We start from the raw sequence: 238,712 nt of genomic DNA, 5'->3' as shown, positions 1-238,712 counted from the left end.
GGAAATAAATGTCTAACATCAAAATTAATAACGAGAGGCGAAATCCGAAGCCTCGTCCAAAGTTTATGGGGAACGAGTTTCTATAACAGCACTCCATAACTTTGCTCGTTAGACTACGAGATACCCTGCTTTAATTATTTTATCGGTACGTATTGGGCTAGATAAAGTTGACGGTTAAAAATAAAGGTAGCAAATAATTTTATTTTTTTTGTATTTTACTTCATTACTTCTACGTTTTTTATGAGATTAAGCAGGCGTACATATTACCTACTCCATTGATTAAAATAATATTCTAAAAAAATTTGGTGTATCTTTTTATACAAACACCAATGGAGTATAGGTATTTGTATTTTTATTAAATATAGTGAACCAAAGAGTACTCAAATTCAAGTGCACACGAGATGTTGGTACCAAATCCAAATGTGTAGGTTAACGCATTTTGGGAGTTCTCGTAAGTCTTATGCGTTCGTCTGTTCAGTAGCTTATGTTCCCTCTCACCTTACCCGTAACTTACCCCAAAACGAAAGGGTATAGACATTCTTGCATCGCATAAACTTATAGTCAAGAATACACAACTTTTACTGCCCCACACAGTAGAGGCTCCTTAAAATAAGTCAATACATTTCAATTCAACGATTCGGTCGTCTAACATTTCTACGGGTTCCGAGGCTTTATTTTATTCCTAATTTTGGTTAGGTGTTACACAGTGTGCAAAATGAATCACATAGGTAATGGGGCAATTTTCTTTTTTACGTCAAAAAATCTTCGCAACATCCAACAATCTATACAGGTTAAATACTCTTTGAAAATCAGCGTTAATATAAACACACTTTAAGACTCAGTGCACAAAACGGGAAATTTATGAAAATAAGTTCAAGCTTACTCATATAAATTGTCTGAGTTCCCTTAGGCAACTTGTCGTAAATATTAACTGTGCGGTCTCCGAAACTACATTCAACTAGGATTTACGTTGTTCTACACGTGTGTCTGTGTAGCTGCTCTATCGATTTTACTTTGTGAACTAAAGGAACATACTTCCTAATGTCTTGTGGCAATTGACTGGGAATTGAAGGCTTGCGAAGGTTTTAGTTTGGGAAAGTGATTTGTTAATCCTATAGGTAGTTGAGGTAAAAAATTATGATGTATTTAATAAAGTGCCAACTGGCAGAACAGGCAATAGCCGTAGTCATTATTCAGAATGATGATAAAAAAAAATCAATGAAAACCGCTATCGATTTTAATCGATTAAAATTAGCCATAATACTGCTTTAAATCCTTGTATCAATCATCATTTGATATTCACGTCTCTGATCTTTTAAAATTCAAGGAGTGGTATTTATTTTCATTCAGCAGTAGAAAGGTTAAAACAAACATGAAAAATATAAGTTAAAAAAAGGGAATATTTAAACTGCTATTAGTTTTTTCGGAATCTCCATCCACTAATGTGAATCTCGTGGTTACCATAAATATTCGTCATTGCGATCTGAATTTACGAAGAGAGCGAAGTGATTAGGCAGTTTGCCAATCAGGTCATAATTCTCCTCATATTTTCTGGAGCTTCCCCATAAAATCTATACCAAAAAGAGATTACTTCCTTATCTTGGTTTTGGTCATAATTGCTTTAGCAAATTAACTTCGGTTACGGTAGCCAATAATTCTGAAGAATAAATAGCTGCACTGCTAAAACTCAAAGTAGGTATGACGACGATTCCGGAATGCCTTTTAGGTACTTTAATGAATAACTTTAGTAATGTTTTCTTTTTCGCACACATAACTTTTTAAAATAACTGTGAATGGAACTGCCGCGTGACGTCACTATCTATAACTTTCGCGTTTATAATATTGTATACAATGTTAAAATATTAGTTTACAAACAAAATTATAGGAGTTATATTGCCTTGGTGCGAGGTGAAAGCTATATTGCTATCAAGATTGAATTGGACCTTATCATTGTCCATTCGTAACCAGTTGTTCACATAAAACCTAGTTCACTCCATGTTGTAAAGGTAGTAAAAGGCATGTCATATACACCGTGATTTTTTAGTCGTCTTACAAAAGCAGCCCAGTTCGTGTATCCAATGACTAGAGCACGTTAAAAAAAAATAGTAATTTAGGAGATTTGAATAAATTTAAAATGTAATTTTTATTCAATATTATGATGCAATTCGTAGTTTTAGAAACACAGCTCTGTTGCGAGCGCGGTCCGAGCCTTGCAAACAATGGTGAGGGGCGCGGGCGGCGGCGTTTTTATCATTTTTAACAGAGTGTTTCAGATTTCTCATGTTTCATGTTTCTTCGTACCTATCATCTTAGTTGAAGATAAAAAAATAATAATCGCGCCTAGGGGTATTTTGTGTCGGATACATGAACTGGGCTACTTTTGTAAGACGACTAAAAATCACCGTTTTTTTGAAAAAAAAAAACTGTCAGGAAGAATTTTATGAATTGTTAGGGTTCCGTCCTCAACGGGTGGAAGGTGAACCGTATTACTAAAGTTCCCTCCGTGTGTCTGTCCATCACTAAGCTGCTCCTTATCTATGAAACGTGATACCTAGTCAGTTGAATTTTTTAAGCCACTAGGTACAACAATCGATGTTAAGTAGGTAAAAGTCGGCACGGTCAAAAGATTGATGAGTACCCAACATGTTTGTTTTACTTAAGATCATTTGTACAATGTCACTAATAAGACTCGCGCTTGACCCGTTTTTTTTTAATAAGATTTTATACGTGTGGGCAGACAAACATGTTACGAATTTCATTGTGACCAAAATACAGACCGAAAAAGATCAAGCCATTAAATATAAACGAATCAAATGTAATCCTATATCCGAACAACCGGAGTCATCTCTACTGATTAATCACAATTTGGTGTTAAAATGTGCAAATCCCGAAGCCAAAATTTATAATCCTGGATGGCTGGTTGGCTGCAATTTATATGATCCACGGAAAATATATAACGACATAATGAATAACAAATTTATGAAGCGTGAAAGCTGTAATATAATAGCGGTTTGGTGGATAACGACAGTTAATAATGGCTCATAAAAATATTGGGTGGAGCGAAGACATTCAGCAAGGGCAGGGGAATATTAAGTGATTTATAAGTTACGAATTAAAGAAGTGTTAGTCAGCCAAAAAAAAATGCTGATAATGTACCGTAAAGACGGTGAGATATTTTAAACCTTATTCATTTTTTCGTATGGTTGATATTCAATCTGATATTAGAGTACCCGCTTGTAAGCCTCTGACGTGGTTTAACACACCTTTAAAGCAATATAAGGTGTACTGATGTTATCTTTAACAGTTTTTGAACAAGAGACAATTTTTGGCCCATTATTAATTTAAATCTATTACCACCTCTCGCTTGGTTAGGCGGGGGACCCCTCATGGACATCCACCTCTTAGGGGGAGGAAGTGGGTAGTTTCAGATTCTTACTGACTAAACCTGAACCACAGTGCATTTCCTATGTTAGCCCGAAACCTTTAACCACCTAATAGACCAAATAACATCTCTTTCTTTAAGTAGTTTCAAAACACATTAATATAACCAAATGGATATTTATTATTCAGTAATATAGTCTACCATACTCGAGATCATACTCCAAGACCGGTTTGTTATCCGGTTCATCCTTCTTCACTGGCGTCGGGAAGGCATCGAAGTCCAGTCCATTGGAACGCCTCTTCTTCTTTTTCCCCCTCCCCAACATTTTCCCCAGTTCCGGATAACTTCGCAGTAGCATTCTCAGCTTCTCCTCATTGACCGTTCCATTCACTATGATATCTCTAAACGTATCGTTGGACATGAAGGCCTGGTTAACGTTTTGGATTTGATCCAGTCGCTTCTGCAGATCAGTGTCGATCTTAACCATTTCGTATTCGTGGACACTGACAACGGACTTGCGGTCTTTCCTGTATTGTTTCTTTAGATTTTCTATGAACTTCTTCAGCTCCTTGGTCTTCCTCTTCCGCTGAGCCGTTCCGTTTCTCCAAGCTCTATTCAGAATCTTCCTGATCTCCGTCACTATCTTCCTGATGGTTTTCTTGATGTCACGCTTTCGCTTTGCTCTTTCCCGCTTACGTTTGTTTCTTTCAGCTTTCCGTTTCTTCCTTTCGTCTTCTGCTGAGTTTCCTTTAGCGTTCTTCTCGTTGGAGTCAGTGGAGAAACTGCTGTCGTCGAAGGAGATATCTAGACCTTGATACATGTCGTAGTTGGTCAGTAGGAGGGCGCAGCAAATGTAGTGAGTCCTTCCACAGAAGTAGTCTCCGCGGTAGATGCGGTACTCAGCGTCGCACTCGACGGCAAGCATACAGGTGCCCCAGGGCATGTCGTGCTGGTTGGGATCTCCGCACGGAACGCCCCATGGTCCTTAAACAATCAAGACATCAATTACCATGCATGTTACCAAGTAAAATACGAAATGTAGAGGATTATATTTTTAATTGAAATCTTACCTTTGACATGGTATTTTATTTAAAATTGCATACTTACTGGCTGCCACCATATTGACGACGTCACCGCGTGGCTTCGTGGAGTTCAGCGCCTCGAACTTCTTCTGCATCCAGTGTTCATCCCACTCGTCCATCCAGAACTTCATTTCCAAACTTGAGCTGTCATCATTGTCTGACGACCCGCTGCCCTTTCTTCTATAGTTCTTGCGCTGAGACCTTCGCTTCAGCTCATTTAGAACGGGATCCATGTGGTAATATTCTCTTCCGATCTTTTTATCTAGACTTTCAGTCAGTTTGGACGAAGGCATGTCACGACCAATGTTCAAGTTCTCCTCATGGTTTCGGACACTTTTCAAGATGTTTGCTTTGTTGTGAGCCGATTTAACATCCTTGGCATCATCTTGTTTCTTCGACTGGAAGTACCTCATCGATCCTCTTTGTACGGGTGCCGGTTCATGATCATCCTTCTTTTGCAATATTGAAAGAACATTTTTTTTCAGACTCTGGTATATAGATGCTTGTATAACGTTAAGAGAAAGTACCAAAATTGTTATGTAAAAATACTTCATTTTATTTCGACATGTCTCACAGCATGTTTTTCCTTCAAAATGTTCTAAAAAGAACGGAAAATATTAAATTTTTATCGTGATGTATTAAAATAAATATTGAAACCATAAAATATTTATGAGTCTAGAGAATATTCACGTTTATGTAAGAGCCAGTCAAATTCTGAATAATATTATTAATTTTGGTCCAAATTAGTCTTCATTAATGTGATGACTTGTTGATAACTTGTGTTAAAATTACTAATTACATTCATAATTCATGTTATTTTCTTTTGATATAATTTACAGAAGTCTTTAATGATACTTACTCTTAAATAATCCATATTCATGTTCCAAGGAATTCGCGGTATCTCTTTATCCACAAGCAAAAGTTTTTACTCAATTAGAATTATCCATAATGGAACATCCAGATATGACAGATTACTACAAGCGTTTCACGAATACACCGAATTTCTTTCAACGAGAACTTACCAAGAGTAAAAAAGAGATAAGATATATCGAAGTATCGCGACGGTTCATTTTTTAATAGTCTTGCTATGTATTCAAAAAGTCATGATGATTGACAGTGTTATCCCCTATTTTGGGCTTTTTTTATAGGTTTTTAAGGCATCATTAAACCTCGCAATGTTTTAGTAGATAAAGCGCCAAGATTTGGGTAGTATCGTTGTATATTTTACGGTGTCGCCCCTTTGTATTTCGTTCACGTGGCACCCCCTGGTATACTAAGGGTAGGGCCATAAAGTTAGCGATGAAGTTACATAACCTTCTTCTAAAAGGAAAAAACAGAAACCTATTCCTAAGGTTCCCCTGTATATATATCCGCCAAATCGGTCACAGAGTCTATGTCGTGCAGCGATAATAAATGTCAAAATCGAGGTCAAGCAACGTTCCTAAAGTCGTAAATTCGGTGGGTGACCACTTTCTTTTGTTTTTTTTTAAGCTTACACTATCGCGATTTCGACTAGTACTTAATTGGGTTTTATATTACTTATACGGAGCAAAATCTAATTGCCTATTTTGTTTTAGACGTTTGCTCATTTTAGCATAAACTCATTACGCATCACGTGTAACTACTACTTATCAAAAAATGTTTCTTTAAACTTGCATTTTAATATTCATATCACATATATTTGACATTGACTGCCCTTTAAATCAAGGTTATGGTACAATAATGTACTAAAACTATTGAACAAAGACGCTCTTTAAAAGAGGAATTAAATATTTAGAGAGATAAATACATGGCGATGCAAATACATCTGTCATATATAATTGCGTAGCGTGAATGATTTTTTCGTAGATTGGGATGTTAAACCACCGAATCCTTAATAAGCCTATTTTTTAACTGCTGTAGGCCAAAGCAGTCTTAACTATTATGATCAAAGATGCAATAGACAGTTAAGGTCAATTTGTGAAAACTCTTCTAAATGTATTTTTATCAAGTTATTTCAATGTCCCTCGCTTATTCAGTGGCCCAACCCTGTATACAAGGCCAGATAAGGCAATATAGCTAATCAGAGCGGCGCCTAGGGAATGTGCCGGCTGCCTCACACCTTCCGGCATATCTTAATAAAATTAAAGGGATTGAAAAAACCCGCGTACTAACACTTTTTTGGGTCTTTTGCATATTGTCGAAGCTTAGCATGTAGATAACGAAACGGTTTCGGTATTACTGTCGCTTACTAAGAGGAAATTTAAATGCCTCCCTTTTTAAGCCTTCGCTAGCTGACCCTTGCCCGGTTTATTAGTTTTTTTTTTCAGGTTAATATATAGCTGAGAACGATCCCAAATATAAAGGCTTTCTGTAGGTAAATTTTCTAAATAGTTTCCAGAGATTACCCCTACGTAAAAATTAACTAACAAACTTTACCTCTTTCTAATATCAACATACTACTACTTTTTCTTTTTGAAATTTATTGTTATTTATGGACATGCAACAACTGGATGTGGTCGAGTGGCGTACGCACCGGTGTCAAGGTGTCGCTAGCTCTGAGGTCCCGGGTTCGATCCCCGGTCGGGTCAATGTAAAAATTCACATTTCTACATTGTCTCGGGTCTGGGTGTTTGTGGTACCTTCGTTGTATCTGAATTCCATGACACAAGTGCTTTAGCAACTTACTTTGGGTTCAGAACAATGTATGTGATGTTGTCCGCATTTATTTATTATTATTATAAATAGGCTGTCTTCATAAACTGCAGATTTCAGAATTTACGAAAAAAATATTTCTCATAACTCGATTTTTCCTTTTGTCGTAAGTAATTTTAATCAATTTCAACAAGCCCGTCATCTCTTCATTATCAGTGGATTTAAAAAATCTTATTAAGGGTTTATGCAATGCTATTGAACAGTGTAAATACAATTCAAGAGGTTCTGATGTCTTAGTTGTAAGTGCATTAACATAACTCAGGAGACCCACAGGTAGGTCTTCAACTAATAACGTGGAAGCAGGACAGGGAGCTGTAAGGCGTAGACCTTCATCTCTCTTCCACATCTGCTATTACATATATTACTTCAAAAGATGATGGTAGGCGCTCTGGCGTGTACAAGTAATTGTAAAGCACTTTCGACAGCTCCCATTTAGTTCGCCTTAAGTATACAAGTATGTAGTTGTGATCTGTTTATCGTCATCTTAGTTCAGTGTCTCAGATTTAATTAAATATAGTTTGCGACCACTGGTTTAACAAGCTATTTCTTCTTGGTTAATTTCAGTATGTAGTAGGTTAAGAGTTATTTTGCGATTTTGCGACTGCTGTCACTAAGCTGCTGTCGGAGCTAATCCTGTTAGAGAAAGTAAAAACACATTGAGTACACATAAGTTTATCCACGTAATTGTAAATTACAGCTCACGGTGGTCTCGAAATTGTATTTTTCGGGAAGGAAAATCATCAAATGACTCCTAGCGCTTCGGGTTGAGTTGTGCGGAGGGGAGTGACTCTTTTCACCACTGATACTTTTTCAGACAATCTTGGTGGATGGTGGTCTAGCTTTGAGAGCATGAGCATGGCGACATCTCCTATAAAACTTGCACTTCTGGAATTAGGCCTTTTGCCAGATAGGAAAGGTTTGAGCATTAATCACCACGCTTGTAGGTACTTTTTCACACTATGTTTCCTTAACTGTTTGTCAGTCGTGTCAAGTTAAAAAAGTACATTCGATTGAAAAAGTCACATTTATACTGGCCAGCGCTGATCGAACGATGATCGAACCTGCACCTTCGTACCTACCAAGACGTTTCGATCGAGCCTGATACTTCGTATGTTCGTCCATAGAACCAAAACGCCACACCAACAAATTCCTAAGTATATCAAGTTCTTTACAAGCTGAACGTCGAGTCAACAACGAACGAATGCGAACGTCACGTCAGTGTCGTACCCAAATCTTTACGAGAACGCATAACAACTGCAATCAATTGCCTTACTTATACGAGCTAAAACGTCAATAACCATAAACCAGAGAACACTTCTTTCAACAGCTCATCGACTTCAAAACACAACACGTTCGTACATTACCTCAACCAACAACCCCTTGCACTTAAGTTACAGGAAAATGAACTTTACTTCATTGGGATAAGGTTGGTGAGGGTGGCAAATGTGTTGGTTAGTTTGAAGACATGTTGGAACAAGGCTTTGGAACACCGCCAGTTCTCCTGCCGTTGTTTGTGGCAATAACTCAAAGAGGTATTTCAGTTATGTTAAAATTGAAGCTTGTGAGGCATGCTGGTAACTGCGATATTGCTTGTGTAAGAGATTATGATAGTTTATGTTTTAAATTGTCTATTGAAGGTACCAAAAATGATTCAGAAACTGCAAGGATGTTGCAATACCATGTTCAGTAGAGTTTTTTGTTCTTCGTTTTGTAATTTAGAGTGGAGAATGCTTTGGGTCTTGGTAGGAGATAATTAAATAGCCCATAGCCTTATAAGATTCCTTAATATTCATATTCTCAGGCTTCCTTAAAGATAGTCCTTGAAAAAGGCAGCAGTTTACTTACGTTTATTTATGTCTTTGCATGACTAGTTTCGGACCCAACCAGGAACCTTAATCATATTGAGCTGAAGCAGATTAGCCCTTCATTAAAATCAATTATAGTACAGTTCCACTGGAAAATCCAGGAATGAAAATTAATAACTTGAATAGCTAGATTACTATTAATTTTTTTTAGCTATGGTTATGTAAATGGTATCTAAGATTTTTTGCACTAAAATTCTGAGTGATTTTATTTACACTTTAACTCATGCCCAACGCCAGTGATGAACATTTCTTTTTTAACAGCTTCACAATAAGCAATATTTCATTCTCCAAGCTTGTATGTCAGATTTCATTTCCAAGTTACAGTTTTCGATTTTCCTTCGAATGTCGCAATATTCGTGTAATGAAATTTTAATAAAACGAGACATTCTGACGTCGTGGATTCGTGTTGACAACGCTTACTTAAATGAAAATGTCTAACACGGCTAGGAATGTTATCCACGTATCTCTGTATTTAAATTCTTAGACTAGAATAATTGGACAGGTTGGACTTTAAATTGCATATTTTACCTGACAATGCCCTGAACTTTAAATAACCTTATTTAGTTTAAACGAAATTAGAATATTTTGGTCAAAGTTGTTGATCGATGGTCGTATGCATTCTGCCCATTGAGATGTTAGTAAAATTATTAAGGTTTTCAATCACTATTCTGATACCAAGAGCTTCTCAAATATTAACCGTCAAAAGAGTTATTTCGCTAAATCTTGAACTGCATCCAATATTATTATTAGAAGTTAAGTTAAACTCGCATTTATATAAAGCTTCTTTCATTCGGCATGAAGTCCAAACATTTAATATAACCTCCAAAATCTAAAAGAATGAAGATTAGAAAATATCACAGCCAAACGTAGTTGGCGTTTCTTCCCCCCTGAGGCCATGTTCAGACCAAACCTATTGTCAGCTGTAATTGAGCGTTACGCAGTTACTGTTAGCCTTTTCGGGTTTCGGACCCAAAGGAGTAAAAATGGAATACTGTCTATCTGTCTGTCCGACTATCACCATTCTTTACCTCGTGAACCGTGATAGCTAGTCAGTTGAAATTTTTACCGATGATATATTTGTGTTGCCACTCTAAAATTAGATTGAAGATAAGCAAGGCTTGTTAGTGTCCATTTGATGAGTGATCATAGATTTTATTTGTCAGAAATCCTTAGTGCCTCAGGGTCGACCTGTTTTTTTTACCCTTTACACTAGAAATCGCGTGCGAAGAATACCTTATATGTATGTACATTCACAATCACACTTGGATTCACATATGACAACACACATTTGACAATAAACATGGACTATCCGTTACTGAGAGTACGTTTGGTTTGAACGCGGCCTTAATATCACGAGCATTCCTAACCAGGCATACGAGACGGAAAGTATAAAACATAATACAATTGTGTTGTGTGTTTAGGCCAGTCCTTATTGCGTCAGGCCACTCGGGGCCCGTTGAATAAACTATGAAATTCGTTTACATTAAATTCAGGCCAATTTCGGGAATTCCAACTTGATTTTTGGAAGTTTTCCTGATAGTAAGAGACGTTCAGTTTTTTCAGCTCTTTTAGAAAAAAATCTTCCTGCTTTTTTTTTTGTCAATTTTTATGTATAACTTTGTGGAAGTGACAACATTGGGGAATATTTCAAGTATCATGAGGAGGTTCTTCTCTCTGGAGGCCTAACCACCGACAGCTTGGGCCCTGTTCCTGTTGCCGGTTGGACACTATTTTTATTAAAGTATATTGCTTTTCTTTGTACCTACTTATCTTTAAAAATGTAATCCATATTGATTACATTTAAAAATAAATAAATATGGGAATCAGAAATTGTTTAAAAAAACAAGTGACTAAAAGTATTGGGCAATTGCCCGCCAGTGTTTCCCGAAGATTCTATTGTAATGGAAACGTTTCTGCACATTCTATAGTTATCGAGCCAGAAGCGACGCTAGCGACTTCAATTTACTTCCAAATGTGTCGATGTTTGAGCAAGTGAGATTTTGATCCGGCGTCGCTCGAACGCGCTGCAAGGATTACTCCTGGTTATTGGATACGACGCCCAGCTGTGGGGCTGGGACATGGACTAAATATAAAGGAAGCGTCCATGTTATGAGATATTGAGGGCAAGTCGTTGGATATGTTTATTTAAGAACAAAATTTTAAAATGGAAATTATTCTTCACAAAGGAGTAGGTTTTTAATTCGAGTTTTTTAATTTGTTACCTGATAACTTCGGACTGGGTGAAGCGATTGTTTTTTTTTTTATTAAAAAAAATACATATAACTGCCATATGGTTTTCAGAATTTCGTCAAGTTTGGGTCAGTAATCTATACTCTATACTAATGTTGCTTGTTTGTTTGAACGCGCTAATCTCAGGAACTACTGGTCCAATTTGAAAAAATCTTTTTGTGTTGAAACGACCGTTAATCGAGGAAGGCTTTATAAACCATCACGCTGCGACTAATAGGAGCGAAGATACAATGGAAAATGTGATAAAACAGGGCAGGTATAAATCCTAACTTATGTCTTCTACCCACGGGGACGAAGTCGCGGGCAACAGCTAGTTAAAAGATATATCCGTATTAGAAACTATCTGTGAACCAAATTTCGGTTTTAGTGTGAATATACTGACAAACTTTAATGTTTATAATATTATTACTTATAACTTATGAAGTTTCTTCAAAAACTTCCCCAAAATGTTACCATGACCACACAAGTAAACAGAAATAAAAGGAAATAGAAAAATAAAAATCCCATTTCAGCAAAGAAAATAACGTTACTACTTTTGTCAAACTAAATTACCGTTCACAATAATAAACTTTGAAAAGGGTGCGAAACCTGGATGTGACATACGCACGGCATACATGAATAATAATGTAAATATCTGTCTCTTGCAATATAAATAATATTCCACAACTTTCTCACAAAGACACCTAGTTTCAAACTAAGCATAACTTGTATTATGTATACTAGATAAGTGATAAACATACTTCTTCTTCAAATATATAAAATTCCCGTGTCACGATGTTAGTTACCGTACTCCTCCGAAACGGCTAGACCGATTTTTATGAAATTTTATATTCATATTGGGTAGCTCTGAGAATAGATCAACATCTATTTTTCATACCCCTAAGTGTTAAGGGTTGCTCACACTAAAAAAAAATATTTTATTTTTTGGACCAAATTGTTTGTTTTTATTTTTTTTATAGTGTATCATTAAAAATATTAAAATACATACAACTAGAAAAAAAATATTCGGCAAAACAACGTTTGCTGGGTCAGCTAGTATATTTCTAAAACATGTAATAGTTAGAAAATAGACCACTGGCAAAATAAGTTCCTCCGTGTTTCGGAAGGCACGTTAAATTATGGGCCTATTCCTTTTATACATCTTTGACAGTCGTTACAAGTAATTAAAGTTAAAAAGTCTGACAACCAGTCTTAAGGGTACCGTGTTGCCCAGGTAACTGGGTTGAGGAGGTCAGATAGGAAAACACTGGTACTTAGCTGCATCCGGATGGACTGGAAGCCGACTCCGACCCCAACATAGTTGGGTAAAAGTTTGGATGATGATGAAAAATAATTGTTCAAATTGTTACTATTAGAAATAAGACTTCATTTAATAAAAATGTGAGGACCTGTAATCAACAATAAGCTGTCGTGGGCATAGTGCCTCAAAACACAGTATAGCGGCATCTCTAAAAAGGATTGTAGTCAACCTTTTCATTTTAAACATCATATGAAACCTCATTTAATTTAACAATATCAAAAACCAATCAGAGATTGAAGCTGTAGGTTTCCGCGTTTCAAAACGCCACTTAAAAGCCATTAAGATGTTTAAACCAATACGTTATTGGAGTACGTGCTTCCAATGACCAGTTAATGCCCGTTTACACTGCTGTGTACAGGGATTTCATCGGGTAAGTGTGCACGTGGCTTAATATTACTGGCGTGTGGCTTCGTTCTTGTTGGAATCCTATGGGAAAGGTCCTCCGTCACGACTAAAATCTATAGTACTATTCTTGATAGTTCCTTTTACCTTGACGGCTATTTCAAATGGTATAGGTTACCATGGAAAATCTACTGAGCTCGACTTGTCGAGTTCGATCCCCATGTAGGACAAGTGCTTATGTGATACACGAATGTTTGTTCCGAGTCTGGTTATATTTGTGAGACCCTCGTGACACAAGGAGTAAATTCCGGGAATCGTTTTTGGAAGTGCAACTTCTTTATCGGCGTTGTAAAGAAGTTTAGCGTCATAAGTCATGTTTTTTTTTAAAATCTTACTAGTCTAATAAAAATTATGAATATGAGCAGAGCCCGAGTCGAATTGTCGTGGCGCCATCTTTATTTTTACAAATATCTTACCCTATTACCTGAAATCTTACCACTCAATTCAGTGACGTAATTTTTCCGGATCCGTGACTGTCTCGCACGTAACTTTCCAGAAAATAAACGGAATCGTGAAATTAACGGTTTAATAAAACGTACCGTTACCGTGTTATGGCGCTGTAAGCACGTTTGTGCCGATTTTCTAGGTCTTCACAGAATGAACGAGGATGGAAATAAATCTTTTTATTGTTACTAGAAATGTGGAAGATACTATGACGATAATATTGTTATGATATGTGGTACTAAGTATTGTTTTGATCTATTAACGGTATTTTCACCTACCAAAATAAAGGTAATGTGTGAGTCGGAGTTCCTGAGAGTTCTATACAAATGGGCTAAGGGGGCGTCCATAATCTACGTGAGATGTTTAAGGGGAGGAGAGGGTCGAGTAACATTACATCTAATCTTACGTTGAAGAGACAGGGTGTCTCGGCAAATATCACGCAGTTTTTTGTAGAATTGTTGAAGGAGCAGATGATTTTACTGAAAATCAATGGGAAAATCGAATCAAATGAAAATCAAAAAATGGGAGAGGGTTTGAATAAAATCTCACGACATCTCACCAGGGTTGGAGAGGGACAGAAAATTAAAAAAAAAAACACCTCACATCATTTATGGATGACCCTAAAGAAAAACAAAGCCAAAACATTAAATTTGTCACAAAATATTTATCTGCATATTTTATATCTATGTTTAGCTATTTCTTTATTAGGCCACGATGGTCGTTAAGTAAATGTTTTGTCGCATTACCGGCTAATGGTGTCTGTGACAAACAGCCAAGCCCGCCATTTTGTTATTTTGTCTCAAAGATATGGCAAGCGATCGCACGGCTGAAGTACATAATTCTGAGTTCCATTTGTTTATGAATGAAATGATGTCTCTTTAAAGGAAGAAAAAGACGATCCCATCAAAAACATAAATGTCAAATAAGAGCCAAGTTCAGTCTTATGATTTGGATTGTTGACTTCAACGACAAAATAAGGAAGATATATACATGGGTTTCAAGTTCAATGGTTTTTTTTACAACCTAAACGATAATTTCTTCTTATAACTAAAATAATATATTGTTACCTAAGCTCTGAGTTTGCTAGTTCTTATATATAATTTGAAACGTATGTATGTGTGAAATAGTTTTTGAGTTATGAGGGGTACAAAGAGACCAGAACTTGGCTTGACACACTACCGCGTTTCAACATATTCGACTCAAACTTTACAGGAGACGTTTACATTCAGAACAAATACTCGTGGTCATCACAGACAGCAGGGTAAGAATCGAATCGACAACCTCCTGTATAGCAGTCACTAACCACTAGACCAACAGGCCAGTCTTTCAAAAGTGTGGTCAGACTGTCTCCTAAAATAAGATTAAGCAGAAAAGAAAGACTCGATGGAAAATCAAGGATTATTTCTGATACTCAACAACACATATTCCATATAGCTATCACATAACTCCTGTTAATAAACCTATCTAAAAATACATTATCGTCCATCCAAAATCAACGAGTTTTTGGTGAAAGTATTTAACAGTGTGCTGATCATTTGTCATGTATCAAACAATAGGTCTGACAGCGCTGTAATATGGAAATTAAGTAGGCAGACATGTTCTGTTCTGTTCTCAATTTATGGGTAGGACGTGTAATTGCGGTTTTGAATATCTGATTTAACTTGAATACAAGTGATGAAGTATCATTCGATAAGCGTTGTCTAGATGTTATTGTGATTATGTTATTCTGAGTTATATGAAGAGGTTTTTCTAGGGTACGAATTTTAAGGTACGAAACCTTTGCTCATAGTGCTGCGGGAGAAGCTAATGGCGCAACAAACTTAACTGAAGCACGCTGCCTTAAAGATATGTTAAAAAAATTGATCCTTTTGAAGCGGGTATGTTACAAATATTCAAGTCACATGCTTAGAATAGACCCAGAAAACCTTTTGTTGACCACACGAATGCTGGTTGTACACGTGTCAGACCGGCGATACTTCGCATACTGGGTTTTGCGTGATGACCTACCTACTATATCACTCGGCTATCCGGCGGTGAACACTGAACATTGCAGTGCAGACATTACATTCTTAAACATCATATTTCTGCCCCTTTTGCCGTTATACAACTCCGATCATACATTTCATCAGAAAATTTCATCATCGTCATAAACACAAAATTACTTTTGACTCTATTTTCATAGGGCAGCCATAGTAAGTACCGGCTAGTGGCTCGTTTCGTTCAAGATTAAAAGCTTTAATCCTCAGTGTGTAACGCCTTGTAATATAATTAGTAAGACTTCCATAATTAAGTGCCGAAATCATCATTTTTATATAAACCCGTAGAATGTTATACGATCTCTTTTGGCTGTAGGTATTTAGGCGAATGTTTTTGTTACCGTTGCTTTAAATATAAGGCCTGATGGCTCCTGAAATATATCACTTTTTATTTTGCACGAAAATCGGGGTGACCTTTCAACTTCCGTTTCAAGCTATCAAGATCAAGTACCACAAGTTTTTCAGAGTGATATGTAATTTCTTATCTATTCTGAATATAGTGACAGATGGTGAAGAAAACCATCGTGAGGAAACTTGGATTAAAAATATTGGAGTTTGAAATCGAATACTGGCGGTGAGCTAGTGTTGTGATCAATGCTCGTACCTTCGTTATATAAAAGTTAAAAAAGATATTATTTATTATTATCCAAAGGAAATAAATATTCAATCCGAAACAAAAGTTCCTGCGATAAGCGAATTCATCTAAATAAACAGCTTATAAAATGTATCATTGTTGCTGGTAAATCTCATGCGGTTCCAATAATGCACATCCAATTTTTCTCCCAAATTCTTAAACACTCCGCAACAATTTCTCATTCGACTTGAGGACTATAATATTGACAATTAAAACAAGCAACTCAAACACTGGTATCAACTGCAACCACACACGATATTAAGACTTTACCAACTCCATCCGACACAACAGAGCCTAGAGCTGTTCAGAAATTTATTGCAATATCTCGACTCACAGACGCATCATACTCGAGTATTGTAAGGGCCTTAGGAAACGAGGCAACTTAAGAATTAAGAATCCAATCTGAATTTTAGGCTTCAATGGAGTTTCTTGTGCGTTCTTCTCCATGAGAATGACACTTTCTTTGGAACCGCGCAACTAGAGTCAGTAATGTAACGTTTTAAAAGTGCCTGAAAAATAGCCTATTTGAATTGAAAACTTTTGATTTTGATTTTGAATTGATATCATCAAATAGCATAGCATAGTCATTTGGTCCTATAAAAATAATCCAGGTCCCAATTAATTTCATCAAGTGTGAATCAGTCTTTTTTACTTGAAGTCGGTTCTATGTATTGGTTTTTAATGAAATAAAATTAAACTTATATGTTAAGGTAACCATATCCAAAGAGAAAATCTATTATTCTATTATTGATACTCCATTTCCTGATCATTTGTCAATAGCCTTTATCTCACGAACCGTGATAACGTTGGAAAAAAAATCATAAAAAGGCAATCATCGGAAGTAAACCTGGGTTCTAAATTTTGGAATTCGGAATGGCCTACGCTTCGTGGGGAAAAAATGGTGATAAATGCTTAATCATTCTTTATACGAATCAGAAAAGCCTTTACCCAACAAGACTTGAGTCGTCGGGTGTCGCAGTCTTGCGTTGCCTCGTGTAGGTCGGCTTAATACTGGCACAACTTTAGCTAAGTAACATGGTAGTTTGAAAACTCATGAGGAATATTCATGTATTAAAGTCATATTACTTATGTATGTGTGTTTGGTGAGAGGATTTGAATCTTCTGGAGGTTCTAAGTTAATGAAACGCATTGCTTTTCTTTGTGTTTTTCATTAAATTGAGAAGATAATTGCGATCGTGACGATTTCAAATCGAAAAAGACTTATCAAAATTGTACAACTAAATAACAAAATATACATAATTATATGAGTTTCATCAAGTCATAGTTTTTAGTCATTATTGTTAAAGTTATTAAATCATTTGAAAATCACATAACTTTTTAAAAAGTCACTTTGCCTGGCTTAGGGATGAACCTGCACCTTGCACATACAAATCCATACTCAAAACCGCAATACCACTACGACTACACATAACGTTTTGCTATATGACAAATAATTGTTGAACGACCCCCAAATACAGCATCTCATAAAACGTTACCATAACAATTTTGTTCAAAATGTATAAATCCTTTTAATCCCCACCGATAGGGCGGCTCATGTTAAAAATGTAACATTTTGTGTGAGGTAACTCTCCGCACACGTGTCGAACCGCAACTTTATCCCACAATTAACGCGTTACAATTTGCTCTGGTAAATTGTTCGCCAGTGTATTGTGTTTTTGAATTATTGTTGGCGGTATTTTGCTTATGCTGAATTTAATGTGTGAACTTTTAATTTTATGGGCGGATTTTTGTATAACTTTCTTCTTGTTATAGTGATAAGGTATTTTTGCAGTTACTGTTTCCTTTTCTAAATAATATATTATAACCTATCTACGCCTGTCTTTTTCGGAGTTTCAGAAGTGTTACTTGTTAGCCTATACCTTAATGGATTTTCTAGAACAAAGTAGGTTAATAAAGATTGAAAAACATTACACAACAGATAACTAAGAGAAATATGTTGGGCCACCTGATCCCGATGAAGGTCAGATGAAAGCTGAAAAAGAAAGTGGAAGACTTAAAAGCAAGTACAAAGACCAACTGTATGAAAAGGCAGTAGTGACTACACAATAAAGAAGTTAAAGAAGTGGTCTATCGGTTACTGTACAGTTGATCACCACGCCAGATCCACTATGTTTCTATCCACGTATCGTGGATTCAAACTCCGCTTTCTAAGCATACACGCATGCTTGTTCTGAAACTGGGCTTGGGGAATGAATGTTTGTGAAACTCCCTTCGACACAAGAATAAAATTCTTAAGTGCAGGAGTCGCTAAAAGAACAAAATTTATCCAGACCACAACTTGCTAACCTTGCTACTGTCCGGGCTTATTAATATGGGAAGTCTACCATGTATCCTGGTTGCAATATAAATGTGCGGCAAAAATTAAATGAAATAATATTGTCCTCACACTGGACCGGAGCTGAACATAATCGTATTAACATGGTGTTAATTTTATAAACCCAATATGCTTTGCGAAAATTTTAGCATGTTTTTGTGGTTAAAAGTATTGTTTTAAATGGAGACAGTATTTTTGATATTTTAATTTAAATTCGCCGCTGAATTATTTTATTAGTAATATTTTGTGTTTTTGGACGCATAAATTATCTTTAACTAACTAAAGCTTTAAAGATGAAATGGTTATTCATGTTCATTTATCGACTTGTTTCGAACTTAACCCCTTCACCTTGCGATGTCGCGGCGGCCGTTTTACCAGTTGATAATTACTTTTTGTCTTTTGGTTCAAACAGGGTGCGGAAGATGTGGTCTCTCCCTGTGCAAATTTGGGCAGGTGTATGTTCAGCATTAGACCGCGGTAGACTACATTGATTAATTTATTGAATCTACATTGTTGATTTTTTTTCGGAATTGTCCTTTTAATGTCGAGCATCTCTCCTGGTAGGCAAGCAGGCTTAAGAACAGATTATAAAGAAGAACAACAATGGATTTCTCATTGGGTAAGATAGTCAGCATGAGCCTGACTTGGCATGGGTTGAATAGAAGTTTTCTCAGCTAAACAAACTATCAAACTTCTTTAATATATTTAAAGCGAAACAAAACAATTGCTGCACACTTTGCTCAGCACTCAAATTAAGTTCAAGTTAGTTTCGAGTCGAGCTTGTTTCGTTGGAAAAGTAATAATGGTATTGTCTTAACTTTTCATCATACAAGTTGTATACATGTGGTCAAGACTCATCATCATGTTAACCCACTTTGCTATTACCCACTTCTTGGTGGTCTTCGACTTTTTACTGAGACGTAGGAAGGAAAGTAGAATTGTTCTTAAGTTTTACGTAGGTATCAACGTCAACATCATCATCCGCAGCTTTTGTCTGCCCACTGCTGGGCGTCCCCTATCCTTAGCTAGTGTGCCGGCCACATCCAAATTCAAACCAAGATTTGTTAACGCTATCGTCGACCAATCCTGCTCCCAGCCAACGGACGCTTCATACGGCTCTTACAAACCACAATTTTTCAGCACATTTTCTTAGATTGATATTACTGATACTACCAAAATAATGAGCGTTATAATCATGGTCTAATGGCCACACAAACCAGGATCCTGCAGAGCGAATTAGTGGGCCCTTATCACTACGACTGCGCAGACAGACGCCAACCCTTCAAATTAGTCCAATTCCTATGTACAGTGCGAGCTTATCGTAAACCGTTGACGCGCTCGTAAAATTCACATGGATTAGGCTGGCTGCATGGATGCAAAGGAAAGGAATTATCGTAGACATGGTAAAATTTAATTTACTGCTGAACTTTGGATTGGCAAATTTTAGGTTAGGCTCTTGTATTTTTTCTGTTGTAGTAGTCGTCGAAAGCGTTCCCATCTGGATCCTAACAATTGCAGTAGAGGCACTCCAATGGTTTTGTTTTATTAAAAAAACCCTCGTTATGCAATTTAATCCTTGTTTCGCGTTGGGTTCCACGAACATTCAAGTCACCTGCATCGAGACACCCACGCCCAGAACAAGTACTCGTTAATCACACAAATGCCTGTCGAAACGAGACCAGACGACGAGAGATAGCAGTTTATTACACCTACCATCTTTGCCAGGATGGAGGTAATTGATTCTCCTCAGGAGGCCACGAGTTATTCCATTTATCCTCTAGGTAGTATAGACAAATAACAAAAAAAAATATCTAATCTCGCCATTTCGACAACATCACATGCGTCGTGTTTCCGAAATGAAATGACTCCACTCAAAAATGAAGTACAGTGTGTAACCAGCCTTATGTACAGTCATTACCAGTGGTAACGACAGCGGAACCGCAGTCGCGTTATGCCTCTCCATCGGATTTATATTCAAGCTGTCCTCCAAAAGGCGGTGAACAGAATTAATCGTACATTATGTAAAATGGATGTCAATCATATTTTATTTCAGGTGGCCATTATTTTCAGTGCGATTGTTGTTAAATATTTTGCGAAATTCAGAGAAATACTTACGAGATTCGTGAACACTGAACTCTATTTTAAAGTTATTTTTAAGTAAGTGGTTACATAATATTTTCTCGAGGAAGTCTCATTTATCAAGAATACTTCACGAATTCGAAACAGGAGTCATATTTATTAGGATGCTGAATTATAGGAATACCAATATTTATTTATTACCTTCTAATGTAGTAATCATATCAAAGTAGTCGCCCATTAGTTCTTCAAAACTAGACTTATGTTAGAACGTTTCCTTAACCTAAAAGGGGAAGCTTTGGAATACCTAAAATAATGAAAACATGTATGGCGTAGCAGCGTAGAGGGTTACAATGCTACGTCGTAGCACCCATTGTTAATTATCAGTTGAATCCTGTTAACTCTGCATACGTTAGTTTTACTTTTGTTAGTTATTTAACTTTTTAATAAAAACACACTACGCTACGAAAAACCAGGTTATTGAAACTAAAAAAAAAACAGTATCACTTTTGGATTAAAACTTTTTTCTCGTTTTTGTTGAGCTTTGTAAATCATCGTTTAAAAATTATTTTATATATTATACGAAAATTATTTGTTTATGCTTTCAACATTTTAATTCTCCTGTAATCATAATGATTTCGTGGTTGCCCCGTTTAGTGGTTCGTCACCTATAAACCACTCAACAATTCTGGACGCAGCCGACCCCCAAGTGACCGTAAATAAAATCTAGCTTTCATTTTATTAAGGTAATGGTTTCGTGATGGGCTCGTATTGAATGCTCCACCGCTGTGTACTGAATAGTTAATAAAAACAGCGGGAAGATACGGCTTGTAAACTGATTGTGGGGTCTCAGTGGTAACGTGTAGAATAATACATATTAATGTTTCGTTAATGAAAATGGTAGAGGTGGAAACTCTTGGCTCTCGTTATACAATGACTAGACTTAAAATAAAAGTTTTTGTAGGTTATGTAGTGTGGTAATCAGTGTTTTAATCATCTCTTAACTTATAGCAGTTAAAGAATTATTGCAGCACAACAAAAACATCTTGTATAAAATATAGCGAATTGAAAAATTTGTAGATGAACCTTTGAAATAAAAACTATTTACATTGCCCACTTGTGTGCAAAAAATATCTTGTGTCCTTATAAACAGTTTGACTTAAATTATTATCGCTCATACTGGAACCACACCTCAAGCCGTCCGTAATAAAACGTGTAGTACCGGACGGATCATCATAAAATGGCGGATCCTCAGCTGACCGCACGCCACTCACTTACGACTGCTGCAGTAGGATTTGAACAGTTTTAAAACTTGAAGCTTTGCATGCATTGATTACTATATATGTAGGTTCGGAAAACGTAGACTAGGAACAACTTATGCCAAAAGCCAATATTGTGGATCTCGAAGAAATTAAACTGAATTCGGAAATATTTGCAGCTGTTCTGAAGCTGATCGTCTTTTTGCATGTGATTTGAATGTCTGTAAAAACCTTCGTGAATTTCTTACACGACGTGAATTCGTGTTTGTCGTGATGACGTATTCCACTCGGCTATTCGTGCAGTCAAGTCAGTTATATTCTCGTTGCATGAATCGTGGTAGAAAATCTATCAAAGTACAATATATTGCCTTTATGCCAAGGAAACTAGGGCACATGAGAGTGAGGATGAGTCATATTGCATTTATGTTTACTTTTGATGTATGAATGTATGAAGTGATATCAATCTGGATTTGTTTATTTTTAAAAACGTTTTTAAAATTGCTCAAAAGTTATTTGTCTTGATAGTATTTAAGTTGAAAATGTTTACGCTTTAGTAAAACTAAAATGCAGTCCCCATGTGTATTATGGTGTAACTGAGTATAAGATTTTTTTTTTCCAAAATTGTCTCACTTGGTTCCCGAAAAGAAAGCTTGTAAGATGAACATCAGTTGATCAAAATTTCTAGCGCTGATCCAAAAATAGTCTTATATTTTAAACTTAAATAAACATAGCTGTACCACATACTGTCAAATGGAAAGACTGAAAAATTTGTAAAAATCCCAAAAGAAAAAATACCGACACCAAAATTAATTTTTCCGCTATCAATAAGACCCCACCGCTCGCAATAAAATGTATAGGTTCGCGCGCAGTGCCTGCGATCGTCATAAAATGGGATCGCATTTACAAGCCGTGACCGCACCACTCAATGATATACGTTTGATATATCTATCTGTCTATATACTACAGAACCCTTGGACCATGCTGTGACTTTTTTACTCAACTTTCTTTGGACAATCGTGGAAAGAATCTTCCGAAGTATTGTAATGTTTTTTGGGTTTCAGTCTGCAATATTTTTAAGGTTTCTTTTAGTGTATTTTTTCTTCTTATCTTAATTGAGAAGTTATAATGGAAAAAAATGGGTTTTCATGTTTGTGATATCGTTGAATCTTTGGTTTATCAAGTGGATATAGACTTATATTTTTGGTTATTTCAGTGACTCCACAAAGTTTCCCATTATTCCCACCTTCTTGGTAGGGGGAGGAAACGTATAGAATCGGACTCTTACTGACGAAACTGAAACTTAAACGTCTCCCGCATTTGGTCGGTGAGTGGTAATGCATAGCGATTCATCATGCACAAGAGTTATATAGCTCGGGTTAACTGCTTCGTTTGCTTAAAGTGAGACTAGCCAATACAAATATGAAGGCATGTTATAATAGTTGGAAGGGTAGTAGTGTTAGTTTTTAGTGTGGGTAGTAGTGCATGCGTCTTGTATGTTTGTGAACCCATCGCCATACTAGGATGAGATTGCTTGCTGCAGGAGTCCTTTTCATTCAAATAAGGCAAGGATTGAGAAGATATCTGCTAAATTTAGATTGATGTTAGAACTACATACTTCCTTAAAGTTATATCTGAAAATTGCTGAAGTCGATTTTGCTTACGTAGAATTTGAAAGAAGTACATAAGCTAAAAGTTAAAGTTATATTCAAGACGTAGTGTTTTTAGAAGAGGGATCGTTTTTAGACTGACATAGACAAATAGGGGTCGAATAGAAGTTAGTACTTACATAATCTCATTTTGAAAGTGGTTTTTGGTGTCAATGTGACGTGATGTGTATGTTTAAAGGTACTTAAAAAACAAATATTTGAAAAAAAACATGTCATTTTTTTTTCTAGTCTTTACAAAATTTAGGACAGTATGAAAGACCGAACGAAAGAATGAATTGAATGAATGAACAGGAACAAGAAATAACCGCAATCCTGTAAATGATAACACAAGGAAATCATAGACAATTAGTTGAAGGAAGAATGCCACCGGAACAACGGTCCAACGGCGACCGGAAACGGATCCGAGATAGCAACATGGCGGCGGTGTCTGTTTTGTTAGTCTCTGGTTAGCGGTGAAAAGAAATGTCCTCTATGAACTGTACAAACAAAGAAGAATTGAGTTAATGTACCTTTTAAACAAAAATTGTAAGAAAGACTTGGGTTCGCGTTTTATAAAGTAACGAAAAATGTATTCAAAATTATAGTTTTACTAGGTTAAATAAATGAAATTCATCTAGTCGTGACCGCGACAACTCGAGATTAAGGACTCCGGTTGCTGGCATGGTGTTATTGTGACCAAAAGACCCTAAATTATAGGAAGACAATAAAAAAAGGACTCCGATTGAGTCCGAAACCGTTGTAGCGTTTAAGTTAGTAACCATAGTGTTTCTTGTTGATATATAACATGATCATTTCGTACGAATCTGAAAACGTGACAAAATTAACAGTTAACTACGAGTAGCACAACAACAAATAGAAACCTACTTCTTTTTGAAGTCGTTTAAAAATACAAAAGTCGGTGTTTGTCTGTAATTTTTTTACATCTAAACTGCTTTACCGAACTTCATGAATTTTCGTACAAAATAGACTTAGATCAAAAGAAACTTTACTATTCTACTTTTTCCTGCAATACCTATTACATCTGCAAGAGTAACTACGTGCAACACCACTTCGGTTACATCACTATTATAATAGTTCAAAGTTCGCTTAACTTTCGTTTCGCCACTTAAAGATGTGGTAGTAGGCCCTCAGTAATGTTCAAAAACTCTCGTTTTGTGGACACTTGGTTGTACCCTTGAATTCCGCAGTAATTTGAGAGGCAATGCGGTAGAAGCGTGACGATTAACATTCCGTCCCATGGTGTTGTTGGTCGCGGTATCGTCGAGAAAATTCCATGGCTTAATATTGTTATAGTTGTTTTGTTTTGTGAATGGGAAGTATTTAAATGTTACCATTTGTTTAAATAGTACGAATTAATGTAACATGGTTATATATTAAATGCGAGTTGGACGACGCTGAGTTCTGCATCAAAAGATATTTTGTATTCATTAGGAGTCATCACATGAAATGATATGTTTGACGGACGGACAGACACCGACTCCTTATTAATGGGGTTCCGTTTTTCCGTCATCAGAACCTCTATAATCTTCTCAAATTAACAAGGAACCTCCACAACCCACAGTTAACGTCCATAACACGCAACAAAACTCAATTATTTTTTATTTCAACACTAACTTAAAGTGCAGCCTTCGCTATCGCATCGCGGACGATAAGGATCCTCTACGATTTCCGGTATCCAACCACACAGGGTGGAGGGGTTAAAGGGGAGGGGGCAAAAGGGGGAGGTTTAAAACGAGGCGTATTGACCTATATCCAAGAACACACGGAATTACTGCCGTTTATCTGAAGCGGAACGTCTTTCTTTCTTGATTCTATTAATATTGAGAAGCTGAACAAAGTGGAAAGTCATTTTGAAGAAGATTTGGAGGATTGAAGAATTGGAGGTTAACGAAAGGTGGAATGAGTTGATAGTGTTTTGTTTCTGCATGATATAAGGAGAAAAAACTTTGGCTGAACTTTAATTAAATTCTGCATTGTTTTTTCAATTGAGGTTAATCCATTTTCAGGCTTTTCGCTTACATAACTTTTATCATTCGATTTTTTATTGCTTATAATTAAGAGGTTTTGGCAATTGAGTTTTTGAAGTAAATTGTGAGAACATGACACGGTAAGTTCTTAAAATCTTCAATTCGTAACTTTTTATGCTTAGCCAGATTAGTTGACGAAATTTACCTGACCTGTTTGGCTGTCAGGGTAATAGTGACTTTACGATTTCTAACGATGTTCGGAAACGGTTCAGCGATCTCGGATAGAATTTAATGTAGCCGAGTGGTTGAGGTCACCACGAATAACCCACTGAAGGCGACAAGGACTAGGACAAGCATTTGTGTGATCCTCGAGTGCTTTCCCTGAGTCTGGGTGTTTTTGTGCGTGTGAATTTAATGTTTGTGAAACCTTCGTGACACAAGGAATAAGTCCCTTACTGCGGGAGTAATGTTATTTAAAGAAAAATGATTTATAATGGCGACCCATCTACGGACACCTTTCACCTACTTTATTTATAGTAATTTCATTTGTAGATCTACCTTACGCTGCCGTTGATCTGATCTAGCTACATTTTTGGAAGAGTAACAGACAGCTATCAGAATTACAAGCAACCTTAATCACGGCTATAGATTAGTTGCTTCCACAGCCTCTGATGGTCCATTGTGAACAGTGATAAATGCCTTAAAGGAAAAAGATTAACTGAAGATTAACTAAGAAACGAATGCCAAGTGTGAACCGGCCCTCAGACTGCTTATTACTTATAAAGGCGGTAGGTGTATATTAAAATTCAATATTGTTTTTTGGAGAACGAATCGTTTTTGATTTTGAATTTCCAGCTTATTGGTTATGCTTAGATTTAAGACAGCATGAGAAAAAGACACAAAGGAGAAGAGTTCTATATTTTTTCTTTTTATTTATCAATGCCCCTCAGAAGGGCAAAGGCCCCACTTCTACTTGCGGGCTTTTGGCACATAGTTTTCTTTTACCGGTGGGTAAGTACTTCTCTGGATCCGGTAAGACGGAAGCACAGACCAAAATAGTTCTCAATGAAGACGTGGATTTATTAGAACAAATTAATTATCTTTATAAATTGTAACTCATGCATGTCCCATGACCCAATATAACTTGTGAAAATTAACACATATTTTATTGACCTAGTCCCTTATAAATCAGTTCAGATTAAATAAACTGTTATTAAATCGTCTTATCTTGTGTAATGAGACCTCGCCCTACAGGTGTTAAGGTCACTCTGTCATAATATATCATTTTAAGCAGCGGTTACACGTAAATTGGTTTCCCGATACTAAGGATAAATCTCTTGGTACTGGGGTCCTGTGATATTAATAACACGTGCAAATATTTTTTTGATTTATGATCAAGTATTTGCAAGATAGTGGTCAAAAATGAATTTCGTCGAGAACTTGAACCACTAAGTATTTGGTATCCTTATCACCTATTTTCGTCAATATTCTCGTAGGCCAAGTCTCCTAAATGTCTAAACCGATTTTGAAGAAAGATTTCTAAAAGAGATTAATAGAAAAACTGCTTTTAATAAAAAACGATCGATCAAAATCCCTTTACTCATTTTAGCGCTATCTTTCAACCGGCAAAAACACATACAACGACGATGAGCTAACAAAACTCTTCTTTTTGCGGAGGTTAATATGAGATGACAAACAATTTGATTTCGGTGTGTCGATCTTTATTTTTTCGCTTCTTGTCCCTATTTTCAAGTCGTGCTTACGAAAACCCTTACTTTAAGGACACGATTTGATCTTTTTTGTATGCGTATAAAAAAGGGTGTGAGTTCTTAAGAATATTTGAAGGAAAATGTAAAAGTCCGGGAAAATGATGAATGGTTTCATTTCTTTCGAAATATTATTAGGGAGTGCAGCAGTTATCAATAGCAGTAAACTATGTATATTGCTATATTTTTGGCAATAGTTTAATTAAATAGCGAAAGTCAATAGCTGAAACTATGTATGTGTTTGAAATTAATATTTTATAATTAATAGTTTCGTTAATTAGGGAAAGTGAATTTCAGACAAGATTCGAACTCTGAAACAAATGGTAAATAGATTGCCTGAAGGGCTAGAAGGAAAATTAGATACATATCATATTATTATTGTATTATTGGAGAGGCCTATGTCCAGCAGTGGACTGCTACAGGCTGAGATGATGTTGATGATGATAATGAATTTGTATAAGCTACTTGGATATATTTATTTTTCGAAAAGAGAAATACGGCTAACATGTTCATTTATATAATTGATTTTAATATTTAAACGACATGTGTTATAACAGAAGCGTATTTAATAACATAATTCTTACTCAAATAACCCGGTACTTGAAGTATTTATATTATCTTTTATGAAATATACGAATTTTCCACCACATTTCCCTCTCGTAGCGAGCTGTGGCTGTTATAAGTTACATAACTCTAAAAAAACGGTCAAGTACGAGTCGGGCTTGTGACACTTAGGATCCCGTACGAATAAGACCCACGTGTTTAAATGTCACTCCATTCAAATCTTATTAAAATCGGTCCAGCCGTTTTTATTACCGTATCGAGAAATGCCTCAAAATGGAGTTGCAAAAAAACAACCGGTACGACAAACAAACAAAGAAACAAACAAACAAGAAATATGAGAGTATAAAAAACATGGGGAAATTAATTATTTGGGTGATCCTTACAATTGGTTTAGTTATGTTGTTTTTGAATAATAATTATTATATTACTAGTCTATCACTAGAACAACTCGTTTTGTGAGAGGGTCCGCTAGTGTACTTACGTATAAATAACATTATAAAGTCCAAGTAAAACTAAAAAGAACATTACTCTGTACAAACATAAAGCTGTAAAATGCAAAAACCCCTTCAAACCCAGATGTGAACAACATTTATTTACTCTCCAAAATAAACGAAAATATATTTCCTGAAATTTTCAGGTGTAGCCCTGACTTTTACCTTTAAAGGTAAATATTTTCACGAAAAGGTTGATCCCTGGTGTTGGACCTTTGGGGGACCGTTTGACTAGTATTTAATTCAGAAATTATACAGCATTCTGTGCAGTAGGCCGTGAAAATTTTTGGTAACGTGTAGGAGCGCGTAACCTTCGGTTTACTGGCTGTTAAAAGCTACGTGAAGGAAAACCTTTGCTCTTTCGTTGCCTTGGAAGTGTGTGCTCTTAATGGATTTATTTTCTGGAAGTTTTTGTGTAAGGGAGAGTGTTGACTGTTGGTTGCTAGCTTGTATATAATTATGTCGCTTTCGAATGATTCGGAACTACAATTATTATATTACGTAAAAATTAGGTAGAACGATGTTATTATTGCTAATTTCCATCATAATTGTATTTCTTTACTTAACAATGACGACATTTTGAAGATTTTTGAAATAGAATTTCGTATTTTGAATATAAACATTCAACGCGGTAATTTAAAAGTTAGTGCGAAATTTTATTTTTGTCGCAATACCAAAGGCAGCTTTTATGTTCTACGAGGTTAGTATATGTCTGAAGAAAATATTTCAAAACGTCTACGCAGTAAAACTGGTAAAGTTAGAAAAGAGGTTCTAAATTCATATATTTTTTCTTAAAATTGTTACGAGCACCTCATACTTCAGATTGGGTAAACTGATTATTTTGTCATTTAACGTGTTAAAACAGTAGTTAAAATAAAATTGAAGTCTATCGTGTGTTTTCACGTTCCTTTTACACTTACTATTATAGCTGAGAGAAAATAAAAAATATACAATTTTCGACCCAAAATGAAATACATCGATCTAAGACATTTTCGAGAAAAATGCACATAATATTTACAAACCATTACTCGTCTTCACGTCGACTACAGAAACGTCCGTCACTTACCGCTCCTCATTAATTAAACATGGCGGGTTAATATCCAAGCTGAAAGGCGTCAATGAAAATATCCGCGAATAGCGCCTTCATAAGTGCACGATGTTTTAATAAGTGAGCAAAAAGTTTTGTTTGCAATCCATTAGCGGCTGGGCACGTCGTTTATGTTTTGTTTTTGAAGTAAAGCGACAATGGAAATTGGTTGCTTGAGTTTTATTGCGGTTATTGAATGTACTTTTTTCGATAGTTAACGGGTATGGAATTGAAGAAAAATATGGTTAGAGAATGTAGTTGTTTTTCGTTTATGGTTTGAGTCGTTTGTAATGGTTTTTTTTTATGATGTTAATTGATTGAATGGCGTATTTCTTTCTTACTTTTTCCTGATGATTTTATTTTCTTTTCGAACTATGCTAATTTTATTCTGACTATTGGTCTAGTGGATAGTGTCCCTAACTGCTTTACCGGAGGACATTCGATTCGATTCTGACCAAAAAATGTGATGAGCACGAAAACATGTTCCTCAAAAATTAATGATTAAAAAAAAGAAGTGTTTGTCAAAAACATTAATTACCTTCTCGTTAAATAAATATACATGAAAACGAGTTCCCTCGATCACTATTACAGCAAGGAAATAACACAGAACAGTTAATCATCTCGTAATTAAGATAATTACGTTACATTGGCCACGTTGTGAAAATTGGGAGATTATCATTATTTGATCACTGAAGCGAGTTGCAAGGGAAGTGATTTATAATATCTATCATCTGCAGAAAGCCAATTATGTTGTATTACGGGGTTATTGATGTTTTTGGGGGTCTACCACCACGTCTATAGTAACAGTAACTTTAGTAACATTATGACAGCTGTGGTCTTGTGGGAGCGAGAGAGCGCTCTACATGGCGTATAGGGGCGTCTCTTTTACACAACCGCAATAATATTTCCTTAGAACCGTGGGAAGCTTTCAGCTTTGGTTTGATAAATGACCAATCGTTGTTAGGGAGCAATATTAATTTAATGGAACTATGTTTAGTCTAAGTGATTGGTCTTGGTAATAATTAGGTTTGAATTATACTCGTAAATGAGCCTACTTTTGTGTAAGATATTAAAATTAAAGAGTATTAAAGAAAAATGAAATGTGATTTACTTGAGGTTTAATTTTTCGATCCAAAAACGACTCCCTTCGTTTATAAATTAATCCTTGTATTGAGGGGAGGGGGTTTACAAACAATCAAGTCACATGCACAAAGAGACACCTGCAGACAACTCTCTTAATTTTTTTTATATACTGTGGTCTTTTAACCTAAATACCTATAATATAATCACAGTAATGAGGTAAAAAAACACAAAACAAAAATATATCTAGATATATTTTCATCCAACGGCAAATCCAGCCAAATTAACAGACACACCAACAAATCGTGTACATAAATACAAATACGGAAGCTCAATAATCCAATCTGTGGAAACCCATTTAGCTGGGTATACTCGTACACGCAATTTTCCATAATGATATTCTGTAAGGGATGATTTGTGTCTGGTACCCGCCTATTACGCCTGGCATGACATACAACTGACACCCCCTTAATACAACGTTATGACTTAACCAAATTCTAAACGCCGGCGTGAAATTTATAGGCTGACTCCCAAAGCTATTGTCAATTAACGCGACTGAGTAAAGAACACATGATCCCAGATGATGGATGGTTCCCGTACCTGGGTAAATCGTTTAAGTATATTTATTTAGTGTTATCATATACGGACTAAGGTGTAAGAGGTGGTGACATCGATCGGCGTACGCACCGGTTTCAAGGTGTCGCTAGCTCTGAGGTACCGGGTTCGATCCCCGGTCTGGTCAATGTAAAAATTACATTTCTACATTGTCTCGGGTCTGGGTGTTTGTGGTACCTTCGTTGTATCTGAATTCCATAACACAAGTGCTTTAGCAACTTACTTTGGGTTCAGGACAATGTATGTGATGTTGCATTTTTTTTTATTCTGTAGCAGTGCAACAAGACACCGACCCAAAACGTAGGGTGTAATAATTTTCACTTGTCTGTCTGTCTGTGACATCATAGCGCGTAAATTAATTGAGCGATTACAATTTAGTTTGTTTTGTATTAACGATGAATAATGTGCGATAAATATAAATCGGTAGAGCCGTTTAAAAATTGTGGTGTGTAAAAGTAAAAGACATCATGGTTGGTCAGTAAGTTATGCTATTATCATTGAATCATATAAACTGTAGAAATTGTGGAAGTGAGTTTAAGGTCTACACAGCGAAAAACGGCGTCCGTTTTACTGGTTGGCAAATAAGTAGTAAGAACTATTATTATAGAAGCATATAAAATTGTAGAAACTGAGGAAGCGAGATAGAGCTCTACACAGCGAAAAACGGCGTCCGTTTTACACAGTAGCCATACTTAGGGATATGATGGTAGAGCTCTTCCTGCCATAAGGGTAAGGTGGTAAGCAGCACCATTATCATCACCTCATACAATACCTATGCCATCCTAAACAACCATAACAAAAGCAATGACGCTATTAAGCTCCCCGCACTGGTCGTAACAAAACTCTTAATACTTACTATTGTGTAGAAGTACGATAAAACTTGTATCCAATATGAAACGATTAAATACAATGTAAGTGGCACGCGAGGGGTACACGCGATGCCTAACACTTGACGTTTAATGATACAAGTTAACGTGTACGGAACCATTTGAGTGTGTCATCTTGAATAATGGAAAAAGGATGTCTGAATTTACTCTAAAATATCAATTTAATTTGTGTGTTCTTAGGAGTACTTAGAAAACTAATTATAATTGTTTCGGCAGCAGATTTATGATATAGTTTAACAATTAAAAACATTGAACTTGATTTAATATAAAAAACAAATGAGCCAAATTTGATGAAATTTTCAGTACTACTATTTCTCGTGAAATGTAAAAAATACCAACGAAATCGGTTCATCCAATGCGACGTTCCAAGGCACCTACCATACGTGAAGACTCGACGAATTGAGAACATTCGCCTTTTGAAGTCGATTGAGAAAAAGGGAATGTCATATTCGTATATTTTTGAAAAAAAAAAAATTGGGTCAAATTACATTTCAGGTTGCAAGTTACTGACGGAAGATCAGAGAGCCACAATTTTTGTATCTGCATCTCTTTCGTCCTCACCATCAACAATCCTCTTCTGAACCTACAAGAGTTCTTCGTACGCTCACAGATGACGGTTCTAGGTCACCTTGACATTATCCTAGGAACATGAAAACATATTAATATTCATGAAGTCTCAAACAACTGATTTATGTGTTCAGTAATAAAGTTCTATGAAAGTACACCTGAATAAAGTTTCTTTATGTAAGTTACGTAACACCGAGGCAATACCGCAACTTTTTCTTTCATATTTTTTTGAACATTTCGAAGACCTTTGACAGTTTGACAATTTTGTCTCAGTATTTTATAGTTTGTGCAGACAAATTAGACGTCAACCAATATTGGCAATGTATACTAATTATGGGTTGCTCATTAACCAACTAACTGTCTTTACAGGTAGGTAAAACATAGTCATAGTTATGCATATTATTTAATGATTGGGACAATAGTTTTTAAGCCCGTCCGGTAGTAGGTATAATGAACAATATTGGATGCATAATTTTTCTATTGTCCCGCAAACATAATTTTCTCAATGTCCAATGAATGGAATTTATGAGTGACGTAACACCTACGTACAAATTAGATATTATATCTTCTATTTTAGTTGTTAAAGTTTTTGTTTTAGTTGTCAAAGTTTTGCTTTGATAAGTTTATTCAAGAAACGTGTGTAATATATTTTCGATTGAATTTGCAAAAATGTTTTATAAAACAGCTATTGAAAGTTAAAATAAGTATGACTCATTCAATTAGCATGTAAACGAAAATTCTTAAAACATCTAATATGACAATATTTGTATCTGTGTATGGATATTTTTGATTAGCACCAACAAAAAAAACAAACGATCTTGAAAAAAAACACAACATAGATATAATCTAATTAAGAACTTCCTCTTTTGTAAAAGGTTTAATTAAGTTACAATAATCTGCAAAGTCACCAGACCTTATCAAGGTATTGCGTACAAGTTGTTCAACAATATATTAATAAAAACGTAATATAATAAATAGTAAAAATTTGTCCTTGACTGTTTCATCAATACAACCCATCATAAAGTCGACAACGACTTTTCAAAGTCAGTCTATTGCATGTGTGGGAGCAAGATGGCGCATTCCCGACATAGAGCGCTATCTCACTTCAGAATCTGCGTTTTACGGTATAAGGTGGAGGCCGGCCCCCTGGTGAGGTGGTTGACTTCCGATCGAGGAATCGCGTGTTCGATCCCACTCCAGTATGAGTTCTAGTGAACCCGCACTAATTGTCGGCAGCCATACCATTTAATGGATGAGGCTAGCACAGGACCGTAGAAATTGGCACGAAAAAGGGGAGGCCTATGCCCAGCAGTGGGAGGATAAAGGCTGTGGATGATGATGATGATGATACCATTTAATTACTGAGCACAAGATTAGTGAACCTTAATTATATTTAGCGTTTTATGTGTGCTGTTACATGTATTTTTATGTTTATTATCCTAAACACGAATTGTAATGGTGTTTGTCGCAGTTTGATCTAATCTCATTTGTTCCAATCAAACTATGCAAAGTGTACAAAAGAAGAAAATAATATTAATGATAGCTATCATATGCATAATAATATCTTACAAAAATATGATACCAAAAATAATTTATTTATAATTAATCTCTTGATAAATACTTTGACCCACAAATGCCATGGAATTTCTAATTTTAAACTCAACACCTCATTTACATTTCTCTCATACTTCGACTCAAGAGGCGCGGAGTTTAAATCTCAGAAAATCTTCACTAATATCTGCAAGGTAACAGATTCCCACGTAGAACATAACTTGAACTTTGAAGGTCCACAACTTTACCTCTAATAAACCCCAATAAAGTCGTCTAAAACGTACTTGTTCCCGAAACTAAGTTTTAATAAGTCCCCCGTGCGCTCGTCTAATAAGCTTTTTTCCACCGTCAAGTTTACGGCCCTCAACGCCAATAAAACTCCATCAACCAAGGTGTAGGTACGTGCGCGTAAGGGAACAGCTCTGCGGCTTAAGAGCCCACAAGTATAGCCCACGAAAATCAGCATTCCAATGAAAAACAACCGCCGCTAATCAAACAATTGACACGGAAAACCTTTTTGATTGATGAAACTAATATCAGATTACTGGGCATCGGCATTGAACAATTGTAGACTTTCACAGTTTGAACTTTAATGTTGACACAAACTTTGGTCCCCGAATCACGTCCCAGTTTGTTTGTAGTTGAGCTACTGTGTCTACCGCTGCTGTATCACGCGGAAACAGCGGGCGCAAGGTGCGGGGCGGGGCGTCGTAGCGTCGCGACGTTCAGTCGGGCGCCGGCCTCGTGCAGCGCCGGTCGCCGGCACTTACGCGGCATGCGGCCCGCGCTCGCCGCGCTCGCGGCTTGCTGCGTGGTAACACGCGCCGAGCCGTCTGCGCGCCTTGTTCCGCGCAACTCTACCCCCCACCATGTTCTTCAATGTTCTGATGGACTCGTCCTACCAGCGTGGCAACCCCTCGAGGATGTGCCGACCTACGAGATCGCCTTCCGAGGCGTTGTTTATTTTCTTGCTCTCATGTATCTCTTCATCGGAGTGTCCATCGTCTCCGACAGATTTATGGCCGCCATAGAAGTTATCACGTCGCGGGAGAAGGAGGTGCGCGTGCGACGCAACGGCAGCGACCAGATTGTTGTCGTTAGAGTTTGGAATGAAACGGTCGCTAATTTAACTTTGATGGCTTTAGGATCTAGTGCACCTGAAATATTGTTATCCGTAATTGAAATAGCTGGGAAGAACTTCGAGGCAGGGGATTTAGGGCCCGGTACCATCGTGGGCTCGGCTGCATATAACTTATTCGTGATTATAGCCATCTGTGTTGTGGTGATACCCGATGGCGAAGTTAGAAAAATTAAACATCTCAGAGTGTTCCTTGTGACTGCGACGTGGTCCATCTTTGCGTATGTGTGGCTCTACCTCATATTAGCCGTCATATCACCCAACGAAGTAGAAGTTTGGGAAGGAACTGTCACTTTTCTCTTCTTCCCAGCGACGGTACTAACTGCTTACATAGCCGACCGTCGATTGCTAGTATACAAATATCTGAAGAAAGGTTATAGAGTTAACGAAAGAGGAGTTATTGTGGAAGCCGAAGGTGATGGCTCTGTTGAAATGGCTCTAAAACCAGGCGGAGACGACTTTTTATCCGAAGACGAAGAAGGTAGAGAACAGGAAAAATCAAAAAGAGAATATGTGACAGTGTTAAGAGAATTAAGAAGACAACATCCTGAAGAAGATTTAGAAACAGTAGAAAGAATGGCTTTAGAGACGTTAATGTCACGCGGTCCGAAATCTAGAGCTTTCTACAGAGTCGCAGCTACTCGCAAAATGACAGGCGGAGGAGACTTCTCACGGAAAATATCAGAACGTGCACAAAGTGATCTCAGCGAAGTGAAAGCAGAATTGCAGCGACGGGAATCAGGATCCTTATCACTCGAGCCTCGAGGACCCAACGTCCGCTTCGATCCCGACCACTACACTGTCATGGAAAACTGCGGGACCTTCGAAGTGAGAGTTGTAAGAGCTGGAGACCTAAACGGAGAAATCACAGTACAATACACTACAGAGGATGGCACAGCAGAAGCCGGGTCTGACTACGTAGCTGCCCAAGGTTCCTTAACATTCAAACACGGGGAGACAGAAAAAACCTTCAGCGTACAAGTGATCGATGATGATGTCTTTGAGGAAGATGAGCATTTCTATGTGCGTTTAACGTCTCCTAGAGGAGCCTGCCTCGCATCACCATCTACAGCTACAGTGGTGATTCTCGATGATGATCATTCCGGTGTGTTCTCTTTCCCCCAACGCGACTTTGAGCTCACGGAATCGGTTGGAACGTACGATCTGAGGGTCGTGAGGACGGCAGGCGCTCGCGGCAAGGTGAGAGTGCCCTACTGGACGGAGGACGGCACAGCGAAGAACGGAGTCCAGTACGAGTCAGCTCAAGGAAGCGTCATCTTCGAAAACAACGAAACTGAGTGAGTATTTTGGTCTTAAGTTTATTTTTAGTCCGTATTTGACGTATTGTGATCGCCGTCATAAATATTCAATAAGTAACGCAATTTGTGTTCGTAAATCTAAATATAAATATAATTTTAAGGACATGTGTCTGGGGTTAAATGAGAAAATTATAGAGACGGTATGTGAGCTGTAAATGACTGCGTCATACCGAAACTAGTGGGTGTTAGTCGTCATATTATATTAAAGAAGTAGTTTAAGTGATACTTATCTAACCGTATGAGGCTTCGGAGATTAAATCGTACGTGCTTTAACCTATTTTTAGATAATACTCTTAGTACCAAACTAAATTCGATTCCCAATGCTATATAAATTTAGAAATTAGGGCCCAATTTCGGCAATCAACTCAAATTAACAATTCCGTCTCATTAGACATTTCCTTAGCATCAAAGAAACACCGCAATCCTAATTGAGTACACGGAAGTCGACATAAGCCGTACATGTATCCGATGTGCAATACCGAAAAAAGTACCGTTGTAAGGTTTTACGGGAAGCCTGCAAAGTGCCAAATGAGGTATAGATTGGCCGTCGCGATTAGTGCCAGGCCGTTGCGTGATCCGGCGGGCCATGCCATCGCCAATGTTATACTGAAATAATCCCTTTTAGATAATCCGACGGTCTTGTCACCTTTGTATGCTTATCTTGTTGGCCAAATGTGTTTTTTTATCCTTCATTACTGGGGTTCTTTGGGGATTAAAGAGAGTGCTTTAATTGAGTTAATTGGGTTTGGTGCTTGATAACGTCATGTTTATTGAGGAAAAGGAAATTTGATTATGTAGACTCGGATAAAGGTCTTCAATTTACGTGACCCCGTCTCGTCGAATCAGAGTGACCTTTTCGTTGTTGGATTTACTGTTATTTATTTTTTTACTTGTTTTTATTCATTCGTTCGTTCGATTTTTTTCTCTGACATTTTATACAATACATTATTTTTAAGGTTCTGTACTGAAACGGCTAAAACGGAATCCAATTACTAAGGCTCCGTCTAGTTGCTGGTTGTCCGTCTGTCTGTCACCAGGCTGAACCGTTTAGCTAGGCAGTTAAAATTTGCGGAGATTATTTATTAAAGTAGCCTCGAGTTACAGGATGAGCAGCTGTTCAAATTTTAAAGGGAGATCAATTTGGACTCGATTCGAATGTATTGTTTTTTAGTTAGTTTATCCTCTCCTCTTATTAGATCTTGTCCTTTGCTATACATACTGTATGTAATTGTCTCGTTATGGAAGGGATAGGCAGTTCAATACCCTAATTGAGTATTCAATTGATCACCGCGATGGGCCCTTTTGTGTTTCAATTATGCGAAGTACAATATTTGATTCAGATGAATATATCGCTTAGAGATAACTGTTATCTACAGCTTGTTGCGATGTGGTAAATGCAAATCCTGGCCATTAAAAATAGCTCAGCGTTGTATTTGCTTTCATAAAGAATTATCAATGAAAGTCATTTTTGGTGTTTTGCTCACACAAATATGAAACGTATGGCTTTCTTAATAGAGTTATTTTTGGGTTGTCATAATCTCTAGCTAGCTGCTGACTCAAATCTTAATATACCAATTGTTTAATAGTCTTTCAGATTTGGGGTTTTTTTGTGAATTGTATGTCAAAAAATATGTATCTATAATTATTTATTAAACTTCCTAACGATCTAAAATTAACACAACAATTGCCATCTTATTATTGCAGTTCCATGAATGATTAATATTCTCGAGACAGGTTCAATGCAGACGAGTACCAATGTGCCAAAACTAATAGTTGTCTAACTGATTGTGACATAACTTAATATGACGTCAAAAATACAACCAACAAAACAATATAATTACCAGAACTATATAATAATGGCTGATTAGACATATTCTCGCTACATCTGCTGGCAGACACATAAAACTGATGTATTTAATGGCGTGGAAGTCCGTTCGAATGATAACGATCCGTGTTTCCTTGCTGGTCCTTTGATCCGCAAAATGATATATCAAATTTTAGTAAGCATTCCCTAACTGGAATTGCTGATGTAATGAAGTTATTATTATTGGAGTTTCAATTAGCCTATTGAGGGCCACGAGTGGGCATTTTAGGGTTGATGTGGAATATGTTAATGTTTTGGCTGTTAAAATGCTGTTCGGGTTATGTTGGACTTGGGAGGAATGGTATAATTACATCTATAATGTAAAATAGAGTTAATAATATATTTTATATTTTATTTATTAGCAACTAGCTCTTATCTGTGCACCAAGTTTCGTCCAAATCCCTTCAATGGTTTTTGCGTGAAAGAGTAACAGACATTCACACAACACACACACTTTTGCGTTTAAATATTATCTGGATTTTCGTATCAAAACGTCTAAAAATCGGAAGCAGAACCTCGTAGGCGCAATTCCCAATGAAGAAGCGAAGGACCAGCTTGGTTAAGTATTTCATGAGATTCATTTCTCGTCTTCCAGTGCCGCTCAAGTTATTAAGGTAGGCGTTCAAGTATTCGCAGTTCCCTTGACGTTAAACATAAACTTTTTAAGACCTTTTATAAAATGTATTTTGGCTTCCGACGTGTAAAGTGGAGTTGTGAACGTGTTTCATTTTGAAAATTTCGTTGGTAAATTATGAATTAACATTTTAGAGAGTGCGATGAATTTAAATAATAATAAATCATACATTTTGCTTTTTTTTGTAGTTATGATTTCATTTTATTCTTAAGCACATTTTCGAATCGCTTTATAATTTGCCGTGACTAATTCAATTTAATCCTTTGACAAATTTCCAAAGGTCTATTCAGGGACTATTTTATAATTGAGAGTATTTGCCAGGGGAATAAATTGGTCAATTGACGGAAAATCTAGGGATAAAATCGTTGAGAAATCTGCCAGCTTTTAAATAAATAATTCTAGTTTATTTGAGATTACAAATCTGTTTAAGAGCGACCTTAATATTTGTTTAACGAAGATGCAGTTTCACCTTGCAGTTTTCATAAAACTTTTTCCTCTAGGCGATTGTTAGAGGAAATCAAAAATTTACGTGTACTACCAGGTCAGGCTGACCACAAAACTTACCGTTAAAGTTAGAACAAGTTATGACATCTCGATTAGGTCAACGGCTCCTCAGTGTGTCGTCGCTCCAAGCATCGGAAATTTGGCTGGCCTCCAAAAGTACCACTAGCGAACCTCCAGTGGAACTTAAATAATGCATCGGATGAAGGAACAGGGAAGCTGGAGGAAGTGCCATTGCAGTTAACCAAAACAATATTCATTTCTCCCAGCCCTAACACAGATCCTGTACGATTAATGTATTGCTATTCTAATAAGTTGTAACAGTTATTCGGTATTTGCATGCTAATACAACGGCAGAAACAACGATCTCTTGCGCTAGTTATGAAATATAGATTACAGAACAAAATTTTGATAATTTTTATATTAGTTACCAGCTGTCCCATCAAACACTGTTTTGCCATAAAAATGAGTTCTAAGAAATTAAAACATGGGGGTATGACAATAGGTGTTGTTCGATTCTCAGACTTACCCAATATATACACAAAATTTCATAAGAATTGGTCGAGCCTTTCCGGAGGAGTTTAATTACGTTCACCGTGAAACGATAATTTTATACATAAGAGAGATCTCGTTACAATGCTTTTTAAATGATATCGTGAAATTGATCCTGCCTTATGTACCATAATTGTACATAAAAGTTTAAATAAATAAAATAAAGCCACTTCCTTCTACCCTTATGTTTTGTATTTAAAACTGTCATCAAAACCTTGCGGTTTGAAATTACATTAATTTACAAGAACTCGGAACTTTGTACTTAACACGAGAAAAATGTTTTACTTTTTCAACGACGGATTAACTTATAAAATTCGCTGTTTGTTTGTCAAGTTCTTAGCTTTATTAATGTCGGTTGAATTTACAAGAGTTTGTTGCGTGTAACACTTTTAAGTAAAGTTAATATTAATTGTGACTTTAAAAATGTAACTCGTTAAACATACTCAATTTGTTAGGTACTTAAAAGAGGTTTACAATGTTGATGTGTAATTTTATACAAATACAAATCAATAAATAAAGAGTGATGTATCTCAGTGGTATATTTGTTTTTGGTAATCTGTGGTTTTCCTTGGTTTTTAGTCGTGTTTTAAGCTGAGTTTATAAACAGAACTCCACACCAATACTTCACTTGTGAAGTATAAATTAGCGATTCACTTGGTTGTATTTTTGTCGAAGACAATTAATTCGTTTCAAATTGAATAGTTTAATCTCTGGTCTCTTTTAATCCACATATTTCTGAAGCAGTGATATTTATAATCAGACAAAAATGATTTGCAGTTAAAAAACCTTATATTACTATGTAAAAACAATTTTTTTTTCAGTAATCATTATTAAGATTATATCAACCAAAAGAAAAACCATATAAGATCAAGTTTCCACATAAAATTGTATAATTTAGCACCCGTTTCCTTCAAAACATAATACATTTTGTTTAGTATATTCCGTGCCAAGCGGAGTACGCTTGAGTGGACACCGGGGCCCGTATAACATAATATAATGATCGTATACTTCATGTAATATATCACCTTGAATTTTGTTTACATTGAATTATGTTATAAGGCATAATATTGTTTTGCTTTAAGCACCGCTTTATCAACATTTGTGGGAGAAAAGAAGGTCAAGCCTTGACAACTTTACCTGTTTCAATTAATAGATCAATGCTATTAATTACATTTAATTTCGATCTGACGTATGAAAATTGATATGAAGTTACCATTTTATTCAAATGAGTAGATTTTGACAAAAACCTTCTTCGACTAGTTTCGTTCGCTAAACCTCCGCCGCGTGAGATGATTGTAAGGACACCGGATGGTTCCGAAACAAGTCAGGCAATCCCGATAAAAATGCGTGAATAAACCATCATATAACCAATTCATGTTTTACTCTGAAATGTCCCACTATTGGACAAAGGGCTCCCCACTCTTCCTCCACTTGTCTCTCATGAGCTTTGAATGACCAGTTCGGTAAGAACAAAAGTGAACCAAACTTTAGCTTACATAAGCTCAACTCAAACTACCTAATCGTCTTGGAGGTTCTTAAAACCCCACCTATTAATCACAACACATCCAACTTCTTACATAAAAACCGGGCAAGTGTAAGTCGGACTCACGAAACTGAGGATTCCGTAAAATATGCTAAACATAAACAAATTGAATTGCAAATTAAAAATTCATTGCGAGTGTCTAATTTTTTTTCACTCAACAGGGCATTTATGACCGTAACAACGGTTGCTTAACCTCGATCTCCACATTTAGAATTTGTTGTTTTAGCAACAGAAATAATATGTCTATGCTAGACAAAATTTTCACATTATCTATACTCTATACTAATATATAAAGCTGAAGAGTTTGTTTGTTTGTTTGAACGCGCTAATCTCAGTACTACTGGTACAAATTGAAAAAATCTTTTTGTGTTGAATAGACTATACATCGAGGAAGGCTTTAGGCTATAAACCATCACGCTGCGACTAATAGGAGCGAAGATACAATGGAAAATGTGAAAAAAAAACAGGGCAGGTATAACTGATATCTTCTACCCACGGGGAAGAAGTCGGGGGCAACAGCTAGTATAATCATAATATGTGAAAATTTTATCTAGCTATTCCGATTCATGATGCACAACCTGATGACGGACCAAAGAACCAAGTAAGAAAAAGCGTTCCCCTTTACCCCTTACATACGGGAACCCTGAAAACGTTTTAAAAAGCTACTTAAAACTAAAACTTTAAGTAGGGTGTTTTCCTAATACTGCGGTATGAAGTTACATAAGTTACTGCATGGTTCGCCTGCACTTGTGGACTAAGTTACGATGTACTCTTTTCATATACGAAGGCGTATAGTCTAATCATGTGCTATGAAAAGCGGTTTATAACTGAAAATAGTGTTATGGCCGTCGAGAAACTTTAGTTTAAGTTGCTGTTAAGTGACATGCAATCTTTAGTAGGCATGGTATTATTTATGAAATTTTATAGTATTATAATTTAAGTAATTAAAGTGAATTGACAGTCATAAATGAATAAGCTTTACGCTTATCATTTTAGGGTGCCGTACCCTCTTCCTTGCGTTTTTATCCTCAGTTTTGAGGGTTGTGATTACAGGTCCCTCCTCGCTGCAAGAGTTTCTGGTATTACCCAAAGTCAGAAGTGTTTGAAGTGACGACCAGTCTGACTAAGGCGTATCGTGTTGCCTAGGTAACTGGCTTGAGGTCAGATAAGCAGTCGCTCCTTCTAATACTGGTACTTAGCTGCATGGGTTTAGACTGGCAGCCACCTCAACATAGTTGGGAAAAAGCTAGGCTGATGAGTACTGACAAAATATCATATAAAAGAGAAGAAAGAAAGTCCATCCATCACAGCAATGAATATTATTTTTAAATCGAAGACCGATAGGACTCCCTTTAAAATCCTTAAACCCATTAATCATTTCAGCTCATTTATCGATATATTCCTAAACCTTAAAGGCTTAAACGCTATCAAAGTTAAAGCATAAATCTAGAATATTTGTGGCTGTAAGCAGGTTCCCTAATCTAAGTTATGTTTGTATAACTTGAACTAAGTTTATGTAATCATTTCTCCACACAAGGCCTTAGCTTAGCGGATCCTATGGATTTATTCATGAATATGGGTTTTAGTATAATGGAAAGTTTCACAAGATTTTGTTTATGACATTGTATTAAGTAAACGTAACTTAATCTATATACTAGTATATAAAGCTGAAGAGTTTGTTTGTTTGTTTGTTTGAACGCGCTAATCTCAGGAACTACTGGTTCAAATTGAAAAATTATTTTTGTGTTTAATAGACCATTCATCGAGGAAGGTTTTAGGCTATATATCACACTGCGACCTATAGTAGCGAAGAAAAATTCATAACTCATATCTTCTAATCACGCAGACGAAGTCGCGGGCAACAGCTAGTGTGCAAATAGAAGTAATAATAAGTTTTTAATGATTTACAAATTCTGTACTTGTATTTTATTTTCGTTTTTCAAATCAAGTGTTCAGAATGATTTAACAGTAAATTAAAGATATTATTTTTTTGCGTAGTTTAAAATAATTTCCAGTTTCCAGGTTAAGCAACCCTTGCCGCGGTAAATCTGTAGATGGGAGAAATTCTACGGCATAATAAGTCTCTGCAAGTTAAGTTTCGAAAGGCATATTAAATTGTCCCGGTCCCGGCAGTTTGACAGTCGCTATGTCTAGTAAGAAGCTAGAAACTCTGACAGCCAGTCTTACTAAGAAGTATCGTGTTGCAAAGGTAAATAGGTTGAGGTGTGCATCTTTGGCAGTCGAGCCGTAAAGTCTGACAATAATTTATGAATGTAGATCCTTTAAATGTGTACTTATATCATGTATAAAAAACACGCGGACAGCTTAATGGGTGTTAGATACAACTTTTTTGGTTAAAATGGAAGTTACTTGAAAACTTTTCCTGTTCCATAAAATAACTGCCGTTTAAAAACATAAATAGTTAATTCAGAAAGAGTTTTTCATTCTATTTTAGACAAAATAGTCTATTTCTTTTTTATATTTTGGGCTTTTCACATTATAGGTTTAGTTATTGCAAACTATTATCAATTTTCACCTGTCTTGTTATCTGTCTATCGGTCTGTATAAAACCTTGCAAAGGGCCCAGTTCTTGGTTTTTGAATTTGCTGCCTTGCATTCATAATATTATGACCTGGATATGCCAAACGAGCTTAATATTGACACTACTTTTTACTAGTACCTATGCTAACACGTAAAATTGCACGAACTTGACAAATGCAACAACATAAAATCAGTATCAACTAATTCCCACAAAAGACCAACGATTCTCGCTAAAAAACTTGGTCGATATTTATAATAAAAATCTATTCGGTGTTTTGAACTTTGATATATTAGTAGGCGTTAGCTTTGGGACTAATACCTTGAAGTCACGCCCCGTCTACGATTTTACGAAATGAAAGATAGTTGCTAAGCGGTGTCTGTTTTACTAACTATAACTTTAGGATTTATTTAAGGAGGGAATAATAAAATAATATTCCACAGCTTTCACACAACGCCATGTAGTCTCAAACTAGGCACAGCTTATAATATTTAAAAGCACAAGTCAACTAATAACGCCTCTTTCTTTTACACGGAGATTAATTTAACCAGAAAAATAATGATATTTAACCGCGCTGTGTGATACAACTTTCAGTTTCATACTTATATAAAAATTGTGATAAAACAAACAAAGAAATAAATAAAAAATACGATTAAAGTTAAGTTTGACAATCAAACCTAAAATCAAATTAATTAACATGAATAAAATACCAAATTTATTCAGATGAAGATAAACAAACTAATTCCTACATCAATTAATGTTCTAATTCAATATAATTAATTAAACTATTTCAATTTAACGTCGGCATCACTCACCAATTAAACTTTTTCGTTCACAAAGTTACGCGTAACCGCAACCGCGGTTGCTAGGTAACCAGATAATTTAGACTGTGGTCTGTTAATACTAATTATTCGAAGAGAAGTGTGTTATCTTGCTTTGCAAACTTCTATGTTAAGAGAACTGTGGAATTGTGAAATAATAATAATTAAATACTTATTTAAATTGTCTCTTTTGTAAGTTATAAACTTGTGCATGAAAAATCAATACAAATATTTTGGAATATAATTTCTCGAGTTCCGGCCAAAAAGGGTAACAACTTGGTAACTGTCTGTGCATTTGCTAATAGGCTGAATCTCATGAAGCATTATAGTGACACAGATTAAATTGTCTCGGTAAAAAAATAAAAATACCAAAGTCGGTTTTAAGCAACTATTCCAACAGTCAAATATTTAAATACTGACTTATAGATTTTTTTATTTTTATTTTATAAGGGAAAAAGTTGAAGTATGTTTAATCTTCGCTTTGAAAAATAAAGATTCTAAGCAAAATATAAAAATACAAATTCCCATATTTGACCTATTCTTTATTAGGTTTCAAACCACTATAGTTATAAGTTTATAAGTTTATTTAATATATATAAGTTTAAATTGATACGCAGTTAATAGGTTTGCGATAATAGAGTTCAGTTAAAGTTGTTAACTCAAAAGTTACCGAGATATCATTACGGAGTTCAACGAGATTAATACAGTTAGAAATTATAGAATTTAATTTTATTGTTTATAAACAAATTTAATGTTATATGTTAGTCTTGGTTACTTGCTACGAATATTATGGTGTCGCTTTTTAGTAACCCCGACAGAAAAAGAGTTATGAGTTTGGCGTGTTTGTTTGTGGAATTATAATTTTAAAATAGTATTTTTTGTATTAAAGGTGAATTATGTTTTAATTTAGACATGTTGATAGGGAAAATTGGGAGATGTTTATAAATTTAATTTTATCATGCAAAAATCATATTTAGCTCCGAATAACAAAAAAAAATGAAGTACCAATTTCGCCTTTTTATCTCTGTATATTGAGAACAATTAAAATGTAAAAAAATGCTTAATTACTCTGCAGAGACCGGGCCACCTCCAACTCTACATTGAAAATAGAGGGGTATGGTACTCATATAAATATATGTATTATCCGCATTTACTTAACAACGGAGCTTACTAACATAGCTATAAGATTTTTTTAAACTAAAACTTTTATGGACGCATGCTTGCATATTTTTTTCTATAGCCTGTGTCAGATCCTACAGCTGGGCCAAGGGATAACCGTTTCTTTTCAAGACGTCATCTTTTGCGATTGAAGATTTATTATACTTTTAATTAATCCATTTGAATGCAATAGGACAACAATATTTTTTTAACAACAAAAACATACAACCGACTCCAAATAAAAACTTGTGTGTGTAAAAATGCTATTTCACGTTAAATAAATAAAGATAAAAAAAAATGTTACTTGTTGTCCGAAGTTCTGAGATAAGAAACATAAAAAAGCGACATACAGACGAATTGAGAAAAAAGAATGGTACGTATTGCTCGACTTGGTGGCTAACGTGACTAGGCAAAATTAATTACACCCCGAAAATACCCATTAATATACAAAGCCGTCTCCCCATGTAGAAATGAAACCATCAACCGTAAGACAGTTAGATCATGATAGCCCCGTCTCAAACCTGCACTTATTTGCATATGAATCCGGTCACTCAATCGATAGACTAACAACATAGGCACATGTACAACAATAACATATACAAATTAAACTTGCAATAAAAATTTCTGGACCAATTTTGTGTTATTCAATGAAAAAAAAGATACCTGCGAGTAAATTCGACAAAGGTTTAATTAAAAATAGAAGAAAAACAAATTGAAAAAACTAGATAGTCATCAATTTTGTGACTCTTTTTTTTGAATAAAGTGGCAGCAGACAAACTTCAATTGCTAAATGAGAGAGAGAGACGACCTCCGTGGTCGAGCGGCGCACGCACCGGTTTCAAGGTGTCGCTAGCTCTGAGGTGCCGGGTTCGATCCCCGGTCGGGTCAATGAAAAAATTCACATTTCTACATTGTCTCGGGTCTGGGTGTTTGTGGTACCTTCATTGTATCTGAATTCCATAACACAAGTGCTTCAGCAACTTACTTTGGGTTCAGAACAATGTATGTGATGATGTCCGCATTCAATTGCTAAATTTCTAATGTCTAGTCGACTAGTCTGGCCTGATGACGACGATGACGAACAAGCAGTAGAGCTTTCAGTAATGTAGTTTCCGTTTTACCTTTTGGTACGAAACCCCAAATATAGTTTTTAACGGCGATATCAAGGTTGATTTAGATAAAATCCTTAGAGAAATCATGAAAGGCAAGCTAAAAAAGAGCTCAAAGTCTTACTCACTTTTAGATCGAACAAAAAGACACTGATTCCAAAACGCGGCAAATATTTATGAGATCTGCAGTCATTTGTTTCGAATCCAGACGCTCGTTCAATGCATGTAAGATATTGTGTCTGTATTTTAAAACCCATCCGATCTGTACGAGAGAAATCCTTAGAGTGAAGTTTTATTTAAGGCTGAGATGTTCAGGAATTGATGCAGTTGCTTAAAAAATGATTATGGCTGTAGGCACTTATAAGGCTGATTCGCTGAACTTTATTCCACAACTATAATTTAATGCTACTTTATGAGGTAGTGATATATCCTCTGTTTAAAGAATCGAATAATAATAATCTAATAATACCAAAACAGGAAGCAGCAAATCTTAATTAACAAACAATTAATATACTCGTACTTTTGCCTTATAACCTAAAATTACCGCCAAAAACTTTTTACTCAAAAGCCCTTGAAAAACAAAATCCAGGGTTTCCCTTACTTATACATTTCACTTAACCCTACCGTTTTTATTTTATATCTCACTTGGCGCCCTTAAGGGCTTTACATTAGCAAGTTTATAATGGAGCCTGCAGACTCGGTTCACTCTGTAAAGCCATTTGTGGTTTATACCGCGAATTGGTGTTGGGTAACGGAAACGCGGATGAAAGGTTTGGGAATAAAATGCTTTTTAGAAGAATGGAGTGAGATGAAGTGGTGCAGTATCTGTTTGAGTATTTATTTACATTTTGGAGTTTGAGATCAATTTTGAAGTGCATTTTTGGTATTTAATTTATACGATAGTATGTTCAATGTGGTAATACTGTGGAAGAATTTTATTGTCTTACGTGCAAGTAATGCCGCAAGCTAAAACTACTAGTATAATTTCGTTTACGCAATATATGGTGATTACCTGAAGCTTTGATAGCCTTTTGGTAAGACCGCAGGACTACTAACTCAAACACCTGAGTTCAATCTTACACACGCACGGACTTTAAAACGAATCTTAAAAGTTTTATATATATAATTGTTTCCGTGCTTTGGAAGGCTTGCATTGCACGTCCCATTAGGCTAGTAGTGTAAGGGAGCTGATGCTTTAGCATCTGGTGCACACGCTTACGTAGCTGGCTCGTGAACCACAATATATTTTTTTTGTATTTGTTGTAAAAAGTCTGTCTATTACTAGGTGAAAGATACACTGATAGAATACAGACAATGGAACCTAATTAGAAAAGTTAAATTTGTACCTTTTCGCTACGGAATCCCTTCCGAAAAATTATCGTATATCTGAATCTTGCTTTGCCTCTAGTAACACTTGTTTCACTTGTCCAACACAATTCACTCCGACCGGGCGACCCCACTGCAAATTTCTATGCTAATATTTAACCGCAACTGAATTATGTCGGTAAGGCCTTGTCATACCGGGTATCAACTGCTCCTAATTTGTATGAAATTATTCAGCCAAGAGTCAGAGCCACTATCAAATTTATATTAGTGCGCCGAAGCTGCAACGTAATGGTTTTATACAGGCACTTAGTTATTAACGACAGTGGAGCGATGCAATAAAGTAGAATATCTCAGAAATTCTACACATGTAGAGTTTTGAAACTTATGTCTATAATGATAAGGAACTTTTCACTTTAAATGTCTAACGCTAATCATATTGAGGTAAATTAGTAGAAATTGAGGTTCTACTCAACATTTTAGTACACTGGACTAGTTTATGGCTCCATAGAAGTCCTGTATCATTTTTTTCTATTGGGAAGCTGTCTAGCCGGTCACTTGGGTAAAATACTTCTGGACAGGAAATAACCAGTGACATTCGGAAGTAACGTAGCTTTCTATTGGTAAAAATAATTTAGATAATCGGTTCAGCAGGTCTTAAGATTAACCTTCTAGAATGACACAAACTCTTCCTCTTTATAATGTAAGTAGAGATTTCTTAATTTTGTTTTTTTTAATGAAATACTAAACGTTATTACCTCTTTGCGTAGGTCTTAATATTGAAGCAATAAAGTCAACTATATTGCCGCTGTGCTATTTTCAACAATATTTAGAGTAATAATAAATAGTTTTTCCTTATTTCCCTTTCCTCATGGGAGGAAATGTCTAAATTTTCCTTCAGAAATTAGATTCCAAGAGAAAGTTGTCGGCATAACACCCTACGTGATCGTACCTTCTTTGCTAAAGAAGATTTAAAAAAGGTTTATATTATAACATGAAGGTAAATGAAATATATATATATCTAATACATCAATGTCTTATTGTAGATCGTGTCATTGAGAAAAGCGATACTTTTACAACCGTAGAATTTCATCAGATGTCTCAAAAGTGTTAAAAATATTATGTTATTGTTAATATAATATTTTTTGAAAAGTCATGAGAACTTGAAGAGACCTTTTGCAGAGAGACATCTGAGCGATTCAATTTACATTGAGTATGCAAAAACGTCGTTTGTCGAGAGGGCCTTGTCGTTAAGTATCTCCTTGTAATTCGCTAATACGTAGGCACCAGCAATCCCAAAGAGAATGTTAAGAAATGTATTTATTTTTTGTGTTTATTTTATTCGATTTCTGTCTCAAAATTCTATCCAAGAATTTCCCAACTTATTTGCATCGAAAATCCACGGGAGAATACTAATAATAATTCAATCAACTTCCACAATTTTGGGGTACACCCGAACCGAAAAACGAGCTCAAAGATTCAGACCGACTATACGACAACCAAGCCTTATCCATTGATATAATAACATCACAGATTTCTCATTCCAAAATCCACGAAAATATATTCAAATAAGCTAGAGAAATGTGTGTTACCCCATATACTGCGGATTGGGGTTCTACGCGTGCAATCCCAAATATTTCGATGAGGCAAACACATTTGTACAAGGATTCTCCTTTGCATAAGAAATGCAATATACCCCTGAGTGGAACCCAGGACCAAGTTCTCGGTATTGTTCACTCATTTTATTTATAAATTCTCGCGCTTTTTTCGCGACTTTATATTTTCTGGGTCCTTTCGGTAAACTTATTGAGCGTAATTTATTGTGATTGTGTGTTCCGTGGTCCTTTCCCCTTTAAAATAGAATAATAAGCGTTGTGCTTAGTTATTTTCTCGAGTTTCCTTCCCTTTGGGGGAAATTTTGCGGGTGAATTAAACGAAAATTTAAGGCATGTCGAATGAAAAGCATAATATTTTCTGGTTTGTCTTTTTTATTTTGTGTCTATTGTTTAATGTCCATGTTCATACATAAGCCTTGCATAGATGTTAAACTTCCAAAACCTGATATTAAAATAAAAACAAACAAAAAAGTAGGCAGTGGCCTCATTGAGATCCTCCATCCTTTAAAACGGGCAGCAGAGGCAAATCAACACTTCATTATTTATTTCGTCATCAATATATACTAAAATGCAAACTATAAGAAAAAAATAGAACTCCCAAAACTGCGTGGATGCATCAAATTGTACCAAAATACGTGATTCTATTTGAAATTTAGAGCCATTTTACGTGCCATTTTACAGAAACGGTTTGAAGCTCTCTCTCTGAATAGCGATCAAATGAATGCCTGGACCCGATTCCAATACCTTTAGTCATATTTACACAGCCTGGATGCGGTTGTTTGATGTCTGGATCTGAGTAAACTGCGTCATCAGCTTAGCCTTTTCCAATTACCGATGTTGATCGATTGTAGCGATAAAGTTTCCTCCATAAAAACTAGAATACGAATAGTTGGGTCTTAGATTTTATGACTACTGATATATGTGATATTAATATATGCTAACAGTTTTTCGATTTACTAGTATGATATTCTTGGTTTATTGCCTAAAGTTTGAGAAAGTAGTTCCCACTCCACTTACACGTGCCATTCTCATGAGTAAAAATTGGCCAGACAATAACATTCAGATTGTATTATAAGAATGATTTAAGCACCAAAAATAAAAAAACAAAGCAAATGTAATAGAATACATTAAACATCAAAACTACCAACTCATACATAATTCACAGTCCCCCAATAAATGTCTACAGAATTTCTTGAACTTGTAACAAAATAAGTTTTATTTTAGTATACCTTATGCCTATTTCATTCAGAAAGGGCATGATTAATCCGAACCCAAATTAAAACATCGCGTGCACATCTGAAATAACTTGAAGGTCACTTTAACGCTCCTTGGTAATAAAATAATTCTTTCGAGACCTTTCGTCGGTCTTCAATTATGTTTCCACTTGTACATACCGTGAATAGTGTCCATTAGCTTTGGATATTCTTGGGGGTAATGGCGAAAATAAGTGTGTTATACGTGCGGGTGAAAGGACCAGAACGATGTGAATGACTTTATTTTGGTCCTTTGACCCAGTTTGTTTGTCCTTGTTGTTCAATGAGAAGTAATGGTATTGAGGGACACGTCACACATGGCGTACGTTTTATCAATATTATTGAAATGAATGAGCTGCCTGCTCTTCTGAAGGAATTGACGGAATTATATTAAATGTAGAAAGCAGTAATATGAGTCGTCAATGTAACTTCTTGTAGTTAAATTTTAAATATTTTTTATAGACCTTCGAACACTATGAGACACTTCAAAATCAAAGTGTTTTAATTCAGGCTTTTTTTCAAACCTTTTAGAATGTGACAGTAAAGGTTTTATGTACGGACTTCCAAATGGCAAAATTAGTCATGACCAGAAATGTACTAATAATGTCTGTAAATTTTACTAGAGTTACGTCGTTGATTCATCATGTTGGCAAGGTACAAGGCAATATTACCGATAAAGAAACATTTTAAAAAACATATTTTTTTAAATCGGCATCTCAATAAATACTCGTTAGGACCCAGCCATCTAAAGCCTCTACTATCTATGTATGAAATTCCTAACTTCCTTTTCTTTCACGGATTTCTCTCAATCACGTACCGTTTCAAATATTCCTGGCTTCAGCTCTACATTCCGAGAGACCACGTTCAAATTATCGCTCCGTCCTAGTTTTCGTCCATTTTCCTTATTTCGTGCTGAACTGCAAATTAAATAAAATACATGTGAAATGTCATGGCTGGCGGTTTGTGAAATCTGTTCACGTTTATTGCCAATAATTATATTAGTGCGTGGGTCAATTATATTAGAAAGAATAATTAGGTGAGAGTAAGGTCTCGCATGAAAAACTTATCCCACCAAAAACATTAAATGTAAAAAAATGCCAAGTCTCTCGATGCAGTCTTTCCATCGTAAAAAGTTTTGAGATCTCATAGAAGCCAAGTCCTATTCAAAATATTTTGTAGTTATAAATCAACATTTAGTAATTGTATCAATAGTTTTCTTTATATTATAATTATAGTGACTTTGCAATGAGCACAAGAAGAAACAAATAAAACGGCATATTTGTAGGAGTTGAAAGTTACACACACCGCATGCGTAAACATTAATATCACAAAATTAATTTTCTTTTGGTTTATCCGTGTCGTCCCAACCGAATTTCGGCAACGGCAGTCAGTCTTAGTGTACTCTCGATTCATTTACTTTCATAAAGCGATGGCCCGTAAGGTATTCTTAATTATTGTATTGGAGCATGTAGTCGGTAGTGACCATCATGATTCACACATAACAAATAATCTGATCACTGGTCTCGTCAGTAACATTTGCACATAATTCCAGGCATCAAGCAGCTTTTAATTTGTGCTCATTGCCAAGTCACTATAATTATAATATAAAGAAAACTATTGATACAATTACTAAATGTTGATTTATAACTACAAAATATTTTGAATAGGACTTGGCTTCTATGAGATCTCAAAACTTTTTACGATGGAAAGACTGCATCGAGAGACTTGGCATTTTTTTACATTTAATGTTTTTGGTGGGATCTCATTTATTTTTTGTAAGTGTATTTCTTTCTTTTTTTTAGGTGTCATAATTTCTAGGACTTCAGCTTCTGCTTTGCTTAGAACCCATTCTCTATCTCTATCTCTTTTGTTTCTTCTCTGAGACTTCGTTACTTCTAATGTAAACAAGCTTAAACTTATATATATATGCATATATATATCTACTAACTTACAAACTATAGCTAAACTAAACTAAATAACACGTAAAGTTCTCCGAATATCAATTATCACTACAATATTTTTTAGTTTCGAAATGGTTTTTCATAGACAGGTGGCGCTATCAAATGAAAATTATCGAATTATTCTGAAGTACTACTTAGACTGCGCTTTGTAACGAAACCATAGCGCGATTCAGACACGTACAACGCCATCTATCGAGCGCGCATACAATATTTATCGCAATACAATGGAGTTTTAGCTTTATTAATTTAATGAATTATGAATTTTATGTATTAATTTGTATTAATGATAGTCTGTGTATTACATTTATATTATTCTTTTCTATTCTATGTATGTATTCATCCAATTGAATAGGTACTTAAACAACGAACAAAGTTAACAATGCAGTCAAAATCCATACATAATGTTCTTGCCAAACCGCAAATATAAAATTGTTTTCTATGGCATATTATTTTTTAATGTTTTTATAATTTTTCCTTTATATGTGGCTAAGGACCTATCTTGGTGCAAAATTTGAAGTTTCTAAGTCTGCTAGAAGTACCTTAGATTTTTGATGATCTGTCAGTGAGTCAGTGAGTGACAAAATGGTGTAACTTTGATCGACCGTAACTCCTAAACCATTAATTCAATTGGCATGTAATTTCGAACTTAAGCTTGTTCTAATGCCTACTATTATTCCCCGAAAAGCTAAACTCCTAGCTTTGTCCACGTCGAAGATACAGGGGGGGCGAAATAGCCGCGAATCGCTTCGAGAAAAGATGGTACGGCCGTGCCCGTTTTGCTCGAGACTTGGCAGGGGCACTGCCGTGCCCTCAGATAGCATAGCTTTACTATATCTCTTTATCCGACATAAAATATTGTAAAATGAATTTGAATCAACTTTTCGGTTTTTGATTGTGCTTTAGTTTTGCATTCATTACATATGTACTAAACTGACAATTCTACATGCGCGTTGACAAATACTTTTATGCCAAAGAAAAACGATGCTTTTTGCTTGCTCCCTCGAAGATTTTAGCCTTAAACGTTTTAAAAATGAATTAACGTAATTGTCATTAAAACTTAAATTGCAAGGGACATTTAAAACTCTTATTACTTTAATAAGTATATAAATATATTTATTTTTCGATCATTTTTTTCTGGGTTGATAACTAAATATTAATAACACAATACACCAAATATACCCTTGATCACAGCTGCAACAGTTATTGGACCAAAAATATCTAATTTGTCGAAGTTCGGCCCGACTGGTCAACTTAGTTTGCCATCTGTGACCGAGTCTTTGAGACTAACTTTTGTCATAGATGTATTAGGACAAGCTCCAATGTACGTAAAAGGATTAGCTGAATTGGATTCGCTAGACCCTAAGTATAGAATTGAAATATATGTATCAAGTTACACAATTGATATCTGAAAAAATAAGTACAAAATCGACTGTTTTGGTTTGTGGTCAGTAAATAAATATAACTCTTTTTTATTTATTACGAAAATATTTTTACGTGGATTCTAAGAATATCATCAAAAGTTTATTGAAGTTGTCATCATGAATAACTTTATCTTTATTCTTTGTCTTTCTCTTTTCCAAACCAAAACCTCTATGTATCCTCTTTACGCCTTTACACTGCTCTGTAAATAGCTTCTTACAACACAAGATTTTGAGTCTAATAGATTATTTTTTTTGAAATACTTTTTCGTAACCGCCTTGGATAGGTCCGTCTTGACCAACCCCAGTCCTTGGATCCGAACAAACGAATAAACATAACATTAGAATTTAGCTTTATATTCTTATCTGCACTACTCTTACGCATCATTCTTATATCCAACCCATTGAACGCACGGCTCCCGATCATTTTGGTGCATATTCAAGGAATTTCATGGGTCATTTACATGGAATGGGAAACGTTTCGTCAGCTGTTACGATATCATGCTGTGGATCAAACAAATCTGTACTTACTATCTGCATGTTCATTAGTAACTTCTTTTATAAAGACATGGTTTTGTAAAATGTAGACTACAAAAAATAATAAAACAATAGCGAAGTTTAATAAAAAATTTCTTAAACTAGTATGACATCATGTGATCCGAGAAAAAAACTGAATATTTTACTAAAAACACAAAGGCTACTTTAGAAAAAGCGTGCTATACCTATCTGCCTATATGTACAACTGCAATATAAAATGTAGATACAGTACAATCGTCTCTAATACCTACAATGTACACCAGTAATAGTTTTCCATTTACTTTTTCAATGAACAACAAAAAGTTGCATTTTATCTACGTAGGAGTTTACCCGATGTATCCACGTTCTAGTCCAAAATTACTAACTTTTCTAGCTGGACGCAAAAACAAAAAAAAACTATAGTCGAAATGTCGACAGCACTCCAATGTACACATTCCAGAATGTGTACTTCTATACATTGTGTTTTGTGTACTCATGTACTCTATTCGGGAATTTTTGTGTACTGTCCAACGGGCAGAGTTCTAACGAGTTTATTTGATTGAAGTTAAGCTGTGGTTTAGTTTGTAGTTGAGGTTTAAATTGGTGTTGTTGATGCTGCTTAGGTTGAACGGATTTTCGGCAGTTGAATTTAAATTGCATTATACCTATTGTTTTATACTTGTGACAATTACTTAATATTTATCGGTGGTGCTTTACCTGTCACAAAATTAAAAAGTGGTGAAGGGCTAGTCGGACTCATGGTATCGACAGCTCCGTACAAATTGTCTAAAAAAATAAATCCGCTTAACAACAAGGATGAAGTTAGCGTACTTAACTTCGATATATATTTTTAGTGTCTTTTGTTATGACGGCAACAGAAATGCACCATTTGGGTAAAGTTCAACTACCTAGCCAGCACGTTTTAGGAGATACAGTCATGTGACAAACAGCGGAGCTTCTGTTTAACCCTTTTCGTTAGGGGAACTTAAAAATGTTATATAAAAAAAATAAAAATTATCGGAATTATCAAATTCTCGAGAATATTAGCAGAGTAGCGCAGAGTATTCGAAAATATTATATTAAAACGCTACAAAACACCGACTGATATTCATACAACGTTTTCAAATACAATACAATACATACTTTACGTACCAATTTCAGTTTCCCATAATTCCTCCCATCGACATACAGTATGATCAACGTTTTAACATGCAAATTAAAATGAAAATCAGTTTATAATATCACACGTAACGAACCAGAAGCTTATCACAGCGATAACGAGATACGTGTTGGATAACAATTTAATTATAAAATTAATCCCGAGCACTGAAAATCAATTTAAATTTAAGACGTTCTTAAATTTGTATCTGTCTCTACTTTCCATGTTAAGACGAAAGAGGTAGAAAGAGACTTTATGGTGACTTAAAACTGAGGTTATAGTACTTAGATAATTATAGTTCTTGCATTATGTTAGCTTGGGAGATTTGTATTACAAAACTAAGAAGAATTAAAAGTAATTAAATCATAATTAATCACTAAGTACTGAAGTTCAGAATTCACTACGGCGGTGTTTATTCAGCTTATTGATTAATTATAGATAAATACAAAAAAAAAACAAAGTGTACCTAATATTTATTTTTGTTTATCCGTTGATGCATTACTTCTCGGGTAAAAAAAAGGAATTCGTCATTTAATAATTCCAGTATAATTACTATGTTATTTTTAACATCTTTTTTATTGTTTTTCTGACGTTTCATGTAACTAAGTCTAACTAACTCTTTTTTGTATTAATATACTCATTGTGAATTCAATAAACCCAACCTGTTTATCACAATTGAATTTCTAATCGGCTGTAATGTCACTGAACCCGGATCCGCTGGCAACATTCCACAATGGTAGGTACTACAGCCATTCTATTGCCAAAGTTCAGTCTTGCATTCCCGTCACGGTTCATCCCGATAAGGCATTTCAATGGCTCCCGGCAGTCTCGCCGGTCCTTTAGTCCGCATTTAAAGATGTTTGAATTTTAGATTTTTTTATTTTATTCAATTTTTTGGTGGTTATAGTAATTTATGTTATGGATATACGGTTATTGGAAAGTTAACACTTAGTGGTATGACTTACTCGTGTTAAAATTGCTTCGAAAGTCATGATATTTTAAAAATACTTTAGCTTTTGAAGTAGACCTCTACTTGCCTACAAAGGTTTCTTGTAAAAGAACTGAGTTACGCTCGCCATTACAGGCCTGCCGCGACGTCTTTCGATAAAGTATGTCAAACATTTTAAGCAATTTATTAGAGTGATAACAAAAGTCTTCCTCATCCATTGATTGAATAAACATGCATGAAGGAAAAAAGCTAAATTCCCTCACAACTTCATAAGCTAAATAAACCGCAAATATATTATACAATTTAAATTCCCTTTAATAAATATTACTCACTGTTTTCCATAACTTTTAAAATTCATATATCATGTCAGTAACGGCGTTTTGCCTTTTATGCATAATAAGGGGAAAATACTTTAACCCAGGGCTGAATACATCATCATTGGGAGGCGCTGAAAATGGCAACCGCATCGTAATGATATATTATGTAGATATTTTCTGTATATGTATTTTGTAAGCTCCAAAAATATGGCTCTATTTCTTAAAATCTGCTCTTTTAGTAAGTAAAAGAAAAATCTGCCAAATTTTGCGTTAATGTAAGACAGGGTTTACTGTGTAAAGTAGTTTCGGTTAAAATAACTAAATAATATAAAAAATATAGTTCTGAAAATGTGAATGTCTTTTAAAAGACGTAAAAAGAAGGTTCAATAATCTAACCTAAAAACCTAACGTCTAACCACCCTAAACATTTTCTAAACACCCCAACAAACTCATATCTATAAAACCTTTACAGCTCCATTGAGCACAGCATACCTTTAAAAACGTTTTCAATACCCACGGTCTTCCCACACTGAATAACGCCCTGTTAAACAAAACGATAGCAATAAACGGCTGGTCCTCCGTGGTCATTCGGTACTTTTTGCCGCAGGCTCTTGGTCCTAATGCATAATCAATGCACCGGGCATTAAGCACAGTCTGTTGCCAGGTTTACTCCTCTGAAATTGTTTTCTGGCCGACACTAGCGGAATGGCACGTAAAAACATTTCTGTGTTAATTTAAAAGTTCAGCTGGTTTATGTCTTCTGTGTGTGAATGGAATAAAGACTCGGTTTTAATGTATGTGGTCTTTCATGTGAAATGTGTTGTAGATAGAATTAGGTGTAGCAATATTTTTTTAGTTTAGATGCGTGTGGATGGTTTGTATTTTAATTTAGTAATACCGGAGAGTAAATGTTTTACTGCCTTTTATGAGATAAGAAACAGGATATGCACATAAAACGCACTATGACCATATTGCACTTAAGTAAATTCGTGAATGCCAAATTCACAAAACAGACTAATCAATTCAGAAAAATATAAGACGAGCAAGACAGAATATGTAGTCCTCGTATGTGCAGGAGAAAGAGAAAAAAATATCTTAAAAACTTCTCTTGACCTGTGGACTAACTTTTGGATCAAAAACAGTGATAGTAACGAATAGGGTTGTCACCTATATTGTAGAATCATTCATCGAATACGTTGGCACGGAGCCTCCAGAGATGCAAAGCGCCATTGTGATATCACAATACTTGTTATTTTTGGCTCCCGACGCAAAAAAGAGGCGTGTCATTAGTTGGTCGTACCTGTCTGACTGTCTGTGGTATCAAAACTCTTGAACGGATAGCGCGATTTTAATTTAGTTTGTTTCGTATGTGCGGGCAAGAAATGTTTGGTAAAAGTCATAGAAGAAGTTGCGTATTCCATCCTATTTTTATTGATGTTTTTTTCAAGCATGATTGTGCATTGACATGAAAGAAGCTCAATACCATTCTTACTCAAGTTTTAGGGTTCAGGAGATAAGAAGCCAAAACATAACTGGCAAAATGCCAGCAGTAGAAGATTGGTAGGTAAACTTTTAGGAAGTCATTTATAATAAAACCAGTCAAGTGCGAGTCCGACTCGTGACAGAGGGTTCCATACAAACAGCTTTGAAAAAATCATTGGTTTATAAATATCATGGTAAGTCTCGTGTGACGTCACTTACCAGTACGTTTTTACTAGCTAGTGATGTTGTTTTACTTTTTATTTGTGTGATAAAATTAAAAATAGATATTCAATATTTTTTGGGAAATCTGTTTGGCGGTTTAAACAGATTCTTATTATTTTTGGTCAAATACTCTATTAGTATATACTATAACAAAGTGCGCAAATCAAATAGGTACCTATGTTTATCTGCAAACGCATTGACGTTTGCCGCAATCTACGTTGTCAATAAAATTATATTATGATGATTATTTCATGCGGCAACCCGCAAATTGTTTGTGTTTATTGAAAACTACAGTTAGTGTGCCATTTGATTTCATGTTTGAAATAATCATAAAAACTGATTTTCAATTAACAGTTAACTATATTTTATTAATAAACACTAATATGCTTAAATTTTATTTTATTCCTAAGCTTTAATCAAATGATAACTTTTGTACTAAAATATATTTTTGAAGCTTCTTTCAACTAAATTCTTAACAATATTTGCGAAGTATTTGTCTTTTCAATAATTTTCAAAATTTCAATGATATTATACTGTTCTGTAGCCACTGTTATAAGTAATAATAAAACTGAAGATCGACGTTGAACAAAGCTTGTTTAAGTTTTCTTTAATTTATTTATACCTTCAGTATCGCGTTTCCAACACTCACTTGACCAGTTCTTTTTTTCAGACAATACAGTATAGGTTTCTAATCCAAACGCACCACATAACTATCGACCAATTTATCGCGAATCACTCAATGTTGCGAAATGAGTAATAAAGCCAATATTGGAGGGTCCTCGTTTATTCTCCCGGAGGTATTGTTCCTTTTATCTGTCTCCCGTGACCAATAAAATGGGCGTCAAAAGTAGGATATGTAACGCCTCTGTTTTCGCTCATGCCTCGTTTGTTTTACGAGGTGATGTAATAGGATTTTTTGCTCGAATTGTAAAAGGATTAATTATTTTTGTGCTGATTTTGGGATTTGAGATATGGTGCTGTAATGACATTGCGTGTCGTGAAGTATTTATTGTTTTATCCAGACTTTTTAAGAATCTGTGTTCTGCGGTAAACTTGGCTGATCAGTCTTCTCTTAAGCTATATTGTAATCGGTTCCCTGTCTTACCAAATTCACTTAATTTGGTACGGTATTTTACACACCTGAAAAACCAAAGTCTAAAAATAAGAATATATAAAAGTTTTAGTAAAATAAGAACTGTGCTTATATTTCCCATTTATGAAACTGGCAATAGTGAATAAGCGTGGCGATCAATATTTCCACTACAAAGTGAAACAAAAGTATAGAAACACTTCTAGCCAGTTCGGGAAACTTTCTTTTCCAGTTTAAATTTTTCTCAAAGTGAGGCTTTCGTTGTTAAGTTTGACAGTTAGCTTGTTCGGTTCAACTTGACAAGTTACGGTGAAGTACATGGAACAGAGGAGTTGAGGGAAGTGGCATTATTTCTTACAGCGATCATACTTGCATGCCAACATTGACAGCCAACAACTACCTGTTGTGCCAGCGCAAAGGGCTTAGAGTGGCGTGTTTGTTCTACATCTATAATTATATTACTTCAAGACAAGGCAATGAACAAACAGACTTAATTTGTAATATTTGAAGTGTTGGAGGTAGAGCAACAAAAATAAATAATTTGGCGACGCTAGCCACTAGTTTTCAGTACTACGGCAGTGTACTCTTCCCCTAATTTGTCTGTGTTCCATGGTAACGCTGGTGGCATTTGTACCAAAGCTCTACAACGTTCGGACTAAATGATTTATGGCGCTGGACAATGGGCACATGGCGGACGACAGAGTGTTATGGTTGAACTTATTGGACGGGGTCTTTTTCTTTTTTGTGGATGGAAAAACATCAGTGTATCTGGGTATACATAGTTTGGTCAGCGTTGGACGTTTGTTGCTCATAAATTGCTGGCAATATTTAGAATCTATGTGAAAATAGTGTCTTTGATGTTTAGATTTAGATTTTACAGGATTCTAGCAATATAACGTAACTTAATTATGCTTCCATCTTGTTTAAGGCGCTATATAATACAAGACGATACGCTATAATGATGGAGATAATTTTTTTACTTAAATTCTTTATGTTGAAAACTTTTGGCGTTTTTGCCCAATTTTACCCCAGATAAAAATCTGGGGTAAAATTGGGCAAAAGCGGGGTTTTTGGGTTCTTTCACTAAATGGTAAAAACGGAATCGAATTAAGCCTCCACACGTCGTTCTTCACCGGTTTTTAATTACGTTACATAATAACTTATCTATAATAAAACTCATAAAACTACCAATAAATTGAATAAATTGAAATACATAACACAGAGCTATATAGAACATCTTCAGCAAACAATATGTTGGGCCATAAATCATTGTGGTCAATGAGTGTCAACGCGCTGGATAAAGCCCGCGCTGTGACGAGTAAAGCTTGCCAACCACTGCGACAGAGAAACAGTTACTAGATTAATAGTAGGGGTATTTTTATTTAGGATATAAAGATAGGATTGTGTTCTAAGTTATAAATTATGGGTTCTATAGTAGACTAGCTGATTCCCGCCGGCCCACTCGCTACAAATCAAAAGTGATCCCACGTTAACATAAAATCGGGAAAAAACTATATGTGAATCCTACGTATTAATCCAGGTTATAATTTATGTGTTTACCAAGTTACGTCTGAATCCGTTCAGTGGTTTTTGCGTGAAAGAGTAACAAACATACATACATACATACAAACTTACATACATACATACATTAAAACTTTGACGTTTTTAATATTAGTAGGATGTTAATAAAGGTGTGGGACACACTATAAAATTCATTTATTTTCTGTGAAAATCTATTCCTATCTACCTCATTAAAACATCTAGCGAGCACTTTGCTTAAACTATGTTGGGATCCGTCTTAGTCTTACCGTATTTACCACAGAAGAATGCTACAGGTAGTGCCGTTGTCACTGTCGAACATAGGCCTCCCAAAACGGCGATCAAATAATTACATCATCACGGCAAAAAAGTCACCTTACGTTTTATTCTTTCCTTTCATATTCACCTTCACCAACAAATACAAAAGACAAAACTAAGACACCAGGCTTCCAACCTATCATCAAAAGAAGCTTCTCAGAAACAAAAGTACATGCACCCCGTGTGGTTTCACCATCTTCTTGATTCTCGCTAAAACGACACCGAGTTTCGACTTCCCGTAAATAAGTCACTCTGAAACTTGCAAATACTTGAAAACTTTACTTATTAAACAAGTTTTAGCGAGACTAGTTATTTGTCGCTATTTTCCGCTTTTCACGGTATTCGTAGCGAGTTACAAAGATTTTTTAAAGTTGGTGAATTTGCATAAATTAAATGGTCATCAGAACTGCAGTGGTTGACAAAGAGGGATGGAGAGTGAGTCCTTTGCTCTGTTATATTAAAGAAAGGACTTTGTTATGGGATAAATGTAAATATTTTAATAGGGAATTAAAAACAGACATTAGATAGTACATTACCAATATGAGTAGAATAGGTACCAATAAATAAATTAAAATTACTTCATACACTCGATTTTCAAATTTATTAAAACTCCAGACATTTTTTTATTGAAATGGAAATCTCCTTTCCTGTCTGTTTTCAGAGTTTTTTAATCGTCCGTAAGCCGATTTCAAATACATCCTTGATAAATTCTCAGGTGTACTGGTTTTCTCACGATCTCTCTTCCTTTACCGTTTTTAGCGAGTGATAATATATCTACAAGAATTCAAAAAGTCATTATTGATTGTTGAAATTCGAATTTGAATCATTGATTTGACAATCTAACGGTCACACCACTAGCCGATCACGGCATTTGAAAAGTAGAACTATTATTTTAAATTTCAAACTTGTTTGATGTTAAATCAATGGGCTTCTTGAGTGCTCTGATTATTAAGTTTGTATGATTTTATTTTTAATTTATTAATCATTTAGGTACAACAACACCTAAACACAAACATCCAGAGATGTGCACAACAATTACAAGAAAAAAGAATTAAAAGAAAACATTTATCATTCTTCTATATAATGCATTTACTACTATTTACAATTAATATGAAATAACATGTTGTAAAAGTGATAGTTAGGTGTTTCCACTAGATACAAGTAACGAGGTATCTTTTATTCAGGCACAAATAGTACCATTATTCTGGATAAAGGTTTACGGGCGTTAAAAATATTGTGGCCACGTTTCAGTTTTCTTGGTACACAGGTTTAGTTCTAGAAGTATACACACACGTGACTTGTAAAATTTAGGATTGTGGTAGAGTAGGTTCTAATAAGTATTACTACAACATTTGTAAGTACATGTTGAGGTTAAGTCATGTAGACATTAAAGAATTTAAACACACATTTTAGCTGTTTTTCAAAAATAAAAAATACAAAGATTTTAAGAAAATTGCTTTAAAGTTTATAAGATGAGCTTGTTAATGCATAAATAGAAACTGTACATAAAAGAGGAGCTCGTGGCTAAGCTATAACCGCATAAGTGATTCGATCACAGGTTAAGCTATGCTTGACGCGGTTGGTCCGTGGATGGGTGACCATCTTTGTCATAACGAGTTCCTCCGTGTTTCGGAAGGCACGTTAAATTGTGGGTCCCGGCTGTTATTCCTACATCTTTGACAGTCGTTACAGGTAGTCAGAAGCTGAAAAAGTCTGACAGCCAGTCTATCCAAGGGGTATGGTGTTGTCCAGGTAACTGGGTTGAGGAGGTCAGATAGGCAGTCGCTCCTTGTAAAACACTGGTACTTAGCTGAAACCGGTTGGACTGGTAGCCGACCCCAACATGGTTGGGAAAAGGCTAGGCCGATGATGACATAAAAGTGACGTCACGTATACGTTCCATTCATTGTAATTTGATCAGTTAAGATTCCTGACACCAATTAAAGTCATATGTACGTTACGTTACGTATTCGGTAGTATATACTAAACTAATTGACGGAATGAACAAAAAAATTGTCGTCCGTATTGCTTTCTCTGTTCTCTCTCTGTTTCTCTTGTTTGCTGGTTTAGCATAAAAAGACCCATTTTTTTATACATAATTACATTTGAGTATTCTAACGTCAAAACAATGACACACAGCTAAATAATGCAGCCATTTTATTCACAACTAGCTGTTGCCCGCGATTTCGTCCGCGTGGTTAGAAGATATAAGTTAGGAGTTTTTGAACGGAACCCCTCGAAGATGAATAATTTTCCCTGTTTTTTTCCACATTTTCGATTGTATCTTCGCTCCTATTAGTCGCAGCGTGATGGTATATAGCTTAAAACCTACCTCGGTGAAGGGTCTATACAACACAATTTTTCAATTTGAACAACTAGTTCCTGAGATTAGCGCGTTCAAACAAACAATCAAACTCTTCAGCTTTATATATTAGTATAGATAAACTGACCATTGAAACCAGTATATGGGAGATTATATTCTGTCACCAACCCACACCATTAGGTGGACCATAGCCATTGTATTACATCACAGTCCTGTCTCAAAGATAAGCTGCAGATGTGGTCTAAGCTTGCGCAATGATCGTCAATCCCGGCCTATTCGGATATATGGTCGTATGTCCTAACATAGCGTGTAGATATTAGAGAAATTAATGACTTGGTAAATGTAATGGACTGGCTTTCGAGTTGATAAATTGTTAATGTTATTTAGATTAAAGTAAGCTTTGTAAGTGAATAGTGTAAAACTTATAAGGATTAATTTTTTAAGAGTGGAAGTCGTTTTAAACAATATGTACCTATTGTTAAGCATTTGATTAATATCCGACTAATATTATAAATGCGAAAGTTTGTATGTATGTTAGCATAGATGTTTATTCCACTTTCACGCAAAAACCACTGAAACTATTTAGACGAAGCTTGGTACACAGATAGTTCATAATCAGGATTAATACATAGGTGAGTTTTTATCCCGATGTTACTGCGGGCGGGCCCGCGCTTTACGGCTAGTTAAATATTGTTTACATGTAACAATTGGTACTTCAAGTAATTAAGATTATTTATAAGTTTCAATAGAGACGTACTGCTCATTTGCTTGAGAGTTCACTAATAACATTAGATGTTTAAGCTTAGATAATTTTAGTTACTTAAACTAAAAAAAAAGAAAATAACCGCTATTCTCTACCTCTTCACATCGATGTATTTTTCATTTTCAAAATGATTCTCCCACTAAAGAATTTAATCTTAATATTTCGCGCGATTCAAATACGAGTTGAAATATATTTTATCCTCACACAAAACTATCGTATGGACACTCTATCGATACCGCTACAGTTTTTATGGTTTTAGGAGATTAACCATTTAACTCGATAACGTTGAACATGGAAATTGGTATTCACACGTTAAAGCCAGTAGTATAGTAGAACATAGTAGGAAATGGTAGAACTTGATAGAAAATGGTAGAACTTGGTAGAAAATGGTAGAACTTATCGAGTCTATTGTGAAGCTTCTATAAAGATGATACTGTTTAAAAGTTAATCAAGTCTTTGTTTCTTGTTAAAGTGGATTAGGTAAAGTTTGTAATCGATTTTGTTGTTGACTTTGTGGGAGGTCGAACTTATTTAATTAATAGTTTTTTTTTTGAAAAAAAAAACACTTTTTATAACGAATTACGAGTACGCCCTAAAATTCTTTTTTTAAAAGATGGCACTTTTAAAACTTTTATTCAGCCACACCATTCCTTTTATTTTTACTATAAGGAAAACAAGGAAGATATATATATTTTATATTCGAAAGATATACCTGTTAGAGCACAGTCAGGTAACGATGACAATGCATGAAGAATTGAAACGCATTACCGTGCTCCGACAAAATCCGTGAAAATGTTTTCTTTCTTAAACTAATTAGTTTAGTTTACGATGTTGCTTTCAAAGCCTTTTCAACAGCTGTAAAAACAGGCTCGCCACTTAGTAAGGCTATTCAAAAAATTACTCACCATTGGTTTGGCTCTAAAAATTGGTTTGAATGTGGATGTATTGATATTTATAAGGTTCCGCGCAAAATGTCATCAATACAGAACCCTTATACTGAGGAAGAGCATTCTGTCCGTCTTTCCTCCCTATCTCCTGAAGTCTGTCACAAGATGGCATCTTATGCACCGTGAAATACAGAGAAAAAAAATGACATCATTACTTAAATTCTAATAATACTGTCGTACGTAACACACAATGACAATGTTTCAATGTAATCAGCACACCATGCCGTGAATTACCCCGGCGTGACGTCACAGCGGGGGTAATATAAAACACTTATCTCTTTCCTCTTTCACCTTCCGTTACCAATAAACGCTGATAGTGGGGAAACGTGTGTGATGAGAAAACCGGGGCTAGATTGTGATGTTTTCAATGACGTGTGTAAAGTAACACTCTTACTTATTTTTCTAAAAGAAATGCCTCAAACGCTATGGATTTAATTAATCTTTGTGTAGCGGGACTTCCTCACATGCTCAAGAGATCCATTCAGGACAAGCAGTCGTGAACCACACAAATTTTCGTCAAACGTGGACATCGAACCCGCTACACCTCGCACACTCGGCGCATTCGGATATGCAGACAAAATTTGTATTTTTTAATCACTCTTTTCTTTGCTACAGTCAATCGATTAAGTATTTTTCACATATTACTTAAATACAGCATCATTTCAGCACCATGCAAATGACTGACTTCCTAATCTATCGATTTCGCGGTCTCCATTAACCATCTATAACAACATACCTTCTGGAACGTTCTATCCAATTTTCTCGAAGACAACCTCTTTAGACAACCCACTCAGCTTCTAAATGGGATACCTGCTCAGAGAATTAGATGAAACGAAAACCATATTACACATCAGACCCTTGGTATTAAGTATAATCATGCTTATGATAATTGCTCCATTTATGTCTTGATTGTATAGGCATAAGGTTTAAATTAGAGTGTGCGGATTAGGGAGGTTAACTTGATTGAGGCATTAACGGGTGGATTGTGTGCGGATATTTTGTGTTTCGGGATAATAATCGTGTAATTGCAATGCGGGGGTTATATAACTAACAAATACGGCCGTAATGGCTAACGTTGTGTTCTGAAATATATTTTATTGGATATTATAGCTATTTCTCCTGGTTACGCTTGCGAGACGATCATCAAGTATGAGATTGAAAATAAGAATAATGGGCTAATTTAATTAATAGCAGACATATTGTAATACGTACGTATAAAACATAATCTATACTAATATATAAAGCTGAAGAGTTTGTTTGTTTGAACGCGCAAATCTCAGGAACTACTGGTTTAAATTAAAAAAATCTTTGATTCAATAGACCATTCATCGAGGAAGGTTTTAGGCTATATAACATCACGCTGCAACTAATAGGAGCGAAGATACATAGGAAAATGTGATAAAAACGGGAAAGAATATTCAACTTCGAAGGCTTCTGTTTAAAAATTCCTAACTTATATTTTCTAATCACGCGGGCAAAGTCGCGGGCAACAACTAGTGTTATCATTAGAATTAAAAGATCCTTAAAAGTACAAAATAATTCTCAAAATGCCATCAAATGTTTCAAATCAGCTCAGTAAAGGATTATACATGCTTTCGCCAAACCAAAGAGTCTGAGGCAAAGCTTGGTATACTCATAACAATTGTCAGAACAACTTAAGTTATAAATGTTCATTTTGATTGTAGTATGCTCGTATTCTGTGGTCTCATGATAATTATCTTCCAGAACGAATTTTGTCACAAACTTGGAAAATTATTGCTTGAGTGTTTTGTTTCATATTAACGTTGAGTTTTCGTATCGTGTCTCGAGTTATTTGAATTGTTTGTTATCTAAGAGATATACGTTTGGAGATTTAGAAGCAAAATAAGTATGAATAATGGTAATGATGAGTCTTAATGGTCTAACTTAGTTGATTTTTCAATAGATCCCAAAAATGTGAAAGTTTTTAATTTCTTCAATTTTTTGCTCAGACTTGATAAACCAATTTTGTAAAATCTTTTTTTTAACGTTAAATAGGGTTAATTTGGTCCAGTTACTTTTTTATTTTTTAATGAATATAAATAAATATTTAAAGTTCATATTTTTCTTTTGGATCAAAAAATAAATATTGTTTCTTGACAATTATGATTGCACAAAAAAGTAAATGTTAAAAAGTAAATTTTGGTCTCTTTCTGAGAAACTTATCAAGCTAGGCTAGTTTAAAAAAAAACTATTAAGAATAAAGAACTTTTAAATCATACAGCTTACCGCTCAACCAATCAGCATCTAAATAGGCATCTACCCTCAAAAACATCGCTTTTCTAACTCCATCTTACTGTGACCGGAATCGAATAGCGAACTACCCTCATTTTCAAAGGATTTTATTCCTTCATCCAGTCCGTACATTTCCTGAGGGAAATGTGAAATTTTCATACATTACATATTTTGTTTATAGATTGTAAACGCGGCGTGTAGTTTCAAGAGCACTGGGGCAATAGGATTTGTGATAGAGCCACGTTTTTATGGTTTCCGAGCGAGTATTGGAGTATTTCTTTTTAAAATTGTTTCGGTACTGTTTTTGCAGACTATTTTCTTTACTAAAAAAGTGTACTCAAATAGTTAAGATATAAGCTAAGCTTAGATTGGGGACTACTAAAATGACATGTACTTTGATTCAGAAATATTATAATTTCAAACAAAGATAAAAAATACGAATACTTTTCTTATATAGTTTTTACTTTCTTCACATAAAACCTTTTTTCTCAAGATTAATACTTTATACTTTTCACATTTCTGGCTCTGACATAACTGTAATCCGCCTGAAAACCGTTCGTGAGAGATGGCACTTAGATTTAGTACCAAGTTTTATGTTCCTCTTACCGTTGATAATCGGCACGCGAATATTTTTGACAGCTATACTAAAGGTTCTAAATGTGTCGATTAAATCTGTTGGAAAGATGGTTTAATGTGGTTTGAAAAAAAAACACAAAAGTAAAGAAATTTTCAAAAAGGAAATTGGTCAATTATCAAATCTCTGACTGTAATTACTGTTGACTCTACCTTGACTTTAATATATTTTTATTCAAATGACGGACGTATGGGCAGCAGGAACAGACAGCGGAGCCTTGGTTATGGTGATAACGAGTGTGGCTTTAGTTTTTTTTAAGGTTTTATCAAGAAAATATTTTGAAATTTAGTTTACACGTTAAAAAATTCGTATTTGGAAACAAAATTCATGCATAATAAGATTCTACGTTCTTTCGAACGAATGGATATTTGGCTTTTATTCCCCACAAATTCACATGAAATCTTATGAAGACACTATAATTTTCAAAACTCATATTTTGCTATTACCAAACTACCTTGTGAATTCGAATCAGATATTCATATCCAAATGATTGCGCTTCAGGTGGAATCTAGCAAATAAACAGAACCAGGTTACAATTGCGATAGCCAAACGGATATTAACGATACAATCTTAATAGCAATGGCGTCACAAACTTACTAAATGCAATCCCGAAAATCAAAACTCGAACAAACAAAAGCAACGCATCACCAAAACGAGCGCAAATGTAAGTTTGTAGAGTCGTCAATCGAGACACATTTACAAATGCTGATGATACAGAGTATAGTGGTACTTATTGCGAAGGTATTAGAGTTTATATTAGATATTTGTTCTTTAGTGTAGGTAGTTGTTTAATGCGAAGAGAATGTGCACAAATAGTCTAGTTCCCATTTACTGGAAGTGTATAATTTTTCAATTGCCGTGATATGAATCCAAGTTGTGCATTTGTATCAGATGTGGAAGTAAGAAGTAAGAAGGAAGTAAATATGGACAACTTCGGTGATTTGTTTAAAATATAGGTGTTAAACTCATCGGCTATTTCAACTAAGAAAGGGCCAGCCGTCAAATTACCAACTACAAGAATATGTTTACAATCCAATGTCTTAAAGTAATACTTGTATTTTTCTTCGTACCAAGCTTATCTTAGCTTTTACAAATTTTTAAATAAATAAATGCGGACAACATCACATACATTGTTCTGAACCCAAAGTAAGTTGCTAAAGCACTTGTGTTATGGAATTCAGATACAACAAAGGTACCACAAACACCCAGACCCGAGACAATGTATAAATGTGAATTTTTACATTGACCCGACCGGGGATCGAACCCGGGACCTCAGAGCTAGCGACACCTTGAAACCGGTGCGTACGCCACTCGACCACGGAGGTCGTCGAAATAAAATTATGCGTTAATAGTTATTAGTTAAAATCTGTGTCGTAACTGTTAGCGCCTACCTCTGAGATTGGGAAGTGCTCCAACAGATAATACAAAAGATGACGTCAGAATGTGACACCTCGTAAATTGTTAGCATAGATTTAGAATGATTGTGTCTAGACTAGACTGAGATCACTGCACGAGTGATTCATCTTCTATGTATGTAGATTGGCCTGTTGGTCTAGTGGTTTGTGACCCTGACTGCTGTAGGAGGTCGGGGGTTTGGTTCCCACCCAGAAGATTTTTTTGTGTGATTAGCATGGTATTTGCTCTGAGTCTGGGTGTAATTAATCTAAAACTACAAAATGTATTTCGGTTAAAATAGTTTAAGTGACGATAAAATAATTCTTGCTATCGCACAAGTAAAAGTAAAGTTCATTAGATTTCATTTATTAGCTTTAAAAAAAAACGTGCAAACACTTCAGCTTTATAATATAAGTAGAGATAAAAGACTTTTATAAGACTTTCGAATAATTTTCATGGCCCTTCAGAACTCACATTCTTTGCACTAAAACCTCAACTTTACAACATTGCATTTTACGAGAAAGCGAGCCATAAATAACATAACCTATATTTTATCCAGATTTATATGTGATCGTATAAAATCTAGATATTCTTGAGCACATATCCTAAACGATTTATATTTCTTGGTTTATCTTAACTTGGATAAAGGATGATTGCTTCGGGGATTCGCGAAACACAAGTTCAACTTGCGAGTTTGAAGAAATTTTTAGAATTTTTACGGTGGTTGTTGTTGGTCGTTTATTCATCATTTAGACTTTGTTTAAATCAAATTTGCTGTTATTGCGTATAAATAATTAGTAAAAGAAACAGATACATGTTCAGAAAGCATACATTTGTGGAGGGTGTGTGCCACGTCGGGTGCATCAACCGAACGAAAAAATAAAAATAAATTTAATGAATATCCAAACATATACGAACTTTGATGAAGTCACAGTTCGGAACTGAGAACATGTTTCATAACATCGGATTCTAATTTGTCAAGTCAAAGCAATATGTCTGTAAAAATATTTTTTTCGGCAAAAATACAATTAAACAGAAACAAGCAGTTATGGAAAACTACTGGGTCCAATCAGCAGGGCAACAGGGCAAACAATAAGATGTAGTAATTGACACGAACAAATGGTGGGAAAAACTATGATTTACACATTTTGTTGTTCCTCGAGAATGGCTGGGTTAAGTAAATTGTGTGGATTTTGTCTCCAGCGACATGGCGAAGAAAATCTGTGGGGTAACGCATAATCTTTTAGCGGAATGGAAGTTACTTTTTGACGAGTCCGTACCCAAAGTATAAACAGAACAGTAACTGTGCACCGCTGTTTGTCCCTCTGTCACTAGGCTATACCTCATGAACCGAGATAGCAAGACAGTTGAAATTGATGCACACACAGATGATGCATTCCAGAAATATGTATGAATAATGAAAATATATGTCTTTTTTAGGCTATAAATCATCACGCTGCGACTAATAGGAGCGAAGATGCAATGGAAAATGTGAAAAAATAGGGCAGGTATAAATCATAACTTATATCTTCTACTCACGGGGACGAAGTCGCGGGCAACTGCTAGTCACATATAAATCTGCACATAATATATCTTGATTTGCCTTGAAACTAAAACTAAAGTCTTATTCAAACCAAAACCATTCTTTTTAAAGGCAAAAAGTAAAATCATCTTAAAGGCTCTTAAATTGAACGTTTACTTTAATATTTCTAGAGATGAAACCAGAAATAGAAACAAGAATTCTATCTCACAGCAAAAGATCAGAACCGTTTGTGTTTGAATTCAATTCAGATGTTGTTTGGGGATATACGGATTTTGTTGCTCGAAGCCAACTTCCTGTAGAAATGTCTTGTTTAAATATATTTGAAGAAGAAATATCATTTGAGTATCGGGTTTTAAGTATAATTGTCAATAGCGTTATTGTTGCTTTTGGTAGGATTTTAGTTACGTAATAGGTATTGAAGTGTCAATAGATGATACAAGTGAAACATAACGTTGAAAGTTATGTAGTTCCGATAGAATAATATGGTTGCTTTAGCCCAATGCGAAGATTTACGAAATGAAATAAAATCGTAATGGACTCCCTTCACGTAATTTTTTTTAATTGCAAATTGAGATAGACAAAGCAATTAAAAGTCGCTAGTGGTAGCAAATATTACCTACAAATGTTTCCTACGTGTTGGCAAAATAAGTGATGAAAATTAAAGACATGAAAATTTAATTTTCATCACACTTTCCGCTGTACTTAATAACTTGTACCACACAAAGGGCAGGTTACAGGTGTGTATCCAGGAATTCGCAGGTATTTCCCCTTCGGCGACCCGTCACGACTCAGTTTTGTTTCAATTCTACTTTAATACAAACATTGCTTGCCAAATAGACCTGTCTTCGATGTTGGCAGAACGAGCTTAGGGAAATACGGAGGGATAGTTGCGGAAAAATTGCGCTGTAGGTAAGGAATAAATCCTTGGGATAGTGAGAATTTGAGACGTAATAATAAATGATGGTGATAAATGAAGATTGTTTTCAACGTCACGTAGATTAAGGAAAACCCTGTCAATTGCGAATTGGTCCAGTTAGCTGCTCTGGGTTCAGTAGAAATAGGATAAATAAAAAGGTTGGTCGGTTGGTTGGCTGATAAATAAATTTGAGGGTAAATACTTCATTAAGTAATCTGCATCAGCAGAATTCACTGTTATATTTTATGCTGTCCTGGATACCACATTTGTTTTTCTACTTAACATGATCAAGTGTTATCCTGTCTGTACTTATGGGTTCAATTCATGAGCTTCGAGGGTTTCACAATACTGCACGTGTCGCATACAAAAAAAACCTATTATATACTGGCTATCCTATTGAAAAAATACATTTTCTAACATATCTATTAAATAATCTTATATAATTCAAACATGTAAGGTATTAAAATGGGCTGAAATGTTAAAGACACAATTTAAAATACAAGGTTCATTTATTTTAACATTGTAATACCATTCTCACAATACTCGCATCGTATATATTAAGATTGTAGCGAAAACACTAGAATTTTAAATGAGCTGGAGGGGTTGAATCAAGGTTAAGAAGAATTGAATACTCTGTTCGAAGGAAGGCTGCTTGAATAATATATTGTTAAAAAGAGGTACGGGAAAGAGTTTTTACATAATTCTCTCGCGAAAACTTGTTGATGTATGGAATTGAATGGGAATAAATAAAGCGATAAACGTAGTGTATTACGTCCTTAGGCACGGTGGAGTGATGATAGATAGGTGAGCTGAAGATAGATTTCGATGGCGTGCAACTGGGGAGGCCTATGTCCAGCTGTTTACGAATACGGGCTGATGATGGTTATGATGATGATGAAGTAATGCGGGATTAGTAGATACATGTCTAATGATACCGATAGTCTTAATAGTTCTGGAGTATGATTGTTGGTGTATGAAGTCGTAGATTGTATTAATGCGGATTACAAAGCAATTATATTTTTTGGAAATGGTGAAAGAAATCATCGATATAATATCAGAGACATATCAGAATTGATATGGTTGTGTTCAGAAAATTAGTACTCTTACGGGAAGTTTTATTTTGATGTCAGATTATGCACCAAACTTACGAAAGGATGAATAAGAACAGATCGACTCGCGACCCTAGTGTCGGATCGTAATTCGTGACACCCATTAAGGACCGAAACTAGTCAGGCCATAAGCGGCATCGCCCGACTAGTTGCTGGTCAAGCCAGGGTCAAGTTAGTTCTAATGCGAATTGTTCAAAATAATGTGTTTTAAATAAACTTTAGACATCAGTGAAATTAGGGATGATAATCATTGTATCTTGTAAGGAATATCAGATTCAGATATTAAAACCCGAGATTAATAATCGTTCCGTTATTATATAGCATTAAATTTTGTCCAACTGAAGGATTAAAAAACAATTTATGACCACAACGAAATGAAATAATTAAGTACAACAGCGTACTAAAATAACATGAAGAAATATAAGACATAAAAACAAAAAAGGTTTATTCCGGTCTAAATCTTATTTACATTTACCACAAAACAGCCGAAACCCATTCACAGAAGTTCCATAAAGATTAGGTCCATCGTAAAAACTTCTGCCATCAGACAAACTTTTTACTCAGATCGAAGTATTTTGGTGCTTCTGTGTATTTCTGTATGTATGGACAATTCGTATTATTTGTATTTCGATTACTTCAACGTACAATGTAAAACAAAATATACAAAAATCTGGTAAACAATAAGATTTGAATAATTTATCACAGATTGCGATAAAACAAGGATCAGCTTCAGAGAAAGAGCATCATATTATAATGATTGGTATCTTCATTTGTTGAACAACTGTCTAAACCATGGGTAGATAAATAAGATAAATAGAATACTTGCAACAAAGTTTGTGGACCAAATAAATCAAATACATTTGTCACCAAACGACTAATTTATGACCGTTATAATAGATGCTTAGCCTCGATCGTGATTTTTAGTTTAAGTGTACATTATCATTTGTGAAAATTTCATGTGTCCAAAGACTGGTAGACTAACGGACAGACATATAGACGGGAAGCGGACCATCAGTATAAGCGATCCGTTTGTGTTCTCTAAAAATGTTAACATAGGTAACTATAATTTCGAAATAAATAAACCTAAACCAACAAAAACAGAATGCTCAAATACTCCGAATAAACTAACCGCAAATAAAATTGAATGCACAACAAAAACGCCAGACAACTTTAAAACTCCCAGTCACAATTTACAAGCAAAAATAATTTGATTTATTCCCGAACAACCGTTGTCGTTACCGAGAAATCCGACCACTTACACCTCATGTCAGCGGGCTTCCGAGAAATGAGGTTTCATATAACAAGCGATTTCGCGGAAAAGTGTCCGAAGCTACGAGCCAATCCAATTTGTAAACCGAAAATAGTCTTTAAGGCACAAAAATAGCGCAATAATATGAAATTTTTGTAATGCATTCTTGGATTTCTTTCTAAATGGTTGGTTTGGTTTGGTTTGCGGCGGTTAGCGGTGATGGGTGGGCGAAACTGGGTGCTGTCCAATGTAACCTGACCTTCAAAAAGTGCTACTTAGTAGCCTAATTTGAATCAATAAATTTTGATTTTGATTTGTTTGGGCTGGGTTACGTTAATTTCATTTTGAAAGGTACTTTCTTTGGAGTTCCTTAATTTTTCCTCAAGATTACTTTAAAAATGACGTTTCAAGAAAAGAAGCTCATCTGTTTTACCTGCTTGTGTCCTGTGAATCCTTAACTGCTGAGTACGTATACGCCTATTTTTCATGATATTAACAAATTAAATAAATTATAGAAAATAAAATGCAAGCCATGTTGTTATAACTCATTTTAAGTTACTGTAACTGATAATAACTTAAGTTATGAAAAAATAATTGTTAATGGTCTTCTTCGAATCATATATCACATTTATCAAAACATTTTCTTTCTGTCATCAGCTTATAGTTAATGGCTCTACTTTCGCCATTTAAACTTGAAGATATCAAATGTTGAACCATTATGGAACAGTTTTCCATGAAAAACCTCTTAGAGGGTAATTTCAAGGGAATTTTACGCAGTCATGCTTTTAGAGTATTTTCTAATTACGACCGGCGTTGGTAGAGAAATATATTGTATTAACCTTTGCAAACACTTATACTTGGATGGTTTAGTATTTTTCTCCTGTATTTTTTTGGAGGAAAAACATGCCTTTACAATTATTCGATAATTACTCAAGCGCATTTCTCGGAATCGCCCTTTTTTCTCGCGACACCACGCGTCGCCTCTTAGGCACAAACGGGATTAAGGAATCCGGTCTGGTCGAAAACTAGTCATGTGATAAACATTGATTTATATAAGAAATAATTGATTAAACAAAGCTTTTCTAATATATTTTTTAACATTTTCAAATTACACCACTAGATGGCGCTATCACACAAACCGTTTTATTCAAATCTCTTAGCAAGGGATCTTAAAACTTTGATAAACAATCTCTTCAGGATTATACAAAAGGGCCTTGATATGATGAAAAAAAAAAGAAATACGACCCCTTCAAAACACCGTGCGTGTCTTTTCATGGTACGCTTGTCCCATTTATTTTCAGCTTGCGAACAGTTATGGGTATTTTGTCTTGACAGATTTTGAGGTATGGTCCCTATTCAAGGGGGATAGAGGTTAAAATTATTTAACAACGTATGGTGTTATTCAAACAGGGGTGAAAGCTTTGTCGTTAATGATTGATCTTTTGTCACGAAAGCGTATTATGATTTGAAAAGGGAGACTGCGGAAGATTGTTTGAATGGTTATTTTTTGAGAACTGTCACACCGAATGTTACACAGATGGATTTCGACAAAATAAAGTTGACGTTTTACTTGGATACAAAGCATATGTATGTACACGTACCTACCTAATTAATATGGGTTTGTAATTCTGAACAACGAAATTTCGCCAGTCGGTTTTATTATCCAAAAAGAACATTACAAATGACCCAAAACAATCAAGATCTTTTTTTTATTAAACTATGGGCTTTAATAAGGGAAAAAGCCTCCTTTCAAGCCACGCTAGCTCACTGCAGGTTGCCGATTGCAGATTACAATATTTGGAATCCAGGTTTCTATAAGTTTCCTTCAATATTAGACAGTAATGCCTTTTAATAGTTAAAACGAACTTTTCGAAAAGTATTATCATTACTTTTCCTACACTGGGAACTAGCACCTCGTGAATACAAATCTATATGTACATTACCGCTTGCCCGCAAACTTAAAGATTAAACTGAACCATTACTATTTTCTTCTACCACTAGGTCACTCAACAATATTATGTTAACAACTTATATGAACCGACGCGGGATAATTACTAGTCTCCAAGTCTTGGCATTCAGCTCAGCTTATTTATTTAAGCCACGCGAAATTGACTTAACCCTATCTTGACGATCACTATTTCAATTAAATTCTCTAATTGGCTAACTTCTTGACGTGTTAAGTATATAATGCAACTGACTTGTACGATATTTATGTTGCCAAGAAATCGCGAAATTGCATGTTGAATGGAAGTCAAATTGCATTTAATAATATAGCTGCCGTTTATTTGTTTATGTTAACTTTAAGTTATAACGTCAAAATTATGCAGTTGGTTTCTAAGTTTTCATGCCAATAAAACATCTAATCAAAAATGTTTCCTTTATTTTTCTTTTACACTTAATGTTAAAGCAAACTTCTTTCAAAAATTTAGCCTTTCGACTATGATTTTCTAAGGCTTTACAGAACCTCTTCCAGTAACTTTTGACGTCATCGTTTGGATACTAAAATCTTCGAGTATTAGAGACAGGCATTATCTAGATAGACAAAATCCGGATATAGAAAATTCGTAATCTAATTCCACAACTTTCTTCATAGACTTTACAAAAGTCCGTATTCAATTAATTAAATCCCCCGTAAAAATCACCCTGGTATCAAAAGAACAATTACAATTATCTAAAATCTTTGGAAGTCGTCACCTGAAGTAACGTTATACTGAAAATTTTCCGGAGATTAAACATAATTAACTAAAAGATTCGAATTATATTAAGGAATCCAATTATAACTTGGTTTCGTTGATTATCAGATTCCTGCTTGGGAGCTGCGGTTTGAAATTCTTTTTTACAACTGTTCTTACTTTGGGAATTTTATTATATTTGTTACTTAACTTATTTCGAATTACAATGATAATCTTTGAAGAAAATTTTATTTACGTGTTTGAAATTTGAACTTTTGATACTTCAATGCTGTATATATAGTTGGTATACCTATCTTTTTTGCGCAGTCCTAACCAGTTTGACTATCTTTTTTGTTTTCACTATTGAGCAACTATAATTTTAAGTTAAAATCATTAACAAGAAACTGCGGAACGGCGATAAAATGTATAGTAATTTTTTTGTATGTTAAACTAGGTGTAAAAAAGGTTGTGTTGTTTTTAAAAACTGAAAATCTCTATGTAACTTCATCCAAGATTATCCACCAGAAAGATTATAAGAACAACCCAAAAGGGCTTAAGCACTCAACCCCTTTTTGGAAACAGCATCGTTGTCAGTCGGGCCCCACCGTAATCCGAGATCACTTAATAGCGGGTTCCGTACACCCTCGGGATTACACGGGAATCTATTACAGAGAGACAAAATAAATGCTGACATTTTTCTGAATTGCAACGCTTTTTAGGATGGGTATTATGGGCCGATTTGAGGTTATGTTTTGAAAAGGATTTCGGATTACAAGTTTGTTATGCCAGTAGTTTCTGCTAAGTTGTGAGATGTAGACTGATTATTTTTCTTCTTATTTTACTAAACAACTACAGGTGCTGTAACGAATTTAGGCAGTTCATACAACTCTCAAGTCACATGCACTATTGAACTCACACGTCATCTAAAGTGGTTTTATATCGTGGTAACCTAAACCGCTCGGCCCTATTTAGTAAGAGTTTTGAAACAGATAATATTATCAAGATCAAGAAGATCTGTCTTGCAAAACCAACACAACTGATTAATTTATGATTAAAATGTTGTTCCCTTCTTTGTACCTTTGGTAATGACAAGACGAGATTGTATGATTTCGTGTATGTAGATATATGTAGGTATGTAGACATATGTATATTCTTTCCATTACTCTGAATTAAAACTGCACGGATAGCCGAGTGGTTGAGGTCACCATGCCAAACGCACTGCTCGCGTCGTGTCGCGGGTTCGATCCCCGCGAAGGCAAAAATTTGTGCGATAAATGATTGCTTGTTCTGAATTTGGGTGTGATTGTGCATGTAAATTGTATGTTTGTATAACACCCCGCAACACAAGAAATTAAATTCCTAACCGCGGAAGTCGTATTTTAAAACAAAAAAAAACAGATCCAAAAACATCAACTTATTCTAAAACGACATATATTTCATATACAGAAAAGAAACAAAATCAAAAAATATATGCTTATCATAAAACCAAAGAAAGCTATGCGTTTGAAGAAGACATAATTCGTAAATTATGAACTCGAACAATTTAATTCGAGTCACGTTTTAAAGAGAATCGCGAGATTGTCGTAGAGGCTCCAAATTTTAATAGAATGGCGTATATAGATGCAAAACAAAATTTACTGAAAGATACATGATTGTGACGTGTTTTGAATGTCAGTATAGTTACTAAGTTGAATAAAATTTTATAATGTGGGACTATTTTTCTTGATTTAGAAAAGTATTGATATATTTGCATCATTACGACTGGCCTGTTGGTCTAGTGGTTAGTGACCCTGACTGCTATACCGGAGGTTGTGGGTTCGATTCCCACCCAGGACAAATGTTTGTGTGATGAGCACGATTTGTTCTGTGTCTGGGTGTAATTTATCTATAATATGTATGTATTTAGAACTATATAAGTATATTTATCAGTTGTCTAGTACTCATAACACAAGCTCTGCTTAATTTGAGACTAGATGGCGTTGTGTGAATATTGTCCAACATTATATATATATATTACACAAAAAAGTTAAAATGCAACTGTCTTAATCACCTATATTAAAAGTTAAGTCACGCTTACTATGGTTGGTCTATGGATGGGTAACAATTGTTATCACCTCAGTGAATTTAAAAGCAGAGTTAACTATTGATAGTTACTTAAAGGCAATTGCAACTGTGGCTTATCACAGTTCATAAATATAGCCTGGTTCCAGAAAGACTTACAGGCTGCTTAGCCATAATAGGCTTCCATTATACCCTCTGGAACTAATACAGAATCCTAAAAATAATCACAAATAGAACTTTAAAACTTTTATTTCAAAAACCTAAAAAACTTGATTCAGTTAATTATTCATAGTCTATTTCCAAGTCTTCATAATTAAAAATCTCGCTCGAAAAGCACAAAACAGGGTCCCGAGTGCTATCCGATTGAATAATGGCCTCGGGGGCTCTGAGACTATTAATCCTGTAAGTGTCGTAATATCTTAGCTCACAATATTTATATTCTCTCCTATTTTTGTCTGTAAGAATAATAATTAGCTAGAGATTTCTAAATATGGATTGATAAATGTTTTTGTAGGTTAAAGACTATTTACTAACAATTCCCACTCTCATAAAGTTTAATTAAATATCTTCCTTGTCGTCGACTTCCAATCCTGCCGGATTCAGCTGAAGACTGTATTTACTTCGCCTAAGGGTACTTACACTTTTTCATGGTAACACTTAATTTGTATTGTTGACCAAAATATACGAGTCATGCTTAGCCGGTAGTATCCTGTTCACATAAATAATTAATGGACTAACAATTTTTGTAGTATTTATTTTTATAGCCGATTAGTCGAGGTCACCCACTGAGCGCGACGTATCCGCGTAGGATAGTTATTTGTGTGTTAAACGAATGCTTTCTTTGCGCATGTGACTTGAAACTTCGTAAAACCCACCGCGATGCAAGTGTTAAAAAAAACGGTTTACCGCCCGACTAGTTTCGGATACAACCCGAGTCCGTTATCATGAACTGACTCAACGCGGGCGTACGAGTCATAGTCATTTAATCCTCTTTTAACGTTAATTAAGCGCTCAACAAGAAAGTGTGTATAAAATCACATTGTGTCCGTTTCACAGGTCCCCTCCCGGGACATTGTGTATCTGATAATTATTATAATGAGCCGCTTTCTTGCTTACTAAACTGGGTTAAAATATTCAGAGTCTGGGGAATGTTCCGCTAAGTAATTAGGTTTTGCTTAACAAATTCTTGGTGATATCTTTTTAGGCTGTTATTTTTGAAGAAGTCAATTGTTGTGGTATTAATCTGACTTATTACTCAGGATAGGTTTTATCCTGGCTTCCATATTTTTAGATTTCATTAGACAGATATTGTGGGGTGAATCTAGATAGAAAGTAATAAATTCTAAAAACTTTGACAAAAACTGCTAAAGTCTAGAAATTACATTGTATTGTATAAAAAGGCTTGGCAAAAAACGGAAACGCCCAATAAACTCTCTAATCTACAACTGTGTATGAAAGATACGGCAACAAAGTTAAAAGGAGACAAAACATGATGAAACAGAATAATGACGTCATCACCCTTTAGGCATGTTTACCAAAGCCGTGAATTAAGGAAGCGGCTTAAATGGAAGCGGCTCAACAACAGATGGAAGTGAACTAGAAAGTACTTTGGGAAAATTAGATACAATTATACAGAGGAAATATGGAGCAGGAATTTAATTTATTTGTGTATCTCTGTTGGAAATTTGTCTTAGCAAAGCTCGGATTCATTGAGACTTTAATTAATTAAGAATTCGATATGTTATTTGAAATGTAGATAATTTGTTAAGTTATCTGATTTTTCAGTGGTAACCTAAGATTTAACAATATAGCCCAGTATTAAATGGTGTAACGGTTTACTCACGCGTATTTATCGGGGTAGTTCGACTCGCGATCCCGCCGCGTCTGCTCATGATTAAGGACTCCGGTTGGGTTCGAATCTAGTCGGGCTACCCTGATAAATACGCGTGAGTAAACCGTTACATCATTTAATAATGAATCATTCTCACGACAGTTACTATCAAAATATAGCCCAGTGGTATGCCAAGTTAAAGATTCAAATCAAGTTCGTAGGTTCAAATCCCAGCATGCACCAGTCTTTTCGAATTTGTGTACGCATTTCTTGCTAATTATATCTTGTTAATTATACATTGAAATTGGTGAAGGAAAATCTTAAGGAAAATAGCAAAGCTTAGATTTTTTGGAAGAATGTTCAGTTAATGTGTTAAGGCTGTTTGAAAAGTTTGTCACCAGGTTATATATCAACCAATGGGAAATAAAAATAACAATCTCTGAGTTAATAACAAAAACATACTGTAAAAATGAAAAGTCAAGTGGTATAAGCCACCACACCAATTACAAGTGCACGTCACGCTGTGGTTTCAATTCCCTCTTGAGGTAAACACTCGTGTGAGCAAATGCTTGTTCTAAGTCTGGGGCTATTTGTCCTTTACAATTTAATCTTTGTACTATCAGTTTAATTTAGCTTGTAATATTTTGACATCGTGCGAAAAAAATGTGGTGATTGAAATGAAACTACTTTTACGGATGGGCCTTATCTTACCCTTTTACGATTTCGTCGTTTTGCCTTAATAAAGTTTAAAGGATATTTATTAAAAATGATAATAAAATGTTTTATTACGTTATCGTTATCACGTAGTATTTAAATTCAGTTCAGAGGATTAGCCTCTGAACTGAATTTAAATATTCTTCTACCAATGAATAGAGACTTTTCCTAACATAGGCTAAAGTTTACCCGTACACTCCCACAGAAACCAGAACGACACGAGGGAAACCAGGAGGCACCGCTAGTATATAAATACCCGTCGTAGTCAAATACACAATCAGCTAAATTACGTCAAATATCAAAAGATTAGAGGTAAAAAAATTGCGACAAAGAATATTCCGTCCGAAAACATACAAAAAATATATGTCGCAGCCTTTTCTAGCACGTGCCATCTTTGTTATTAGATGACGTCACTCGAAGGACACAAATCTCATAAAACTCGGTGATACAACAAACATGCTTAGTACAGTCAGCAACAAAACTCTATAAATACTAGCTCTTGAAGTAATCGCAGTTTTAGACATGATCAATTATAAAAAGTCCAACCATAAAACTTTTAACTCGCACTAATTTCTAAAATGTTTTGACCGATTTTTAGCACTCGCTAATAATTCCCCTTTTATACTAAAAATAAATTCGCCCTATTCGTTCAGGACAGATAGACAGACAGATGTCAAAGTTATATCACCGCTCTTTAAAATGAAGCCACTCTAAAGCAGTGCTCTGTCACTCTCCCACCCCTGCAATGATATTACCAACTTTAAGACGTGGCGATAAGCTCCGTGAATGAAGTACAATAATTTTATATTGGAACTGACATTTAAAAAGCAACTTTTGACCACAGGATTCTCGTAAGATTTTACTGAACACAAATATATATTTCTTTGGACACATCACACGCCAAGAAGGATCTATTGAGCGACTTGTAGTGCAAGGAAAAGTCGAAGGCACAAGAGCGCGAGGCAGGTCACCAATGCGTTGGACAGACCAAATCAAAACTGCCCTCAATGGCCCTCTACATGAATGCACAAGGCGAACTGCAGTGCGAAAGGAATGGCGGCGGATTGTAAAGCTTGCCACCACCCCTGACGTGACGACCACGACCACTCTGGCAAGAGTGTAACGACAAGGAAGAAGAAGAATATAATAGACGTGTTACACAATGTTTACTCACAAACTTTCTTTGCTGACCATGCCTACGATCAAATGTGTGACAATATTTGCTATCGCAACCTTATACCTTGATTAAGATATAACATTGATACTGTTGGAAGTAACATACTAAGCATTTTATGTCACCCAAGCGTCGTTTGGGAGGTAGGCAGAAAATACAGCCGTAAGAAAAAAGTCTCGAATTTATCAAGTAGATTACTCTCTAAAATAAAGAAAAAAGATATATAAGTTGGATTCACGTGACACTGAGTTTTTTATTAGGCAAAAAATTTCTAAGATAAGAAACGTTATTCACCGATCAACTTCATGACCGTGCCAATCGTTGCTTAGCCTTGATTTTTATTACCTATCCCTGATATTGGAATTTAGAATCGCAAATCCGCAGGAGAAAAGCGTGAAGATTAGTGCTAAACCTTCTCAACATAAGAATAATCTTTTACCTAACAGTGTATGTTAACAGACCGTATTAAAAATATATATATCTTGCAAATCCTTGTAATATTCATATAACGATATAACAGTTAAGTTCTCAACAAGGCCGTTGCGTGTTGTACTTGTAACCTCACTAAGGAATTTTATGATTTTGGCTATTTTCTTTCTTAATAAAACTTAGGTGGGACTGTAATACAAAATTAAAATGAAATTATATTTAGTTGTCAAAATGAAAAATTATAGGCTACTAAGTACTTTTTAAAGGTCAAGATACACTGGACAGCACCCACACAAGAAGAAAACGCTCTACAAACTCTTCAGCAACACACATGACTAGGGTCCTAATATGAATACCAAAAACATTTACATATTTCTTTTTAGCATAAATGCCTCACAGCACAAAACCATTCCACACAACCTAACTATTTAATAAGCACTCTTTAAACTATCATATTTGTTTCCTTTTGTTTACAAATATGACTAAAACATTTACTACCTAGATATATAAATTTAAATAAAATAAGTAATTCCATTTTCCTTTATAGCTTTCCACGAAACACGAAAACAATCATATCAAAAACATAAATTTCCCCGAACGAAACATCGAAGAAAGACCAATACAAAAAACAAATAAAATCAGTAATAATTAGAACAATTTATCCTTTCTTTGCGAAAGTAAATTACCATAATTCTCTACTATTTCCTAACATCACATACGATAAATTGTAAGACAATAAAGAGAGTACACACGATTTAAAATTAACCGTCGCGTGCGGGCGACTTCTAATTATCTCGTTAGTTCTTGAGCACGCGATTGTACACCGGCCTTTACATTGAATTATGAAGAGCGTGTAAAACGTTCGTGTTTTTAAAGGGAAATTGTCTTTGAAATGTATGAAAGGTTTCTTAAAAGGTTTTTTAAAGTAATGTAGAGATCTTTTTTGAGATTTGGTTTAGTAGTTTTACGCTAACACATAGGTGTAATATTTAACTTACACTATTGATTAAAAGAATTACTTGATAAAAAATAAGTAGAAAGGTATAAATCTTTTAAATGTACCCTTGAACCTTAATTACCCTAAATGAGTGTATTTAAAAACGATAGTGGTGATCAAATCTTTCTTTGGCTTTACATCATTCAAACTAAAATTTGTTTGAACCTAAACCATTTACAAACATTAAAAACTCCTTACTTATAAGGCATCAAAATTTTCTTTGAATCAAAAGAAGTCCAGTCAAGTAAATTAATTAACTGACTTAACAAATGACTGAGTTCTCAGCTATCTTTATCAACAGCTCCCGGCAACATTAATACAGAAAACCAAGAAACAGAGGGTGCTAAGGCAAACCACTGTCAGAGCAAATAGAGAAGTGATATACTATGTAGGAGATAGTGACTGCTAGTATTATCAACTGTTATGATAATACGTGGACCGTATTATCAGACTAGTATGGTTGAATATTTAATAAAATGTGTTATTTTAAATATTTTGTAATCGTACTAGTTATGAGTCAATTTAAACAAAAATGTGTTTTTTTGTATACTATTAAATAGAAAATAATAATTGTTGAATAAGAGGTATTTATCAGGATCGCCTGGAGCCGAAACTTGTTGAGCGAATCCACTTAAAAATAATTGAACACATTACGACTTCATTTTTAATAATTTGTTTTGTATTTGGCACTGGCATCGCGAGATGACTTCAAATTTTCTAAAAACGAAAGAAAATGGATTTAAAACCTTCATGTGTTAACAATAGGACAATAATTTCAGTGAATTTACATAGGCTGAATATTGCATTTTACGACGATTTGTTAAGAGATAAAGTTACTAAAGACATAGGAGTAGAAATATCACAAAATATATTTGTCATACCTGTTATTTCAAATCGAATAGAAAATAACAGCTCTAGTACCTGTTCCTGAAGTAACGGTGTTGCGTATAAGTCAATTAGGTGAAACATTACTGCAGAGGCACGACCTTACGGGCTAGTAATTACAGTAATACCGGAACAGATGCGATTCTGTCGGGTTTCCCTATGTTTACAACCCCTGGTTATGTTTAGAAGTCAAATCTAACTATGTTTATAGATGTAGTTTGGATTATCGTTCTTATTTTTAGGAGAGTTTTTTTCGGTTGTTTAGGGAGGGTTTTGACTGGGTTTGGAATAGGTTTGAAATGTATCTTGATATTCTTACTTGAGAAGGTTGAGCATTATTTTTCACATGATATTTTTTTTTGGAGTAGGTTCTCATAAATGCTCGTCTTTAATGAGCTTATCAAAATAATTCTTAAACAAATTCAACGATGTGAACGGAAACAAATTGATCGGAGTTAAACAATGACTGTAATATTGGAAGCACTTTTGCGCTCACTCAAAATTTTAAAACATTTTGTATTTAGACTCTGTCTATATTAAATTAATTATTTCTAAGTTCTGAGAGTCTTTAGTTTCTTAGAAAAGATATAAAAGAATTGATTTAGCTATTAAATGCGTTCGCTGTGGTAAATTATTTCATGAACTCTTCTCAAAAATAAGGGTCACTAAGGTACTAATAAAATTAAAAGGTTATCACTATTCAAACTATGTCTTTACGAGCAGAAACCTGTGCTCTACATTAGGACAAATAATACAAAAATACATGTGTTTATCTTACATTTTGTCATACTTACACTCTATATACAAATATTATGAAGATCTCAATACGAAATATTTGGAAAAGTTGAAGAAAACACATCAGTTTCAGGTTGTACCCCAAAAGTTCCCGGAGAGGGTAGTGGCAAAGTTTTTGTATTTATGTAAGTGTTCCGTATTTGTCACCCTTCAAGCAATACGTAATAATAGTCGGGAAAATGTTAACACATTTTTTTTTTGGGGTTCCGTACCGAAAGTATAACAAAGATTCTGTCTGAAAGTATAACACGTAACTACCGTTATAGCTACATGGTTGCTTTTTCCAGATGACATATATATTGCTGCAATAACATAATTAATAAAATTATTGGTACCCAATTAATAAATCGGGCAGCTTGCACTTGATAAAATAGATACAATTTTGATATTAGAATCTGTGGTTAGTTTTTTTTGGGATTTTTCCAGACTCTACATTTTCAAGTTTTCGGGTAGATATTCCAAAAACTAAATTAAAGCTCATTAAAAAATAAGCTCTGATTTAAGTTCAATACAGCATCAAATCTATAGTGATAGTGAATACCTGCTGTACAATACTGACAAATAATTTAACCGCTTATCAAATTTAATCAAATTAATTTCCCAACGACACTAACAAGCTAACCTTAATTAACACGATAAAGTTACCTGTTATTTAGTTTATTGTTCATAATTACCGGCCATTATTCACACTGACCACATAATCAGCGACAGCATTGTTGTAAATGAGTGCTGTTCAAACGACGTGTGGTCGAGGATTCGTTTTCGTTCGCACCAGGGTTTAATTTTGTAATAAGTAAGTAAATTTTAATATTTTTAATAGTAAAGTTGCTCGTTTGCACGCCTCTAATTTCATGTATTACTAGCTGTTGCCCGCGACTTCATCCCCGTGGGTAGAAGATATAAGTTATGATTTTCCCTGTTTTTTTCACATTTTAAACTCTATCTTCGCTCCCATTAGTCGCAGCGTGATGGTTTATAGCCTAAAGCCTTCCTCGATGAATGGTCTATTCAACACAAAATTTGGACCAGTAGTTCCTGAGATTAGCGCGTTCAAACAAACAAACTCTTCGGCTTTATATATTAGTATAGATGTATCAGGAAAAATAACCTTATGTTGTTTCTAAATCAGTTCTACCCGCGAAAGATACTTTATGGCTGTGTATCGCATAATACAAGTATAGATAAAAGCAATAGGAGACCTGTTATCAAGATATTTTCAAAGTGCATTAATAATTTTGAATGAATCGCAGTAGAAATCATAAAATCTAAAGTTCATTTCCATTTTACGATACATTGTTATTAGAATCAAGTCTTAACTTGTTTCTAGTTAATCTACAAGAATAGAACATCAAAAGCAGTCAAGCGTTAAAGTTCAGATGAGATCAAAGTACTACGAAACAGAAATAGCTACGCTGCGTCTACAGCGTAGCAATATTTGCTATGCTGCTACGAAACCGCACCGTATACTACGAAACCGCAAACCACATGTGGTACTTATCTTTCTGTGATTACACACATACATTACTATGATGAATTCGTGTAATAAACATACCATAAGTAAGGATTGTGTGGTTTGAACTGAGTATAAATTGTAATATTTAATGTTTTAATATCAAAATACATGTTATTTTGTGATTTAACAATTTAATTTCTTATGAATTAAGATCTTTTGTTAATATTTTGGATTGTAATTCTTTTTTATGGACTGATATTTCAACCTCTTTATTTTAGCAATTTTGAAGTTTGGAATTTTCCAGAAAATCATTTTTAAATCAAGCATTTTGCTTCAAAATTAACTTAGAAAAGAAAGCCTTTATAGCTTAACCCTAAAAAATATGATAAAACCTTGATAAGGGGATGGCTTGTACTCCAAAAACATTCACGAGCTACTTGTTCGCAAAATATAGTGAATATTATCTTAATATTCAGTCAAATACATTTCCCATTAGTCATTAAACTGGTTACGTCACGTCATTCAATTCACATTAGGAAGCATACTTATAAGATAGTTATAGAGCTTCGTATCGCTATCAGGACTTATGACGTCATCAAGTCGTACTGCAGTACGGTAAGCAACAAAAGTTGCTTAACACAAACAGATATTCTAATAATTAACTTTGCGTCGAAACATACCCATATTTTTATAATACTTGCTAGCAAACAGCAGTTGGTAATATTAATTTAAGCCAGTCTTTAAAAGTAATTAAAAATGTTTGAGCAAAATGTGATAGATTTTGTTGTCAATTTTCACTTTGTTAATTTATTGAGTTAGTAATTTTTGACACAAGTTTTAAATTAAGTTATTAAGGATACTAGTGAAAAGTATTTCGCCGCACGACATGAAATATCTTTGACAATTTGAGACCTATTTTGCATAGGACTGTAATAAGTTTAAAAGAAATTTTCATACATTTACATTTTTGTATTTGCATAAAATTGGAAATATTTAAGTGCATTTCAAATTGAAATGTTTTCATTTTAAACGTATACATTCGTCATTATGGAAATTGTTAGTGTATCATGCATACAGAGCAAAAAGCGCTGGTTTTTTTTTGTGAAACGTGATTGTTAAGTAATTTCATATTTCTCTACAGTATTTTTTTTATTGATCTTAGTCTCATTTTTAAGTAATGAAGCATCTGTTTATGCATGAATATCTACAATACTATTTGGGAAACTATTAATGCTTCACCAAGGCCCTTGACTATGTCACATCGAATCAGAATAGGCACCTTTGACATATGATGTCACTTTGAAATATGAGATGTCATCGTAAGTGTAACTTGTCTGTAAGTCCTGACCCTCTCGCTAAGTTTTTTTTTACCATTGAGAAAGAAAGCTTGAAACAATATATTTTATACATTTAAGCATTTTTACGCTCACACTGGTGGAAATGTCATTTGGTTAGAGTAGTTAGTTCATCTCCAAGTCAAAGTATTTCTCATTAAGGATACAAAAGTGATAAACTAATATTAAACAAATAAAATAATTCAAGTAGACATATAATTTAAATAACACCGCCGTATAATTATGAAACTTTGTTTGGGATCCAAAATTAACATATTACGCCCTAGGGGTCAGTTCTCTTTGTGCTTCTGACTCCGTAGGTTATATCAAAGGCTTTATTAACGTATAATTATATAGTTCTTTCTGTTATCTTGAAATGTCCACATGTTCAGTCTTCAACAGCTGTTGCTAAAAGACTTGAACTTATGCTCCCGACATTGTTTAAGATAAAACTATTTCATTTCGTCGCTTTTCATGGAGCATGAGATATTTCTGGTTATCTATTCTAATGTGTCATGTATTTTTTATATAGAGGTCATAGTTTTCTCGATGGAGAGGATGCCAGTCTTGAATTTTTTGAATATAGAAAGATTTTGGTTCTATTCCTCAAAAATCCCGACGTCAACGTAGTATTCGTTTAGAATTTATTGTGGAATGGCTTTTAGCATCGCACTTGATGGTTATTTTAAAAGGTAACGCGAGCTGGGCAACACCTAGAATTCAGACCAACTATTTTTAACATTTCTTTACATGTGTATGCATCGCCAACCGAACACTGAGTGAGTTTGTTCGTTTTGTACCATAATTGTTTATTTATTTCCTTTCTACCACATTTCCTGTACAAAAACAGCCTATTTTTATTCAAGACCAACCCACCGTAACATTTTTCTAAGTTCCACTTGTACTCAATTATAAGAGTAATTCCAACATTACGGCGGCCATTTTTGTTAACGTTGCTTATAAAGTGCGAATAAACGGGTAATGTCGGTTATTTAAACAAAACGATAGAGAAAATGTCTGCTAAATAAAATGTTACGGCAAATTGTATTTCCTTGTTTTAAGAGGGTGTTAGGTACTTGGATTGTTATACAGCGGCACCCAAGTTGTGCCAAGTAAGGTGTGCTGAGTATATCCTTATCTATTTTGCTCTACACGAGAAGTAAAGGTATAACAAGACTAACTATGTAAATGCCTAGTAGGTTTAAAAGTTAATAAATGTATTAATTATTAAAGGTTTAGCCCTTTTTGGCCCTTTCTCCTATAGTTATTAGACGTGATTTAGAAAACAAAAAAGATTACAAGTAAAATATAGCACTGACATTTTCATATTAGATTGATTTCAAAATCTAAAATAACCAACAAACCATAAAACGATTTTAAAAGCAATAAAATCTTGATATTCAAAATAAAAATTAAGTGGCAAATGCCGCATCCAGTTTAAAATATACGTTAAGGTTAACCTCAATTGCTGTTAACTAGTTTACGCTAGTCAAAACTGGTTCATCTGAATTGCATCAACTAGTTTTACAGCGTAATTGAGTTTTTCAGATACGCCACCAGCAATTTTGCTCTATGTAAAAATGTGGAAAAATAAAAATCTTTAAAACAAGTTTTGTGACAGCATGCAACGTGTCGTCAATTGATAACTGATAAGTTAAGATCATAGTCTTCTATTCTAGTTTATATAACGGCTTAGGCTGACCGCAAAGTCGCAGCCTGCAAATTGTCAAGTCAGAATCTTGATACAGCTGTAGACATGTATTGATGTGGTCACTTTGGCACGCTGACGGCAGCATGCAATCCTAAAGACATATTCATTGGTTGTTACCACCCGTATTCGGGGTGAAGACGATTCTTGAAAGGCATTTTACAATCCACCGTCCACCGCAAACCGAAAAAGCCTATCGAGTGACTAATATCATTGGTCGCAAGCCTTGAATCGACCGAGTTATCGAGCGATGAATTTGATTGGTCATCATATGATGTCCCCATATTCGGATAAAATACTTTTTATCGATAAATGAGGATGCGTCTTAATTAAAACAGTCAACGTACTTATGTGACGCTGTGAGCGACTTACAACAGATTCTATTAACTCCGTAAGTGACCTACAGCGTCACCTCAACTATCTTACAAATTTTCAGGGTTATCCGCACTTATAGCGACTGGTTTGAAAATGTCCGATTTCGTTGTTGAATTAAAATGGACATTCAATAATTAAGTTTATCCACAATGTGGATTCACAAAAAAGTTATAAATAACCATTATTCCGTAAATAATTAAAATTCTTTAACTTACAACAAAGTCTCCTTTCATTTCATGTTCCATAAAACAATTGCCTCTAATTAGGACCACCAGAATGGCCTCATCAACAACATTTCGGATGTTGATGTGTGACGTCACAGCGATGACGTCATCGGCCCTGACACGGCGCGCCTCGCCGCCGTGACGTGAATTAAACCAGTTATTGCTCATAATTTGAGGTTTGATTGAGTACGAGTGATTATTCTTTATTTATAGCGGGGAAACAACTTTAAGATTATAGAGCTATACTATAGAGCTTGCGTTTGTAATGGTTTTCTTTGAAATTGGTCAAGGAAAGCGGTTGTAAGATTAAGATAGCCATGTTTAAATATTGGTTTCTACATTATATTATTAAAAAATCTGTTTATCTGAGCAGACTTTTGTTTTTCTTTGTAGCCGCAAAAGCAACCTTGCAAAATATTTAAGAACAGCATTTTGAAATCGATTTTGATTTTTTAATGTTTAATTAAACGGCAACAGAAAAATCTACAAAAACGTGACGCTTCACAGCACACGAGCTCTGCTACCACAGAAAAAACGCCTCTAAAACAAAAACTAATCTCATAAACAACCGCCGAACACTGTCAGTACAAAATAAGTACATACTTATGTTAATGTAATGGTTTTATTAAATAAACAGGCCGTATAAACAGAGGTTCATTAAATCATACTCGACGATCCAAACCTGCGGGTTATGAACTGACCCTAATTTTAATTAAATTGTTACGGGTCGACCGTAATAAATAATATTTGGGAATCGAGCTTAATGATCAACGCCTTTTCTGTGTTTTATTAGATATTAGCTGGGTTTTATATTTTTTCTGGTTGTTATGGATGTGTCAAACAGATATAAGATTAGCTTAATAATTTTATCCATAAAAAAACAACTTCCGCACTTAGTCAAAAAAGAAGAAGAAGATGGGTCGGTGAAACTGGTGGCTGTCCAATGTAGTCTGACCTTTAAAAAGTGCTAATAAGCAGCCGAATTTGAATAAATGACTTTTTGATTTTGATTTTAAATCTTTGAGTCGCAGGGGCTTTGACAAAAAATCAAATCACACACATATTGTCCTGCAACACGTCAAGTACAATGGATTTTAACCATGATGACCTTTTGCACTCTGCTATCCGAGTAGTGCAATTGTTTCAGTTGTTTGCGCTACGGTAGAGACAAATACACCGATGGAAACAACATTTTAACAGGTTTTACAATTTTACGGTTAAAATTTGATGAAATGAGAAGAATAATAAATGTGAATCAAATTGTTTCTCAGACCTGTCACGTTTAACCACTTAATTGATTTTATATTTTGCAAGGCAACATTCTAGTAAAGACCAAAAAGATCTCTTAAACTCCATTACAAATATTATACCTATTTTGCCGCGATAAACGACATCTACACGAACAAAGCAAAAGCAAAAAACAACCTCAGTCTCTCTACTTATATAAGAGCAAATAACTACAAAGGTTCATTAAAATGAGACTAAATTAAAAAGAAAACTGGTCAAGTAAAATTCGAACTCTTGAAACTAAGGGTTCCGGACAGACCAAAATAAATTTCGTCCGTTCCAACTTCAAAAGGGAGCAGGTTTTTAATACGTCTGTATGTTTGTATCAGGTTTGTTACCTCAGAACTATGGACTGGATGAACCGATTTTGTTGATTCTATTTTCATTTAACGTGGAATAACTGTAATTTTCTCCCATTCCTTCATAAAATTTTGATTCAGCACGTTCTCTAAAGTTAAAGTACAAACAATATTATATTATTTAGTATTAGTTTATTAACACGGTTTAAAATATAGCCTGATGACGGACAGACAGTGGACAGCATTAGTCAAAGTGAGTTAAAGCTTAAAAGCTGTGTTTTACCTATCCAGCACGGAGCTCTAAAAACTAACAAAAGGACAACTACAAATAAAAGATAGCTTCTAACAATAAACGAGTATTTTCTTTCACGATTTGTCTATTGTTCTGCGTCGCATCGAAGTGACTGGAACGTTACACGCTAACGTAACTCATTCCCTTCGTCAAAAGAAAAATGGAAACGATATTAAAAATGTTTTTGTATTAAACTTAACTTGTAAGCTTAGCTTCGTGTGAAGGGTTTGGTTAAAATACATGCATGCTAAGTTTAACTTTCACGCTTACGGATTTAAAAAGTACTTTTTCGAGACTAGGTTAAGCAGGTTTTATTTCTACTACGGTCTCTTTAATAACAAATAATAATAATTTAAAATTCAATATATAATATACTATGTTTAATATTTGTATCATTTTGTATGCAACGTTGCGCAAAAAAGATATGCCGCGAGTAACAAGCGAGTATTTGAAAATTCGACACTTTACAACGTAGAACAGAACAACTAGGGAAAGGCCTTTTTGGAATCAAACTTTCTTAGACCATTAACTAAACTCCAATCCGTCAACTTCTAATAAATTTGCAATCGCTTTTCGCTTCCACATACTCAGAAGAAGGTACGTGATAATCATGATAACATTTTATAACCACCAACATTTACAATATCATTAATCTCTGTAATACCGACCTTCATCACGTCTAATGAGCACCCATCGCGAGAAAAGACATAATTATAGCGCGATGATTGCTACATAACCTATTTATAGTACTGCCTACTTAATTAACATTCGCTTACCATTGCATTTCTAACCTTCAGTTCAAGCCATAAGGTTGAAAATGTGAGTAAATGTAGAGTCATTCATCATAAACGCCTGGTTGGCTTTAGAAAAACAGCTTTTCTCGTTTTCCTAGGAGGCTATTGTGAGGAGGCTTCACTTACGGTTTTGTTTATGATCTTTCGGTGAAAGAGGTTTTATGAATGATCCTAGGTTTTTTCATAAAATGTTGCTATACGCAGCTTTCGGACGACGTAGACTGGCAGTTTAGGTTTTGAATAATGGATTTTTATGTAAAGTTGATGTGAAATAGGTTTATGTTAGGTTGTAGGACATTTATTATTGTCTAAAAATGTTATAAACGTTGTTCTTCAAAATCTTGACACAAGAAAGTTTTTTTTATTTAATAATTTATGTAATAGTTCGAGTACAAACAAAATAGTAAAAACATATCAATATGTCGGAGGTTAACTGAAATGCTGGCTGGTTATGTTAGAGGTTAACTACAGTTTATATTTTTGCAACCTTCATCATTTTATTTGTTCTTATATTTCTGTTGTTTTTATAAAAAATAAACTTTTTATATATTTTTTTATAATTACAATTTTATAATGAGTACAAATACTGCTTTTGATTTATTTTATCTCTTAAAAATGATTAAAATTCTTATCGCCGAATTTTAACTTGTGAAATAAACCTGAATAACATTAAAATATCAGCATCTGAAACATTGAATCCTCGTACCGAGCCGCAAACTGCGAAACAATGGACGTGCGAAACAAAACTTTGGCAAGAAATCCTCCAAAACTCTTGGACCAAGTTTCCGAGATAAAGCTAAGACATACAAATTGTTCCCCGTTCCAACATTTTGTTCCTCAGAAATTCAGAATACTGTCGTTGTTTATTTTATTGTTTCAATCGAGAACGAAGAAGACACAGGTGTCTATACGAATTCATTTAAAATAATTGAGTAGGATTTTTAAGGTTATATGGGTATATTTTTATTTTATGTAACGGTCATATCAGCGGGCATTGACTCTCTTAGTCAATGTCTGCTTCCATATAAAGATGATCTTGCGAATTTATCTGTAAGTGAATAAGGAAATCACACATGTCCCTTAAAATAAAAATTGCTTATAATATGTAGAATGTACCTTTGAAATTTATACCACAACTAGCTGGTGCCCGCGACTTCGTCCCCATGGGTAGAAGATATAAGTTAGGATTTACGGACCTGCCCTGTTTTTTTCACACTTTCCATTGTATCTTCGCTCCTATTAGTCGCAGCGTGATGGTTTATAGCCAAAGCCCTTAAGCCTTCCTCGATTAATGTTCTATGTGTTGAACATAAGAATTTTTCAATTTGGACCATTAGTTTCTGAGATTAGCGCGTTCAAACAAACAAACTCTTCAGCTTTATATATTAGTATAGATTAATCAATTATAATTTTTACTCAATGCTAAGTATAGGCCTCTCTCACATAATACCGATATACAATTTATACCCAACGTTTTCATGTTTCAATATCACACATTCAATATTTCCTTTAATGTTTACCGCTGGTCACGTCTGCTGAGATTGGAGGCAAGAGACCGTGAAATTGTCCCAGAGTCAGGAGCAAGCTTTCTCGTTACCAATACACTTCAAACGAAGGAGATCGGTTAACACTTATAGAATAAATAAAATCGAGTTGTAGTTGGTCACGAAAGTTGCTCTACAATTTAGTATCGTAGAGTGTTTTTGTTGTTGTTACCATAGCTTTTAGAGGTCAATTAATGTAGGATTAGTTTAAGGGATTCTTTTTTGAGAACAAAGCGACTTTCTGATATTTTCTGTTATTCTGATAACTTATATGAAATTCATCAATTGATTTAGAGAAAAGCGATCATTTTAATGAATTAATTCACCGAAAGTTTGACCGTCAATTTTCCCTATTAAACTAAATAAAATTCTTCTGCTCTACATGACTGTTCAAAATTCGAATAATTGAGACATGTCTCTAACTAGGCACTCCAATTAGACCTCAAAAACGTTCCAAACTTGAACATTTTGGGACGAACGCCGAAAAAAAACTAAGAAATCGACCATTGTCAATGCATAGCCATAAAAAATGAATGGAAAAAGATGGGAGACTTACAAATAGTGAATTGTGAAGGCTTTTCTTGAAGGGTGTGTGTGAAAGAGCTTGTGAGCAAACAGTCGTGAAGAACGCGGGCTAAGTGGGTCGAGTTAAGAGGAAGACGACGAAATATAAAAAAGTTTGTTTATTTTCTTCTTTTTAAAATGAACGTTTAAGCGTCGAATGGTAAATATAGGACTCTTTATTTAAATAAAGAGCTCTGTTATTTAATGCAGCAAATGTCGATACTAAAGTTGGTTAATTAATATCGACGATGGTTAAAATGGTACTTTTACGTAGATTTATGATTGTATTTTTGTATGGAATACAAAGTTTCTACACCGCTTATATACAAAAATAATACATTTTCCTGCCTTTTTCCTGTGGCTGCCTATAGCCATATTTTTTGTAGAGTCATTAAGTTTGGCGCATTCGCAGAACGCACGGTAACTATTGAATACTGGCCTCTATGAAAAAACCCGAGTCGTGCGCAAACAGTCGTAAAAGAGGCACAGATTGAGGTCAGTTAAGGGAAAGGCTCTACAACTTCATACAACAAATATTATGTAATCAAGCTGCAAATATTTTTTTTTGTAAACTAGCTGTTGCCCGCAACTTTGTCTTCGTCAAGAATACTGAAGTTTAAAAACAATGAGATCAATGCAAGCTTAATTTTTCAGCTTTGTGCTATTAAACTTTTCTCACCTACTCTCTTTTAAAGTCTAGCTTGCTGCTTTGATTATTATAAAATTAAATGCTAGCAATACACAAGGCATTACCTTTATTAATTGGCTATAAAATTATCTAGGATTTCAATCAGAACTTTTAGCCTTTGAAAATGTACAGGCAGACAAAATTCCAAGTAACATTTAAAACAAACGACTATATCAAAACTAATTTCCAATTGACGACCCTTTCTAGAAGTAAGTACTGAAACCAATTTGATACTACCCTCTTAATTATCCTAACCACGTGTAACATACTTATCTCTACCACTTGGCGTACAATTGCCACCGTTGTGGGAGTAGTACAGTGCTATAAACGTTGTAGAGTTGTCTCTTTCTCTCACTACGACAACAATCTTGTTAGCCACGATGGTAAGCGAATTGAAACTAAACTCACTTATTATCTTTTTAACATTATCCCTAAGACATTGAAACCTGAGGGTATTAATTACATGTTCCAGAATGATGTTTTAGACATGATTGTTTCAGTTTTATCTGTGAGTATGAATTAATAGATTAAAAAAATCTAAAAACCCACCTTTTTGACTGGCGCTCGTTTCAAATTTTATCCAAAACGGGCTAGCCGTTTTTATAGTTGTGAATTGCAAAGTCATCGGCTTTGAAGCTATCCTGAAAATTTGAGCCAACCTCAAAATTGAATTTCAAAAATTCATCGAGATCAACAAACAAACAAGAAAACTGAGTGTGTAAAAAGGTGTTAGAGACTATACTGGGATATCGCTGTCTCTTTCTAAGGGTGTTAATGATTTGAGCTGGTGTCCTCCATCCTCACTTTGATAAAATTTTGTTTTCGTGTCAAAGACATATTCCTTTAAATTTGTTACGTGTCATTCATAATTATAATATTTTTATTTTTGTTTCTATGACCCTTCGGTAAATTGCTCTGAACGCTCAAACATCGCGATCCCGTCATTACTTTACAAGCCTCTCATTACAAATTGAAAGGTAAGCTAAAATGACTCCATTTATATAACAATTTCTAAACAATGATCCTTAAGAATGTAGAGTCGGCAACACAAGCTTGCAAACAAAATCAGATTTAAAAAGAATTAAAATCACTGATATACCACAACTAGGCTTCAATATGTATCATTTCGTTAACTATTAGTGAGAAGGCTTTTTTTCTAATATCACCAACTAATCATTTCACTTGATTTTGTAGAGAAATTTCATTGAAATCGGTTGAAGTTTCTCCTGCTTTTCTTGTTGACGGTACTCTTGTCGTTTTCAAGATTTGAAAGGTTATATTCCGGATACTTGATACACCCTTTAGCCAAGAGCCCTTGGAGCTCTCAGTCCCTTGAAAAATTCTTTGCAGTAGTCTCAATAAGGGTCGTCAATGTATCGTACTTTTGTAGATTGGTGAAAATACATAGATTATTTAAAGGAGTTTTTATATCTTTTAAGAGGGACATAATGAATGTATTATCTACTAGTTTAAATATAGAAATACATGTATATCCTTCTTATATGTATGATCCTTCGTCGCAAAAAAAGAACTCAGGACTTTTTTAAATGTAAATGTTAAAAAACCATTGACAAGTAGTCTAGACCTTAACAGAGCTCGTTTTCGCCTCTTTATTTGAACACCATGTGGCAAGATACCTTCATATACAAAATGAAACAATATCGAAGGCCGTTTCTATATTTTCATACTTTTGTCCTTGATTCGGCATTGTTTAATTTATTATAGTTATTTCTAATGTTTGGCTGAAATTAATTTTATAAAATATAATATTCTCTCTAGAACTAATTATGATAAAGTATATAAATAAAAATAACTTGATAATTTATGCTACAAGGAACCTAATTACAATATTAGTTAGTTAAGTTGTTGCTACCACGTAGCACTTTAGCTGCTACGAGTTCGTAGCCGTAGCACAAATTACTCCTTAAAACATTTCAGATTTTACATTTCTACGAATGTTCTGTTTTAACTTATAAGATTTAATCAAGAAGATTGCTTAATTAATACGAAGCCTAACAAACTACCAACGAAATATTTCGTTAATTGAAATAATCTATTTGGCTTTGGACACCTGCGTTGTGCGGCAGCCCTATTTATAGTGGTGTCATTAATCTCGCTGAATAAACGATACTATTACGAAGTGATTAGTTTTGGAGGTTTGCAGAGGAATCTGAATGTTTGTGTATTTAATGTTAGATGAATATTTAAGATTTGAAGTGTGGAGTAGTTATCAAAACGTTTATTTGGTGAAAGCCCATTTTAATTATTCATTTAAAGAACAGTTTCATTTTGATGTTATGGCGAACATCAATTAGTGTTATGATTTTGCTAATACTGTTACTTTAAGTTATAAATCGTGAATGATTTTTTAAATTTTACAGTTTAAAAAAATTGCAGTTACTTAAAGACATTTTAAAATCTTAAAGCAATATTTATGTACAATTTAAAAGTTTGACAAAAACGCCACAAACATATTATTTCTTTTAAGACAGATCACAAAACTTAAAAGTATTTCAGTAATCCATACTTTTCTTAAACAAAACACGTTGTCTATTCATATGTCTCTATTTCTTCCTTGAGACACTTTTCCTTATAATATCTAACCATCATAAAGCGGGTTGAGAGACACCATAATATTATTACAATAACAACCGCGTATCCCCCATACGTTAACTAAATAACACCATTAAGTAACCATCGGAATAATATCAGATAATTTATGTCTCTATTAAGATAAGTCTGTTTATTCGAGGAAGTATTTCTCTTAATACTAGTACAGTAACAGTTACTTATACTCGTTATTGTAACTGTTATTGGAACTGTTATATTTAATAGTGCATACTTGGAACAGAATATTTATCTGCTAAGATTTGTGTTGTGGTAAATATGGTTTAGTTAATGACCAACCATCATAATATCTATATATTGAGGATGCTTCCTTTAAATTATTCTGTGTTTAGCTTGGTTAGAAATAGAAATTAAATTTTACTATTTAATATTGGTCTAACTATAAAACACATTTCTAGTTGACCAGGGTAAAATTGATATTGTAAATTATCCTTACTTTTAATTAAACATTTTCGCTGGAAAACATTTTTAACACAAGTTCTGCTTAGCTTGGGATCAGATAAACCGTGTGTGAGTTCTCCCAGGATATGTTATTTTGTCCCAGGATATATGTATGTATGTTATGTAAAAAATATAGTTTTTTTGTCTAAATTAAAATCTTCTATTGTTTATTCTATAAAAAGTATGTTGATTTTGTACGATTTAAATGGAAAAACATGCAGATCTACTATTATTTAATAATGTTCTATTCTAAAAAGAATATTGAAAAGTAAGTAACTTGACACGGTTACTTTTCAAAAAGACGTGAAATATTGAATCGAGTCTAGATATTCCGTTTCGCACATAATAATGTCAAAGTGAATAAAACGGATAGCGGTGCCTTTGAACTTATTACGTGAAAGCGTTCAGACTATATTTAATATCCTAAAGAACAGTGACGGATTGGCAACTGATGGAAAAGTAAAAAATAATATTCATGTCTGACAACCTCCGTGGTCGAGTGGCACACGCACCGGTTTCAAGGTGTCGCTAGCTCTGAGGTCCCGGGTTCGATCCCCGGTCGGGTCAATGTAAAAATTCACATTTCTACATTGTCTTGGGTCTGGATGTTTGTGGTACCTTCGTTGTTTCTGAATTCCATAACACAAGTGCTTTAGCAACTTACTTTGGGTTCAGAACAATGTATGTGATGTTGTCCGCATTTATTTATGTCTTCTTGCAAATAGAAATGAATTTTGTTATAAATTTCTTTCAATTTGTAACTTATTTTTTATAGCTCGATATTATGACCAGTCAGATACTTTTCTAATATAATACACTACTAAATAACTCTCACTAACCTCGTTAATCCTCGATACAAGCCTTTGATGACCCCTCGAAAAATAAAACAGACGCCAGTGCCTTACAACACCCTAAAAATTGCGATGTTACCTAATATATCTTTAAAGAGAACAGGGCCGGATTACGCAGATAGGGGGTGCATAAAATGTTGAGACGTGCAATAAATATTTTTATTACACGTGTGTATTTTACGTTCCTTTATTGTGTGATGGTGTAACATTTTATGGCTTATAACTTAGTTATTGCTATTTCATTGTTGCAATTATATTCGCGTGGGTGTAAGTAATGATATAAAATGCAATCTTTAAGAAAACTGTCGTAAGATTTATCTTTACGTGACTCGTAAATAACCCATTTCGAACAAAGATTTTAAGAAGCGAGTATGTTGTAAGCATACCTATTTTAGCTTTCTTCGAATCAAGTCCGTTGCATGCTAACGTGCTATGCTAATTAACATGAAACGGGAAACAAATTTAATACGCCATAAATAAAATTTTAACATTTTATTCACCACTAGTGTTTTTGTCCGAAAGCCTTATTACTTGAAGAAATCAATGACCTTTGATTTGGTATATCGTGTTTGCTACGAGAACGATCGTGGTAGGAGAGAAAGTCAATGACCTCATTACCCTAAACATGATTCCTAGGTTATAAATAGTTATTAGAAACACTAATATTTATCTGTCGACTCCAGTAATGGTATGAACTTAAGAATTGTAATTGAGTTTCTTTGGCAATTCTTTCTGTTAGTAATTTATTCTTTATGCTTAAATCTTACCCCTAATAAAATAGTTTTGTACCTACTTGCGTTGTTACAAATAGTATTTAATGCCATAATTATTCGATCGAGGACTTTTTTCCACTGGTCTGCTGTGGGCAGGTGGACTGCCATAAACTCATTTTCGTATATCACTTATCACTCAGTTTCGTATATGGAGAAACATGCTTCTGACTACAAAATAAAGCCAATTATTATTTTCTTTTATATTCACTGTTTATCCTACCATTCAATTTAAAATTTCTCCTCATAAATATTCAAAAATAAGACACCAACAACCAAATACATTCACAAAATTCGTAAAAAGACCCAACTATCTATCTAAGCTCCGTCATTCATCACCCCAGACAATTTAAGGCCACCAGTTCCTTTTTCTAAACCCCCCCACTTGCCTAATCCGACCCTGTCCTATGCTAAGCTCGGGACACGTACTTTTTGTTCACGATTCTTCAAGTGACGTTTGATTAATGGAACATGTCCAAACGAGCTGACTTGTGCATCCTTTTAAATTCTTTTTTAGTATGATTAACGGCGAGAAAGATTTATTGAGGGCGATTTGAATTAAGTTCGAGTTAAGGTGTGATTTTCGTGTTTTTCAGAGGTACGGTTTTCTGTTTGTGGAGTGTGTGAGAAGTATTATAGTAGATAGATATTTTATTTTATTTTAAGAAAAACGACTCCCGCACTAAGGAATTTAATCCTTTTTGGGTTTTACAAACATACAAATCACATGCACAATGACAACCAGACACAGAACAAGCATTTGTGGATCACACAAATGCTTGTCCTACGCGGGGATCGAACCCGCGACACGACACGCACAGTGGTTTTGGCGTGGTGACCTCAACCACTCGGCTATCCGTGCTGTCAATATATAGTAGATAGATATTCAACGATGTTATGAGCAATAACTTGTGCTCTACTGGGTATTAAATCACTGAATTATATTATGAAGTGATTTCAAACAACAGTGACACAGATTTCACTCTAGTTATGGGTGATTTAACAGAAATAGATCGATGGAATATTCTTTATTTCACACCACAGTTAAATAGGATTTGACAAACATGAAAGTTATATAGTACCACACTGGACAGTCTTATCGCGATCTTTTACAAATCTTTGGATGGACTTAATACTAAAGAGGCAACATTAATTAATATACAATCATTGTGCATACGATAGTAAGTGCCAAGCCAGTTTTAACACGATATAATATTACTATCATATACGTAATTCATACATCCAACTAATATTACAAACGCGAAAGTTTATTTATCTACTATCAAAATATATCTATGGATGTTTGTTCATCTTGCACGCAAAAACAACTGAATGGATTTAGGCAAAACTTGGTACGCATACAGTTTATAATAAGGATCGACACATACGATAGGTTTTATCAAGGTTTTTTGTTTCCATGACATCATTTTCGATTTGTAGCAGGCGGGTCCGCGGGCAACGGCTAGTAAACATAAACGTGCTTGCTATACACCGTGATTATTTCTTCGTCTTACAAAAGCAGCCCAGTTCATGTATCCAATGACTAGAACACGTTCATGATAAAAAAATAACTATTTATGAGATTTGAATAAATTTAAAATGCAATTTTTATTTAATATTATGATGCAATTCGTGGTTTTAGAAACACAGCTCTGTTGCGAGCGCGGTCCGAGCCTTGTAGCAATGGTGAGGGGCGCGGGAGACGGCATTTTTATCATTTTTGACAAGATGTTTCAGATTTCTCATGTTTCATTTTTCTTCGTACCTCTTATCTTAGTTGAAGATAAAAAAATAATAATCGCGCCTAGGGGTATTTTATGTCGGATACATGAACTGGGCTACTTTTGTAAGACGACTAAATTATCACCGTGTATATGTATCTAGAGTACGTTAACTCGGTTGCTGACAGCGGTCGCGAGGGAGCGCTAATTTAATTACATGTATCACGAGCTTTTTCTTTTTGTAACATGATATAGTTGGCACAGTTTAAACGGACATTCAAGTGTTTTGTTTGAGTTAAATTCGGAATTTTGTTTTGGTTAATTTATGTTGACTATGGATATAAATAATGTCATCGTTTTTTTATTTTTTTTTATCCCGGATTAGGTGCACTACAGCTGCTTTCATTTACAGTTTTTCTGTACTATCTTCATTTTTTGTAGTCCCATATCACAACCTTTCAGCCTATTTAATGTCAAATCTTTTTTTTACAATATACGTACCTATTAAATAATATATTCTTCATATTTGAGAACAGAACCTCATCACGAACCTAGATCCTTACTTAATATTTATTTTAATCTAATTGATTCAATAAGGCTCAACATTCAAATTACATCAAAGTACATTAATATAATAAACAAAACTGCTAATGTATGGAGGCGACACTACATTAATTAATGCCCACAAATTGCGTGTGGATCCGCTAATTAAATCGCGACACATAACCGTAATACTACTAAAATATTAATGTAAATGTGTGTGTATTAGGAGCAGGAGTATGAAAGATTTTAACATAACATGACCCAACATATCCTGGGACAACTCACACACGGTTATCTGATCCCAAGCTAAGCAGAGCTTGTGTTATGGTAACCAGACAACTGATAAACTTACTTATATATTTCTAAATACATACATATTATTACATAGATAAATTACACCCAGACACCAGAACAAATGATCATGCTCATCACACAAACATTTGTCCTGGGCGGGAATCGAACCCACGACCTCCGGTATAGCAGTCAGGGTCACTAACCACTAGACTAACAGGCATGTCAATTTTGTTACATAATTTGTAATTACTGCTTTTTTCGATTCCTTGTCGTCTCATGCTAGTTATGCGCTAAGGGAGTGTACTTAAGCAACTTATAGTCATTTCAGAACGTCATATAGTGAAGCGTTCTTCTTCATACGTTTTTAAAATATTACTGTATTGTGAAAGAAAGACACACAAAAAAGTATGTAAAGGCGACTCGTTTGCAAAAATAATAGCAATCTTGCTTTAAAAACTCTTATTTCAGAAACTTTTGAAGTTAGTTGTTGTTTATTCGGTTTATTTAGTTTAATTTTTGAAAAACTTAACATTATGTATCAATCGTTTAACCGCAACGTCTCTAGTTTGCTTGAGTTCAATTCTTTTTGGTTTTGGCGTTTCAAAATCTGTTTATTGATACAATCACTACTTCTCTACTAATATTATAAGTGCGAAAGTAACTCTGTCTGTCCGTTACGCTTTCACGTCTAAATAAAAAAAGTCCGGGATAGTTTTTATCCCGGACTTTTGAAGAGTTCTCTTGGAAACGCGATATAACCGACCTCGACGTGGGCGAAGCCGCGGGCGAAGAGCTAGTTTATAATAACACAAATGTCCTTATAAAAACGACTATTCGAAAATTCGTTATGATACCTACATTTCCACGAATCACTAACAATAAACTAACGCTCATGTAACATCTAAATCTGATTATCTGATGACGTCACATCCCTAATTGGACAAATGGCTCTTAACAGAATTATCGGATAATCCTCAGCTGACGGCGTAAGAATAAACTAATCTGTGTTGGATTTCGAAGGAAATCTTCGTAAAAAGGAATTTTATATGAAAAGAAAATTCTTAGCGGCTTTTATTCTGAAGATTGTTTTGACTGGCTTTTGTACTTTTTTGATAGATTTATTTGGACGTAGTTATTGAAGCTCTCAATCAGTTCAATTTGATACGATTTGCTTTCATTCATTGTTAGATTTCGAATAGTATTTTTTTCTATTCAGAACAAATATTGGAAATTGATTTTCTTAAAGGTTTATGGATAAATTATGTAAGTGTATATTGTGACGTATATTTTAACCTTTACAGTAACTTACATGGATTGATGCGTGGGTAAATAGAATACATATACAGTGCCAACGGTAACACGTAGCCAGATTCTTACTTGGAGTTCAAGTTAACTACAAACTGAATTTCACCAAAATAACTTAACGGCTAATTGTAATAATTTTATAATCAATAATTTAATATACCTAATCTAATAATTTAATTAACAGCTAGTTGATAAAGGCTGTAATGAAACTCAAACTTAAACAAGTAGTTTGCTATGATTGAATACAGCATTTGTAAAAGTTCAGTGGTCTATCTATCACGGTTCATGAGATATAGCTTGATTCCAGACGGACAGACAGACAGTGGAACCTCAGTAATATTGTCCTGGTATAATACTTTGTATAAAGAACCTTAAAAAGGTATTCGTTTCGCATTGAATATGTAATGTAGGATGGCAGTTTGTATTGGATTTCTGTAATGCAATTAGGCCGGCGTGGCATGGTTTGCTTGACAGCACTTGTTACTGTCGGGATGTCGCGTACGTTTCAAATAAAAGGCAAAAATATACATGTTTATTGTAGTGTTTTTTTTAAAGATTTTGACAGATGATAGGTCTTTCTAGAATGATTTTTGAACAGGTCATAAAAATTGCAACTACTTCATTATTCAAATGGTTTTTAAAACTGGGATGGTTAAAGGATAGAAACAGATATATCATAAAAATTTAAACTACTGAATCGTTTTTAGAAGGGTGGGTGGTTAAAAGCTAGATGATAGACAACTTTCTAGCTTCAAACAACTATCATAGATGTATTAATAATATCCGAAAAAATACAATACAATTTGCAACAATATGCTTTCTGAAACACATGGGTAGAGATGTTTGGGCAGATATATCAATTGAAAGTACTTATTTTTTCTAACTTGTGTTTAGAAGGGTATCTAAAAGATAGAAAGCCGACATCTTTCTAGCTTCTAAGGACTATCATAAAGGTATAAATAACAGCCAGCACCCACAATTTAACGTGCCTTCTGAAACACGGATCAACTCGTTATGATATAGAAGGTCACATATCCACGGACAATCAAAAGTCAAATTGTGTATCCGAAAAAGCTACTTAGATTGCTTACAGAATCCTATTCATTTACTTGTCCGTCTTAAATAACTAGACGATTTGTCATTGCTTAATCAACCAGAGTTTCGTCGAAACAAAAAGGCCTCCAGCTATTACCGTTAGGGTTCACAGGCACAAGTAAATATTCAAGCTTGGCTTCACTTAATTTGATTGTTTAAGCGTTTCTTTCTCTATAAAGCATTTTTTAAATGACTCCTGCAGTAAATTTAATCCTTGCGTCGCGGCTGGTGTTACAAACCTACAAATCACATGCACAAAGAGACCCAGACTAAAACAAGATCACACAAATGCTTGTCCTAAGCCTGAATCGAAGCTGCAACACAAGTACAATATTTATTATATGTGATTGAGTATTATTATTTGTCATTATCAGTGAAAAGTCACATCTGAATGCCAGCCAATGTAGTTTATAGAGAAAATAACAGTTACTGCTACAACTGTGATGATGAAAAAATAAATTAACCTTATCTGATCTTGTACTTAAATACGAACCTGCATCGAAAGAAAGCCATCAATTAATCAAAAACAAAAAGTTAAAAATACCAATACTAAAAAAAAATAACTCAGTTAAGCATAAATCAATCATTCTCTATCGCTGGTCTTCTGGTAAGACCCTAACAACAGACCCGCCATTCTTATAAAAATTACGCACATTAGTACATTTCATTGCTGTTGTTTTTACCTTTCCTTATTTATATATACTATAAAAACAAATGACTTTCACTAAAGAAAATCCCAAAGCGCCTTCGCCAAACATTTCTCCTATAATCAGGTCACCCTCAGTTCTCTACTTCGATGGCAACGAGCCAACACACCGTCTAGACTTATAGCAATCACGTCGCCATAGCAACGCCATAACGGCTGCTTAAATATTAACCATCGATCGCACCTCAAATAAATAAAACGGATGTTCCGAAGACTTTTCAGGCGTTATTAAAATGAAGGGAAGAATTGTTGGCGTTTTAATTAAAATTTTATAGTGTTTGACTTTGAGAGACAGATATTAAATAATGGAATATTAAAACGGTCAAGTACGAATCGGACTCGCGACGCTGAGGGAAAAATAATCGGTTGGTTGATGGATGTATGACCAAAACCACCGTTGCTTAACCTCTCTCGCTTTATACCATGGTTTGGAGAAGGTTCAAATAATCGGTTTTGATTACTTGCTTTCTTAAACTCTTTCTTAAAATCTAGGGTAGGTTGTAGATATATTTATGTATTCATTTCTTGGATGTAAGAATTTTTGGTCAAAGCCAATTGATGCCAATTGATGTTTCTGCTCAGAATTTTGAACGTTAACTTCGTTAGTAGTTGACAGCAATTAAGAAGCCATGCTTTAACACTCACTTCCTATATTTCTGAAGTAAGATATTCTTCAAGAAAATTAGTTAAAAATGTGAAAATCACGCATGTGATCTCACTATGCAATAAGACGCTTTCGTAAAATTTCACGTTAATACTATATTTTATAGGTTTAGAACTTTGTTAATTTATTAAGTTAATTATAATTAGTTACACATAAATTGGATGTAAAATATAATTCAGAAAGCGCAGTCCAAATAAAGTGGTACTGTTTATTTCTGTAAAAAAAATCTCATAATATTTGTCCGATACTATACGTCTTTATCCGTTATCAACTATAAGGTTCATTATTGCATGACATTCGAGACCTTTGACTAACAAACAAAGCAGTAAAAACCTTCTAAGTAGAATATATTTCTTAGCATCCATATGCAAATACCCAAAATATTATTGCCAAGTATTTCTCCTAAGGATTACAAAACTCCATATATAACGTAGCTGTACTAATGAGTTTCTGCCTCCGATATTAAACATTTAGCTGCAATACCTTTCGAACCGTGAAACATATCTAAATTATCTTTACGACCTACCTTTTTCCTTCACGTGAACATTTTAACATTACAAATTGCTTTGTGTGGCTCAAGTTGAGAGCGACAGGCGAGTCAGTCTTTGGATTTTAAATGGTCGAGCGTTTGTGATAAAAAATACTTTTTATTTACAAGATAAGAATATTTTTTTTTATATTCAAATAAACACAATAACCATGTCAGTCTAAAAAAACTGTTTATTTTAAGCAGGGTAATTGTCTGCGGTCAATGTGTTGTAACGATTCGGTCAGATTTGCATTGCGCTTTGGCCAGAATTCGCGAAATATCTAGAAGTCAAGACGAAAAAGCTAGAACCCTCTGCTCAAAAGTGGGATCTCAAGCAGCATCTTTAAAAAATGGCTAGACTTTATATTAATTAAAGTCTTTAAAAATCATTCATTATTCTATATTTAACCCATATACCGTCTTATGTACATATTAATCAGTTAATCCCCCTAATTTACACTTACAGCGAGTAATAAGCTTAAGAAATCGCTACATCTTGTGACTAGCACCACACACACATACCCCGTACCTATACATTATAAAGTTATTGACGTCATCGATACAGTCAGTTACAAATGTTCTTTACTCGACTCAAGCGTTCGTGTGAACTGGTTAAATATTCGTACAGTCGATGTCATTAGTCGTTGAAGTGTGTTGTAGAACTTATGTTGTAAATTTTCCCTTCATTTTAAAGTAATTTCTAGAATATAAAATGTGTAACGATTGCGGAATTTAATTCTATCGAAAATTACTTTTTAGTTTTATATTTTTGGGTGGATGGTCGAGTGGACTAGGTCATTACGCCAAACTCACAGAGCGCTATGTGGCACGGGTTCGATCCCCGCGTAAAGTAAGCATGTTTGAAGCTCAAATTTTATGCTTTTCCTGTGTCTAGGTGTCTTGTGCATGTGACTTGAATGTTTGTGTGTCATTTGTGTCCTTCTTTGAAAATGCTGTTATGGCCCATAGTTTTGATCACCCAACCCGTTTTTTTCCTCGGTTTTAATGTTTTGTTAACACAAACATATATCATTTGTTAAAAATCAACTGCTACAATAGCTACGGTTTATGAGGTATAGCCAAGTGACAGACGAACATATAAAAGAGCCTGAGATTTCGGCTCCCGATTTTACCCCTGTAATGAAAAAAGGTATTTCCGCAACTTGAATACTTACAATCACAGTCATTTACAGATACAGAGAGCAAAGAAATAAAAACCGACATTATACCAAGTGAAACATTAATTCTTAACGAGTGCTGCCATCTATCCACCAAGCTGGTAACAACAAGAATCTCATTATCACAGCTGTAAATAACAGCTCGTTATTACGAGGTTATTTAGATAATATCGTTTACGTTACATCGTAAATATAGCAGTAATAAGAAATTGATGTTTGTTATATTTCTATTAAGTTTATTATGACATAAAATGTTGATTAAGAAATGACAGCTATTTCGTTGGGATCTGATTAGAAAATTGAGATAGAGTAGGTACTTTTAATATAATAGGATATGCGAAAATATATTAGATATTATTTTGACGTAACACCACTTTGATTAAGCTGGTTTTAGGACCCTTCGATTATCACAAGCTTATTACGATAACGATAACTACTTATTACACGAAGAGGTATTATGTGAAAGTAGCATCTTATATATTTGCAACGCAAACAAATCGACAACTAAATATGGGTATTTAATAAATATGAGTACATTTTTAAGTTTACGTACTGAAAAGGGTAAATAGGTATCTTATTACTGAGGCATAGAAATTTAGGTCTGTCATTCTGTTAATCTGTCCATCGGTGTGCCAGGCAGAACAATTTTGTTTTGCAAAATTAGATTATATTAATCTATTTTAAGGAAACCCGGGCCGACACACACTAGAATTTTTTTTTCACAAAGTATTGTTTGTCAGATTTTCATCAAATTGAAAACAAATTAACATAATCAAATAATTTAACCTTAGTTCATAGAAACCTCTTCTTTCCCCAAACAAAATAAGGTCGTATATTTATTGCTGAGATTCCTTAAACCTCTTGCCAACACACCAAGTGTGAGGAATTTACAAAATGTTCGTAACGACCCTTTTTGCATCCTTCAACATTTGTCGAGCTTTCCGGATTATAATAAGGCGCAAAATTAACTGAAGTGAACTGAGTTTCTTTTAAAAGCGAGTAAAAGGATGTTGGAGAGAAGTCAAATTAAATAAGTGATTATTATAAATAAAATCGGTCAAGTGCGAGTCGAGACTCTGAGGGTTCGTAACCGCTATACGGTTATTTGTCAAAAAAATGTATTTAGTACGGCGGACAAGTTTTCAAAAACTTTTGGACACATATTTTTACTTTTATCTCGTAAACAAAACATGATGGAGATACAGTGATTGAAAATCGCATGTGACGTCACTTACGCTTTTTCATTGATTTGCTTGTAAATTACCCATTAACAACCTTCTAATTTTGACGACCTCCGTGGTCGAGTGGCTTACGCACCAGTTTCAAGGTGTCGCTAACTCTGAAGTCCCGGGTTCGATCCTCGGTCGGGTCAATGTAACATTCACATTTCTACATTGTCTCGGGTCTGGGTGTTTGTGGTACCTTCGTTGTATCTGAATTCCATAACACAAGTGCTTTAGCAACTTACTTGGGTTAAGTACAATGTATGTGATGCTGTAGTAAAAAACAAAATAAGAACAAAAATACATTTTATAACCAGATGGTACAGAAAAGTGACGCCTTATTATCGTCCGCCGTTAACATTGGCGTCCAGTTACCTACTAGTAGTGCCTAAAGAACTTTTACTTCAATAAAATAATAACATTCCTTGTATTTAATAGCTCCTTCCAAAACCACAGCAATGACGTCATCCACTTCACGAAACCTCATTAGGTTTATTGGGTAATAGAATAATAAAAAGGTAAAACCTATTTCCTTAGATTTATACACCGCAAGACGATAATTTGATGCGACATGAAAAGACGTCTTATTTTTTATTATTTCCATTGGTAAATAAGAATCTGTTTATTAGTTTGTTGGTTAGGTAATATAAGGTTATTATATGCTATCTAAGTCATGCGATCTGACCCGAATATGTAGGCCTTGTTCTCGAAAGACATAAGTTTTATGATCGAATTTTTACAGTAATGTGCTATCTAAGCAACGGTTATTCTTATCTATATGGCAAGTGACGTTTGCCCAGTAGTAGAAGATTCCAGAGGTTGCCCTTTTCCATCACTCATCAATATATTCTTCAATATTTGGATCTTGTCCAAGTAGATATCTATATCTATACTAATATTATAAAGAAGAAATATTAAAATTTAATTGTTTGTTTGACACGAATAGGCTTCGAAACTTCTGGACCGATTTGAAAAATTCTTTTACTGTTGAGAAGCTACATTATCCCCACTGAACATAGGCTATAATTAATTTAAAAAATATTAGGGTTCCGCAGGAAAATTGCAATATTGTAACCTAAGGTGTCATAACTTATATCTTCCAACCACGCGGACGAAGTCGCGGGCAACTGCTAGTTAACTAATAAAATCAAAAGCTCACATACACCAATCATCCTTAGCAGAATCGGAAGTCCAAGATGTAGTAATAGATACTCTCACTTGAAAATCAGATTCCATATCCTATTCTCCAAGCACCGAAGCTAAGGTTTTCTTCAAACGAAGCAAAGAACGCTCTTAACAAAAATCGGTGCAATATGATTTCAGTATAAAGTTTCTACGTTCGTTGGTTAAAATGAAGGACATGTCTAAACTTGGAACATAAACGATGGTGACCAGTAAAATCAATAAGACTTACCAATGCAGACGTTTCATGGTAGAGAACTATGTTGTGTTTTGGTAATATTCGAATTTTGTCCATATTTTCCAAAGAATAAAGCTGATTTTTCTCTGCTTGTTTAATTGAATCATCGCTTATCTCAAAAGCAAATACGAAATTATTAAGTTTATCTTTTTTTGAGTTATGTGTATTTCTTGTATTTTATTGTCATTAATTATTTGTTTTTATTTGCATGCTGACCTTATTAGCCGAAGTATTCTTAAGTGCTATATTTCTAGCAAAATAAACGGTTCTAAGCGTACTATTAAAAACATGAAAAGGAACAATATTGATTTTCCAAATTAACCATTGATTTCTCAGAGCAACCGTTTATTTCCAGGCAAATAGAAAGTAATTATAATATTTTCTCGTTCTATATATGTCCATTAATATATGTTTTTTAGTATAATCAAACACAATAATACTTATTGCTTGCGACGTGGTGCGTCATTTGACCGTTGTTTAATTAATTTAAATATGAATCGCCAAGTTCATAAAAAAAAATCTTTCAACCTAGGAAATGTAGTTCCCGTACGCTGACTCAATTTCAACCTAACGAATGTACTTGCTAAGACAATTCTGCAAAACTAGGGTCTTCTTGAAATTCAGCTCACACGTATATAGTTAGGGCAAGATAACTGGGTAAGGCTATAGCAGTCGAGCTCATGATACATTAACACGGAGATCACGTGCCGACTGTAATTGAAGTGTTTAGGTCAGGCAGTGTCTCAGCCAAGTTCTATATATGGAGTTGAAGTGAATCTCGCACTATTGGCAGTTAAATTTGTGAGGTAATTACTGTGAATGTATGATTTGTGATGGCTAAATTATTACTTCGCTTGAGTTTTGTTTAAAAGACATTGCGGAAGACAATTTGAAAAATACATCATCAAAATAATCACAATGCTTTATAATGTATTTTTAATATTTTTGAAAATAAATGATGATCGAACTTCTTCGTACTTTAAGTAGACTTCTGATTTATTCCTTTTTTCATCTTCCCGAACTAAATAATTTATTATTGTGTCGCGAGGTTGCACAAACATGCTCAAGGTCATTTAGATTCAAGATACTCATACGTGGATGACACACACGTTTGTCCTACGTAGGGATCAACAAATCGACAGTGATAGACTAGTAGTGTAATGATTACTTTATTACACCAGTAGACTATCACTGTTAAACAAACGAATATCTATTACAACTAACTAAATAAATCTTATTAAACTAAAACCTTACTCCACCGAAAAAATCCCTTCCAATCAGTAACCATTTATTCAAAATCAATCGCCATTAATCAGCTGTCACGAACTTGGCGCTACAATCTACCGTGCCCCTATCTGCGTATCACAGGACTAGCTGACGATGAATGCTGTCTCATCTCGGTAATGGAGGACCTAACACCTACAAGTGTATCTGTTTCGTATATAGACGACCTCCGTGGTCGAGTGGCGTACGCACCGGTTTCAAGGTGTCGCTAGCTCTGAGGTCCCGGGTTCGATCCCCGGTCGGGTCAATGTAAAAATTAACATTTCTACATTGTCTCGGGTCTGGGTGTTTGTGGTACCTTCGTTGTATCTGAATTCCATAACACAAGTGCTTCAGCAACTTACTTTGGGTTCAGAACAATGTATGTGATGTTGTCCGCATTTATTTATTTATTTATATATACCTTACTTTCCGATTTGCTAGATCACTCGAAGCTTTTTGATGTAGCATTGTGTCAATATGTACATTTCTTGAATGAGAACTGATTTTTACATTTCCATATTACTTAGATGTTATTTTGTTGAATCTGTTAAACGATTAGATGACAAATCAAAGGTTTGTTCTATTTTTGGAGTATGTTAAAAATGTTAGATAATCATCATTTACACATAGATGTTTTACAGAGTCCTGCCCGAATTTTCGAGAAAACTATTCATTATTTAGTCTAAGCAATTAGTCCTTGCTATGAAGGCTATCAAAGGGTGTAAAAAACAAATAACTCTGTTTTTATAGATACAACTATTAATTCCTATTTATAGCATTTACTAAACAACATTTTTAAATCCATTGATGTTTTTTGAACGTGACTTCAATATTTCTGAAACCCCCCGAGAGACAAGTATTCAATTAATAAGTGAGGCAGTTGTTTTTAAAAAGACAACAAGCCTTTATCTGTCGTACTTCAAATTCAATTTCTCGAACCAAAACAAATGAATCTCATTCGGAATACAATTTATAACGACCGTCTTATCTTTTCAAATAATCGATGGCTCTTGGTTTTGACAACGTCTAATGGATTCCAAATATTTCGATATCTTCGTAAAAAACAAAAAAGCTCTTTAATAAACATGAATCTCGTTTTACTTTTTTGTGGGTTTTCAAAGAGAACTGCGGTTTTATACAAAAATATATTCAGTTTGTAGAATATTGGCATTTAATCTATACTTCTATACTAATATATAAAGCTGAAGAGTTTGTTTGAACGCGCTAATCTCAGGAACTACTGGTCCAAATTGAAAAAATCTTTTTGTGTTGAATTGACCATTCATCGAGGAAGGCCTTAGGCTATAAACCATCGACTAATAGGAGCGAAGATACAATGGAAAATGTGAAAAAAGCAGGGCAGGTATAAATCATAACTTATACTTCTACCCACGGGGACGAAGTCGCCGGCAACAGCTAGTTAATTATATGGGAAAAACTTTTTAGTATTTTGTTTAATAAATACAATATGAAAAATGATGCAAAAACGTGCATGTTGTAATGGAATTAACAAACATATATATACATGTATAATTTAAATGTTATATGAATTAAAACTGTATTTTTGTACCTTTGATTTTGGTGAATTACGTTAAGATTATGGTTGTGGTGGCCGAATCTATGGGTTAATTTGCAAGCGTGAGATTAAGGTTGTATCTTAACGCGAGAAAGGTACCTATGTGAGATTTTCAAAATCTCATGTACTTTTTTCATTATTCTAAAATGACAAACGCAGTAAAACATGATGAGAAAACCTGGATTCAAAATATTCGAATCTCAAATCGCCAATCCAGTTAGGGTATTGAACACCCTAACTGGATTGGCGATTTGTTTAAACCTTTCTTAAATTTAGAAGTTTTGGTCCAGCAGTGGCACAATTTAATTACTTAAAAATAAAGTTTATATAGACAAACCTTTTAAAAGTAACATGATCTTAGCCAAACGAACAAACAGTTCGTTAGTTCGCATTAACCGACAATATTTAGTTTCAAGACAAGCATTCTCAGCTAAGTGATGTGCATTACAGATAGACTTTATAGTTTAAATAACTGAGAATACTTCTTTAAATTATCTTTGAAATGTCATAAAACATGTACATGTGGGATCAGAACTTTATCTCAAAAATAAAACCTGGATTGTTTTAAAAATAGTGGATTTATTTACATACGATTGATCATTACAATAAATTATTTATAACTGACAGTTACGTCATCTCCCGTGTTGTCCCTAACTCTTATTCAGTAGTTATTCAAATATAATCGATTATATTTACTAATGTCAACTTACTAAATCAAATACTATACAATTAATCACTATAATAATATACATTCTGCACAATATTTATATTAATGCCTGCACCTTGGGTAATTAACCTTACATACATATATGTGTTTTGTTAGAGTTCAATTTGATATGAATATGCATTTTTTACATTTTTTTTTTAATAAATAAAAGGAGAATTAGAAGAAATTAAGTACTTGGAAAAATTAAAATAAATTCTTGCTTTTTTAAATAGCTTTATTATGACTTATGAATATACACGTATTCTGTGTGTTTACGGTACCATATCCAAACGGAACTGTATTACTGAGCGCTCCGCTGTCTGTCTGACCATTTACAACCAGGCTATATCTCATGAACCGTAATAGTTTTATAGTTAAAAAAGTTTAAATTGAGGTTAAGCTGTGGTTGCTACGGGTTCTAATTGTTGGTTCCTATTTGCAATTATTTAGTCTACTTCTACGGAAGTCCTCATCGTTGCGAGACCAACTTGCATTTGACCAGATTTTTTTATTTATTTCACCTATAAGTGAATCTGCACCAATAACAACATGACCTCTGTTATACCCATTTAATCCACAATAGATATGAAAACGGGACTTTAAATCAATATTCAATAGCGATTTCATTTGAGGAAATTGTGTGTCGTTTACTCGTAAATCATTTTCCATCACCAACTAAAGTTGAATTCAATAATTTTGACGTAGGGTACATTATCGGGAATATGTCAGGTTTTCAATTGAAAATATGTGTGTTTAACCCATTTCATCAATTCACATTGAAGTGTATACGTGTATGTTTGTTTGCTTGACGAATAGTTATTGACGTTGTTTGTTGGATGATCGTTTAATTAAAGTACATAATATATTCATAAGTATTTCAATACATGACGTTAAATTAGTTTCTTTCCTATAAATGGAATTGGAGACATATTAAAACTCTTAGCCAAGTAGAGAATGGTTAAGCATATTATAAAAATATAGATTAAAGTTTATAGTATTGGGTACCCTTTTTTTTTTGGTAAGGCGGGGGAATCCTCATGGACACCCACTCCCTCGGGGGAGGAAATAGGTAGTGTCAGACTTTTACTGACTAAACCTGAACCGCCGTGCTACGTCATCCGCGTTTTTGTGTCGGTGTATGGCAATGCGTTGTAATCCTTCATAATATATTTTTGACGATAGAAGCTAAATACATTTTATTTATAACACACCCGAAACACAGCATAAACGTAATTTAATTTATTATTACATACGAGAAAAGGAAAAGAACTTTTTATACACAACAAGATATTAAAAAGCCGCCTTACTGAGCTACTTTTTTTTTAAATTCGTATAAAGAATAGTGCTGTTCCTAAGTTGATTTGGAATAAGTTTATTGGTTTTCTAAAATGGCCGATCATTCAAATATGATTAATTTTTGAAATTGGTTGTCACTATTGTTACTGTTTTTTGTTTAAGCAATGGTCGAATAAGTGATTATTACTTTTCTAGTCATTTGCCTTTTCCGTTTAAGGTGACAAGCACAGGACGTTCATATGTATATATGTTTTCCGAATTAATAAGAAAGCAAAAAACTACATCATTCCATTTAACTAAATTGTAATTTTAATACTAATGTACACATATAAACATACATTATATAAACATACGAAACACAGCATCAATATATAAATAAAGCAACAAAAAACCTTGTCACATTAGCTCAAAATGGAAAATGAATTCAACCTTATTTTTTCTTTTGTTACAGAAAATTCATCCCACTTCACATTATAGAAGAAGACAGCTATGAGAAAGATGTCCTTTTCTATGTCAACCTCGGAGAACCAGAGTTACTAGGCGGTAAGTTATAGGTTTAAAAAAAAATATATTTCTGCATGTTTTATAACGAAATTATGGCATCTTGATGCACATTTAATAAATTATTATGCGGAATCGTTTTCCATATATTTTGGAGTCGTATTTGAATATCAATATATAATATCTGATCATATTTATCTGAAATGTTTTATGGTGTTAAATTTTGGTCTATTTTAGAACATTCTACAGTAAATAATCATTCGATTGCGAAGTACAAAAGATACAGGTTTACAAACATCGTTAAGTTAATTGTAAATCAGTTTTGTGCAGCCTTAACTAAAAAAATGCTTTTAAAAATGTTATAATGTAAATTTATTTCCACTAAAACACACCTTACATAAGTATATAATATTGAAATTTATCAATATACCTATCTATATCTATACTCTATACTAATATATAAAGCTGAAGAGTTTGTTTGTTTGTTTGAACGCGCGTGTCTCAGGAGCTACTGGTCCAAATTGAAAAAATCTTTTTGTGTTGAATAGACCATTCATTGTGGAAGGCTTTAGGCTATAAACCATCAAGCTGCGACTAATAGGAGCTAAGATACAATGGAAAATGTGAAAAAAAACAGAGCAGGTATAAATCATAACTTATATCTTCTATCCACGGGGACGAAGTCGCGGGCAACAGCTAGTAGGTAATAAAATACCAAAACATGAATATTCCATGAAAACATAGGTCCAAATTAATTAGAATACGAAATCAAGGTATTTCGCCTGTCAATTCGGAATGGACGAAACAAATATCTTTAGCGGCCGGTCGAAAATATTGAGGAATGCAAATTGGAAAACTTTTGAGTTGCTTTATCAGTTTCGACTGATTTGTAAATTGGATTCTGTTTGTATACGTTTTGGTTTATAGAAATGCTTGATAGACCAAAATGAAGTTTAGAGTATAATCCCTTTATATTTATGCTTGGATAAGTGAATTGAGTTTGGGTTTCAATTGAATGTAATATTAAGTAAGAAATTAGGAGAGAAGTTTCTTGATTTTAATTACTTAGTTTGTGGTATTGAGGTGTATTTAGACTCATATTTGTAACTTTTTAATTTCTAGTCGAATATAAATAGCTTAGACCTTAAAGGATTTTGTTTTGTCTGTCAATTGTATTTAATATAATTATTACTTTCAAATAAGAAGCTAGTATAGTAAAATTAAAGTAGAGAAAAGCAATATAACGGATTTGATAAAAATGTCTAGAAAATAAACTATTCAAATATATTGATATTCAAATGCACGACATTTAGATTTAATTGACATTCAAATATATGGAAAACTATTTATTTATTAGGAAGGTAAATTGTATTTATTCTTTTAGTAAGATTTAATCATTTGTATTTTTATTACATTTATAGAACGCATGTTTCTATAATTACTATTATTAGATTCGCATGTAAAAAATAACTCTATTTTAGATCATTTTATGTAAAAATTAGAGCCTTGTTTAATAATTTTCTAGCATTTCCACTACTGGATATATATTTGTACAGTATTATTAGAATTATTGAATTTGGTCACATTGGTTTGTAACTTTAGAACCTAGCATTAAATATCCCATCTAAAATAATGACAATTGATTTTGGACCCTATGTCCATAGTACTAGAATTATGTTTCTAAAGTACGAGTAACACTTGGATCTGATATCCGTTAAGTTCAATTTCGAAGGGCAGTATATTATTTTGGGCCGGGAATATTCCAAGTCATATAATTTTAAAAACTATTTTGTAGATGCTCCGTTGATAGTAATTTTCAACAAAAGTTTGAATACAATGTGATCAAAAAACAAAACAGAAATTCAATTGAAATAAATATACTGAATTACTAATTGATTTTCTGTAAGTACCTTTCAAAAAACAATTAGATTATTCAATAGCTCTTGAAACTGGCAGCAATTGTTCCAATTTGTGCTAAAAATACAGAAAATTAAAAACCAAAAATGAAGGAAAGAAAAGCAGAAAAAAATGAAGATAATTTATTTACAACGAGCAAATAAATTATAAGGATGGTCCTAAGGGTCCTTTAAATTTCTGTGCAATGTAAATATATTTAGCTAAGGTAAGAAATTAAATATTCTGAAGACATCGGAGGGAAAAGTACCTTTTAATGTGATTCTTGAGAGTTAAGGTCAATACATACTTGAGCATTGGAGCGATAATGTAAATGGTAACGAAGCAAACTCACTCTTAACTCAAGACTCCTATGTTCATATATCTTCTAAACTAAGAAAAGCGCTTTAATTAGCGCATATTCCAATAATACGGATGGGATTGGGATACTCTTTGAGATGTATAAGTGTAAAAAAATGATCATAATGAATATTTTGGATATAAAATAGACCCCAATCCTTCTTAACTTCTAAACTCTCCAATTCTCAAAATTCTCGGTATTGTAGCTTTAAATATACCAGTTGTAATCCCTTGGATAATAATGAAGAAATCAGTTTTCGTCTCGTCTATTGTTTAACAGATATCCAATATTATTGTCCAAAATCGTCCTTTCAAAATTTCAGAAATTCTAAATTCCGAACAATTGTTGCCAGGATTTTCAATTGGTATTAAGACGCGCTTACACGGGCAGTGGAATTGGTCTTATCTTGGGTTTTAAACGGAATTATTTTGCTTCTTGTATCGCGAATTACAAAAAAATAGTTCGACTTGTTTTAATTTGCTCAAAAGCGAGACTTTAAATTGCCCATGTAGGTGATATATAACGTCATATTTGGAATACACTTCTGTAAATAGAATAGAGCTACTTCATCCAAGAATCGCAGTCAGTTCCAAAATGAAAACATTAGTCCTTCTAAAAAAAACTTACATTAAATTTTTTTGACCCTAAAGGCTATTGCTTTCTTGGTCAAAAATATTTTCTTTCTTTATTGGAAAAGTTGTTCATTGCAAATAACAGAAGCCGTATTCAAAATATGACGAGACTACGACAACATATAAAAGGTATATTGTAGGTAAGCGTAGGTAGTCCATAGCTTATTAACCCTTTTATTTGTGCATGATTTAACCCTCATCCTACAGAGGTGTTTGAGACATTCCTCCCGGACGCATCAGCTTCGGTATCTGTACAGTTTTCACCTGGTAAGTAAATGACGAGTAATTTTGTAATGGACGTAATAGGGCAATTTTTTTTTCTCTTGCCCACTGTGTCCCACTGCTGGGCAAAGGCCTCCCCAAAATTTTTCCACAATTGTCTATTCTAGGCCGCATGAAACTAGCCCGCGCGGTAAGCGTGGTCGTCTGGCCACCGCTTCCTAGGTCGCTATCGACAACGCTTAATTTTGCTTAATTTTTAGCTTTGAAATTTACGGAACTAATGGACTATTAAAATCAGGGATAGGTTGAGCTCAGTGGTGCCAGCGGAGAGACCTATGTCCAGCAGTGGACTAAGATGGTAGCTCAGGCAGAAACTGAACAGTTTAATAGCAAAAGACTCATAAAGGTCTTTTTTGCTAGAGAAGGCCCTATTGAAATTAGTGGTGATTTTTTTGAAAATTTGGTTGGATATAATCTTCTATCCTTGGCCTTGGCTTGTATCCTTGGCCACAAAACCACTCAAAACCAGTCATTTTTCAATAAAACATTTATAGTGTTGTACATATTCGCCAAAAATGTACTTACATTTTGAACACAAAATTAAATAAACCATTTCAACCCCATTTCAAAGTGACTTACTGGTTTCTTGAAATTCTATTTCGAAGCGATAACGACACCACGTCACCACGTTATTTACGTTACGTACAAGCGTTGTTGTCTTGTGGGCCGCGGTCACCCCTAACCGCTGTCGTTTGGCCTCAACCCGACTTACACAACTGTGATCGTACAATGTTATATATTGACTAGTAAGGCGGTGCGATTTACGCAAGGGTTAAAAGCTGGCTTTAATTGTTGTTGCGTCTCCATCTTCCAGAATATGCATTTCTTTAAAGGTTTACGTTCACAAAACATTGCAAAAAAATACATGACATAACAGCTGTCTTTCTCTTGTGATATTTCGGCAATCCTAGTCGTTGATGAAAACAATCGGATGTGTGAAATGGTTTAAGAAACAGATTAAAAAAAATATATTACCCTTTTGTTATTTTTTACATTATTAAGTGATGACGTGTGTTACTTACGAGTATTCTACTAGTTTTGAACCTTCTTAATCTTTAATCAGCCGTAAATTTTAAAAAATCTCGGTGGGAAAGTACCTAGGCTTTTATGTTATCTGATAAATAATCTGAGCTTACTTGAAACCTGATCATAAATAAACGCTGATAAAAACACCTGTTTTAAGTGGCTGTATTTTCAGATGTTTTACCCAAGTTTAAAGAGTCATAATTCGGGATTACACACTTTTCCCCCGTAAATGTATTTTGCATAATTGAATTATACAGCGCCCACTTTATCGCATAATCTAATTTTAGAGAAAAATGCTCTTGTCTATCTTTTTTCTGGAAACTAAAAAATCGTGGACCAAAAAAAATTCATTTAAAATAATCTGATGTGGTGGCCTAACGTTTGATGTCTGTATTGTTATTCACGAAGAGCAACTTCAATTCGATTTTGAAGATATGTGTCATTGGCCTAGCCTTTTCCCCTTTTGTATTAATGAATATTCTAGAACACTGATCAACAGTAAAGAAAACCTCGGAATCAGAAATCGTCAACCGTAAGTGAACTAGCGTGGTGATCAATGCTCAAATCTTTCCTATACAGAAAGAGGCCTGTGCCTAGCACTGGAACATCCCAATAATGAGCGAAATGGTTGAATCAAAAGCTATCAATAAATTTATAATTACCACTTCAGTAACGAAAAAATAATTTGTGTTAAAAATAACACAATAATAAGTATAAATAATAAATAACTTGCCCATATTGCGTCCATTACGATTGTTTGCTTGTCTGGTATCGATTGGATGATGGCCACTTAGCACACACTAATAATATTAGCTAACTTCAAGTTTATCGTGTGACCTTCGTGTTATATAAGCATGGTACTTATAGTGTCAGTAATGTCATAAGAGTATGCAGTCTATTAAGTACCAGTAGAAAAAAATGTCCGTGCTTTTAGAATCGCATATTTTTAAGGACGACCTTTCGCTAGCCCAAAATTTTTGACTTAATTGGGTTTTTAAGTAACGCAAAATTTTAAATTAACTCGAATGTCATTGATTATGATGTTACTGACGATATATAAAAACGTATCATATTTTTGTCGTTTTGTCAGCTTATAATAAAATATTTGAACAATGTTCGTCTCACAAAATAAAGGTAACATGTTTTTTGAAAACTATAAGAAAATTTAATAAATTTTGATTTTGTTCAAATATTTTAATGTGTAATTATTCATCACATATTGTCACAAGTACATCACATAGTTTAGCAAACAAATGAATGCTTTATATACTTTAGCGTTGTAGTTCGCTTTTGCATCTTGTTTTATTTTGCATGCTTTGCTTTTATAGACTACATTTACTTGATTTTTTATTTTGTCTTAATCTCGTATTCTTAAGGAAACAAAACTAGAAAATAATGCTTTTTAATAAAATTCTTCTAGATAAATGGCAATTGACTTCTTAAATAAAATTTAATATCACCTACTTTTGGAGAGTATACAGAACCACTTTAGTTAAATAAATAGGTATGTAAAAGTATACAACCGGAAAAAAATAAAAAAAAACATTATTGAAGTAAACTCTTCGCAAGTTACATTTTCACCGCATATGCAGGGCCGCATATACCTACCAAGACGCATTGATATCATATTAATTGCAGCTGTCAAAGTGAGATAGCATAAAAGACGGTTTTTCTGCACTAATATAATATCAAAAATCAGTAATCCTTTTCCAGGTGTCACTGTGACACTACTGTCATAAAAGCACAGTGAAACTGCACTCAGTGCAGACTGCAGGAACCATCATAATTAAGATGGGAGAGAAGCGATAGGATTAAATCATATCTTTACAGTTATGCTGCAATGACTCTTGCGATACCTATTAATGAAATACGAAACCTTATAAACAATAGTCCTATTGACTTGGGCATCAAAATTCAAGCATTTTTTATGCAAAAGAATCGGTTAGGTCCAGCGGACCGTTTACATATCCCTATGCAATTCATAATTTAACTTTAAGATCTACCCTTATCTGTGTATTATTTGAAAAAGCCAGTAAAAAGTCCACAACTTATTTTGTACCTGTTAACAAAATTCTTTACAATATTTCATGGAATGCTGACATCTAATATTTTACGTACAACACCAATAAAGGTGCGTGCCGCTGACTGAATGGCAAATCAGCCGTTTTGAACAATGCCTAACAAACTATTTTTGGACAGGGGAATTAGGTTGAGGCAATTAATATGCCCCTTTGAAATCCGTGTGACATGGCTTGTTAAATGAAGTTAATTGTCACTTTTGTTATTTTCCATGAATGTTGTGACATGATGAGAGTTTAGGAAAATTAATGATTTGAAATCGCTTGACAATGGAATTAGTGAATTGTGTTTCAAGACATGTATTAACATTCATTTTAAAGCAGAAGTAAATATGTAGGCACACAGTGTCTTCTGCTGGAGATAGTAATAAATTTATCAAAATCGTTTTAGTAATTTATGAGATATGTATGATGAAGGATACTCACAAAGCGATAAATACTCAAATTGTTCCAGAAGATTTATTTTTAATTAACAATGTTATAACATTTTAAAATCCTAATCTTTTTTAAGCCTTTTAAAAGTTATTATTTGTAAACAATTTTACGAAACAAATAACAAAATTATCTCCCTCAACAAAACTTTGAAAATTAAAACCGTAACAAAACAACACTAATCTCGTCTTCATCCTTGTAAAACTCATCTAATCCATTTATCTTCATCTATAAAGAGAGATATCTTTTTCCATCTCATTCATTTAGATGTAAATCTCTATCTCCGCTGTAATGACAAACGAGTATTACTTTATTATTTTCAGCTGAGTAAGGTTCTGCCATTTCAGTGATTTATTATCGACTTTATAATGTTGTTTCGTTTATTTTTTGTTTTTCAGTTTACTTTTTATTTAAAGTTGATGTGAGTTTTGTGAACGGTACACTGATTGAATGTTATATTGTATTGTATATGAGATTTATATTTAGATCATTTTTTTTTTGGCCTAGCCTTTTCCCAACTATGTTGGTATCGGCTACCTGGCTTTCTGGAAGCAATCCTTGACCCCTCGCTTATTACTTTCAATTCTCTAAAAAAGTGTCAGTTTCCATAATATGATAAAATACTTCTTATTATATTTGTACGACATGTTTAAGTAGCGAATAGACTATAAATCTTTTTTGTTATTTAGAGTAAATGAAAAACAAAATATTCTCTTATCGTGTTTATAGGGAAAAAAATATTCAACCTTCCTCTTTGCATGTGTTGTCAAATTTCGAAGTCAAGTATCCAATTTCAATAGTCACTCTTAGGCAGGCAGGGGTTTGAAATTTTGTTTTGAATAAATTCGAAATTAAAAATCATAATTTTTCATCCATGAAATCAAATTGTATTACTCCAAAGAGATACGAACCTTCATAAAACCCTGCTTCCCCATAAAACTTCTTCCCCATAAAAAAGGTCGAGTTTCAATGACCCAGATCGCTGAGGTACAGACCATTAAAATCATTCTATTAGGACTGTAATGGCTGCCCAGAAGTTTAATGGTAGAATTTACATGCACAATGTCGCTGGTTCGAATCCGATGTAAAATACCGTAGTACCGTGGTACCGACAATATTTTAAAGCTTAATTTTTGTATTTAATTCAATTTATTTTCTTCCATACTATTTATTATATTGTGCAATATTTTGATCAGTTTAAAATTCAGACCAACATCTGGATAACTAAAATAAAAGGCTTATTTTTCCCCTTTTTACTAAAAAATAAATAAATAATGGTTTGCTTGAATGAAACCTGTCAAACTACATTAGTATAAACCCAGCCACGGTAGCAGATTCGAATCATCATAAATGTCAAAATACGTCCTTTCAAACCGAAGGTTGAATCGGAATGACTCTAGGGGCCTACCATCCTTCACCTTAAATAACACTGTGGATGTGAGAGCGAGACAGCGAGCTATATGTTGTAGGGCGGCATCTCTTTTCCGCACCGATAAATAGATGTTCGTACAAGATGGTGGCAGGCCTCCTAAAATCGGAGGGACGAAACATTATGTTGATCTTGTAAAGAACCCACGTACTGGCCTCGGAGCAATACCTCCTTGAATACTTTATAGTGAACCCCAAAATGTGACGTGCGGATTTTTATCGAAAACTTCGGAGTCCATAAAAACGTTTCGGGTGTTCAAAGGTCGGAAAATCGGAAACTGGGAAACCGATAAAAAATTAAAGTACGTAGATACTGGTATAAGAAATAATTTTGGAGATGCTTATTTGGTTTTTTAAATAATATTTGTGTAGTTGAAATAAAGGCTGAGAAAAAATTGGGTTCAAGATAGCGTAGAAATCATTCAGAAGTAGAATCTCCTGTATCATCGTAGGCATCATAAGGCTCTACCACTTACCTTGGACCAGCGTTCAACGCTGGACAAAGGATCTCCCGAATCGATTTTCTTTTATTCTTCACTATAATCTATCTTATGTAATTCACATCCTCCGCTTCTTGGGATTTTGAGCAAATCGTCATTATAATTGCTTCTTCGAATGCCAAACAAATCCTGGGTCAATTCTTAAATGTCTGAAAACCCTAATAAAAGTTTAATTAAAATGCAGGCAAATATGTAAAACCAGGCTAAGACAAATAACTTTGACAAAATTATCTTCCCTTTATATTATCTTTCCAACTTTATTTCATAATTTCCACCGTACATGTTTATAAGACAAGTCCGTTGATAACTTAGCTAAGTAAATATCAGGGACCGTCCGGATACTCATTGAAAGGGTTTTTGAAGGGGTTTTTTTAAGCGCTTCAAGAAAAAACCCTATGACATATGTTACACCTTCGAACGGATTACTGGAACCCTGTTCTGAACAGGTTACCCTTTCACTACCCTGTAACACTGTAACAGGGTAACCCACTCCAACCTAAGACAGTGTAATATGCACTCTTTATCATAGACATTAGTTTGAAAATAGTATAACCACGAGCGCACGTGACATCTTACCGCCCAGCGGCGCCATTGTTGCATTTACCGAGCAACTTGTAAACATGGAATAAAAATCATTGTAGATATGATCTTACAGTTTAATTTTGCTTGTCGCACATTTGAAACGTTGTGATATATATTTTTCGTGTCTATACTTGTAGACCAGGGTCGATAATTTTTAAAACCAAAAAAAATAGTAGTAGGATGAAACCCATTAGAAAAGGAAATATTATAAAAATGAAAGGAAAATTAATTTACGGGGGCGATCTGAGGTCGAGAAGGGGGTGGGAGTGACGTTTGAAGAGTAAAAAACGGATTTTCTCGATTTCCGGCAAAACTAAAATTCGTATCGAAAAAAGTCAAATGGCAAAGTTGTAGGAAATAAAAAGATCTAAAACTTTTGTGTTTACATTTTTTTCACTCAACCTCAAAATTTATGTGAAAAATCCAAAAAACCAAGATTGTGGTTTTTTATTTTTATCTTTTACAAAAATTTATTTTGTAACGAAATTTGGTGAAAACTTACTTTTTTGTGTCCCAAATACGCTGTAATTTATTTGATTAAAAATATTTATTTTTTCACCTTATTTTGAATTAATATAAAAAAACACTCTAATTTTCAATCGAAAATTCACCCGTCAAATCTTCTCAGAAAATGCAAAAAATGAAAAAAAAACTTGTAATCGATTTTTTTTTAATTATTATAAATAATTTCATCTAAAAAATTTGATCTCATTTTGTGTTCAATAGACCAATAATCGAGGAAGGTTTAAGGCTAGGTATATAAAATTACGCTGCAACTAATAGGACCGAAGATTTAATGGAAAATGTGGCAAATACGGGGAAAAATATTAATCTTCGAGGGCATTCGTTCAAATATTCCTAACTTATATCTTCTAACCACGCGGACGAAGTCGCGGGCAACAGCTAGTTACCTATATGACGTTTCGCGCGTAGGTAGTTTGCCCGAGAGGCGCGAGTCGCGGCGCGACGCCTCGGCGATAGAAGAAAATCAGTTGTAGTCTTAGTAAAGCAATGAGGGGCCGCTAGGGTGCAAGTATGCAGCTCAAGTTTAATGGGTAATTCAGGGTAACACGAATAAAAGCCTTTCGTGAAGGTAACCACTTCAAAGGGTTAAGTTATTGAAGGGGTTAACCCCTTCACGTGGTTACCATAATGAAGGTGTTAACCATTTCGCTGGGTTTCGAGGGTGTAACTCGAACAAAAGGTAACACTGCGATATGAGTTACCCCGTGTACGGGTTACCCTGTCAAACGGCTTAACTCTAAAGTGGGGTTGTCCGGTCCCTGGTAAATATATTCAAAACATTCCGAGTTATGAGGAAATAAAGAGAGCCTACGTTTGTTATGCTAAGTTATACCCCTGAATATTTAAGTGGGACATTTTGTAAACACCAAAGAATTTATTTTGCGTCTGATTGTCGGTGTGATTTGATATGTTCTGTGAAGTACTTTTAACGTTTTATTTTGGTGAACGACTTTCTATACGTAAGAGGAGCTCGTGGCTAAGCTATAACCGCATAAGTGATTCGATCACAGGTTAAGCTATGCTTGACGCGGTTGGTCCGTAGATGGGTGACCATCTTTGTCATAACGAGTTCCTCCGTGTTTCGGAAGGCACGTTAAATTGTGGGTCCCGGCTGTTATTCCTACATCTTTGACAGTCGTTACAGGTAGTCAAAAGCTTGAAAAAGTCTGACAGCCAGTCTAACCAAGGGGTATCGTGTTGCCCAGGTAACTGGGTTAAGGAGGTCTGATAGGCAGTCGCTCCTTGTAAAACACTGCTATGTAGCTGAAACATAGTTGGGAAAAGGCTACGCCGATGATGACTTTCTATACGTAAAATCGAAAAAGATTTTGAAGAAAAGGGGAAATGACCAGCTGTTGAATTTAATACGTAATTAGGCTTGTAAAAAAGAGTTTTGTATAGTTAAAATTGATTTTCTGTTTGTGTCTCATTTAGATGATTTTTGAATAAGTTGAGGTTAGAATTAAGCATGTTGATTAAAGATTTTAGTCACATAAAATATGGCCCTTAGAATCCATTTTAATGTACACGTAAATTGTAAATGTGTTTATGTTCATATGAATGACCTTAGTCGATGTCAATGACGTTAGTCTATCAGATGAAATAATTAAAAAATAGTACATAAAAAATGAACATTCAAAGAGATAAACAGCTTTTAACTTCTGGCTTGCGACGTAACAGCTTCGCGAATTTCATACACAGAACTGTCGTTACGAGTAGGTTCTATTCAACGTAATTTGACAAATTTATGTTTGAGAGATAAAAAAGAAGTGTGATCAATAAACGACATGAAAAAAATATTCTTAAGAATATCATCCTACCTATTGCTAGCATTAAAAAAAAACAACGTCATTAGTTTTAACAGAATAATATATAAAGTTTAGGAATGTTTTCGTTTTAGGCATTTTTTAATAGATTCTTAAGTAGTTTCATTACATTTTTGTAGATTACCAAATCTTTTAGATATAATAACACACTTACTCAATGACATTAAGACAATTAGTGACACTTACAGTTTACAGTTTCTCTTCATAATAGTTAATTCAAACAATAGTTTAACTACTACATGTTTAACTCAAAAGCCTGATTTATTTTAGTTGTAGTTGTTAGTTGCTATGCAGATTTGTTGTGTAGGATTTTGTAGAGTTTAGTACTCTGAGCTGTTGAACGAAGACTAATGCAATTGTGAGAGAGATAGACTGATGCGGAGTTTATAACGCTGTCTTGCTCCCACAATATCAATAGTTCTGGTTTAAGAGCTCATAGTTAGCGCGTTGTATCCAGTAGTGGATGGCTTTCATTAAAATAATGAGAACGGTGGTTTACTTAACGGTAGATATAAAAATTCAAGATTGAAAATAATGATTTTTGCTTGTGGTCCCCGGTAAAGAAACAGTTTTATTTATATTATTCAGTCTTGTTATATATAGGCGACAATTTTCAGTTATTTATTTTATGAGAAACTAAAATGTTAAAAGAATATTCTGTTTTTTTTGTTAACATTAAAATCATAATATCATTGAAAGAGAAACAACACCAATATTCGCTATCGCCGGTGACTTTGTCTGTGTGAGTTTAAAAATGTACTTCAAAGTTTAATAGTTTAGCTAGCCCAGTAAATGACGTATGGGTATCACGGACTCTTTTATTAAAAACCAATTTTTCAAAAACACTTTTTGACCTTAAAGAGCCATGAACAACTCCATAATGATATTTAAGATATTTTGATTGCTACGCTTAGGCTGAGGGTTTCACGACGAAGCAGTTTGGTTAAAGGTTTTACTTCTTTTTTATTATAATTGGATTTACTTCGTCATGTCACTCTCTTTGCAATAATTGGTTCACGGACAGTTTGTTATTCATCCAATGGGGAATTGTGTTCTTTCAATTTTAGAGAAGGATTGATACAGTTTGTTTGGTTAATACTTTTATTTTTACTGTGATGACAATTGATAGTATTAGTGTTCAAAGTGTTTGACTGCATAAAGTATCTTGCATATAAAAAAAAAGTTAATATAATGGAAAAAAATATATAAAAAAGATTGATTAAAATCTTTTTTAACCGGCTTCAAAAAAGGAGGTTCTCACTTTTTTGTATAATATATTATATTTACACTAATCAATTATCATTTAATTTATCTACTTTAAATGCATGAACTGTAATGTGTAACAAAATACTAGTAGTTTTAAAAGGCATACATATTTCAACACATTTGCTCTTTTCCGGGAACCACAGCACCAACTATCTTCTAAAGCACATTTTCTCTAAAACTAAATCTTTATTTTATTCTTCTCTGTCCTTCTTTTCTCTGCTTTCTGTCATCGGAACTGTATCTATGTGTGCACAAGTAAGATTTTCGTTATGTGTATATATTGTCTCTCTGCTTTTAAATATAATGTTTTTATTTTGAGAGCATTTTAAGCACCATTCGCTCGTGCGCTTTTTCAATGCTTTTTGATGCTTGCAAACTGCTTTTTTTGTTTTGCAATGTGTGGTAGTTGTTTTAATCTTGAGTTAACAACACATGATGTTAAATTAAGTTTTATTTAACTCATAACATTGTACATATTATATAATTTCATTGAAAGTAATCATATCTTTAGTTAAGAACTCACACAAACATTTCTTTTACGCTCACAGGAATACACTTAACCACATTAACTTTTACACTTCAAGTTACCCTTTGGGGTAGGGTAGTAGGTGATGACTAGTTTTAGTTCACAAGCTCAACCAACACGTCTTAAAGTAATATTATTTATTAGTAAGACAGGGCAATAGATGACGTAGAGCAGATATTCTCTTCCACATAGGCAATATGGGTGATATGGCAATATGGGGCCTGATGGGCGGATGGACGGCTGTATTTACTTTTCCTATTTTTTAGATTTTAAATGTTAATTTATTATCACAACAGCATTCGAGACAATGTTTCGACTAATTAATGTAATTATTCAATCTAACTTAAAAACTTGGATCTCATGGATTTATATGCACCTGGTGCATGTTCGCTCTCAAAGGAGGCAAAGTAGGTACCGAAGTGACTTTATCAAAGCAACATGTACTTTTTAAATTATTCTAAAACATCACTGACAAACGGTGAAGGAAAAACTGAGAAAACCAAAAATTGGGATCTGAAATGGTTAAGCCGCGGTGAGCTGGCGTGGTGGTTAATGGTCAACGCTTTCCTTTACTATGAGAGGCCGGTGGTCAGCAGTGGGACGTAAATAGGCTGGCATTATTAGATAAACTGGAATCCAAACAAGCCAAATTCTAAAACAGCCTCCGACGGGATTTTTCTTTAACACACCTTTAAACTCATCTCAGATTACCGTTGGATGCTTGATCCTAGCATTAAGAGGCAATTTACTCGAATCAGTGATATTGGCTCCAATAAATTACGTTACCCGATCGGGATCCGCTTGAACACGCTACATTCATGGGGTGTGAAATTAAAGGATTTGTAAACTGTGAACACTCCTGTTAATCAATCCAGGTGATTGGTGGATAGGGTTTTATTTGCTGTAATACGCTTGACGGGTTTATAAATTTGTTAGTGTTTTTAATATATGTTGGGGTTGTTTAAGGGGGTGGCTCGTTTGGCGAATGGAACTTTTTAATTAATGTTTTTGAGTTTGAAGACTTCTGAATATTTTTCGAGGTTTCTTCACAGCCAGTAGCCAATTCGGGAATTTCGACTCCAATTACCTAAAATACTGACATGACTGTAAAGTATGTCATGCCATTTATTGTATTGGCAGATACATGATATATCACTTCATTCCATTTCATTTCTGATATTCGTCGAATTACCCTGTGCTTGTTTTGTATCGGGGCAGAGGAAAGTTGTATTATAAGTATTCCAAACTTCTTTTCAAAAGATTTTATCTGAAATTGTGATTCTGAAGTAAGTAAATAGCTTAAAAGAACTCATTACAGAACAAACCTAAAACTTAAAACCATCAAATAATGAGATTTAAAGTTCTTCTAAATTCTCCATCAAAAAGCTTTGTTAAAAATAACTCTAAAGACTTCGCTTAATCAAAATAAATGACATTCTGGAACGGTCGTCAAAAACTTGGCTTCTCAAATTACAATTTGATTGCGTACATTAACATTGTAATCGTACTTACTTGGTGCTTAAGCATTACGACTTCGCGATACGGGAATATGTTACCTATTCCTACTTATGTTAATACCTTATTTGAATTCTTAGTCAGTTAAGCTACATATAAGACAAATGTATAAGGTATGATCTTACTAAGGTATAAGAATTTTATTCTTGTGTTGCGGGGGTTCAACGAAAATTGAAGCCAGAAATACATCCTGACTCAGAACGAGCGTTTTAGGTTCACGCAAAAAATTGTCCTAAAAGAGGATCAAACCTGAAATACGTCGCTCACAGTAGGTTTGCCGCGATGACCTTCATCAGTCGCCTATCCATATATTTAAAATAAAACCAAGTTTAATACGGTAATAAGTTTTGATAGTCATTACAAAACCCTTCGATATGGTTCATTTATTGTTGTCTGTTGGTCTAGTGGCTAGTGATGCTGACTGCTATACCCGAGGTCGTGGGTTCGATTCCCGCTAAGGAAAATTGTTGTGTGTTGAGCACGATCATTTGTTCTGGTGTCTGTTTGTAATTTATCTATAATATGTATGTATTTAGAAATATATAAGTAAGTTTATCAGTTGTCTGGTTACCATAACACAAGCTCTGCTTAGCTTGGGATCAGATAACCGTGTGTGAGTTGTCCCAGGATATATTATATTATAGTCAGAGATGTTACAGGCGTTTCTATCAGTTACCTACATAATCTTTAATTAGTAAGAACCAAAAGCGAAGTAAGCACTCACTAAATGAGAAGGCTCTCTTGATTGGAACAAGCCTCCTTGTTATTAGGTAGCTAATTGATAAAAGGTCATCTTTTTTAATTACTAGACAAGTATAAGATATACGTATTACATATTTATAGCAATCTCGTAGTAAATGTAGGCAACTAGTAAAATCTAGGCGTTTAAAAAATCCACCAAGTTCCTGAACAGTACCTACCGTGTTATGGTATACGATTTAAAAATGTACCTGCATCTACCCTAACAGATGAATGGCATACGGACAGCAGAAAGCTTTACCGATTGTTTTTTTATGATCACACAACATTTCGTATAACATCACTTAAAAGCTAGTTTGACTGCAAATTCTAAGGGAGTGAAGATACCAACAAAAGTATGACCATAACAACCACCGTCCAGCCTCGTTTATGTTGTATTTAACAGAAACGCCATCGGCGAAAATTATTATAAGTATCTAGTTATCATGGTTTAAAAGATATAGGCTGAAGATAGACACATCGACAGACAGAGGGATCTCAGTAACTTGGTTCCATTTTTAGCCATTGAGTACTGAATCCTAAAAATCAAAATAGATTTAGGTCAGAAATCAACGCAAAAACAATTTCCTTTTATTTTAGTTTTCTCAAACAAAAATCTTTAAAATTTCTCAAATGATCTTTGAATCTCGAACAAATGACAAAAGCTTTTCGAGTTTTCTAAATACTTAGAACAACACTTAAGCATAATACTTATTTTAATTTGTTAAATTGCGCAAGCACTCAACTTAATGGGTGAGCACTGAACATGTCTCCCGGATAGACGGGTATTAAAATGAGAATAGCTTGCAACATTTGTGGATTTTCTCTTCAAATACCTGATTTTGATAAGTAAATGTTTAAAAAAGTTTTCATGGCTGGACTTTGATTTGCGATTTATGCGAGCAGGTTTCAAAAATCCACATTTTGGTTTTCTGAATGCTTTGTTTTTTGATTATCGGTTTCCAAAACTAACAGATTTGTTTGCGTGAAGAGTAAACCTCATCAACAGTATTTTTTTTTAAGGAATATTTTATTTTTTATCAAAATCTTTGCCTTTTTTCTTCATGAAATATAGTCAATTGTCATTTATCGAGTACCAGAAAAAAAAACATCTTCAAAGTGCTTCGTCACTACAAAGCAGCATCTCCATATTTCCAATTTTCAGTTCCATTAAACATGTTTAGCATGTAAACAACAGAGTTTCATCTAACATCTAAAACCGTTCTCCCGAAAACAGATGCATACATCCGCCAGCATGAATATCGTTCACAACCTCGAAAGATGCACGTTCCACTTAAAATTCTGCTCACCCCCAAGGGAGTACAGTATGAACATTGCATAATAAATACTGGTCACGTAGCTCCCTCACAAAATAAGTGGGGATAAAAACAACATTCCTTCTACAGCTATTACACACAACGACTCCAGTTTTGAGGAAAGGATCGAATTAAATTATATTGGTTGAAACTTTTCAGATATAAATGCGTATGGATCTAGAACTCTTGATTTTTTGTGATAGCGTTATCTTTAAAATACACAAGGAAGCTATAAGCTTTTCTTTGGATCGTGTAATGATTTCTCCTGCTTTGGTTTGAGCGAAAGGAGTATCTGACTTTGACGCACAAAAATCTTTTTTTGCTTTTTGTGTTCCGGGATTGTGGTGTCCCTTTCGGTCATTATAGTTGAGAGCTACAGTCTTATCTTTCCTTTTTTAAAAAAAATTAATTTTCGATATTGAAAATAATAGAATCATCTCATTGTGTGTCATGCGAGTTTATTTTACCACATCCATAAACAAAAACCTTACCTTATTTAGAATATTAATGCTAGCTGATAAGAGGTGAGTTGTATATTGTAATACACATTTACAAGTGCTCGTAAGTTTATGTGCAATTTGACAATAAGTTATGAACACAAATTTCAAGGTTAAGTTATAATATAGACGCTAACAATCATACACAACTCATTTTGTGTTTTCGTGTTGCATGTCTGCCAAAAAATAGATTCAAAATTTTTTGGACTATTCGTTTTCCGTATCTAACATGTAATTTTTGCCATAGATGATGACAATCCCGTTGCAACTGGTAATGAAGCCAACCATCTGGCCACGCTTCCTGAGGAGGAGGCTGTGGTAGCCATGATGGGGCTGCCCCGAGCTGGTGAGATCACAAGAGCTCAGCTCAGGATTAAAGAAAGCAAGGAGTTTAAAGTAAGTCAAAGAATTGTTATAAACATCTTGTTTCCAGATCATCTCTACAAATTACATCATAAATGTTTTTTTTTACTAACGTTTAACAAAATATACTCATAAACCTTTAGAAAAAATAATATTTTAACAAACACAGTTCCTTTGATTTTTATTAAAACATGAAAATTAATCAGATTTTTAAGAGAACAACTTAAATATTTATTGAGAAAATGGGGTCTAAATGCCACAATTTTCTTATACTTGAAAGTTAGAAAGGTGACTAGAACTGTTACATATTAACCGTTGCCTTTTTGTTTCAGAACACAGTTGACAAACTAGTGCAGAGAGCAAACGCATCAATTATAATAGGCACGTCGTCCTGGAAGGAACAGTTCTCAGAGGCGTTAACAGCTAGCTCAGGTCAGTCCGAGATTAAGATTGAAACACAATGGTTTGAACTACCTTTATACACAATGTTACCTACAAAGGTCAAAGAAAACCGTATCGAAGGAGGAATAGAAGTGACTGTGTGGTTTGTGTGTGTGTTAGTCACTAATACTTTGACTGTAGAATGAATTTGTGAACTTGAAATAACTTACAACATACTCAATAATATTCAAGAGTTATCTTATCCACGTATAGATTTCCTAAACGCTAATCTAACCGCCTACATTGTGGGGTCGTTCCGGGTAGCCCAGGAACGAATATAGTGGAAAGTTTTGGGGGAAAAAATCATTTCTTTATTTTTATCTGTGTCTGGCTGTGATTCGCCAGTATTTTTCTAGTTTATAATAGGTAAATTTTAAACCTTTGTATATTAACCAAGTTATATTTTTAGGTTCAGATGACCCAGACGAACCTCCTTCGTGCTTCGACTACGTCTTACACGTCGTCACTCTATTCTGGAAGATTGTGTTCGCTTTGATCCCACCCACTGGTGAGTTATTACATAGATCAAATTTATGACAAGGTATCAAAATTAGAAGAGTGCAAACTTGAACTATCTACGCTTAAAGTAAAATTCTGAAAGAGCCATGTCACAGAGACCAAAAAGACCGTAGAATATAATCGGTCTTTGTTTAAGTGGATTATCGTAAAGAGGGAGAGAACGCAAAACAACAAATGCTATAAAAATGACAACCTGAAAATGGCAACAGCATCTAGTCAAAAATTTCCCACGACTCCACTCTCTCCTTTATTAACTTAAAACTGTTTTGCTACAATATTCTACATGAACTACTATACAATGTACCGTATAATTCCTAACTATCGTCTATTTCCCTATCTACAATTTTATCATCTAAAAAAAGTACCACTTTCTTGTCCCTTGTTCTAGACATCGGCGGTGGTTACGTATGCTTCGTGGTATCAATCATCTGCATCGGTCTGGTGACAGCGGTGATCGGTGACGTGGCATCCCACTTCGGCTGCACCCTTGGGATCAAGGATTCTGTCACCGCTATTGTCTTCGTGGCGTTGGGGACGAGCATACCTGGTGAGTTCTTCTGCTTCTTTTATTTTTGGAAATGATAGATTTTGAAGTGGTCAGGGGAACGGTATTAAGCCATGTTGATTACAATCAAGGTTTTTTTAAATATCTAAATTACAATTATATTAAAGTACGTATATTAAAGACGAAGTTAGTTTCATAAATATTAAAAGTTACAGAGAGGATTTCTCCCGCAATGTCATTGTTTAATTTCAACTTTATTATTAATGTCCATGTCTAAAAATGTATTTTTTTAATGTACTATGCATTACAAGTATTACAACAGTACATTTTTAGAGTTACTGCAGTTGTGCCCGTACGTTATCTCGATACACCTGTCGTGCAGGACATAGTATCTCCGGGACCCATAAACACCAGTCCGTGTGTTTTTATAAACAAATACTATAGGTAAATTTGTATTCATATAGTATAATTAGGATTTAAAATGTAAAACAGCATATGAAAACGTGGAAGCAATTTAAAGTACTTAAGTAGATTCTATATTTTCTTCAAACTTAACACCAAATGTAGAGACCAAGATAAAATTTAAAGCTAAAGTAATCTTCTTCAAGAAATCGTGTTTTCGTGTAATCTTTTATCAAAAGATACATGGAATATTGCTTCTAGCGATACTTATGTACTCAACGTCGAGGGCTCTTAGACTATACACTGTTTAAGCTGAGTATGTAAGATGGACGCTCAAGATAATCTTATACAAATGTTTAGTTTAGATTTTCATATCTAACATCACAAAGAGTATGTCGGGAAAAAGAAGCTGGAGAATAATGAAAATGGCAGAAACTTGTAATATTTTGAGAATAGGATGGACATCAAAACTTATGCGATTGACTTTGATTAATAAAAATAAGGAAAAACGAAAGAAAAGTTTTGTAGAACTAGCCTTTTTTGAGGACATTTAAAACTTAAGACGATTAATTGATTGAAAGAGCTTTTTGGGCAATTTTGGAACTCAGATTTTGCTTGATTTGTAATAGCCAAGAGTTTGTGTCTAATTAATTAAATTGACGGTATAAATAAATTTATTCTTTCATCTTCATCCACAAAAATCTCTCATCATGATTAAGGATTATAAAATATTGAAATTCATTGAATATCCTCTTGAATGTCTATCACAAGAGCTATTCCGAAACCCTAATCATTTCCAAGCTAATAATTTCCACAAAAACCTCTTTTGGGTTATCAATTGACTTCCTAATTAATACTAGATGAAACAGTTTTTGCTCTTCATAACGTTCGCCGCCAACAACTTTTGTGTTTTAATTTCCACTGATATTTTTATAAAAACCGAAAACATTTTTCGATTTTCCATTATCTCAATATTGGCTAAACACGACCCCGATCTTATTATAGATTGGTAACTCTTTATTGTATACCAAATTAAGAAATAAATTCAATGAACGAAATACAAAGAACAAAGGGTGGCTTTATTGCTGTAAGCAATTTTGCAGTTTTTCGTGCGGGTTTACCAGATTATCTCATCTGATTAGGCGGTATATAGCGTCTTAAATATCGAATAATTCGGATACCAGAATTTGGAAACTGTGATTGTCAAACCACGAGTAAGCAATCGTGGTCAATGCAATTTTTTTTCATTCTTTATTGAAATGGAAAGCATTTACTATATACATTTGATATTGAAGACGTTATATTTTACTTTTCTCTTTAGAAAATATAGAGCAGCTAAAATAATAGTTTGTATTAATATTATAGGTGCTCGTAATATTATTTTAGAAACCAATCATTTTGTTACAATAATATGCATATTAATAATTCTAAATCTATGTTATTTTTGATTTCGAAATAACAGTAAAATGGGAACGGTTAGTAGAAATAATATAGTTAACATAATACAGGTGTTTAAATGAACATGTGTGAACTTTTTTATCTCAAATCAATTTTATTGTTTTTTTTTTCCAATATCAGAAAGGAATATAATTCTTGTGTAATTTCTTGCTGTGTTGGAATCCGTAACGCGTGGTATACAGTGGAATTGGCCAAATACCACTGTACTGTACAGTACTTTCTTTCATTTTTAAATTGTTTTTTCTACAACAATCAAACCTTTCAGTCTTCAGTTAATATTACACAGAGACCTACTTTTAAGTAATCGTTTACCTGTGTATTCTAATTATTCATACCCTATTTCCAATTTATCTCCTAGACACATTCGCGAGTAAGGTGGCGGCGTGTCAAGACAAGTACGCGGACGCATCGGTGGGGAACGTGACCGGATCGAATGCTGTCAACGTGTTTCTAGGGATCGGGGTCGCTTGGACCCTCGCCGCCATCGTCCACTGGAGCAAGGGCGAGAAGTTCGAAATTGATCCTGGAAAGTGAGTGTTGATGTCGTAATGTCTGATTTGTTCCAAAAAAACAGCTGCGCAGATCTTGTTATTAAGAATAATTACATATTATACAATAAAAAGATCGTTTTCATGTAGTTATCTGGTAAATACCTGATTAGGACTGGTTAGTAAAAAATAAGAAAACGGCAAAACAGGTACTTTTAGAAAAAAATAATAAGAAGGACACTGATAATGTAACTTTCCACGTTTCGCATCAAAGCAGAAATAGAACTTAATGATAACCATAAACCATTCATTATGATTGTAATAGATATTATTTAAGGCTCTTTAACTTGCTACCTAAAATTGTATCCTTTTCAAAACTTAGAGTGTGAACTAATTTTCCATTTCATCCACAGCCTAGCCTTCAGCGTGACGATGTACTGCTCCGAAGCCTGCCTCGCAGTCCTCGTCCTGGTCCTCCGCCGACGGAAAAGCATCGGCGGTGAACTCGGAGGACCAAAGACAATCAAAATCATCACCTCCATGTTCTTCTTCTCTCTATGGCTGATATACCTCACCATGTCCAGTTTAGAAGCCTACGACGTTATCCCAGGATTCTAAATATCTATAATCTGGTAAAATATTTCGATTAGGTAAGCGCTTTTTAGTCATTGGAAGAAATTGCAGTGTCACTTAAGGCGTTTTTTTTTTGTATAGTGGTAGAACCTTTGGGTTCTAGGGAGAAACGTCGTAAGCGATAGTGTTGTTTTTAGATTTTCATAGTTATTGTCTAAATATGTACCGTTGTAAGCGTGTTTGGTGGGCGATTTAGCAGCTGATGATGAGAACATGAAACAACGAAATTTCAGTCAAGAAAAACATATTTTAGAGATTTATTTTTTTCGTCTCAGTTAACTAAAATATTTTTTTTTTTGCTTTTTACTATTAGTATTTTTTAAACTAATTTCTAGATGATAAAGAAATGTTTAACATGCAAAATCTTTTATCTTATAATCAGCTGCTTTTAAACTCGCTCTATAAAATCTATGTGCTCAAATGTACAGGTTTAGACGTTGGATGTCTTTCTTCATTCTAGAACAATCTCTTTCGATCCTTCTTATAACCCTGATAATAATTATAAAGAAGTAGCCTTGGAGGCTGTGGATAGGCATATAAATAGGTTTATATCAACAGAACGAATTCTATGCGTCATTCTAGAAGTATCGTAGTATATTGTCATTTTATAGAGTTTTAGAACGTGCATATCTTGGCAACAGCCATTTTGGAAACAGATTTATATTGGAACACTAGTTACCCGTAAAAGTCTTACCCGCCTTCAAGGAAGTCGGATAAAAGTAGCCTATATGTTAATCAAGCGTCAGCTCCCGGGATATCAAATTTCATCGAAATCGGTTAAGCCGTTTAAGCAACCACACTCACATACTTTCCTACGAGGTTTAAACATTAAAATATAAATGTATACGGCTCCTTCTATGCGGCTCCTCTGTTTGCGCTATGAAAAGCATAAAACTGCTTCCATGCCAAATGGTTTCTATAAAAAACATTTTAAATTCCTGACACGGATTCACATGAAACAGATGGAACATAACCGTATGTATGCGCAGTATCATTCTACGACTGTTCGAATACAATAAAATCTAACGTATACAAAAGGTTGCGCAGAACTATTATTTCAATATTTCAACACTAATAGATTGGAGAAATCCATATCTACATCATCAACGACATCAAAAATTACTCGTTGCCAATATATGCACATAAAATCTATAAACATAATGAAGTGCTAAAAGATTTTGTTAATTATAATTAAACCGTCAAAAATCGCTCAGCCATCATTAACGATAGCGAAAAAGGTGACGACGGCATTCCAGAAATAGGAGCCCACGTTTCGTAGGGATGGGCTATTTTCGACGTTTTGAAAATAACAGTAGGATATTAAGCGATCGATGTTCTAGCGATCCCATTACTGTCACTAGTGATTGTGATTCACGTGACAAACGAATATCGATACTCATTCGCAATTCACAATAGCAGCCATGTTTGTCGAATAAAGGCCAATTTGCGTATGTAAATACATTAGTTACGTTTATTTAGGAGTATATTTTGTGTGTTGCCGCTAGGAAAGTAATTCGTTGTGTAAATATTTGCACTCACATAAAGTAATGATAGTATCTAATCTTTGAGTTCGATCGCAGTGTTCAAATGTTTATGGGGACTTTGCTGTGATTTAGCGTCGGTAAAATAATTACGTGCTTTCCCGAATTTATTGATATCCACAATTCGAATCGGCAATTCGACCGCATCGCGGCCGCGCAACTAATTCCGATAATGGCTTTGCCTTTTGAACAAAATTGAAACTAGAATTACAATCTATTTCTGTATAAGTACTTTAAGGATACAAATGTGGTGAGGGCATGTATGAAAATGATCGTTGACTCAATGGTTTGAAACAATTGTGTACTTTCGGTGAAGGTCAGCGTTCATACGTCATTGGTCATTGTGGGCCTAAGCAAGGTAGAGGAATAAATCAAACTACAATAGAATATAGAAAGGAATAATGTTCTTCATAATACAGATTTTTATTTGGGTCTAACTTAAAATCCTCCGTATACAGATTTAAGTTTCACGAAAGTTGAAGTCCCATTTAAGTTAGCTCAGTAGTTTACTACAAAAGTCAAGCAAGAACGAAAACTTATATCAAATGCTGAAAAAGATTGAAGTTTGTTTTCTTCAAGTTTTATAACAGAAAATAGTTTGGTATCTACTTAACTAGACAGACATGCTTAAATGGAGAAATATAAACCTTAACTACGACCATTCTATTAAAAATATATAATTTTAGGGTACTCAAAAATAAACTTTAATTTTACGTATTTAAAAGTCAATATAACAAAGGTTTCCCATTTAAAACGCTGCAAACTGTCTAATTCTATAAGCACCACTAACTAATTGCATAACAGAGCAGCTGTAGTTTCAGTTTCAACTAAAGTTTATTTAATTAAAACTGCAAATTACATTGCAGCTTATGGTGCCATTGGTTTTAATTATACACGAACTAAAACTGCAATGGTAGAGGGGAATGAAATCAAATCGTAATTCGGGAACAAACTAGCGATGCTGCAGAAACAGCTGATTGTTCGGAACTCGGATGTGTGGCAGTGTGTTTGTCACGTGCATGTAAATTGTTTTCATCCTCGAAATCTGTATGCGAAGCGGGAAACTCCCAAACTTGTATTCAAGTTGATTGAGGGTATGAAATGAAACGATGAATTTGAACAAAAGGCAAATCAGATTATGGAAATATGTGTTGCATAACCAAGTATGAATGATTACAGAGATAAAACAGTGGAAATAAATCTATAAAATACAATAAATAAAAGCACAGCTAAGTCCAAACATGAAAACCGTAGTAATCTAGAGAATATTGTGTAAATAATGACAAACTCATTTATTTAGCTTTAGATAAAGGCTTTAGAGACATATATTAGGCAGTTTGCGATGCTAAGATAACTGCAACGTCAGGAAAACAAGTGTTCAAATATAAGAAACGAAAGTTTGAACAATAATCATGGGATTCATATTTAAACAAAGCTTAAAAAGCAAATAAAAATTTATGAGAATTTAAATATATATAAAGGAGATAATATGGCCAAAGTGCAATAAATACATGATGACACCAAAAATATAATATTGAAAACAATTTATGTAACACCTAAATGTATAAGATCGTAGAGAAAGTGTAAATTTTGGAAAGTTTCTGAACTCCAGTGCGGAATGGATAGTTGAGTACTGCCATAACGATAAGCATTGATATTTATTTTTAGATGGCTTGTGTTGAGTAACGCGATATTTAGAACTTGTATTTAGATTATAATTAATTAATCAAAAACCCTTTATATTATTATTTGCTTCACTAAACTGTGCTTTTGACTTCTCACTCTGAATTTAAAAAATCTTATATCGATTTGATATGATGACTGAAAAATCAATAAAATGTAATTATATTCTACGGATTTTAAATCTTTTACTATCAGAGCTTGAATTGTAAACTGCCGCATCTGTATCAATTTTGAATAAAAAAAAACGGTTTAAAATCCTTCTTGTCCATTTCAAATTCACATTTTCGTCAAAAATATCTTTCGATATAGGAACTCTATCTAGTCAAATGAATTGTATGCTTTAATTATTTCCATTTTCATCTACAGCTACGTTCGACCTTTACCTAAAAAATTCTGCCTGACTCGGACCAATCCTATTCGTTTCGAATTTATTCTACGTAGACTATTTCTACGCTTTCGGTAGATTTTCTAAAATTTTCACCAAAACTCTTTTAGAAAATTTCGTATCTTCGCTTTATAGCTTCGTAATATTTTATCCTATTTGGAGATTTTAACCTAAAATTTTGCTTTGGACTCCTAATATTTTCTTGTATCTACATTTCTACGTTTTTTATTATATATCTTATATCTAACGAAATTCCCACTTTTACTAATGAAATGAACAAACTATTGCGAATAAAGTCTTAAGCTATAATTAAAATCAATACTAGTACTTTCTACATGGATATTCGATCGTAATGTTCTATTATTGGAATGTCGATAGCACTGTGTCCATTGTAGGTGGCATGGTTTCCTGTGATTTCATATTTAAATGGTTCCCTTTGTGGAGTTTCATTTTGTATTGCAGTATCGGGAACCTTTTTACCGTCTTTACCTTTTCTAACCATGCATTGTTACTTTTCAATGACATAAATATTATATTCCATTCAGTCTTTCTTGAATATTGTTACGTGAAAATTTAATTCAAACGTTTTAACTGTACGGGTGTAAATTGTAATATATCTTTGAACATAAATCTATTACTTTTCTTTCCAAAACCAAACTCAAATTACAACTTTAGACATTAATTCCAAAATTAACATACATGTCGAAATTTCAATCAAAGTTGAACCACCCTTTATTATTCCACGCTGCGGTTGAAAAATTTACGCCGGCTTAGAACTTGTTCCACAGAGTTTCGTTTTAATCACATCCTATAGAGTCATCTTTTGAAGACGCGCTATGAATATTAATAAGGTAGGTTGAGCAAGACGCACGGGCGAGCGAATTGGCTGGATGTTTCAATTCCCTAAGCCTGGCCCAGATGGGAAACGGAAAAATTTGACAGAATTTTTCCAGTTGGAGATAATTTAAATAAGCGAGAGCTTACCGAGGTTTACAATCAAACGCGACACGTTCCCTTGAGTCTCGTTGCTTTGATTTTAATGAAATTGACGCGTGCTCAGTCAATACGCTTTGAACGTGATTCTATATGACGGCTGTATTAAGGTATTCTTTAGGATAAATGGAGCGGCATTGGTTTTGTGTGGGTGGTTCTATTGAAAGGCGACCATTGGAAAAATATGAGTCATTATTGATTTGTCGTTTGCGTCACTTGTTCTGACTTTGTGGCATTTCAGCTTTTTCTATTACCTAACCTACTAAGCTATCTTTTTCAATAATAGCTTGCTTTATTTCTATATTTCACATAACAGTTTCTTTGTCTCAAGCGTTTTGTCATCATGGTCTCATAACAGCATCAAATGCATTATTGTGACCATGATTTTTGGAAACAGTACTATCGACATAATATTTCATATTTCTATCTAAATGTCGTTCGTGTTAGATTCCTCAGATTCTCGTATTGTATTGTAATATAAGCTGTTTAATTTTGTAGTTACATTGAACTGATAGTGTACATATGACGATAGTTCATTATTAGACGCTAATGTGTTTTGTTGTTAGAAAGGATGTTGCAAATGAGGCCGGAAAATATACGATAAAATATACAATGAAAAATATAAGTTGCACTTTTTTTGGTTTCATACTATATTTGAAGAAAAAAATACTTTTCTGTCAAAACACAGAGGTTGGGCTAATGATGATGACTATCTAAATATTTAATGGAACATTTATGAAGCAGAGTAAAATGTTAACGAAATTAAAAATGACAACAATACTCTTTTGTTTTTGGTGATTAATAGTTTGAATTTTGTTTCAATGGTGCTTCATTTATTTATCGACAAACTCAATAAACGAATTTCAGAACACCCATATACTTTTTATTTTTGTATGCCGTTATGTAAATGGAAAAATAATATTATAAGAGTTTTCATTTTAGCATAGATTGATATTTTATTATTAATATTTGTTTATTTATACAAAAGTTGTTTGAGAATTAATTATTTTTAAACACATTTTTGAAAAATGTACAATCGCTAAAGAAATTATTTTATTCAATAAATTAAATATTTTTAATGTAGATTTTTATTACATTTAAATTTTATCATTTTTTTTAAGCTGAATAGCAAAAAATACGCAAATTCTAGAATTTGGTTAAGTTATCTTTGCTATTGGATTTTTCAGTTAAAGTACACATTTCAAAAAGCGCTTGACTTAGAAAAAGGTTATTTTTGTCTGCGAAGAACAACAAAAGGACAGAAATCATTACTCAACCCTCAAATATATTATTTACCTGCTTATTTAATTTAATTATATTCCAGCTTATAACCCTTAAGACAATTTATGTTGTAATATATGGTTCCTAAATATAGTTACTGGCCTATTCTGCTTTACTAAAAGCAATGCGTAGTCGGTATGGCAAATTTGAATTGCAAAGCAAACAAATATGAAATCACCATTTCATTTTTTGTTGACTTTTCAATATTTTTTAATCATTCATTCGTGATTTCGATTGGAACGCAAATAAAAACTCTGCATATTTTTGTCCCATAATTTTTAAAACATGGTCACTCTAGTCTCCCGTTTTTAACCGACTGCGCATTAAAACTTGTATATGCGTTTATTTTCTGACATGTTTATCTCTAGACTAAATTCAATCTCTCTAGCTACTTATGAATAGACACTAAATGTGGATGTTTTTTATGTTCGTAGTTGAATTTTGAGTGTCATTATTTTTAAACAATGGCAAAATGAACATTATTTCATCAGATCTATATTTCTAAAAGGCAAAAACAAAAAAAAAACATCAACAATCAACTGCATCTTGATTGGTTGAAAAACATCCGCCATTTAAAAATGGACGTTCATTATAAAGATAATGGCACCCAATATTAAAAATAATAATTATGTTAGATGTGACAGAGACACCGCGCCGACAGTCGTTACAGTTAATTATGTTATTTTGATAATAATTATTGTTAAATAAAGTGTTTGTTAAGTACTAATCTTGATATTTTATTTCTAATTCTATTGTTCTATCTATATATTCCCGTAAGATACTTAAAACTCAGGTTCAAGTATGGCAACCTCTTTCTTTTTGACATCCAGTTTGAAGGTGTATCGTTAAATCAAGAATTTCTGAAATAAGAAAAAAGCGAACACCTCATTTATTTCCCATAAATCACATCCAAAAACCCACTGTGTGTGACAACGTGCTGGGGGTTCGATCCCCAAGTAGGACAAGCAATTCTCTGATCCACGAACGCTTACTCTGAGTCTGAGCGTTTTCGTACCAGTGACTTGGGTGACACAAGGATCACATCCCTGTGACACAAGGATTCAATTCCATGGTAATTGCTTCACTAGGAAAAAAACAAAATCAAAATAAATTTGGTTTTCATTCCGTTAATAGGGAGAGAGACTGAAAGATTGTGTTTGGTTCAATTTTTTGTCTATTCTTATCCCAATACAATAACACAGTGTTGTTATACAGGAATTTAAGACGAAGAAACTACAAGATACAACCGGTTCTCTATAAGGACATCAGAGAGTAATACAAATACTAATAAAGCCTTCATGGTCCGATATTAGGCATTAACTTTTCTTAAGTAAAGTCCAATATTATTTGAACTAAGCCCAAGTCGTTTGTATTTCCTATCATAAATGTCATCTGTGACCCAAACTTTATCAAGAAAACTTGGTTGATAACTTTTTTAAGAAAATATTAATTTTGATTTTGTTTGAGTTCAGAGAAAGCGAAAAGGTTATATTTTAATAAGGAGATTGTAATAACTACTACGACTTTGCAAAAATATATTTATATATTGTTAAGAAAAAAAAATCTTAACATTCTCCAATTTAATATCCAGTAAGTCTTGTCCATCATTCAAGAATAAAATTAAAAACAAATTAGAATAAATTACAAGTTCTATTTTCAAAATCCATATTACCAACGTTCTAAACATTCATTAGTAAAATCTATTCAGCCAAAAGATCACTGCTTAAAAGATCAAAACGTCGTTCCAAAGTTGAATCGAAAACAACGGGCCTACAAAAACGAGAGGCGATTCGATAAAAAAAAAAACGGAATCGATTTATCGCCAACCGCACTCGGTGTTCGGGCAAAGTGGGATGGAACAAAAAAAATGTGACAGTCGCCCTGTTTTCACGATAGGGCTAGATGGGTCTGTGCATTTGGCAGAACATGGTTGTATTAATTGGATAGTTGTTGTAATCCAAACTAATGTTATAAACTCAAAAGTGACTAGTGCTGCCATTTGTTACAGTTTCATGCTACTACACGTATAGTTAGCTTGATAGCTAAGAGACGTATTAAGCTAATTCTGTTGCAACAATCGAGATTCATGCCTCAGAAGAAAATTGTCTTCAACATCTCCACAAAAAAAACTTCAAAACTAATAAAGAGGGCACTCCCAGCCGGCAGAGATGCCGATGAATTTTTTGTGCTTTGATTTAATAAATTTAATTATTTTTTATTTTTTAACTTATAAAGAGGGTAAGTTATATTTTCTTTTCAGACCAGTAAAAAAAATAGAAAGGAAACAAAAAGGTTAATTAAAAAGAGTTCACCAAAGCCAAGTTGCAAACTAAGCAACTCCAATTGTTAGTTTTACTCACTATAATAAAAGTGAATTAAAGATTATTTGGACTAAATTGAAGAATCAAGAAACGTAGTATTAAGACTGCACGGAGAGGCGAGTGGTACAGGGCACCACGCCGAACCCACTATGAGATAGGTCGTGGGTTCTATGAATGCTTGTTCTGAGTCTGGGTTTCCTTGAGCATATGCATAAGTTGAAATTCCTTGATACGGAAATAGTTCTTTTAAATTCCTAATCTCAAGAATTGTTGAGTTGTCCTTAATTTTTTTATGACAGTCAAAATCTGGCTACCAAGATGGATGGTTTAACATCTTATAATAATATTTCAGTTTACTGTGGAAAGTTTTAAGTTACAAAATCATGCTTGGAATTATTTAATCTCGTGTAGTGAAGTAATTGATAGCAAAACTTAATATTATGCTCTGTTTTCGAGTACGGTGAAAATATACGGGACATTATTCGTGTAATATTTTTTCTTATGGAATTATTTATCAACGTCAAAATAAATGACTTTCTATAACAACATTCGCTTTTTGTTTTTGCGATGTAAATATACCGTTTCAAGACTTCTGTTAAACTTTGATGACTCCTTTGTGTTTTGTGATTCAAATGTTTGTAACCCCCTCCCCTCGCAACAAGGTTTGAATTCGTAATTATATTATCCTTAACGTAAATAATAATGTTTTTGAGAAAACAATACCTACCTGTGTGTTTTCAAAAGTAAAGTGAGAGTAAACGGCTCAAATGCATTTTTAACTCCCTTAGCAAGCTTTCGGTAAAGTAAGTGGGTTTCACTGAAAATTAATGTGAGCTCGTAAAAACTTTCTAAGAATCGCGAAGAGCGCTTCACGGCGGAGAGATCATTTGTAACTGTCATCATTTTGCTATCCACTCTGAAATATTGTGATGCAATTTTTAATCTACATAGATATTATATTACTGGAGAAATTATGAGGAAATCTGGATGAAATGAAGTTTTTTTTTTAAATACACAGGTTTTGTTCAAAAAGAAACCGGGGTCAAATCTGTAATAATCAATTTAATCGACGTACGACGAATCATATTATTTCTACGACTATTTGAAATTGGTAGGAGTAAGCGACACTGAGAGATCTGCTCTCTTAGAGTATCTCATGTCTTTTTCTATTTTATTTTTCCAAAATATCTAGATGACATTTTATTCTTCTGAAACAGTATACAGTTAACTGAGCATCTATTAAAGTGACCGGCTCAATGATTTTTTTTAACCTACTTCTGTGTGTTTTCTAATTAAGGCAACCAACACCTAAAACTAAGGTTGTGCCAACTGTACCTATATTATATTATTGTTTTCGATGGCAAAGCTTTGGCAAATGAAATGGCATAAGTTGACTTGTCCAAATAAAACTATTATTCTCTCAAACAAGTTTCCATATCTATCGAAAAGTTTTCATGTCTTAGATAACTGTTTGCGAACATAACAATAAGGTTTTATTAGTGAATAAATAAAAGTTAACTTATTGATGGTCAGATATTCTTTTATTGTGATAATCTGGAATTATGTCTTCGATATTCCTTGCGCCTTTGGATTTTCCTATTGTAATATACGCTGTATTCTAAAGGCCTGGAAGGACACTGAATTGGTTCACTCAAAATTTAGTCACTATGTATTAAAAATATTACTGATCTATATCGACAGCACGTATAGCCGAGTGGCTGAGGTCATCTCGCCAAACCCACTGTGCGCGACGTGTCGCGGATTCGATCTCCGTGTAGGAAAAGCGTTTGTGTGATTCACGAAACGTACGACTAACGTGTGTCTGGGTGTCCATGTACATGTGAATTATATGTTTGTGAAACCCCCGCGACACTAGAATTAAATTCTTTAGTGCGAGAGTCGTTTTTTTAAAACAAACAAATATGTAACAATCTTATTTGGGTTCGGCGCAACATGTCTGCTTCTTCAACACCTTTCTATCTGTCGTCATCTCTCTCTCACACACTTAGGTACTTTTACGTTTATATCTCAGAATGCAAGCATATTACTTCCTCGTCTATTGCATTGTCTAGCTTTAGGTAAACGCTTTTCCATTCGGTTAGAGTATTTCCCGTTCCTTCCAGTTTTATTTGCGGCTTGTGCAGCTTACTAGCGGTGGAGTGCAAGTTCTTGTGGTCTGACTTTATACCAGCTTAAAGTATGGGAGAGAGCGATTTTAGTAATAACCTTCAAACTGAAAAACCTGAAGGTGAATTTTCTTTAAGATGATAGAGAAATAACTAGTCGGAAAATGCTGGATATACTATGGCTGATTTACAAATTATTGTATTAAATCAAATTATTGTCTTTATTTAGTTGAAATACTTACAACATTTATCTGTGCAGGTTACATTACAAATTATTTTACATTTTATTTGATAAAGTACCAAAACAAGTGACATGTGCAGCAAAAAGTAGAGCGCACATTGAATAGCTTTCCTACAATAAAATTACATTTCCACAATTATCATCGTCTTGAACACAAAAAAAAACACGTGTTTTTAGTTGATTAGCTTGCTTTTCTCCTCCTCTCGTCGCGTTTATAGACATACATTTCCCCGCTACATCCTGTCCTTCTACCAAACATTTTATACAGTGTGGAAGTCACCTCACGAGTAAGTATAAACCACAAGTCGTCTGCTACTTGCTACTGATTTGTTCCTCTTAGATACTAAGAGCTACTTAGATATCTAGACTTCGAGTGTTTTGATCTGAAGTTTATATCTGTTATTGAGACGAAAGACTTCACTGTATTTTGTTGCTACTTTCAACACAACACAGTAAGCAGTGGAGTTTGTTGAACAATTCCGTACGTTGGCTGATGCTAACTTACACGAAGCGAGATGTTCTGCAAGTAGCGATACATTGCTCGCGGTGATAGATTGCATTTGATAACGTACTTGCGCCATTCGGCAATGGAAACCGTCGTCTCTATTTACTGTGGCCAACATTGTATAGAGACAGCAAACAATACAATGTTTTAGAGCTATTAGAAGACGTGAGCTTAAATAAATCTTTTATATTTTATACTAACTTTCGTGTGAACGATTCATTTTTAAAGGATGCAGCGTTTAATATTATAGTGGGTCCGAAATAAGTCGATCACTCCCGATAAATACGCGTGAGTAAAATAAGCGTAAGTAAATTGTTGCCTAATTTAAATTAAGTATTTGACCAATGCTTTAAGATTTAAAAGTGACCAGCTCAAACAATCAAATCTAAAAAAAAATCTTTATGTTTAGACCGAAAAATCTTTATGTCTGATCAGTTAAATAACTTATACCTTTAAAAAATAAATATTTTTACAAAAGCAGGAGAAATAAATTAAATCTTTAAAAAAAAAATGGAGATCACACTTTGATAATTTTGCGCAAATCAACGGTGCCCCGGTGGTCCCTATAAGGAATGGCATAGAGGTTCAAGTAAACTGGCTACAAAACTCCAAAATCGATACATTAAATTCTCTACATTTGCTGCAGCTTCCAAGCCAGTTCCCGCCACAACCCGGTTCGTGTCCCGCTTGCATTGTCAACATCTATTGTTCGACAACGTGCACAGACAAACGCAAGCCGACAATGACCAATATTTGACCATGAGTTAAGCTTCCCTACCTTACATTGAACACGTAACTGGGAGCTAAATTGTGTAACAAAATGATTTTGGTATGGCATGATAGAGATAGAAATATACATATGTTGTTGGAAAAGACAAGATACAATGCATTTAAAAAAAGAAGATAATCGCGATTTAAAAAATATTACATTTTCAAATCAAAATGTCTTTCACACGGTCATAGACTCAGACATGAAGCGTATAGTAGATAAACGCTATCAATGGTGGTTAGCTTGAAGCCTTCATTTCGTTAGTTGGAAAGGAGTTTAGTCATGGATTTTTAGGACAAAATTTCCCCAACAAACTGTTTTGTAAAATTTGTGTTTTTTGGATAAATAAATAAATGAAGGACTACAACGAGATGTAAATAAAGTAAACGCAGTAAATAAAGACTTAAAAAAGGTTTGTGTTATACCGGAAGGGTCTAGGCATAGTTAATGAAGACTAAAGACAAAACGACCACCTCGGGGCCACATTATTCTGTCTTAAAACAGGAACGTTGGTTTGTGTTCATTGGCTAGTTGAGTTATCGATTAAAGAGACCAACTATTGATTATGGCTTTTTATTTCTTCGTATGGTTAAGATGCGGTATCGTGTCAGAGTTTTGCTCTGACATGGTTTTGAGCAAGCGTTTAAATATTATTAGGTGTGCTGGTTCTCTCACGATGTTTGAAAGGGATTTAAAGATGATGAAATACTGTTTACTGAATAAGTTGTCTAGAAGGTTTGTCCTTTAAAAGTAAACTAAGGATTGAAGTCGCTCATATAAAAACAATGATTTTTTTTTATTTGGTAATCAAATACAAATTGGTGATTAAAATGTTAATCATTCACTTGAATAAGTATTTCACTGATTTTGAAATGTGAATTCAAATATGACGCCTGTCAGTTCTGCCACCATTAATTAGAAAACATTTAAGAGTGAATGATTTTGACATCTGTCAAGGGCTTATAGAGAAAAAGGGGTGAAAGAGGAAAATTTACCATAAACAACACTTTTTATTCAATGGAAGAAAAATTTTGTATCAGCAAATACCTACCGCTTTTTATGAACGGTAAAATCCTAATTAACTCTATCATCAATCATGACAAATAAGTATTATAATTCCAGCCTACTGCTGCAAGACATTTCATGGTCAGACAATATGACATTGTACTTGTCAAGAAGTGGAATATTGAAGTATATCGATTGCAGTATATTTTTAGCTCGCTGAATTATTCATTCATAAACGCTTTCTTGGGCCATGGTCTCTTATAAACATAGACGGACGCCTTTAGCGACGCGCCGTACGACGCCTCGAGATGCCATGCTTAAGAAATATAGAAATGGACGCGTTAATCGTCAGTCGTCATCCTTATCGCATCGGTGCAAGCTTTTTGATGAAATTATAAGTGTTCACGAGCCATAGAATCATTATTGCTTCGATATGAACGTGTATTTCTATATAGCAGTTGCCCGCAGGCCCGCACGCTACAAAATAAAAAGGATCCTACGGGTATATAATATCAGGATAAAAAATGTGTCTATAGATCCTGTGTTTAAACAGGTTATAAACTATCTCTGTACCAAGTTTCATCTAAATCCGTTCAGTAGTTTCTGCGTGAAAGAGGAACAAACATCAATACGTACAAACTTTTGCGTTTATAATATTAGTAAGATCGCGATACGGTATACAGGCAGAGAACGCGGCCTTATGCTGTCGATACGATATGAAGTCATTACTTATGCAGTTATGACGTCATTTGTTATGTTCCATTATTCAAGGTGCATTTTCTTGTTTGATTTTAGAATTGTTTATTGCTCAATTGTAGACTTAGCGTAAGTGAACACGTTTTTGTGAGGTGTAATGTACGAAATTTAACGGCATTGCCAAATATTACGTCTCCTTTTGAGGATTTCATTGGAATTAAATCGAGAAATTTTTTTATTTCTTTCTTCTTCTTCTACTGTTCTGTTCCTGTGCCTCCCGCTTTCCAACATTGAATTATACTAGATTTAGCTAAATACCATATTTCACGTATGTTTTTTCAACAAACCATTTCACGGGTTGTTTACAGACTGGTTGCAACAATTGTATCAGCTTTCAACCCGTAGAATACTCAAACCTAATCTTCAAGAACAGAGCTATCATTTTATAGTTCCTTAAGATTGTAGAATAGTAAAAATATATTGTATGTACTATCTACTCTACTACTGCCCGTAGTATAGCGCACTCTAATATATTTTTATTACTTTCCAGTTTCCTGTACGCTTACTATGACCTCTTCAAAAAAGACTGGCGCTGTAGTGCGAGCAAGATAGCACTACGCTCATTGTAGAGCGCCGTCTTGCTTCCCCAATTTTAATAGTCCTGTTTTGAACACATGGTACAGGTATTGGCCACTTGAATTACTTCGATATCCAGTGCTGTAGAGTATCATAACTTTGTTGGATCGTACCGTTATGGGCTCAATAGACGAGTTTATCTTTTGTTATAGTGTCATGGTCAGGGCTTATTTTTTAAGTTTTTTCTAGGTTTGGATGAGTTAAGGTTAGTATTCTTGGAAAATATTTGCCTTTGTGATTACTTTTTTTAATCTAAGTGATGAAATAGGAATCTGTTTGAACGAGTTCATGCATTTGTAAATAGTTATGTTTTGTATTTTTTTTTATTTACATGGTTTTCAAAAACCCTACCTATAAAATAATTTAAAAGCATAAAAGTAATATACTTGAAAATGAAACCATTATATTTCCAATTTTAATTTTAAATTATCAATCGTCAAAACAAGCGTATTTCAACCATCAATATTTCGGCACACTTTAAGAAAGCCACATTTATAAAAGCATTCTTTAAAGAGAGAAAACCTTGTCATTATTTAATGAAAGCGATTCAACATATTAAACACTCCACTGTAACTGAATTAAATTCCATCATTTCATAGAACTCTACAAAACTCTACAAATTTTTACAAATATATCCTGTGATAAAAACAATACAAAAACGTTTTACGTGTATTTTTATAGTACGCACCGCGTGACAATGTCATGTGGGGAACTGTCGCACTGTATCGGGGTAAGTAGGTAAGCTTGCTAGTGATGGGCATACCCGGGATTATATGACGGGATTTATATTTATAAACCATAGTAATAGAGATTAGCTTTATAAATGTGATACAAATGTTTGTGAAATCTCCTGCGACATTTATTAAGTACCTAGTCAGTCAGAACCAGTTTAGTCGAAACTACAATTACAATTGTTTTTTTCAATAAAATTACACACTCATTAAAACAACGTTAAGATCAACTAACTCTTTTTACACACATGAGAAACTCCGTTAAACAGCTACAGCTACGTGAGACCAACAAAAAACTGACTCACATAACTCGCCCGGGATATAGGACAGTTGAAAAGTGGAACATCCCGGGAAACCGGGATTTATTCCCACCGTTACACTTTAGAGGTCCGTAGCAACTCATAAATTGGAATTTAGTGGGGGACCAATTTCGTAGCGTCGTTTTATTTGAAGCCACCGTTTTTTGTACGGAATCCATTGAGTGTGAAGCAAGATTTCTTGCTATTCTCCCGCGTTTTCTTGTTACATTATCTTGTATTTATTTCTGGGTACGACGGGTAAATGGCTGGAAAGAATTGTTGTTTTATTATGAAGCCTCTTTTTGCATCTTTGTGAGTAAAATTAAAGACAAAAAAGGTAGTGTTAGTTTTCGATCGGTGATTGAAAGTTAGCAAGTATGATTTATGAGTGCACGTGTAAGACTGATTCATAACACAAAATAAAAATAAAAATTGCGAGGAATACAAGGTTGCAACAGAAATAAAAACAACTCAAATACAATCACAAGCAAAATTGAATTTATATTGTACGTGCACAAAATTCAATTTCAGTTTTGCTGTTTCAGTCTAATCAGCAAAGCGGATCGCACAATTATTTTCCAATTCACGTCACCATTAAAACAAAAGCTTCAATTTATATAAAAGCTTTCCCGATAGCTTTCAAAACCGTCGTCAAAGTTGTTTAAAATAAAATTATAATAAAATCAATGAGTTAGACTTCGCTTCAGTCGTTTTTTTGCGTTTATTCTGATTAAAATTTAATTCGAATCCATTTTTTTTACTTTGAATTTTCTTTTATATTTTTTTTCTATATTGACCATATACCATCTTTTCCATAGTATTTTTGTATTTAATTACAAACTATATCCATTCTAATCACACTCGATAAAAATGGTTTATCTTTTATGTAATCATGATTAATTATTTTTTTGACATCAATTTCATCAAACAGTTTATTTTGATGCTAGGGAAGATTAATTACTAATTCCTTCTTATGATGGGAATTATCGAATAATATTCAATGACATATTTTTCACTTTACCAGAGGTGAATTCGCGTGACATTTCTCTAAATTAGTAATAATTTCGTACCTTTCGCTATCTCCTCGCATCGGTGCCTTCAATACCATTCAATTGACATGAAAATATTTTTTCTCTCAATTTCCTTATCAACATTTGTTAGCAAATGTTTTTCTAATATTCCCTTTTTATAATATTTATCTTGAATCATTATTTGCTGTTTACTTTTTCGTTTGAAAGTATCGGAAAAAATAAATGATTTATTTTCCTTGAGCTTTATAAATGAGGTGAAAGAGAGTGAATGTAAGCTGATTATTTTTGAATCTTTAAAGGCAGGAAATGAATTGACGTTTCCTAATGATTAATGGAAATACATATTAAATGTGTACTGCGTAACCTACACAGCGAAATTAAATATTTGTTGCAAGGACTGCTTGCTGAATTGTTTGATTGACCTTCACAACTTAAAAGACCCTATAATAGCTATTATTATGGTGTTTTCAGTATAACTATGTTTTTATCTAGCTCACGATGTCCCACTGCAGGCATCTTCCCTAAATCCTTCCACAGTTCTCTATCCTTGGCCACATGGAACCAACCCACGTTTTGAGGTTTTAGATCGCCTCCACCATCCGCCAGCTCCCAATGTGTGGTGACCTTCGTCCAAATATCACTGTCCATGCGGCTGACGTTCCCCACACAATCCTATTTCAGCCTCGCATCCTTATTGCCAACGTCTTTAATCTCATGGTACGCAGTGTGGTGATCTGGATTGAGACTTGAATCTTAACTAAAAATGAGCTATGAAGCTTTTAAATGACTCACCATTTGACAGTCTAGTCAATTGACATTTGGTCAATAGTAACATCAGCAGAACAGCTCGCATGTATGAAGATGACAGGGCACAGTCACTTATCGACATGAAATGTCATATTCGATTGAGCCTTTTATAGATGTATATGATTGGAGAAATTACCCTTGCCTACCTTTACGTAATGGTACAACGTTAAGTGAATACTACACAACAAAATTTAAAAACAGCTAATCAAAAGATTTATTTATTTTGCGACTTATCTAACTTTTTGTCTAGTCAAGTCATAAAAAGAAGGAGAATATTCTAGACTAAGTTATATTTTCCACAATTTGTACTACTGAACATTAAATAATAATTTGTGAAACTCCCGCGACACTATGATTGAGCTCCTTGCGGGAGTCGTTATTAATACAAAAAGAAGAAAAAAATATTTTATCCATAATGAACAACTAACTAACTAACACCATTATAAAAAGTCCAACAAGTTTTATCAGAATTAATTGCAAGGCAAAACACAAACGTCAGTTACAGTTTGATTGATGTGCTCTGGTGTTGTTTTAGGGAAACTTTCGATAGATGGCGTTGAGGTCAGATAGACGATGATGTATTAATGTTGCCTTAATTATAGCTTGTTTAAGATTTTAATTTACATATTTTGTTGTTGGGAAAAATATGTTAATGAAAATACTTTTTTGTTTTGGTAATCTTTTAAGTATTAAAAAAAATAGACATCTTTTGGGCAAGAATACTACTTTAAATTTTAATATTGTTAAATTACATAAATTAAGAAGATGATGTTCCTAAATATATGACATTTACTCAAACAAAACGAAATTGCATTTTTAATATTGATAAATCAATTCGATGTCCATTGCTGGACATAGGCATCTCAGAATCGGCACCACATTATACATAAATATATAATATGCAAATAGAAATCAAAGGAAACCTAAAAAGTAATCAATAGGCATAAAGAGCGAGGGTCCAATGCTGACCAAATACTTTCAGTACGGAAACCCAACCACCTAGCTCACCAAGAATATAATATCTAATCTTTAAAGGTATAAATTCGAACCTTTCCTTATCTAAATAGGTCCCTAGGATTTTCATTTAAGGAATTTGGAATTTTTAATTTCAAAAAAGGTAAAGCGCTTCCTCATTCCGCCCAAAAATTAAATATTTTAGTAAAATATCGTCGAGTCTATTTTTAAACTTATAAAATTTATATTTTTATAAAAGAATTGGTTTTAATAAAACTGTTTTGACATGGGAGAAGCTATGTCCAACAGTGGACTGAAACGGGCTGACGATGATGATCATGATAATTTTACTAGAATATTTGCGAAGTTTGTTTCGCCGTTTCTTCTTCATAGTCAGAGCACTTCCTGGTGAAGGGTGTTGCATATATGGAAAAGATACTTTGACGTTTTAAAAGCTGTACTTAGTAACCTATTTTGTGTAAATGGAAAAAATACTAGAAAAAAGCAGAAGTAACAACATTGAATCATCCACATCAACATGCAATCTCCACTATAAAATGAAAGAATTGCTACTGCCAACTGCAACCTGCTGATTCACAATCAAAGTAAATAAGACACAGTAAACTCAAAAATTGCTAAATGGGATAAAATATCCAAAAAATACAGTCATAATGAACCGCTTACTGTGAAAAACTTATTTTGCATTTTGTACAAAATGGACGGTCCCGTTTTGTGTGATTATCCCATTAGTGGGAGATGAGAGGAGGAGGAAACCACCCTTAAGGGACGTTTCCGTGAAATACGACTGCGCGGGTTGGTCTGATGTATCAGGTATGGCAAAAGCTGACATTTTTACGATTCTTGATATCAATAACTATACCGCTCCATCTACCACGAATAAAGGGATCTACAAAAATTTAATCACTACATACTACACTAAACATTAATTAAACTTAGGTCGGAGGTACATAGGTATATGTATTAGTCTTGGAGCTTTGTGGACTCAGTCAAAACGAAATAAGAATTAGGATTAGGGCCCTACACGCGTAAGCATAAGGGTCACATGAAACGTAGTAGGAGAAGCCATTCAAGCCTGGTGTACGGTATAAGGTCACTCGAGACTTTACGAGACGTGAATTCATGAGGCAATAGCTGCAGGTAAGTTAGGGAATATACGGCATTGGCGGCTGTCATCGGCTGTACGTTAGCGTACACTCAGAGTGTTGTTCCAGCCACTGCTATTTGCCGCAATGCATGGAAAACTACCCTTAACCATTCGACGGTAATTGTGCGGTTTCCTTTGATAATCCATATTTTCGGCAGAGTTTGTTTGTATTTGAACTGTTTTCAATTGTCAGCTATTTTCACGTTGGCTTGTGGAGTGATTCGCCAAATCATCATTAACTCAGCCTATTGCAGTCCTTTATCCAGCTGTGGTGTCGAACAAGGCCTCATCCCATGTTGTATCACATCACCCGATTCTCTTATTGTGAAGTATTTAAGGAACAATTCTTACAAATTTTACAGTCCCTTCTGTTAAAGAAACAAACTGGCAGCTTTCAAACATCAAGTTTAATACACCGTTTGAATTCTAATTAACAGACGAGTATCACTGTTATTCCAAGAATTATAAACAGAGTCATCAACTTCCAAGGCCAATCAACAATTTGACTTTAAGTAAGTAATAAAATTACAATACAATCTAAACAAATTAGATATTAACTTTCAAATTATCATTTTGAAGAAACCTATTTTCTAACCACGCCGTAGCGCTACGAAAGTGCTACAGACGCTACAGAGCTACGAGAACTCTTAAAATTACTACACATTTTAGAAAAGTTCAAATAAATTTTTGAGTTTGATGCTTTATTTCATGAGACAGTAGAAAATTAAAGTAAAATTTAGAGAAATCATTGATATAACTTTCTTTATAGTCTCGTTTTATGTCTGATGCTTATAATAAAAGTTGTTTTAAGTATACAAAATATTACTTTGAAGAAAAATTTGTTCGACCGTTTCTCTAATAGAAAATTCGACAAACTGAGAATTAAGAACAACTGTATCCTATAGATTTTATGACTTAGTACTCTTACTCAATAAAAGCTACTAAAATCTGCAGCTTTAATATGAAAATTCTCTGCGGCAAATATCAAAGAAAAAAACTCAATTAACACTCCAATCACACCACGAAAACTTCAACAATTGAAGATGAAACCAAAATCTTTATTAAACCTGAACTTTTCCCTCCCCTCCACTCCTCTCCATTTCTCCCCTTTCTGGTAATAATGTTCAATAGCAAACTTTCCACATTTATCGAATAATTAAATTGAATGAACGGCATTGTTCTTTGCGTGAAGTCCATAAATTAGCGGAGGCTATTGAAAGATCGACGCTTAAAGACAAAGAGCTTTGCTGCAGGTGATCGGAAATATACGGGTGGGAAATTGAAGCGTGCACTATTAACTGAATTTTGTAGCAAATACAATTAAAATATGTTTTAATTGAAAAAAATCAGTTCAGAACACGGGTCGACACAGTTTGGTCAACATTTGCACATTAGGTATGTGAAAATGTTGTTTTGTAAAAACTAGAATATTAAATTCCACGAAATATCAACAGTTAGCCTCTTTTTCGTTCCAAAAAGGACTGCGGAGACCAGAACTATAAGTTGTCCTACAGACCTCTCCGTCTATAGAAATAGATCAATATTTAAAGAATACATTAATCATTTTGCTCTTTCTTTCTTACAATCACAGTTATGGCATCATTAGTAAAAATATAGAGTAAGGAATTTAACTCAGGGTTGTTGTATATGTCAAAAACACTGCTATCCAAGCGGACTTCGGCGCCCATGGTGAGATGATCTTTCAACCTTCAACAAGAACTAAAACAGCATAGCCCTAGATGGAAAAAATGAAGGGACAGGAGAGAGAGACCTGAACCCATTAGTGCGACAACAAAAGTTAGAAAAAAATATTAAAAACCCATAAGTTCGACAACATAGACTAGAAAAAAAAAAACAAGACAAGAAAGATTCTCTAACTCCAAAAAAAAAACAATTTCGTAACTGCTTGTATGAACTGCTCAATAAAGAATATTTTAAATTACTCCGTCTTTCACCAAACTATCACTCAGTACGTATCCGGTTCACACGTCATCGTCTATTTGTTATGAACCGGGATCGGCGAGGCGCTTAACTTTTGTCCGTAACAGTCAATTTAAGACGCAGCAATTTAAACTTCGTTCAAAGTTGAACTTGTTATAACTTGTTTTGTTGTACGAATTTTGACGTCATTCCTGTCTCGTGGTCGAGGGGTGACTGGACTTTTGTTATCAGGATGTTTTTTTAGCGTCACAAACGTTTGTTTTGTTTTGTTGACACTTTGTGACAAAAACAAAATAAAGTTGACAGGACTTCAGACTGGCCTTTGCTTCCTGTTTTTCTGACATTTTTGTGTCCAAATTTTATTTGCTGTTGCAGAAGTAATGAAGATACGTAAAGATCTAGGATCAATAGCACAAATGTTAAAATTACTAGTTAGTTATTATTGTTCATACTTGATGCTTTTAATATTAGTCTATTATGCATCTCACATCTGGGCACATATGGGTATCTTCTTGTATAGGGATGGTTTGAACATTTGATCACGATGCTAGCTCACTCATTACAGGTTGGAATTTTAGATACTCATACGACATGATATTTTTCTTCACCACTTGTAGGTTTTGTCTTAGACTATAAATAAGAATAAAAAAGTACTCACAACTTTCCAAACATAACATCAAATCGACTATGTTAAGAGCTACACAAAAAATGTATAAGGACTTATTTCCTAACAGACGATTGCTTTCTCGATAAAATTAAATCTATTCTTCCAACTATCTAAATAACAATCAGAATACACCAAAACACGTTCATCATCATATATTTTCTCCAGACATATTTCTCTGTAGCTTTGCCAGGACGGACTGCTTGGCAAGCTCTGCGATAGATAGCAAGAATCCTTGGCATCAGTAACGTTCAGAAGTGCGGCGTCATTGACATTGATCGATGTGCTGAAAATACGCATTCCTTGCAAAAACTAAAATTCATTTCCTCATATCAGCAAATCTGGAAATCTAGGTTTTTATAAAAGTGATAATTCGGTTTGATCAATCAAGATTGGTGTTAGAATTTTGATAATTTTGTTTCGATACAGACTCTGATAATACGGCTTGTGTCAGAAACGTTGTTTCCTGTGCTTGGCGAAGTTGGTTGTAAAAAATATGAAAACAATTCTGGGGAGTTTGTTGAGCGGCTTCTTTATGTTAGCTAAGTATTAAGAAATGGTAGGTGAGCTTATCAAAGCGCTGTTTAATGTCGGATTTGACTTCCGAAAAACTAATTTGTAGTCTGATTTAAGAACAAATCTTAAGCATGAAAAAATGTTAAAAGAGGTCCGCTATTTAAGATGCTGTATATTATTTTAACTTCGAAAAGCCCTTGAGCTGAGCAGAACTTTACACTATTTCATTATCAAATCTAATGCTTAAATTTATTCAAAAGACTCCCCATGATCAAAGTCGATTGCCATTTTCAAGTTCATAAAATGCATACTATCATCAATTTCGAACAAATGTAATTCTACAAGTTACAAATATAATATTCAGTTATCATTTCAAGGCAGAGCAATCCTTTTATCCTCTTCTTCATGGTTCAAGGAATCTTGCGGACAGTTACAATGGCAGCTTTATTCGTTCCTGCGCTCGCTATTGCAATTCCAGATTTGGATACGGTTATAGAAAATGTTTAAACTGACCCCGATCATATTTTAAATGCCGCTTATGCGAGTGAACATGTCCAAAATAATTTGAAGATTTCAGTGTTTTTTAATGAAAAAATAGATTTCTATTACAGATTTTCAAAACAAACATTACACATTCCCTCAAAAGGAAATTGTTAAAAATATTAAACTTAGAATTTTCTTGATGTTTTTAGTTTAAGTTAATTTCTATTTAGTTTGTATTTTGATTATGGGTTTGACGTGGACACCTTTAGCAGTCAGTAGGATGAACAATCAGTGATGAGGACAACGTTCACTTACTTTACTTTGTAAGGCTTACCTAAGGATAGTGTTCATATTATTTAATGCATTTCCACAATGTTTTTTACATAACGATCTTAAATTTTAATTTAGGGTAGGACATACATTATGGACCCGGTTAGGGCATAGCAAAATATCTATATCTAAGTTGTTGTTGCTGTTGCTTCCAAAGCCTCATAAAGTACATAAAAAAAAACCTATTGTCCAATTAAAAATACCAAAAACTGAAAGAAGAAATCCGAAAAGATACGGTTACAAAACAACCTTTGAGCTTCCATCTTTATTTATAACTGAAAAAGGCCGTTTTCAGGTAAAGTTTCAGCAAACAGTTTGCTCGCAATTTCACTTCCATTAGTGGGAGTCGCTTTGTGCTTCGCTTGATGTCTTTCAGATATTTATAGAAAGTTCCCTTTTTTTTAATGAAAACTGTCGATCCTGAAAGAATTCATGCGGAAGTTTTTGTAAACTTTTCGTTTTGTTAACTTGTGCGGAAAAAAGTCGCAGAATGGCTGGAAAAATGTTCAAAGTTGTTTGAAATTTGATTAGATTTTACGAATTTAACATTATAAAAAGAACAACCAAAATAGGTAATTGTAAAATAAGGTGACACTGCATCGAATACTGTTTTGCCAAATAAATAATAGGGGTTGATCCTAAATGGTTGAAAATTTAGGGTTGTGTACATCCTCTTTAATTATTTTATTATTTATTCCCTTAAAATCACGTCATGTCTTTTACTATTTGTGCTAAAAGTAATCTGAAAAAATCGGTTATTATGTTTTTTTTTTGGTGCTCTCATTTACTTGATTCCGTATTAATTATTGGTATTACATCTTAGCTTATATTGCACGTATCTAAACAAGCCATAAAGTAGGCAAGCTTTTAAGAATGCCGTCATTGATAAGTGACCATTCTTCCCGAGCGCAGTCGTTTGTCAGGCAGCCATTGTGCAGAAAGTGGAGAAACCCGACAACCGATTGTAGCATGAATGTATTGAAAAGGTATTTTATTTCACTACTAACTTCTGCTTTCATCTTGTAGGTCAAAATGTGGTTGAACAGATCCCGGTTGAATAAAGAGAAAGAAAAGCTGAATTGTTGACGCCGCGAATTTTGTATGTTTAACGTGTAACCCCTTCCTTGGGGCATAACGTTCATAGCCTGTTGATTGTAACCCAAATGAAAGTTTTTTGAATACATTTTTTTCTTTAATTTAATCTTTACAGGAAGTATTTTTTTTTTATTTACAATTTTACAGAGTTAAATATTTACAGTACAATCATTTGCTATATACAAAAAAAAAACATAAACAGTAATTAAATCAATGCATCAAAAAATTCATCGGCATCGCTGCCGGCTGGGAGTATGCCCAAAAGGCTGGCAGCATTGCCACGTTGAATGGGAATGTTAATCCTCTGAGCGAGGTAAAAGCCAGCCTTTGGGTCACAAGAAGTGCCAACGAGACGCTTTGCTAGGTCTTAAATGTAATTAAATATATTTTATTTCTCAAGCCTTATTCTATATACCTGTAACTGAATTCTGTCTTATTGATCCGACCTTCAATTCCTGCCTTACTTCAAACCAGCTTTCCCCTTTCTACCATTTTGATAAAAATAATTCAAGTTTCACATAATAGGCTCGCTCCGCTCGCGGCACGAAAGCATGACGTAGGATGCCAGATGATCAAGGTTGGTTTAAAACTAGTCGGGCAATTCCGGTAAATACGCGTGAGTAAACCATTGTATCCTCACGCAAGTGACTATAAAAATAAAACGTTCATAAAGTAGCTAACACAAAACATCCCAATCAAACTTTTATTTGATTTTCCTGAATACCTATTGACTCTTCGTTCTGTGTTAGTTTTAATGAGTCTATTGGTATTCTGTACGAGACCTGACTTTAGCAATAAAAGTTTGTTCCTAAGTACTTTCAGGGACCTCCGTAATTAACTTAGAATTCCTAACGAATTTAGATAAAGTAAAAGGGTAGATTATTTCTATTGGTAAAGAAATTCTAAATTGTATGTATGTAATTCTATGTATAAGTGACTGTTGCATAAGGCACTTATGCTTTGGGTATTTTTTCAAGTCTACAGTCCCTATTCATACAATCACTTGATCAACTTGACTATTGCTGCCGTATATCCAAGATGGTGCAGTAAGCGGTGTCTGTCTTCCCCAATAGCAAAAATGAGGTAAATATAAATTAAATTTGTTCTGTCTAGTCCAGAAAATACTCATCTATACCTAATTGAATATGAAGTACTAGACTCGTTTTAATTCATACATCAATCTAATCTGAAACAAAATTCCAAAACTAACCTGCACTTTCAGAACGAACTCAAAGAAAAAACCAAATAGAAGTAGAGAAATATGGAAACAAAACCGCAAAACTTTTTAGGGTTGAAAACATATTTTCAAAAAGAGCTATTCTTTACAGAACCCGCATAATTTCTCACGACAGGGTGCAGGTGTTCTTTCATTGGATTAGGGATAATCCAACCGAAAACCAGACAGAAACACAGCCGAGGTCTTTTTCATAGATTTATCACCTTCCGAACATCCTCATATTACTTTTGAACCCTTATTTTGGGCGATATTGGTCCGAACGCCATCAATTACATTTATATTTATTTTCAGGGGAATTTGGCTCGGAGATCCTTTATTTTTTGGCTATAAGGAGTAACTGATAATTTCATTACACACCGTGATTTTTTAGTCGTCTTACAAAAGCAGCCCAGTTCATCCAAAGACTAGAACACGTTCTATACGCACTATGAGATTTTTATTCAATATTATGATGCAATTCGTAGTTTTTTAGAAACACATCTCTGTTGCGAGCGCGGTCCGAGCCTTGTATCAATAGTGAGGGGCGCGGGCGGCGGTGTTTTTATCATTTTTAACAGTATATTTCTGATTTCTCTTGTTTAATTTTACTTTGTACCTATTATCTTAGTTGATGATAAAAAAAAAATCGCGCCTAAGGGTATTTTACGTCGGATACATTAACTGGGCTATTTTTGTAAGACGACTAAAAAATCACCGTGTATACCGGTTACGCAGGCACCGACATCAAACTCCTAGATTTGGTCAATAAATATTTGATTAATATTTTTCAAATGAGACTACTTAGTAGAACTTTTTAAAGGTAAAAATACAATAGGCAGCATCCTGATACGCCCAGCCTTCACCACTTTTTAAGTACTCTAGCTATGTGAGAATAAGAAAGCAGACTCATTTGTCTATATTACTATTTTCTCTATCGCTAGCATGTGTAGTGCTTTCGTTTTTTTTATAATCGAAGAGGTAGAAGCTGGCCAAATGCTATTCGTTACTTTGGTTCTGAACCATTACGGGCTAAAATAGCTCAAAAGTTACGTTTAATTTTCGCCTTCTTTTGCAGTTTTTCTTAAGCATACCGCGGTTTTATAAATGCAGTATTTTTAATAAAAACTCTTTTGGCTAGCTAGCTTTTGAAAATATATTTTTTATCAAGATGCACACCTGCCGATTTTAATTAAAATTCATAATCTCGACATATTTTCTTGAGGTTAGCCTCATTTGCTTTAGCCCCGTTTTTAAGTCTACCCAACGGGATTAAAATAATAAAACCGAAATACCTGCAATTAAGAGAAGTTATGTTTATGTGATGATAAAACTAGAATTATACCAAAACTCACCAAAAACTTACGAAAACTAGAAGCAAAAGAGTGAAATCACAGAAAGAGAAAATTAAAAATCTGATAATTCCGTTTGATAGATAGTTAAAAATATTAGAAACATATTTTTACGATTGACCAAAAATTTTAAGATTAGGTGAGGGGGGCGGGATTGGGGGGCTTGTTGACGACAAAGTATCGTAATTTGTATCGTAATTACGTAACCACTATGCAAAATGTATACACAGGCATGACGTCACGCATAAACTAAGGCCCATTGGCGGTAATTAAATCTATTTCGCAAAACAATATTGAAAGATTAAAAAAAAAAGATCGTCATACCTACGAGTATTCTACCATCTTTACAATAAATACCGAAAACAACACTTTTATTTAAACCTTTTATACGCAAGCGACAGATCAGTGTAACCGTTACAATATCACGTATTTTCTTAACTCTATTCAGCCAGTCAGTGGAATTTTCTAATATAAATACGAGGTATACGAAAAACAGCTAGTTCATTTATAAAAACCTCGAAAGCGTGACCCGACCCGGCTGTAATGTATTCGTGGAGTGTCCATAGTGGTGGTCGAGTCGAAACGACCTTTTTCATTCGCTTTTACTAACCTGAATGTCGTTTCTATATTCAGTTTGGTTTTTATATTCAATGTGTAGGGTGACCATGCGTTTTGTGAGTTTGGTTGTTGTTTTTTGTTAGATTACATTGCAAAGCGCTTTCGTATGGAATGATAAGAAGAATTAGTGCTTGTTGAGTAAAATTGAGGTTGGAATTGGAAATATCGTTTTATCTGGTTTAAAATATAGACCTTTGGTTAATTATTCAATAATATCTGTCATGACACGGCAATCCTGCCCTGAATAATGAACCCGTAGAAAGCAGATGACAAACACCTATTTAAATTTACCTACATATATATGTTTGTTTTGTCGTGTGCCTGTTTTGTACTAGCCCATAATTCAATCTACTATTTTTTTAAATCATCATGTGTCAAGTGTAAAAAGACACACATTTCACAATGGCCGTTCTGATCGATGCTTAAATTATATAATAAATTATTAATAAAAAACCTGCTATAACAATTCACGAGATCCATCTTTGTGACAGATGACGAACAGCAGGGTTTCAATGGTATCTTTTGGGAACGGGACCCTAAAAACTATGACTTGAAAACATAATTCACGTTTTGACGACTAACTAACTTTTAGTAATAACATGAAAGAGTTTTCAAAGTTTCATCTGTAGACAACATTACTAGTTCTAAAATATAGATACTAAAACACTTCACCTATCATAATAAGATTTTTACTGACTGATAAAACTTTCATTGGCGATAGGTAAATGCTGTTTGATATCCAATATTGAAATAAAATATTTATGACGCTGTGAATCCATACTTAAAGTACTTACCTAAAGCTTAATAAAATGATGTAAAAAGGTATGAAACTAGGTGATGTAAGAGCACTAGTTTATATTAATATAGTAAATATCTTTCCTCGTCTAATTTCACATTTAACTTAGAATTTTTCGGCAATCGAATTTATGACCGTATCATCGGTTGCTTAGCTTTGATTTTTATTGATGTAATTGGCTTTTCTAGTGGCAATAAAATCAATCAATCAATTATCTTTTTTTCTGAACATAGGAAAATATGAAAATATATCTTATGTGAACATTTCATCTGTCTCGCTTTATCAATTCTTGAGATACAGCCTGATGATACACCTACAGACAGCGGAGTCTTATTTGTAGGGTTCTGTTAAAATAAAAAATAACATTGAATTTTAAAAATTAAAATGTTTATGATGATTATTAAATTACTTTGCAATTACGACCACGTGCACATACATTGGATAATTTAGCCCCTAGGCCACCTCAGCCGTCGGGAAATTGTGGTTAAAGCAATATACGTGGTCACCCTACATGCCATTTAAACTAAATGGTTTGTTTGTTGTCCAAAATAAAATATATTGTTGCCATTTTACGAGTTCACTCAAAAATAATTGAACAATTTTCAACAGTTATAATTTAATATACGTATCCAGTTAATACACCGGGTGTTCATTAAATGATGTACTCTTAAATAGGAATCAAATTTGATTGCCTCAGGCCTCATTATGTCCTGAAAATACACTACGGTAAAAAAGCCTTATTATAACTTACAGCGCAGTGATAGAAGATTTGATAACAAAGCATTAGCAACCACCAACCACTTAGATGCGGAACCTCTTGGAAATTTAACTGAATTAAGCTAATTTTTGTGATAGCTAGAGAGTTAAATAATGATGTATTTTTGCTGCTACTAATAAGCAAAGCCATATTTATGGCTAAGCCACTAAAACTTAAGAGACTAGGTATTTTAATTCGTTTTTATTTTGTCCAAATTTTCGTAATACAACTAACACAACAAACGCTAAACACAGGCATGTTTTCAGCCAAAACCAAGGGCGTGATGGTTTGAATACAATTGACCCAATTCAGAGGCCGGAGCAATCGAAGACAATTCCAAAGCGTCGATAATTCGCGGCACATGAATATTTATATGTTGATTGGTAAGTGTCGACTGGTAAAGGTGTCAAGTTAACGGTTTGACACTTTTACGACTGTCAACAACTTTTAATTTTATTTATTACAGATGTTCAGGAATTAGGGACAGGTTGACAGGCGGTTATAAGGTGAGTTGTTATCCGCATTTTAATGGAATCGGCTTCTGAGGTGGTTATTTCAAGAGAATCTATACTCTATACTAATATTATAAAGAGGCAAGATTTGATTGTTTGTTTGACACGAATAGACTTCGAAACTACTGGACCGATTCGAAAAATTCTTTCACTGTTGAGAAGCTACATTATCTCCGCTGAACATTGGCCATAATTTATTTTAAATAATAATAGGGTTCCGTCAGAAAATTGCAATAATGTAAAATTATAGATAATTGGCATAGCATTTACCCTACAATATTAAACGATGTATGCCTTTCAAAAGTCTAACTACAAATAATCTTAATTCGTAACTTTAAACATTATGTCCACTTAAGGAAACACGAACCAACCGCTGACTCATCCTTTGTACAAACCGCATTATATCTTACAAAGCAAAACAATTCTGTTAATAAAACAATGCAGAAAATGCTATTCATTGCCGAAAACAGCAGCGAACTATTATAGCCTAAGAGACCACGAGGCAGATCCCGTCGTTAACTTATAAAGGCTGAGAGTCAATGAAATGTACAATTTTATACACCTTTAATACTTCCAAGTAACCACAACCAAACCAAGACAAGCTATAATGATAAAATCGTTGGTCGCTCTTACCTGGGCTTCTAAACAAGTTACATTATTCCTAGTGCCAACTGTCAAATCAAACGCACTTCACGTCTCTTATCGTTCAAAGGGAATATCAATTTCACTCTTGTCAAAATTTTATTCCAATGCTGCCCTAATTTGTTAACTATCCCCTACATACTATAGACATATCCAAAAAAATCAGCTTAAATTACATGACGAAGGTCTGAGCGTCGTGGGCTCTTGGTCTATTATTCGTACTATTTTATGTTCGTTTGGTTTTCGCGTTAATTTGAGGCGTAAAGTACCATTGAAATGGGGATGGTGCATGGAGTACTATGGAGAGCATCACCAGGCCATTGTAAAATAAACCTAGTCTTTTAAAAAATAAGGTTGAATTTAGCTTAAAGGGATGTGGACGAAAATTTAAATAAGTTTATTCAATACTAGATTCCACCGCTGTTCGTGTCGAAAGTTTTTGTGATATTAAAAGTTGTGAGCGTAAAATTTAACTTTAAAACTGCTACACAACTACTTGCGTTACGCAGTGGATAAGTAAGGCTTTAATTTAAAAAAGTAGGCCTAGTAATTAAATAGTACAGTAGTATAGTTTATGAAGTTTTTGCCGCTACTTCTCCATAAGAATGACACTTTGGAACCGCGCAACCAGAGCCTGTTTAACGGCCTACTTGAAATAAAAAACTTTTGATTTTCATAAAAAATTCACCAAGTCACATGCACAAAGACACCCAGACTCAAAACAAGCAGTGGATTACACAAAAATACTTTTAATATATGAGGAGCGAACCTGAGACACGTCACACATAGTGAGCTTAGCGTGGTGACCTCAAACCTAATAGACATATTAATTTCGTGTTTATTCCTAGGCTGCGTAAGAGTCTCCTTGTACCGTTTGCTTCAAACGCAATTGTACAATGTACTCGCTAACGATGCACGAGAAAGTGCCGACAATCCAAACAAGCGCTCCACAATACCTGCGACGTATAAAACGTTCCGGTAGTTTTTGTATAACGGCATTTGTAGGGTATAGTAGTCAAATGGCAAAATGTGAGTGTGCGTGGAACCCTTGATTACGTTGAAGTAGGACAAAAACAAATTCTTGAAGAATAATGGTCAATTAACGACCATACTAGTTGCTGCTGCAAAGTTTTAGAATGTGACATAATGGTGACATTACACGGCATAAGTAAAAATTCAACTGTCTACCTGTCACGGTTCCTGAGATACAACCTAGTAAGAGACAGACTAACAGACAGCGATACATTATAACATGATTTCATTTTTACCCTTCAGATAAGGAAACCTCAATACAAAATTACATGCGAAACCCTTGACCAAGTACAAGCACTAGGTGACTTTCCCTTTCCATTATTCTCTATTGTATTACAAAAGATCAGCCAACATTTGTTACACCCTATCCTTTCGAACGAGGCAAACTCCTCTTATATTTCTTCAGAAACGATATACCAAGACAAATTGTTAGCCTATCTGTCAAGGAATATCGAATTTCATAGTTTCCTTCGACGAAACGCGAAGAATAACAAAGCCATGTAAGTATGTATGTATCTTTGGTCTATTTAGAAATGTGTTTTCAAATCTATTGAGCCGTTTTTCAGTTGGGGGGACTTTTAACTGTCGTGGGTTTTTAAGTGATTTAAAGCTTTATATATTTTATTTCATTATGTTTTTTTCTTGTAGACAGACATACTCACTATCATTACAGAAAAAAAAACAATAAAATACAACATGTTTTAGAACACTCGCTCATTCACCTTTAATACAAAAAAAAACAAACTATATGAAAATCACTCAAAACGTTCTTGAGCTGTGATGCCACAGACAGACATACCAACAAACAGACACAACAAACTTATACCATATATATTTTGATTCAGTGCTTAATTACAAAAACCGTTATAGAAAAGAAATTTTAACCGCAGCCATCTTATATAGCGAGATAGTGCTGTAATTACTGCGTATCCGAGATTTATTCTCAATGTTTCGTAAGAAGAGGGAATAGCGGAGGAGTAATAGGGGGAGGGGGGATAAGGAGGCTTTAATATAAGTGTCGGCACCAACTCCCAGAGTTATTGTTTTAATCCTATCATTATATCTGCTGTTCAGAGCAGAAAGATCTGTTTTGCAATTTATTGTCTAACTTTCAAGTTGGATAATTTTGTAATTATGAGGCTAAAGTATGAATAAAATATGTTTATAAGTTGGTAGGATTATATCTGTTGAGTTTAATCATTAAAATGTGTAAGCAGAAATATTTGCTGGGACTAAATTTTTTACATTGTACTCCATTAAAACGCAAATCTTCATTTATCTCTCAATCAGCTACAATTTTCTTGATCGCCGATTGTTTTAATTTGACACTTAATCCAGGTAAACCTTTTTGATTTGGTAAGGGTAAACCTGATGGGAACGCGCTTCCTTGGGGGAAGGGCGTATAGAATCAGACTATTACTGACTAACCCTAAGCCTAAACTGAAAGCCTTCCGCATGTCGTCGGTGCTTCTTCTCGACAATTCATCATGCACAATCTAATCTAATATTAAACCATAAGGCACGGTGGAGTGATGATGTGCGCAAGATAAGAGCTGGATACGAGCAGCCGAAGATAGATCTCGACGGCGGGCAATAGTGGTGGCCTATTTCTAGTTGTGGACGAATATGGGCCGATGATGATGATAATGATAGTGATGAATCTAATTGAACCTAAGAAAGAACATATACAAACGAAAGAACATGTACAATAATATTTGTTGGTCTATCATGCGTGTGAAACCGCGATACACAGCAATATTTGTATGTAACAGCGAATGTTATAAATTCCTTAACTAAAAAACTATTTACGACAAATATTTCTCCTCGTTAACTTGGCAAACTTTTCTCCATTCATGTTTTTTACTCGTCGACTAGTGAGAACTTAATATCAGAAGTACAAACTGTAGCAAAGTAACAATCTAAGTTCTCATACAGTTTATTACTGTTGGAAGTTTCACTGGATTTTCTACCTTAATGGTTCTGCCATAAAATCTTATTTCTGCTGTAGTGACACTCATCTTTATGGTAAAAAACTGGTCAAGTCAGAATTGGACTCACGACTCTGAAGGTACTTAAAGGCCTTACTGAACAAAAAGGCAAAAAAAAATGCAAATTATTTGTCACCCAGCGAATTTTCTGATCTTTATAATTGTTTGATTGTTTTAAACACTATCTTTAATTTTAGATTTTTTTGGAACAGAGGTCACTGGCAATACTACATCATCTGAGAACATCTCGACTGTCTAGCAATCATGGTTCATGAGAGACAGCCTGGTGACGGACAGACAGACATTGAATCCTTAGTAATAGGGTTTCGTTTCTACCCTTCGGGTACAATTCCCTTAAAGATGAATTAAATGAATGGACAAATATTGTTAATAATCTAACAAGAACAATTTGAGTCACGTCACAATAGAGAAATTTGTCAAAAAATCGTTTCAATATTCTGTGTCAAAATTTGTTTTATACCTCCCGAAATTGAATAATGAAGTAATAAAACAGTATGTATCTTCAGAAGTTCATTTATATCATCAATCAGAATAACAACAAAGTGTTTAACCAATAAAATTTGCCCTAAAATATCTCCCTTGCATCTCATAATGATATCCAAGCAATCCGTTGTCAACTCTGAACTCCGACACGAAGAGACATACCAAGTCTATTGTGGAAATTCGAAAACGAACCAAACTTGGACGTTGGACCGCAATTACTAAGCTGAAATGGAAGCTGGGAGGGACACATCGACAGGGGTAAGCTCGGCAATTTCGCATTTTCTTCTGCGGACGGTTTAAAATTGCCTCTATTATAGGACTGGCATCTTGAGAGGAACGGTTCATTCAATGTTGGAATGACTAGCAATGTTGGTAGTTGAAAGTCGTGTGAGTGAATTTTGTGTTGGAAAATCAGTACCATGATAAACCTCTTAACTTTACACGCTGTCACATATCCGTTTGTATCTCCTATCTTATATCTTGAGTTTTGTAGAAATAAAACATTACTTTGAACTTTACCTAATGCAGTCTTGTTAAGCTATCTTAGTCCATTCAGATAACAAAATCAGTTTGATAAGGCATTGAAATATGATTTGTGATGGTGGTTTTAGAATGCAGGTTTTAGCAAGGTTTTCTTCTACATAAATTAGACTAAAATGGACATTATAATACGGTTTCATCTGTATCAAATTATACTTGTATCCGATACGTTAACACTCGAATAGGGATAATTCCGTCCATCGAATGTAAGCGCATAATATATCAGATTGCTGGGTAGGAATCGATAAACAGATATGCTACAGGGACGGACTTGGATTTCCTGAAATAACGTCTTATAAAATTTGAGTAAAAATAAGTGGTACAAGTATGGTAAGGAAAAACAAATTTCATTGCCCCTTGATTTTCGTTGGCCATTGTTATTCCAACATTTGACAACACAACAGCTCTTGGACAATAGAGGGTGTCGGTCTGTCGATATTAGGCTTGCGGTAGACAATCCATTACAGTCAATACCTATATATTATGTTTACCCCTTACCAAATTCTTGCTACCAGCCACAGAAACAAATGCTTGAATTCTCCAAAGAAGCCAGCCATAGTTGAAACTAACAACTGTCTCCCTTCAACAGTTCAAAAAAATAAACACACTTTAGAATATTCCCAAAAAAACAGTCGAAAAACGAAGTAAAAAAACTCTTAACAATCTTACGCACTAAAGAATAACCGCTGCTGGTAACTGCAAACAGTGCTTATTGAAGTATTAAATTGGTTGAGCGCATAACCAGCGCGCCAGTAGAAGACTTTGACTGTACGAATATCCCAGTGGTTGGGGTCACCACGGCAAACAGTCACAACGTGTCGCGAGGAGGATCCCCTCGCTCGATGAGAGGTGGTGTGATCCACGAATGCTTGTTAGAGTGTAGGTGTCTCCGTGCACGTGATTTGAATGTTTGGGAATAAACCTCCGACACAAGAACTAAAAACAAAAGCGCGATAGTCGTTTAAAAAAGAATCAATCAATATAGATACTTTCTGGGCCTGCCAGACCTGGTATAGTGAAAACCAACCATCGAATCAAAAAAGCACACATACACAACCACCCCAGAGAAAAGCGGCGCTTTTAGTCGCTAGTGCGTAAAAGCGCTTCAAATTAGCAGCCGAGTCCGTCCCCTTTGGTTAGTGGAAAATGTTCATGGCAGATGGCGAGGGCTGCCAGTAGCGTCATTTCCGCTGCCGGGAGCATCTGAAAGCATAATGGTAAGTATCTGGAAAGATAACGATTTAATTTGTTTTGGTTATTTATTGTTTTATCCTTGGTCTGAGTTTTGACTGTGTGAATAGAACAGAAATACTTTCTGGCTTTTTTTTGCGACCTTACTATAAAATCAAGTTATTTGTATCTCTCGCTAGTCTCTCATATGATCAATCAAATTAACGATATCTCTCGTAGTACCAATCAAAAGATCGTTGACATCGTACCATATTCTTCATTCACTTTCATGCCTAAACCGCTAAACTACAAAAATACAGCAACAAAACATTTTGCTGTCGATAAAAACATATATTTCATCCTCGCAGTTCGACAGTACCTACTAAAACCTCAAGATAACGCTCATAAATTAATACATGCAAACTCCAAAACACACACTTACCGCAGCGCAGCCGAGGCGTCGAGTGGCACCGCTAAGATTTACGCCGTCGCACGCGAGCTGCACTTACAGCGAGCGTGCTCACTTCTATTGTTACATGGTGTAGCATGTACTACAAGTACTAATGTACAGTGCAAATGTGATCATACCGACGTTACTCAATAACCAGCCAAAGATATCAAGAGGGTTTGATTCCTGCTAAGTGATATGGTGATTGCTTGTTCTGTGTTTTGAATGTCTTGTGCATGTGACTTCAACAACAAACAACTCTTCAATACCTAAGTGAAGCAAAAGAAGAAAAGGTTGGTAAAAATGTGTCATGTTGGTTTTGTGTCGTGATCTAAGTAAATAAGCTAAATAGGTATGAAGATATTATATGGAATACTCGAATACTTTGTCTATCCGTGATCGTTATTATTCATAACGTTCTCTATACATGTGGTTTTTGGTTCAAATTTTCAAGCTTTATCCTGCCATCATTGCCGTCGAAAAATTTATTGTGACATTAGAACTTTATTCAAACATGACGAAACCCATTAACATACATATAAAAAGAAAAAAAAATAGTCATAGTGTTGTATGCCTTAAAATGAAAACAACTCAACCCCTTACCTTACCTGTAACTACAAAAGAACTAACAGTTTTTCATGAGTTAATCACTATCCAACCCCAGCAAGGTTGAGCAAGGGTAAATGAATGGTCGACTCTCTTATTTATGGTCCTAAGTTCACAAAAATTACCCTCAAGGGGATGACACCGTTGTATGTCACGCCTGCTTTGCGCTGTCAACCCGTTTTGCACTAGATTTCAGATTCGGCCACTAAGGACTAGAAATGGGTTAGGTACACCCTGTAGCTTTGAGATGGGGCAATATTTTGATCTATCTATATCCTAGGTTGGTATTGATTGATGCAGCAAAAATGGGATGAGATCGTTGATTGAACGATACAACAAAAAATAAGTTGTTTGTCTAAAATCATTTAATAGGTGAGTCATGTAGATATACGTTTTTATTTTATTTTATTAAATTAATAAAATAGAAAAATATAAAAACCTTTTACTAATTTAATTTGACGGAATAATGAGATTTTCTTGTCAAATGCCGTACATTCGATTGCTTTATCAAATAATCATAAAAATATGATTATAAGCATGAGTTACGAAAACTCATAGTATATTACGGCTTAGCTTTGATTTACATTAGGAAATTACTTTTAGTATTTGTTCTATTTTAACGTTAACAGAAATACGTCATCTGCGAAAAATTTAAACGGTTTAGCAAAATTTTAACGTTTTTGTACAAAGTCAACTTTGACTGAACATAATTAAAACTACCCGTTAATACATGACTTAAAATTGCAAGAGTTTGGCGAAGTTGATGACAGAAACTTCAGTCTAACGTAGGTTCTAACTTGAGTACAACTTTACTTAATTGAAAGCTAAGTAACAGTAAACCATAGAGTATTTAAGTAAAGTTTAGACAAGTTTCTGTTTATGACTGAAGAAAGGAAAAATCTTAGAATGAATAATTGAAAAAAAGATAAACGATTTTTTTTTACGTTCTGACTACCGAAATCGAGACAATTAGAGTGTCGAACAAATAAGCTTTTTCGTTTCGTTTCAAGTAGTTGACAGCTTTTTTTAAACAAAGGCTATCTCAAAATAGTTTTAAATAGAGATATATATAGAAATAATTACACAAAAAGTGAACTTAAAGTGTTACTTAACAATAGGTTGAAGATTGAAATAAAACTACTTTTACGGATTTTATCGCGGTTTAATTTTAGATTTTAGTTCCCGACGTTTCGAAACCTTTGCAGGTATCATGGTCACGGGCAGTCTGCCCTGACTCAGCTAATGCAAGACGATATCACCGGCAATCGCCAGTTGCAGTGTTCCTGTGCAACCTGCCAGGGCAGCGTCATTGTCCGTAAGGTACTGTCACCTCAGTACACGAATGGCAAAGAAAGGGACATGGATGGGTTTTAGACAGTAGAAGTCTGACACTCCCTTCCGCTCAACCCAAAGTGGAAGGAGTCATTTGTTGATTGTAAAAAAAACTGATAACGGTCAAAGAACAAAGAATAGTGTACGTAATACAACGCGGGTAACACCGTAGGCACAACTAGTATAACGTAAAATACAATACAATAGATCGTTAGGGGTGTGCCTATACGTCTCACATTCATCACAGGGGTGGCACGATTAATGTCTCTCCACGAATTGATCTTTCCTTGTCACCAGAAACAGCTCGTAGGGTTGTCAAATTACTTTTAGGAGAATTATACATGTTGGGTCGTGTTCTGTACTCATGGTAATAGGTATGAGGCAGGTAACCGTTACTCAAAAATAAAAGAAAAAGAAACTCTACTATAACGTATTGAGACGAGTGTAACTCAAATAGCAGCCACGGTACTGAAATTAACTTTTACTTATGTGCCACTTCATCCGCATGGTTATGCAGATTTAGCAAAGGTTTTCTAAGGCTACATCTAAAAATACAATGAGAACTGCGACTCCTGATCAACTGAGTAAAAATCTGAGCTACCGAGGTCATTATCAAGAGTTTGAATTTGTTCTTAGAGGACGTTTTTATTTAATTGAAAATAATATCCGCTTCACAGAACTTTCTGTTATAAAGATTCATTTGTACTTTTTAGTCACCGCAATTCAGATCCAAGCCAATCCAAGATAATTCCAACATTTCAACAAGTTATGAATCTAAGAACCAGTGTTTTACAAGGAAAAGCAGTTACCTGGCCAACATGATACCCAATTAGACTGGTTGACAGACTTTCTAGCTTTTGACTACCCGTTATGACTGATAAGGATGTTTTATTAACAGCCGGGACCCACAATTTGACGTGCCTTCCGAAACACGGAGCACCTTGTTTTGACATGATCACCCATCCACGGACCGACCGTATCAAGGGCAGCTGAACCTGTAATCGATCAACTTAGGCAGGTTAAGCATGAGCACCACCAATGGGTGAATTTCCCGGACCCAAAAATTGCGTGGCATCGATGAAATCGGTACTAAAAAGCATTGTTATAATGTTCTTACATTTTTTTTTAGGTAGATGATATAAAAACCTATCTGTAGCACTAAATATTTTATTAATAGAATCAATAGGTTTTCCAAAAAAAAAAGTTAAACCACATAATCTTTCATCGCCGTGTTTGTCCACACGTCACCTTGATGTATTAAATACATCATTGATCAAAAATGTATCGTTATTTATATTAAAACTTAGTTTTATTTAATTCGTGAATAGTTAAAGTATTGTCTCCGAATATATTTATTCAAATATTTAAACAATACAACATATGGTTAATAAAAAACTGTTTGTCCCAGAACTAGCTTTCATCGCCATGTCCTAAACATATTTGAGAATATTGCATATTCTAACGTTTTGTGTCGCTCCCGTTGTGCGTTAAACGTTGCATATAAGTAACGTCGAAAGGCTCGACAAGGAACGACGTGTGTACGTGCCTGCGTTTTCGAGCTATAATTAAAAGTATTCGATTTTTTTGGTACTGGACATTTTTTCTTTCATCGCCATGGACAGGTCTAACTTCTATTTCAATAAGTTTTTAATCTCGATTGAGCATTCAATACAATGCCATTTATATTTAGTTTATTTGTAAAGTGTTCATTACTGTGAATTATTACCAGTTTTTTAGTAAATTGAATTATATCCCTTGATTTTCATCGCCGTGCTTTCATTGCCGTGGTTTCCGTGGACAAAATTTGCTATGGTAATGAAAAAAAATACACGGGAATGAAAAAAACATCATCGCCGTGCCTTGTAAAACAGTTTCCTTTCATTGCCGTGGCCACGTGTTTCATTTCCGTGACTTATGTTTTCATCGCCACTGGACAGGGATGTATCTATTTATAGTTATATTATAAAAATAATATCATGTGTAACTGGATTTTAACGTATTATATTCTATTATTATTGCGTATAAATTAATAGTATTTTTTTTTTCAATTATTAACTTTGTCATTTAAAAATTCTTGTACACTATACGAGTAATAACATTTCATTGCCATGGACGCATGTTTCATTGCCGTGGCAAGGAATTTTCAATCTTGTATATCTCGTTAGTTTTTTAAGCTATCTGCTAGATATTAAGCAAAACTGCAAATCTGATCTTAAACTTGAGTAAACACTATTTTATCTTGTTCTAAAGTTGAAGAATAAAAAATCCACGGAAATGAAGATTTTATTGGACCTGTTGAAATTCACCCCAATACATCGTGTTAAATAAAATAATTAAGCAAAAAGAAACAAAATAAAACGTTAAGATACAAAATTAAAGTTAACACAAAATTTAAAATTTTTCCTCTGGACGAAAGTTAACTGAAATTTTCGTAACAAGTGCAAACAACAAATTGAGTTTTCATCTCGAAATTCCGAGTTTTGTCATTTTAAAGACAGTCTAGCTTGATTACCTTACCTTGTTTATAATTTGATTTAAATGTTAGTGACTTATTTAGTCTTCTAGAATACTAAAATCAAATACATTTTAATCTATGTTATTATTATTTATTTCGACAATCTTGGGCACTGAGCAACTTGTAGTTGCCAAAAGTCTATTCCTTAATTCATTTTATTTTTTATAATCATTAGGTAATTGCGTAAAAGTGAGTTTTTATATGTTTTTACTAATTGTTTATTTAACATATTTTTTTTAAACATAACGAGTACTTATGCAAAAAGCGCGACGAAGTTGTCGCTTTAAAGCTCTCTATAGACTAAACTAAAACACATTTGCAAAAAAACTGTCGCCTCTCAGATTTATAACCGTTCTATCTTTTGACATAAGGGCCACAAAATACATAAGATGCGAAAATCTTTATACCTCTTACGGTTGTTGAGATACAACCTGGTGACAGACGGATGAATAGAAAGTATAGCCTTAGTAATAAAGCTTCTTTTTACCCTTAAGGTACAGGATCCCAAAAATATAATTATCGAGGAGTTTCTTGCAGCTCTTGTTATTACTAAGGCAGGCATTTCGTATTCCCGTGTTGCGTTACTAATAAGCAATATAATTAGGTTAAACTTAGCTATAGTTAGGTCTCTACAAGACACTATACGCACATTAATTAAATTCCGCGTAACATCTTGGTTAGTAATTAACTTGATGAGTTAATTATCTTAATATTTGATGTTTTAAACACGGTTAATTGCTAGTGGGACTCGCGACACGCATGGTTTTTTATAAATATTTTAAATTGGCTATATGATGCTGAAATCTTGGTCATCCGTCTTATGATCGAACCAACTATTCCTGAACACAAATTGTTAATTTTCATGTTTTGTTGTTATTGCATATTACAGAAAAATTTCAACCCCCTAACTATCACTTACATGAGATATAATCTGGCGGAAGACGAACAGACAAATGTACTAACAGCATAGCTTTAGTACGTGTAACAGGATTCAGTAGGTACCCTAGGGGCAAAATCACAACTCAATACTAAGTCTTCACTATCACAAACAACTTTAAAAGCAATTGCAAGTTGCATTCTTTTACAATAGATAGGTACCCCAAAAAGTCAGTTGGGCAGTTCTCCTACCATTTACTGAATGTCAGCCGGATCACCTGTCCGAAATGGGACAAACCGGGAAATCGGTAGAATTGGGGCAATAAGAACTGTAAACACTGCAAATTGTGTTTGCTCCAAATGTTTTGTCAATAAAAACAGTTGAGTCCGGCTACAGGCCTATTCTGGGAATGATATAAAAGTTTGATAAAATTTAATATGACGTCAAATAATGTTATAGATTGTTTTCTCGTAGCCAAGATATAACTGCATAAGTGGTATGTAGATGAGTAACCATCTTTGTCATAACAAGTACCTCCGTGTTGTTTTCCCAGACTGCTATTCATAGATCTTTGACAGTCGTTACAGGACAAAAGCTAGGAAGTCTGACAACCAGTCTAACTAAGGGGATTCGTAGGCAGTCACTCGTTGTGAAACACTGGTACTTAGCTGAGTGCGGTTAGACTGGAAGCCGACACCAAAACAATTGGGAAAAAGGTTAGAATGATGGTGTTTTGTCGATTCCTTGGAAACTTAGAAGCGTGACCACAACAGCGACAAGATTACTTTAAAAATTAATACAAGACTCGTAAATAATTACGATTTTTCATATAAATCAGTATGTCGGACTTCCATCGACAAAAAAAACCCCGGGCCCTTTTTGTACTGCTTAAGCCAGAATGAATTGATCGATCGCAAATGCTCTGCGCGACTTTGGCTTGTTGGTAGATACCCTGGAATGGCTGGAATCTATGATAGAAAACTTGAAATAAAACACGGCATTTTATAAAATATTGTAGTACCTAACCAAAATTAAATTTTGCAAGCCTCATTCTTCACCTTCAAAGTTTAAAATGAGACCAATATTTGTTTCCATTACTATCGTACGCATCTATAAAACTCGCGTCATATCTTCCATGGTAGGATGTTAAACGTCCAACCGGGATAGTGCTGAGTCGCTGTGTTTCAGCCCATCGATCACTGTCACTGACGCCGCACTCACATTGAGCTGTAAGGCTAGGCGGTGTAGTGAGCAGAGCGGATTAAGGAACGATACAAATATTTCGGCAAGGCCAAAAAAAACAAAGCCTGCAAAGAAAATCTATCTTTCCTTTTATTCTTCTTCAACATTTTGGGTAACAGTGACCCTAACCTGACCTAGAGTTTGTTTGAACTCGCTTATCTCAGGTACCGTTCCGATTTGAAAATATCTTTCAGTGTTAGATAGCCTATTTATTTGAAAGGGTAGGAATATACTAACACGTTACACGCTATGATTAATAGCAGCAGAGCGGTAAAAAATATGTTTCAAAAACGGGGAGAAGATCAGTCTACTATAGTTTTCAAATGTAAATATTAGATATCACAGTTTCCATGGAATCATTATCATTAAGAACTAAACATTTTTTCCGCTTAACGCTTGCACTGTAGCATAAGTTTCCCTGACACCTCACACATATTAATTAATAACACTTGTCAATTCTGGTATTCGAGTTCAACGATGAAGTATCTTTGATGTTTATGTTCACGTGAACATTCTCTTCATGATCTCGTCATGTTGTGACCTAATTAATAATGGGATAATTAGGGTAGGCATTGGGACTTTAAAAAATAATAATTTGACCTAAATAATTGCTTGTGGGATCGCCCGACTAGTTTCTACTGACCGACTAAGGGCCGATTTTTCAATCGCCAGTTAACTTTTATCCGTCGAATAAGTTTGGCGTTTTGACAGCTTTTGTATAGAAAATATATAAAATATAGTCAAACGGTCATATTTATTCCTCAGATAAAAGTTAAGTGATCATTGAAAAATCGGCCCTAAGTACTTTTATTAACCTGAAATTATATAACCTACATTTATGACCAAAAATCGTCGTTATTCGAATAACTCCAACTGTCATATCACTCACTCACTCACACTAATATCAACATTATTTGCACACCTATAAGTAAAAATAGAACTGTGGCAATCGTGGAAGTAGGTACTGTAAGTACCCATCATTAACGCCAAAGTAAATTTAAAAATAATAATCACGACACGACAACTAATAATTAAATCTTTGCCATTCACAGTTCAAATATTTGCAAAACAAACAAATCTAATTAATTTCCCTACGTAAGCCATTCACAATAAAGCTATTAAATACGCACGCACCTAATAGCAACATCGCATGTTATATGCAATTACAGCAACACGTGACTATAACATTAATAATGTAAAGTAACTGTCAAATATTTGCTACTGTGTTTTTGACATTTTGATTTAGGATTTACTTAAATGAATTGGACGATGAAATTCGATATCCGATATTGTGAACATAAAACAATTTACAAATTTTACAAAATTATTTTATGTCCACTGATTGCCGTCCACTGCTGAACGTAGGCCTCCTCCAAAGAGAGCCAACCATCCTGGCCCTGGGGAGCTCGCATCCAATTTGTTTTGATTGTAGAATTTTCTTAATTCGAGCAATCTTCATGATTGATATTTTAGCATTAATACATCAAACTTAGTAATTATGTAAGTAGATCCAACCGAACCAAACCGTCATATTAATTTTCATTGTTACATTCAAAATTAAATATTGGTAGTCATGAAATAGGGTTGATGACTGGGTATAAAAAGAATAAATCTCATTAGTCCCTCAGTTAGGTAATTGAAAGGATGAGACACGAAATTTTTCCTTTTTCAGATAAACTAGAATTGACAAAGATTTACTGCTTTAAAGTTTAGGAGAGGGGGCTTATGACGTAACGATAGAGTAAATTTAGACTCAATCGTGACGTCACGCGTAAGTTTCATTCACTGTAATTTGGTCAATTTATGTTTGCGGGACAAATTAAAAAATACGTATACATTATTTTACAAAAACTACAAGACGGACACTGCAAAAAAAAATTGCCATCGTTCCTATTGTCATTTTGACTGCACGGATAGCCGAGTGGTTGAGGTCACCAACTCCAAACCCACTGGACGGATATGTCACGGCTTCGACCCCAGCTAAAGCCAAGCACTTGTATGATCTGTGGTGACCTGAGTCTGGGTGTCTTTGTGAAACCCCCCGTGACACAAGGATTACATTCCTTAATGCGGGAGTTTTGACGTGACAACGTCTTAAATTAGGTTGCGGCTGGGAGTCACTTATGAAAAAGTGTAACGCCCGGTAACGTTACGATGAGTCACCGAACGAGAGAGAGGCCCGCCGAATGCCTTGCGTCTCTCTCCCACTCAACTATGATCGTTCTGCCGCGCGCGCAGCACTAGAGAATTAGGCGCATTGAATCGGCGCTTACATGTACAGTGTTTTAATAAACAAAATATATTTCTATAGTTAAAATTTGTGCAATTCTTATTTTCATTCAATTCCTTGTTCCTATTGTGCAATTTAATAATATATATAAATACATATCAATAAATATTCTACCGAGAAAAAGACGTTGTCACGTAAAATCTTCGCCCGTAAAACCGACTTTACAGGCAACCATTTTTTTTAAACAACTAACAAAATACATCATAATATAAATAAATATCTCAAGGAAAATTTAAACATATAAACCCCAAGTCAGGGGCAAAAAGTACTGTAAATTTTCATACGCATATACAAAAACATTTCCCCTTTAACTTTCACGAGAATATTTCAATTAAATGGAACAATTCAACGTTGAGGCTTTAAATCTGTTGTGTTGTTGACAATACGGTATTACGGAACCCTGTTTATGGCCGCACCATACCAGAAGCTTGGGTGTCCAGTGATTTACTAACGTAATACGTATTCATAAGGATGTAGGATTTTGGAGGGTGTTTTTATTTTTGGAGCTTTTTTTTGGATTTTGAATGAGTCGCTCCAGATTTATTACGACGATTTTTTTTTTCAAATTTACATTTTTTTTTTGTCATAAATGTTTCTGGTTTCTTTTAGTATTTATTTAAAATGCAACAAGTCGTAAATTATACCTGAATAATTCATAACAAAACTTTGCTAGAAGTCGGAAAAATAATTGAATCCTTATCAAGTAAAACCTGAATTGAAATATACACTACTATTATAATGATGTAGATATCTACACTCGTATACATACTTAGTTTACACTTTGTCGTACGACTTTTTCCTCTCAAACGAGGTTAGTCACAAACGCAGTAAAGCCTGCGTGGTGACAATAGAAGCCTCATTACCACCAGACAAACGACGCTAATGATCTGGCGAACTATATAGTACTTGCAGGCTGCTTTTGTAAGGCGACTAAAAAATCACCGTGTATAATCGTCGACCCATCTTGCACCTATACCATAATAGACATGTCCAATCGGGCACTTAGCTTACTCAATGAATGAATTACAAATCTATTACCAAACAAAAGCTTATCACAACCACCTGACATTACCAAATTCCCGAATAATATAATTACAGGCATCGTTAATTAGCGTCATATTCTATAAGCGGTCGATAAATTACGTAAGCGATGCGACCACAATGAACGGAACTGATTTATGCGATCCTCCTTTGTATTTGACTCTTTGTTCAATCGCTTTGAGAATCGACGCTCTCGGTCTTGGTAATTGACCCCCAAGTTCTTTCTATAATATTGTTTAATGATCTTATTTGATTTTGGTTCTTGATTATGCTATGGTTTTAATACTTTGTGGTATATTTGATGGCTTTTCGTTTGGTTATAAAAAGCAAAAATCTATTTTATCGAACAGGTAAATAAATTTAATATATTAAACTCATTTCTTTGCCTTTTCATGAATTTTAAAACTGAAAGATTTCATTATGTTTTCCTTCACCGGTTACAGCAAGTGTTTTACTTTTTTTTTATAAATAGCTCAAATAAACTATTTACCTATTGGAGAATACAGAACTTGCTGAAGCAACATAAAATGGCAAAGCGATCCAATCCGAGTAATTCAATAAGAGTCAACATTTAGTGCTGATCGGGTTTCGCCGGCAATACTTAATTGCAATCCTTGTTTTCCCGGCTAATGATGAAAGCCCGGCTCTTGGTTGTAATTGCCAAGTTGTAGGGAAAAATGTATTTCATCCATTTACATAGTTTTATCTTCTAATAGTTTTTTAATTAATCAAATTATTAGGTAAGTATTGCGCTAATTTCGCTTAGCAAATAGTGTCACTAATCATTGATGACAAACTGCATTTCTTTGAAGTTGAAATGATATGTCACTACATAAAAGTTACATATCTACTACGTTAAACTACATAAATCCGGCTATTGATGCGCCATTGCCATTTACCAGCCTTTTCCCATACGACCACGGTAACTCACTGCGAGTTGGAGAATACAGCATCCTATCCAGATTTCTTCCCTGTGTTTGCCTTCACCGTTCGTCAGTGGCGTCTTAGAATAATTAACAAAGCACATAAGTACGTACATATAGGTAACTATGGTAAGCCAAATTGCTACTTTGCCTGCGTTGAATCGAACCTGCAACACGTGCAAACATCAAAACATCAAGCGAACAAAACAAATACATTTCGTAACACTATGACGTATCTAACGTTATCGATCCTATAATTCTCCAGAAGTGATTTAAGCGAAACTTAACAACAAACTTAAACGATTAAGTCTCGCTTACTACGAGTTTATTTTAATAACGCCTCCTTTAGCGACAGCTGAAACTTTCGTTTGGTTGACGAAAGGGTGATGGTAGTTTAATATGAGAAATTAAAGAATAAAACAGGTTGTTCGAAGAAGCCCATATCGTTTTGGTTTTTTTTTTAACTAACTCTTAAACTGACGCGTTCAGTTTTCATATTAATTTGCGAAAAAGAGGAAATTGACCCGTATATGCATGTTTCTTTGATGACCTAATGTTTTGACCAGGTTTCAGTGGCCAGTTTTCATTGTTTTGGTTTCTTGACGTTATAATATAGGTATTTTTTCTACTTAGATTACTTACTCGTCTACATACCTGCGCATAGGTAGTTTTTCGGCAGAGGCAAGAAAAATCCCGAACTTCTAATACTGCCTTGAACGAATTTAAATACAAACACCTAAATACTTTCTTTGAACCTTATGATATTACCTTATGGTTGAATTTTGAATAACTATTTCCTAAGAGCACCGAAGCAGCGATCTAATAAATTCGGTATCCAATCAAATATTGGAACATTGGAGGTCAAAGGATCCTTGGGCCCAAAACTTTAAATTAGTATACGAATAACGTTGGCATGTGTAATCCTCTGAAGGATTAAGCAAGAAGGTTTACACCGTCTGATAATATATTATGTTATGTTTACAATTAAATAACGGATTGTTTTTTTTATGATTTTAATACGAATTACCTATTTGCTATCAAATAAAAGTGCGAGACGGAATGAATTCTGCTTTTTTATTTTAAGTTTATCATAGCTTAGCGGATTTCTTTTTAAAGGAACTGTAAAAAAAAAACTTTTACAGCCTAGCACGGTTTTGATATTCAGCCTGGGCACTTAATGACGGACAAGGCACGTAAAGACTCCTATTAGGTCCAAAACTAGTCAGGAAATCCCGATAAAAACATGTGAGTAAACTGTCATTGCATCCTTAAAGTATCTATAGAATAATTTACCTACATTGTTTAAGTAAAGTATGTATTGAATTTCGCTGTAGACATGACCAACTATCAGTCGAATTTCTTGTAATTGCAGTGCAGTAACCCACAGATTAAGATAAAGTGTTATGACCCTCAAGGTTGTTTGTAAGAGATCAGCATTCATTGAATAACCTCTAAATTATTGAGAAAGATAAAGGTTGTTTTTTAAATGTTTTTATTTACTTACTTTCTATTAACATTGTAAGAGTGAGATATTTTTCATATCAAGTGATTTTCGGGAGTCTGGAACAAACAATAACTAAGAGGCTTGCTGCCATTAAAGCCCTAGGATCTAAGTCGAATCCTAACTAACTAACTAAAAAAAAGTCTTAATCTCTGTATAAACGAAACAAAACAAAAAACAACTATCACAATCATATAAATTATTAGGACACCCCGTACACGAGACATTGATAAGAAGTCACCTATTTAAAAGAACAACAAATTATTAATAAACTTCACAGTTATTATGTAGTTCACACAATCAGCCTATCAGTATAGACTCGGTCAAGACTCAGTCCGGCTGACTACAAGAGACTACAAGAAATAAAAAAATATATTTAAAAACAATTTGTTAATAAAACTTGTTTCGCGCGTCAATTGTATTACGACAGATTGAATCAGTTGTCTAATGTCACTGGAACGTTTTAAAAATATGTTGAAATTGGCGCGAGTGATTTAAATGAATGTGAAAGACATTTAAAATTTAAATAGTGCGAATAGTGTGCATTTTAAAATTTAATTTTAAAAGTGATCGTGTGAAACAGTGATACAAGAAGTTTTAAAGACGAATAGTTTGAAAGTGAAATTAAGAAGTTCCAATAATGGATCCTGAACGCCAGCCACTCCTAGGACAGGGGTCCCAAGTGCGAAGAAGATTTAGGTACAACCTTTTTCTGATTAATGATAGTAGTCAAAAGTCATGTAGACTGGTTTTTAGTGATGGATAAGCTAAGATGGAGTCATTATCTATGACATATTCCAACCCCAAGTTTTTGAAGCCGCAAAAAAATATTACATTCGTTATGTATTATTTTTAGGGATGGGCCGAAATTCGTTTTACATTCGGTTTAACCGAACTTCGGCAGCTTGAACCGAACTTCGTCATTCGGCCGAATTTCGGTTAAAATGCCGAATATTCTGCACTAAATATACTTGCACTATCATAATAGAAATTAATGAAAAAACGTATGTGTAGTAACAGTGAAATAAAATAAGCCTAATATACTCATAGTCCTTTATTTGAATAAGACCTACTTACTGAATACCTTTCTCAAAAATATAATCAAACAAAACACAAAATTAAACCGTTTTTCTTACTAATCAAACCAGCCTTAGAAATCTTTATTTCTTAATCAAAAACAAAATTTTAATCAACAAAATTTAGTCAATCAAACCAACAAAAATCACGTAAAAACAATTAATTTAATTTGCGAAATGTAAATAATAGCACGTGACAAGATGGTGACGTCTTTACAAATGACTAGCTTGCTAACGGCCCCGCGGGGAAGTGCGGAGTACGGGCGAGGTACATCTAGCAATATTTGCAGCAAGTGCGTAAACAAGACACAACACGAAAAAACTCGGCGAAATTGAACCGAAGTTCGGCCGAAGTTCGGCCGAATTTTTCATTTTTACCGAATGTTCGGCCGAAGTTCGTATTCGGTTTAAACCACATTCGGCCCATCCCTAATTATTTTAGCTAGTCAGTAACTCAGTGGTTAAACTTTTAAACTCTCATAATTCGATTAATTGGAGCACAGCTTTATCTATAACTAAAATTGTCTGAAGTATTAGTTAAGGGCTGTGGCGGTCTGCTGCAGTGCTACTATCTCTTAAAATAATGTAGTCATGGACTAAGGCAGTCACGGAATGGTTGCCAAGACAAGGAAAAAAAAGCGTCCGTCGTCCGGCAGCAAGATGAGTTGTTCACACAGTAAAGGTGTCGGGTCGAGTCTGGATGAGGCTAGCATAGGACCGTAGAAATTGGCGCGAGAAAGGGGAGGCCTATACCCAGCAGTAGGAAGATAAAGGCTGTAGATGATGATGTATGTAGTCATGGCATGTAGAAGCGTGACAGAGAAATACATGCCTAAGAGCGGCATCTCTTTCACGTTCTCAATAATATTACCTACTTTAAGACCTGATAGTAGGCCCCACGGCCCTTTACCCCTCCTTCCAGATATCCTGTACGAGAAAAGGCCTTTGCCCTACTATCAATTGTCACATGATTTGTGATCATTCTCGTTCTATATTTAGTGAAGACACTACACAAGCAGATAACTAATTTTATTAACTGTTATGACCTGAATCTGACCTCAGACAGAATCAGTTTCTTATTTGTTTTGTAACGCCTTGAGAACTTCCGAAACAATTGAGTCTTATCGATATTAGTGAATGATTTTTTTTAGGTTAAAGATCAAAATCGTTGAGCTGTTGCTAAGTTGTGATAATGATTTGACGACTGCAGAATTATTTGGTTTATTTTAATTTTGAAAAGATTTCAAAAAGTAGGATTTGAAAAAATAGTAATTCTTATTTTTTAATGTATATAATTACCGCTATTTTCCCAGAATAATGTATTGTAGTTATACTGATTAAATTTTTCAAAAGCATAAAAATAAATCTCAAAGGCCTCGTTTTCCATTAATAAAACAATTATTTTTTAAAACAACAAAATCTTACAAACGACTTATCGTAAAAAGCACTGAGCCAAACTTGCACAAATGACAGATATTTCACGTTATATGAAAAATACAGACGAATTTCTCCTCTTCTACAATTAAAACTAAATTAAATATTCTCTATTCCCAGGCCCCTAACCCCAGAGGAAGTACTGACAGCGCGTCAGGAGCTGACATGGCGTCGCGCTCGCTTCTTCCTCGTAGTCATGTTCTGGGGCATCATGGCCATGTTCCTCTCCATCATCACGTGTATCCTGATGACAGCTCCAAGGTGTTCCTCGGACGCTGGAGTACAGCAGTTCCCAAGCGTACCCCCCGTACATATGACCTTCGCACCTTTGATTTCAAGAATGAATGAGGATAGAGTTTATGCTTTGTAGATAGTATGATACTTAATATAGCTCTTATGGTGTAAATATTAGAGTTGTAAATGTTAATGTTATTTTTGCAAGAATGTGCATATAAAAAATTAACAACCAGTCTTACGAAGGGGTACAGTGTTGCCCAGGTTACTGAGTTGAGGAAGTCAGATAGGCAGTCACTCCTTGTAAAACACTGGTACGGTTAGAGTGGGAGCCGACCCTAACATAATTGGGAAAAGGTTAGGATAATGATTTTTGAAATAATGTTTAACATAGGTAAAAAAGAACACATATACATACCCAAATAATTTAATTTTTAGACTAGTAAATATATCTTTTGTATAAGACTGAAATTACATAATAAAACACAAAATATATTGAATATGATTTTTTATTTTATAACAAACCATATTTGTATAAAAATTACGATGGCCGATATTAACTCTCTACTGTTACATAAATATCAGATATATTACTGCAAGTGGCACGAAACGTATAAAAAACTTTTATTTAGTACTTTAATAAGCGCAAATTTTGAATTATTTGTTATGGACTAACAATAGTTCGGTAATCAACAAAATATAATAAGCCTTACAGATGAAAGTTGTATTAGACACATTTCTCTTTGCTATAAAGAGGAAAAAAGGACGTCACGATTTCGCTACGCTATCATTAGCTCAGTTCTGAATACGTCAACTTCAAGAAAACCTTTAAGAAAACAGCGAATTCTTTTTAAAGCCCTCCCCTCCCCAAAAATGTAGACTACGATGTAATGTGACGTCATGAGAGACCTGTGTTCCATTTGTAGTTGGCCAGTATTTAGTTACAAAAATAAATTGATGAGTCACACTTTTAATTATGCAAAGAGTGTTTGCTATCGAATTTATTTAAGAATGTATTGATCGCTTAGCCCATAACAAAAGAATAAAATATTAATATGCAATTAACATTCCATTAATTAGAAATGCTGAGAAAGCTATAATTAAAGAACAATATTAAATTATTTTTTTATTAAAACTTAAATTGAAGTAAAAAACGATATTGATAAAGATACACAGACAACATTATTTTAAAAAGAAACTATTTTTAAGGTTTTAACACACTACTATAATAAGGTCAACGAGACGAGATAAAGAATGTACACAAACTTTCAGGGGTTGATGGCATTTTTATTCGAATAAACTATTATAAAGTTCGAATTTCGTCAAAAATTAAGGAATGAACTTGTTCACAACATGGCGGACCAAATGTTGACAACTGCCGTACTGACTGCTTTCTTGTACCAAGAAACACATAGTCATCGACTAACTCTCGCCTTATATGCGCGTACGTGTGATGAGGAGAGGGATAATAACGCCTCGCTATCGCAATGAAACTCAGTAACGGTCAGCTTGTTTAGATTTTTAATCTCGTCTTGTTGGCCTTAGTATAGACTACTACTCCTTCCGGCAACAACTAAGGGTCAATAGGAATGAGTAGATCATTCGTCAGATCTGGACAAATAGTACAGTTCAGCGCAGGGCTTTGTAATGATGTAGTGTGCTATCACCTTTATTCTAGTTTCTGAAAGACTGATGATGATCACTTTAATTAAATTCCAAATTTACTGACTACGACTGTTATTGAAAGTTTTAAGAAAAGTTCGGATTAAGATCTTAATACCTTTATCTGACCTTTAAAAGGAGGGTGACCAAAAAGTTTGTAAAGTGATCAGCCTTTTAGAAACCGGGGATTATTCTCACAATTATTTACTTTCCTAAAGACAAATAAATACGGTACTTAATACTGGTTTTGATTTTCATTATTAAAAACTTGACTAACATTTAGATCGATAAAATATGGATGTTATCAGAAAAAAAATCTTTTGATAATTGAATCTTAAAAAATATCAAATAACAATAAAAACAAATCAAACATGTATTATTTTCGTGAACTTTATAATTTTTAGTTTCGAAAAAAAGGTTTTACACTGCACGGTACAGGAACTATCTCACTTATTTCAATATAATTATATTTTAACCTTAAAAAGGTTAAAATATCTATCAGAAATAAAATTGAACTGAAAAATATATCATTTTCCTAATCTTCAGATCAAAAAATGCAACCGACGAAGTATAATTTTGCTTAAAAAACAAATCTTTTTCATTACAATGGCTAAATTAATCACAGCATGTAACCAGCATGTTAACATAATATGCTGAAATGCACGAAAAGCTTTATTTTAAAAATGCAGATATAATGAGTTAATGTTAAAAGTTTTTGGGGTCTAAATTAGCGTATCAATTTAATTGTTTTACCAACATTCTAATTAACAGATTATAAATAATTGGAACAGAAGATCATGATGTGGTGACCAGAATATAATTGGACACTAATATTAAATATAATTGAAAAGGAAGACACGTTCATTTAGATGACAACGTTAGTCATCACTTGAGAGTAAAAACATCTTTAACATCTAGTATTAAGGTTTAAAATCCCGTAACGAGCAAACGTTTCTTCTAACTTAATAGAAAGGACATTTGTTATCGATTCCAGGTGTTTTAATACTTTTTCATATATCTTTGAACTATAACTTAGATCTTATAGAGCAGTTATAATCAACCTGCTTCAGACTTTGCTATCAGCCTACATGACGTCATCAATTAATTGTAGAGCATTTTGACTTTCGCGTTAACTCTTTTGAAGAATTATTTGGTTCCAATGTGAAAAGTTTTAGGGCCACAATCACATTTCATAAGAAAAAGGTTGAACTTTCCTGCTTTATTTTATAGACTTGTTAACTTAAGGCTCCTATAATCACTTCAACTCATATTTGCGCGCGATACAATATGTGGGTAACATTGTAAATATACATTGACGTTGTGTTATCATCATCGGCCTAGGCTTTTCCCAACTATGTTGGGGTCGGCTACCAGTCCAACCGGTTTCAGCTAAGTACCAGTGTTTTACAAGGAGCGACTGCCTATCTGACCTCCTCAACCCAGTTACCTGGGCAACACGATACCCCTTGGTTAGACTGGCTGTCAGACTTTTTTTCAGCTTCTGACTATCTGTAACGACTGTCAAAGATGTAGGAATAACAGCTTTAATTTGTGTATTCATTTAATAGGGTTCTTGACAAAAAAAGCTGTTGAGTCAGTCAGATAAATTTTCAAAAAATATTGTGTACGTATTTTATCTTTTATCTCGTGAAACAAAAATTAATGTGATACAGTGATCCAAAATCTTGTGTGACGTCACTTACAAGTAAACTTTTTACTAGCAAGTGATGTTAATAGGCTCTACTACCATACATTTTATTATCTTAAGTGATTTTAATCTTCCTCACTTATTAAAGATGTGATAAAATGAAAAATACCTATTCAATATTTTTTTGGAAAGTCAGATGGATTTAACAGATTTAGTCAAATACCCCATGACTGTAGCTCTCACGCACACATAGGACTTCGCGCATACATGAGTTGAAACACCTGTAGTCAAGTAATTAGTCTTAACAAAGAGTCCGTTATCGAGAATAAGGCGTATAACTGCGTTTCATCGGCACATCGGGTTAAGTTGCACTGTTTTACTAATGCGGTTAACTCGCTGAGTGCGTCGTCTAAAATGTTGCGGCGTCTTGGGTACCTGCAATGGAATATGAACTTTAAGTTGGTGGGCTAAAGGATTTAATTATATCTGGGTATTTAAGTACAAAAGTTGAATTAGAAATATGTATTCATTACTTTTTATAAATGTATCTGACGGTCTAATTCGGTTATAATTTTTAGATACGTCTTCACCCTCAAAAGGCTGAACCTATTTCGACGACATTTGGTATGGAAATAGCTGACACCTTGGATTAACACATAGGCTACATTCATCCGACTGCGTTAGATAAGGGTGTTTTTTGCAGCTCTATTCAATATCTAGGCGGGAAAAGCCTCCAGCAACAGCTAGTAATAAAACAAGGCTTCTGCATTTGGAACCTGTGTTCCCATCTACGGCTTTAAAAACCGATCAGATCGGGTCTCTTCCCATGAAGTAAAAATATTTATTTATGAATACCTAGCGGCCGCCAGCCGCTTTGCCCGGGTGCTTTGCTTTTAAGGTTCGCTTTAAAGCATAATCCTATTTGTTTAAGTTGATTAAAATAACCTTACGTTATTTTTTAACCCTCCAAGAACATGAGTGCGAAGTTTCATGACGATCAGTTAAGCATTTTTTGCGTGAAAGCGTAACAAACAAACTTTTAATCAGATGTATAATTTTAGAAGTGATATTGGCTGAAATGACTGACTGGGTCTTTAATTGACCCTGCAGAGGGCAAAGGCCTGTCCTTCCGCCACCAGATAATATCACACGTATAATGCATCACTTTACTATATTATCTTATCATTTGGCTCTTGAACTGTGTAGTATATAATTAGTGCTTAGTTACAACTGGAGGCAGATATCGATAGCGGACCAATAAATCTGCGTGTAGTGGACATTTCCATTGAATGGGGTGATAAGAGGTATTTTTACACGTTTTGTTAATAATTTACGAATTGTTTCAGCAGGTTATTGGTATGGGGTTTTCACAACAGCAATTATTTTTAAATGACTCCCGCAGTAAGGAATTTTGACGCGGGTTTAACAAATATTCAAGTCACATGCATAAAGGTTCCCGGACTCGAGACAAGCATTTGAGGATCACACAAATATATTTCCAACGCGTGGATCGAACCCGCGAAGGAAAAACAGGATGGAAAGGTCAACCATTTATCGAAATTACTTGTTTTTATGAAGCGCCTGATGCGCAATAAGTGAAAGCACGATACTGCGTTCACACGACCCTACTACTTGCTCTAAACACTGGCATGACTTAGCTACTAGCTCATGTCATACATATCACAGACTTTATTCAAAGCTTGTGACTGGTCACCAGGACGTACTAGTGAAATTAGGTTAGTTGCTACAGTCGCACTATGCTACGTTCACACGACCCTACCACTCATACTTACATATCACAAACTTCACTGAAGGCGTGTGACAGGTCGTCAGGGTGTAGCGGTGTAGTAAGATGAGCGGCTAACATTCGCACGATGATAGCTTCACAAGACAACGCCAGTACTACGACTCGCGCGCGGCACTGGCCCGGCCCACTCGCCCCACTCAGGCCTAGCCGTACTAGTAGTGAAGTTACTTGCGTGTTGATCTATAAACAAATAAATATAGACTGAATTGATAGGTTCAAGTACAAGACGTTTTTTTTTTGTTCAAAAATTTTGAAACTTTTTTAATTCTAGTAGTTGTTGAATTATACTTGTCATTGATCGCCCGTTAGAAATATAATCTTTTAAATACTTAGCAAAATAGTTATGATTTCAAATAAATAGGTAAGCACTGGCTCACTACCGACAGCTTTTATTAAGTCCTTAAATGTTTATTTAATTCTTAAATGCGACTTTTTTTTTCGTTTTGCACCTGACCCCGCATTCTATTTGCAATCCTTGCTTGATAGCCAGGTATGAGTCTTCAAGAGTATTAAGTAATACATTGTAAGAGAAATTTTCAAACACAAAAGTGTTTTTTTGTTGTAACTCTGTGGAGTTGCAACCAAAAATAACTCGACTTTACCTAGTCAGATCAAGAAAACGCTAAAAACTGAAATATAGATACTACCCACCTGATTCTCACAATGCCTCTTGATATTCTTGGTGATCCTCTCGCTGGCGGTGATGAAGGTGACAGATATGAGAGAGCTGCTCGTCGACTTCTCACCCTCGGTCCAGCTGAGCGACCTGTTTGTACCTGCTGGGGTGTCAACGTAACTATGATGATTCCATCTTGAATGGGAACATACTTTACCTTAAATGGTCTAAAAGAGTGAATAGGTATTTAAGGGGATGTTGAAAGGGTGTCAAAAAATGAGATGTGAAAGTGATGATTATACACGGTGATTTTTTAGTCGTCTTACAAAAGCAGCCCAGTTCATGTATCCGACGTAAAATACCCCTAGACGCGATTATTATTTTTTTATCATCGACTAAGATAATAAGTACGAAGAAAATTAAACAAGAGAAATCTGAAATATACTCTTAAAAATGATAAAATTGCCGCCGCCCGCGCCCCTCACCATTGTTACAAGAGAGCTGTGTTACTAAAAAACTATGGATTGCATCATAATATTGAATAAAAATTGCATTTAATTTTTTTTCAAATCTCATTAATACCTATTTTTTATCATGAACGTGTTCTAGTCATTGGATACATGAACTGGGCTGCTTTTGTAAGACGACTAAAAATCACGGTGTATAGTACTTGAAGAATAAATGACATCATTTCGTTAGATTTAAAATTAAAAGTAGTAGTAATATATTAGAACCACTAAAATATTTGACCTGGAGAAGTAGGGAAAGCTAAGAGACAAGTTTTTTTTGTCACATTTAGGGGTGATTTTGATTAGAATAATGATTTGTCGTCATTGTCGCATTCTAGCGAGTCAAAAGCCACTTCCTTCTCTTCATTTACACGATGAACGGACCCTCCAAGGTGGGTTCGATTACCACCCAAGAGAATTGTTTGTGTTGTGATCAGTTATCTAGTACTCATAATACAAGCTTTACTTAGTTTGAGACTAGATGGCGTTGTGTAAACGTTGCAAAATATAATATTTTGGATTGACACTATGCAAATAAAAAAATGATAATTATAAATTAGCAGTTTACCTTCAGGGCTTTTTATGATGTCAGGGTTGAGTTTCTGCTTGACGAAGTCTACGACATCCATGTATGGCACTTTGTGTTCTCTTATCCTGGAAAGATGGATAATTCAGATAAATCTGGTTTAGTAGTGAAATGATTTGAAAAAAACCGGCCAAGTGCGAGTCGGACTCGCGCACCGAGGGTTCCGTACAAACCTGCAAGGTTTACAAAGTTCGTTCATTACGACAATCGAGTCATATAAATATATATGACTCGATTGTAAAACGTTGCTTCATGCCAAATTTCAAGATTCTAGGTCGACTGGAAGTACCCTTTAGGTTTTGATTCCCTTGCGAGTACTCGCGCGTTTCAAAATATGCAGCTTAAATTGCTGTTTCTTTTGATGGCGTTGACATAGAAGTTTGATTTTGTTACAGCTTAAAGGTATTATAGACCTGAGTATTTGGTATGAATTTCAATTTAATACCTCTACGCGTTTATGAGAAAATAGGTAGTAAGTTTAAAATTATTAAAAAAAAAATTATTATGTGATGTAACTAAAAATTTAAGGTTTTCGGAATTTTTCCTTTATGTGTGCTATAAAACGTTGCTTCGTGCCAAATTTCAAGATTCTAGGTCGACTGGAAGTACCCTTTAGGTTTTGATTCCCTTGCGAGTACTTGCGAGTTTCAAAATATGCAGCTTAAATTGCTGTTTCTTTTGATTGCGTTGACATAGAAGTTTGATTTTGTTACAGCTTAAAGGTATTATAGACCTGAGTATTTGGTATGAATTTCAATTTAATACCTCTACGCGTTTATGAGGAAATAGGTAGTAAGTTTAAAATTATTAAAAAAAAATATATTATGTGATGTAACTAAAAATTTATGGTTTTTGTAATTTTTCCTTTATCTATGCTATAAGACGTTGCTTCGTACCAAATTTCAAGATTCTGAGTTCACGGGAAGCACCCTGTATGTTTTGATTCCCTTGCAAGTGTCGAAAATTTGCAGCATAAACGGCTGTATCTTTTGATTGCGTTGCCTTAGAAGTTTGATTTTTTCACAGCTTCAAGGGACAGTAGACCTGAGTAATTGATATAAATTTCAGCTTCATACCTCCACGCGTTCCCGAGAAAAAGGGTCTTGACAGACGGACGGACGGACAGACGGACAGACGGACGGACAGACGGACAACAAAGTGATCCTATAAGGGTTCCGTTTTTTCCTTTTGAGGTACGGAACCCTAAAAAAGGGGAGCAGTGAGATCGCGGGGATTATTTATTATTAATTAGTTAGTGGATCTTGGAACATGTTTTAACAATGAATGAATATAATCCGACTCCATTATATTTCCTCTAATATTAATCTTTATTGATGTTTTACATCTGTTTCGGTGAAATCACGATCAAACCATGTTGAGGGCACGGCGTGGGTATATGTCGGACTTTCACCGACTAAACACTCTGGGCTTCTACTGCTTAAGCATGGGACTGCTCACGTATGCTCTGAGCGACTCTAGCTGGCCCTTGTCTTTTGGACTTCTTTTCAAAAGGCGGGCGTAAAGAACCCCTTGCAGTTCAACCAACCTATCCCTCACTCCTGATAAGAACTGACACGCTCGTCTTTCTAGCCCTTTAGCAGATCGAGTGAAAGGGGACACTCCCCGCCATCCGCAGGCCTGACCTCGAACGGGTAGGGGCTTAGCCTTATATTCCAAGAGTAAGGAGTATTCCCCTTACCTGATGCCGTCGGAGAAGGCGACCCTGACATAGGCCGCATCGTCCAGCTGCAGCAGCAGCGCGGGCCGCAGCACGTCGTGTGCATCAGCCGCGGGCAGCGCGCAGACGGCGGCGCGCAGGCCGCGCGCCCACAGCCGCGGCAGCAGCTGCGCGCGCCGCCCCGCCGCCACGCCCTCGCGCCCCGACCCCGCAGAGCCCCACACGCACACGCACACGAGGGTAGGCTGCGGGACAACTTACGTATATCAATACAATTGTTACTTTTTTTCTTAAAACAGACACTCCAGTAGTAAGGAGTTTAATCTTTTTGTCACGGAGGGTTTTACAAATAACATGCACAAGACACATACATATATGGTGATATACATAAACAAAATGACTTATTTTCTAGTCTAATTTGTTTGTTTGTTTCAGCTAATCTATCTAATAACTGGACCAATTTTGAGGAGACTTTTACCAGCAAGTAACGGATAAGGAAGAAACTTAAGCTATTTTATTGTTAATCTACAACCAACTAACCCACCAAACTTTGTTCCGTCAAGTAATTTAACGACAAATAATTTGCAATATAATAATAGTGCAACTGCTAATTAAGATTTAAACTATACTATTTTACAAGTTAGTTAATCAGAAGTTATTTTATAGCAAATATAACTGACATCCACGCTGGTGACACTGTATACAGCAGATAGTATTGGAGTTTACACAAATATCCTGAAAAAATAGTTTCAGACAAATATAGTAAAACACACAAACTTTCAAGGTCACATCACTCACATCCAACTTCCTCATTTCAGAAGGTTCTTCATCCATCTTCTTGAGCAGCGCCACCATCCTCTCCAGAGACATGGAGAACCCAACGGAACTGGATTTCAACTCTGAACCGTCCTTCTCCGTTTGTGCTACTTTCCAGAATTGAGATACAAGGGCGTCATACCTGTAGGATGAAATTCGATATGATTAGATATAAATACGAATCACTCAGTTAATATGAGTTTTCGCAATTTAAGTTCGCAAAAGAATGTTAGTTACATTTTTTTTTGTAACATCTGATGTCAATCGTGAATAATGAGTAAAATTTTGGCTATTAATTTATGTGATCTTAAAAATGTGGGTATAAATGAACAGAAGCAGCACTCAGAACATAACCGAACGCCGGTTATGTTTTGAATACATAATACGTTTTAACATTTCATATTAACTCACTAATAATGTGTCGTTCTAAAATTCAAAACAAAATTTTATTTAACATACATACAAAACATAGATTTATTTCTTTAAAATCACCCAAATGTTTGTCCTACACTGGTATTGAATACCTATCTGTTATGCTCATACGGTTTCAAGTAGCGAGCTATACCACTCGGCTATACATGCAATCAAAACGATTTAACCATGACTAACCTCCCTCCAGCGGCTATAAGATCGCCCGCCCGATTTTTGACGTTAAGTCTATGTTCAGCATGCCGTAGTACCGACAGCTGCCAGAAGATGCCGCTGTGCTGTGTCGCGTTGTACGCGAGGAATGGCGCCACTGTGATCGGGCACTGTTGGAGAAAGGGTTGGTTAATTTATCTGCTGTATAAAGGATGGTATACAAAGGTATACCTTATTGATCTGATATAATTCTTCAAGAAAATGCTGCTTGGTTATCTTACTAATATTTTTTCTGGCATATCCCTGTCATAGTTTTAAATTACACACATTTTTTTTGTTAGAAATGAAGAAGTGAAAACTGTTCTTGTTTTCAGACATGGACAGCAAGCAATATGACACTTCCGAAGCATTATCCAGGTTCACTTACAACAGCTTAAACAATGTTCAAAAACACTTAAGTACGGCACACCTGCACTTTGATCTCCTTAATAAAACTTCAGTATTACACAATTGTCCATCAAATCTGATACATTCGGTCGATAAAAAAAGTAATACCAAGAACAAACAGTCCTCATATCCTCACCTCACACCCCAGAGCCACAGCATTCCTGCAGACAGCCTCCAGCTCCCTTACAGCCTGCGCCAGGCCCTTGCTGCCTCTGTGATGGCCCGCCATGGGCGCCAGCAGCTCCCTTAGCTCAGAGATCGGGACGTCGGCCTCCATCAGCCGGAGCAGGTTCGACACGTCGCGGTTTGATAGGCAGAGAGATGTTAAGTGCGTTTGGAGTTGTAGGCTGGTAATGCGTCCTGTGGAAAAAGTAGATAAGATTTTTTGGAGAAAATTTTCCGAAAGGATTATCGCGGACCCGGTACATAAAGAGCAAAGGGGAGGTCATTTGATGATTTCCCAACCCAAAAAAGAAATCTTCACTATGCCTTTTTTTAGTAGTATCTAAAAACAATCCAGTCACTCTGAAAACCTCACATTAGTACCTTGCCTGCGTTAGGGTCATACCTTCACCTCATGCACACAAATTGCATGTAACCGCAAGACCTAGATTCTAAACCTGAGAATCTGCAATCGCCAGACCACAGTGATAATTGCTCTAGCCGTCCCTATATGGGAAGAGGCCCGTAGGAGGAGAACGTATAAGGCTTATAATTATTATTTAAAACTTCTCACCTAAACACACATCGACGAGTATAGGATATATATCCAGATGCTTGTCTGCGGGCACCCCGCAGTACAGTAGCAGTGTCCGTAACAGTTCAGTGTGGTTCAGTTGTAACGTGACGCGGAGGGAACACTCGGCGGCCGCTCGACTAGCTACCACAAGCAACTCGGCGTCCGGCCATAGGGAGTCTGAGAACGAGAATTGATTTTTTTTAATGAGTTTCGCATTGAGGACTTTAAACCTAGTGTCGTGAGTCTGTTATAAACATTCAAGTCATGCATTACGATACCCAGACAAGCATTCGTGGATTACACAATAGCTTTTCTTATTCGGGGATCGAAAGTGAGAAAAAAATTAATTAATAGATTTCAGATACGTTTTTCTTCTTTTGCCGCGTAAACAAAACATACAGCACATTGATATGTCTTGTGAAATCACTAATCAGTACTATTTTTAACGGACAAGTGACGTTAATAGCACCTGCTTTCATACGTTTTTTCTTTAATGCGTTTTACCTTTCTAATTTGTCACTAAGAAATCTACCTGATGGAATAATTAAAATTGTCAGTCAAACTCTATCAAATTAAAAATACAACGCATTATAACACGATATGTATCTTACCATCTAATATATCTCTTCTAAGATATAAAATTCCCGTGTCACGATGTTAGTTACCGCACTCCTTCGAAACGGCTAAACCGATTTTTACCAAATTTTATATGGGTATTCAGTAGGTCTGAGAATCGACTAACATCTATTTTGCATACTCCTAAGTGTTAATTAAGGGTTGCTCAGAAAAAAAAAATGGACGAAATAGTGGCATTAAAAAATACATAGGTACAACTAGAAATAATTTATTATCACAAAACAATGTTTGCTGGGTCAGCTAGTATACTATATAACTCACCAGTCTTAGGTGTAACGATATCGTAGGCACATTCAGTGATCTCCCTCGGGTGGAACCCCTGCACGTGCCGCTCTCTGAACACGCGGTCCACTATGTAGCGACGCATGTACTTAGTGCCGGAGTATGCTGTGTGTCTGTAGGTAGGTGACGAATTATTAATATAGGCACAGATTTATGTTTAAAAGGAATAAAGTTTGGAAGATGTGGTGAAAAAAAAACATTGAAAAATCTCAGTCGCTGATTTTACTGACAAAATTTTGTTACTGTCTATATGACAGTAACAAAATTATTAGTTTTATATATTTAATTTGTTATTAAGATGAGCTACTTTGTATTGAAAAATCTCAATTTATAAATTTTTCAACACATGGTGTCAAAATAATTAGAGAATGGGATAAGAATGCTTATTAGAGACTGAGACACAAAATCTAATTTATATTTCTAACTCGAGATATTATCACTTTGCGATTTGACTTTTTTTAAATTAATTTCGAGATTCCACATAGTTAATTTTATTATATTTTATATTGTAAATGAATTATCTCTGAGCACCCTTAAAGTCGATTCCAACACCCTTTTTCATTGCCCGTTCTATTGACTGTTAAGCAAAATACCCTTTTCTTACACCAAAATTCATGCATTAATTGATAGTAATATAATTCCATTACTCACTTTAATCAAATATTTGATACCAATACAACTTTTACACAAATTAATTTACCTTGCAAACGGCAGCCTCAAATCGTGCGGCAGATGGCAGACGTATCCGGAAGCCGTCATGACCTTCACAGCGTTAGGGTACTGGTCCCAGGCTGCGGCGCGAGGGATCAGCAGCGGAGGGGAGAATTCTACTGCGCCGTGACTGCGGAATACCTGTGGGAGATGGATAGAATAATGTAGTATTTTATGTATGGTTAGAGGTAGGGATGTTGGACGTGAATTTTGAGTTTTGTTGTAGTTTAATGCAAATATTAGCATACGCACAACGATAGCTCATGCCTGCAAGTTTCAACGAAATTTATAATGTTGAAAACTTTAAGAAAATCTGTAATTTTCCTTTTGTAATTCTCAAAAATATTGTTAGAGGAACCATCACCATGAATAAAGTCACTGTTCAGTCGTTTTGAATTTTGTTTTCAGGAACACATTAATTTAATTTATTAAAAGTATTCAAATTTAAAAATGCAAAGAATCAGTCTTTCACACAACATAATTATGTTTTCATAAATCTACTTTATTAATTAAAATTACTTTAAAATTTCATCTTGGAATTTCCGATTAATTATAAATCAAGTATTTTTTTGTTAATCACGGTAATTAATTGATAAACTGTATCATTACTTCATCTAAACATTTACTTAAATACAAAAATAATCGACGAGGATGGGATTCGAACCCACGCGTGCAGAGCACATTGGATTAGCAGTCCAACGCCTTAACCACTCGGCCACCTCGTCATGCAGAAAGAGGACGTAATTAACATTCCTTTTATACGAATCAGACATAATTTTACATGTTCATGATTTTTATAAGTATAGATTCTTTTGGTCTCTAATTTGAGTTAGACTGACTTATTACATCTTATTTTAATAACAGAATCTTTAATTTGTCACATAGTGCTGGTTATAAGCGTTTAACAATAGTATTGATAGTGAAATCTTAAGGTACAATGTACTCTATTAAATCACTAATTAAAGCTTAAACTGACCTATCTAATAAAATTTTCTTTATCTTTTGATTGGCTCTCATTGTGTTCTTGAAATATTACCCTTCATTATGGGATTTTAGACATTAATATAAATGTAATTGCACGGACAGCCAAGTGATTGAATTATCACGTGAAATTTACTGAGATGTTTCGGAGGTTCGATTTTTGTGTAGTAAAAGCATTTTTATCAACCATAAATGTTTGTCCTAAAGTTTTGTGCTTTTAAGTTTATCCAACACCCACAACACAAGGTCTTAACTTCTCAATGCGGAATTTTACACAATTAATAGAACCAACCTTAACAACGGCATCCTTGATGTCGGCCAGCCGGTCGCTGGGCCCTCGCCTCATGTCGTTGTGGTAGGTGTAGTCCTCGGCGGCGGAGTGCCGCTGCTGCAGACAGGCGGCCACCAGACGCAGGTAGGGGCGCGCGCGGCGCTCGGCCAGCGCGTGCGCCAGCAGCGCCCACAGCGCGCCCTCCGCCACCGCGCGCGGCACCTGCGAGCTGGCGAGGAGCTCCGCGCACGAGGGCCGCAGGCTGGCCTCGTGGGACAATAGCCATCTGGGGGATAGGAACCACATTTCAATATTCACAAGTTGTTGGGAACAAAGGGGAACATATCTATACTAATCTATCCCTACTAATATTATAAATGCATAAGTAACTCTATCTGTCTGTCTGTTACGCTTTCACGTCTAAACCACTGAACTGATTTTATTAAAATTTGGTACAGAGATAGAGTTGACTTTGAGAAAGAACATAGGATAGTTTCTATCCCGGTCTTTTGAAAAGTTCTCTTAGAAACGCGATATATACCGACATCGACGCGGGCGAAGCCGCGAGCAACGGGCTAGTACCATTATATAAAGCTGAAGAATTTGTTTGAACGCGCTAAACTCAAGAACTACTGGTTCAAATTGAAAAGTTCTTTTTGTGTTGAATAAACCATTCATCGAGGAAGGTTTTAGGCTATATACCATCACACTGCAACTAAAAGGAGCGAAAATACAAGTAAAATGTGGAAAAAACAGGGAAATCATTCATCTTCGAGGGCTTCCGTTCAAGTGATTTGACTGCACGGAGAGTCGAACGGTTGAGACCATCACGTTTCTTTTTTTTTTTGGCTTAGAAAGACGCGCGTCGCACGTGGCCAGAACTTGCAAAGAATAGAGAGATGTGGAAGAGAAAGAGGGAGACCTTTGCCCAACACTGGGATCAAAAGCAGGCTATATAAAAAAATATTAAGATGAAAGCATAAAAGGTACTGCTATTTAATATGATTTCTTTTCTAGCAGCATTTGACAAGAAAAATAAAAAAGACAGTGTAATAATAAAAAATAATTGATATTGTTATATCTATAACCGGTGTCACCGGTAACTAGGAACCTTCAACCTAATTTAAATACTCTACAAATGCCGAAATATACGATCACAGCTCTGCTTTTACAGAAAGCTACTTTACTTTATACATATCGTCTCATTCGTGAATTTCTTAAGCTGTTTTAGTAAGTTTTATTCATTTCTTTAAGGAAAAGGAATATCAAAATTATAATTTTAATATGAATTTCATACAAGTAACAAAATTAAACAAAAACAAAACTTACAATATATAAATTGGTTATCTTACGCATGGTAAGTACCTAGTTTTAACACGCAGTTGTAATAGATTATCAATACACATACCTAATAACATGGGTCTGCTTCTCATTTTCCTCTTCGAATCCTTTAGGCATGATTATCTCCTTACTCCTTAAATTAGTTAGTACTAACATCCGCTCCATGCCAGTATCTAATGGCGGATGGAACATCTCAAATAGAATAATTCCTAAGGAGTAGATGTCCACTTTCTGATTATATATTATTTTGGTACTGGATTGCAGTAGTTCTGGGGCTACGTATAGGGCTGTTCCGATCTGGAATAGTGAAAGACGGTATTAAAATCGATTAAAAGTATCGATCAATCGATGATAATAAAAATTGCGTACATCCTTAGGCTATAGCTGCGCTTAAGGCTTGCTTATGAATTTCTGACCAGTAAAAGGTGCCTAACTATTTTATTTTATAGTCAAAATCATTTTTATATTAATCTTACCTGACCAGTTAAAGATCCGCCTACATCTTCTTGCTTCATCTTTTCTGTAAAAAAAAAATATTTTTTTGAAAATATACCAAAATGTTAGACGAAAGAGTCCCTTCAAATTAGTGAACACTGCTGTACATGTAATAGTTTTGTTTAAACCATTTGTCACCATTACATTCTCGTATTGTGTGTTATTTAAATAATATAATTAAAGATATACGCAATAGATCACGTGTAAAGAACTTACCATCTATCGGCAAAGCAGTGAACGCTTTAGTAGCTAGACCGAAGTCTCCAATTTTAACATGATCGTTGGAATCCAAGAAAATATTGACCGGCTTCAAGTCTCTATGGATCATGCCTCTTTGGTGCACATGAGCTAGACCTTCGACGATCTCTCTGGAATGTTAGAATAGTAATTTAGCTTTCTGGAGAGACATATCTCTCATAACTTGATATTTGTCAAAAAACTTTTAAGTAAGTCGGACAGATTACCACAAAATATTGAAAACGTATTTTTTCTCGCATAATAACAAAACATTAAGGGGATTCAGTATTTTAGAATCTCGTCACTTACCAGTATGCTTTTCCTAATGTTTCATCACTTAAAATGCTTCTAATAGTCCATGCTTTTTAATTACGTGATAAAATGAAAAATACATTATCAATAACTTTAGAAAATCTGCCTGACGGACGAAATAGATTTATATTATATACCCAAATAATAACATTGATTGGAGTTGGAGCGACATAATATTCCTATCGTAAAACTCTAAAGCTGACGAACCAAAACGACCTATTCAAAATTCGGCAAAAACATAATATTCGGGTTAACTAAGAACTGGAGCTTACCTAAACAGCCTCCAGGCTCTAAACTGCTCCTGATACAGTCCACTATCGATGGCCTGCCGCAGAGTATGTTTCTCACAGAACTCCATCTGAATGTACAGTACTTGCTGAAGCCGCACCAGGGGCGTCGCCGGCGCGTCCACGACGTCATCGGACGGTATCGTCTGGGACGCGTTTGAGTCCACTTCGAATTCTATACCGCTACTAGACTCGTCTTCCGGTCTGTAGGTTTAAAGGGAACTGGTTTTGATTTTTTTTTGTTTTTTAGTTGGTATTTTAGTAACGCATTAGGTATAGTTCTAAGTAATTTGATTTTTGTTCCGTCTGTAGATACTAAATGAATATAAATAGGATTCAAATATTGTCTTCTTTATAATTAATTAAAACTTGTTAAGTCATAAAAATACGGAATAATGGATAAAAATATCCCGGTTTTTGTAAGATTTAACATTAAAGACATCCATCGGACAACATTTTGTTTTGCTAATTATTTAAATAACCAATATTTTTTGGTATGAGTTTGTTGACAATTTGGATTTTATCAAGAAACAGATTTAATAATAAGAAGAACACGAATTGAGGTTATAAATTGCCATTTAAAATTTCATTTACAGTTCTCAGTTACAGCTACATAAGAACTTAATTCCTACGTAATGAGAGCAAACCAACAGCAGATTTCTAAACTACAACGACTATCAAGTTTAGACTGAGTTTCAACTATCATAAGGTTGAAATTCCTACCTCATGATGGTAAACCAGGGATCAGGTTCATCGTCATCATCGTCTTCTGAGTCCGAAGAAGTGTTAGTCTTCTGTACGGGACCCTCGGACATGGACCATTCTACCTTCACTTCTTGGCCAAGCTTAGCTACTATACCTAGAATTAATAAGATATGTGTGGTTATAATTATTTTATATTGTTAAGCAAACATCCTGTTGTCGTTGAGGAGGGTTATTGGGTTGAGGAGGTCAGATAGGCTGTCGCTTCTTGTAAAACACTGGTACTTAGCTGCACCCAGTTAGACTGGAAGCTGACTTCAATATACTTGGGAAAAGGCTAGGATGAGAATGAAGTAAACAGAAGTGAGGTTTTCCTAAATAAATATTTTTAAGAGTCAAGTATAAACACTTATAAAAATGTAGTCAAGGATAGATGACTGGTAAAGGTCGCCACATCATTGTGCACTGTGCGTGACGAGATCGATCTTGGCGTCTATTCAGTTCTTATATAATCAGAGTATTGCTTAAAAAACTCTTACACCTGTCTTTATAATAGCACACCAGTCGCCTGCTATATTTCTATCTTCCCTAACCAAAGAAACAATTGTATCTGGAAGATAACGCTATTAGCGATAAGACCGCCGACATTAATGTCATTCTATGGTGTAGTATAAAGAATAGTCTATTCTATTGTAACTCATTTACCTTGTAAACTAGCCCCAGGCCTTTTAACACTGGGATTCTTAATCTCAGCACTGCTGTCGTCTTCATCGGCCTCCGCGCTCGACTCAATCCAGGCGTTATAATATCTAACTACGTTCTCGTGATTCAGTCTAGATAATAATTTAACTTCCCTAGTTATCTTCTTGTTTAACTGGACGCTTTCCGGGTTAAGTTTGATGCGTTTGATCGCGTAGAAACCGCCGTCGAGTTTGTTTTTTACCTGGAAAATATTTGTTCGTTTTTTTTTATGACACTTTGTAAGAAACAGTAAATAAATGTAGGATACGACACAAAATGCTTACATTATGACTGTATTAACAGACGGTTAATGAAATTATTTTACATTGAGAAATAAGTTCCAATAAGAGTTAACACAGAACAAGAATAAAGCATCAATTTTTTTGCTACTCAAACACATACCAGGAATCTTTTGTTTTAAAATGCATAACGGTTCAAGCGGACAAAAAACTATCGCTCGGTTTCGATACTGCATAAATGAATATGCACTTTATACCGATAACCATAAAGTTCATTTTGGATTACCGTAAAACATTGTCAGTCTTTAGAGAAACCTTTATCTATTTACCTTCAAGACATCACCAAATGCTCCTTTGCCGAGCCACGTCAGTACTTCAAACTCGGCGTTCAAACGAGAATGGCCGTTCGTGACTGGACTATTCTGATGAATGTTTTTCACTGCTTCGTCATCCTGAAAAAGGAAATAAAAATGCAGTGTATTAGAGTAACTTATGAAGTTTCTTGCCAGTTCTTCTCCATAGGAAAAGCATTTTTGAAAACGGCCTATTTGGTATAAAACCTTTAAGTTTTTTAATAATTTAAGGCCCAATTTTAAGAACCAGCATTTTGCCAAGTTACTTTTTAAATTTCAGATTAAATTGATAACTACAACCATGACTGCTAAGGTCAACATTTTTCCGTGGGTCGTTTGAACACAGTTGTTTTGCTGTTAGGGTTGAATGTTTTCGAAACTGAGTAATAGACTACTTTACACACCTCAGAGCCACTGCCCTCGCCGCCCCTATTACTGGGTATCACTTTAGGAGGCGAGTCTACAAGGAACACGTGGTTCATCAGCTGTTCCGCAGACCATTGTGATTGCTCATCCTCTGTTAGACATCTGAAAGAAATAGGTAAAATGATGCTCATAACCCATAGAATGATAGAAGATAGTTGAACTCGCGATCCCGCCTCGTCAGCTCATGATTCAGGACGCCGGTTGGGTCCGGAACTAGTCAGGCACCCCTGGTAAATACGCGTGAGTAAACCGTTACATCATTCAATAAGATAGTTGAAGGTAAATTGTAGGCGTTGCGGATTGCTGGTACTTAGTAAGTGAGATGTTTAAGAGAGGCGAATTTTGATTTCTAATAAAAACAGGGACTATGTGGTTTTCTTTGTCTGCCAGACAGATAAATGAAAAATGTAGAGTCTAATAAAAAAAACCTGTTTTTGGGTAAAGTGAATTGAACTTGCTGTTTGCTATTTTTTTGAAGATATGAATACTCAATACAAGTCAGTTCATTCACCTTGCGGCGGATAGATACTAGGTACTCTGTTACTATATTCATTAATCATAAGATAATATTCAATTACCTAAATTATAAACATCATCTACTTTTTTCATAGATAAAATTAAGTAAATTTGGAATTAAGATAGTCTTAAATTGTTATAGGCGGTTTAAGTGTCATCATTCTGACAGAGTCTATTATATATTAGGCCATAATTATTTGAGACATTTCAAAATACATTTTAAAAATATAATTTATGTATTTGACATTCACATTCAAGTCATATTTTTTATCTGCTTTTAAGGTCGTACTGTTAAAATTTGTCTGGTTGTACAAAAAAGCCCTGTATAAGACTTTCGCATAGCATTTGAACGTACCTCGCAAAGAAATCCTTGGCGGAGCTTGGTAAATCAGCAGGTATGTCCAGATACGTCAGGTCTTGTGACACAATGGAGATCAATAGCTGTCCCGTAGCGAATATGTCTTGAGCTGGGGACTGTCTGGAAATTATAGACAAAATAAAACATATTATAATCACGCAACGCGATGGTTGAAAAGGTAATGGTAATGAGAACGAGTGAAAGTTGATAATAGTTTTTGTTCGGTAAAGTGTGTTCATTGGGTATGAGGGAGTATCTGTTAACTGTTTATTCATTGTCTGGTTACCTTAGTGAAGGATTTGGAAGTCGTGAAACAGAAAACTATAAGAAAAAGTAGAAAATTATTTGTTAAGGTGAATACCAGTATAGGGTGAAAACTTTCAGGAAACGGTTACCTAATGAAGATAAATTAACAATTTTATTTTAATTGTGAGAATTTAATCAAAACTATTTACAACGTATTTAACCATCGGAAACACTTTGCTTATAAAATTACTTTGAATTCTCTCACTTTCACAAAAAGAAAAAAGTGTAAAAATTAATGTTGAGACGAATTCAAAAAAAAAAAGATCATGTAAGTACATATAAGAAGTTACACCAAGCTACAGTATTAAAGGCAGTTAAAAGAAGAATAAACGATCATACCTCGTCTTACCTGTCACAATACGGATCCCCGTCAAGAATCTCAGCCAGCCTCATATCGAGACCAACACCGACCAGCTTGACCCGTCCAAAGTCGTCCAAATAAACATTCTCAGATCTCACATCCCTATGAACTATCGCGAACCTATGCAACTCCTTCAACGCTGACAACACACCTAAGGCAACATGGCGGAGCAATTTCAATCCTTCAAACCGATCACTGTACACCGAGAGTTTATTTTTAACACTTTTTAATGAACTTCCTAGAACAAAGTTGCGGAATAAGTATATGCACTGTTTTGACGTCCGTTTGTTCACTTCTGATAGGGTTTCCATGGCTATGTATGGAGTAAGGGAGGGATGGTTGAGTCTGGACATGATTTTTAAGTCTTGTGTTATGTTTGCGAGTTGGCGCGTCCGCGTTTGGAAGTCTGAAGATGCGGGGACGGTCCACTTTTTGGCGATTAACGATTCGCCTTCGTCGTCGATCGCTAGGTATGTTGTTGCACCGTTTGATGAGTGACCTGTTGATACGGATATATGAGAACAAAGATAGATAATATACCAATTAGATATAACTTACTGTTTTGATAATAAGTTAAGTTTTATGTGTATATGAGTAGTTTAATTGGTTTTTACCGTTTTATTCAAATAAATAAATGAGAAAAATTGAACTTTTTTTCAAACACATTACCATCATGGATCTTAAATCAAAAGACGTTTCAGTTATGTACAGTTTAACTAGTCATAATCTTTTTGTTAACAATTTTTACTGAGGGCGTTAACTAAATTAGTAAAACGAGAGAATATTTGAGATCGAAAGTGTAATAGCTTTAAAACACGGTCGGCTAATAAATTTGAAATTGTATTACTCAAAAATAGCTTGGTAAAGATCGGGAAAAGTTCTTTAGGTATAAAAATAGGCCCGAATATCGAAATTTTTAAAACTAAAAACTTACCTAAACAATTTCCTACATAAACTTTTCTATTATTCCTCTGCGGTACCCTAATGATTTGAACACCTTTACTTTGACACGTGCACGCCACTTCTGCTGTTTGTGTACGGGTTATCTTTTTAGCTGGAGACATTTTATCGTCAGCGTAACTGAAAAGAAAACATAATTTAATTCGAAATCTATAGAAGTATCTCGAAGTATTATAACACGACTCCTTGGACTTTTGTTGAAGTTATACTGCCTTACAAGTACATGGCACGAGCATTTTCGACTGCACGAATAGCCGAGTGGTTAAGGTTACCCGGAATAGGGATGATGACTGGGTACAAAAAGAAAAAATCTCATTAGTCCCTCAGTCAGATAATTGAAAAGTATGAGACACGTATTTTTTCCTTTTTCAGAAAAACTAGAATTGACAAAGATTAACTGCTTTAAAGTTTAGGAGAGCTTGTGACGTAACGATAGAGTAAAATTTATACTCAATCGTGACATCACGCGTAATTTTCATTGACTGTAATTTGGTCAATTTACGTTTGCGGGACAAATTAAAAGATACGTATCCATTATTATACAAAAAACTACAAGACGGACACAGCAAAAAAAAATTGTCATCATCCCTATTGTAACCCTTGCGTCAAAAAAAGTTACCCTGACTCCGAGCAAACATTCGTCCCCACAAATTCTCGTAGTGTGTTGAAGTTGAAAATTCTTATTTATTTTTTTCGCCGCATTGGAATAGCATTTAGGGACAGAATTTAAATCAAGTAACGAACGCGTATTCGTCAACGTGATAACTGAAATATTGAGCGTTTTTAGTCTTTAACGTTTCGTTTTAGCCTTTATTTATAGACTTTGAAACAAGTTGTATTATGCATACATGACAGTCCGATTATCAACAGATTATACTTCTGCTGCTTAAAACAAATTATAATTTGACATTTAAGAGCTTACGCGAATGGATTGGGTAATTTTATACTTACAACACAAGTTCTGGAGCGTCACCTTGACCATCTATACTGTCATTATCTTGGCTAACACTGGACCTATGTATACGCTGTCTGCCCGCCCCACGGAGAATCTCCTGACGCTTTTGAATCTCATCCTTAATTTTTTGTCGCTGTAAAAATGGCCATAATGAATGGCATTGTAACATTTTCGAAGTAGCTTTTATGTTATAACTAATTTAAATTGTGCTAATGTAATAGAGTATTTGTCAAAAAAAAAATATGTTTACTCAGTACTGGTAAGTGACGTCACATGAGATGTTATGGCACTGTATCCCCTTCATTTGTTTACGAAACAAAAGAAAAATACGTATTGTATTTTTTTGGTACTCTGTCTGATGGAATAAACAGATTTAAATTATTAGATTTAGGCCCGATTTTTCAATCGTCAGATAACTTTTATCTGAGGAATAAATATGGCCATTTGACATATTCTCTATACAAAAGCTGCCAAAGCGTCAAACATATTCGTCGAATAAAAGTTATCTGGCGATTGAAAAATCGGCCCTTAGTCAAATTACCTATTGTTTATTCTATTCATATTCTATTATTATTATTCATATTTTCAAAGCTGAAATTTCTGTAAACTATTTACAGATTATTCAGCTTTATATATCACAGATCACTAAATGGTTGACAAGGTACTACAATAGCCAATGACGAAAAAAAAAGGTTTTTACACAGTAATCTGAAAACTAACACATAGTATGTGCTGTGTCACAACAGTTACTTACAGTATAGGCACAAAAACTCGTTTCGTTATACCAACGGCTAAAAAAGTGTGAAAAAATATTAAGAATTCCATACCTCTTCATTCTCTTTTACTTTAAGATCATGTAACTTTAATTGTTCCTGTTCAGTTTTCTGTTTCACCATCTCTTCGTAACACGACAGCGCTGGCTTATTGTGGTCATGCAGAAATTGCTGGAAAACCACGCTAATATTGTAAATGCGAATCGTATGTATGTTTGGTACGCTGTCCCGCGAAAAATACTAAGCCGATCATCATGAAACTTTGTACACAATGCTGTTGGCGGGATTAGCAATAATGTTTTATTAAACTTAAAAAACTGGATTATGCTTTACTGCGCTATCCCACTCAGACGGAGCCGCGGGCTACCGCTAGTATGAGTATATTTGTGGCATGTCTGTACCACGCTCAAACGGCTGGACTATTTCGAATAAAATTTACCGCGTAGCTGATACCTTGAATTTACACATAGGTTATTTATCCGACTCCGTCAAAACAGGGTAATGATATTGCGGCTATAATCGACATTTAGGCGGTCGAAACCACGAGTAAGAGCTACTTTATACTAATTTTATTTATTTTTTTACCTTATGGACGATAGTTCATACGACTTTTGTTACTGACCATCCATAATATAGTATTTCTGATGTTGATTTTGCTTCAGAATGGTATCAGGGTATTAAAAATAGTTTGTGATACTATCCGTAATACATTATTTGGTCTGTTCTATCTTATCTTATCTGCTAACATTATAGGGTACATTAGTGTGAGGTTATACCAAATTTGTTTTGGGTGGATACGTTTAAGTTAGCAAGAAAAGTGTGTCAATAGAAGTATGTTTATAAACTAAGTTATTCTCTTTTTTATAGTAAAGGGCTGGCTGTTTTAGTCAAGCCTTGACAGAGACAGACAGAAGGGAGTTGAGGGGTTGCCCTGAAGATGGACAGCAGACAAGAAAATGTCAAGGAAATTTGTTACAATGAAAAATATTGAAAAAATGATAAATACCTGAACATGCTGTGCCAGTTGAAATATACAGACTTCTCCGCTTAACTTCTGAGCCATTTCCTCTAATTGCATTAACAATATTGCAGCATTATCAGTTGATAGGCCGTGCATTTTGTGTATAGCTACATTCAATGGCCTGTAATATTCAAGTGTATTTTTTTATTAACTTTGGTAATGTAATTTGTTTTTTTTTATGGTACAGACAAAAGTGTCTTTCTTTGCTAAAGCTTCAACCTCCTTTAACCTACCACATGGCCTTAGAATTACTGCAATAATTATACATAGTATATCTTATCTCTTGATTTTAAATATATATATGCAAATAAATTTCGTTTCATTCAAAACAACAATATAGGAATACATTTGATGATAAAAGAATATTCAATTATTATTATTAAATCCATTTAAAAAGTCAAACTGATTTTGGAGATAAATTCACAAATCAAATCATTTATCTGATAAGACCAATAAATATAAGATTTATACTTACTTATCAGGATAATTAGCAGAACAAGTAAAATGTATGGTCACGGAACAGTGAATACCCTTAATATCGGAGTTGTGTAATGGGTTCAGTACGAGGAGCAAGTCTAGGGGTCTCCATACGTTCCATGCTACCGGTTCTCTATTATCTATGACCGCATCGCCATAGATAGCCTGGAATTATGAAAATTATTGTATTCTTTAAAAGACTTAGAACCCAGTAGATCCTAGTTTTAACAAAGATAAACTAAAATGATCACCACTCCAAACCCACTGCGTGACATGTTACAGGTTTGATCCCCACGTCAAGAGAGCAACTATATAGATCCAATTGAGTTAATAATACAACAAAAAGGAAAATTAAAATGTCTTTCGACAGAATAAAATTTTATCCTGGTGTTATCAGATTTCACAAAAAAATTAGGTCACACACCAGGACAGGTAGAAAGCATTTGGAATGATAGTCACTAAAAAAATGCACAGTAATACATATTACTATATTTGTTAGTTTTGAATAATATTGATATCAATAAAAATAATATAAAATATCTTTAAACTGTAAAATAACTTCTTTGTACATTGAAATGATGCTTTCAGTTTTTTAACCTGTGCCATACGAGCATTTTGTGTAATCCACAAATGCTTATTCTGAATCTAGGTGCCTGGGTGATTTCAATATTTGTGAAACCTTCAGCAACAAAACGATTAAATACAGTCAGAGTGAGATGTTTAAAAAAGAGAAAAATATGATCAAACTTAACCCATGTTTTTATAGTTTATGTCAAACAGTTATCTATTAAGATCACATTTATTTATAAATATTGCACAATATAATACAATAATACTATCTTTTTAAAAGGTTAAAGATATTTCTATAGTGTAACAACTTTAGAGTCTACTTGAATTAAATTTTTGCCCTAGTTTATTTTTACTACCATCTTAACTAAAGATTTCTAATCTTATCTTAACTTTTTACTGAGAAATAAAGTGTATTTAGAAGTATATCCGTATTTCCTTAAAAATAACCATTAAACTTTAGAATAGAATAACTAAAGTAAATTCAGACTACTATTTTTTTACAGGTTTATGCTTTTAAAAAGGTTTTATGTTTTTCATGATATTATCTTGGCCAATTAAATTTTCCCGCTCAAAAAGCAGAAGTTAACTTAAAACCGAAATATATCCACTAAAACAATTACATAGGATTATATATCAACCACATTTTATTATGCAATTTCTTCAATTGATTACTAATAAATAAATAACATAATTAAATAAAAATAATAACCTGTAACGCAGCCAATTCGTTATCCTGGCGCTCTTCGTTAGTTTCGTCAGACATTTTAAATGGACATAGTATTGAATAATACTCGGCTTTCACAAAGTAAATATTTTGAGTCTCTAGTCAAAAAGAATTCTGAACTTATAATTAAGTTTCAGATATAACCGCTGTAAGCAAAACGAAAACAATATTTAGCGACGTGTTGACGCCTGTCAACAAGGCTGTCAACCAAACTTTTCTTTTGACGTACAATATTTCGTTCAAAAACTAATTTAGCTTGCAAAGTTCTATCATACATTGATAAATCTTTTGTTATTATATAAGAGGTCTTGTTTATGTTCACGTACGCTTTAATTACTCTTCTTAGTATTTTTATTGAACTTTTATTATTAAATGCATTATCTCTCTTTCTTTTAATTAAAAATCAAATCTATTGGAAAAAGTGTGTTAAAAGAGACATCATGGTAACCAAAAGATTACGTTCGGAAATCAATCACTGCTTATGCTGCATCCTGCATGTTCATGGGGTATTTTACTGTGTAGTTATTACCGTGTGATTTTAATGGGATAAACTATCGCTCCTTATCGTCGCCGATCAATGATCGATTAAGCAATATTTGTTTATCACTATCGTTTAGCTATTTACATAAGATAACTGTGATTAAAAGCTATTTAGAGCAGTACACTTGATACATCTGCTTTATCTCACAATTCTATGTGAAAAATTTAATGCTATAGCAATTTAATGCCCTTATTATAAATTATACAACAATTTTGTTATATTGAACAAATATAACAAAAAGGGAAATTAAATAATTTTCAATTTTATTCAGCAAATATATTTAATACAAAATTTGTTTTAAGTACAATTAAGGTAGCAGACATCTGGAAACGGAATCTTATTTTTAATAACGTTCAATAGCATCGGTTCGATGATCGGGACCCAATTTGAGAAATCGAAAGTGTAAGGGAAGAACTGAAATAAAAAAAACATATTTTGTTAACACTAAATTTTAGTTCAAACAAAAAGAAAATATCCTGAAGTTTCACAAAACACGGTACGGTCAATAATAAAATTCTCAACTTCTTAAATAATTTTATAATTCCAGACGTTTCTTGGCAACTGGTAGTACTCCAAACATTTTCTTTTGAGTTCAATAGAATTGGGCCTAATATAAAGTTTGTAAGCTACAAATGAAATACTAGCATAAGTAATATTCATAATATTCAGCCATTAAACTGCCTGGAGATACAATATTAAAAGTCAAACTTAAAAACCTTCTTCCTCAATTTCACACAAATAAAAAACACTGGCGGTATGCATAAATTAAAGAATTAATGCAACCATGAGATGGTTTGACCTAAGTATTCAAATAACCATACTATGATAAGTATTTTACTTACGTTTCTCGAGAGGACTTCAGTTACATTTGATGCAGGATGGTAAATCATTCTTATGAGACCTCCACCATTGTTGATTCTCATCGATAAAACTGATATTTCTCCGTTGTCCAATTGTTTTTGTACCTGAAAAAAATACATAATACATAAATTCATCAGAGTGGCTATTGCCACCTTTTGAAGTTTGATCAAGCAGATGTGGAAACCTGAAGGTGTACTTTGAGTACAAGAGTACGAAATAAGTACGAGACACATTGTCAAAAAAGGGTTAAGAGAAAGGTCTGATTTTCACAATGGCGAGTGATTGGTGGTTTCAAGAGGCGTTCTAAAAATACATCTTCAGTTATGCAGCATTTTGAGATGACATTAAAACTAGTTGTCTCAAAAGTTCGCAACGATTATAGAGAATGACAAACATTAGGAATACAAATTATTAGGCATATAAAAGAGAATTTCGTAATTTTATGACATTAGCGTAAAAAATTGTTCAGATTGCTCAATTAGACTATTTACTACTAATATTATGAACCCATGCTGCAGTGAGCTATCGTGGTGATCAATGCTCAAACCTTCCGTATATGGGAAGAGACCTGTGTCCAGCAGTGGGACGTGAAAAGGTAAAATTAACTGCACGAAAAGCCGAGTGGTTGAGTTCACCACACTAAGCCCACTGTGCGCGACATGTCGCGGGTTCGATCCCTGCTTAGGATAAGCACTTGAGAAGTTATGTGATCCACCATCCGCGAATGCTTGTTCCGAGTCTGAGTGTCTTTGTGCTCGTTATTTGTATGTTTGTAAAACCCCCATCGATTAAATTCCTTACTCCGGGAGTCATTAAAAAACAAGGCTGGTATTTAATTTTGTTTGAAGAACTTACCGTACTTGCAATTGTGATGGTAGGCAGTGTCATTTCTCCTGTAGACCGCTGTACCCCAATGCCTTCTATATCAGAGATCAAATCGTATCCCAATTTAGGGTTCCTGAATATCAATTGTGATGATACACTAGCGAAAGGAATTTGGACGCCGTCGACGGTTCTCCTCCCGACCGACTGGGTTATGGTAGTAAGATCCACTTTCTGCATGGATACGAGGTATCCATTGAAGTAATGGACTTTCCCCTTTACTGTCCATTTGTACATTTGAGCACTGTAAAAATAAAAAAATCGTGATCTTGACTGCATGGTTAGCCAACTACTATTCTACTGCCCACCGTAGGCAATGTGCCGATGGATCGCTCCCCGCAGGACATGCATTTGTGTGATCCACATAATATGCTTGTTCTGAATCTAGGTGTCTTTTACATTTGACTTGAATGTGTGTGATATTTTTTTTAATAAACACGTTTGGCACATGAGGTATCGGTCAATGCGCCAGAATCATGGCAAACAATTTTTTTGTTATTAGCATAGGTACATTGTTTGTTATTTTAATCGATTACTATTATTTGTGTTGTAAAGTAACTACCTATCTTTGAAGATTTTATCCTAATACTAGCTGTTGCCCGCGACTTCGTCCCCGTGGGTAGAAGATATACCTAAGTTATGATTTAGGTATACCTGCCCGGTTTTTTTCACAATTTCCATTGTATCTTAGCTCCTATTAGTCACAGCGTGATGGTTTATAGCCTAAAGCCTTCCTCGATGAATAGTCTATTTAACACAAAAATATTTTTTCAATTTGGACCAGTAGTTCCTGAGATTAGCGCGTTCAAACAAACAAACAAACTCTTAAGCTTTAAGTAATAGAAGATGTAGAAACAATTTGACAATCATTGGCTAAGCAAGACGATCTCGATGAACACGCCTTGTGGTACTTTTGGACCTTGTTTTTGTAAATTGTTAACATCATGCCATGGAATATAATACACAAATCCATAGAAACAGTATTAAAACCTTATGTTTTGATGAACATCGTCCAGCTTTAGGTTACTCCACCCGAATTCTTCCAGTTCCTGAACTACTTCCTCCATTACTGATCTGATGTAATTTACGTGGTCTGTTACCGTAGCCCGTTGGACTGAAAAGTAAATACAGCTATGTTTAATTTAAATTGAAATAAATAGTGGATCGATGACTTCAAAATGCCAGGTAGGTAAAATATCATCAATATTCTATGACTGTGCGCGTTTGTTTGAGTTTCATTCAAGTATAATTCAGTTTTACAAACATTCGGTTATTTTTCCCCAAAACCAGCAACCCTACACTTTGAAAAGGCTTGACCGATTTTTATAATAATTATGCAGTCTGAAGACTCGTAGATAATTCACTTTTAATACAAAACAAGCCCAATTAAAATCCATTCTTGAGCCATGATGCCGCAGACAATTACACAGCCACATAATAACAGGGCAATAGGCATAAAGTTCATGTTGTGTCACGATTATAAATGGCGTAAACTCACCCCATGTTTGAGCTAACACTGCAGCCACACACGATAAAAATACAACCAACAATTTCTGCATGATGACCACTTGTCAAATAAGAAACATACCTAATTAATTAAATTAAATAATTTTTAATTGTTTCACGTAAGCAGAACAATCGAAATTATCATGTAACTGATAAGAGATAATAATCTTTATTAAGATTGAATGAATACTTTCTTTATGTTGATGATAAAAGACGATCAGTTTTTGAAAACGTGATGGTGACGTTTGAGGTCGGACCAAGGGTAATGGCCTTTGTTTTATTTGATGTTTTGATAACAAACATACGGAAAAACCAGTATTTATAATTGTATATGGTGCCGGAATAAACTCACTTTGAGGAAGTCTATGCGTGCCAAGTTTATATTCGTTACCTATAAAGAGTCTTCCCTTGCTGGTTTCGAGTCAGTACATAAGCTACGATCGTATTTGAATGCTGATCCAGCTGATCCTCAAAATATTAGAGCTATGAGTAACTTAGGTAGGATGGTATGTATAAATTACACCAAGACTGATAGGATTTTTTTGTAATTCCAGGGTTCGTATTTTTCATCCCTCTATCTATTATTAAAATAATTGATTGAACAGATTATAATTCTTAATGTTTAACTTAGCTGAATGTGTAATGGACGCCGCCGGATTATATTGAAATCGGAGTCGTATGAAAATGCACTTGGAAATGCATTTGTTCTATTTGTACGCCTTTTTAACGCGCGTTAAAAAAGCTCTCGTGCGAATCAGGCCTAACATCTATCAAGATAAAGTTGTAAGCATTGTGTTTTCCTTTTATAGGACGGTTTTAAAATTGATCTTTGCCTTAAGTTTGGGATTCAGAATCAGTTGGTCACGTAAACACTTCCGTGAACAAAAGATAAACAACCAATATGTATTCATTTTAAAGGAAACACATCGTGTTATAACTTTACTATTTAATAAAAAAAACATCCATTGTTTCCTCGATTACGTTTAATATAGCACATAATAGTATTATTATTATCAAACAACGAAAGGACAATAAGTGTAAGCCAGTATATACAATGAAATAAAGACTATTTTAGAATTCATAATCTTCTTTTGCTTTCAACGTCCCATTCATTAAGCGGGGCAGTTGTAACAGATGGTCGGAAATTTCAGTTTATTTTCTATAAGATCCCTTGCAATAGGTTCAAATACTTCTGGGCCCCATGCCAGCATGCCAGCCGACGTCAGGGATTGGAAATTATACTGAAAAATAAGTATTAAATCTAGGTTAAATTTCACTCTTCCTCAACTTTTTGGCTGTCTCACTACTAGCGATTATAGTTTAACATAACAGGCAATAGTTAATAATGAAACACACGTCTTACATTGTCTTTTTAGTCCAAATCACTACCTAGCCATTTTATAAGTTTAATCATAATTTGGACATAATATATATCTTTGGAGAAGTCCTTAGGTATTGGAGACTTAAGAAACATACAGGCAATTGCGGATTCATGTTCAAAGAAACTGAAATTTATGTAAGACAGTATTGGCACAGCATTGATAGGTTAAAAAGATACAACAAAAAACTATCTGCTTATAGTTGTGGTCTTGGACATAATACCAAAGTAAAGATTGCAAAATGTACCTCTAATCCAATAAACAAATGATAATATTGATCGGAATTGATAGAATTAAACCTGCAGACCATGTTCTATGAGAGCGCCAACGTCAGTTCAACTCGCAACCCGCCGCGTCAGCTCATGATTAAGGACTCGGGTTGAGTCCAAAATTAGTCGGACTATACCGATAAATAGGCGTGATTAAGCCGGTGCGTCATTTAATAAAATAACCTTAAGCTTACCATGATAGTAATGACGCTAGATGTGTGATCCATCGGTGTTAGTGACGGTCTGTTAGCGGCTATAGTGTTTGGAACCGTCCCTTCAACTTTCATCGTCAATCCTTCATCCTTGTTAACATCTTGAATAACCTGAAACGATCATCGTTAAATATTTTTTTAGTGATAGCAGAATATTCGTTTCATCACCATCTGGTTTATTATGACAGCGGCTCCTACTATGGGATATTGTTTTTATAAAATAGGCTGTCTGATAATTTAATTTTGGTATTCTGCAAAATCTGGCAAGGTTGAAAAACACAGAGATAGAAGATTTGGAACATACAATTTTCTTCCTTTGACGAGGTGCATGACGCAAAGTACAGTATATTTTGAAAAACCTTTGCATTATGACGTCAATGTCTTTCTATAACAGAATTTTACTGTAAGTATGTGTGTAATAATGTGTCTCGACGATGTTTTTCGTATACATGTATGTCTGGGTGACGCCCAAGACGGTTCACATTTCCAAATCGGAACCACAGAACGGCGGTCGCTTGATCTGTAAGTATTAAAAAGTTTCTGATAGCTTCATCAGCAAATAACCACTTTTGCAGGGCTTCAAATGCTTACCGAAAACAAAAAGCTGATCATAGGATGCAAGAATTCGGCAGTGTATCTGTGATCACCATCATTCAATTCGGCGATGACGTCATACCCAACTTTAACTCCAAACATTCTCAATCTTCCCCTCACTGATAATGTGGTGATATTGGCAACCCTATCGTGGAACCAGACCTGCTGAACTGACGATTGTTCGATGTCCATAAACTGGATTGCGGTTACAAACCCATTTTGATACTTCACGGTTCCAGATACATTACTTGTTATGACATCTTCGCTGTAAAGAAGGATAAGCATATTTCATTTGCCAGTTTGACAATTAATATTGTTCTGAGTGTAAACATCTTTTCAGTATGGTTGTGAAAGCGCAACAGCGCTATATACAGCGTAGACGTTAGATCTCTCTTCCGAACCCACAATAATGCCTATTTTGGTAAACTAAACGTAGCCCCACAGTTTTTTTTTTGTATGCGAAAGCTCAGAATTGTTCTCTTTTCCTAATAATTCCATTACCAAATTTTTCTGGTCATAACAAATGTTTGCATTTTCAAACGACTACAAAACTTCGGTGGGGGTTTCTTAATGTCTCAATTAGACTATATTTGGGTTGTTTTTATAATTTAAAGTGGCTGTGTGTAAGCAAATGTAATTTGGTCTCATTAAGTTTGGCTCAGTAGTTTTATAGTGAAGTCGGTTGTATATTCTTCAAAATGTTATGTTTTCTTTTTGGGAAAAAACTAATCAGTCAGTAGCTGCATATGGATTCATAATCAGTGCCGGCGTCAGCGACACCCCGGGCGAAAATATTGTGGTCCACTTGAGGGAAGCAATATCAAGTGTTAGTTTTTTGCTGATCCCAAGTAAAATTATATTAAGAATTTCATCTTTCCTTTAGCGTTACGTTTGGCGGTGGAAGTATTCCACCTCTAGCGTAGAGCACAGTTCTGAGGGTTTGCGTCAGGAGAGGCAAGACACTCCAACTTTAGACCTCGGCACCCCCCAGAATTTGTCGCCCTGGGCCATCGCCCCATCACGCTCCCCCCTAACGCCAGCACTGTTCATAATAAACTCAACAAAACGTACTGGAATTTTTGTTCAACGTCTGGAAGCTTCAAATTGCACCATTCCCTCTCCTCCACCGCCTCAATGGTCTTCTGTATCATGTCAGCCACATAACTAGTGTGGTCTATCAAGCGGATATTGTTGACTGAAAGTAGGAAAACCATCATATAATATAGTAACTTATTTAATTTGCATCGACGCTGTTTTAAGAGATTTGATGGATATTTATAAAACAAACTTATCCGAAAACATCGTTCACTCAATAATATCGGTCAAAAAAAAGAAACAAACATTAATATCGGTCTAGCAGTTTAGAAGTAGTGCAATAATGTATATGCATCGTCCAGTAAAATCCTACTACTATTATAAAGGCGAAAGTTTGTAAGTATGGATGTATGGATGTTTGTTTCTCTTTCACGTGAAAACTACTGAATGGATTTGAATGACACTTTACCACAATATAGCTTATACATCAGAATAACACATAGGCTACAATTTTTGAGGTTTCTCATGTGACGTCGTAAAAAAACACATTTTATGCGCTTACATTGCAAACGCTGACTGAATCCTACAAGATAGATAGAAGGCAGATAGATAGATAGAAGGCAGGTATAAATTATAACTTATATCTTCTAACTACGCGGACGAAGTCGCGGGCAACAGCTAGTTATTTAATAAAAATAGTTTGACAAGCGAAAGCACTGGCGTCGTATCAGCACAGACTATCACGAAAATGGGCCTAACGGTCTTCCACTACCTATATCTTAAAGTAATCGTTGTGAAAGCGTTAAAGCGCAAAACACGGTATAGAACACCATCTCGCCAAATAATTTCACTTTAATACGTAGCGGTAGGCCCTCAATACTCAATAAATAAAATCACACTTACTAGTATTACCCAAAACATAACCACAGAACAACAAAAACACAAAACTATAGTCCCTCATTGTGATAAACACTTTCAATTCATTATTCGAAACAACTAATTGCAAATAGAGAAATATTACAAAAGAGTTTTTGCTTACTTAATCATGGATCAATTACATGATTAGATATAAACATTCTGATTTTAGATAATAATTGTCTTGATGACTTTTGGAAATTAGATATAGAGATAAAATTCATTACAAATATGATTGACGCTTTTAAGATAATATATGCAACATTGTTTAACCTCATTAAGATAATGCATTGATTGCAAACTGATTCACTGGTAAGTGGACTTTGAAATCAAGTGTTTTTCATACCGGATTTGCATGTTTTCGGTATGCAGTACTTACGCTGATACGATAACGGTGAGAGAGAAATCGAAAATCAAGTAATTTATTTTTGTGGCCCTTTAAAAGTGGTAATACATGTCTAGTTGCGCGATTTCAGAATGATATTCTTATGGGGTAAAAGGAGCTCTTTAAGAAACATGTAAATATCTATTTAGAGTATAAATAATCGTCGACAAGACATCGTCGGTCATAGTTTTGGAACCCAACGAGACATGGATATCGACTGTCTGAAGGCAAAGTAAGGTATTTAGCACCTATATAATATAGGCTACTTTATTCGACTGCAATATGTAATGTTTCTGCAGCAAGCAACAAGCAACGACGCCGTGAGCAGTGCGTTCCTACATAGTGGATAAATTATGTTTTGTCCGGAGAAATAACACGAAAGATGTGTACGCATCGCATTCCCTTAAAAATAAGTCACAAAACCAAGCTCATCATCTCATCTCATAAATCATCCAATCTCAACGATCCCTCAACCCCTGTATTATTAACCTCGTATCGCAAAAGCTAATAAACGAAAACCTTTTTAAACTCTTTCATCTAAAAATAGAGACAGGGTAACACTCAATCCGTTCAGATTACATCATCAAATCCTTGTCCCATTTTCTCCTGACACATGCCCGGTTGCCTGTCAAAATGTGTCGATTCCAATGGACCCCTGTCAAATCGAGTATCGTGTCAGGTTTCTAACTTCGGCTTAAGTTAAGCTTAGGGCTATTAATAAATGAGGCTTTGATTATGGCTGATTGTCTAATGAATTTAATTTTGGAGAATAGTACCTATAGTAAATTGTGTTGGGACAAGTGATAGTGCAGGTTCGGTTCGTTTTTTGGGGATTTGGGGAGAAAAATATGTATTGAGTCCATTTTTTTTGGGCTTCAGTAAATGGTGAACAATCTTGATGCCTTTTTTGTTTTAAAACTTATTCTTTCTTAAAAGACTAAAAACCAATGCAAATCAATAAAATTAGCCAAATAAATGGAATGTACAGACATGGTAGGAAACTGCTTGGGAATTCTAGATAATTTTCGTTTTATGAGGAGCAAGTATTGATACTCAGCAAAATATGAGGGACCATAAAATAAATGTAAAAGAGCCTGGTGAATGACGGAATATTTGAAAATCTACGCAGAGATTGTTACTGGTGCTGCCATCTGTATTGTTGAAAGCGAGTTAGTGGTACTCTGAACAAATTATAGATGGCGTTAATGTGTCCCAAACTGATATTTTTTTTAAACACAATATTTTTTTGCCCTTACACCAAAACTTAACTCCTGGTTTTAATATAAAAAAAAAATACGCGGTGGCTTTCGGAAATGGATTTTTAGCAGCGAGGTAAAGGTTTTTTCGTTGTTTCGTACTTTCTTAATTATTCTTAGTTATTCTAAGATACAATAGTCATTTTCGAAGAAATCGCCAACCCACAGTAAACTGACGTGGTGATTAATGTCCATTCCCTTAAGAAAATATTTCTGTGCTCATTAGTGGGACGTAATGTATAATAATAATTATAGCCGGTATTTATAGGTTTTAATTCAGTGAACATAAAATAAAAGAAACATACTACTATTAAACTTTTAGTTTGTCAAAGGCTATATCAAGAGGAAATTTCAGGGAGCATTAAACTCACTGATTTTTGATACAACGCTCGTTCCACTTATCATGACAAATTAAATGCTTGACTATAACAATTTAATGTTCTTTGTTAGTACCGTCTTCCAGTGTCAGCTATGAAAATGTACTTTTTTTTTGGTTCCGTACTCAAAGGATAACAAAGAAGCCCTGCCTTTTACTTGACACCGCTGTCCATTTTAATATTTTTCATAGACGATACATCATTGCTGTCGCTATAGCAACAAATACTAAAATCTATATCTATACTTCTATACTAATATATAAAGCTGAATAGTTTGTTTGTTTGAACGCCCTAATCTCAGGAACTACTGGTCCAAATTTGGAAAATGTTGCCCGCGACTTCGTCCCCGTGGGTAGAAAATAGAAGTTATGATTTATACCTGCCCTGTTATTTTCACAATTTCCATTGTATCTTAGCTCCTATTAGTCGCAGCGTGATGGTTTATAGCCTAAAGCCTTCCTCGATGAATGGTCTATTCAACACAAAAATAATTTTTCAATTTGGACCAGTAGTTCCTGAGATTAGCGCATTCAAACAAACAAACAAACAAACTCTATATTAGTATAGAAGTATAGATATAAAGACTTATACATGTGACTTGAATGACTTTGCGATTAATTTCCTTTTTTATACAATAATGTATATCTAACAGTGTAACATCGCCTTTAAAAGCCGTTTCATAGCAAGTACATGTTTACTGCTTATTTTTACGACCGTTTAAAAAGCTCTATAAAATACATACAATTGGAATTACCCATATAAAACAGTGGGCGAACGTGTTGATGTGAATTCGAGATATTTCGGCTGCGTAACGTTTCGACATAATTAAGTGACGTTGACGACCTCCGTGGTCGAGTGGCATATGCACCGGTTTCAAGGTGTCGCTAGCTCTGAGGTCCCGGGTTCGATCCCCGGTCGGGTCAATGTAAAAATTCACATTTCTACATTGTCTCGTGTCTGGGTGTTTGTGGTACCTTCGTTGTGTCTGAATTCCATAACACAAGTGCTTTAGCAACTTACTTTGGGTTCAGAACAATGTATGTGATGTTGTCCGCATTTATTATTATAAGTTTATTGTGACGGAAAGTAATAAATATTTAATGTTTTTAATAACTAATGACATATAATAGCAAACTTTTCTTTGAGTGTTATCTCATTCTGGTTTAAAGCTGCATTTACAGTCATGTTGACCGCGTCGAGTTTCCATTTCATGCTGAAATTAATAACTTAAATCTCAATACTGATCATAACCGTTTTTATTGTAAAAAAGATATAGCATATTATAAAGTACTAGCTGTTGCCCGCGACTTCGTCCACGTGGTTAGGTTATTTCCACATTTTCAATTGTATCTTCGCTCCTATTAGTCGCAGCGTGATGTTATATAGCCTATAGCCTTCCTTGATAAATGGTCTATTCAACACAAAAATAATTTTTCCATTCGAACTAGTAGTTCCTGAGATTAGCGCATTCAAACAAACAATCAAACAAACACTTTAGCTCAATATATTAGTATAGATTTCATTTTTATAGACCACTGTCACTTAGAAGACAGAAAGACCGAAGTTAATCGCGAACAAACAAAAAAACATCGGAACAGCAGTTGGTTAACAAATCCACGATAATCGCGTTTCAGTCGTTTTAGTCGTGAGGCAGTCATAAGAAATCTGTCAAAAAATCAACCAAGCGTGTATAGAGTAAGAAAATAACATTTATAATCATGACAGCACCTAATTAGTGTTTTCTTCTAACAATTCCAAATTAACAAAAACCAAACGCATCTCGTTAGCGGTAATAATGTGCCATAATAATATTATACTTTGCATTTTAAAAGGGTGCTTAACATAATACACTGACCCTTCCACGTCAGCAAGTCCAATGAATTGGTACACTGTAGGCCGAGAAAAGTGTTACACATGTTCTTTTTATTTAGGTATTTGAAAATGTGTGTGCACATAAAATACTTACTGAAAAGAAAATACGACATGACTTAAATAATGCAAGGAACACATATACCTAATTTCATATGGAAATAAGTGTATAAAAAAAAACTATTTTTTTATTAATGAACTAGTATTGTACACTGAACTAGTGGGCTGATTTTTTTGTTGTTTTAATTATATAATGATGTCAAATTTATGTTTAGAGGTCAGACATTTAATTATGAAGCATCGGTCTGATGTCGTCTGGAATCGCCGTCAAATTAACAAACATACACTCACAAACACGCTCACATACTTTCACATTCATAATATCAGTGTGATTTAAAAAATAAATAGCAAAATAAACTGTTTCTAGGCGTAAGAGCAAAATGAGTATTTTTTTTGAGCGTTTGAACTTACTGAACGTAAAAGTGTGTCCATTAATTTGTCTCCCATCACATACTCGAATGGCGATGCCAAAAGCTGAGCGAGTGACTTGCCGGTCTCGGTATGATTTATATGGGTCAACCTGAATATTTTTGACGCTTAGAAATGACGTTTTGATATATTGCGTATAACGGAGAAAATATCCGGTTAAAATAACACGTTTTACTTTGGCTTTAATTAGCTTTTGTATTTTAAAGAAAAATATGATAAAAATAATTCGACATCTTTGAAGTCTCTTTTCATCCGGGTGAGATTTCTCGTGGAAAAAGGCAGTTTTCTTCAAATTGAATTCACCATGCACCAAATTACATTAGGTAAGATCGGTTCAGCGGATAACTGGGAAAGCTTAATATTCAGACATACTGACGGAATGAGGAGGTCTACATCTGAGGGCAGACGATTAAGGGCTGGAAATGTACCGACTTATAAAGAGACATTGGTTTGTTTAAGTCAAATTACCAGATAGGCAATGAAAGAATCTGTAGAATCATCATTTATTATTCAGGATTCCATTAAAACTAGTAGCTTTAATTTAAAATTTCAGGCTACATATGAAAAAACGGAACAATTTGCTTTCCAACATTATTTTCTGGGATACACAGATTAGTAATTAAAAAAAGAGGCAGTCTCGTTCAAACTGACACCCCTGATCACATTATATACACCCTTAGACAGATCACAATCCTTTATTGCATTGTCTTTGTACTCCAAGATGTACACTACCCAATGACATACAACATCGAATATTAATTATCAAAACAATCTGCCACAATGGTAGAACGACTGCAGATCGATGTTCAATTAATTGATAGCTCGGAGCGACTGCTGCGACGCATGCATATTTATAACCAATCTGTCTGACGAGAATGCTCCAATCGTTACGAAATAGGATAGTTATTTAGCTGTAAGTGTTGTCAAACCTTCTAATATAGGACTTGAATCAGGAGTCCGAAGGAATTGTTACTTATTTCGAAGCCGAGTGGTTTAGGTCACCAAGCGAAACCCACTGAGCGTGACGTGTCACGAGTTTGTACCCCGCGTAGTGCAAGAATATGTGTGAACCACGAATGCTTGTCCTTAGTCTGGGTGGCTTTGTGAATGTTTCTGAAACCCCCTGAAATAAAAGGAATTTTTAATTATTTTTTTTAAAGGACAGAAGGGCAAAGGTTCCATATCCGAAAGGTGATAACGGAGCTAAAGCTCTATATTTTTCAAAATTAAATTTAAATTATATTAAATTATACAAAAATAAAGCGACGATAAATAAAACCAACAAAAACTTTACCTCGATCTTTATTATTAATATTTGCATTTAGAGCGGCAATATAAATATTTCATCCGTGAAAATTTCAAATGTCTAGTTATCACGGTTTATACGAAACGCTGCCTTAGAAATAGTCTTATGTACCCTTAAAGTAAACATAAGACTACTGAAAACTACAACACAAAATATTAAAACCTTAACACAAAACGAGCATAATCAATGAACATCATAATTATGGCAATCCACTGAGTTTCAGTCGACAGGTTTGCAAATGTTCAATAAACCGCTTCGGGCGATACGGTGTTCCATCAGATTAATAATGAACGGATTGTATGGATGATATCACGTAGGTTCAGAGCCTAATGGCTTGATTTCTATGCGCAAGAGTGCAAGTTCAAACATGTGCATATATGAATATGAATAAAAAAAATATGTAATATACCTATCATTGTTTATCAGGTATTCTGACACACCTTGGAAGCCTGGAATCTTTTCGTAGTTTTTTCTAGGGTTCCAAACCCAAAGGGCTAAATCGCGAACCCCATTGCTGGGGCACCGCTGTCTGTCTATCTTTAATCAAACTGTTGTGTAGCTATCACAAGATTCGTGATTTCTAGATTGTTGAAATTTTCACAGATGATGTATTTTTAAAGTTCTCAATGAAAATAAACAGCGAGGTTAAGCAACAGTTGATACGGCCATCAGCATAAATTAGGTTTATTCTTAAGCCTTAAGTACCAAACCCTAAAGACCCTTTTGTATTTGTTACAAGAAGATCGAATGTCTCACGATATAGGCCTATTTCTTTGTACCTACCTAGTGTCAAGAAATCTTTATATCGATAATATGAGAAAAAAGTTTTTTCATCAAGCAATAGTCATCAGATTGGTAAATATCTATCCAAAATTAAATATTGCGTGTCCCGATTTTCTGAGTTTCCAAAGCTGTGCTATACTAGGAAATCTGGAAATGTTAAACCGTTCCGTTTACCGAATATTAATCCAACCTTTATGATAATTACAAATTTTAATTATAATGATGGTATTAAGTATACAATTTTAATAACACACAGAAAGGGGAATCGAACACGTATACCTTTTTTAAATGGCCAAAAATTTGCGTAATAATAATTAAACAGTAAAATCTTTCAAACTCTCTACCACCAGATTTCAAAGTAATATTGTAGTTGACGTGTAAGCGGGACAACGCTCTACATGGCGTATTTGCATCTCTTTTCAACAGCTCACAAAAGTACTGTATCAAGACGTGGTGATAGGTTCACCGTAAGTAATGAATATTGAAATCGTCAATCTGGTGACCATTACCCGAATATTATCGATAAATATGTATGAAATAGCATCGGAGCAATCAGAATGGAAATGATGGATTATATTATTGTAATGATGTTTTTAATTGCGAACTGTTTTTGTAATGTGTTGTTGTTGAATCAATTTCTCGTCATCGTGGTGGACGCAGTGATGACATGGAAGGAAGTTAAAGAGGACGATCGAGAAATATGGAAAATGCTTTTCCAAAAAGTGCCCAGTATGCAATTGATGATATTGTTAATGTAACATAATCACAGGCCAAATTAAAGTATGACAGTTTTCTCAAGAGCTTCTTGAAAAAAATGTTAGGTCGGTCATTTGACAGTCAGATGAGCTGCTCCAAACATACAGTGGGTCCTGCATAGTATTACACGCGGAAACAGTTCCAGAAGAAAGTGGGGAGGAAAGGAGTAGATGTGGGTGCGTCAAAACAGAGTTAGTCGAATTGGACTTACGGCTTTAAGAATTCTGTAGAAATAGGTTAAAAAAACAAATTTTCAAAAAAAAAAACGGCAACGGAGATACATCATCATCGAAAATTTAAACTGACAAGCTCTCACGATTCACGAGATACCGCCTGGTAGCGGACACACAGGAATCGGAGCTACAGTAACAGGGTTCAGTTTTTACCCTTTAGGTACGGAACTCTAAAAAGGGAAAACCTCTACTCTACGGTGGAACAACAGTGACTTGGATTAGGTTACCAAATGTTCATACATATGTAAATGATTTAACTCGCATTATGTAAATCGTGATCGGTTATGCAGCGGAAATCAAACGGTCTGCAAAAACGGTCTAATGACTTTAACTGAAATATACAAACCATCAGCATGATCTCATTGCTGCAATTTGACATGTTACCTTATATTCTTTCCACTTACCATTGACGGGCCCGATGAGATTAGGGTATACATATATTTTTTTATGTAAGACTAGCTGTTGCCCGCGACTTCGTTCCCGTGGGTAGAAGAAGATATAAGTTAAGATTTATACCTACCCTGTTTTTTCACATTTTTCATTATATCTGCGCTCCTATTAGTCGCAGCGTGATGGGTTATAGCCTAAAGCCTTCCTCGATGAATGGTCTATTCAACACAAAAAAGATTTTTCAATTTAGACCAATAGTTTCTGAGATTAGCGCGTTCAAACAAACAAACAAACAATCAAACTCTTCAGCTTTATATATTAAGTATAGAGTATAGATTAGTATAGATAAACTATACTAAAAGGCTGCCAGGTTAAAATGGGATTGGGCGGGTGATGTTAGCCGCATGGAAAGCGATCGTTGGGCCAAAGTCACCACACTATGGGATCCAACGGATGGACGGCGTCGTCGTGGCCGACCTAGGAAGCAGTGGCGAGACGACCTTAACGCTTACCACGCAGGCTGGTTCCTTGCGGCCCAGAATAGAGAGTCGTGGAAGGAATCGGGGGAGGCCTTTGCCCAGCAGTGGGACACAGTCGGCTATAGGAAAAAAAAAGATAAAGCTTGAGTAGAATAGTTTTCACTTCAGATTACCAATCCTTACCAATTGTTACAGTAGTCATAGCGCGGGTTGAGCCTAATAGTTGTTCAAAAAATTCTCAAGTACTTACTTTACAAGGACCATCCATGTTTTTTCAAATAAGTTTTAATCAAAAACGAACTTATAAAATCAAACACACTCTCAAATTCAAAATCCTTATTAGACAAGTGTTCACACAACCTTTTTTCAACCCCAGGACCTTCACACAGACCTCTTCAGGTAACTAGACGATTAAATATAATAGGCAGCTGATATTTTCCCTTTCAACGAAAAAAAACCTCTTTCATTTCAGCTGCAAAGTAGTTATAAGCACATCGTGTAGTCAGAAGATCCTTTGAAGGTCTTAAATACTACTTTCATTAAAGTACTGGACCTGTACCACGAGATTGAAAATAAAACTGTTGATGAGGAAGCGAGACAGAGCTATACAGAGCTCATAGTATCTCGCTCTCACAATACACACACTTCAACTATGAGAATTCGTAGTGTGGGTACTACGAACTTTTTTCCTGAAACCTTTTTTTTCAAGTGTCTACCGCATTCGCCCCTTTGAGGTGCATGGCGTGTGTTTTAAAACTGTTTAACTCGTTTATACTTAGCTTAGGTATTTTAATTGAGACTGGTTTTTGTTGCAATAAAATACAGAAATAATATTTTGTACTGGACTCTTGAGAAGTTTATCCTTGCGTTTAAAATGAGGTTTAAATGCATACAAATGTTTTGAGTCCATTTATAACATTGGCTTTGAAATGCTTTGAGGAAAACTACTGGTTCTTGTGCATTTTTTTTCTTACAAATACTTATAATCAAAAGTGTAATTCAACCTTTTAAAATATTAACGTACTAAATTGAAAGGTTCGTTCTTATAGTATTGTATTGTTAACCCCCGACGCGAAACAAGAGGTGATATAAGTTTGACTTGTCTCTCAGTCTGTCTGTGGCATTAGAGTTCGGGATAAATAGGTCGAGGCATTTCAAAGTTATGTTTTTTTAACAAAAACATTAATTATTTTGAAAATTTGCAACCAACTTAGTGAGGCACATACTTAAGAAACCCAAACGGAAAAATCACAATATAAAAAAAAAAACATCGCACATTCAAAAACAACATATTATAATATCTCACTCACCAGACACCGATTCCATCACACTCAATTTCCCAGCGACAATAAATACGAGTATTTTTCTTTAATTTCCCAACCCTAGGGGATTTGAGTCACTCGCAGAAGGGGAAGTGTGAAGTCAAAATAAAATAAAACTTATCTTGGTGCAGTGCGATAGTCTAGACGTTTCTGACATCTGCTGCGGAGCTGGTGTTCTCGGTAGGGGCGGCGTGTTTGATACATTTTTATTCATGTTTCAGAAGCTGCTGAAACAAGCTGGTGAAAGGGATGTCTTACAGTGCTATCGGATTTTAATATAAAACCTTATTTATGAGTTGATGAGACACGAAAGTTATTAAGTCACGTTATGAAGAAGTTAAACATCGTGAACAAAATAGGATTAGCAAATATTGGCATCTTAAATTGCCAACCCTTTGTAGTTATCCAGGCTCAAACCTTTCCTATACGGAAAGAGAGTATCCACCAGAACGTACATATATAGGCTGATATTATATCCCACTCATGAACAACATACGAAAAATCAATAAACCCCAGTGTCTAATCACCTGTCAGTACCGAGAGTGCACACCAAACACGGCCATTCAATAACTAATGAATATTCACACGGTGCGACACAGCGACTTTTTACTGAAACCTGACGGTTATCCGTTTATGCAAAACTCTGTCGCATATTGAGTATGTTTTAATAAATTGAAGAAAACTGTTTGTTTGGTAACAGAAGGGTGTTTTGTTTGAGGTTTTAGAACGGTGAGTTAGGCTGGGTTTTGGAAGAACCTGAACCTGGGTCTAGATTCAGAGCTAGCAGTCGGTTGTATCAACCGTTGCTTAACCTTGCCCAAACGTTTTTAACATCTGAGTACAGAACCCTCAAAAGAGAATTTTGAGTTTTAAAGTTTAATATTGATCTTATCAACCGAAATGCTTTAATGGCTGACTTCAATTAATTAATTAATAAGTAATTCAGCCTGAATCAAAAGATCAATTATACTTCTTGTTTAAAAATGTGGAAAGTACTCTATCCCGTAATTACTTACGATCATAATTTCCTAACAAGTACATAGGTGCTACGCCACACGTAACCTGTCAACAAGAAGTACTCACGCTCCGTAGCCACGTAGCACCATAGCTACGCAGACGTAGCACGGTAACAAAATCACAATAAATTACCGTCGCGCAAACAACTCTTTGCCATTTTAATTAAATCAAATCAAAGTGAAGAGACGGCTTTCATAATCAGTTTCCGAAAATTAATTTTGGTACATATTAAATTGAACATTGTTTTTGTTTATTGGTATTTATTATAATAAAGCATGCCTCTTCAAGGTACAGGCAGTAATGAAAGTTGATTCGCCTTTCAAAATCATCAAAGATGTCTTGCTTAGATAATATTTACATTGTTTTTTTTATCCCGTAATTCTGTATATTTTTTGACGTTTTCTTAAATTTGGATAGTGAATGACATTACTCTTTTTTCCTTTTTTTTATTATGAAAACAAAAAAATATGTGCTTGTAGCAGGTTATGCGATTAATGCTGATAGAAGGCAAAAGGAGAAAGACCTATAGAAAGATAGATTAGGTATATTTCTGAAGTTTTAGCTTAAGTATTTCTTAATTGGAACCAGCCCAACGTACATGATTGTAATGCAGCTCCTGTAAGCCATTATCTACAAAGAATCCAAGAACAAATCCAGACCGAAATACTTCAAGTCCGTGTGTCCCAGGGCAACGATTGGCTGTCTTAGTAATCATATAAACATTTGTTTATTAACTACGACCCTTGAATTTCATAACTTAAATGATATATGACATCTTAGCTACAATTTTGTAATTAAAATATCCTAATATATATTGTTTTAGGACAAAGCTCCAAGTAAACGAATCGTTTTAATATTTACACAATTTAATAAATGTCAACCTTAAGAATTAACTAAGGGGAATTTAATTAAAGGAAGTTAAAATTGTAAATGAAAATAATATGAACACGAGGTAAGGTTAAGATCTGCTGATGTCCCTTACGTGATATTAAAGACACTTTTGAAATTACATTCAAATTGATTAAAAATGAAAACTACTTCCTCATTAAGGATTTTAAGGGGCTTTAGAAACATACGACTGGCCTATTGGTTTAGTGGTTAGTGACCCTGACTGCTATACCGGAGGTCGTGGGTTCGATTCCCACCCAGGACAAATGTGTGTGTGATGAGCACGATCCTTTGTTCTGTGTCTGGGTGTCATTTATCTATATTATGTATGTATTTAGAACTATATAAGTATGTTTATCAGTTGTCTAGTACTCAAGCTCTGCTTAATTTGAGACTAGATGGCGTTGTGTGAATGTTGTCCAATATTATATTATACAAATCACGTGCACAATGATTGTATTAGCTAGAACTTATACACGTATGTATTTTGTAGTGAAATGGGACTTAAACTGAAATCAGAAATAGTTTATAATATTCTTCAGTTTGTTCAATATCACACATATTTATCGGGATCGTCCGACTAGTATCGGGCACAGCCGGGGTCTCTAATCATGAGATGAAGTGGCAGGCGGTTCCCGATAAATACGCGTGAGAAAACCGCTAAAATAAATAATTATGAATCCGCCTCATGAAAGCAATTACAATAACTTTAAAAGTTTACTTTTTCGGCCAATCTATACTAATATATAAAGCTGAAGAGTTTGTTTGTTTGTTTGAACGCGCTAATCTCAGGAACTACTGGTTCAAATTGAAAAATTCTTTTTGTGTTGAATAGACCATTAATCAAGGAAGGCTTTAGGCTATAAACCATCACGCTGCGACTAATAGGAGCGAAGATACAATGGAAAATGTGGAAAAAAACAGGACGGGTATAAATCATAACATATATCTTCTTCTACCCACGGGAACGAAGTCGCGGGCAACAGCTAGTTATAACTTAAAAGTTTTTTTTGCATTAAGACCGGTTCAGTAGTTTACGAATAATAGGCAACATAAAGATACGACTGCACATGTGAAGTTGTCGAAAATTTAAAAATAATATAATTAATTGTAGATCAAAAGTTGATGAAGAGATGTCATTATCATTTAATCTGGTGATCTATCTAAATTCTATATATAAAACTAGCTGTTGCCCGCGACTTCGTCCCCGTGGGTAGAAGATATAAGTTATGATTTATACCTGCCCTGTTTTTTTTCACATTTAACATTGTATCTTTGCTCCTATTAGTCGCAGGTGATGGTTTATAGCCTGAAGCCTTCCTTGATGAATGGTCTATTCAACACAAAAATATTTTTTCAATTTGGACCAGTAGTTTCTGAGATTAGCGTGTTCAAACAAACAAACAAACAAACTCTTCAGCTTTATATATTAGTATAAATTTAAATAATAGAAGTATGGATAA

General features: G+C 34.6%; 6 protein-coding genes and 1 non-coding gene across 7 annotated transcripts; 2 read left to right on the top strand and 5 right to left on the bottom strand.

The window, feature by feature from the left end:
* Positions 1 to 2,418: 2,418 nt before the first annotated feature.
* LOC113504871 lies at positions 2,419 to 6,945 on the bottom strand. The gene is made up of 2 exons (XM_026887362.1): positions 4,490 to 6,945; positions 2,419 to 4,366 (listed from the first exon to the last, which is right to left on the bottom strand). Exons 1-2 carry the CDS (start codon positions 5,016 to 5,018, stop codon positions 3,567 to 3,569), a joined length of 1,329 nt encoding a protein of 442 aa, XP_026743163.1. The 5' UTR covers positions 5,019 to 6,945; the 3' UTR covers positions 2,419 to 3,566.
* Positions 6,946 to 33,803: 26,858 nt separating this feature from the next.
* On the top strand, positions 33,804 to 140,811 carry LOC113504869 (sodium/calcium exchanger 1). Its single transcript, XM_026887359.1, has 8 exons — positions 33,804 to 36,437; positions 118,258 to 118,349; positions 135,978 to 136,126; positions 136,426 to 136,525; positions 136,944 to 137,042; positions 137,442 to 137,600; positions 139,777 to 139,948; positions 140,320 to 140,811. The coding sequence occupies exons 1-8, from the start codon at positions 34,594 to 34,596 to the stop codon at positions 140,522 to 140,524; spliced, it is 2,820 nt and encodes a 939-aa protein (XP_026743160.1). The 5' UTR covers positions 33,804 to 34,593; the 3' UTR covers positions 140,525 to 140,811.
* Positions 140,812 to 189,233: 48,422 nt separating this feature from the next.
* LOC113504774 lies at positions 189,234 to 191,523 on the top strand. The gene is made up of 2 exons (XM_026887208.1): positions 189,234 to 189,335; positions 191,267 to 191,523. The coding sequence occupies exons 1-2, from the start codon at positions 189,277 to 189,279 to the stop codon at positions 191,514 to 191,516; spliced, it is 309 nt and encodes a 102-aa protein (XP_026743009.1). The 5' UTR covers positions 189,234 to 189,276; the 3' UTR covers positions 191,517 to 191,523.
* Positions 191,524 to 194,735: 3,212 nt separating this feature from the next.
* LOC113504773 (eIF-2-alpha kinase GCN2) lies at positions 194,736 to 217,813 on the bottom strand. Its single transcript, XM_026887207.1, has 28 exons — positions 217,491 to 217,813; positions 216,210 to 216,376; positions 215,720 to 215,855; positions 214,768 to 214,884; positions 213,937 to 214,073; positions 212,960 to 213,105; positions 212,014 to 212,524; positions 211,356 to 211,478; positions 210,463 to 210,586; positions 210,035 to 210,157; positions 209,431 to 209,668; positions 208,747 to 208,882; positions 208,009 to 208,227; positions 207,404 to 207,555; positions 207,169 to 207,212; positions 206,760 to 206,989; positions 205,373 to 205,637; positions 204,089 to 204,240; positions 203,368 to 203,501; positions 202,468 to 202,647; positions 201,868 to 202,091; positions 201,312 to 201,454; positions 200,685 to 200,844; positions 199,908 to 200,131; positions 198,191 to 198,276; positions 197,149 to 197,276; positions 196,484 to 196,677; positions 194,736 to 195,125 (listed from the first exon to the last, which is right to left on the bottom strand). The coding sequence occupies exons 1-28, from the start codon at positions 217,542 to 217,544 to the stop codon at positions 194,978 to 194,980; spliced, it is 4,695 nt and encodes a 1,564-aa protein (XP_026743008.1). The 5' UTR covers positions 217,545 to 217,813; the 3' UTR covers positions 194,736 to 194,977.
* On the bottom strand, positions 204,743 to 204,824 carry Trnas-gcu. The gene has a single exon. It is a non-coding gene; the product is annotated as a tRNA-Ser (tRNA).
* Positions 217,814 to 218,288: 475 nt separating the features above from the next.
* On the bottom strand, positions 218,289 to 221,397 carry LOC113504823. The gene is made up of 5 exons (XM_026887289.1): positions 221,288 to 221,397; positions 220,780 to 220,903; positions 219,763 to 220,033; positions 218,889 to 219,011; positions 218,289 to 218,460 (listed from the first exon to the last, which is right to left on the bottom strand). The coding sequence occupies exons 1-5, from the start codon at positions 221,346 to 221,348 to the stop codon at positions 218,344 to 218,346; spliced, it is 696 nt and encodes a 231-aa protein (XP_026743090.1). The 5' UTR covers positions 221,349 to 221,397; the 3' UTR covers positions 218,289 to 218,343.
* An 863-nt stretch (positions 221,398 to 222,260) lies between these two features.
* On the bottom strand, positions 222,261 to 225,799 carry LOC113504822. The gene is made up of 5 exons (XM_026887288.1): positions 225,688 to 225,799; positions 224,821 to 224,944; positions 223,747 to 224,014; positions 223,138 to 223,266; positions 222,261 to 222,536 (listed from the first exon to the last, which is right to left on the bottom strand). Exons 1-5 carry the CDS (start codon positions 225,743 to 225,745, stop codon positions 222,408 to 222,410), a joined length of 708 nt encoding a protein of 235 aa, XP_026743089.1. The 5' UTR covers positions 225,746 to 225,799; the 3' UTR covers positions 222,261 to 222,407.
* Between the last annotated feature and the right edge of the window lie 12,913 nt (positions 225,800 to 238,712).

Source organism: Trichoplusia ni, chromosome 23, assembly GCF_003590095.1.
Source record: "Trichoplusia ni isolate ovarian cell line Hi5 chromosome 23, tn1, whole genome shotgun sequence".
Taxonomy (NCBI): domain Eukaryota; kingdom Metazoa; phylum Arthropoda; class Insecta; order Lepidoptera; family Noctuidae; genus Trichoplusia; species Trichoplusia ni.
The sequence above is the reverse complement of the archived record's forward strand: the minus strand, read 5'-3'. Positions and strand labels throughout refer to the sequence as shown.

Excerpts from the sequence above, each read along its gene's own strand:
- LOC113504871 (XM_026887362.1), bottom strand. The coding sequence starts at position 5,018 with ATGAAGTATTTTTACATAACAATTTTGGTACTTTCTCTTAACGTTATA. Across the intron at positions 4,367-4,489 it reads CGTCAATATGGTGGCAGCCA|GACCATGGGGCGTTCCGTGC; the intron begins GTAAGTATGCAA and ends TGATTGTTTAAG.
- LOC113504869 (XM_026887359.1), top strand. The coding sequence starts at position 34,594 with ATGTTGACACAAACTTTGGTCCCCGAATCACGTCCCAGTTTGTTTGTA. Across the intron at positions 136,526-136,943 it reads GGCGTTAACAGCTAGCTCAG|GTTCAGATGACCCAGACGAA; the intron begins GTCAGTCCGAGA and ends TTATATTTTTAG. Across the intron at positions 139,949-140,319 it reads TTCGAAATTGATCCTGGAAA|CCTAGCCTTCAGCGTGACGA; the intron begins GTGAGTGTTGAT and ends TTTCATCCACAG.
- LOC113504774 (XM_026887208.1), top strand. The coding sequence starts at position 189,277 with ATGGATCCTGAACGCCAGCCACTCCTAGGACAGGGGTCCCAAGTGCGA. Across the intron at positions 189,336-191,266 it reads CAAGTGCGAAGAAGATTTAG|GCCCCTAACCCCAGAGGAAG; the intron begins GTACAACCTTTT and ends CTCTATTCCCAG.
- LOC113504773 (XM_026887207.1), bottom strand. The coding sequence starts at position 217,544 with ATGTCTGACGAAACTAACGAAGAGCGCCAGGATAACGAATTGGCTGCG. Across the intron at positions 204,241-205,372 it reads TCAAGGATGCCGTTGTTAAG|GTATTCCGCAGTCACGGCGC; the intron begins GTTGGTTCTATT and ends CATCTCCCACAG. Across the intron at positions 202,648-203,367 it reads TATCGTTACACCTAAGACTG|ACTCCCTATGGCCGGACGCC; the intron begins GTGAGTTATATA and ends TCTCGTTCTCAG.
- LOC113504823 (XM_026887289.1), bottom strand. The coding sequence starts at position 221,348 with ATGCAGAAATTGTTGGTTGTATTTTTATCGTGTGTGGCTGCAGTGTTA. Across the intron at positions 220,904-221,287 it reads AGTGTTAGCTCAAACATGGG|TCCAACGGGCTACGGTAACA; the intron begins GTGAGTTTACGC and ends TTTACTTTTCAG. Across the intron at positions 219,012-219,762 it reads CCATCACAATTGCAAGTACG|GTACAAAAACAATTGGACAA; the intron begins GTAAGTTCTTCA and ends TATTTTTTTCAG.
- LOC113504822 (XM_026887288.1), bottom strand. The coding sequence starts at position 225,745 with ATGAGGGACTATAGTTTTGTGTTTTTGTTGTTCTGTGGTTATGTTTTG. Across the intron at positions 224,945-225,687 it reads TTATGTTTTGGGTAATACTA|TCAACAATATCCGCTTGATA; the intron begins GTAAGTGTGATT and ends TCCTACTTTCAG. Across the intron at positions 222,537-223,137 it reads CTAGCGTCATTACTATCATG|TATAATTTCCAATCCCTGAC; the intron begins GTAAGCTTAAGG and ends CTTATTTTTCAG.